General features: G+C 37.6%; 7 protein-coding genes across 12 annotated transcripts; 3 read left to right on the top strand and 4 right to left on the bottom strand.

Annotated features, from left to right (window-relative positions):
- The first annotated feature begins 4,020 nt into the window (after positions 1-4,020).
- On the top strand, positions 4,021-142,082 carry LOC134217459 (uncharacterized). Of its 3 annotated transcripts, XM_062696225.1 has the most exons (19): positions 4,021-4,429; positions 49,802-49,894; positions 49,961-50,187; positions 50,252-50,398; positions 53,302-53,385; positions 100,317-100,528; positions 107,442-107,589; positions 119,853-119,893; positions 119,972-120,759; positions 120,924-120,985; positions 121,166-122,833; positions 124,307-125,155; positions 125,213-125,492; positions 125,554-125,659; positions 139,176-139,982; positions 140,043-140,231; positions 141,024-141,038; positions 141,356-141,606; positions 141,670-142,082. In XM_062696225.1, the coding sequence occupies exons 1-19, from the start codon at positions 4,320-4,322 to the stop codon at positions 141,797-141,799; spliced, it is 6,207 nt and encodes a 2,068-aa protein (XP_062552209.1). In that variant the 5' UTR covers positions 4,021-4,319; the 3' UTR covers positions 141,800-142,082. The 3 variants fall into 3 exon arrangements, with proteins under 3 accessions (XP_062552209.1, XP_062552207.1, XP_062552208.1); XM_062696223.1 differs by lacking the exon at positions 121,166-122,833 and having other exon boundaries at positions 4,034-4,429; positions 125,057-125,155; XM_062696224.1 differs by lacking the exons at positions 121,166-122,833; positions 141,024-141,038 and having other exon boundaries at positions 4,034-4,429; positions 125,057-125,155.
- Positions 142,083-150,357: 8,275 nt separating this feature from the next.
- LOC134213936 (queuosine 5'-phosphate N-glycosylase/hydrolase) lies at positions 150,358-151,649 on the bottom strand. The gene is made up of 2 exons (XM_062693394.1): positions 151,440-151,649; positions 150,358-151,375 (listed from the first exon to the last, which is right to left on the bottom strand). The coding sequence occupies exons 1-2, from the start codon at positions 151,608-151,610 to the stop codon at positions 150,461-150,463; spliced, it is 1,086 nt and encodes a 361-aa protein (XP_062549378.1). The 5' UTR covers positions 151,611-151,649; the 3' UTR covers positions 150,358-150,460.
- A 783-nt stretch (positions 151,650-152,432) lies between these two features.
- LOC134213935 (uncharacterized) lies at positions 152,433-153,022 on the top strand. The gene is made up of 3 exons (XM_062693393.1): positions 152,433-152,612; positions 152,686-152,823; positions 152,886-153,022. Exons 1-3 carry the CDS (start codon positions 152,484-152,486, stop codon positions 152,964-152,966), a joined length of 348 nt encoding a protein of 115 aa, XP_062549377.1. The 5' UTR covers positions 152,433-152,483; the 3' UTR covers positions 152,967-153,022.
- A 15,199-nt stretch (positions 153,023-168,221) lies between these two features.
- Positions 168,222-219,795, bottom strand: LOC134217440 (V-type proton ATPase subunit C). Of its 3 annotated transcripts, none has more exons than XM_062696206.1 (9): positions 219,776-219,795; positions 183,214-183,401; positions 182,997-183,150; positions 172,643-172,829; positions 172,483-172,581; positions 172,163-172,418; positions 172,004-172,101; positions 171,807-171,942; positions 168,222-169,356 (listed from the first exon to the last, which is right to left on the bottom strand). In XM_062696206.1, exons 2-9 carry the CDS (start codon positions 183,343-183,345, stop codon positions 169,261-169,263), a joined length of 1,158 nt encoding a protein of 385 aa, XP_062552190.1. In that variant the 5' UTR covers positions 183,346-183,401; positions 219,776-219,795; the 3' UTR covers positions 168,222-169,260. The 3 variants fall into 3 exon arrangements, with proteins under 3 accessions (XP_062552190.1, XP_062552189.1, XP_062552188.1); XM_062696205.1 differs by lacking the exon at positions 219,776-219,795 and adding an exon at positions 189,573-189,595; XM_062696204.1 differs by lacking the exon at positions 219,776-219,795 and adding an exon at positions 188,991-189,215.
- Positions 172,838-182,987, bottom strand: LOC134217441 (uncharacterized). The gene is made up of 2 exons (XM_062696207.1): positions 181,939-182,987; positions 172,838-173,739 (listed from the first exon to the last, which is right to left on the bottom strand). The coding sequence occupies exons 1-2, from the start codon at positions 182,199-182,201 to the stop codon at positions 173,277-173,279; spliced, it is 726 nt and encodes a 241-aa protein (XP_062552191.1). The 5' UTR covers positions 182,202-182,987; the 3' UTR covers positions 172,838-173,276.
- On the top strand, positions 198,402-203,495 carry LOC134213934 (alpha-N-acetylgalactosaminidase). The gene is made up of 7 exons (XM_062693392.1): positions 198,402-198,769; positions 198,829-199,003; positions 201,409-201,503; positions 201,564-201,725; positions 201,780-201,992; positions 203,038-203,199; positions 203,266-203,495. Exons 1-7 carry the CDS (start codon positions 198,443-198,445, stop codon positions 203,407-203,409), a joined length of 1,278 nt encoding a protein of 425 aa, XP_062549376.1. The 5' UTR covers positions 198,402-198,442; the 3' UTR covers positions 203,410-203,495.
- LOC134217439 (uncharacterized) lies at positions 212,537-219,890 on the bottom strand. Of its 2 annotated transcripts, none has more exons than XM_062696202.1 (2): positions 219,776-219,890; positions 212,537-216,646 (listed from the first exon to the last, which is right to left on the bottom strand). In XM_062696202.1, the coding sequence occupies exon 2, from the start codon at positions 215,979-215,981 to the stop codon at positions 213,150-213,152; it is 2,832 nt and encodes a 943-aa protein (XP_062552186.1). In that variant the 5' UTR covers positions 215,982-216,646; positions 219,776-219,890; the 3' UTR covers positions 212,537-213,149. The 2 variants fall into 2 exon arrangements, with proteins under 2 accessions (XP_062552186.1, XP_062552185.1); XM_062696201.1 differs by having other exon boundaries at positions 212,537-217,218; positions 219,776-219,835.
- Between the last annotated feature and the right edge of the window lie 2,556 nt (positions 219,891-222,446).

Below are 222,446 nucleotides of genomic sequence, written 5' to 3'. Positions count from 1 at the left end.
AAGTATATCGGGAGGAGATCCTGGAAGAACATTCGGAGGAATTCCTGGAAGAATATTCAGACGAATTCCTAGAGGAATATCCAGAGGAATATCTGGAGGAATATCCCGAGGAATTCCTGGAGGAATATCCGGAGGAAATTCTGGAGGAATATTCGAAAGAATGTCTGAAGGAGTATTCGGAGGAATTCCTGGAGGAATATTTGAATGAATTCCTGAAAGAATAACCGGAAGAATTCCTAGAGGAATATACATGGAAGACTATCCAAAGGAATTCCTGGGAGAATATCAGGAGGTTCTACTGGAGAAAGATCTGGAGGAATCTCTAGTGGAATATCCGAAGGAATATCTGGAGGAATATTTGTTTATACAATGCATTACTTACTATTTGTATGGGTTTTGCAATCTGTTGAATCAACAATGATATTAGGTTTTGTGCCTATTGGCGAAAAAAATGCTTTCTAAAGCATCTAATAACCCTGGACATGCCAAGATTTGCTACAGATTTTCAAGGCTAAAAGCAAAATGTAAAAAAAACCTCTCCGCTGCCGGGTACACGACTCGTCTAATAATTTTTATTTTTACTAAAATGAACCGTAGACTGATAATAACATATCGGAAGTAATCCGACGCAATTTGACTGCCATTTCCATCTTGAATAGGGAACATACACTGATTGCGTAAGTGTTTGTAGGGAGGCGGGGGGTTGTGGATTTTTCATTTTCTCCTATGCAAAATTACTCTCCAAGCTTCTATTTATGCAAAACCTAAACTAATCCAATATGAAAATAAATTATTATGTGAACTTTAAGATACAAATCAAGTAGAATAGAATGAAATCGTTTTCTCAACATTTTTTGCTTTCAAAACGTTATCTTGCTACCACCATATTCAGACAAAAAAATATTCACGTTTTTGGTTCATTTTGTCGCCAACAAATGAGTATTATCTTAAACTGAAAAGCTAGTCTGTTTAATTTTGGATCTTTCGTTAAGTTTCCCTATTACAATTTTTTTCAACCAGTTTTCAATTCCGATATTGAATGAACAACCAAAAAAACAAACTCGAACATGTAAGTACAAAGCATCAACAACTATGATTGCTGTTCACAGTTTAGAGGCAGTGTTAAAGTGTCATGTTAATGTTCAGAAACAATGTAATACCGTGTGATTGGTGCAGCGTGAAGGTGGGTACCATCATCGACGGTAGTGCACCTGAAGAAACGTAGTGTCCGAAAGCGACAGCAGTGGAAACTATTATAAAGTGAAATTGATACAATTAACCTCGATTTTTCGATTCGTCTGTTTTCGTTTAATAGTTTATACTCGTTCGGTTGATGTTAATTCGTGTTTCGCGTATTTTGTCCGTGTACTGGCTGCCGCCAAGCGGCACGGCATTTTTTGCCTACCATGCAGTCAAACACGGACTAACCACGCTAGCAATGCACATTGGGCCACAGAGCGGAGCTAGCCCGACAAAATACCTTGGAGCTTAGGGGATGCGTAATTTTGAGTTGGCGTCTTCGGAAGAGTGTCGTGTTTTGAAAAAATATGAAGCCCAGCGTCGATCATTAGTTCAAATTTTCGCCGCATAGGTGGCGCTGCGATACAAACTTTTTTGTTTTACGGTTTATAGCTTAGGTTTCTTCGGCAAAGTTGTAGAACGTAGAAAAATAATTATAGTTGCCGAAGACACCTAAGCTGTATACCTTCTATTTGCAGAGATATAGTAAAAATTGTAAAATTTCATCTTTTTTCCGATTTTTTTGGACTATTTTCGAAAAATGTAAAAAATAACATATTAAAACCTAGTAGTCTGTCACAGTCGATAGTGCTCATGGTTTATGCAAGAGTTTTTGATATTTCACCAAGTTGAAATAGAAATATTAACCTGAATATTGAAACATATCTTTTTTTTTGGTATCAAATATTAAATAGTTTTAAAGTTTGGTATAAAAGTAGCATTAGTGGGTCAAAGCAAACAATTCTCGCTTAACTTTTCAAAAGGACCTAAGTAACATTTTTTTCATGAATTAATTTGAATACTACAATCAATAGATTTCATGTTGTACTGTTGATTGCGCTATTCAAATTAATTCATAAAAAATGTTACTTAGGTCTTTTTGAAAAGTTAAGCAAGAATTTATGGCTAACTAAGAAAACGAGTCTGCAAACAAAATACACTTCAGTTGCCTTCTATTACCTTTTCCAGACTTCAACTTTCATTGGAAATCAATTCATCAGTTGTGTATGCATTTCTCAAGACTTAGAGTTTACGAAGTCTAGTTCTCTGACTAGCATCATCAAACTACTTTCTTGGTCGTCCGGCTGTTTTTTGTGAGATACTGTTGGGGAAATCGAATTTTGAGTCTAGCCATTTTGAATGTTTACGATAGAACAAAACGTTCATGCGATGACTTTTGGAGTAACGTTCATCGAAAGATGTTTTCAGCTTACGAAGCGATTTCATGAGGTTTTTTTCACATGCTTGGCCTTTAGACGCATTAACTTTCCTCGCCACATACAAAGCTACATTATCCAGCGACTGCTTCTTGAGAAACAACTCGACAATTGTTCGTATGGTGATAACTGATATACTAATTAATGTATAATATGTATAAACTGATTAAAATAACTTACCTTGAGCCATATCGATTATCGGATAAAAGCAAAAAACCACATTCGCTATAATTTTTAACAAGAAAAGCACAATTAATGAAGATGAAGTGTTTTGATTTTGAAATCTCACCTGCATAACCCTCGGTAAATATGTATACTAAGATCAACAGCATACGCTTTGCCTACTACGATTCTTAATCGGTATGTTGTGGCAAAGATTTGCAGAACACGTTACCGTGCATCAATTATTAACATAAACTATAATTGGGTTGTTTAGGGGTATATATGTTTTTACATATTTTGAATCTGCATAAAAAACTGAGCCTAACCTCAATTTTTCAGAATTTTTAGAGCCCCGGAGCTATTTTTAATTTGCATTTTAAATTTATATGGGACTAAAAAATGTTCTATGTCATTCTATGAATGTTAGTGTAATTCTATCAATTGAAATGGCTTATTGTTTGCTGTATAAACATGTAAATAAAAAGTTTACAAATAAAAAAAAATGTTGGAGATCAGCTTAGCATGCTCTTTATGTTAGACTATAAAAAATCTCATATTTTTCTTTGCTAAACAACCCAATTGAACATCCTAGTAGTAGGACTGAATTTTTCGTAAACAAATATATATGACTAAAAATTTCAATCATGTTATGCGTTTAGATTGCATTAACTTATTGAACGGAGACGAGCCAGCCTCGGGCTGCAAGTCTCTTAAATAAAGACAAAAAAAAACTTATTGAAATCGACTGTTTAATCTTTATCCGATGATTTGTAGCTAAATGTGTTTTGTTACTCGATAAAAATATGGACTACTCTGATTGGTTCCTTTATCTAAATATGATAGTTTAATGTTTCGAATTCAATAACTTCCCTAACTCTATGATACTTTTATACCAAGTTACAGTAAAACAACTCAAGCTGTGTAAATCAGTTAGTTCTGTCGCGTGTGATTAGTTTTTTTACAATTTTGGATAAAATAGTGCGAGAAATACAAAAATCAATGAAATTTTGCAATTTCAACTATATCTCAGCAGTTTGAAGACATAGAGCTTAGGTGTCTTCGGCAACTACAGTTATTTTTTACGATCTACAACTTTGCCGAAGACACCAAAGCTCTAACATGTAAAACAAAAAGTTTGTATCGCAGCACCACCTATGCGGCGAAAATTTGAACTAATGCTCGACGCTGAGCTTCATATTTTTTCAAAACACGACACTCTTCCGAAGACACCAACTCAAAATTACGCATCCCCTAAGCTCCAAGGTATTTTGTCGGGCTAGCTCCGCCCCGTGGCCCAGTGTGCAATGGTGTGAGACAATGTCATAATTGTTTGACAAATCAACTGTGACTAGGCGCTTAGCTCAGTTAGGTTTCTTAGTTGGTCGTCCAAGCAGTATTAGCCGATAAAAGCAAATCAATTCATTTGTGCAGGACGTGAGGAAATGTTCAATTATACTCAATTTCAAATGGAGGCAATGTTTGTTTTATTCCAATGTCATACATTCCACAAAACCGCGAATGCCTTTTCCTTTCAAATGCATTCCAATACATCAGGAAGCATTTTGTATTGGTGTGGTGTTCGGTTAATCGTTACCAAAGAAGTGCAGCTGGATTCTCACAGCAAGTAAATCTCCTTTTCATCAACGGCAACAGTTAAAGAAGTGATCAGCAGCTACCGAAGATTTATACGAAATAAAAAAAATGCTAATTGAACTGGCTGAGTTTAATCAGAAGCTCCAGGAGTACCGGACGATCTTGGAACGATTGCGAAACGAGCAGCAATCGTACCAACAAAGGCGGGAGCGACTGAGGTAAGTTTTACCCTTCTTTTTTTATTGTGCAGATTGTCATGCAGTTTGATAATGAATAGCAGACATTCACCTGACTGTAATTTTTAATTAATGAACATTCTTAGAGGCTGTGAACATTCTTACATATTGATTGATTGATTGATTGATTGATTGATTGATTGATTGATTGATTGATTGATTGATTGATTGATTGATTGATTGATTGATTGATTGATTGATTGATTGATTGATTGATTGATTGATTGATTGATTGATTGATTGATTGATTGATTGATTGATTGATTGATTGATTGATTGATTGATTGATTGATTGATTGATTGATTGATTGATTGATTGATTGATTGATTGATTGATTGATTGATTGATTGATTGATTGATTGATTGATTGATTGATTGATTGATTGATTGATTGATTGATTGATTGATTGATTGATTGATTGATTGATTGATTGATTGATTGATTGATTGATTGATTGATTGATTGATTGATTGATTGATTGATTGATTGATTGATTGATTGATTGATTGGTTGATTGATTGATTGATTGATTGATTGATTGATTGATTGATTGATTGATTGATTGATTGATTGATTGATTGATTGATTGATTGATTGATTGATTGATTGATTGATTGATTGATTGATTGATTGATTGATTGATTGATTGATTGATTGATTGATTGATTGATTGATTGATTGATTGATTGATTGATTGATTGATTGATTGATTGATTGATTGATTGATTGATTGATTGATTGATTGATTGATTGATTGATTGATTGATTGATTGATTGATTGATTGATTGATTGATTGATTGATTGATTGATTGATTGATTGATTGATTGATTGATTGATTGATTGATTGATTGATTGATTGATTGATTGATTGATTGATTGATTGATTGATTGCCTTTTTTCTTAAGAATTATATTGTCATCTTTTCTTCCCCAACTTTACTTAATTACGCAGTCTATGAGTTGACAAAAGTTAACACTAAGATAGGTGAACTTGTCTTCTACTACATAATCGTATCGCGAAACACAGAAAATTTACTTTCACGAAATAGGCATTGTATCTTTCATTAATATTTTGGGCAGCCCATTTTTTTGAGTGGGTCAAATTAGACGCAAATTCGATTAGGTCAGGCGAAGCGTGCAAGATGGTATTTTATTTCAAAGTCGAGGCGCCTACCTTTATGCACAATGTGCAACGAAAGGAACAGCTGGAAAACGGTTAAGCTTAAGCGATAGCGCAGATAGCTTTCAATAGATATATTTTAAAAGGGGGATGTTGATTTTAATGAATTCAACTAATGTAATAAGAGCATTGAATGATTTGGATCAATTGCTTCACAGTACTGAATTATCTCTTTCAAACCATTTTCAAAACTGATTTAGCTTTTTTTGAAAAAAAAAAAACAGATTTTATGATTGATCTGTTAATGATTGGCAGCTCATTCATATAAATGAATAATATTATGATTAATTCAACTCAAATTTTCTCGGACAGATCCCGGTGATACGTTTAACACAAAGATCTGTTGATGTTTCTCAATACATGCTGTATTTATTACACTGAATATACGCGAGATGAAGAGGAGCCGGCCATGTGGCAGTCATTCTTTGCACTCTCCCAAGTTTGTCCTTTACCAGCCTAAAATGAGCTTTCATTCACTTCGATCTCTAGACGTTATCGGATATTTTTAGAAATTGGGTGAGGAAAAACTTTGTCGATGGTTCAACTTCTATTCACGTTAATTTTTCATTCCACCGCTTACCACCCTCATAAATAATTCACGAAGCATTGATTGAGTTGTATTCGAGTGGGTAATCCGTCAGCCGGCGTGTCATGATACAAACAAAAATCTCCATGTAATCAACCGGCATCTTGTCTCATTGCTACTTGTTGATGGCGGTAGATTTTATCCTCGTTCCTATCCTTTCAAACCTGTCAGTTTGAATTACTCGGATAATGGAGCAACATGATTCTGCAATTTATGTGACGATGACCTATATCCAGTTTTACTTTTTTGCTGTAACTTGGGTTGTACTACCAAATGAAGCCTAGAAATCGCCATATTTGCAAAACGTAATTAAAATTATGCTTCATTTTTATGGTTTGTCGGGATTTTTTGACTTTTGACTCTTGATTTTTTGACTGTAGTATTATTTCTTATTTATTTTTTTTGTTCTGCAGTCAGATATCATTGATATATCGACGTTTCTACATGAGGTTCTATGTCTTCTTCAGGAAGGCTATTGTATTAATGTGGTTTTAGTGTTTTTAGCTACACAGAGCTCTTGATATTACCAACAAATTTTGTTTCTCTTTTGTTAGGTTGAGTGTTCTAGTGTCAATTTGATTTTAGATCGGTGATCATCCTATGAAATATGGTATGAAATTTCATGACTTATTTTATGTGTACCGTTGATTGAAACTTAAGATGGTATCCTTGTGCTTATTTCTCTGCGGGAACTAGGTAGGAATGATCCGTACCGTTATAAGTACTCTCAGGTTTTTTTTTACGCGATTTGAATTCATTAATTTCTCGGTGAACCTGAGCTTTAACAGCTTTTTCAATATCACCTGAATTTTCGTTGATTTTTTGCGAGGGGTTAACGGTTGAAATCGGTTGAAACCAAACCGTGTTAAAAAAACCTGGGTGACTGAATATAATTTTTCAATCAATTTAAGTCTCACTATGTGCGAAAATTTATTGAACAACTTTTTTATGTAAAAGGAAGGATTTATACTTTCTTAATTACTTTACAGGACATTTACTGTTGTCAAGATTATTTCATGTTAACTAAATAATTCTTACATGATAGCCAATTTGTTAAAACAATGGCATCGGAACTGTGACACAAACTGCTAGCCCATACATATATATTTTTTGTTATTGTTGAATACTGCCGCTTACGTTGCCATGGGTTTAAAGCATTAATGTTGTAGGCAGCAAAAATATGCCTTAACCATTATAATACGCCAAGATGTATGACAGTGCAAAATGTAGGGAACGAGTTTTTGCCGAATGTGCTCAGCTCACTGAGTACTTACTGCTGATGAAGTGACACAATTCCGCGCATCGCAACGCGAGAAGTGGTAACCCCCGAATTATGAATACAGGACGGCTAGCAGTGCACCGAAACCAAAAACAAAATGTCCCTAATCAGTTTAAAAACAACTTTCGCCTCTTCATCTTTTTCGCTTGGGTCTCCAGCAAAGCCGAAGGTTAAATATGTGATGATTACGTTGTACCATTCGAAATCTGGTTTCTATTAGTTGTATGTTTGTATAATAAGGATAACTAGGTCACTGCTATTTTTTTGTTTTAAAATATATTAACACCGCTCGCTTGTACCACTTGAAAAACGCAAATTTGATAGAAGGCCCATATGCAAATCAAGAACAGTAGAAGAATTGTATGAATAGTGTATGTGCTTGTGTTTTTTTGAGATGAATCGCGTTGGTATTCAATTTCAAAACTACATAGCGCTTTCAGGGGCACATAACTTCAAAGGCAAACGACAGACAACAGTGAAAAGCAGTTTTTTACCATTGCTTACTTGCAGCAATTTGTTTACCTTGGAACGCTTGTGACCTTGTGACATGTGACAATGACGTTTCCCGTGAAGTGAAAAGACGTATTGCTGCTGCGAATAGGGTCTTTTACGGAATATGTAACCAGCTTAGGTCCCGCAACATGCAGACGGAAACGAAATTTGCTCGATACAAAACTTTGATTCTACCAGAGGCCCTGACATGACATGAAGCATGGACGTTAAAAGAGGTGGACCGGAGAGCTTTCGGGGGTTTCGAGCAAAAAGTGCTGCGTTCAAAACTCGGAGGAAAACTAGAAAATGGTGTGTGGCGCACACCATGAGCTGTACCAAGTATACAAAGAAGAAAATAATATAAATCGTATAAAATACGGCAGACTTCAGTGGGCTGGTCACTTAGTGCGAATGTCGGAAGCAAGAATAGCGAAAGCAATATTCAACAGAGAACCAGATTGGAAGGCCACGAATACGCTAGCTGCACGCAGTGGAATCGCACCTGGAGACCTTGAACGTTTGGGGAAACTGGAGGAACATCGCCCAAGACCGAAGATTATGGAGCTCTACAATACGCAGGCATAGGTGTATCGACGCTGTAGCCAACCAGGTATTCAGGTAGGTACTTGCATCTAGAGGTGTGCGCCGGTCCGAAAATCGGCGGCGGCGGCGTTTGTCAGAATTGTGGTCGGCGGCGAAAGCCATTCCAGCGGCGGCGTGAAGCGGCATGGCGATTTTTTTTTTATGAGGTCCTCAAAGATTTTTTTTTCATTTTTTCGGGACATTTCCAAGACATTAACGGGAGCATCTTTTCCAGAAAATTCTTTAAGTTTTTCCAAAGAATAAGAATACTTAATTGGAAATTATTGATTCGGCATCAGCGGCAAAGTATAATTTCGGCTGGCGGTTCTTGAGTTCTTGAGGATGGATGTAATGTCAATGAATAAAAAATGAAGTGCGCGTTAGTGAATCGTGTTTTTGGTGAAAAAAAAATTCATGTAAGAACAAAAAGACCGAAGTGATCCTTATACATGCAGTTCGAGTTGTAGGAGAATCAAGATAAGTTTTTATTTTAATTAATCTTTCTTTAAACAGCAAAAAATTAACAAGTAGTTTGGTTACAATATCATTTCGCCTATTTTTTTTATATATTTAGCCGCTCATTAGATGGTTGCACGCTGGTTCTGGTTGTTCGATTAAATTGTCATATCCTGGGGCCTCATTGCGCATCTTCTTTCGACAGTTCTTTCGTACAACAGTTTGCATGGTTTGCTCGTTTCGGGTCGAGGTGCGCAATGCCACCCCTGTATTCCTATTATTTCTAGGATCTTCCAGAACATGCATACAAGATAATAATATCTATTGTTTCTGCAGATAGCTCCGAAGCAGAAACTGCTATTATTTGGAACAACTTAACCTAGTATGTGATATTTTGGCAGGTGGTTCTATGGGTTTGATATTTTGTGTGTGTGGCAAACTTCCCAAATTTCGACTGGTCGGTCATCGGGAGCAGAGTTGTAGCTTGTCAGGGTTGAACATTTTATATGGAAATTGCCTTCCGCTGATATTGTTCTGAACACAGGTGTATCTTTAACTTATATGTAGCTTTTCGTTTACTCATGTAAGGTAGCGACAGCTTCTATCGGCACCATCCATATTTTATGAGGATGATAATTGAGGATGGAACTGGCTAAAACTGATGATGAAACTGATTTAAACGATCTCCGTAATACAATTACTTTTTTAAATGGATGTGTTAAAGCAAAGCGTATAGGCCTATTGACAATACCTTGTGGGGTGTTTGAAAACTTTATCTTAGATGTGGACATTTCGAAGAGAATACAGTACTAGGTCTTTCTTTTTATCTATTGCCTGGCTATTTGTTTGGTGGTTTGGTAGCTTTCGAGTTAAATCCATAGTAGGGACGTCTAGAATCTGAAAAGGCCAAGCACTGGTGAATAAGAAGATTTAAACAAAAACAAGCTTTGTATATTTTTTTTGTTTTTCACAACATCTTTGAGCTACGTTTCATACACACAGCGTTTTTTTTTTTCAAGTGTATAAAATAAAACATGATTCTTTTTCGTATTTTAAAATTCAATTTAACATTAGATACTGGGGAAAAAAATAATATCATGTTTTTTTTTTCTTTTTATTAAGGTTGCATGGATCGCATCACCTACCAAGGTTAATCCTGCTTCGTGCAACTACCTACCCCGTCCCACTAACAAAAATCCCTCCTGTGGCAACTGTAGAGATGCAGAGGTGATCTCGGTCTCTAGTACCAACGGATATCACACCAACTATTCCTTCCCTTCCCAGATGACGTGGCCGGCGCCGTTATTGATCCTTTATTTACTGAACTCTCGACCTGTGCACATTGAGGTTGGAAAGCTAATCCCAAGCCCCAACTATTGGTTCCCTGTACAATTTTGATTGTTCTGGTCAATCATGGACTAGCAACTACGAATTGTGCGGTCATCAAGCTCAAGGTCAAGCTCAATATTCTTAATTGGGAATTATTTTCGAATTTTCCACAGGAACTTTTTTGAAGTTCTTTGTAACTCCAAAGGAAGATTGTTTGGATTTGAGGCGGATTTTTTTTCGGAATTTAGAGAGAAACTTTTCAGAATTTTCACGGGAAATTGTTCCAAATTTTGTACAGAAAATTGTTTGAAAAAATCTCGGAAAGTTCCTGTTGAGTTTTTGTTGAGTATTTTGTGAAATATCCGCGGGAGACTCTGAGGAATTTTTACGGGAAATTCACTGAAGTATTCACCAGAAATTTTCCGCGGTATATTTTCCAAAATGAGGATTTTTTTTCGGATTTCAATGTAAATTGTTAGGAGTTTCCATAGGAAATTCATTCTAATTTGCACGGATTATTTTTTAATTGTCATGGAAAATTCTTCTGAGTTTTCACAAGGAATTTTCCGGAATTTCCACAGAATTTTATCCCACCTGGAGAAATCCTAGAATTATCAGATATTTTCTGACACAATCAGGAAAATTTCAAACATTAAGAACATAAAAAATATTGAAATTGAACACGATCTATGGACGAAAAAACGGTTTCCAGCTTCAAAGGGAATCAATTTTCAAAGGAATTTTTGGGTGGTATCCAAAGGAATTACTATAAGAAGGAAGGAAATTCCGAGGAGGAATTTACAAAACAAATACCGGGAATAATCTCCTGTAGGAATTCTACAAATAATTTCCAAGAAATTCAAGAAGGAATTTATGAAAATTTCCAAAGAAATTCGTAAAGGAATTTCCGAAGGAATCTGTAAAAGAATTTTTATAGGCATATCCGGATTGATTCCTTGAGGTGTTTTCTAAAGTTTTCGTAAATAAATTATCGAATGAATTCATGCAAAAATCCCAGGGAATTAAAAGAAATCTGAAGCATTTCCCGAATGTATTTCCAGTAGAAGCGGATGAGTGCTAAAACTCTAGGCGATGCAACCATTGAAATTATTTTGCCATTTAAAATTATTTTGCTGCAATGAGCTTAACTTGGCCTATGTTGTCCATCGTGTTGTAGTATATGATTGGTTGCATCAACAACATGGTTTGACACTTATAGTACCCTAGTTAAAAAATGGACAGTACTTAATTCGTCTTAGACGGTTTAATACATTCCACTAAACGAGCTTAATATATTTTTCTGACTTATAGTACCGGTTTTTTGGCTGCTATATTTAAGCACACTAGATGTTGGTCACACGAACTGGAGCAACAATAGCAGTTTTATACTTTTGCATCAACTGTAGTCAAATATTTCCGAGGAGAGTTCTAAGGGAACTCGTGAAAGAATTTACAAAAAAAATCGTCAAATGATTTTCTGAAGGAATATTCGTTCGAAGTTCTGAATGAACTCCCGAAGAAAGTTCCGAACAAATTTCCGGAACAATTCTTTAAGAAGTTTACTAAAGTTAAAAGTTTACCGAATAAAAATCGATCGAATTCTCTAAGAAATTTTAAAAGAATATCTGAAGAAATCTCCAAAGTATTTTACGAAGAAAACCCTATAGGAATTTCCCAATGAAATTCTGAAGGAAGTTCCGAAAGAATTTCTGAGGGAAATTATGAAGCAATTCTTAGAATGCCCTCTTTGAAGGAATTTCCGAATTCATTTCCTAAAGAAATTTTCGAAGGAATGCTCGAATGAATTTTTGATTAAACGACTGAAGCAATTTCTGTATGAACTTGCAAAAGAATTCTTGAAGGCATTTCCTAAAGCATTTTTAAAATAATTTACGAGTCAGAGATAAAGAGCAAGACCATGCAGAAGGTGGCTGGGTTCGATTCCCCGTCCTGCCTGGAAAATTGTCGGGTTGGAAATTTCCTCGACTTCCTTGGGCATAAAGGTATCATTGTGTTAGCCTCATGATATACGAATGCAAGCTGGTAACTTGGCTTAGAATCCTCGCAGTTTACAACTGTGGAAGAGCTTAATGAACACTAAGCTGCAAGGCGGTAATGTCTTAATTGGAGATGTCATTCGGCCAATAAGAAGAAAAAGAAGACGAGAAAAAATGTTGTGATACCACCAATAATGTCTTTCGAAAAACGTGTTTCGCAATATTTACTTGATTGAATTATTTATTTTGATGCAAACATCTGTATTAGGGTGGTTCAAAAAATTGATTTTGCTCCACAGCGCTTATCTGATTCTTTATCATGTTCTGAGTGTCCTCTGAAAATTTGAGCTCATTTGGATTAAAACTGATATAGTACAAGCCGTTTCAAGTTTGCATGCAAATTAGTATGGGGAAATTTATTTTTTCATTATACTGATAATGACGCTTCCTCAATAAGCACAGGTTAAAAGAAAACCTACATAGTTAAAAGGAATACCCAAGAGCTTTCACTCAGCGAAAACCGCATCTTAATTAATCGTTCCAAAAATTAGTAATCGAATTTAATCTATGCCGTGGTTTTCTGGAGCTAATTGCGTAACTCCTCAACAGGCAACATTGCTACTTGTGGCGCGAAAGATAGCACACACAAATTCAGACTAAACAACCGTTTCGCCCTATTCGACCAAACGACCTGTTAGGGCATACGGCTTTTTCGACCAAAAGACTAGTTTGGTCCTACCGTCAAACCATTTTCCACATAATAACCGTATCGGACAAATGGAATTCGGCTAGATAGCTTTCGGCTTAACGTATTATTCGGCCATGTGGTATTCGGTCAAATTACTTTCAACCAAACGACCCTTCGTCTTCTGAAAATTTTCTCGTAGAATTTCCAAAGAATTGCTAATAGAAAACATAAGGAATTTCACGTAGAAATCCAAAGAAATTCCGTTAAAAATCCAGTTGAAATACCGTTGGAAACAGTTTTGTGAAACTTTAAAATAATCACAATGAAATTCTGTTAAATTCGAAGCATGCATGCCAAGTGGCATAGGCAAACCCCTAAACAATTTCCCGTGAAAATTTCAAAGAAATTCTCGTGAAAACTTTTGAGCAATTCCTGTTGAAAATTCGAAAAACTTGGAAAAATCCCTTGGGACAGCTCATTAGATTTTTCCAGGGAAATTAGAAGGATTCTCCCGTTACGTTACGAACGCAATAAAAAAAATCGCCAAGCCATCGACGACCTAAATTATGACAAACGTTACCGCCGACGATTTTCTGATCGGCGCTGACCTCTAACGGTAGTCAGAATCCATGAACGGACCAACGGGATATTTTATTAGATGTTATATAACCAAAATAAAGATTATTTGAGCAAAAGTTAAATTTTCAGCAACAACAAAAAATGGCTCGATTATCCGGAGGGTTCGATTATCCGGAGTGAAATTTTTTTCAACACTCCGGATAATCGAGTCCGGCCTGTATTTGTTACGCAAAATGGTTGGGGGTCCTTCAAGATATTGTTACGTGTAACAAAATAATTGCATAGAGAAAAAATATACATTTTTGCCTTTCTCGTATACAAAGTATACGTAAAGGCTATATGTTCGCTCCAAAAACAAACTTTTTATAGGAGGCTCGGAGACCCATAATGTTATATACCGATCGACTCAGCTCGACGAATCGAGGTGATGTCTGTGTGTGTATGTGTGCAAAAAGTCTAGCCCACTTTTCAGGCACTTAGCCCTAAATTTGCTCGCAACAAGTTGCATTCGACGCAGAATCCTGTCCCATTGTTTCCTATTGAAAATTGGCCGGATCGGACTATGGGCTCCGAAGTTATGGTCAAAATACTTTTTTTTTGGCAACAACGAGTGGAAAAGTCTAGCCCATTTTACAGGCACTTACCCTTAACCGATTTGCTCACAACAAGTTGCATTCGACGCAAAAACATGTCCCATTGTTTCCTATTGAAAATTGGCCAGATCGGACTATGGGCTCGGTAGATATGCTCAAAATATTTTTTTTCATGCCAAAAGTGCATAGAAATTACTCACTCGAAAAAAAACGAGAAAGGCACCATCACCGCTAGGTGGATTAATCTGGGTCTTTTTTTAAATGTATTCAATATTTTTAACAGTGGCGTCTCGTCCTCATGCACTGCGTGCACTACACAACTAGCAATTTGATATTCTTGACTAGGAGACCCGACGAACTTAGTTTCGCCTAAAATAGATTTATTCTCTAATTAGTTCTCGAGTTATGCAGAAATTTCTGTTCAATTTGTATGGGATCCCCTTTTCCGAAGGAGGAAGGGTTCTCGAACCATTTTAAGAACCTTCCCGGCTCCAAAAACCTCTGCACACAAATTTTCACGCTGATCGGTTCAGTAGTTTCGGAGTCTATAAGGTTTAGACAGACAGAAATTCATTTTTATGTATATAGATTTTCTGCAAGAATATAAATATGAATAACTACCTCCCTCAATGCAATGACCCCAATTTAGCTCAAGCGAAGCACTCCTGTTCTGTGCACCTACTATGTGGACAAAATCATCCAAGTCTTTTCCCATAAAAGCAATCCAACGAGGCACCGCATGAGAAGCCATGCGCCTCCTTTAGTTTGTTCACGCTATTCGATGCCTTCGGGGCCCCATGCACGCTTCGACATGTTGTACAACTTTGACTCCGCCCCTAGGAAATTTGGTTCGGTCGGAGTAAAGTCGGATCGTCTGTGGGCAAGTTGTACGACTGTGTCTAAAAACCCAGATTAATTCACTTAGCGGTGATGGTGCCTTTCTCGTATTTTTCGAGTGAGTATTTTCTACGCACTTTTGGTTTGGAAAACATGTAGTGTGACCATAACTTCTGATTCTATAGTTCATATAGTTGCGGTTGATGGTAGGGTAAGTATAAGGCTCAAACCTTAGGCTATTATGCTGTGGTTGAGCACATTTATCGATTTAAATATTCATATACCTGTATTCAGAATAATAGCAGCGGAAGCCGTTTTTCATACAAAATGGTCAAATTTGTCAAGCTGTAACTTTGTACCCCGATGACCGATAGCGCTGAAATTTAGTTAGTGAACTACAAATATGTTGAAATTTACACTCACCTAAAGTGGTTGCTAACAAACCGAGTATAAGCAATTTTTCACGCAGGTTTATTGCGTTTAACAGTTGAAGAAGTGCATGAATCTTGCGTAATATAAATAAAGTCGGCTTGATACACTTTTTCAAAGGAGTATTGATAAATATCTCTCTACAAAACGATGCACTATTGTTGAATTATTGATTAACTTACGTGATGAGCCAACGTTGCATCCAGGCCTAACATTACCTCCCGTTACCCGTGCCGAAAAAGTGAACTACACTTTTTTGCACGCTTTTTTCACAAAAGATAGTATTTTGGCCATAGCTTCTAAGCCCATACTCCGATCCGCCCAATTTTCAATGGGAAACAATAGGTCAGGGTTCCCCGTCGAATGCAACTTGCTGCGAGCAAATTGGTTAAAGGCAAGTGTCTAAAAAGTTGGCGAGATTTTTTGCGCAAACACATTCTACGCGTTTCTGGCGTATAAAAAGTATTTTGGCCTGATTCTGATCTGAAACTTCTGATCCCATAGTCCGACCCGAACAATTATCAATAAAACAATGGGACAGAATTCCGCGTCGGATGCAACTTGTTGCGAGCAAATTGATTAAAGGTAAATGACTAAAAAGTTAGCGAGACTTTCATGCGTCAAAAATGTGTATTTTAGCCAAAACTCATAATCCCATAGTCCGATCCGACCAATTTTCAATAGGCAACAAAAGTGCAGGATACTCCGTCAAATGCAATCTATTGCAATCTATTGCAATCAAAGCGATGGAGCCTAAGTGCCAAAAAAGTGAGCTAGACTTTTTTGCACCCTTTTTTCACAGGAAATAGTTTTTGGCCATTACTTCCAAGCCCATAGTCCGATATGGCCAATTTTCTATGTGAAACAAATGGGACAAGTCCCCGTCGAATGCAACTTGGTAAGGGTAAGTACGATAAAATGAGCTAGAATTTTTGCGCACACACACACAGACATCACCTCAATTCGTCGAACTGAGTCGATTGATATACATATAACACTATAGGTCTCCAAACCTTCTATACGAGCCTTTGTATACGAGAAAGGCAAAACATATAAATACACTCAGATATCAAATGGATATTTGCAACGTGTTAACACTTCCAGGATCAAGACATATCATTGTGGTCATTCATCATAAATATGCTTGTATGATCCTATCGTGTATATAACGAAATCAATGTTATGGGCATTGATGGGCATTGATCGGAAGCATCATATTTGATAATTAGGAAATATTTGGATATTGGGAATCATATTTGAACCTAAAATTTGTCAAGAAGACAAAGTTCTAAAAATGTTTTAAAGTAAAGTTTAATAAGCAAACGAACTATGAATTTCATATTTTCATAACTACTTTCATCAAAATACATGAAGATTTGCTCATAATCAGTAAAGTTTGATGCTTGATTTTGCATTATGGATTCATAAATGTCTCAACAAAGTGAATAGTAGTGTTATATTGCAACCATAAAAAGGTATACAAACATAAATCTTATGCACGCATGTTCTTTGCATTATGATTCAACCTAATGCAATGAAAAAGTTTCGAAGGAACATAAATAGAGTAACTGATATGTTCAACGGAGTATGCAGTTATAGCAATATTTTTTGGCAAATAATCTTCGTTTTAGAGGGATGTAACGAAGCGCGATAGCGAGCTTGGAATCCCTATCTTTAATCAAAACTTGACTCTTACATCTATCATAATATGGTGATTTTGCAGTGAACCGGTTGTTCAGTAGAAATGGTGGGGAACTGTCGCTCTGTAAGTCAAACGATGAGCTTTCTTAATGTTGATCAGTGTGACTTCTATCGGCCATGGGTGAACGGTTGTGGAAAGCGAATGTAGCATGTTACCGAACTCGAGAGGTTGCCCCCCAGCTCTGGTGGGCTGGACATTTGCCTTCTATGTTGCTTTTTTTTGGGGGCGCTACTGCACACGCAAAAATGATAAATATTGTCGCCACAACCGTCGCCGAGGTTGATTTAATCACTTCTCATCAGACCACGGTGCGGTTATGGTTCGCTTCAGCTCGGGGTTGATTTTCGAATCGTGGAACTTTTGCAGCCTCCGACGAATGTAATCTTCGGTTATCTTGAACTTGAGTAAATTATTCGCTATATGTGCTGTTTGTGATAACGTAAATTAGGAAAATTAAAAGCGTGATAGATCTCCTCGTAATCGGCGCCCGATTTCAGTGACACCCTCTTCTGTACAGGGTCGGAAGATAATTATCGTCGTCCTGTACACGAGTGTTTGCTAAACATTATCTGTGAAGAATTCGTGCATCGAAGTGTGCGTTGGCGCAATCAAGCGCTCGGGTGTTGAACCGTTTTTCTGAGTGGCTGACACGTGAGATCTGCGATTCAATGTAAACGATGTAAACTTGTAGTGTTCACATGATTGCATACTAAATATAGTCGAAAAAAGTGTCAAAGTTGTAATGATTTCTTCAGCTGAAGCTTTTTTTGTTGGCATAACGAATTAGAAGCGGTGGTTATCGTCACATACAGCCGATGTCTGTGATAAATTGCTTGCTGAACATGTGATAATTGGCGACAAACTTAAGGTGTTTGAGTGGTGGGTTTCAGTAGACTGAGATAACAGTCAAGTCGTTCGCGACGACTTGAGAAGGTGGTTCATTCTTAGTCGGTGGGAATTCTTTTTATAAAAGAATAGTGAATATTTGGGATATTACTCAAAATATTGAGAGTAAAGAAGTGCAAGTATATATATAGTGCAACATAGTGATGAAAAAAGTTGAACAGCAAGAAGTGTGTGCACCCGACAAACAAAACAAACAACGAAATTGAAATGCAGTACTTATCGCGGTCATCAAATAATTAGATCATCTGATGAAGAATGCTGGCGGCTACGGGACGAAAATAGCCGTGTTTTTTCATTTTTAAAAGTTTGTTGTATTAACATTGCAACTTAGCTGGAATTATAAAAGATAATGGAATAACAATAACGACGATAGAACCGTATACTTCTCTGGTTACACACAGGTTTTAGCATATTAAAATGAATGAATGCATGAAAAGCTGGAATATCTGCTAACAATCTTCGATTGAAATGCATATTATGTAATATGCAACACGCTCAAGTTAAATTTCAGTTTTCTCTTTATGTCACAGCGAAAAAAATCTAAAACATGAAGCTCCTTTTGTTGTTGTTATGTGATTTATACACTTTTCAATGCATTGAATTTTATAAATGAATAAAAATGCTACCACCCATTGTTTTAAAATATTTAGAAAAAAATCTGTGCAACTGATACACATTTTCTTTACAGTAAATAAATGTGAATCCTTTTCAAGCATCAATATTCTCCAATGAAACTTATCATTTACCATTCCTACGGTCTCTAACATTTATTCTATTGCGTTTCGGTGCCAAGTGCAACAAGAAATAAAACAATAGTTCATTTTGTTTTCTTGTAATCCCGATAAAAATCCATTGATCAAAATTTAGAGTAATACGGGGTAAAAGTTTGTATGATAATTTCGAAAGCTGATATGCTTTGATGAGTTGCATAGTTGACAAATAGAAGTATTTTCGAAACATTTCTGAGATATCCCAAAAATGTAATTTATAATTTGAGAAATATACAAAATATGAGACGCAAATTTGTCCCGTTTATTGATAAATAAGCTTTAAGTTTAGGGTTGATATTGGAATAAGAACCGGAATGAGAAATTATTTATTATTTGACTTTTTCTAGTTTCTAGTTAAACAATCAAAAATACAAATACAATGTGTTCAACTCCATTTCCATGTTTTAATCAAAATGACAACCAGTGAAGAAAAAACAAAAACTCTGAAAACTCGTGTACAATACAAATCAAGCGCATTTCAAAACCCGCCGCACTTTATCAACTAGATAAACGTTCAAAATTGAACTTATTCATTCTCAAATTTGATGATCATTCATATGTAATGTGACCAAAGCAAATCGACCCCAGTGTACGAAAAAAATATTTTTGTGCTCTAATCAGTGGCGTAATATACAGTCAACCCTCCATGAGTCGATATTGAAGGGACCATCGACTCATGCAAATATCGAGAATATTAAATCTTTAGAAAGCTGTTTGGTCCCCATCACTGTAAACTAGAAAATATGTTCTAATATGGCACAATTTGCTTCCATGAGTCGATATCGAGCCATAGAACAAACAAACAACAAGATGCGATTTTTTACCCCAAGCCACTCTATTTGTAAATTACACACGCACTGGACACGCAATTATATAATACAATCAATTGTACACACCCAGCCTAATAATTGCATTCCATCATAAGCCTGATAAGCAGAAGCATTCAATTTATCGATAACGCTAGGAGAAATGCTTTATCGCCAAATTGTTTACAAATGTGTAATCAAGCTTTGCGCAAAATATTCGCCGACCAAGATATTTGTTCACCTTTGCAGTTTATCAGCGAAAGCACAATAGTGCAGGAAAATCCAACTCAAACAAATAATTAGCATCTGTTGGCACCTCTGCTGAGTGCCCTTTTTGCGTTTTCCAATTTGTCGTCCAAGTCATTTGACGAACCTCGGCGAGATGGCATAGAATAAATAACTTCGCCACCGCTACTTTTCATACGCAAACAGTGAGGTCACTCCTCTGATGACCGCCCTAATGGATGGGGATGGAAACCGCAATGGGTGAACGCTTTTTCTTCGCGTAATGTCCGGCTGGGGCGATCGGTGTGAAATCTAATGGATCCCACCGTTTTGGTGGTTTTGAAATATTGACTTTCGACCCATTGACAAATGAATGAAAAAATTATTGTCATGAGGTGTAATTTAAACAGCGTACGAAAGCGGAAAAGATTTAAACTGTTTTGGTTGCTTCATTCGTTGCTCCTTCTTTCTGTTCTACTGTGGGAAATTTGGGTGATTAAATAATTGTTGATTGTTGTTTCTGAATGAATTTTGACAGCACTCATGCAAATGAAATTGTTAGTAATAAAATGGAAATACCGACAATGCAATGACGTAAACAAGCTAAATCAAAAATCACGCGACTTGAAATTAGATTTTTCTTGCTTACAAGCACTAAACGCATTTCTCAGTTAGTGTCACATGTATCATTAAATATTCAATTAAAGGGTTGGGAAAATCGGCTCTATACCCACGGCCACCGATGAAAATCGTCAGTTTGATAGTCTTGCTTGAGTGTAACACGATTCCAGACCGACAGTAGAAGAAGTGTTAATGAGTTCCGGCGGAAATAAAACGACCCAAACGTTCAGAAGAGTGCGGTGATCTAACATCTGGTCCGGTGCCGACGACGATTGCGAAATGTTTAACGAATTGAAGTTTACTCCGGGCGTCGGTTTGTCGCTGTTGATTGGAGCCGTTGGCAGTATCTACCTTATCGTACAGAGCCACAGATATATCAGGTAAATATGATTTCTCCTTCAAAGATAATGCTTTCGTGGCGTTTTTCATGCAGTAAGTGGCGATTAGTATTACGATTCAAAGCCACCCGAACTAGACAGAAAAAAATCCCAAGTTAGATATGAAGAAAATGAATCTGTCACAGATGAATGAAGGTCAACCCAAGTATGTAAAAATATATGCTAATGAATTTCATAAGTTGATTTGATTATGCTAAATAGACCTTTTCGCCAGTTTTCTTCGCAGCAGACCAACTAACGACAGCTCCCAAGTATAGGCCACAGTCCCATGATGGAAACAACAAGAAGTTTCCTCGTCAAATTCAACATAGGGTAATGACGGCTTTGGCAGGTTTTGTTCTATTATTGGCAGGGGGGTCTTTTATGACTGATTATGCTCAAATTTAGCCTAAACATTCTTTGCGTATCAAAGAATATTGTGGCCAAATTTCATAAAATTCGGTCGACAAAAACCCCCTGCCAATAATAGAACAAAACTCCAAAGCTGTTCTCTACTTTCCACATGGGAGTTAATTGTTATTAACTCCTCCCACAACTCCAAAACTGTCGCTTTGCTTATTACACATTTCCACAAACATTGACTGCAAAGTGCGAAGTTGAATCACGTATGTCATTAAGCGAAATAAATTCCATGCTTAAATGGCACCCAAAAATATGCTAGACAGAACCTCCAGCATTCTAATGCTTAGCTACGGGGCTACCACTGAATATAAGCTTTATTGTCGAGTTGATTTGAGTGAAATGATCGTTTTATCGCTAAATGACATGTGCCAAATACAACATATAGTCTATATGATATGACCAATTCTTGATACTTTAGATATAGGTATTATACACATTTTAAGCAATAATATCAAGCAGATGAGAAAAAGGGTACAGTTTAAATTAAATTAGTATCTTTTTCAAGCGCTCAGAAAAAAATCTCTTGTGCTCATAAGAAGTAGGTATTAACTAGCAACCCTATAACCAGAGACCGGCGGAGTGAAAAACTGTCGTATGAAAATGCATGAAATCGTGAAAATGATACTGGCAGCACTTGAACTTTTTGCTTGCTTCTTATGGGTGCAAAAAGTAAACAAGTCGAAATGAAACCGCTTTTGACGGTTCGATTGGAAACAAGATGGCGTCTTCGCCGATCTCTTATTCTAGTATTTCTAGTATTAACGCCATTGAAGTAATAAATGATATTGCATATTTTGTTATTGCCAAATAAAGTTGTTCCCTTAAGGATTTATATCAATGGCAGGGTTTGCAGAAATGGCTCTCAATAGATAACGAACAACGATAAAAGAGAAGCAAAAGCTGTTCCGAATCCTGAATCATAACAAGCCACGATAACAAATTTATCAAACTTGTATACAAGTGCAAAAAAGAAAAAACGGATAGGAAGCCCCCACAGAAAAATGGTGATTCTCGCTTTGTTTTCGCTCATTTCGTGTTGGTCACTGCACAGCTGTGTAGAACAAGTTGAAATTCATCATCAGAGCTAGTCTCCCCGCATTTGGAGCTTTCTGAAAAAAAAATTATCATGGGGTATAGCCTCCCGAATCAGTTTTCTATCTATCAGTTATCTATCTATGCTACATATCGTATATGCATACAGAGATGATATGTGAAAGACTTGTTCATTCTCTTTAGGATTCAATCCCTGATCAATGGCATTTTAACTGTGATGTACAGCTAAGTAAAAACTGAAAAGAAAAATCATAAAAATATATTTATAGCATAATTGTGGAATATCTCCACTTGTCACCAGTTGATTATTACTTTACAGATACGTATTTCGACCTCAGCAATAAGGTCGTCTTCAATAACTCATACATCTTAAACTGATCGAATTAAATGGAATAGTACTAACTCGTCGTATGACAAGGGAAAACTAATTTTTCTTGCAAAGAAAAATTAGCAACACTGTGAGAAGTAACCAGTAAGAAATTAGAAGGGATATGTGAGACTCACTTGATTGTTCCCTTTTTTCAAAATTCTCACTGTGAATAGTGTAAGATAAGCAGTGAGTAATGAGAAATGAGTGAAAACTGAGCCATGATAAGTCACTTCACATTTCTCACTTCCATTTTTTCGCGTCACATTCATCACCTCCAACTTCGCACTTTTCACAGTGCGGAGAGCAAAACGAGGAGTGATAAGTGAGACATCCATCTCACTTCTTATCTCTCAATTATCGTTAATCACTTCACGTTTATCCAATTCACTATTGTTCGCCAAACGAAATTTTCGACCGTATGACCTGTTAGACTAAATAACTTTTTCAGCAAAATGGCCCTTTCCATCATTTCGGCTCAACGGCATTTTCGGCAAAATTATATAAACGGTCAAACAACATTTTTGGTCACATTACCAGTTCGGCCAAACGACGTTTTCAGCTTTATGTACATTTTGGCCAAATGACATTTTCGGCTAAGTGGCTAAGGTGGGTCAAAATACTTTATTTTCAATTTGTTGAAGGGATGCCTTCTTATTCCGTTCTGTTTGACACCTTGATGCAATAGACAAAATTTCAGCCAAATTGGTCCACGTTTGAGCTCATTAGAAGTTAATATGAAAAATGTATGGAGAAACATCGAAAAACAGTAATTTGCATAAACAATTGAAAAAAAATGATATTATGCTGAAAGCCGCGAGAAGATCAGAGCTTATAAGGCAAAGTTATTCACATTTTACTGAAGTGTTGTATGGTTGAATATATGACTTTTCTAAGGCAAAGGAAACTAAATTTTCTCAAACTACACTTCAGAAAAATGCTAATAACTTCGCCGGGAAAACTCTAATCTCCTCGCGGTTTTCAGCATAATATTATTTTTTCAATTGTTTACTGTTTTTTGTTGTTTCCAAATTACTGTTTTTCAATATTTCTCTATACATTTTTCCATATAAACTTTCAATTCGTTAAGCATTGCTGAAATTTTATCCAGAGTATCAGAGCATCGAATAGAACGAATCAAACGGACGGCTCATAAAAAAATGAAATAAGTTTTTTCATACAATTTTGAGCCACCCTAATGTTGGTGGATGGCGACGCCGCACGGGGTAAAAAAATTGATTATTATCGAAGTTTCATGTACCTCTGATTTTTTTTTCACCGAAAGTTAGGCAAGGTAATTTGAAATAAGGCACGGGGTGTTTTAAAATATTTCATCGACGTTTTTTTGAAAAAAGTGATTTCTTCAATATTCGGTATAAAAAGTCAATGGATGAACCACAGTAATTAACCCTCAAAATTAGAAATCTAGACCAACATTTGAAAAGGGCGTAACAGCCAAAATTTATTCCTTCTGATTCTTCGTCTGCATATAAAGCTATATATGTGGACAAAGAATCCAAAGGAATAAATTTTGGCTGTTACGCCCTTTTCAAATGTTGGTCTAGAAATATATGCATTTCTCGGGTACTTATTCAAAAGGACGTAAGTGATTTCGTAAACCAATATTCAAACATCTTTTTGACCTTCCCCTCGGATATGTTACCTTGCCGCGGTGGGTCGGCTTACGCCATTAGCACTGATATGGCAACCAAAGACATATCCTGTCGTGGTGGTATCACATGTTGACTATTTTTGTTTTGTGCCGCGTTATGGCATTAACGCACTAATTTACGGAATATGCATGTATTCCAACGGACATCGTGTCTTTGAGCCTTGAATGGTAGTGCAGTCAGGCAGCCTTTTTCATAAGTGATAATGATGTGAGATCTCTTCTTTTCGGCAATACTTTTCTGATGCGTTTCCTGCGACGATGAGTCGTAGCCACGCTTATATTTAGCTAGCTAGGCATTTATCGATAAACATTGTATTTACGTCATTCGTAGGAAATCACTACTGGATTCACTGAGTAGAAGTTTTTTAAACCTAGGAACGTGGTGCCAGTCTTATTTTTGTTATGTCTCACTTCGAAGAAACATAATATAAAATACCACACATTATAATGATGGTATATGAACAATTTTATGACGGCTTCATTCTCGATAATTTTTACTAATAGTAGGGAATAGGCGTGATGAAGCTTTACTTCGCCACCGAAAAGTGAATCCTATAGCTGACTCATAGCTGATCAATAGTACATTATGGATATTGACAGTTTAGAAACGATTAAGCTACTTCTTAGAACATAATAATAGTCTTAGACTACCTTGACAAAGGAATAACAATAAAATAGACCAAATGCACGAACAGTTTCCACTTTTTACAAGACATAATTTATATTGTGTTTGATAGTATTGACACAGAACGAAAACCATGAAGAACCAATAACTTAGGTAAACAAAGTAATTCGAGGGACCCATACTTCATACCTTCTGACTATAAAGACAAAAATGACATCGTACACATCAATATATATAATTAAAATTAGATAATGGGAGAGAATATCTATTAAAGTTGTAAATATAATGTCTTTTGAGCCAGTTCAACAGTGTCTTAATGGACGACATGATCCTTGTACGGCTGGAAACTGCTTCAAAAGTTATTAGCTTGTCATTTTTTATAAATCGGGAATTGAACACTTTCTTATATTTGATAAAAAAAAACTTCCGTCTCAGTTTCTACAATGAAGCATTGGGCAGCATGTTCCATGTGAGTCGGATAAACTGCTTCGGTTGATTTTGAACGCGTACAATGACAATAGACGTCTAAATAGCATAAAAACAGGCTAAATAATGTGACTCTGACAAGAAAATGACAAAAATGACTTTAAACGATTACGATGTTAGTTAGCTCTGACTGTCAATGAACGTAATTCCCTCTGATTCAGTTGCAACAGCGTCTTCATTGGACGACATGTTCCGTGTACGGCTGGCAAACTGCTTCGAACGGAATTATGCAACGGTATCATCAAAGGCCTGGTGCAGAGGTTTCTACTCTACTCAGAGTCCCGCCAGTAAACCATTCAAAAAAAAAAATTCAAACGTCTTTTTGTCCAATATGATGGCACTCCCATGAAAACCAACACTACCAATAGATAGCCGAAGGCTTCCCCTACCTGTCTGTGGTGACGGTTTGCGTGGGAGGGCTATCAGATTGGACAAATTGACGTTTGAATCTTTGTTTACAAAATCACATACGTCCTTTTGAATAAGTACCCGAGATTTGTAGTTTATCTGTATAGAAAACCAATATATAAACAGATCTGAAATTGCAAAAAATCATATTTTTATGTAATTCAAAAGTTTCCTAAGTTTTTTTTTCGCGTGAGTTACAATTTTTTCTAGCAATTATCATCTATCTCCTGTATCTATCCTGTTCTCTGTTAAATAAAATATCTGCAAATCTATCTTTTAACATTTGTGCTAGATGACTTGCCAACTGAAGTGCGCCGTATTGGATAACATTCATAACATTTTGACATGGTTTCATAGTACACTTGCATAGTAAACCATTATCTTCAAGAACATTATAAAGCCAAAATTATTACTTGGGATGTTTCCCGTAAATTTGAAAGACGCAATGCTGTTGTTAAAGTAGTCTTCTAAGACGAAAGTACCCAATATACTACCCATAAAAGCATGAATAACCACGGCAGATATGGAACGCATCAAATATGAGACTGTCGAGTGTTCAGCAGCACCATAGCTTCCATAACACACATACAGAAATGAAATTCGCTCTATATAAAACTTTAGTTCATCCGGTAGCCATTTTCGGAAATGAAGCATGGAAATTATGAGAAGCTTTTGTGGTTTTCAAGCAAAATGTGATGTGTACCACAGAAACTATGAGACAGTGTATCAAGAGGAAAATATTATGAATCCTTTAAAATATGGCAGACTGACAATGGGCTGGCTATCTAGTACGAATGTTGGAAAAAAAAAAAAATGCAAATACAACATTGAGCAGAGAACTGCATGAAGGCTGGAAATAGATGATAATTGCTGGAAAAAGATTGTGATTCATGCATAAATAAAAAAATACTTTCAAAACCCTTAAGATACAGAAATAAATTATTTTAGTTTAAAATTGTTTATGAAGAAATGTTACAAATGTGTATATTTCTAATTAATAATTACTAAAATTACTATGATTCATCCATTGCTGAGTTATCAATTGACTTTTTATACCGAAAATTGTAGAAAAAAAACAATAAAAATCACCTTTTTCAAAAAATCTCCGATGAAATATTTTAAAACACCCCGTGCCTTATTTAAAATGATGTTGCCTAACTTTTAGTGAAAAAAAATCAGAGGCACATGAAATTTTGATAATTGTGCCACTTGTGTCACCAGGGCGGAAGGAGTCATGGTTCCTTGTGTTTGTGGAAGGCAAGGGCGTAGGCTAATGCCGGTGACAAAGAAACAACCCAAATCGGTGGTAGAAATCTTGCAGGTGCATACATATGAGCGCTATATTCATGACCTGCTTGGCATCAAACCAATCAAGATAATACTGCGCGGCATGCAGGATTCTAATAAAATATAACTCAAATAAAGGATTAAAACAAAACGGGTTCACATGATCATCAAGGTGATCTTTCTTGCTATCTTTATCCTGGACGAGCAATTCTAGCGTTGCCACCGCTGCCTATTTCTGGATTCCGACGGTTTGCTCTACCCCCGGAAGATCCCTGTACTCCCCGAGGATCCCTCTAGCTACACACCGCAGCAATTGGCTCCAATTTTCAGCTAACCTGTGACTTGCTTATTGTTCCGGTGGAGAAGGAACCCGACTTCTAAAGAGCAAAGACTAACGCCAGTATGTTCAGTCACGAATGCTTTTAGCTGTAATTTATTTGAATTTTAGTTTTAAATATAAGGAACGCTTTCTCACACTTACATTAATCAGTCTTCGAACAACTCTTTTGGTTACGCTAAACTCTGTACAATTCCTGCACATGTCTAATATGGATGATTTAGGTAAGTTTGGATACTTCGAAAACTTATTGTAAACTTACAGTTTCGGCTGGTTAGCTTTAGAATTAACGATGCTAATAACTAAATAGACACTTACCAAATTTAAGGACTTGGTTTTCTAATGTTTAAGTAGCAACAAATTGTAGTAATTTTCACATTCTTCTGCTCTGTCTGCTTCTTGCCTATCTGATGACTGTACTGATTTTCTTCAAAAAACGGACATTGTGTTTTGTTCCCGGTATAAAAATCCTTATGGAAATGAATTTACTAATTCGTGAATTGGATACATTTTTATTGTGCTCAGAAGAGTCCACCCGGGGTTTAGGTGAAACAGTCAAGGAAACAGTTGATACTCGATGGTCAACTGTAATGAAAAGAAGAACAAGTGTCAAAACAAGATAAAAGAAGCAGCGACTTTGCAAGTCTCGTCTCAGGTAGATACCGCTCGATCTGTGACATATGGACCAAGCTCCTTAAGCGGCAGATCATCATAACAGGAGACCTGAATACAGATTTCCACCACTGCTATCCGGTGGTGGTCGAAGTTGGGACTTCGTTTAATCGGCGCCAGTTATCCCGGCGTAACCACCATCGAGTCGATTGGTCACTCGCAGGCAGTACTTGTGTACTAAGCTGTCTGGGCTTAATACACGCTACAATCGCATGACAAAAATTATCAAAATTCTGAATAGTGGACCTCATAAATTTCGGTTTTCCCATGAGAATCCATTAGGCAATAAGGGATCCCTTGATAACTCCTGCAGATAAGGCCGCCGAATAGGTTGTCACTTCATCAGCTCGCAAAACTTTGGACAGAGCATCATCAGTCCACATGAAGCAGCCATTAACAAGCTTTTTTCCTTCATCTGAAAAAATATTTTAAGCTCTTTTTAGTGGAATGTATTCAACCGTCTAAGACGAGTTTAGTACTCTCCATTTAATTCCACTACGTTTTGTTATCCTTGCAGATACGTATTTCGACCTCAAATGTGAGGTCGTCTTCAGGGTCTTATACTCGAGGCAAGTACAAGACACTGAAGATGACCTCACAGTTGAGGTCGAAATACGTATCTGCAAAGATAACAAAACGTAGTGGAATTGAATGGAGAGTACTAAACTCGTCTTAGACGGTTGATCCTCCATCTGACTGCCAACGACTTCTCAAGGGAGCTGATGAACTGTTGACCTATATCAAACCATCCAAAACATAAATGCCTAGGTTTCGACAACATCTTCAAACTCGAACTCAAACACACGAATGCCCAGTTTTTCGAGCACCTTCTGCTGACCATTAATCAGTGTCTCCATCTTATCTACTGATGCGAGGATCCTTCCTCTTTGAGAACGATTCTAGCGTTTGAAAAAGCTATTCACTGCCGGCTGATGACACATCGGTCGTCTACAAAGATGATTAGGCTCCAAAGGGGCCCGGATGGCCAGACTAAATAGCTCACCAACTGAAAAATCACCAAAGCTCACCAATACCCAGGCCAACATTTTCGCTCCGAATTCCCCAGGCTTATTAATAGAGTGCTTTGAGAATAGGTCGTATATGCAAAAGAGAGTCTCTCTTTGCTTCCATTCTCATTCGATTATTATAGATCTATAATAAAGTTTACTTCAGATTTCTTGGCAGATATCTAAAGATTATAGCTTTGTCTTTGTCTAGTGTTCTGAGGTGAAAATGTGTCCTCTCTTTTGCACATACGCCCTTTCCCAAAGCAATCTAGATTTATGTTATTCCTAGCTGTATGTACCCGGCCTTGCTGGGAGTTGCCAGTTTGATTCGCAGGTTTTTCTTAGAATCGTAAAATGATAAAACCAATTGCTCAACAGGGTAATTGTATTTTGTTATAAATACTTCATCAATTGTCTTGACAGGCAGACACTTTTGAAAACAGACTGATTTTTAAAGAAGGGATCAAATCCACCATCGCCATTATTCCGGGAAAACGCCTACTTTTAAATAAGGAACCACATCCACCATTGCCTTATTCCGGGAAATCGCCTATTCTTAAAAAAGTGATCAAACCCAATTGCCCTATTCCGGGCAATGGCTTTATGCCAATAGCCCGCTCGCTTCAGGGATATGTCATTTTCCAGGAAATGTCATATTCTGCGAAATGTCATTTTCGTTGAAGTCATTTTTAGGGAAATGTTATTTTCGGAAATATATTAATGTGGAGGATTTGCTATTTTCGAGGAATTCGGGCAATCAATTTACGGGAAATTGTGCAATCTCAAAAAACCTCGGATGAACTAAACAATGTGGATTTTATATTTATTTACGTCCATTGTGCCTGACACATTATGTCTAACGTTATCACGCTTAACATACTCAAGCATAAACTCTACCCCAGATACACACCTTCCTCTTTTCCCAATGATTAAACTACTCTATAAATTGTATCTTGGGCGTGAGAGCAAATATTTACCAAAAATGTCGAAAGAAGATGTTGAAGTTGTTAAGCTCTCTAACGGGACTAAAGCATGAAGTTTTAATAAACACTTATATTAGGATCTATCAGTGCATAATGTTTCACTTTTTCACGCTTTTTCCTCATATCCTTTTCAAAAGCATGAGAAAGGCACCAACACCATTAGGTGCATCCGTCATGGTTGTTTTCTGGAGAACTAAAAGACATTGAAATTCACAGCATCAGTAATCAACTTGTGTCACCTATTTGTTCTGTTCCAGTCATAAGAGGAACATGAAAGGCTTGTCCTTAAAATTGAGTTTATCCCTAGATTGCATAATTTGGGGAAAATTAAAACATTATTGATACTGGCTATAGCAAAATGTGAAGATGTTAAATACGATACATTCCGTTCTACTACCGTTTTCTCCCCATTATACACTAACGAAAGAGGGGAACAAAATATTGTAAGTATGTGAGCATGACTGTATGTGCTCTTGACGGTACGGTTGGCAAGGTGAAGTGATCTTCGATGATCGCGAAACATGTGGTGGTGATGCGTTCTGCACAAATGCTTGCTAGGGGTTATAGCTTACAACAGATGAGTGGTTCCGCTGGACTTCAGAACTCGAGCGATGAGAAATAATAATAAATAGATCGACTTGAATCAGAATCTTATGGTCAACAACTATTTAAAAACCTCTATAAATTAAATTGTTGGAGTTTCAAAGAAGTTCTTATTTAGGTACCACATTTAACCGAATCAGTTTAAGATATTAATGGTATTCATATTTTTGAGATTTTCAACAACCACATTATATCTCACATAGGGTAACTGTTCATATATCAATAACAATAAGGCAAAGCGCATATGAAATGCATTGATTTCTCACCCAATAATCAGGAAACATGGGATTAAATATATTCGGCTCACGTAATTTTTAATTAAGAACAATTTGGTAACTTCAAAAATGAAATTATTATCACATTATAGAAGTATTTAGCTAAAAAACATCATCACCGCCATATTTCAATAACATTCAAAAACAGTTAATCCTATGCTTGTACCTATATCAATAATACTGTTTCCAACATAAAATACGCACACTATTACTTGTGTGTATACGTAGCGATATGATTGCAGTGATGCCGAATTCGTCAATGTTTTGTATTTGAGTTGAAATATAATTACAAAATTGATGTTTGTGTCGTAATTTTTCAACTTATCAGTTTAATTTTATGTTTGTCATAGATTATCTTTTCGATATACCTTATTTTACAAACATAAGAGTTGAATTTCACAGTGATAGTTCATTCAAGCATTTTTGAAATAAAAATCTAGGCCGGCAACCCTTGAGAGTACTGCAAGCCATGTAAACAGTTTGGAATACGGACAAAGATAATTTAGACGTTGTTCGAAAGAAACCTATATCAAACTATAGGAAATCTCGTTGGTTTTTCAAATATATTTATATTTCAAGTGAAAATGTGATGTGTTTTATGTGTTGTGAAGCGAATTTTGAAGTGATAGAATTGTTTCAAATTGAGTGGAAAACAACGTCGCGAAAACAGATGAATCTGCTAGTAGCAATCTAGCAGTGCATAAAACCAACAGCTCAGAGGTAGGAAAATGAAAATAAATGTGTTTTATAATTTTGTTTTTAATAATTTGAGTCTTGTAAACTAAAACATTACTCAAACGGAATTTTAAATAATATTCCAAACATTCAAGAATGTGTTCCATCCATTATTGTGTACATACGATGTGAGAAATAGTAATTAAATTGATTTTTTATTTGGTTTATCGACGGTTGGGATTAATATACGGGCTGTTATTAATATGGGAAAAGAGAAAAGAAGAAGATGATATTATATCTATAAAACTATTTCAATTGACAAAATAGAAAAACTTTCATAAACAATTTCCATTGCATTTTTGTCATGAATTTCATAAAATGGAAACTAAAAAAACTATATCCAATACAGCGTTTTCACTTCAGCTTGTATGTACAATAAATACATCGGTAACACTTCTGATTGATTCATTATACATACATTTCACAATTCGGACCAGAGCTGCGCCCCTCGTGAACAATATTCCGGTGGCGACTGATTCCAGGTGTGGGTTCTCGATTTTCCCGTTGCCGGCCGCCGGCGATTCTAACCTGGTATTGCTGCATGTTGGTGTGCACCCACCGGAACCCGGCTAATGCTTTCCATGTGTTTCACGTGTCGCCGAACTGTTTCTCCCTGTAACCGACTGGCGAAGCGACTATGTGGGCAATGTTGGATGTGTTTATGTAGTTTTCTCGCTAGTAGTGTTTCATGTTTTGCTAGTTATCTGTTTTATTCATTTTATTCGCATGTCCATTCATTCACTAACCACCGTTTTATTGTCTTTCTTTTTTTCTCGCACACATTTCCCCATTTCACGGGCTGAATGAGGTGCGGGTGTATTCGAGCGGACATCCATTTTTAGTTTAGTTGCGTTCTTCCGTGGATTTGCGCAAAATATCAAACAGTTTTGTCAGTTGGTGATAGAATTTCGTACGGTCAAGCTACTTGTTCGAAGAGAGCCACGCGCGAGGCTTTAACGCGTTTTGTACAACCGTAGTTCAACGCAGGAAATGGTGTAGTGAACAAAGCATTGTGAAGCCTTGGATATTATTGACCGATATACAGTTTTTCTATAAAGTAAATGATAAGTGCAGAATACATAAGCTATTGAACGAAGTTTCTGTTAAAAGTGATGTGCTCAAGACAAATTCTTACATTTGGAATATTTATGTAAGGCTGGTTGAATATTTTCCGTAGAACTCTCCAGTGTGGCTTCTTACGTAGTTTAAGGTAGTTGTTTTGGTATGCGCTTTAATAAATCTTCCTTGTAATTTATCAATTTCAAAAAGTAGAAAACAAACATTTTTTTAGATTTTAGAACTAACATGCTGAACAGTACTAATGGTTGCCAACGAGAATTGCTTTTCTAACATTTGCCTCTACAGCTTAACGCGGAAAAAGTATTTTAATTACCTTTCTATTACTACTTATTTAGTAGGTTAACTTCTTTTGATAAAGACATTCTACATGGGTAATATATTGCTCATTGCTCGGTGCTGATTGATTTTGGTGTTTGATGCGGAAGATGTACGATACCAATTTGGAAACCATTTCTAATTTAGTAAATGGGGGTAGCCTACTCAAGCTATTCAGAGTTTGCCAACCTTTGCTTTCTGAACGGACTGTGCCATTTGAATAATCGTTTGGATACCACAACGATTGGTCTAGAGTTTCAGCGATGGCATACTAATTATTTTGCGTCATGGTGGCAGACCATGACTGTGTAGCAGTTAATCATTACAATTCGATTCCAATGTGAATGCGTCATTATAAATAAGGAGAGACATCGATGAAGACACAATAAATGGTTTTTAATCATTGCGTTTGGCTTCTATTCTGACACGATAATGAATCAATTTAATAGTAGTAGCAAAAACTTGAACGGGCTTCGTTATTCAGCTATTCATTACATTACTGAATGAAAATGATTTTGCTTGTCTTTCAAATCAAAATTTGAGTTTCTAAAACCAAGGTAACCGAACCAAACAACCGTTTAATTTACTTGACTTCTTCAATACACCCACATTTTTTACACGCTTGATATTTCTTAATTTCTCAGTTAACCTGAACTTCCACAGCTTTTGGAATAGAATCTAAATTTTCTTTGACTTTTTGTGATATTTTTCGTGGGGTGAACTTTTAGTTTCATTAACGCTAAAGGTCATAATCGACTAAAACTCAACCGTGTAGAAAAAGAAGTAGGGGTAGTCAATACATTACTGTTTTATTCATTGACGTACCTAGCCCCGTTGCCTAGGGAGGCTATAGTCCCTTCATCTTTGAAAAAATTCTCGAACATAAAAGACAGAATCACCGTCTTCGACCATAGGTCGCACAGACTGAACACCTAACATCCAGCATGAGACAACGGACAGGACATTCACACAACACCCAGTGGACCAGTGGAGAACTTTTCGCTTTACGAGAAGTTTTCTCCTTATCGGGGCGGGAATCGAACCTGATTGACGTCGCTAACCGCACGGCCACGGAGCCCACAAACATTTTACCACCTCATTAAGTAATCTTAGTGGAAATGTGATAAGGGAGCGTCCACAAATTACGTAACGCTTTGAGGGGGAGGGGTTGATCAAAGTGTGACGATCCATACAAAATTTGCAGACGTTTCATACAAAAAGTGTGACATAGGGGGGAGGGGGGGTTGAAAATGCCCAATTTTTGCGTTACGTAATTAATGGATCTTCCCTAAATACGCTTTCTGTTTTAGCCCACATTATCGAAGTGTGTTTGTTTACCAGTCGATGGTTTCTACCTGGGACGGGACCTGCAAAGAGGAAAAAATATAACTTCATTTGCTGCCAGTCAACTACTGTCACGAGCTGTCAGGTGCAGCCAGCAGCTTTTTGTGTGAAAGTATTGGTATCCCAAATAAAATATTCTGCATGATTTTTGTTTTACGAAGCCTTTTTCACTTTAACGAGTATTCCAAATCATCCGTTTACCAGCTAATCTTTAGCTTATTAATAATCAGTAAAAACGTGTGTTTTGTTCCCGGTATGAAAATCCTTATGAAAATTAATTTATTAATTTATGAATAGGATACACTTTTATTGTGCTCAGAAGAATTCACCCGGGGCTTAGGTGAAACAGTCAAGGAAACAGTTGAAACTCGATGGACAACTTTGATGAAAAGAAGAACAAGTGTCAAAACAAGAGAAAAGAAGCAGCGCCTTTGCAGGTCTCGTCTCAGGTTTCTACAACGTCTCAAATCGATAGCGTACACGCTTAAAATCAATAACACAGATATGTGTTTGCATCACACAAAACGGACCTAATGCGGAACATCCCCTAGATGAGCGATAGTTACACAGCCACAAAAATAGCTCGTCTAGTTTTATTGAAGCTTAGATTTCAATATTTTCAGCAGTATTTGGTTCCTCATGAAACAAGGAATCTGTACAAACGTTTACATGTTGAAAAGGACCGTTATCACGACCGTACGAGGCATTTTGTGCCTGTGTAACTGTCGCTCATCTAGGGGATGTTCCGCATTAGGTCCGTTTTGTGTGATGCAAACACATCTCTGTGTTATTGATTTTAAGCGTATATGACCAATACTGCAATTTCTCATTTTCAATGAGAGATGTCACGCGATGTTTACATATCTGCCCCTTTCAATATCTATAGAAACGCGAGGGATGAAATGCATGATGAAAAAATCTAAAAAAATATTTATTTTTGTATTTAGAGACTTTTATTTTAAAATCTACATCATTTCCTGCCTTTCATGCGAAATTGATCAAAGCAAGACAAAATTTTCAAAACGACTTATCTGCTTTTGTAAACAAAGATTCAAACGACGATTTGACGAATCTGATAGCTCTCCCACGCAAACCAACACCCCCAATGGGTAGGTGAAGGTTTCCGCTACCTGTTGATGGTGTTGGTTTGCGTGGAAGAGCTATCAGATTCGTCAAATCGTCGTTTGAATCTTTGTTTACAAAAGCAGATAAGTCGTTTTGAAAATTTTGTCCTGAAAGAACCAACTAATTTTCATTTGATCACATAAAATAGAAAAAGGCTCTTTGCTCAGCAGTCTTATGACGATCACGACCTTTTACAGTACTGTGCATGATTATTGCTTCTAAGTGTGGTAGCGCTCGGCTTTGTTCCGCACACTTAAAAGACAATATGTGATGGATCGCCGCCAGGCTGCCACCGGTAGGCAGTGGATATTTTTGCATATTTCACAAACATTCTATCTATCTCTAATAAATAACGCAACATTTTCCAGGGATTACGATTTAATTTTAGGGATTCCGACGAAAATCTCCAGCGATTTCGACGGGAATCCGCCAAGCCTACCGAAGGGAACCCTCCAGGAATTCTAAAGGGAATCCACCAGGGATTCTGACAAGAATGTTCCTGGGATATCGACGAGAAACCTCAAGGAATTTCAACAGGAATGTTGCAGGAATTCCAACAGAAATATTTCAGGGATTCTGACGGGAATGTTGCAGGAATTCCAATGAGAATTTTCTAGGGGTCCTCCATCCTCAAGGAATTAGTAGAGGAATATTCCAGGAATTTGGACGGGAATGTTCCAGGAGTTCTGACGAGAATGTTCCAGAGATTCTGTCGGAAACCCTCCAGGAATTCCAACGTAAAATGTTCCAGGGATTTCGTAGGCAATGTTGCAGGTTTGTAGAAGCAAATCGTCAAAGGATGCCAAAGCACTCTATCTAGGGATGTCAGAGGGACTCAGAAGCAAATCATTGAGGGATTCCGAAGCGAAACGTCGAAGGATTCTGAAACAAATCGTCAATGGATTCCGAAGCAAATCTCCGAACGATTCCGAAGAAATTTCGAGAAAGATCAACCAACGTGGCATTCTGAAGCAAATCCTTCATTGGTTATGAATGGTATCCCCCACAGGTACTCAAAGGTATCCCTCAACGATATCGAAAGGAAGGCCGCGTGAATGCTTCGGGAATCCGGTTGGAATACTCCGATGATTCGGAAAGGAATTCTTTAGAGATTCCAAAGAGAATTCTTCTCGGATTCTGATGGAAATTTTTCTCAGAGCATGAGCATGATTGAACGCTCGCGATTGATACTCCATTATTGCCGGATTAGCTGTTGATACACAAGGAACCAGCAAATGATACTCGCGTTCAGACACTTAGTGTGTAAATACTAGAAATACTAGAATAAGAGATCGGCGAAGACGCCATCTTGTTTCCAATCGAACCGTCAAAAGCGGTTCCAATTCGACTTGTTTACTTTTTGCTTCAAGTGCTGCCAGTATAATTTAAACGATTTCATGCATTTTCATACGTTGCCATTTCGTCAGTTTTTCACTCCGCCGGTCTCTGGTTATAGGGTTGCTAGTAAATACTGGTAATCCAATATTTTATGAAAGGTAATACTGTCGCCGGCCGCGTCCGAATGCATGTCAATTAGGGAATGGGAAGGATAATGATCAAATGAATCTCTTTAGGATGAAATCCGAGAAATCCTATGCACTTTCATGAGTATTTATTGGGAGTTTGGAATAGAGCAGGATTGTGCAGGGATCGTTTTGGTGAGCGATTTGCGAAACTGCTTGTAGATCTGAGTTTAACAATGGGGGTCCCGTATCCTAGTTGGCTACACGTTCGCCTTATAAGCAGATGATCATGCGTTCGATTCCCAGCCCCTGCACCAAACCCTCGTCAGTCTCCGGATCCGTAGCCCATACGGTGGCGTTTTGTGGTACGCGCCTTACCGTCACGACTGCCTGATGATGACTGACAACTTGTACTTCTCGGAGGCATTCCTCCAATGTTACCCGGATAAATGGCAACCGAACAATGCAACGATCATTGGATACACGACATGGACAAAGGGACACAATGGACTCACGATAAGATGGACTGGCAACGACAACAATAATGATGAATGGAAATTTAAAAATTTATGCTGTGTGGATTCTGTACAGCAGAACACCCAGTAGATCTCGGCACAGTATCGGTTAAGTAACACAGAGTGCCTAACAAATAAAGCAAGAAATAAAAAAAAATCTGAGTTTAAGGTGACACAACAAACACGAACAATCATCAAATCGTAATCATTTTCATCATTGAATGCTTATTTTTTTTCTAAAAGAAAGGGATTTTGAAAAAGTATCACCGGCGCGTGCTTACTCGCAATCTACATGTTGATACATTTACCGTTACATCAAACAACTGAAAACCGAAATACGCCGCTCCAAAATTACGAGGTGACAATGCTAGAAAGAGACAAAAGAATGGAAAAATAACACGTTGCGTTGTGCCTCCCCGAGTCACCAACTAACTGCAGGGTAAAGCTAATGTTGTTATACTTCAAACACTGCTGTTAGTAGCGAGGACTAAATACGATGAATCCTTAATTACCACAACTTATTGGTCTAGCTCGAAAAATGGATTAAACTAGGGCTTTGTTTGGTAAATCTATAACACACTAAACACTACGTCAAATTGATCTACCGTGTTACGGGAAACTGATGCTTATTCTTGATATTTTTAACATATTGGGGAGCAGGGGGTAAGTCTGGCCTCTTAAGCATTTGGTTCAATTAAACATAATGGGAAGCTCAAACTTATGTAATCTGCATACAGAATCTTTCTTTAGGTCATTATCTAGCATATGTATCAATTTATGTATTGTAAACATTAAAGTTTGATGATTTTAACATACAGTTGAAAAACAAAAAAAAACATGTAGAAAATGGATGTCCTCAAAAAGATGCGGGTAAGGCCGTCACCTCTTGAGGGTAAGCCCGTTACATTATAAAATAAGCTTCCTTTTTGTTTTCTTGCATGATTTTCTCGTAGATAATAATATGAAAACGGTAGGGGTCCCGTCTGGCAGTTGAAGGCGTTCACCCCTTTAAAACGACAATATCCATTGTTTGTGAAAAAAAAAACTTTCATTTTTTATCGTCAATCAACAAAATTTCGTTATACTATGGGTCTTAAAGTTATGGTTAAATCCAGGCATTGCAATATCATCTGAGCACAGGATATTATCTTTACCTGTGCAAAGATATGATCCCTAATCAAAGAGCACTCTGGAAAAATATTATCATTTGAGCATTTGATGATGATCCTGATAGCCAGCGCGATTCGGGGTTTGTTCACGTTGCGAGGGCGTTGCTACAACAAAAGAAGTGAAAAAATGTTTCTCCATGGCGAAAGTTGCACTTTGTTTACTGAGCAGATAGATAACTAAGATCGATATCCCGGCATATCATCAGTATCTTTGCTCAGAAGATCGAATGATGGGATAAATTGCAATGCCCTGTTAAATCTCAATTTTTCAATCGGATGTAGGAAAAATCCCTTTTTGGGCAATTTTACTTATTCGATTTGCTCACAACAAGTTCGCATTCAACGGGGAATCTTGCAATGAGTATACACGAATGTGAAAATTTGGATCAACTAACCTATCAGTGATATTTTAGACTTTCCTTACATGTTTTTTCACCTTCATCAAGAAAGGCAATATTAGCACTAGGTTGATTGTTCAGGGTTCTAGAGCTGTATATTTTTTTTAATTTTGTAAACAATTGATCAGTGGAGTGGCTTTTCAGTTTCTGGTTATGCCAAACGGATACCCAGCTCACCACCCTCTATAAGGGACGGGCTCACCCTCAAGCTCCATATTTTCTAAAAGCTCCTAAAAGCGGCAGGCGGTGTTTGCACTTGTTTTGTTAATTTTCTTCAAATTTGACAGTTCACCGTAGGTTTTATGTAAATCAGAATAGCAGAATGAATAAAAGCTAACATGACATGAGGTCATGAGGTTAATTGAAAAGTCTGGGGGTAACGGGCTTACCGACAGTGCCGGGATTACCCACATTTTCCTTTCAACATATTTCAAACATACAACATACTAGTCGACCCGGTAGACATTGTGCTGCATAGTAGGCGTTAGTACCCGTTGAGAACAGCCCATGCAAAATTTCCAGACGATTCTTAATTTTAGTTTTTCACTATTTACTTCAATTTATTCGTGATTTTCGCATGAGGAAATATCATATGAACCCGCCAGAAACGATAACCAACATACCTGCTGAAGGATTGAAGAAAAACTATCAAGTTGTGCGGATACGAACACAGACCATTTCAATTATATCAAAATCCCTTTATTCAATTGTGAAACTCAATAATTACATTAGCACTACATTCAGTATTGTGGGTATTTTTTTTGTTCCCAGATTATTTTATCAATTTATGAATATTTTTCTAGAATAAATAATTTTCTAAATCGGAATTTTTTTTTGACGTTGGACAACGACTTACCCGAAGGTACTGGGTGTCAAATCTGAATCTAAAATTGGGTACCGTCACGAAATCATGTAAGGTTTTGAGCGTGAATAGAGCCTTCATCTTTCCATGGATTTTCGAGATTTATATATCAATCGACTAGGAAACTCTTCAGCAATTTGTTAATTTCAATTTATTATTTACGGTAAACTATTGAAAATTTTAATACTTTTCCTACCCAGAAAAATATGTGAACCAACCAATCCCGTTCATGCATTTCCAACACAGACATCAGAATGATGTATGTTACAGGCCTTGTGACCCACCGTTTCATTTTCTCCGAGTATAAAAAGGCCCATGATTCGCGATCGCGCGCCATTTCTGTACGATGATCCAAGGTGAGTGGCCATGGCGAGCGGGACCGAAGAACGCACAGAACGATGGCGTTGGTAGCGGTCCTAGCATCGATTGTGGTGATTTCTGCATCTGTAGCGGTTTAGTGGCTATCGTCGGCGTCAGCAGCACTCCAGTGAAATTTTCTAGCATGGCTCTGGATCTGGTTTTGTTGCAGAACCAATAAATGATTCTTTCCAGCAACGCCAGAAAGTTGACGTCCGTTGCAGAATCACGAACGCACGTCGGGGGGAGATGCGTAGTGGTCGTCGTCGTAAGCTGATAATGATTCGAAAGGTGCATTGTTGGTAATTAATCGGTTCTTCTCAGGACCACCATTTTATACAAGGAAAGCTTGTTGTATGAAGATTTTTGTTCACAGTGCATATTAATCGCTTTTCGACCCCAGAAAGTTGTCGAATCTCAAGCGGTGATTTAGTAGATGCTACAAATATTTATTCGCATGGATGGCATAGTTATTATATTATTATGCAACAATGTCAGAGCAGTTATCCTACTGCGATATCGATGAAGTGCCTTCCATTCAAGGAAAGGCTTTTGACACAATGGATTTGCAGTACGATCACCAAGTGAAACAAATTTCACTGAAGAAAAGGAGTTTCTGAAGGAAGATAACGATCTATTTGTGACGTGAATATTCCACAACCTACACAATAACACTTTAACTAACACTAAAATCATAACCATAATAAACTACAACGCGTAGTGTGTACCAATAATATCCTTACGCTGTCCAACGTTTACCTTGCGGTCGTGTCTTGTACACAACCCTCCCAAAACTTGGACTAAACTTTGAAAATGATTTAAAATTTAATGATGTTTTTTCTTAAATCCAATGTTCACTACCATACTCCATATTTCAATGCTTTTATAAAACCACGCTCAGCTAAATCTAATGCTGTGTGTTGAATTGCGATGTTTTTTCTGTAGATATAAGCCAATCTGATAGTGATACCAATACCGAGTTTTCTCTTCTGTTACTCTCACTCACCTATATGAATCTTTGAGAGCACGGATCGGAGACTGAATATCATACAATATCGAATCTACTAGATAGTAAATTCGTCAGCCACTGACACGATAGCACTGATAAAGAATATAGTCCGAACAGCACTGTGTTTCATTAAAATTGTTTAGAGAATTCATCTATGCTCTGGAATGATCGAAGCGAGTATCGTACGTATATATCTCCCACTGTCCGGCAGTGCTTTTATGGAAGAAACATGTTTTCATCTATTTATTGATATTTTTTTCTATCCATAGATGAAAACATTTTTAGTCCTGGAGATAGAAAGTGATAGCTCTACTGTGCATCCAAAAACCCTATAACAAGAAGCTACAGACCACAACCTGAGGTAGTTTTCAGCACAGTAGGCCCCGCATAAATACATTCAGATATCAAATGGATATATGTAATATATTTATACTTCCGGGATCAAGATTTATATCAATGATACATCATAAATAATATTTATTAAATATACATCGTAGAACTCAGACCGTATTCAGTGAAATCAGTTTTTTATATTACAAGCATGGAACGGACTCACCATATTTGAAACTTCCCAATCCGTGCCTGATCTTTTTGATCCAACCATAATTATCCTCTATAATCTTGAAGACTAAATCGTCCCAAATATACATTACTTGGATAATTGTCAGAAAATCTTGATTTATTTTCTGTGGAAATATATAGAGCGATATATGTATAAGCATAAAATTGAAACTCTATTTTGATTAATCCAAATTTCAATAAATTCACTCTGTAAATTTATTGTATATTTACGTCCAAATATTTCAAAGACCACACTAACGCTTCATGTGAATCCATTAGAGAGTACTAAAGAAAAAACTGTATCCTTGTCTAAGAGTGAACATAATACTTGAGCTTTAATTGTTTGAGATTATCTTTTCTGTTCACATCGTTGATCACTTGCTAGAGGAAAATATTGAAAATTTCACATACACATGTTTGATTATTGATTAAACAATTAGGGTTAGAGTAGGAAGGCAAGTAACGTAATTTTACAAAATATTTGTAATTGTGATGATCAAGCATATAAATTCTCTTAAAGATGTATTTGATCTGAAATGGAAATCATCAATTTTTACACCATTTACTTGACAAAAGATTTTTAAATTTTTTTACCAATATGGACGTTTATGGCATAATATGAAACTAATTATACATTTGTCTATAGACTATTGAAATTATTTTGATCTGTGTAAAAATACACATCAGAAAAAAAATAATAAATAGATGAATGAGATTCAATAAATCAATCAAATCCATTTCACCTTAAACGGAAAATATAATATTAAAAATGTACGCCTTGTAAATGTAACAGAAATTTTGAATAAATTTGAAATGCGAAGTATTTGTAAAAACATGGTTGATTTAGAGAGAATCATTATTAACATACGGTTGTCAGCTCTAAACTATTTTTTTTTAAATTCTGGCCTCTCCAATTAATTCTTTAAAATCAATCTAACTTACAAATTCTCGTCCATTCCATGTGCCGTCTAATCAAGTACTCCACCGATCGGATTGGACTTGCCAAATATCATCTACCGTAATGTCCCGTAAAATCCAAGTCTGGCGCCAAATTTATCTTCCGTCTTCAATTGCTGCCGTTTTCAGCATATACTCGTATTGATTGAAGACTCACCGACTTTAATTAGCATTACAAAAAAACATGGGGAAAAATATTTTTGTGGCGGAAAAAAAGCTGTCAAAAAAACACTTCTCGTGGTTCTAGTACAAAGTATTGTTGCAAAATCATAGCTGGTTTCATGGTGTGTCAAAAGCTCGAACAAATTCAATCTAATATTATAAGGTTGCAATTGTCTGGTTACAATTTGTAAATTCTTGTCAAACTTGAGCAAATTTGAACGCTTTGTCTGACTCCCTCCAAAAACAAATTTAAATAAAATGCTAAACGGTTAGAACGGTGCCCGATGTAGCCATTTCTGAATATCATACGACGTATGCTTAAGACGTGACTTTAAAGTGCAGTACAGAATCGCTCTTCACATTCTCTCCTAGGAGATGCTAGATGGAACACTAATCCGTCCAGTTTATTCACGAAGTGCAGCAAAACCCAATTATGTGCCAATATGATCAACAATCTGTCTCTTAGGATCTCTTCTTTTTGAACTGCTCGTCCGTTCAGCATTCGGTTAGGTCTTTAGTTTTAATCGCCAAGAATGCCCCCTATCGACCAGCCAAGGTGGCTAAGCCAGGGTCAACCCATTTTTTTTAACTATCATTTATTTGGAAGGCTCATTTGCCGTAAAGCGTTACGGAGCCGTAATCATGTTTTTGAATACAGTTTTTCATGATTCTTATACACTAATGTTGGTCAAACAATTATTTCAATAAGAAAAGACGTGGGTACCTTACGCCCCAGAACCACCAACACACCTTGAAGTGGTTGTTAGTTTTTTGTGTTGCGGAAAACCCTTAATTACCCAATAGCTAGCCGACAATGGGATTGTCAGATAGTCTCTTCTGTCCTCAGTTGGTTAGTTACTGCTGGTTGTGGGTTAGGTTTCAAAGTATTTCGAGCTTATATAGAAATTGTGCACTAATGAGTATTCATGTTCTTTATAGAAGTTCAGAATATGCAATAATTCCAACACAAATAATTTGCAGATTTTGCCGAAATTACGATTTAGAAGATCTTAAAAAGTTTCCCCCATGCTCGAAATCCTGGCTACGCCCATGAGTATTGCCAATCCGGAGATGGCAAGCCTGATTCTTGGTCCGGTCTAGGATGTTTTCTGGTGGGAAACATTGTGCTTGTCACACAAGATACGTACTCATGAAATGGCGGGCATAAAAAGGATTCAATTAGTAATTGAGGAAATGCTAATAAATAGAATACTAAAAGCCGGCCAAATTCCAGTTGGAATGAACAGAGCCATTGCACTATGGTCCAGGATACAGATTTACGCGGAAAGATGCATTTTACGCCAAAACTATATTTTTTAGAAAAAAACTGTTATTCTACAAAATTGTTCGAAATAGTAAGGCCATCATTATGGTTTTTTTTTTGTCTTTATTTAGGAGACTTGCAGCCTGAGGCTGGCTCGTCTCCGGTATCATTATGGTTCTACCGAAAAATAGGGTGGCCCATCATATAAAAAAATTAGAAAATATTTTTTTATTTCTCGGAATATTGACATGTTATGTTCTACAAAATTGTATCGCAGCTTATTCCAATCAATTTCGCTAAAAAAATGTTTTCTGTAGCTCTTAAGTTGACTGATTTAGAGCAATTTTACCTAATTGGATTAGGGTGTACCTCAAAAAACAGTATTTTTGGTCTACTTTTTTTGTTTAAGATTTCTCGAAAAAGTCGTGTTGAAGTGACTTTTAGAGCTCAAAAAAATGCAACTTTTGATGGGTAAATATGCTCAATATCTTTTTCCGATCAAAAGTTATAATCGTTTTTCTGTCAAAATTGCATTTTTTTTCATAAGTTGATATCTCCGATTAGGGCAGACCAAAAAAATATATTTACACGGCATTTGAAAGAGAAATTAATATTCTTTATTATGTCAAAAAATTGAGGATATGTTATTTTTTTATCTCAAGTTTTATCAATTTTACTAAAACCATGTTTTTTCAAATAAATTAATATAACTCGACAACGGAAGAAGATACAGACGATATTCTTATAGCAAAACACGCGTTTTGAAAAGCCCGTGTCATTCGTGAGAAATCTAAAATAAAAAAAAATAAAAAATCTACAGCTTTAACACTTTTTATAAGATTTATCATTATCATCGTGTTGCAAGATTTACGAGAAAAGATGCATTTTCGGTCTGAAGCATACTTTTAAGAAACAAAGTTTGTTCTACAAAGTTGTTCTGGATACTTGGGCCCTTATTATAGAGTTACCGAAAAATAGGGTGGGCCATTTTATAAAAATGTGAAATTTTTATTTTTTTAATTTGCAGAATATTAACATAACATGTTCTACAAAGTTGTAGCGCAGCTTTTCCCAATCAACTTTGCTATATAAACTTTTTATGTAGCTCTTAAGCTCACTTGTTTAGAGTAATTTTACTTACCAGGATTAGGGTGTCCCTTAAAAAACAATATTTATGATCTGCTCATTTCATTTTTTATTTTTCACGGATGTCACTTTCTGAAGACTTTTGGGGCTTTTCAAAACGCGTGTTTTGCTATAAGAATATCGTCTGTATCTTCTTCCGTTATTGAGTTATATCAATTTATTAGAAAAAACATGATTTTAGTAAAATTGGTTAAACTTGAGATAAAAAATAACATATCCCCAATTTTTTGACACAATAAAGAATATTAATTTCTCTTTCAGATGCCGTGTGAATATATTTTTTTGGTCTGCCCTAACCGGAGATATCAACTTATGAAAAAAATGTAATTTTAACAGAGATACGATTATAAGTTTTTATCGGAAAAAGATATTGAGCATATTTACCCATCAAAAGTTGCATTTTTTTGAGCTCTAAAAGTCACCTGAAGACGACTTTTTCGAAAAATCTAAAATAAAAAAAGTAGATGAAAAATACTGTTTTTAAGGTACACCCTAATCCAATTAGGTAAAATTGCTCTAAATCAACCAACTCAAGAGCTACAGAAAAAGTTTTTTAGCTAAATTGATTGGAATAAGCTGCGCTACAACTTTGTAGAACATAATATGTCAATATTCTGAGAAATAGAAAAAATATTTTCTAATTTTTTTTATATGATGGGCCATCCTATTTTTTGGTAGAACCATAATGATGGCCTTACTATTTCGAACAATTTTGTAGAACAACATTTTTTTCTAAAAAATATAGTTTTGGCGTAAAATTCATCTTTCCGCGTAAATCTGTATCCTGGACCATAGTGCATTGATGATGAAAAAGAAGAATCTGTTCAGAATTTAAAAAGTGTTCGAGTAATTCGTATTTCCAATAGATATGCTAAGATATACCTCTTGTAAAAAATTCAGCTCATTTGATAGAAATCTAGATGTGCTTCAAATCGATTTAGTATTTTTCAGATTTGCAATTTTAGCGCGTTATTTTCGATAACTCTGCCTAACAGTTCACTGCTCGATTCTTGCTGATTACGCTAGTCGCAGTAAATTATAATTAATTATTTTTTCGTTATTATTTAGTATTATGTTCTTTAATTGTTTATAAACCCTATATAAAATTACGTTCCGGAAATTTTGACATGTTTTGCGAATCATTCAACCAAACAGTTCACCTCACTCACACAAAGCACAGTAAAGTCGGGAACAGTTAGAAGTTAACCTAGCAAACAACTTCTAAGCATATTTTTTACCGAATTCATATGAATCAAACATTGCCAGACACATTTGAATAGCTATAAGCTGCAATAAAACTCCATTAAATTTTTGCTGAGCACGAACCAAATAACAAAATTCTTCCAAGTACTGTGATACGGCTCGCACAACACATTCGCAATGCAGCACAAAACCAATCTGACGAAGGAAGAAAACCGGTCGAAGAATGCTCGTGACATTTATTCATTGTACTAAATTGTTATTTTTCAGGAACATCATTACTCCCACTACTGCTGATTATGTAAATTTTATTGGATGAATTCTGCGTATTAGAGATATCGGACATCATTACAAGGCACTCGGTATGCTGTTTGGTACTCCAAATAAAATATCATTTTTATTCACACTTGCTAAAATAATATGGTTTGTAAATTACACTTGCATCAACTTAACTCAAACAGTCTGTCCCATTCGTTCTTCTTCTAACGCTATCGCTTATACAAGTGGATTGCACAAACCCTCAGCATGGCACTACTGTGCACCATTCAATTTACTCGCTACCACTCAAAGTTTCGTTCACAAACTGCAGCCACTTGCCTTAATGTCTACTATTATCTCATTCAGCACTAAAGTAATAATGTACGAGATACAATATATATATGAAGTCTTCATTTCATCACGTTCCACGAGCTGTGTTCAGGAAGCTCGCAGTTGTTTCGCATTTATTTACACACCATCATCATGATTTATCCTTGGAAAATAGCAGCATGAGAGATGAGCGTTCTTATCCTCAGTTCGGTTGATCCTCCACGGTTGTTGGGGTCATGGACCCCACCGGGACGTTGTTGTTGTTCACTTCGTTCTCCTCGGATGATGTTTGCGTTCCTACTGTGGTCGACCTTGCATTCGTGGCGTACGAAATAAGTTTGATGAAAACCACCTCAATGGCACAAAACATAAACAGGAACATAAACACACCAATGTTGGCCTGAGGCTGCACCTTTCCCAATGCGAGCTGCTGTCTGCCAACTGCACCTCCGATCGCTGGCGGTGGCTCCACCAGAACGGTCAAAGTTTCTACCAAGAAAGCTGATAGAATCATGATGACTCTTCGATTATTTCTGCTTAACACATTCTTCCGTGATAATCCACCATTCCATGCACTTTCAGAACCGTAATGTTCGTGTGCGACTGTGATGCAATAGTCTTCTACTAGCACTGGTCGACGATTACAACGGTTCACTTCACGTTATGGGTAGGCACCGTCGTTTCAGGATCGAACACTCCACGTTGAAGCACTGACTATAATTTTGCTGAATGCACTAGCACTGTATATTGGTGGTACGCGGCGAATAAAATGATCGTCGTCCGCTCAGCCAACGATTGCGTCCTCATGACACTCGCCGAAGACGACGACGATTCAATTGCATGACGCCGTCCAGTCCAGAAAAGGCACGATCCAATCGCACTGTTACTGCTGTTGCGTTGCGGCTACCTTCCTACTTAACAAGCGTAATAATATGCTGTCCCACCTTTGAGTTTTTGGCTTCGCTCTCTCGTGTACGCGATCGACCCTCCGGCCTCCAGGGTTACCAGTAATGTATGAATGGCACTTTCTGGCTACACTTAAACCCCTGGTAACCTGAATGCACCATCTCTTGCCTTGCTGCTGTACTCGAAACTCTATGCGACGGGCAGACTGGTTTCCGCCAGCCCAAGCTTACGACTGACCGATTTACGCTCTCCTCGATCGGCAGGTCTGACTTCAGCGAGAATCAGCTGTGACTGCGGCATGCGGAAAACACTAACGACAACGACGACGCAAAGACCAACCGGGTCTTTTTGACCCGATAAGTGAAGTGCGAGCTTGTACCGATAAATGCAGATTATTCCATCTAATGGTGATAGCGCATTTCTTGCTTTAAAATATGAGTAACATGAAGTAACATTGGTGAAACCTTTGAACCTATCAATGGCTTATCAAAGTTATATTCAATCAGAAGCAATGGTTATGTAGATAAGTTTTTGTAGTTAATTCAATGTGTGAGTCTGTATCAAGATGCTTGTTTTGTCTTCATACTTCGAACTTCCCCATTGGCATATTCCACCCTTCCAACAATTCTGTAGTAATGATTATGTGTAATTAGTTCATATGTATTTAATACTCGGCTTTTGTTATTATCATTTTTGAGCCATGCTGTACTAAAATGCCGAATATAGAATCATTTCAGGGGCTGTTCATATACCACGTGGACAGTTTAGGGGAAGGGGTGGGGTATGACAAATGTCCATGGTTCATACAAATGTTTGAAAATTTTTATGAGCAATTGTCCACGCTGGTGGAGGAGGGTATCGAAAACTGATAAAAACCTGTCCACGTGGTATATATGGACAGCCCCTCAGTAGATAAGCTGATCAACATAGTTGTAAAAGATGCCTTTATCTAAACAAGGAAGTGCCTGGGACGTTAAACATAATTTTGCCTTCTCTGACGTCTTACGTCCGTTCTTTTTCTTGTTCTTCTTCTTATACACAAAAAGTCCACCGCAAGAAATTTTAAGTTTATGAATTGTCAGATTCCGAATGATCTCATCCCCTTCAAAATGTGACATAATTTCTTCTCTGATGGCATTCAAATGTCCAAGGAGTTCTAACGAGCGGTTTTACTTTACTCTGTAGGTCATTGTTTGAAGTGTCGTGCCATATTCATTAGATAAATCGTGCTAATCACGACAATTAATGAATACTTATGAGAGCGGACGAACCCATTGATCGAATCTGACCACAGGCAGTAACCGATAGAATATTTTAGGATTCACTTTCACGATCCGGATTACCACGTTTGAACGATCGATAGTAGTGGGCCGACGCTAATAGCGTCATGACATGCTAATACTTTTAACCGTGTCAAATACCTAATTGTCAGCTCACGTTTCTGAATTTCGATTACTGAAACAGTCATCATATTGAATCGAAACCGATGTTTCAAAATTATTATGCATCATTCTATTTTGTTGTTGATAATTAACCGTGGATTCCTTCTCTCTATTGTTTTAGCAAACTCAGCCAAAGGCGTCGCTCGGAAATCCAAAAGCCAGATGTTGTATGCTACATGTGTAACGCCAACATTGAAGTCGAGCAAACTAACAGGTATTGATGATGTCAACGACATACCATTGGATCACGCTTCTACTTGATTTTTTTTTATTTCAACAGTTTCGCAACATGCCGCGGTTGCGAGCGATTAGTATGTCGAAGCGAGGAGAAGCAATGCTGCGAGTGGATCCCAGCCATTGGTATTTGGGAATGTCGAAACTGTCACTCCAGCCGGGTGATTCAGCAGAAAGCAGGCGAATGGTTGCTCAACCAACTCACCAGTCGACTGCAGAATCCAGGTCCCGTCAAGTTGCACAGCGAAGGCCTGCTTGGATTGGGTGGCACCGGTATGTATGATCGAATGAATAAAAGATAAATGCTGTCTTATTGACGAAAAATATGTTCTTTTAGATTCTGATGATGCTAAAAGTACCACATCGTCGATTCCACCGAGTCAGCAGATCAAGGTGCGGGAATTTGTCGAAGAACTGCTGTCTTCGATGCTAAATGGGCCACTAGATGACGTTTCCGTTGGACAACTCATGGGAAACGAGAGCTGTAAGTATGCTACGATTTTAATGACTGCCATATTTGGAATACCGTAATTCGGGGTTAGGTAGATTAGTGAAGTGCAAGGGAAGAAGACATACTTTCATCCGTCATTTCGATATTTAGATATCGTGATAAAAACATTTATGATTTGTGGAAAAAGGCAAGAAGGTTCTACAGAAATCTATGTCAAAGCCAACATTTTTGCGTTTAGTGTCATAACAACGCTTAGTGCCGATTTCTTTACCCCACTTTGTGCTTAAAACAGGTTAAATCGTATGGGTAAACGCCGCTTAATAGTTAAGCGGAGGTGAAGAAATTGACCCTTAGTGTCATAGGGCCTTCCTTAGTCGTGCGGTAAGATGCGCGGCTGCAAAGCAAGACCATGCTGAAGGTGGCTGGGTTCGATTGCCGGTTCGGTCTAGGCATTTTCGGATTGGAAATTTTCTCGACTTCCCTGGGCATAAAAGTATCATCGTGTTAGCCTCATGATAAACGAATGCAAAAATGGTAACTTGGATTAGAAACCTCGCAATTAACAGCTGTGGATGTGCCTAAATCTGCGAGACGGCAATTTCCCAGTGGGGGATCGTAACGACGTAACTGTTTTGATTGTTTTTGAGTTTCCCTCTCACCAAAGCAGTGTCGAAGTTTGTCGAAGGTTTTATGGTTTGAATTATTGGTTTTTACTCCAGAAACTTTAATTACGGTTGCTGCTTTTGATTCAGTTAAATTATTTACGACAGAGAGAATCGATGAAAAATCAATGCAGTTAAGTCCTAACGATACTAAGCGCAAGATTTGAAACAAAAATAATCTATCGTCCAAATACATTTGGCTATGTTTTAAATTAGTTCGTTCATTTGGCAGGCTCAGTCTTGTGTCACACTTTGCGTAGCCGCAACTCTTGACATTTAAAGTTTGTAGAGGACATGTTTGGCTAGTTTCATATAATTTTCTCTGCTAAAATGAGAAAACCTCACCTTTTCCTGGAAATATTGGCAAATTGGCGCTCAGTTCATTCAAAGTAAACTGCATGTACACCAGGTGTAAGCCACCCGGCATGGTCATTAATTACAATGTCTAACAATGGCTCAAACTTGATGTACATATGCACAACATGTAAAAGATTTAGTTCGAAAAATGTATTGGAGGTAACCACTTCATTCGGTGGGGTTTGACCCCACGACCCTAGTACGCTAGACAGGTGCTTTCCCTACTAAGCTACTGAGGACCTCCGTCGTTGTTCCCTAAATCGTGACTCAAAATAACGCTTTTTTGCACATACTTTCCAAAGAATTACATGACACTAAGTAGCGCATTCTGTGTGTTTTTTTTTGGAAAAGGGATTTACAAACATTAATAGTGAGCACTTACATGTATTCTTTGAACAGGTTGTTTAACTATACAAATAGCCAAAAAACCAAATGAGCTCTATATGTAGATAAATTCGAAGAATTGGGCTGTTTAATGATATCGAGGCTTTCATAATTTTAATAACTTGTCATAAGACGAGTTGGTAAAATTCCATTGAATTCCACCACTTGATTGTACTTTGACAGATACGTGTTTCGACCTCAACAGTAACGCCGTCCACAGTGTCTCAAACTTGACTCGAATAAGTAAAACGACTACGCTTGTTCCGCTCGGATGCCATTTTGATAAGAAATTTATTTTGAGGAATGTCTTCTTCCAAATCTGCAGTAGAAATTGATTTTAATTACTTGTCATAAGACGAGTTGGTAGAATTTCATTGAATTCCACCACTTGATTGTACCTTGACAGATACGTATTTCGACCTCAACAGTAAGGCCGTCTTCAATGTCTCGTACTAGACTCGAATCAATAATATTACTACGCTTGTTCCGCTCGGATGCCATTCTGATAAGAAATTTATTTTGAGGAATGTATTGACTTGTCATAAGACGAGTTAGTACAATTCAATTCAATCCAGTCGAATGAAGTACTATTGAGGTCTTAATAAGTCAAATCAAATAAAAATATATTGCAGATCAAAAGAACGATTTCATCAGTCGAATTGTAGAAAATTCAATATTTTAAGCAAAGCAACCCTCAAAAACAGGCATATTGCTTAGTATAGAAATCAATAGATCCAAAGCATCGGCATCCAGCCCAAGTAACATTTTTGATTTTACAGCGGTTTTGAAAGCTATTATTTGATCTGCAAGAATAAGTTAGTTTTAAAGCTTCGCTTGCATAAATAGTAACGTCGCAATTAACTATACGCTGGTATGGCATATTTTAATATAGTTATGCATACACGCAAAAAATATTGCAGTCGAAACTATCATTCCTAGGGTTATTTTAAGAATATGCACCGACGATCTTCAGCAGATAACAAACCCGTTTGATTTTACCATGCGCGCAGTAAAAATCAACTGTGGTCCATGCGGAATGTTGTCACGTGAACTGAAACAGTGGTGAATTTCTCTGAAACCATGAGAAAATTTACTGCAATTTCATGGTAGTTTTAAAAACAGAGCGTAGTCTACAAAATAGTAGTTTTTATCACGGATTTTTTTGTGTATGAACCTTACAGAAACTGTAAAAAATTATCATATACAACTGGGAAAGATTTCGATACAGCCATTATACATTTGCATATCGAGTTTCAGACATTATAAAAAGACGCCGTCAAAAGTATTTCTAACTAATGATGCCAGAAATAATGATAATAATTAACTCAGTGGCAATAACGTCAATTTGGGTCAATAAAATAGCGGTAATAATCAACTAGCCCCGTTTTACGGTAATTCAAAAGCTATGGCAATGTTCCATTTTCACCTAACATTTTGAACGGAGTCGAGTTACTTACCAGCAGTCACCAGTACAGCATACCTGCAGGCGCATCGCTCCATTCATTCCATTCACCACGCGTTCCATTTCCACAGATTTAAAGGTGTTCCACAGGTATCACTCACGTTTGAGCAGGTGTCTGTACAATCTGGAGCTCTCGATACACCAATCACTGTCCGGTAAGAGAGTAGCAACAATGTCCACACTCTAGCTATGATAAACTTTGAGAGAGAGAGAGAGTGTAGACTAAGTGCGCACACATGATAGCCTTTCTGTCGTTAAGTTTTATGTTTGTCGTTGTCTATGTTTGGTTTGTTATCTATGATTGCACCGATGACACAGCACGTGCATGTTGAACTTCACCTTCTTCCGTGTGCGATTTTTATTTTTCTCATCTCAGCAACCCCTCAACCTTTGCCCACCTAGGGTAAATTGACCCATATTGAAACCCTAATTAATTGAACCCTCTTTCTAGAAGTTGGCGTGAATGATTTAATGAAGCATATTCCAGCTTTCTTGCTACATACGAAGAGCCTCTGATACTAATATATATTCTGTGTTAAACATCTAAAATTTTAAAAACACGTTAAAAAAAGTTTTAAAAATCATGCAAATATATCTGCACCAAATGTTGTGGATTCGGCGGGGAATCACCTTAAACGCTTTAAGCTTGTCCGGGCATCATTTATGAGAGTTTGCACATTAGTCACTTCTACGACACAATTTAAATTAGTACATAACTCATTCAAAACAAAAAGCTCTGCCTTTGGTATATGGGTAATAAATTTGGTCATCAAAACACGACATCGCCACACACCATCAAAAGAAAAAACTCCACTGCCGTTCCAGACAGCCATTTGTTGCAAACATTCAAGCCCCACGTTAACTGGTGAACATAGAGTTGTTCTACAGATTCTCAAATGGAAAAATATTCAACACAGGTATCATGAAGCATTACTATTGTGCATTATTATTCTTATTATTGTCTTTATTTTAGAGGCTTTCAACCCGTGGCTGACTCACCTCTTAAATTGTGCATTGCAGAAGGTCATATTTTAATCATAAAATTTGTTTCACATGTTTAGATCAATAAACTGTGGTGTCAATTAAATTCGACATTATTTTCATTTATCCTTTTTTTGCTGCTTCTATTTTCTCATGACTGCTGAAGTGATGCCCCGCTCTTTTGAAATGAAGAATACGAAACATTTGAAATTTTTTGTTGTTAATATTATTTGGCTTATATATATAAAATACCTAAATTAATTTGATATCAAAATTTGATTGATCATTTAATGATTTTAAAAAAGAGCGATGAACGATAGATTTCAGACCGAAACATTGGCAAAGATCTGTGAATGTTGTTACAAAATTTAAAGTGATTTAAAACATGTGCCATGTCTTCGAGGATCAAAATATCATTCAAATCCCGATTAGAGTTCGGAATATTAAAATATTCGTTAGATGAAGATTCATAAGAAATATTTCAAATAATACAAAAAAATAACAAGGATTTAATTTTGAAATTCTGCATCATAGCGCATTCCGGATATTTTTCGAAATGTGAATCAAAGTGTGACGAATTTTTAGACAATTTTTCCCATGTCGTATTTCTGATGCATTCTATAGGGCAGCACTTACTTTGTATCGTTAAATGTGCAAAAACTATACATAAAAAAAATAAACGATCCGTGAATAACATCCATAAACCGCTACCATAAATCCATAAATTTAGTTCAGGAGTATCCATAAAGAATAATTTTAAGATTCATAACTGCACTAAAATTTAAAAATCAACAGGAAAATATGTTCAGTGTAGTATACATAAAAATGAATTTCTGTCAGTCTGAACCTTATAGACTCGGAAACTACTGAACCGATCGGCGTGAAAATTTGTATGCAGAGGTTTTTAGGGCCGGGGAAGGTCCTTGAGATAATTCGAGACTCCTCCCATCTTTGGGAAGGAGGGCGTCCATACAAATGGAACAGTATTGTCTTCATAACTCGAGAATTAACCGCGCGAATTAAACCATATCTGGCATGTGGAGGTTTTGGAAGGGAATGTATGTTTCTGTGGCGGTTTGAAATCCCTCCCCTTATGAAAAGGGGGCTTCCATACAAATGAAACAGAAATTTCTGTATAACTCGAGAGCTAATCAGAGAATAAATCAATTTTAGGCGAAACGAAGTTTGTCGGGTCTGCTAGTCATTCATAAAACTCAATCATTGAGCGCTCCCGCGCGAACTAACTCGTTTGCGATTTTAAAATAATGCATCACGCCTGAGTTTTTCATGCTAAAACGGATCATTTCACTCATTTCCCAAAAAATCATTTCGCTCTAAAAAGTGTTTATAATCAATTTGGGGGAAATTTATTGTTTACACACGCAAGATTATCCATTGTTCTATGTGTTGAACGTTAATTTACTGTTATTTTACGAAGGAGAACAAAAGAAAACCTACGATGATTCAAATGGATGATTCAACTCATCCATGATTTTTTATGTGCTGAGTTGGGTGCGTTTCAACTCACGCGTGATTTGAATCGTTCTTGAGTTTTGAGATTTTGAGTTTTTCCCAACACTGAATATGTTCCTTTTACTTGGTCAAGAACAAAATAACATTCCTGATATTTTCCCATGACAAATGATTCATAAATCTTTGGAAAATGATTCATAAAAACTATATTTTGAACCCTAAAAATTCAATAATAAGCAATTTCATTCGTATGTGAATATGTACGTTATGTGGAAGATATAGATTTGGAACGGAACCGAGCGCGACAGGGCCCGCCTGGGAAGCAGTGTTACGATAGACGGGGATATCTTCGAGGTGGTCGAGGAATTCGTCTACCTCGGATCCTTTCTAACGGCTGACAATATGTACATTGTCCAATGTACGGGAACCGAGAAAGGCCACATGTTTCAATCGTCAATTAGGAACGTTTAGTGATAACCCCGCCATGAGAGAAGTGAGAAATGAGTACAGTGCTGGTAGCAAGTCACTTTTTAGTGACTTGGTCACTATTTTGAGCCTAGTCACTAAAAAGTCACTATTTGCATCCAAAAATCACTAAAGTCGCTATTTTTCAAAAAATGGTCACTAAAGTCACTATTTTCGCACCACCGTTTGCAAAAAAAAAAGTTCAAAATAAAAATCATTTGTGCCTACCATTATCATCAACCAAATCAAATGTAAATCTGTTAGCAAAAAATATAAAGTTTGAGAAATTGCTCCAAGGCCGTCTTATGAAAGACAAAGTGGATTCGAACCATGTACTTCGGGATCGAGAGGCCTGTAGGCAGACCACACAGCAAAGCTTGGGCTTACATTTAGGCAACTCTGTTTATAAAGCTGTTTGTTACGACTACGCGGATTTCGAGATTTTCGCGGTTTTTGCTGTTTTCGCGGATTTACAAAACGGTTTTGAGGCTTCGCGCGGTATTATTATTATTATTATTATCTTTATTAATGAGGTTTTCGGCCCTGGGCCGGTTCACCTCACAGAGAAACGGTATTAGTTTTGGGTGGAAATTTAATAAATAAGGAGCGTAGGCTTTTGTTTTCGATAGCAATTTTTTTGATATTTCCAAGCCATTATTGAATGCATTATACTCTTGAGCACTCGTTTAACAAGTATTATAAGGGTAAGAACTTCACTTGTTGTAATTTTTCATCGTTTCTGAATATCCATTTTTTGTCACGTCCATTTTGACATAATTCCGAGATATTTCTCATTTTCTGATTGATTAACCCCTCTACGATGAATCACACAGCATGATATTGCCGACGTAGCACCACATAAGAATTCGGAAATCGGGACTTCCGAGCCGATTTTTCTTCCGAAGTTTTATCTGTCAAACTGATTGATGTGTTGTTTAGCGCATTATTAGGCGAATCCGGTGCAATCCTAAGTTGGGTAAGTTGCCTGTATCTGGAGAAAAATCCACCTTCGTTATAAAAAACTTCCTAACTTTGTTTCTCTTGGAGGAACTTTCACTGTAATTTGGTAAATAATTTTTTGGTAAATAATTTTGGAAGGTTTTACTTAAGAATTCACCAAGCAATATCTACAGGAATTCTAAAACAGATTTCTACCGGAATTCATGAAAAAATCCGCTTGTATTTGAAGGAGATTTTCCGCAACTTCCGCTGAAATTTCTGAAAAATTTTCAGAGCTTTCCAAAGCAATTTCTGCATCGAATTTTTTAACAATTTGTCCTAATAAAGATTCATAAGCTTTATGAATCCAAATAATTCTCTGTATAGTAATTGATTAGATCATTTTATTGCTTTTTCATCGAAGAATCGTGATAATTTTTAAACATGTCAAAACGAATGTTCACACGTCTAACTACATAACAATTAGCGACAGCCTTTTGGATTGGGCTTCGTTCTAGCACTCTTTCACACTGTCTTGTAGCTGAATCATCTATATATGGTGAAACTTTTGGGAATATGATATGGAAATGCTAATATCATCTTCCAAACTTGGACGTACATGTTCATGATAGCATTAGAGGCGAAAATATAGAATTGATAGTTCCTTAGGATACGGCAGGCTTGAAGAATGTTTTATATAAGTCGATTTGAAAGCGAGCGGAGGGCAATATTTGTGATGGCACATATCACACGACCTTCCTTCTGCCAAGCTCCGTATGAAGGGGAATATGTTTTGACGAGACAACATTTTTTGAACGGCAGTACAAGCGCAAAATTTGTTATATTTCATTCTGCCTTTTTCATACACAAACTGCAGTTTCACGAAAACTTCGAGTCCATGTTAAACTTTATTACCACAATGCTGTAGAACTTGCTTTACCCGTGACGCTGCGTTTTTTTTTTTTTTTTTTTTTTTTAACTATTTTTATTTGCTAATTATCTAATACATGCATTCATCTCTTAGACTAGGTGTTCCGTGTTTTCTTAACACTATCATCCTTATTTGCTATGTTACGCTTTTAGTTATTATTAATACATTTCAATTGCCTCTGGCAGTTAGAATTTTCCTCTGGTTGAATTGAACCATGTAGGAATTACAATGTTTTCAACTTAAACTAAACTTAACCTATTTTATACTAAGGGTACAAGGAGTTAATCGTTGCAATAGAAGATTGCAACGATTTTATCTAAAATTGGAAATTATTTTGTTGGACATTTGTTGCAATGTCTCAATATTAGAAATTCTATGAAGTTCATTGGTACTATACCACGGAGGCTACTTCAGAATCATTTTCAAAATTTTATTTTGAATCCTCTGGAGTGCCTTCTTTCTGGTATTGCAGCAACTAGCCCATATTGGCACAGCATACAACATGGCAGGTCTCAAAATTTGTTTGTAAATCAAACGTTTGTTCTTTAGACAAAGTTTTGATTTTCTGTTTATAAGTGGATATAGGCACTTAATATATTTGTTACATTTGGCTTGAAGGCCTTCAATGTGATTTTTAAAAGTTAATTTTGATCTAGCAGAAGTCCTAAATATTTAGCTTCGCTAGACCAATTAATTGGAACCCCATTCATAGTGACAATATGTCTGCTAGAAGGTTTCAAATAAGAAGCTCTCGGCTTATGTGGGAAAATTATAAGCTGAGTTTTGGAAGCATTCAGGGAAATTTTCCATTTTGCAAGTAAGTGGAGAAAATATCCAAACTTTTTGCAATCTACTACAAATGACACGAAGGCTACGCCCTTTGGCTGAGAGACCTGTGTCATCTGCAAACAAAGATTTTGACACCCTGGTGGTAAATCAGGTAAGTCAGAAGTAAAAATGTTATACAATATGGGCCCCAGTATGCTGCCTTGGGGACACCAGCCCTTACAGGTAATCTATCAGATTTAGTATTCTGATAGTTTACCTGCAGCGAGCGATCTGATAAATAATTTTGGATCAGTTTAATGATGTATAGAGGAAAATTAAAATTCATCAATTTTACAATCAAACCTTCATGCCAAACACTGTCAAATGCTTTCTCTATATCAAGAAGAGCAACTCCAGTCGAATATCCTTCAGATTTGTTGAGCCGAATTAAGTTCGTAACTCTTAATAACTGATGAGTGGTTGAATGCCCATGGCGAAAACCAAATTGCTCATCAGCAAAAATAGAATTGTCATTAATATGAACCATCATTCTATTTAAAATAATCTTTTCAAACAGTTTGCTTATTGAAGAAAGCAAACTGATTGAGCGATAACTAGAAGCCTCAGCTGGATTTTGTCCGGCTTCAAAATTGGAACAACTTTGGCGTTTTTCCATTTATCTGGAAAGTATGCCAATTGAAAACATTTGTTAAATAAATTAACCAAAAAGGATAAAGAGCTCTCAGGAAGTTTTTTGATAAGTATGTAGAAAATACCATCATCACCCAGGGGCTTTCATATTTTTAAATTTTCTAGTAATAGATCTCACTTCATCCAAATTAGTTCCCAACGAAGGATCAAAACATTATCTTGATTGAGAATGTCTTCGAAGCTCCGTGTAACCTGATCCTCAATTGGACTAGTGAGACCTAGACTAAAATTATGGGCACTCTCGAACTGCTGAGCAAGTTTTGAGCCTTTTCGCCATTTGTTAATAAAATTTTATTTCCCTCTTTAAGCGCTGGAATTGGCTTTGGAGGTTTTTAAGAATTTTGTTAATTTCCAAAAGGGTTTCGAACTGGGATCCAACTTCGAGACATTATTCTCAAAGTTGGTATTTCTCAGAATAGCGAAACGTTTTTAATTTCATTTTGCAAATCTCGCCAAATAACTTTCAACGCGGGATCGCGAGTTCTTTAGTATTGCCTTCTTCTCACATTTTAAGACGGATCAGTAGCTGAAGATCGTCGTCAATAATAATGGAGTTGAATTTAACTTCACATTTCGGAATTGCAATGCCTCTGGCTTCGACAATTAAATTTGTCAAAGATACGAGCGCATTGTCAATATCACTTTTGGTATCGAGAGGAATATCAACATCAAAATTCCTATCGATATATGTTTCTATATAAATCCCAATCAGCTCTATGATAATTAAAAGTAGAGCTGATTGGATTATAAATGGCTTCTTGTGAGATTTCAAACGTCACAGGAAGGTGATCAGAGTCAAAGTCAGCATGAGTTACCAATTGGCCACACAGCTGACTTGAATCCGTTAAAACTAAATCAATTGTAGAAGGATTTCGACTGGAAGAAAAACAAGTTGGTCCATTGGGATATTGAATAGTATAATATCCCGCAGAACAATCTTCAAATAAAATTTTACCATTGGAATTGCTTTGAGCATTATTCCATGAACGGTGTCACCAATTATGAAAAATTTGGATTTGTTGCGAGTAAGAATTTGAAGATCAGCTTTCAACAAATTCCTTTGCTGCCCATTGCACTGAAAAAGGCAAGTAGGCTGCAATGAAGGAAAATTGTCAAAATTTGTTTCAACAGAGACTCCCAAGGTTTCAAAACTTTGGTTTCAAACGAAGAAAATAATTTATGTTTGATACGTCTATTAATGACAATGGCAACCCCACCACAGGCGCTGTCAAGACGATCATTTCTGTAGATAAAATAGTTTGGATCTCTTTTAATGGAGAGTCCTGGTTTTTAAATACGTTTCAGTTATAATGGCAATATGCACATTATGAACTGAAAGGAAGTTGAATAATTCATCTTCCTTACCCTTTAGAGAGCAGGCATTCCAATTTAGAACTTTCACACAATTATTTGGATCCATTGAAACGGAGTCCGATAACAATTTTTGTGTGTACTTTTATACCAACCTGAATAGCTTCAGGAATGGTATTTGCTTTGAACATTGCATCAATCATGTGATGCAATTGTTCAGTTAAAAATCAAAATCGGAAGCAGTCATGCTACCTGAATCAACAACATGACCGTTATTTTCCGTTGGGACATGGGTATAAACCTCATTTTGAGAAGAAATTTGGTCTACCAGCAGCGATGTTTGCATACGTAGGTACATTGGAAAAATTGGAATTTACTGAAGTGCTTGCTACCCGTTGACGAGCGGCAAAATTTGTTTGTGAATTGTGGTGGGTATGAATTGCTCGACCGGTAACCGGTTTCGAAATTTGAGCGTTTGAAAATTTCTACCCGTCGAATCTGGGATCGATTGGAATTTCCGTCAACAATTTTGCACGGGAATTCAAAACTTTTGCGTGAAGGGCATTCCCAGAAATTGGATTTGTGATTGCCCTCACAGTCTGCGCACTTAAATTTATTGGAATCTTCTCTCACAGGACATGCGTCCTTGGCGTGAGAGGTTCCACCACAAATCATGCATTTAGCATCCATGTGACATGTTTGGTTCCATGACCCCACTTTTGGCACTTACGGCACTGGGTAGGGTTTGGAAATTTCCCCCAGGCCTGCGGAAATGTCCCCATGTAACACGGACATGGGACATAATACAGGCCTTTCCAAACTTTTCATATTATTTAGTTCACTTTTGTTAAAGTGAACTAAATAAAATTCTTGAGAAATGCCCTCTGGGAAGTACCAGAGTGGGATTTCTTTTGCATCTTAATTACTTGGACTGGTGAAAATCCAAGTAATTGAGAAATTTCAATTTAATCTCATCCAGTGATTTATCATCACTGGGAGACCTTCAAGACGACTTTGAACAATCGCTCAGTTTTGTCGTCGTATGTGAAGAATTTATGGCGCTTCTCAGTTAAATATTGAAGAAGACGTTTGCGATCGTCAAAGGATCCCGGCAAAACGCGGCAGTCACCCTTCCTAGCAATCTGAAATGAAACCTTGATCCCTGAAGGTTACTCAAAATCTCATTCCGGAAGCCAGAAAACTCGGCAACAGATACCACAATTGGCGGAATCCTTTGCTTTTTCGCATGAATCGAATCACCTGGGCTAGAGGTAGATTCGATTTGCTCAATATCATCATTAATCAAATCGAACTGATTGCTCCAGTTCGATTGGAGAAGAATTATTTCCGATATTAGAGTTAGAAGGAATATCTGAATTCTCCAGTTTCCTTCTATTTTTCCGCGCTTGGGCAGGACGGTCTTGAAACCTTGTTTCTTTGAAGGAAGTGGAGAATTCAGAGACTCCCCTTCCTCTTGTTTTGTTAATACTCATTGCTGAGCGTGGAGACGTGACCTTCTAAGAGGTTTTTCCCAGAACGGTGTCCCTGCAGGATTACCACCGCTTGTCGGAATTTTACTTCCGCAAACGGGTCCAACGTAAAACGAAGGCACGGGTCCTTGCAAAGATCGTAACGGGATCAGTGGGTACAAATAGCGCTAAGAAGCACCGTTGAAATTAAAATAGCTTCGGGTAGTATTAAAAACTTCCTTCCGCAAAGAGAGAAAGAACCGCACAGCACGAAAGCACGATGCGGTCTGGCGTGACGCTGGGTAAATACCATTAGATGGTGTGTTACGGAATAAGGTTTACCATGGTTATATTGCTAGCCTCTGGATGTCCCAACTTATACCTTCCTCAATATCCAACTTGTAATTTTGTCTTTTCTTGATTTCTGATAGCATTAGAATAAGTATTTGAAAAAACATGATATCACTAGTTTTCGATCTACTACGAGTTGCACAGGGACAATACGAATGCACCTCAGCTCATGCAAAAGTCACTATTTGATCACTTTTTCTGCTACTGAAAGTCACTATGTGGGCACTGTTTTCGTCATCGATGGGCACGGAGTCACACTTTTGAACGGCATTTCGCGCTACCAGCCCTGTGAGTAGTAAGAAGTGAGACGTCTCTCTCAGACCGCATCGTGCTGTGCGGTTCTTTCTCTCTTTGCGGAAGGAAGTTTTTAATACTACCCGAAGCTATTTTAATTTCAACAGTGCTTCTCAGCGCTATTTGTACCCACTGATCCCGTTACGATCTTTGCAAGGACCCGTGCCTTCGTTTTACGTTGGACCCGTTTGCGGAAGTAAAATTCCGACAAGCGGTGGTAATCCTGCAGGGACACCGTTCTGGGAAAAAACCTCTTAGAAGGTCACGTCTCCACGCTCAGCAATGAGTATTAATAAAAACAAGAGGAAGGAGTCTTTGAATTCTCCACTTCCTTCTAAGAAACAAGGTTTCAAGACCGTCCTGCCAAAGCGCGGAAAAAATAGAAGGAGCTGGAGAATTCAGATATTCCTTCAAACACTAATGTCGGAAATAATTTTTCTCCTATCGAACTGAGCAATCAGTTCGATTTGATGAATGATGATATTGAGCAAATCGAATCTAGCCCAGGTGATTCGATTCATGCGAAAAAAAGCAAAAGGATTCCGCCGATTGTGGTATCTGTTGCCGAGTTTTCTGGCTTTAGGAATGAGATTTTGAGTAACCTTCAGGGATCAAGGTTTCATTTCAGATTGCTAGGAAGGGTGACTGCCGCGTTTTGCCGGGATCCCTTGACGATCGCAAACGTCTTCTTCAGTATTTAACTGAGAAGCGCCATAAATTCTTCACATACGACGACAAAACTGAGCGATTGTTCAAAGTCGTCTTGAAAGGTCTCCCAGTGATGACAAATCATTGGATGTGATTAAAATTGAAATTTCTCAATTACTTGGATATTCACCAGTCCAAGTAATTAAGATGAAAAAAAATCTCGTTCTGGTACTTCCCAGAGGGAATTTCTCAAGAATTTTATTTAGTTCATTTTAACAAAAGTAAACTAAATAATATGAAAAGTTGGAAAAGGCCTGTATTATGTCTCATGTCCACAGGGGAACATTTCGCAGGCCTGGGGGGAAATTTCCAAAACCCCACCCAGTGCCGTAAGTGCCAAAAAGGGGCCGCGGAACCAAACATTGTCACATGGATGCTAAATGGCATGATTGTGGAACCTCTCACGCCAAGGACGTATGTCGTGAGAGAAGATTCCAATAAATTTAATGTGCTAAATTGTGGGGCAATCATAAATCCAATTTCTGGGAATGCCCTTCACGCAAAAAGTTTTGAATTCCTGCAAAATTGATGACGGGAAATTCCAATCGGATCCCAGATTCTGACGGGTAGAAATTTTTCAAACGCTCAAATTTCGAAACCGGTTACCGGTCGAGCAATTCATACCTACCACAATTCACATAAACAAATTTTGCTGCTCGTCAACGGGTAGCAAGCACTTCAGTAAATTCTTATTTTCCAATGTACCTACGTATGCAAACATCGCTGCTGTAGACAAAATTTCTTCAAATGAGGTTTATACCCATGTCCCAACGGAAAATAACGGTCATGTTGTTGATTCAGGTAGCATGACTGCTTTCGATTTGATTTTATCCGGACCCTGAACAATTGCATCACAAGATTAATGCAATGTTCAAAGCAAAATACCATTCCTGAAGCTGTTCAGGTTGGTATAAAGTACACACAAAAATTGTTATCGGACCCGTTTCAATGGATCCAAATAATTGTGTGAAAGTTCTAAATTGAATGCCTGCCCCTAAAGGGTAAGGAAGATGAATTATTCGACTAACTTCCTTTCAGTTCGGCAAATGTGCATGTTGCCAAATATAACTGAAACGTATTTAAAACCAGGACTTCATTAAAAGAGATCCAAACTATTTTATCTACAGAAATGATCGTCTTGACAGCGCCTGTAGGGTCGCCATTGTCATTAATAGACGTATCAAACATAAATTATTTTCTGTTTGAAACCAAAGTTTTTGAAACCTTTTGGGAGTTTCTGCTGAAACAAATTTTGTGACAATTCTTCCTTCATTGCAGCCTACTTGCCTTTCAATGTAATGGGCAGCAAAAGAATTTGTTGAAAGCTGATCTTCAAATTCTGACCTCGCAACAAATCAAAATTTTCGTAATTGGTGACTTCAATGCCAAACACCGTTCATGGAATAATGCTCAAAGCACTCCAATGGTAAAATTTTATTTGAAGATTGTTCTGCGGGATATTATACTATTCAACATCCCAATGGCCCTACTTCTGTTTTTCTTCCAGTCGAAATCCTTCTTACAATTGATTTAGTTTAATGGATTCAAGTCAGCTGTGTGGCCAATTGGTAAAACTCATGCTGACTTTGACTTTCGATCACCTTCCCGTGACATTTGAAATCTCACAAGAAGCTACAATAATCCAACCAGCCCTACTTTTAATTATCATAGAGCTGATTGGGATTTATATAAAACGTATATCGATAGGAATTTTGATGTTGATATTCTTCTCGATACCAAAAGTGATATTGATAATGCTCCTCGTATCTTTGACAAATTTAATTGTCGAAGCCAGAGGCATTGCAATTCCTAAATGTGAAATTAAATTCAACTCCATTATTATTGACGACAATCTTCAGCCACTGATCCGTCTTAAAATGTGAGAAGAAGGCAATACTAAAAGAACTCGCGATCCCGCGTTGAAAGTTATTTATGGCGAGATTTGCAAAATGAAATTAAAAAACGTTTCGCTATTCTGAGAAATACCAACTTTTTGGAGAATAATGTCTCAGTTGGATCCCAGTTCGAAACCCTTTGAAATTAACAAAAATTCTTAAAACCTCAAAAGACAATTCCAGCGCTTAAAGAGGGAAATAAAATTTATTAACAAATGGCGAAAAAGGCTCAAAAAACTTGCTCAGCAGTTCGAGAGTGCCTATAATTTTAATTCTAGGTCTCACTAGTCCAATTGAGGATCAGGTTACACGGAGTTTTGGAAGACATTCTCAATCAAGAGAATGTTTTTGACCTTCGTTGGGAACTAATTTGGATGAAGGAGATCTACTACTAGAAAATTTAAAAAATATGGAAAGCCCTGGGTGATGATGGTATTTTCACATACTTATCAAAAAACTTCCTGAGAGCTCTTTCCTTATCCTTTTTAGTTAATTTATTTAACAAATGTTTCTAATTGGCATACTTTCCAGATAAATGGAAAAACGCCAAAGTTGTTCCAATTTTGAAGCCGGACAAAAATCCAGCTGATGCTTCTAGTTATCGCCCAATCAGTTTGCTTTCTTCAATATTTTATTATTTTAAATTATTTTAAATAGAATGATGGTTCGTTATTAATGACAATTTATTTTTGCTGATGAACAATTTGGTTTTCGCCATGGGCAGTATCAACCACCCATCAGTTATTAAGAGTAACGAATTTAATTCGGCTCAACAAATCTGGAAGGATATTCTGACTGGAGTTTTTTCTTCTTGATATAGAGAAAGCATTTGACAGTGTTTGGTATGAAGGTTTGATTGTAAAATTGATGAATTTTAATTTTCCTCTGTACATCATTAAACTGATCCAAAATTATTTATCAGATTTGTTTCACTGCAGGTAAAACTATCAGAATACTAAATCTGATAGATTACCTTGTAAGTGGCTGGTGTCCCCAAGGCAGCATATACTAGCCCATATTGTATAACATTTTTTTACTTCTGACTTACCTGATTTACCACCAGGGTGTCAAAAAATCTTTGTTTGCAGATGACACGGGCCTTTCAGCCAAAGGGCAAAGCCTGTGTCATTTGTAGTAGATTGCAAACAAGTTTGATATTTTCTCCACTTACTTGCAAAATGGAAAATTTCCCTGAATGCTTCCAGAACTCAGCTTATAATTTTCCCACATAAGCCGAGAACTTCTTTATTTGAAACCTTCTTAGCAGACATATTGTCACTATGAATGGGGTTCCAATTAATTGGTCTAGCGAAGCTAAATATTTAGGACTTCTGCTAGATCAAAATTAACTTTTAAAATCATACATTGAAGGCCTCGCCAAATGTAATAAAATATATTAAGTGTCTATATCCACTTATAACAGAAATCAAAACTTTGTCTTAAGAACAAACTTTGATTTACAAACAAATTTTTTTAGACCTGCCATGTTGTATGCCAAATTAATATGGACTAGTTGCTTGCAATACCAGAAAGAAGGCACTTTCAGAGGATTCCAAACAATAAAATTTTGAAATGATTCTGAAGTTGCCTGTGGTATAGTACCAATGAACTTCATAGAATTTCTAATATTGAGACATTGCAACAAATGTCCAACAAAATAATTTCCAATTTAGATAAAATCGTTGCAACTTATTGCAACGATTAACCTTGTACCCTTAGTATAAAACAGGTTAAGTTTAGCTTGTTGAAAAATTGTAAATTCCTACATGGTTCAATTCAACCAGAGGAAAATTTAATCCTCGCCAGAGGCAATTGAAATGTATTAATAATAACTAAAAAGTAACATAGCAAATAAGGATGATAGTGTTAAGAAAGAAACACGAACACCTAGCCTTCCAAGAGATGAATGCATGTATTAGATAATTAGCAACAAAATTAGTTAAAAAAAAAAAAAAAAAGACGTCTCTCTCTTCTCATTCCTCATTTCTCACTGTAAAAAATTAGAAGCGCGAAGTGAGTAGTGAGACGTCTCACTATTCACTTCGCGCTTCTCATTTTCTACAGTGAGAAGAGTAGTGAGACGTCTCACTTCTCACTCTTCATTTTTCTCTTCTCACTGTAGAAAGTGAGAAGCGCGAAGTGAATAGTGAGACGTCTCACTAGTGAGTAGTGCGAAGTGAATAGTGAGACGTCTCACTACTCACTTCACGCTTCTCACTTTTTACAGTGAGGATGAGAATTTAGAAGTCTCTCTTCTAACTCCTTATTTCTCACTTTTCAAATTACCTATTTGGCCGAATAACATATTCGGTCAAATGACCTGTTCGGCCAAATGACTTATTCGGCCAAATGTCTTCGCAAGATCAAGTCAAGATCAAAAATCTCCTTTGTTTTGAAAATCCTATGTTGAATGAATCCTATGTGGAAAAGAAAGTTTTGAAAATCCTCACAATTTTCCGGAAGTTTTATTGAGGTAGGACTTACGTCTTTCTTTACTATACTGAAAATCGAGAGCATAACACTGAAAGGGAAGATTTCGAACGTTACTAGCGCATTTATCTTTAAATGGATTTTGAAGATTTATATGTCAATCGACTTGGACACTTTACAGCAATTTATCAATTTCATCTAAACTTAAGATTATTAACGATAGGCTATTGAAATTTTCAATTCTTGTCAAAGCGAGTGTGAGTCATTCCAGTTTATGACAGCAGCACCTACTGACGTCCTTTTTGCTCGCGCATTTTCTTTCTCGTTCTTTCGCTGTTTTTACGTACACAGCATGTAGTCGCCAGCAGTTGAAAATGCTTGAAAGAAGATGACGCATTTTTTGTCATTCTATGCTTGATGATGGTCGGATGCAGTGTTGTCGATTGCGATTGATGCGATCGCCCATCGCATCGCTCGGAATTCACGGCTAGAGGCCGATGATGGCTGAAGCTGCGATGGCAGCAATGGTGGATGAAGAAGAATAAAATTAGCCCAGAGAAATTTGGTCTGCTCATCCAGGAAAAGTTATTGGTTTCATAATCCACATCCTTCAGAGATGGGAACGAGTCATGGCATATGACTGACCATATGTTAAGTTGTGGTTGGTACTTAAAGACACGTACATTAGAACCGAGTTATTCTATAACAGTTCTAATTCTCCAGCAAAAAAATCAACTACTCTTATTGAAATTAAAATAAAATATTAAATAGGGTTACGGCTCCTGGACTTCATCTCATAGCTCCGATATTGGTCCTACGAAAAACAAAGGAATGAAAAAGTATTTGATTTGTTTATTATTTTTGTGATTTTTTTCAGCAGTGAGCGCGCATGTTAGCAAAAAGAAGCGACGAAATTGGTGGCGTATTTCTTTGTTTCGCGATGAGATGAATATATGTTCAGTGAGGTTGAAAACGGAACAGTTCCCCCATAATTACTTTCATCCATTCGCAGAAGGCATTGGCAATTAAATGAAACGCAATCAGCAATAGTGTTGATATCAATTTTAGATTAGAAAGTTTCGCCGTATTACATGTAAATGTTTTAAAAAAGTCTGAAAAAATAATTTCCAGAAGAATATTTTGATAAACATTATTTTATACTTTGTATCTTATTTTCTGAGAAATTATATCATTGATTTTGACTTAGACTATAGGAGTTTGGAGCCAATACATCAAATAATTTTTCGTGGACGTATTAGCAGAACTATCTCTATTTTAGTAGGGTTACTGCTCCTTGACTTGTTTCTTATTTTTGTGATTTTTTTTAGCAGTTAGTACACATATTAGCAATAAGAAGCAACCAAATTAATGCTGTATTTCTTTTTTTGACGATAAGATGAATATATGTTCAATGAGGTGGAAAACGGGACAGCTCCTTTAAAATAGCACATTTTGCCCAAGACCATAAATTTGATTATCAGAATTTTTAAACTTTAAATACTATCATCAATAAGAAATCTATAAATGCCCTACATTTGCTTGAGTAAATAAGGGACTAATATTCAGAAACAAAGCAATTCTGCATGTGTATTTAATTATTAGGTTTTATTTGGTTTCCAATATCGATACCTATAATCAATCCCATTAATTCAAAAGTAAAATGTAAATACGTTATGTTTATATAAGTCCTACGTCTACTCGCGGTTATGTTTAACACATTACCCTTTTTTTTTCTTGCCCCTTCAGTGTATTATTTTTGAACCAAAAACGAGGGGAAAGACATAATTGCTTTTGAATATTTGTATCGACCTATAATACGATCATATAGGGTCTCCTTTTCCGCTTTAATTCAATATTAATTAGTTTGCACATGTCTTAACGATGCTCTAAGTATACATAACATGGGGCTTCAGCCTGAGAGAGCTGAGTACCTAGTTTAAAGGATGTTAAAACCTCAAGACTGAGAGAGCTTGGTAGATTGTTCAAATCATATATATACTTTTTTATATCTTCATTGGGGAGACTATCAGCCAAAGGCTGGCTCGTCTCGTTAAATGATATTAGTTTATTTGGCTCAGATTAAGCTTAGCTTAGCAAAATTTGCCGAACATGAAGTCCATTTCGCTCGAAACTTTTGAGGGTTGAAATGATAGATTAGGCACAATTATTGTTGTTTTGACTACTTGGCTTAATAATAACCAAAAGTAAGCAAGCCATTTGGTGGCATAATTTTGGTTAAAGTTTCAATATGAAGATACAACGATAACAATCACATCATATAAGGCTAAGGTATGAGACATGTACCCTAGTCCGTTTTAGATTGGTTGTTCCCTTTAATCAATAAACGCTACTAAAGTATTTGTCTTCTTCTATGTAGTTGATTGGACTGGTTCATTTTCCTTTTTGCTTTACATTAAAATTATAACTTAAAAGATTTTATGTAGAATGTCAACTTTCGTTGAATAGCGCAAATAACAATTAATGAGCAGATCGCAATCGCACCAACACTGTAACCTTTGCACGGAGCTTTTTTATCCGAATTTGAATACAAATTAAAACCATCTTTATGATTCCATCTACAAGGTCAACCCTAGAGTGGATGCTTGATACTTGCCGAGACGCGAGAATGCAAAAACGCATTCGACTACCGGAGTGGAAATAATTGAAATACGCGATCACGCTAGCCCCTTCTACTGTAGGTACCAACTAGCAACTGTTGTCGGCTTGCATGTTGCATGCTGGATGACCGGTTAACTTGCATCGTGTGGAAACCGGAAGAACTATACCCCGAAACAGTGTTAGAACATTCATCACCGGATTGATGGATGGAGTGACGTGCATTAACGCCAATGTGCAGCGTGCCAATTGGAAATGACGTCAATCAATTGGATTTTGGCTTAGCGAATTTGACACTCTAGCGAGTCATGTTTTCTATGATGGTCATAACTCGTGGGTTAGTCATATGCGAAAGCTGTCTACTTTCACGACTGGAACGATGATGTTTGGAAAATGTGATATTCCCGAATAAATGAAATTTACAGATGCCAGGAAGCTTTGCAATTAATAAAGTGAAAGTAAAAGTGTAAATGATTGGTAGGACAGATAGAGCACATTGTGAAACAAAGTAGAAAAGAGCCGTATCTGGAAATGAACCCGTTGTTCGCTTATCGGATTCCATATTCTTTTATTTTCGAAATTCCTGATAACCTGCGACTTTTATCGACTTGGACAAATGTTAAATCGATTACCGTCACTCACCAATGTCAAAACAACCTTGTTTCGCTAACTGTAGCTGAGCATGTAGCCAAAAATATGTCCTTCAGTGATTCTCTGTTCTACACTCAGGACAATAGCTATGGAGCAAATAAAATTAATTCTATACTAGGCATCTAACAATGAATTTGACACATCCAAGCTGAAACTTAAATGTAATACACTTTTGATAGAGACCATAGTAAGAAAGAAAAGCAAGCAGAAATAGCTTCTTTTTCCCAAATAGCGAGAACATCTGTTTGAGCAGCACCGCCCGGTGTTTATTACTGAACCACATTCCAACCGAATTACTCGATGCTCAGTACATGGTTAGTATCTGCAGGATACTGGTGATGTACAAAATAACAAACAATTCGGTTGGAATGCGGATACAGGATAAAGGACCAAAATAGATCGTTTTACTACGCCATAGTGGGAGGGCATTCATGGGTTTAAGTTTTCAGATGACACAAAGGTTTCGGTAATCGTTTGGGCCAGATAATAAAAGAATGCGAACAAAATGAACGAAACTTTATGCATAAACGTGATATGTCAGTGATATTTAGCAGTTCTTTGGTCATAAATGATGAAAAGAAAACACCCTCCAGAAAATAAGCATAAAAATCGTAAATTGCTAGTAGGAAAATGAATAAGAGAATATGAAATAAGAGTGCAAGAGTGCAAGCAATTATGGATGGTTAAATGTCCATAACTATAGATAGTGGAATATATAGATGAGCGAAGATAAATCCTCTGTCTCCAAACGAACTGTCAAACGTGTCTCCAAACGAGCATGACGTCACGATTTCAATGGAAACGTTAAGGGCTGTGACGTCATATGCGCGTGTGCACGGGCAAAAAAATCGACTCAGCCATGCTTTCGCTCATCTATAGATTCTACTATCTATATCCATAACTATGTTTATTGCTGCATTGTTTCATCTTTAAGCTCTTATGTTCATGCTATGAAAAACAAAGGAATGAGTCTCAAATGAGCATGTTGATTGTTTATTTTATACATATATGTCATTTTTCTTCTGCAATGAGCACGCATGTTTACAGAAAAATAGGACAAAATTGATGCTGCACTATTTAATTTGACAATGAAATGAATTTGTTACAATGAGATAGAGAGTGGAACAGCTCCTTTAAATAAATCTACGAATAAAAATTATACAAACAAGGTATTATGAAATGTTAATGTAAGAATAACATTTCAAAAGCCAAATTTTCCCTTAAAAAATTTAAAAAAAAATCTTTTTAAGCAAAACGTTATGCAAAAGTTTTCACAAAATAGATTAGTAATTAATTTTCCCAGAAAATCAATAAAAAGCGATAAGTATTTCCATACATGGCTTTAAAAGTGCTAATTGAAATGAAATAAAATCGATTTCATTCACTTGTCATAAGACGAGTTTATACAATCCCATTGAATTCCACCACTTAATTGTATCTTGACAGATACGTATTTCGACCTCAACAGTAAGGCCGTCTTCAGTGTCTCGTACTTGACTCGACTTATCGATTTCATTGTTTTTTTCTCTTTGTGTATAAAAAAAAACAAGAAAAAAATTGTTTTCAACCCAAATTTTTGTTTTCGCTCAAAATCACTTTTTTAAATTGATCTGAACACGTTTTGGTCAATTAAAATTTTTAATTTACGATTTCATAAATTTCACATTTTGATTTATTAGAACTTTGTTCTTTGAGTTTTTCATACAATAGAATAATTTCTCGAATCTATTAAACTTTCTTGATTTTTGCCTCTCTCGTATACAAAGTATACGTAAAGGCTATATGTTCGCTCCAAAAACAAACTTTTTATAGAAGGCTTAGAAATTATGGCCAAAATACTATTTATTGAGATTGCATTCGATGGAGAATCCTGTCTTATTGTTTCCTATTGAAAATTGGTCGGATCAGCCAAAAAAAAATTTTTTTTTAATCTTTATTTAGGTGGCCAAAATACTAATTTCAAAACCACAATACAGAATCACTTTTTTGACACTTATGCTCATCCGATTTGCTTGCAACAAGTTGCGTTCAGCTAGAAATTTTATAATACATACTATTATGAAAAATAGAATCTGTTATTTTAGACTTTTCTTATATATTTCTTACCCCTTTTAAACGAACGATAAAGGCACCTCATCGGTAGGTTGATTAATCTGTTTTTTTAATATATTTTAATAATTTGAAAATTCTTATTCAATTTCCTGACTTTTTGCCATTTTTTTAAATTGTCTGTGTTGTTATCTTCGTGGACGTCCTCACGTCCTGTGGTGCCGACGTCCACACGCCTCGGCCAGCTCACCTTAGGTGCTTTCTCAGCGTCGGCCTTAGACCTCACGGAAGACAGAACAACCTCCTACTTACCTGCCAACCAACATGCAAGGCCAAATTAACTGTGGGAATGCTCTATTTCCTTTTCCAAGTCTAAAAGTAAATCCAAGTGTGCAATAAATCTGTAGAACTTTGAAAATTTACTTTAAACCACATTTAAAAATGCATTGAAGTTTATATTATCGACCGACATTATTTTTTTTTTTGAAATCTAAACAATTGAAAATTACAATAAAAATAATCGTTGGGCGTTCGATGGATAGTTGTTGTTTTCTTAAGCAAAAGTATCTTTATTTTGTGAAAACTTTCACAATTATTTCTTACTTCGATTTAGTCATGAAAAAAAATGTTTTGACAATTGTTATTTTTAGTGTAGATTACAGTATTAGCATCCTCCAATGCAAATGAAAGTCACAATCACCCCCAAACGACGTATTTTTATACTATCTAATATCTAACATTCTAGACCAGCGGTTCTCATCCTTTTTCTAGAAAGGTACCCCTTCGAACTTTTTCATTAATTGAGGTACCCCCTACTTTTTGCGGTAAATGGAAAAAAGCATATATGAAAAATGGACCTGAAACCTAACGGGATTTATGGGTCTTCAAAAAATTGGCTGAAATTTTCATCAACCCGTATAAATTTATAGATCAAACTTCCTACTGGACTTTCATGACTATTGGAGCCTTCCGCGCCTCTTGAATGAAGGATTCCGTTCTTCTTAAATGGCGGCTTTCGAGCCACTTAAAAGAAGGCCTCTGAGCATCTTGATAGGTCGCTTCGAAGCCTCTTGTAAGAAAAATTCCTAGCCTCTTGAAAGAGGTTCTTCCGATTCACTTGATCTGCTTGAAATGAGGCTTCCAAGCCTCTTGAAAGGAGCTTTTCGAGCCTCTTGAAATGAAACTTTTAAGCCTCTTTGAAGGAGCCTTTCGGACCATTTGAAAAAAAGGCTTCCGGGCCTTTTGAAAGGAGGCTTCCGAGTCTCTTGAAAGGAAGCTTCTGAGTCTCTTGAAAGGAGGCTTCCGGGCCTCTTGGAAGAAGGCTTCTGGGCCTCTTGAAAGAAGGCTTCCGGGCCTCTTGAAAAGATGCTTCCAGGCCTCTTGAAAGGAGGCTTCTGGGCCTCTTGAAAGGAGGCTTCTGGGCCTCTTGAAAGGAGGCTTCTGGGCCTCTTGAAAGGGGCTTCTGGGCCTCTTGAAAGGAGGCTTCTGGGCCTCTTAAAAGGGCCTCTTAAAAGGAGACTTCCGGGCCTCTTGAAAGAAGGCTTCCGGGCCTCTTGAAAGGAGGCTTCCGGGCCGCTTGAAAGGAGGCTTCCGGGCCTCTTGAATGGAGGCTTGCTGGCCTCTTGAAAGGAGGCTTCCGGGCCTCTTGAATGGAGGCTTCCGAGCCTCTTGAAAAAAGCCCTCTGAGCCTCTTGAAAGAAGGCTTCCGAGCCTATTAAAAAAAATCAGAGTCTCTTGAAAGGAGGCTTCCAAAACTCTTGCAAAAAGGCTATCGAATCTTTTGAAAGGGGTCCTCTGAGCCTCTTGAAAAAAGGAATCCGAGCCTATCCAGTTTTCAGCGAGCGCCAGCTTGCCTGCGGGTTGGTCACTGATTTGACGTTTGGTGAGGTCAACTGCTCCCACCGTTCCAAGCATTCTGACCAATGTGGCATATAAGAAGATGCTAATGAAGTGAATCCGCGGGCGGTAACACTGGATTGAAAACAGGTTTCCGAGCTGCTTGGAAAGAGGTTTCGAGAAGCGTAGAAGGATTCTCGTGCAAAGAAGCAACAGAGGTTTTCAAAAAAAAAAACTTCACGTCTCTCAAATGGTGGCTTCCGGACCTTTAGACTCAAGATTTTAGTTCGGAAGTATATTCTTGACAAATTATTCAACATTTTGTTTCGAACAGGTAGATTACATTGAAGTTTTGCTCTTTCGACGTTTTTTTTCTTTTGATCTGTTGTCCACAGCGAGTTGTGGAGGGCCGGATGCGATAGGCTTTAATTTACAGATCGTCATGCATATTATATACAAGACAATGTTTTGAAATTGAAAATATTACACTTTATCAATAAATTTTGTTTTTTTTTTTATTCTTGGCTGTGGCATTGGCACAGCACATGTTTCGGAATGGACGAATTGATATGAAATTTGGGAAAAAGAATTCACGTGTCTTGGAGGGACTTAATCAAGTGTCGGATTTCCTCCGTCATCAGTCGTCTGAGTACACGCATGCGTAGAACAATCACACTTTAGCCAAGTAAGCCTTTAACACAGCAGAATGTGATTGATTCACACTCTATACAAATCAACAACCAGCCCCCTTTCCCCGTTGTTGGGGGCATAGAGTGTGGTGATCTCGAATAATAAAAAATGTGGGCTCGCTTGACTGTGGATATACAACAGTAAAGCACATGTAAAGATTGGACAAATCAAGCATCCGAAAGATATTTAATTTGCAAAAAAGAGCTAACCGCGGTGGAGGTTGGTACTAGGATGCTGAAGGCTTTTTCGCAAACGTGACCTTTAAGTGGTCTTGTTTTGTAAAGGTTATCACGCCTACCCTAGCAACACACATGTTTCACATAAGCTACTGCAACTCTTATGTGACCAGATTTAGTCAAAATCAAGTTGCTGCAACCATTTTTCGCTGACTTGTGCTGCTTGGGTATGTAGAGAGTAGGGGGTTGAGGGTTCGAGTCCCTCCAAGACACGTGGATTATTTTTCGCAAATTTCATATCAATTTGTCAATTTCGAAACATGTGCTGTGCATATGCACAGCTAAGATATTTAACAAAAAAAGATTTTCGTATGTATGGCCGAGGTGGCGAATAATATTCAATTATTAATAAATTTTGATTGGAATTGTAATACATCCGCCATTACGCATTTGTGTCCGAGGTACCCCCTAGGGCCTGCGAAGGTACTCCCAGGGGTACATGTACCCCAGGTTGAGAACCGCTGTTCCAGACAATGCAAAAATAGTAGAATTGCAATTAGAAATATATAATATGATGGAAATACCATTTTACAGAATTTTCAGCATAAATCGTAACGAATCTTCAAAAATAATGAAGTTATAAACTTGACATCTCCAACAAAGTTCTTCAGGAGAACTTTTCCTACATTTTTTGTAAGAACACAAACCTTGTATGTTGTAAAACGCTCATTGCTGGGTTGGGGTTGATCATTAAGCTGAATATTTCCAAAGAAGCGCATTTATTTACTGATAAAATGTTTGAATCACGCCTATCTAGAGAGTAGGAGGTTGAGGGTTCGAGTCTCTCCAAGACACGTGCATTCTTTTTCGCAATTTCCTTATCAATTTGTCCATTTCGAAGCATGTGCTGTGGATATGTAAAGCCAAGATATTTAATACTGTTCTAATGTTTGTTTTCCAGTATGGCGCCCAAATGAGTACTATAATGTTTTTTTTTGCTACTCATTTGAGTTGCATAATGGTCGTTATAGCAACCATTTCATTGGTTTGGAAAAGTAGGCCGTTTTATGAAGCACGAACTATTAAACTAGGTATTATGATCCGTAATTGCAAAAAAAAAAGTATTTTTCGTGTACTAATCATCTATAAATTAACATTTGTGCCGTCAAAAAAGGAAGGATGGCTAGAACAAACATTGTGGCAACCACGCAGTCTACGGAGGGCTCGTAAATTGTCCTCCAGCTGATCGATACACTTTCCTTGTTCCACACCACGCATACTTCTGACCGTGTGCCGCTAAAAGCATACAAGCCCCTAACCCCGAATCCCAAGGTGTCAACGACACCCCGACAGGAGGTGCACAGAGTGGATAAAAATGGGAGATGGGGGTATCACAAACCCCACTGAGTGAGTGACTGAATGTCAGGTGCACAAGTGGTGCAAGCGATTGGGACTGAATGTATGAGCGAGCACACAAGTCAGACTCGCACGGTACGTATAGCTTACCCGAGCAAAGTCTGAAAACATAATAAGAGCATATAGAAAACATATTTTGATTTTGACATCAAATTGATATCATAAGTTGTTTTCAAATATGAACCATCATGATTGATTACATAACTTGATCTCATTTTGCTGTAGATTTGTAAATTGTATGATCTTAACTGATTACTTATTTTGTGTTCGGAACCAATATTAGTTTTCGATTTGCTCTCAATAATAGCAGGAATAGTTTTCGATTTGATGTCACAGTATGATTTTTCTGCTTTAGATTTTGATCTTTCAACCGTTAAAACGACCAAAAAGGATTTCAACTTGAGTTATTAAAATTAGGCGATTTCACAACAACAAAATTAATTATCGATTTGCTCTCAAGCTTTGCTCGGGTAGGCAGTAGTGTGATCCGACTGCTAGGGACGGATTGAGTGAAGTCTCGTTAGGCCTGGCAGGAGTGTCGGGGGGGGGGGAGATACCTCTGCGGCACCTCAGAAGTAGGGGACACGAAAGTCTCGCTATGACTGGCAGGAGTGTCGGGGGATTGATGCTTCTGCGGCACCTCAGAAATAGGAGACATGAAAGGGTCTGCCTCGTAGCTAAGGTAGGAGCAACATAGGAGCCACCAACCTAGGGTCGCCTCCGGCTTGGTAGACAAGTGGTGCCACCTTGTTGCAGGACGGGGTGAACACCATACTGATTGAGGACTGTCTATGTTGTGAGATGGCGGCATGGGGTATCCCCTGCAGGGTACCTGGTAGTCTTGCAATCATTCAGGCGGCATAGGCAGGTGAGTGTTGGGGCACACGTGGTGCCCGTGTGTCTTGTGCAAATGTGTTGCATGGGGAGTGTCGAAGAGTTGAGGCGCATACGTGCACTTGTGTACGTCATGGAGGGCGCAATGCCCAATAGTCATCCCCGAAGTATTGCTTAATAACGGGCCTGGGAAGCTGACTGGAGAAGAAGGCATTGGTTTTAGTGGGTCGGGAGTGGTGATCCCATCCCCACACTACCTGGGTTCGCCTCCCCAGGTGTCTGTTTGCAGATTTCCATTACCTTCGTTAAAAAAAAAAAACACCGCGCATACTTGTGCTTGTCGGATCTCTATCTAGAACCATTTCCACAGGGTTATTGTTCGATATTCTGGCTATGGGCCAACGTACTTGTCCGATTTTCGCGTTGTTAACGATAATTGGTTTTCCCAAAAGCTGATGCAATTCGTGGCTTATTCGTCTGCTCCATGTAACGTCTTTCATTTGCACCCCACCATAGATAGAATGCAGCACTTTTCTGTGCACGCTGATCTTCTACGAGCATTGTCCAGGTCTCGTGTCCGTAGATCACCGGTCTAATGAGCGTTTTGGAGATAGCCATTTTGAAACGGCTTTTCGCTCGGAACGTTCTGCAGAGTCCAAAGTACGTACGATTTCTTGCCGTGATTCGTCTCCGAATTTCTCTGCCTGTATCGTTTTCGGCGGTCATCAGACATCATATAATAAACCAGCTTCTTAATAAATGTGGACGTCTTTGCACAAAATAAAAAAAAACGTGGAGATAAGAGGACAAAATAATCACGGTTTTGAAACCTAATTAATCCAGTTATCATTTCGTTTAGCTCTGCTGTTCTTGCGAATCACAGCATTTGTCATTTTTGTGAGATTTCCAGCGAGCATTAGGACACAAATTCGCCACAGATAACGATACCCCCTGATCGCCGCCGTCGCATCAGTTCACTAAGCTATCGGATAGCCCACCTACCATAAATAGCATACCGATTCCAATTCCCGTGCTCGTTTGTTTTACGCCAGGCGTTCAATGTCACCATCCGAACGGGAACGCCGATAAGATAAAACAGAGTAAATATCGATAGCAGGAAATTATCGTGCCGCCTGCCGAATAGCCAGGAAGAAAGGGCAAGAGGGGGGCAGAATTCAATTTCGTCCATAAATGCCTTTGGGAAATTCGAACAAACCGACAACACAGATTTCAATAACAATAGACCCTAGTTGTCTCTACAAAATTTGTACATTATTTCATTCATTGGCAAGCATGACATTGAAAAAGTCGTAAGGCTATCAAGACATATATTGCGATTCATTGCCTGATATGAAATGTTCGTTGTCAAATATGACACAAAGTCAAACATTTCAGTTGCGAGCATGCACCTATACTGTTCCAAGATCGTTTAGTCATTAACTTTTCCCCGTGTCAGACATTAACATTAACCGCAATTTTAACTAAATGTATGCAAAACCAAAAACACGGGTCAAAGTATATTGATTTGATATTTTCAGAGAAGTTACCAAACAGGCTTCTCGATTTGACGACACGATGCGTGCATAATCAAACAGCTTCGGGACAGAGAATGATTGAGGAATGATTGCATGACGAAACACAATTTCAGTAATCAAATTTTGTTTATCATAGTGGCGTCCAACCGGTTTTAACGGTCAGTAATAGGGGAAAAAATCAGTACATTGCGATTTGCACACTACTGTTGAGTAACCTTTTTTGGTCCTTCTTTGAATGTGTTAACCTTGTCCCATATGACATTTCAACTAACCACGTAACAAATGTTCCGAATAAGGTGGAATAATTAATCTTAATTTTGATCGATTCCTTTTTGAACCAATCTTCATAACAACCAACGGGCATGTTAGAGCGGCACGTGTTATCTTTGGCTGATAGGCGCGAGAACTACAAAACTATGGTGCACACCGTTCCTTGATAGCCGTGTCTCGCGCTCAGGCGGTCTCATGTTTGCTTCTGAGAGTATTCAGCGAAAAATAGTCACCCGTCTACACCCTTTCCGCTCGGATTCGAACCGTGTCTCGCCATTTCTCATTCGCGTGGCTAAATCACAGTAAGCCTTGGTTCGGAGTATCAGAGAGCGTTACTAAGCTTTTAAGCCACCGCGTCGCATCACCCCCGAGTAAGCGCGAGCGCGGTAGGACAAGGCAGTAAGCTGGTAGCAGGCAACGGCAAGCAGAAGCGGCGATACGCAACTCGCGAGCTCCTCGCCGTCAGTTCTGAATGGGGCGCGAACGGTTTCAGGCTCAAAAAAGCTCTCGCCACCGGGTTGTGCAAAATCTAAATCGTCTCTCTTAGCTCGTGTGATTCGCAGTTATCCTTTGAACAAGTGCGACAGTAATCAAGGTGGATACCGGGCAGACACAAGGCTGATAGTGCGTTCATAAGGACATCTTCTGCTTCGAAATTTAAAATCGATATTGTGGGAAAACCGTGATTCATCGACACCTGGATTCTCAGAAAATAACTTTATATCGTTGAAGCGAAAATTTAAATGTCTGTTTGAAGAGTTAAAGTTGTTTACTTGTTTGAGGGAATAACTCAAGCAGCTTGTCATCGAAATTACTGAATGATATGAAGCAACGCAAAGAAATACGGTTTCAATTGCCATCATATCAAGAATATTATCTAGTGGAGAACAATCTCAATTTGCAAAAAAAAAAACATTTTTTAAACGCTTCCTGGCAATGAAATAAACAGAAAGCAACGATTTTGCATAGCATTAAAGATTAGATTGAAACATTATTCCATGTTCTGGAATTTAGTGGAAGCTTGTGTTGCGTAGATAGGCCTACCTAAAAATTTTGGACTGATTGCGACAGAAATTTGTGTTCTTGCGTTGAATATGAACAGCCAGCGGTTGCGGTATCGTAAATGAGTTGTAGATTAGTTAGTGCTTATCAGCGAAGATCTGCTTGCGGCCAGACCAAATATACAATGCAGAGAAGGGGTTTCTGCTTGTATGGGAAGGAAGCACCGTATGTTTTGAATGATATTGAAATGATTGATTTCTTGAAGTATGATGATCGTTTGACGCAAAACAATCAAATTAGGGGTATTCACCAAATAATAGTGCACAGCTGAGACGAGACTTGCAAAGACGCAGCTTCCTTTTACTTGTTTTGCTTCTTTTCGTCTTTTTATCACAGTTGACCATGGACTGTTTTACCTAAGTTCCGTGTAGACTCTTCTGAGCACAGGAAAGTTCATAAAAATTGCGAAATTGTAAGCTTATTTCCTCAACGATTTTTTTATCGGGTTATATGATACACATATCCATAACTGACATTTTATATTTTTCCGTGATGAACTTACTTTTAAGATAAAAAATCACGTTAATAAAGTATTAAAAAAAAATATATTTTTTTCATGGAAACCTTCTTATTTTTTTATTGGTCTTCTTTGATTTTGTGGAAACTATGTATTTGTTGAAAAGAATCTTTATTTTGTGAACAGTTTTGTACTTGTTTATAGCTAATGGTGATTTATTTTTTAAAAAAAAATCTATGTTTTTCATTGAAAAATCTTTCAAATTTGGTTAAAATTGCTTATATCTTATATCTTATATCTCATTATTTTTGAAAAATTATCTAACGTTCGTGGATATATTGTAATTCCTTAATTTTTGTTATGGGAAATTTCTTGTTGTTTATGGAAATTTCATTTTGCTGCCTTATTGAACTTCTCAGTTTGGATCACTGAAAAATGACCTAATGTAATATAATAACCTACGAACACTTAAACAAATTTTTGACGTTTTTATGTCTTAAGACCTTTAGGGCAGTATTATTAGTATTTTGGACCACCCTTACCGGGGCTCTTATTTTGGACCACCAAGAGGAATTTGCACTCAGTGGTCCAAAATATGACCCGTCGAACTGGTGGTCCAAAATGCCTACCTTACCCTAATAGGCAGACGAATCTACACAATAAATTAACAAAAACAACAATAAGACACAATTTTTAAATGGTATTGAACTCAAATGAATGTTTTTTATACATTAAACAGTTGAGAAACATTGAAAAATTGGTGCAAAAAAGTTGCCAATATTGGTGGCAATATATATGCTACTCGCAAACGCCATTTCGGCAACAACAAAAAATTCAAAAATATTTAAAAGTTGGGTTTTACGTACAAAACAAATCAGAATCCTAGTCGGAAAACCCATTATCAATGAACACATTTTTTTGCACTTTTGTTCCCAAGGGGGGAACGCAATTTCGTCAAATATCCAGAAACCAAAAACAAGAAATGCAAAACATTTTTTCAAATATCATGACATAATCAAACACAGGAGATTTAAAATAATTAATACCAATGGGAAAACGATTTGTGTCGGAATTTTAATGCAATCCGCCCATACCGAACCGAGATATTGAATTTATTCGCGTTTTAACATTTTTCCCATTGTGCAATGTTGCCCTTTAAGTAGTTACACAACTAACTACAAAGGATACGACAAGGATAAATAACAATAAAAGTTACTGTTCAGAATCTTTGTCCTATTGCTTCCATGTTCATCATAATATCTGTAGTGCTGTAGAGGGACAGATAGTGTCAAGTCGAATGTTATGACTGACTTAAACAAGCTAAACCCTCCTCACAAAAAATGTTATGACGAAAAGGTCAGGTTCAAAATCTCCAAATTTACCATCACGTAATTGGTCAACTATTTTACTTCAATAGCAGATTATGCTTTTAACTTATTGCTCGTTGAGCTGCGCGAAACGCTACGAATCTTAAGAACTGATGGAAATCAAATTGTTCTCTGCACCAGCTTCATTTTTTGACAAGCACTAATCAGAATATAAACTCCAAATATTGTTTTAAAGATAATTATTTACGTGAATTTTGATGAATTGAAATTTGAGCCTAGCCGAAGATTAAAAATCGAGTTTGAAAACGAGTTGCATACCGTTTCGACTCAAATTCCGAACATGACTCATATTCTGAACATTCGCTTTTTAATGGCCATTTTGGCTCAATTCGTTTAATTTTCTCTACAGGAACTCGAATGCATTTGTAATCTTGATCCTCAGTACGGAGAACCGGAATATGAGTCATGTTCGGGATTTGAGTCAAAACGGTTAACTATTTTTAGAATTTACAAAAAAAATGGGATTTAATTCACTTCCTTTATGTGTAATAGGGGGAACAGCCGTTTGGTCGAATGCCATTTGGCCGAATGCCACTAGGCCGAAAGTTGTTTGGCCGAATATACCATTTGACCGAAAAGACCAGGGTCATTTGGCCGAAAGGGTCATTTGGTCGAAAGGGTCGTTTGGCCGAAAGTCATTTGGCCGAAGCTGTCGGTTGGCCGAAGGGGTCGTTTGGCCGAAAGTGTCATTTGGCCGAAAGTGTCATTTGGCCAAAAGGGTCATTAGGCCGAAAGGGTCATTTGGCCGAAAGGGTAGTTTGGCCAAAAGGGTTATTTGGCCCACAGGGTCATTTCGCCAAAAGGGTCGTTTGGCCGAAAGGGTCATTTGGCCGAATGGACTAAACCATGATGACGTCACGCGCCGATTTTCAGATAGAAGAAAACATCCGATGCGGGCAATGTTTACAAAAAATGAACTTCTACATGAACATCCGGTGAACTAAAATGCTCCGAGTTCACTGAAATATTCATCGGCCCGTAGTGGATGTCACTTTTCCGACCCATAAGAAGAAGAATCGTGGAAAAAGAAAACGCTCGTGGTTAAGTCCATACTCACTTAAATTTTTCCACCGATCTCGGTTGTGCAAATCTCGGTTTAAGTTCATTTGCTGACATTTCGGCTCCCTTGAGTGACGAAGTGAACAAATTAGTTTTCCAGCTTTTTTTTTAATCTTTATTAAAGTGATTTTTAAATTAAAAATAAAGTTCATCACTAAGTTTTTCAGCTGAGATATCAGCTCGGCTGTGCGGATCTCGGTAAAAGAATGAAAAGAAAATGACGAGCTGAACTGAGTTTGTAGGTCATTTGAAAAGTGAGAAATTGGAAGTAAGAAGAGAGACGCCTCAATTCTCATTCTTCACAGCTCACTTCGCGCCTATTTTTTTTTTTTTTTTAACTAATTTTATTTGCTAATTATCTAATACATGCATTCATCTCTTAGACTAGGGGTTCCGTGTTTTCTTAACACTATCATCCTTATTTGCTATGTTATAGTTTTAGTTATTATTAAGACATTACAATTGCCTCTGGCAGTTAGATTTTTCCTCTGGTTGAATTGAACCATGTAGGAATTACAATGTTTTTCAACTTAAACTAATCTTAACCTATTTTATACTAAGGGTACAAGGAGTTAATCGTTGCAATAGAAGATTGCAACGATTTTTATCTAAAATTGAAATTATTTTGTTGGACATTTGTTTGCAATGTCTCAATATTAGAAATTCTATGAAGTTCATTGGTACTATACCACGGAGGCGACTTCAGAATCATTTTCAAAATTATATTTTGAATCCTCTGAAATGCCTTCTTTCTGGTATTGCAGCAACTAGTCTATATTGGCACAACATTTGTTTGAAAATCAAAAGTTTGTTGTTAAGACAAAGTTTTGATCTTATGTTTATAAGTGTACACTTAATATGTTTGTTACATTTGGCTTGAAGGCCTTCAATGTGATTTTTAAAAGTAAATTTCTAAAAATATTTAGCTTCGCTAGACCAATTAATTTGAACCCCATTCATAGTGACAATATGTCTGCTAGAAGGTTTCAAATAAGAAGCTCTCGGCTTATGTGGGAAAATTATAAGCTGAGTTTTGGAAGCATTCGGGGAAATTTTCCACACGAAGGCTACGCCCTTTGGCTGAGAGACCTGTGTCATCTGCAAACAAAGATTTTTGACACCCTGGTGGTAAATCAGGTAAGTCAGAAGTAGAAACGCTATTCAATATGGATCCCAGTATACTGCCTTGGGGAATATCAGCACTTGCAGGTAATCTATCAGATTAAGAATTTTGATAGTTTAGCTGCAGTGAGCGATCTGATTAATAATTTTGAATCAGTTTAATAATGTACAGAGGAAAATGAAAATTCATCAATTTTACAATCAAACCTTTATGCCAAACACTGTCAAATGCTTTCTCTGTATCAAGAGCAACTCCAGTCGAATATCCTTCAGATTTGTTGAGCCGAATTAAGTTCGTAACTCTTAATAACTGATGAGTGGTTGAATGCCCATGGCGAAAACCAAATTGCACATCAGCAAAAATAGAATTGTCATTAATATGAACCATCATTCTATTTAAAATAATCTTTTCAAACAGTTTGCTTATTGAAGAAAGCAAACTGATTGGGCGATAACTAGAAGCCTCAGCTGGATTTTTGTCCGGCTTCAAAATTGGAACAACTTTGGCGTTTTTCCATTTATCTGGAAAGTATGCCAATTGAAAACATTTGTTAAATAAATTAACCAAAAAGGATAAAGAGCTCTCAGGAAATTTTTGATAAGTATGTGGAAAATACCATCATCACCCGGGGCTTTCATATTTTTAAATTTTCTAGTAATAGAACTCACTTCATCCAAATTAGTTCCCAACGAAGGGTCAAAAACATTATCTTGGTTGAGAATGTCTTCGAAGCTTCGTGTAACCTGATCCTCAATTGGACTAGTGAGACCTAGACTAAAATTATGGGCACTCTCGAACTGCTGAGCAAGTTTTTGAGCCTTTTCGCCATTTGTGAATAACATTTTTTTCCCTCTTTAAGCGCTGGAATTGGCTTTTGAGGTTTGTTAAGAATTTTCGTTTATTTTTCAAAAGGGTTTCGAACTGGGATCCAACCTCGAGACATTATTCTCAAAGTTGGTATATCTCAGAATAGCGAAACGTTTTTCAATTTCATTTTGCAAATCTCGCCAAATGACTTTCAACGCGGTATCGCGAGTTCTTTGGTATTGCCTTCGCTTCAGATTTTTAAGACGGATCAGTAACTGAAGTTAGTCGTCAATAATAATGGAGTTGAATTTAATTTCACATTTAGAAATTGCAATGCCTCTGGCTTCGACAATTAAATTTGTCAAAGATACGAGCGTATTGTCAATATCAATTTTTGTATCCAAAGGAATATTAATATCAAAATTCCTATCGATATATGTTTTATATAAAACCCAATCAGCTCTATGATAATTAAAAGTAGAGCTGATTGGATTATAAATGGCTTCTTGGCTCACTTCGCGCCTATAATTTTCTACAGCGAGAAGTGATAAATGAGGAGTTAGAAGTGAGACGTCTCATATCTACCTCCTCATTTATCACTTCTCACTGTGAAAAGTGAGTAGTGCGAAGTGGGTAGTGAGACGTCTTACTACTCACTTTACGCTTCTCAATTCTTACAGTGAAAAATGAGAAATGAGGAATGAGAATTGAGACGTCTCACTTCCTACTACCTATTCGGCCAAATGTCCTATTCGGTCAAATAACTTTTTCGGCCAAATGTCCTATTCGGTCAAATGACCCTTCCGGCCAAATAACCCTTTCGGCCAAATGATCCTTTCGGCCAAATGACCCTTTCGACCAAATGCCACTTTCGGCCTCATAACCCTTTCGGCCAAATGACACTTTCGGTCAAATGACCCTACCTGCCAAACGACCCTCTCGGCCAAATGATCTTTTCGGCCTAATGACCCTTCCGACCTAACGACACTTTCGGCCTAATGACCTTTTCAGCCAAATGACCTTTTCGGCCAAATGACTTTCGGCCAGATGGGTTTCAGCCTAATGGTTTGTTCGGCCTAGTGGCATTCATCCAAATGGGTTTCGGCCGAACGGCCCTCCCTACTCAAGATGTCGGAGCACATTGCACAGCTCAACGAGATATGGAGAGATAGAGAAACCTGCCACCCAAGAATTTTAATCCCAGATTCCTCTAAATGTTCTAAATTATTAGGCAACCTATCTATCTATCCTACCACTAGAACCAGACAATTAAACAAAATGTAGTGCTGTAACGCTTTTTCATTGCTGTTTTTTATTATTCGGGTGCTATAATAGTCACTTTGTAGTTATTTCATAAACATTTTTAAATAATGATGTCAATCATTTACTTCATTACAGTTATTCAAAAAATGGTTGGGACGAATATCTGCATAAAGATTAAATAGTTTTTTTTTATTTCTTTTTCAATAAATTGACAAACAAATAGATAACATAAATCTTCTCCCGAATTTCCCAAATGTTCCTGCCTTGACAATACTAAGCAAACCGAAACAGAAGATGACCCTGTGAAAGAACTCGCTTCTTAAACGAGAATAAAATAAAGAATATGAACGACTTTAAACCCTCGACGAACGGTCATTCCAAACATCTGCGCGAACTTTCACTTCTGCTACAGTCTAATCGGTAGCCGAAATTCTTAATCAAATCAAACGAAGTAATAAAAGAAAAATCGAAATTGGTGTCTCTCACCCCGTGTTTACCACTCCAATAAAGCAGTGCCATCGTGTGAAGTAATAGTGTTTCGCGTGTTTCAATTTTGTAATCGACAGAAGAGCGGAATAAAGCGAAAGGAAACGAGTGAGAGTGATTATTTTCCAGGAAAAGTGTAAAGGATAAATTGAAGGAAAATGATTGTGGAGATCAGCGTCTGCTCGGTCACCAGCTGTTATCTGGTAACGGCCGTAGTGGCCTATCTGATATCTTACCTCATCCATGACGTCCTCGGTAAGGATAACTTTTTGGCTATATTAATTAAGTACAGGTTACATATGAGTTTGAAAGCAATTGATGAATTGATAAATCATAAGCCTTGTTCACTGAACAATACAATCGCAATGGGTCCCAATAAATCCACCCAACGTTTTGCTCGACTGACCCAGCGAAATATTTATGATCGATACTTCCACCGCACCTAACATCGTCTGGTTCGACTTTATTAGAGAGTGCACTGGATCATCATCGTTACTAATTGGACGCTCCGTAGATGAACTGCACATCGCTAACAACCTCGAATCGTCTTTTGTAATTGAACCGGCTCGTGGGATTCCGATAACAAATTCACCTTTCGCGTGAGATGAAATCGAAATCCGTCACAGCCAGTCAGTTACATAGTCGAGGAACCGAGATGCAATTACACGATACGAACCCCTGACCGTGCACGAGAGACACTTGTCGTGTGCGGCGGGGTTCACTCTGGGAAGGTGTCGAACGGAAGACGCAACCGTCGGCTTTGCACTGAAGGTGTTTTCCCCTAGCTGAATTAAAATAAAATGCATTGAAATTCACGGGCTCATGCTTCGTTGCTAATTTATTTATAACTCGATACAATCCTAGCTCCAAACCTTGTACAATACATTCATGGCAAATTGATGGTTTTAACAGCTTTTCTAAAAAGATTTTTTTCTGGACTTCATGGGAAATTCTTCTGAATTTCCAAAAAAAATATTCATAAAACAATTTTTGAGCTTTTAGTAGAACGTCTTCACTTGTGGTAGCGGAATTAAATGGGATAGTGCGAACTCGTCTTAAGACAAGGAAAGAATATTCATTTAAAACTCTAATGGAAATTTTAAAAATAATTCTTTTGAATTTCCGCTAGAAAATTTCGTTTAAATTGTTTTTCAAGAAAACAGTTAAAAAAACATTACGTGTTCCAAAACTGACTTTAATTAGCAAACATTCAATACTACGATAAAAAGCTGTTCCTTTTTCCATCTCACAGAACCGAGAGAAGTAACCAACTTTAGTTTTTTTTTTTTTTTCAAAAAATGGTGAGATGCTGAGTAATATATATTTTTGCTATAACGCGATGCTAACGAAAAATAGATTAAACTAAAAACAAAATTATGCCTGCATCATTTTTTTTTATGGTCAATCTGGTGCAGGATTCCAAATTTTTGTTACGATGAAATTCGGAGATTTCCAGGACAACAGCCAATAAGGAATTTTAAAAAGGTGCAACCAAAATTCTAACTTTGTACATTAATAAATACAAGTTACTGAAGTTTGAGAACGAATGAAATTTTTCTTATATGGAAACTGGCCCTGATCGGTCAAATCGTTCAGAATTAATGGCAATATAAAATATTACACTCAATGGACGCGCTTCAAAGCAAAGTGAATTTGGGATTTTGTTATTATTAAGGGAACGTGGCTGTATAATCCACTGTGCGTCAACGTCGGCATCATCCATCGGAATACTGTGGTTTAAGAATCAAGTTGTGCAAAGATCAAGATGCACAGCTGGAAATTCTCAAACCTGTTCTTCCTGCACAAGTTTTGAATTACATCAAAGTGCTCGGATCATTTCATTACAAAAGCAAAACTTTGAAAGGAACATACAAGAGTAAATTTTTATACACCAATCAATTTAATTTGACGAATTGAATTGACATTTCTGTGTGTGACTATGTGCGTCAGGGGTTTATCAGAATCTTATGCTCAGAGATATAAGCATAGTAGCATCTACTTATTAGATGAAATGCACATCATTGCAATTATGAATTTAAAGCGAAATCTTCGAAAACATGATATATTCATGATTCCAATTGATCGGATAAAAAGCTTATTTGTCCGTGATGATTGAAGTAACATATTTAAATAAATTATTATATTGGCAAACGGATTGTTGCGCCACACAATGAATGCATCAATTCCTTCTACTCTTCTGTGCACGCGATAGTTAGGTGGTTCTCATTTTCAAACTATTTCCCTACCTTCCACTCGCGGTGGAAATGAAAGGTTTCGGTTTTACTTTCTATCCATTAAGGATTCACCTCGGCCACTATTGGTGAGGAAAAGGGATTGCATAATTCGTAACACTTGTTGATGGATTAAGTTTAGGGGCTAGTTTTCGACCACATGAGAGCTTTGAAACCGGTTCAATTAGTCCAATTTTAGCATATATGGCGTTCACATGAAATACACAGGTCGTTGCAACAACCAATCGAATGCTGTGCACGGAAACGTTCTTGAACTACTGTTAATTGTTTCCCCTTACAAGGAATTGCTAAACCTGCCGCGACACTCGACAGCCTTGTCAACGTTGCTCGCCAGACGGAATTCACTGTCACTAGTATAAAGCATACACAGATTCTCCATCTCGAAAGGTGTCGCTGGCATATGCTCTGCTCAATCACCCATTCAACTGTGCTAAATGACTCCCTGGAAGTCCCATTCCTTATTCATTCTATTTTCCGTAGGTCACATAGGGCAACGTCGATTTTCTGTTTCACCTTATCTGCCATTTCCATTTCACCCTCCTGCCCATACAATTTAATCTCAACCCTTCGATAAACGCAAGCTCAGTCCCAGTCTGCGTTCAACATCATCAACAGCTTCAACAAGGTGAAGGTCGTGCAACACTGAACTCGTATAATGACCAGACCTGTGCGGAATATCAACGAAATGGATAGCAGCCAGCAGTAAACACTTTGCCAGTTACCGGTATCAAGTTTATCAACATTGTGCCACAGTCAACATACGGCACTGGTGAAGCAACTTGTAAAAAGAAACAATAATTCAACCGAAAATCGCATCCATTGCCGTCCGGCGGGTTGTGGTGCTTCTCTGTGAAAGAGGATAAACATTTGCACCACACCAACATCAAGTGGTACATATGCAAATTTTAATGTTGCACTTTTGCACCTGAGAGCATAGCATTAGTACATATTTGTCATTAGTACATATTTGCCTAATTATTTGCATAGTTAAGGATTACTGCATAGTGATGGTTATAAAGGTTTGTTAAACATCTTTGTTTGAATTAATATATTTAGAGCATGGTTTTCAATAGTTTAGTAGCAAAAAGTGTCCACAACACTTCGGGATAAAATGTCTTTCTGTTAGTCTTTCTATTTATTATGTTTATGATTATTATAAGTTGATTGTCAGCAAGCTGTCATCTGGAACCAGATATATAAAACACAATTGTAAAATACATTTAAAACTGATTTTCTCCTCATTAGTATCATAGAAGCGTAACTGCACTGGTCGATTACTTTTTATCGATATTATTGTTGTTGCTTCTGGTGCAAAATGCAATCATCCTTGACCAGTGTTGTAGAATGCGATCTGCATTTATTTTTACATATTTGCCCAAAACTTTTTTTAGCAGTCTAACTCACTTCAGATTTATTATGAAGCCATAGCGCTTGAGAAATCTTATATTTTTGTCCAAGAGTACATTGTCTTAATTTAAAATCTGAGGATAGAGAGTGAAATCTCGGCAAAATACTACATGTCATATGAATTAGGTTATAATAAATTTAAAAGTTATTTAGTTCAATCAAAGTTGATTGCCTATTTTCCGGGTATTGAACCACCCGACTTGGACATTAATTTACTACGTTCTGGGAACTCAGATGTAAATTTGTACATTATGGGGAAGATTTGGATTTGAAAAATGAAAAAATATTTAAGGCTCTTTTTAGTGAAATGTATTCAACCGTCTAAGACGAGTTAAGTATTCTTCATTTAATTCCACCAATTACTTCGATATCTTTGCAGATACGTATTTCGACCACAAATGTGTGGTAGTCTTTAGTGTCTCGTACTTGGCTCGACTTAGTTTGAAAAATGCTTTCCTTCGATGGGACTTGAACTCATGTTCCGAGGCCCTTCGTAGCTTAGTTGGTTAAAAGCACCAGTCTAGCGTTCTGAGGGTCGTGGGTCCGTTTTTTTACACGGCCGTGTAAAAAAATCCCATACAAAATTTTTGCAAAGTTGCTCCACTTTGCATGATTCGTCGAGAAATCATAAAACTTTTTTTACACCGATTTTCGAATTTTGAACTGAAATTTTTTTTCTCTGAAGTGGGGTTTGAGCAAATTTCGTTTCTTTTACCTTTGAAAAGAAATAAATTCACCCCTACAACACTCCAGTATAATGCTAATATCTTTGCGTAAATCTTCTCGCGGTTTTCAGCATAACATTCTGTATTTAATTCTACAAGAACTGAATGAGTATCATGGTTCTTGATCATAAATTGTGCCTTCCAACTGCAAATCACTGTTTTTGGATGTTTCTGCATACATTTTTCCATATAAACTTCCAACGAGTTTAGCACCGCCCAAACGTTGACCGATTTGAAATTTTGTCCAGAGCATCAGGGCATCAAATGAAACCAAATAAGAGGGCGGCCCATCAAAAAATTTGAAAAAGTGTTTTTTGAGCCACCCTACTGTACATACTAATGCAATGGCGGGCATTGAAAAGCTTTCAAATAATAACTGAGGAAATGCTAATAGAATACTAAGTTGTAAAGCAGCCAAGTTCCAGTTATAATGTAGTTGTAGAGCCATCGAAGAAGAAGAATCAATTTGGAAGCATCGCACAACTATCATTTTTATTATTTCACGCATGCGTTCGCAGCAAAGCTGGAATAATGAAAATGACAGCTGTGCGTTGTTTCCGTATTGAATTCGGTGCCCTTGAAAACGTGAGTGAAATTAGTTTTGGATTCTGGGAGGCTTGTCCTTATCCATGCTACGTCTTACCTAGAAGGAAAGTGATCACATTTTTTGTTTGGATAGTTTCGATGCGCTGAACTGTGGTAATATGGGGACACAAATATAATCATTATTGCATTTCTTGCTATGTGAACCCCATGTATTTTTCGAGTTGAAATAAACTCCTGTTTTTTGACTGTACGGATTTACATTGAAACAGTTCTTCGGTAAAACGAACTCGTATGAAGAATTATTTGGTTGATGCGGCACCATTTAGCAAATGATTCAAACTGGTATTACTGAAACATTGCGTTTTGGAGTTGCGCCAAAAAACGCCAAAAACAGCTTTCCTACAAAACATCGAATCAGACCAGAAACGACGGAGAAACGTTCGCTGTTGAACTTAATTAAAAATTAAAAAACACCTTAATAAAGAATTTGAAAAAACCGAGACACGTATCTTGGCCACCTCCGGTGCTCCAAGAAGCCAGTAGTTTCTAAACAAATAGATTAAGCGATACAAGCCCCCATCTTTGAGGAAAGAGATAAAACCTACAAAGCTGCCTGAACTATCCACGAGTGCATCTTGAACACTGGTCATGATCGCGTAGGCTTTATTGAAGATTTAACATTTCGGGCAGTAGCACATGAAGTTTTCAGTATTGAGCAGTATTGAGCACCCCGTAGTTTTCGCACGTTGTTCGGATAAACTCCAAACGAAACATGTTGGTCGCTCAGATTGGGCAGATCGTCACATACTTCCGTAATTCCATTAGTTTTTCGTGGCTGTACGGTGGTAGAGATCCTCTAACTGCTGTCCCGATCTTCCTGGATAATCTTCCTTACCAAGGTCTTCGCATCCGCTCGGGGAACAGTCATTGCGATGTGGAGGTCTTGATGAGCGAGCACAAGCAAGAAGCCGGCTATCGTGAACAGAATCCGGTCCTCTTGGATAAGTAGAGGTGGATGCGGCGGATAAAGCGGATTTGAGAAAGATTGCCAGAAGGCAAGATGCCTACCTTGGGACAGACACCATCGTCGAGTATGGATGGGAGCACCACAGAAGCAGCGCTAACGTAATGGCAATTAAGGCTTAGGTAGGGTGCGGGCCGAATTTATCCTGGATTTGCCGTTGGCTTTCATCCCGCGGAAGTGGGGCAGAACGGTTATCTTGGTTAATGAAAACATCAAGCACTTTGCGTTTGGCTACGGGGCGTTCCTCCAACTTGATGCTCGGGCCGGACATGTGGTGTCTCTCCAACAAACGTGCGCACGACACGTGTGCGTCCAGAAATAATGTGACCGCCAGGACCAATGATTCCTTCTAGACTCCTGGTAGGTCCTCGATGCATGGTTTCCGATAAGAACGTGAAAAAAACATTCTGTAAGAAAGTATCGGACATATGAAAATGTGTTGCCCGAAAACCCACATTAGGAAAACTGCTGGAGTACAAAAGGGACAGCAAAATAGGTCGATATTTATCGATATTTTTATGGCTTAGACATAATTCGATATGTAACATTAATGCATAGCCCATAATTAATTAAAAAAAGAACAATCAGCTCATATAGCTCCGAATTGACATTCAGACTGGCGACATCCCGATAGATTCCGATATCTTGGCTTTCCCGAATGGCTAACTGGATGGCTGCAGTCTTATCTGTGTGGAAGAGAGGCGTTTGTCAGCATAAATGGAGTAAAGCTATGTCCATTTAGAATCCGGAATAATTTATTGTATTGCAGCGGCATGGAAAGTGACCGCTGCAAGAATTCTTTTACAGCGGTTTGTCTACCTAGGCGCCCACTTATGGATGGATTATTCCAGATGGAAGCCGAGAGGAGAGAAAAAAATCTGCACACTCACGTTGCTAATCCTGCTCATTGACGATGGAACCTACGTCAAAATGGATTTCGGACAGCTTCCTAGCCAAAAATTCCACATGGCGACGGTACGAGGAGTAGTTCCTGCGGTGTCAGGCCATTAGGCCGAAGGCCGTTAGGCCGAAGGCCATTTGGCCGAAGGTCATTAGGCCGAATGGACATTAGGCCGAACGGTCATTAGGCCGAATGGCCATTAGGCCGAATTTGCAGAAAGAAGCAAGAAGTGAAAAATGAGAAGTTCTCTCTTCACCTTACCCCTTCTTACTTCTCCATTCTTGCATCTTCCTTCTTCTTGTTTCCTTCTTCTTTCTTCCATCTTCTTTCCTCTTTCTTCCTTATTCCTTCTTCCTTATTCCTTATTTCTTCTTCCTTTTTTCTTCTTCTTTTTTCCTTCTTCCTTCTTTCTTCTTCTCTTTTCTCTTTCTACCTTCTTTCTTCCTCCTTTTTATTCTTTCTTCTTCCGTTTTCTTCCTTCTTCCTTCTTTTTTCTTTCTTCTGTCTTCTTCCTTCTTCCTTCTTCCCTCATTCCTTCTTCCTTCTTCTTTCTTCTTATTTCCCTTTTACTTCTTCTTTCTTCCTTCTTCCCTCTTCCTTGTCCCTTCTTCTTTCTTCCTTCTTCTTTCCTCCTTCTTTCTTATTCCTTCTTCTTTATTTTTCCTTCCTTTTTCCTTCTTCTTCAATCTTCTTTTTTCCTTCTTCCTTCTTTCTTCTTCCCTTTTCCCTCTCTGCTTTCTTTCTTCCCCCTTTTTCATTCTTTCTTCTTTCTTTCTTCCTCCTTTTTTATTCTTTCTTCTTTCTTCCGTTTTCTTCGTTCTTCCTTCTTCATTCTTCCCTCTTCCTTATTATTTCTTCCTTCTTCTTTCTTCCTTCTTCCTTCTTTCTTCTTTCTTCTTCCTTATTTCTTCTTCCTTCTTTCTTCTTCTTTCTTTCTTCTTCCTTCTTTCTTCTTTCTTTTTCCTTCTTTCTTATTTCTTCTCCCTTCTTCCTTTTTCTTATCCCTTTTTCTTTCTACTTTCTTCCTTCTTCTTCTTCTTCTTCTTTCTTCTTTCTTCCTTCTTCCGTCTTCCTTCTTCCTTCTCCCTCCTTTCTTCTTCCTTCTTCCTGCTTCCTTTTTCCTTCTTCCTTCTTCTTTCTTCCTTCTTCTTTCTTTTTTCCTCCTTCTTCTTTCTTCCTTCTTCTTTCTCCTTTCTTCCTTCTTCCTTCTTCCTTCTCTCTTCTTCCGTATTCCTTCTTCCTTATTCTCCATTCCTTCTACCTTCTTCTTTCTTCCTGCTTCCTTTTTCCTTCTTCCTTCTTCTTTCTTCTTTTTTCTTTCTTTCTTCTTCTTTCTTCCTTCTTCCTTCTTCCTTTTTGCTTCTTCCTTCTTCCATCTTCCTTCTTTCTTCTTCCATTTTCTTGCTTCTTCCTTCTTTCTTCTTGCTTCTTTTTTCTTCCTTCTTCCTTCTTCCTTCTTCCTTCTTCCTTCTTCCTTCTTCCTTCTTCCTTCTTCCTTCTTCCTTCTTCCTTCTTCCTTCTTCTTCCTTCTTCCTTCTTCCTTCTTCCTTCTTCCTTCTTCCTTCTTCCTTCTTCCTTCTTCCTTCTTCCTTCTTCCTTCTTCCTTCTTCCTTCTTCCTTCTTCCTTCTTCCTTCTTCCTTCTTCCTTCTTCCTTCTTCCTTCTTCCTTCTTCCTTCTTCCTTCTTCCTTCTTCCTTCTTCCTTCTTCCATCTTCCATCTTCCATCTTCCTTCTTCTTTCTTCTTTCTACCTCCTTCCTTCTTCGTTCTTCGTTCTTCAGTCTTCTTTCTTCCTTCTTCCATCTTCCTTCTTTCTTCTTTCTTTTCCTTCTTCCTTCTTCCTGCTTCCTTCTTCCTTCTTCCTTCTTCCTTCCTCCTTCTTCATTCTTCATTTTTCCTTCTTCCTTCTTCCTTCTTCCTTCTCCCTTCTTACTTCTTCCTCCTTTTTCCTTCTTCCTTTCTACTTCTTCCTCATTGCGCACTACTCACTTCTCACTCCTAGTTCTCATTCGGCCTAACGGCCATTCGGCCTAATGACCGTTCGGCCTAATGACCATTCGGCCTAATGACCCAGCATCAGTTCCTGCGAAGTTTATGTTTGCTTTTTGGACAAACTTGCATAAAAAACAGATGATTTTGACAATGGATATGCAGCTGTGGAGCAAAGACCTAAGTGTTTGTGACGAATAAGACGATGGACTCGAAGCTGTACAAGGAGGAATGTCTCAAAAACCACGGTCTACCTTCCATAAAGCCCATAAACGTCCCGAGAAGTTTTGGCCAGATTTGGCAAGTTGCCACTACAGCCAGAAAGTAATCCAGTGGTACCGCGATAATAACGAAGATTTCATCGATAAAAACATAAATTCACTTGTCATAAGACGAGTTAATACAATCCCATTGAATTCCACCACTTAATTGTATCTTGACAGATACGTATTTCGACCTCAACAGTAAGGCCGTCTTCAGTGTCTCGTACTTGACTCGACTCGTTTTGCATCGGGGGGGCGTTTTGGGGCCTCTTCCCCTATGGTCGCCCCATCACACAACTCAAATTATCCGCATGGAGCGAGTTCAACGCAGCTTCGTACGATACGCACTTCGACAGCTACCATGGAACGACCCATTTAATCTTCCAGACTATTGCAACCGTTGCAGATTAATAGATTTAGAAACATTAGATTTAAGACGGAAAAAACTTGCAAGACTTTTTATATTTGACCTTATTATAAGCAACGTAGCCAGCCCGTCAATTTTTATGCACCTTCCCGTCAGCTCCGTGTGAGAGACCTTTTTCTTATTAGAAGGCATAGAACTGTATTAGAAGAAGAAGAGAACTGTATTATGGTTATAACAACCCACTCGACAAGTGCGTTAGACTTTTTAATAATGTTAGTAATGTTTTTGATTTTAGTGTGTCCGTGTTTAAAAGTAGAATTAAGAACTTAGTATAGTATAATCAGTCGGTGGAATTTAGAAATTCGGGACGAAGACGAAGAATAAAGTTCAATACGTCTCTCTTGCAACTCTTTTGAATGATTGAAACACCTGAAGTTGAAAAAAAAATACTGGTAGACATAATTTTTTTTCTTTTGATATGAATTTTGCATGAAAATAACTTCAGTTCTTCAATGGTCGTGAAGCCAAGACTAAAACTACTTGGCTTAGGGAGGAGATTGAAAAGCCACCCTCAGGTCCAACTTAGGGACCTCAAGTATGCGAAGTTTTTTTTAACTATTATGAAAATAAACTTACTCTAACACCAGTTCTTCTGGTAAAGAGTTCGATAAGTTCTACTACCAGTATTAGAAAATGACATATGCAGCAGAATAGTGATCGATTGCTAAAACGGTTATTAGAGCTGTCTAATGAATAAATATGAATTATTATTTATGGAATAATGATGATTGATTGACAGTGTTGGCAGCGTTTGGAAGTCAATCAAAGAATAAAGTTCTTGTAAAAACGGGATCAAATGTTAACATATCTTCTTTGTAAGATACATCAGTACTTAAATTAAAATTAAAAGCTAATATAAAAACTTTTCCACCCTCTTTTGGACCCCAGAACCGCTGAACTCGATTTCAGAGGGAAACTTCTGGTCTAAGGCCAATAGCAGCCCCCGGGAAGGCCTCTTTTGGTCTCAGGGTGTATTGACGTGGGAAAGCCTTTGAAGTACGAAAACCTATCTTTATAGTTGTACTCACGTTCACCCGATTTATTATTATTCGTCCTATTTGGTAACACAGTTTCATGGCAGCAGGTTAGATGCACTGTGATGAGGCGTAGAGGACAGGGTGGCGGCTCCGACGACGGCGAAGGTATTTTAGATGAGGATATATGGCGGCTCGATGGCAGCTTGTGGGATCTCGGTGATGAAATGGTGGTGGAGATATTGATGACGCGTCGCCATGTAAAGCGGTTTTCGAGACGGCTTGGAGGTTGTGACGTTGAAACGTCGGAGCGGGAGTTGGCTTCAGTGGATATTTAAAAAATAATTTTTTGCCAAAAAATTCATTTTGGTATTACCGCAATAATTTTTTACCCTATGAATCAATATGGTCAACTCGGGTGTGGTAAAATTCGAGTTATATCTGAGCTCTGGTCAAATTTTCAGCAAAATTGGTTCACACGCAATCGAGATCTAGATCTTCAAAGTTGACCATTTTGTATGAAAAATGGCGAGTGGGCTTTTTATTACGCCGGTCACTGTATGTAACATTTTGTGGGGGAGGAGTAACAACGTTGCGAAAGGAAAAAACATGCTCCATACAAAAAAAAGTGACGAAATGAGAAGGGGGTTCAAAATTTACAATTTTGACATTACTTCATAATAAAAGCGAATTATAGATTTAACCATTATGTATTAGAAATAGTGTGTTGGACGTTGGTCCTTGTCACAATAATTTTGGTTATTGTAAAAGAAATCTTAATGAAATGTCAAATAAATGAATTTGATCACGTTGATGTTATAGTATGACAGCTTTTGAATATGTTCTACCTTCCTTTAGCTTTTTAAGAAGTACTACTCAGTGACTTTTGATTTAGGATTTTAGAAAATATGAGTTGCGTCCATTTATCTGTGGTTTGAAAATACTATTGAAACCTTTATATCACCATTATCCAGCATCAAACAGGCTTATTGTAAGTCAAATAGTGATCAAATTCCGTTAGTTTCGTAGAATATGACAAAAATCAATACTATGCCGAAACATTGAAGCAGGAAAAATATTTTTCTTAACTATCTATGTTTTATGAAAAATACCTCCATTTATTGCAGAATTCATCATTTTGGCCAAAAATTCCTTTTTTTTCCTGTTGTGCCAACATACAAACTTATGCAATTATTATGCTTATACAATAAGCGATGGAGCTGAAAAAATCAGAGAATGATTTTCTTACCCGAAGGCAGAATCCCGCAGGGTACTCCGTAGAATTTGTTCAAGTAGGTAATTTTATAATGCCAATCTTGCTACAAATATCACGTGCTTCTTATGCATATGTATGAAAATTTTGCACTCGCTGGAATATGTATTGTGCTTTTACCATATTTCCTTAACCTTCCGTGACTCGCTTGGTCCTAGATCGCTCACGCAGTCCCGCTTCTGTAGTGGACGAGAAGCGTTCTTTTTTCGAAGGTGTTGTACTTTTTACAACGGCGCGAGTCCCCGAAGGTTAATTGACAGTTTAATACTTTTGAAAACTCTCAAAGTTTCAATCATATTATCAAATTAATTCATCGTTTTCCAGTACGGACAATTTGAATACAACAGGCTACCCTACAATCCTCGTAGAATCTATTGTAAATACTGATGGAAATAACATCCTCTGAGGACTGTACACACATTTTTACTCGTTGTTTAGACTTCTATTCCCATCGCTGCACGATGCTTGCCTGAAACCTACAAAACATCCATTGAACTTGTATTTATGTCAAATATTCGTTGGCATCCATTATCTTTCCTGCTCAGAACGGATATTTTCTCTCGTTGTTTAGAATTCAAACCACTTCTCTGCATGATACTTGCCTGGATCTGTACACAACTCACCTTCGCCACACATCTTTGCATGTCATCACCGCGCAATTACATTACTTCAATCACGACAAAAAACACAATCACCTAGCAGTTTATGGCACTACACCGGAATGGGACGTGTAGAGGTCAATTACCTCGCCACTCCATTAAGCACATACGTCACCAACTCCATTAACTCACCTGCGTGCGTGTTGTTCACTAATATCACTGTCAGCATAACTTCTAATGATTTCTTATCTCATAAATTTCAGACTTACCACTGTTTGAAGGACAAACCGAGCCAAGCAGCCCAAGTGATACGCATTTTGAGCTGCGTAAGATGCTGCAGAAGATCCTGGATGAAGTCGCCAAGTTACCGGAGCTGTTGAACCACAGCGGCTTCCCGTTGCGACCTGAGGAGCATCTGCCATACTTCAGCCCCAAGAAGTATGAGCAGCTTTTAGCGACCGCTGTACTCAATAAGGTAAGCTTCCTTTCCCCTGTTGAATGTTTGAAAACTCTTCGATGAAGCGGTTCACTGGTATGATTATTTTGTTGATTTGCAATGTACGAACGGTCATGCGTTTGACCTAACTTCCAATAACCCGTAGACGAATAATGTGTAGAAATTAAAACGATAATCCCAAGAGGGTCATTAACAAAAACTACCAAATTCGTTGAACCTTAAGACCACCCGAGCATGTTTATTCAGGTTCAATGAATACGAACAGAACGGATAAGTCGTGGTTGATCGAAACGATTACGACGAGTGTCAATTTCGTAATCGTAAACACTTGAAACTGATTCACACACGATGGCACAATAAAAAAATAGTTGCTATTTTTGCGAGACCTCTCAAACGTGATGGACACCGTGACCGAAGTCTGTTGACAACAGTACAGATAGGCACATGCGAGGTGATGATTGATTTTCTTCGGTTCGGCACACGTGAAACCATTTAAATGAATCCCTTCAGGGCAGGTTGTTGTGTCAAGAGATCTAGAGCGGACAAAACAAAATAAGCAATAGCTAATAGCTGATGAGTGGTTTCAGTATATGGAATAGGAAAGTAGAAGGGTTCATGCCTATCCATATTCGTCGCATTTTTGTGTTCTTTGGAATATGACCTACTAACAAACACAGATAGAAGAGGTATGCTCCGATGTCATGTGATGTTTTCTGCCTTTTTCAACATCTATAGAAGTACGATGGATGAATGGCAAGCCACAAAAAACTCAAAAAATATTTGTTCCGGGACAGGACATGAAAGTGTGCAATATCTGCTTTATTTTTGTGTTTATTACCACTTTCAACCCCGTGAATTAAGGGAGTATTATTAATTTATCGACTAACCACTATTGTTCGCATATATCTATTAAACTAATTTAGAAATTTTAATTTTAAAACAAAGCACAACATCCTTTCATGACTGACTTTATGCAAAATTGATCAAAGTACCCACGATTCTTTCATCTGGTCGGCTGAAACAGAAAAAGGCGTATTGCTCTCTGTCTTATGATGATCACAACCTTTTGCAGTACTGCTCCTGACTTCAACATCAATCACTCAGCTGCATTAGGGTCAGAGTATTTGTTGTTTTAGTTAGTTCACTAATAATTATCAAGAGATTCGGTCCAGACTGGATTATATTGATTTGTCGTTTTTCTCTTTTCTACATCAAAGGAAAAACACAAATTTTCGGTAAACAGCCCAAAATGAATTTCAAGGAATTCCGTTCGTTTTATCAAAATAAAAACATAAAAAAAAACTTTCGCTTGAGTTCTAGAAAGAACTGAAATGTGCAAAATCAGTAGATTGCGTTCAGAAAACTGGTCAGACATATGTTCGAGTTCTAAGTTCAAGATAATATCGAATCCTGGACCTTCATATTTATATTCGGTTGTAGGACAAAAGGTCGAAGGTCAAAAAGGTCGAAGGACAAAAGGTCGAAGGTCAAAAGGTCGAAAGGACAAAAGGTCGAAGGGTCAAAACCCAAGCAGCACAAGTCTAATAAACCTAACAACAACCTAATTGTGACTAAATCTGGTCACACATAAGTTACAGTGATCTATATACAACATGTGTGCTGCTCGGGAAGGACGAAGGTACAAAAGGTCGAAACAAAAAAAAAACTGCGTCAAAAGATCGAAGGACAAAAGGTCGAAATGAAGAAAGACCGTTCTTTTTTCTTTCTTATTTCTTTTTCCTTCTTCGTTCTTCCTTCTTACTCAATATGCTTTTTTCCGTCCATTCTACTTCCTCCTTCCTTCTTTCTTCTTTCTTACTTCTTCTTCTTTCCATATTTCATCTTCCATATTTCTAACTTCTTTCTTCTCTCTTTCTTCCTTCTTCCTCCCTTCTACCTTTTTCAGTTTTTCAGGAAACAGTTTTTCTTCCTTCTTTCTTTCTTCACTCTTTATGGCTTTTTTCGTTCTTCCGTCTTTCTTCCTTCTTTCTTATTTCAGTCTTCTTTTTTCCTTATTTCTTCCTTCTTTTTTTCTTCCTTTTTTCCGCCTTTTTTGTTTTTGTTTCTTTTTCTTCAACCTTCTTTCTTACTTATTTCTTTCTTCCGTCTTTCTTCATTCTTTCTTCCTTCGTTTTTCCTTCTTACTTCTTTTTTCCTTATTTTTTCCTCTTTTCTTCCTTCTTTCTTCTTTCTTTCTTCATTATTTCTCTCTTCTTTCTTTCTTTCTTCTTGTTTCATTTCTTTCTGCCTGTTTTTTTATTTCTTCCTTTTTTTCCCCTTCTTCATTCCTTAATTCTTCTTAGGAAGAGAGCCTTGTTTCTTCTTTCATTCTTATTCGTCCCTTCTTTTTTCCTTCTTCTTTTTTTCCTTCTTCCTTCTATCTTTCTTCTTTTTTTTCTTTTTTCTTCCTTCTTTCTTACTTCTTTCTTTCTTCTTTGTTCCTTATTTCTTTTCTATTTTTCCATTCCCTGTTACTTGCTTCTTTCTTTTTTTGTATCCTTGGGATTTTCTCCTTCTTCATTCTTCCTTCGTCCTTCTTTTTTCCTTCTTCCATATTCCTTCTTCTTTCTTTCTTTTTTGTTTTTTTTTCTTCCTCTGTACTTCTTCATTCTTCTTTTTCCTTTCTTACCGTATATGTTTGCTCCCTCCTTCTTTCTATCTTTTCACTTCTCATTTTTATCACTCCTTATATCACATTTCTCACTTGTCACTTTCTACTTCTCATTTCTTATTTTTTACTTTTCACTTCTCACTACGCACTTCTCACTTCTTACTCACTACTCACTGTTCACTTCTCACTTCTCACTTTTTACTATTCACTATTCACTTTTCACTTCTCACTACTCACTTCTCACTTCTCACTTCTCATTTCTCACTTATCAATTCTCACTTTTCACTTTTTACTTCTCATTTACCTATGCTCATTACTCTTTTCTTTCTCTCTTTTTACTACTCATTCCTTGTCTTTTTGTCCTTTCGACCTTTTGTCCTTCGACCTTTTGACCTTTGCCGTAATGATACAAATTCGACCTTTTGACCCTTCGATCTTTTGTCCATTCGATCTTTTGACCCTTAGACCTTTTGACCCTTAGACCTTTTGCCCTTTCGACCTTGTGTCCTTCGACCTTTTGACCTTCGACCTTTTGACACAGATTCTTATATTCATATCTACATTCATATCTTCATATTCATATCTACATAAATTAAGTATGAAAAAAAAATTGATGATGTGGTATAGCCACCAGTTCGTCAATAGAGATTTACAACCTCTTGGGAAGTCTTATTCTTCTTCTTCTTCTTCTTCTTGGCATTACTTCCCCAGCACTTCCACAGTTATTAGCTGCGAGGTTTCTAAGCCAGAAGCTGGATTGTAGCAACTACCGCGCAATCACATTGCTGAACGCCGCCTACAAGGTACTCTCCCAAATTTTATGCCGTCGACTAGCACCAATTGCAAAGGAGTTCGTGGGAAGCGGGTTTTATGGGCAAACGCTCCACCACGGACCAGGTGTTTGCCATTCGCCAAGTACTGCAGAAATGCCGCGAATACAACGTGCCCACACATCATCTATTCATCGACTTCAAAGCCGCATATGATACAATCGATTGGGACCAGCTTTGGCAGCTAATGCACGAACACGGATTTCCGGATAAACTGACACGGTTGCTCAAAGCGACGATGGATCGGGTGATGTGCGTAATTCGAGTTTCAGGGGCAGTGGCGTAGCCACGGGGGTGGGGTTTTTTGCATAAAACCCCTCAAGAGACGAAATTTTTAGAAGAAGATTTTTTTTGGAAGAAAAAAAATGTTCAGAAACCACACGAGTGGTACAATTTTCAATAAGTCCGTTCAGCTATTTGGCTTCGCCGACGACATAGATATTATGGCACGTAACTACCATTTCTGCATTCGTATATCATGAGGCTAGCACGATGATACTTTTATGCCCAGGGAAGTCGAGAAAATTTAAAAATTAAATTATGAGTTTAGGTCTAAGGTAGCTGAACATGTATATCAGGAAAATCATTCAATTACGACATCAAACATTAAAATTTTAAGAAATGTATCTTCTCCGTGGAAACTTGATGTACGTGTCAAGTACGAGACACTGAAGACGGCCTTACTTTTGAGGTCGAAATACGTATCTGTCAAGATACAATTAAGTGGTGCAATTCAATGGGATTGTATAAACTCGTCTTATGACAGGTATATAAACTATGTAAAAAAAAACGCAAGCCAGGGGTTACCGGAAAGCCTGTTCTATTCCGGTGAGCAGCTTACACCCAGATTTTCCGGAGTCCGAGCGGTCCATGCTGAGCCTTGCTGAGCCCCCTTCTTAAGGAAACAGATTAGAGCTAAAAGATCTGCCGCTTCATCGGCCAGGATATGCCCGGCCCGAGCTTAGAGGAAACTTGATGTTTTCTATGGTTTACCCTTTTATTCTCTGTTATTCGGTAGTCGACCTGGCCCATTGGAATTTCCAAGCGGATTTTCTCAAAATTAGGAACTTTTCATGAAAAACTATTTGGTACCGGTTATGTAGGAAGGTGTCCGCTACTACGCCTACCAAATATTTTTTCGATGAAGGGGCTTAATTTTGAGAAATCGAACCTTAGATGCCTTTCGCCATACTGATTTCAGAAAGTTAACTCCTAGTGTGCCGCTGTAATTACGCTCAAAGCAGGCGATTCATTCTGGACCTGCAGCTGCAACTAACCTCATTTTTTTTGACAGTTCACAGAACTTGTTTACAGGGTGTTCGATGAGCCGGAAATAAAAATCCGTAATCAAAATTCTTTTTATTCGAATATTCCAGTGATATACTTGGATTCCTACCATAAATCAATCACAGCAGACATCCATATTCTTAATAAATAGGAAAACAGTTTTTTTCCGGAAGATGCTCCAGAGACTAAGTCCCTTTAAACAAGCTCCATGAACTGTCAAACTACGTCATCATGCAGTACTCTATTACCCGGAGTCTCGCCGTTAGTTTACGGACCAGCCAAATCGGCGTTTTATGAAGTGTTTCGTTACATGTGGCCAATCAGTGCTTTCTCTAGCCTATAGTCCGACGAACGTTTGCGGTAATCTCGTTTTCATGAGTTTCTGTCTGTATGACCTTTATAGACTCGAAAACAACTGAATCGATGAAACATGAAAATGTGTATGCAGGGGTTTGAGACCCCTCTCTATTCTAGATGGCGGACTCCTACACAAATAAAACACACTAATTAATTTCGGGTGAGATGAGGTTCAAAGGGTTAGCTAGTATTAAATAAAATGAAACTTTGGAAAACTCATTTATTCCCAGTAAAAAATAAACAATAGAGAAACCATCCAGTAACCATCCAGCAAATTAAAAAAGTGAAAAAATATTCCCCTTTTATGATAAAACCTGTGCAATCGAATATGTTGTCAAATATAACATGTGTCTTAGAGAAGATATCTAAACCAAACATATTTTGAGAGACAAATGATATCTCGAATCCTTCAAATTCAAAGATAACTATTATCAGCTATAAAACGATGTAAACTTGTAATTCAATTTATTTTTTAATCTTATATACATGCAAACTAATATTTCTATGGTACTAAACGCCAGATAGAAAGTCAAACGCCCAATAATAAAGGAAAATTTGTGATACAGCAGACTTGAGCGGAATCGTTTTTTTTAGCAAAAATAAATAAAGGAATTAGAAGCCTACAATAATTAATTTGAATTCATCAAACGGTTGAAAATTTACACAAGATACAGCAAGATAAAGCAAGACCATGCTGAGAGTGGCTGGGTTCGATTCCCGGTGCAGGTCTAGGCAATTTTTGATTTGGAAATTGTCTCGACTTCCCTGGGCATGAAAGTATCATCGTGTAAAAGTATCATAACTATAACTATGGAAGTGCTGAATGAACACTAAGCAGCGGGGCGGCAATGTCCCAGTGGGGGATGTAATAAAGAAGAAGAAATTGGCAAATAGACTTCGTAATAGTGTTTGATTGTTTACGAAAACAATAAAATACCCTTCTATTTCACAATATAGTAAAGAATTATTTGACACCAATATCATCATAAACAAAACATTAAAAATACAAAGAATGTAGTAAACTTTAAATTGGAATAAAAATGTAATCAAAACCCTCATAGTTGTTGTACAGATGTTGTGCAGATGTTGTACAGATTGGAAACTGTTAACAAAAATAATTTTATCTGCACCAACATGATATTACAACTTTATCACGAACTTTGAAATCCGGTCGAATCGCAAAAATATATAGTAACTTGTTGCAAAATTTAAAAAAAAACTGTTCTACAACAAGTTGCAAAAATATTTGTTTTAGATACCTTTTTACGGATATAAATCAATGTTTGTAAAGTCACCATAATGAAAACTGAGATAAAAACGCCGTCAAGTTTTACGAAAAATTCATTCCATAATGTAGGCCGTTCGTATTCCAATCAATTACTCAAACATTGCAATTCGGAACTACTTCGTTTTGCCATTCGTGGCCCATTCAAGCATTCAGAAACACTGTGAAACTTCTAAGGTTTCCATATGACCACATTTGCAATGTCTTCGGCACTTACCTATTTCCACATTGTTGTCTTTCCCTATCCATGTGGTTGCTACTTGTGGGGGATATTCCTTCAGTCTTATTTGTGCCGCCGGACCATTAGAACGTTCAAATTCGCGAAAAAAGTGACGTGACGTGCGATATTCCATTTCCCATATCTTGAGATTCAGGTCAACGATAACAGAGAACATAACCGAGAGAATTCAATTAATTTTTAGTTGCGAAACCGCGTGTGTTTCATACCAGTGAACCGTCAGTAAAGTTCCGTTCAGCGATACGGTAGTGGACCATGACCGTGCTGATCATAATCCTGTGCACCATCTATCTATACTTTGTGTGTGAATATTTTCTCCTCAGGTAGTGGAGGACTACCGTAATCCGAAGAACTTTGAGCACGTGAACCTGGAAGCGGATAAGGCTGGCCCTCCGACGACTGGAGCGACATCGGTGGGTTCAGCGCCGGCCACCGAAACAACCCTCGACGTCAACCACAACAAGGTTCCTGGTGAGTGTGAAAAGTGTGAATTGTTCATGTGATACTGATGTGAGAGTCGTTATTAGTCCCATGTCAAATTATGTCCAAAGGCCGATTTGGAATTCGTTTTGTTAGAGAAATTATGTCCAAAGGCCGATTTTAAATTCGTTCGTTCGTGAAAAAATGTTATGAAATGCATAGACTGACATACAAGCATAACTGTTCCATAGATCGATATTTTTTTAAGCATATGAAACAATTACGCTTGTAGGGTCAGTTCAGTGGATCTGTTTTTTAATTTAAAAATGCTACGCAAACTATAGAACCCCGGCATAGAGTTTACCATTTTCATCGAACACATGTAGAATACCTGATTAAATGTTCTGGCATCATTTGGATTAGAGGTAATTCTAGGAACGTGTGAATAATGTGCACAGGTGTGACATGTTTTATGATGCATAGTTTGAAACGGTTGCAGGGTTTAAATTAGGCCGTTACAAATATTTAAAATTTTGTCACACTGGTCACCGAAAGGTCAAGAGGGGGAGGGGTAATCGAAAATAAATATTTAAATGAATAACATCCAATATTGAAGGGACCATCAACTCATGGAAATATCGAGATGTGGAATAGGAAATCCTTGGGAAGCTGTTTGAAGGGACCATCAGAGTAGCCCAGAAAATATTTTTTTATATGGCATAATTTGCTTCCATGAGTCGATATCGAGTCATGGAACATCGACTCATGGAGGTTTGACTGTATTATTACCGCCTTAAATTGAGGGGGTCAAACGCAAAGGGGTGTAAGTGACAAAAACTTAGTTTTGAGAAAAATAGGTGCAAAGTTTTTCAATATTTTTTCGTTTCATACAAATTGTATGAAGGTTCAAAAAATTACTAATTTTGTGTGAATTTTCACATTTACTATAAACATCGTACAAACTAGATCGCCATATTGCCGCAAAGCTCTAGAACCAAAGAATTTTTTACTATAGTCAACTCAATTTTGACAAAAATGTCACTTACACCCCTCTGCTTCTAACCCCCACAATTATTATTTTTGTGCAAAAAAATCCGAAGGGAGGAGACATAATTTTTCTAAGTATTTGTATCGGCCTTACAGCATTTCTTTATTCTGCTTCTATTACGTGGCACTAAACGTCCTAGCCAGGAACAAAAAAGTCACTTTAAGTACAATTGAACATATGAGGTTCAGTCCCCAGTTAATTCCAAAATTGAGGGTGCGAATGAGAATCGGTATCAGCATTTTTGTTTGTGAGGTGAAAATTGAACTACAGCACATTGATAATCAATTTCAAATCTTAACATATGGATATTACAGCGCATGGGTTTGAAATGTTGAAGTCATGGGTTTAAAGTGTTGAAGTGTTTGTAAAGGATATTCATCTGTTTAGTATATAAAGTGTAATATTTATAATTTGTTGGAACAAATCAACAACAATTTACAATAATATTCATGTTTTATACTTGATTACTTACATTGTTCTGATGTAAGAAAGCATTTTTCCCTGGTGCAGGCCTGGTAGCGAGTCACTTTTTAGTGACTTGGTCACTTTTTTCGGATCGGTCACTAAAAAGTCTCTTTTTTCGAGCTCAAGTCACTAAAGTCACTTTTTCTCGGAAAAAGTCACTATTTTTAACTATTTCGAAACTAAGCTATAAAAAAAACTATGTGTCGTTAGGATCATCGTCGTGGAATGAGAAAAAATATTGAAAATTTTGAAACTTCATCGAAGGATGATTTGTTTATGCCGGATATGAAATGACATATTTAGAAAAAAATATCACTTAGTACTTTTTGACCCGAAAGCTGTTCGGAACTTCTCCGTGACTTGAGATTCGCTGTCAAGGGGTTTTGTGGCATAGTTTATGATTGGGTGCATATAGTAATGCAAGCAAGATGGGCACAGTAGATTGAGAATCTAAATATATTCACAAAGTCAATAGCAGACTCTGCTGTTTTTGAAATCTCTTTTAAAAACTATTGAACTCTTCACTTTATCAATTGAACTGTTGAATATTAATATTCAACTTTTTATTTTGGTTACATTACCTGTTGTTTCGGAAAACCATTAGTTAGCGAGGGATTGCTCTTATGCTCATTAAAATATTTATTTTTTAATCAAAATTGAGGAATTTGCATCTCTGCTTGATACTGCAATGGAATTTTGGATGGCATCTTCTACGTACAAACTTTATTTTTTACCGGAATCTTTGCAATTTTTTTGCAACTTTTATCTAGATTCGCACAGCCAAGCCCCAGCAAGAGCTGCTAAAATAAATACTAAGTGTGTAAGGGATCCCCCATAGAAAGATTATTTTTCATAATGTTTTCGTAAGAAGCGAAATAAATGGTCTCTCGACATCTGATCCGATAAATACTTAAGAATTTTGCAAAATATATCCCGATGACAACTTAGACATTTGAAGCTGCATAATGTTTGGATATTCCATCCAGAAAAATAGTGAATGTGTTGGTTCGTAGTTCGATCTTCTTATTTAGGCTTTTTAAAGTCCCGAAAAAATTCTATAGGTTTCAAAATTATTCTTGGGTTTCAACTTTATGAACTTTGTGTTTCGAAATAAATCTATGTCTTAAAATTCATTACATAAATTTCTTTCATAAAAAAGTGCAATTTTCACACACAAGCGAAGATTTTCCAAATAAGTTCGAATTTATGGTTTTTCTTTTTCCTTCCACTAATTAACATTTTCCCCTAGGACGCTCGAAAATAATTATTAATTCGAATTCATATTAAATATTATTGCACATTATTCTGTTTGACTTGCCTCAAAGTAGAGCTATCCCAGTACTAAAAAGAATAAAATAAAACAAAATCATCGGATTTCACTTGTCATAAGAGTCTTATAATAAGACTAATTATTCCATTTAATTCCACTTTGTAATTTTTGATCAGTGTCTCATACTTGAATCGACTTTAGAAACTAAAGACGTCTTCACTAGTGAGGCGTTCCTATAATAGTGAATCCCATAAGAAACCAATGGGATTCACTATTATAGGAACAGAAGTTTGCTAGTACCACTACTACTTGTCCATGTACCAGTTAATGGAGGAAGCGATTTTGAAAAGAAAAGAATATTTTGAAGTATCACAATATTTTTCCAGTAAAGTAGAGAAGAACAGCTTTCTGCCAATTTATTTACATCACCGGAAATATATTCCTTTCCATTGTTATGAATTAAACAATTTAGACCTGTAACTAATACAACTATTACCGGTGCACCGACCCTACATATTCACATCTGAGTTTTCAGAACATTGTAAATTAATGTTCAAGTCGGGTGAATTAATACCCGGAACATAGGCAATTAACTTTTATTGAACTTCATATAAAAGTCACTGCAAATGAAATTAAAAGTCACTATTTGGTCACTTTTTCTGCAGCTGAAAGTCACTTTTTGGTCCCTTTTTTCGCCAGTGTTGGTCACTAAAGTCACTTTTTTGAGTGGCATTGATCGCTACCAGCCCTGCTGGTGTTTCTCGGGATTCAAAAGTTCTCAAATTCAAAAAATTAATAATACTGTTTGACAGTAGAAATAAAGTATTTGGGATGCTCATAAATTGACTGGAAACGGCCGATGGTTGAAAAAAAAATCAGAGGTGAAAAAAAAGTGCGGTAATTTTACTCGACGTTTATGTTGAAGTCGTTTGCATGTTTAATACTAATACAAGATAGAATACTAAAATTAATCGAAAATCGGATATGTTCATATTGTTATGAGCGTTTTTCAAAAAAAACATGGGCCTCTCTACGGGCAGGGTGAATATTAGACCTCTTCATGGTTTCAAAAAGTATCAAAAAATCAACCCGCCAGCCCGGAATAACAATTCTTATGCTGAAATAAGCATCCTGTCAAATTTTTAGCTAATTCGGATAAAATTTCGAGGTGGCTCAAGTCGATTTAGTGTTTTGGGCAATTTTCAATTTCGAAAGAAAATCTAGCAAGAGATAAAAACGCCGAAAACCAACACAACAACCTCTAAACGGAAGCTTTTGGGGTGCTTTACAAGTTTTGTGAACATTTCGATTTGATTCGTTCAAGTTTTGACCATGTTAAAGTGATTTTCGAGCTATTAAGAGCATAAAAAACTGCTTCCCCTAAAAGTCGCTGATCTTGAATTCATAAAAAATCAATGCTTATTTATGATATTATTATTCCTCTTCTTTGCCTGGACATTAGAGTAATATAATTGCCAATGTGCGATACGCCGTTAAATTTTAAAAAATCAGAAGCTGATTATTTGTCATAAATTTGCACGTTAGGATTTCTTCAAACAAGTTGTTTGTTACATACTACGATGCACTCAATGGTGAAAGCATTCAGACATATGGTGAGATGAACCAAATTTTGAAGTCGTTTGTTGTAAGCATCAAATAGCATACTTACTTGATACTTGATGGGCTACAGCTCTTCGATGAACCTACGCCGAATGGAGTATCCTTCTCCACTGGACTCGATCCTGGGCCATTGAGCGCCCTCAGGTCCTCTTCAACTGCAAAAAGCAATCGTATACGTGGCCCTCCAGCTGCGGCCTCTTCCGGTTTCTCTACTAAATATTATCTTCGCTTGACGTTCTTCCGGCACACGAACAACGTGTGCAGCCCACCGTAGTCTGCCGTGTTGTAAAAGCTTAACAATATCCAGCCCTTTATATACTTGGTACAACTCGTGATTCATGCGACGCCGCCAGATACCGTTCTCCTGTTTACCACTGAGCATTGTCCGCCACACCTTACCCTCAAACACACCGAAAGCTCTCCGATCAGCCTCCTTTAAGATGACTCGGGGAAGCACTACACACCGTGTTATTTTTCCTATCTTTTGTCTCTTTCTAGCATTCTCACCTCGTAGCTTTGGAGCCCGTATTTCGGTTTTTAGTCGTCTGATGTAACTGTAAATGTATCAGCATGTAGATTGCGAGTAAGCACGCGGCGGTGATACTTTTTTAAAATCATAGCTGTTGTAGAAAAATTAAGCATTCAATGATGAAAATGATGACGATTTGATGATTGTTAGTGCTTCCCGTATCCCCTTAACGTCCATGTTTCATGGTCGTATAAAGCCACCGGAAGAGTCAGAGTAGTATACAGCGCGAATTTTGTCTTCGCTTGCAGACTACGGGACTTAAGATGGTTACGAAGTCCGTAATAAGCCGTATTTGCAGCTGCAATACGGAAAGGCGTACCTCGCGGGTAACATCATTATCACACGTGTTACGGTTCATTTTATCTTGCATGTTAGTGACAAATGTTTGAGTGGATTTGTGTATGTCCCACTCTTGAATGTTCTGTGTTTGGGCCTGAAGATAGGCAATTAAAATTATAAATAGTGGAAGTCCCAGACACAGACTTTATATTGCTGATGCCACATGGCACAAATTAATTCGAGGTGCCCAAATAGGATCTGAATCCTACACCTAATACTTGTGACAGATATATGATGCGAAAATCACTGTACAGCATAAAATCATATATCTGTCACCCAGAATCACGTTGGTATTACCCAAGCAATGATGATTCTACCCTGATACGTACCCTGCTCTGCGCCCGTTGTATACAACGTTACAGGTACAGCGCAAAGCAAATTTGAATGCAAGCAATGCTAGTAACGCATACAATGGCGCCATCTGGTTGCGGTCACTACCCATCACTGACGTTAAAACATAATAAGAAAAATGAGTTTTTTCTTGTTGGAATATGAAAACGATCAATGAACGTGTTCGTCGGCGATATATTTGTTTATTCCATTTTAGTTCAAACTACTTATTTTACAAATTTATATGCCACATCATATCACTAAATTTATTAAATGATTTGTTCAGTAGGCATATTGAAACTGTTTGTCTTGGTTATACTTGATGACCTTAAATAATTTTCTTTTGCTATTATCAGCTTTTTTGAATTCTGAGTTTCAGACAAGTCTGGAACGCTGATCTTTTTTCTTAGTTTCTTGTAAATATTTCTTATAAAAAGGAAACGTCAACATATTTTCTATTTATATAATTATTTCCCAACAAATAAATGAATATTTCATCGCCTACAATAAGTAATACTTAACAGCACGGATATCTCCATCAATCCTTTTAATCATTTTAACATTGCAGTCCTGGATTCACTGATTCAGCCTGCTCGATCCGAATTGCCCGGAGAATGTCCCGCATTACCACATGATAAATCTGTAAATTCTGGATGAGCTATGGAATTCGTAAGAAATTGGATTTAAAAAAATGGTCCACATCCGAAAAACCAGGAGAAAAAAGAAATCTTGGACACTCTTGAAGGTCTACTGAACTTGGAGAATGGAGGTTTAAATAATTTTGAGAATCTAGGCCATTTCCGTATATGTACTGAAAAATCAACGAAAATTTAAATAATTTGTCAAACTCTGAATAACGCAGGAATCTAAGGAATGTTAATTATTTGATTACCCGGAAGGGTTTAAATAATGTGGGAATATTAAGAATTTGTATGATTCACAGAGTTAAACGTGTCTGAAGATATTCTGTAAAGTTAAGATCATGACAATGATCCAATCGAAGCTCTAGAATCTAAGAAAATGGGATATCAGAAAATGTGAGAGATCCTTTTCGAGTATCCTTATATTAGCAAATATCTACAAAGTTAGGAAAACGCCTTCAAAATCCGAAGAATGAAAAAAATCACAGTGATTGTCCAGACTGAACACTTACATTTTGTTAAATCACGATAATAAAGAATATAATAATAAATACTTACATATTTTGTAAGACAACGGACAATGCCAGAAAAATTTGCATATCGAAGAGTTTTCACGGTTGGAGGGGGAACAGTTTTTAATAGATATTTTGTTTGGGCGTAAATAGGGTTTTTACGCTTTTTGTCAATCCCAATAATCAAAAAAGCTGTACATATTGTAATGTAATAATTTTGATAACGACAAATTTACTTTTTAGCAATTTTACAGATAGTAGTGTTTCCTTACATCAATCGAAAATTCACCAAGTGTGTTTTGAACAACAATAAAAATGTTTAAAATAATCAGCAAAAGGCCGGATTTTAATAAAGTATGTATTTACATTTTAATAATATATTTACAGGTTACGTAAAAATGGAAAATATTTTTTTTATTATTTTGTCAAAAAAATCTAATAATACTATAGTAACGCAGCGAATGGTAAAAAAATATGTGTGTCATCCTTCTGCTGTATGCGTACAACATGGTACGTGTATCACTGTACAGAAATCATATGTCTGTCGATAGTAACAGAGCTATGTATACAACGGGCTGTTGTAGACAAAATGCAAAACGCAATGAAAACACATTTGCGGGATTTGACTGATGGACCAAAAACCTTTAATGAATCCTCGTCATATCTCGCAATGGGCAGACAAATTGGACGTTTCTCTCGGGGCACAGAGAGATCGTCAATCATTTTAATTTGTTGAATGTGTTTATTGTTTATTTTGTATATTGGTAAAACTTTTTATTGTAATATGGCTCCCCGACGAAAACGTCGTAACTCAGGTGTTGAGGACAAGATTCTTCACTTACCTAGTTGTAAGTTAAGTAATTTTAAGTTCTGTCACCAAGTGTGGTGTTTCTTTCCTGTTTTCTGGCATCAATGTGTGATGCGTCAGGAATTATTTTTCGTTTACCGTCTTTTGTTTTCGTTACCGCTACCGTTAGCAATGCTCGGAGTTCCATCGTTGTACAACTACTTGGCTGTTATAGACAAGATGCAAAACGCAATGAAAACACATTTGCGGGATTTGACTGACTGATGGACCAAAATCTTATAAGAAAACCTCGTCAGATCTCGCAATGGGTAAGAAATTGGACGTTTCTCTCGGGGCACAGAGAGATCGTCAATCATTTTAATTTGTTGAATGTATTGTAAACTGTTTATAATTGTATGTTTGTAAAACTTTTATTGTAATACACGTCACTAATGTTCCATGATACACAAATTCTTCCACCACTTCAAATTTTTCACACTCCAGCACCATTTCACGACCACCACCACTAATGAACCCACGTTGATTGCTAGCGACCATGTACTTCGTTTTGCTGGTATTGATCCTGAGTCCAATCCTCGCTGTCTCCCTCTTAAAAAGCACAAAAGTCTCTTTTACGGCACGGCGATCAATTCCGATAATATCGTGATAATGGTAGCGCTTCTTTGCACGCCAGCTCTCCTAATCGCTCCCTCGAGCGCTATATTGAACAGTAGATTCGAGAATGCATCACCCTGCTTCAGTGGCGTAGCCAGAAAACTGGTCTGGGGGGGGGGGGGGTTCCGAACATTTTTTTTTTCGGAAAAAAAATTTCTTCTAAAAATGTTGTCTTTGGGGGGGGGGTTATGTCCTAAACCACCCCCGTGGCTACGCCACTGCCCTGCTTCAATCCATCTAAGGTTACAAATGATGTCGATATTTCATCCGCAACCCTTACACTTGATTTCGATCCGTCCAACGTTATACGAATTAGCCGTATCAGATTCGCCGGAAAACCATGTTCTAGCTTAATTTCATTCCGTTTCACTGAATCGTACGCCGCCTTGAAATCAATAAACCGATGATGTGTCTGCAAGTTGTACTCCCGAAATTTATCAGGGATTTGTCTCAGGGTAAACATTTGGTCCGTCGTTGATCGGCCCTCACGAAAACCTGCTTGGTATTCGCCGACGAAGGACTCTTCAAGTGTTCTCAATCTGTTGAACAGAATACGGGAAATAATTTTGTACGCCGAATTAAGGAGGGTTATTCCTCGGTAATTGGCACACTCCAGTCTGAGCCCTTTCTTAAAGAGAGGACAGATGAAGCCGTCCAACCAGCTAGCAGGTAATTCCTCGTCTTCGCATATTTTCGACATAATATGGTGCAGAGCTTCATAAAGCTGCTCACTGCCATGTTTAAGGAGTTCAGCCGGGACTGGTCCTTCCCCGCAGCCTTTTTGTTATTCAGCTCTTTAATAGCTTTTCAAACCTCATCCAGTGTAGGCGGCTCCACAGCTTGTCCATCGTCGCTAATATTTATTCTGTTTACCGATGCACCGTCACTTCCACTATTCAACAACGTCTCGAAGTGTTGCTTCCACCTGGCGGCCACTTCGGTTTTATCTGTCAGCACATTTTTCTTCTTGGCAGATGACGAGAGATGGCGCTGTCTTTCTCCGCGCGCCATTGACAGTCTCTTCGTACTCTTTTTACTTCCTGCGGTGGGTTCGTTTTTCGTCTGCTCTTGCTTCCTTGTACCGATCTCTATTCGATCGAGTACCTGACACCAACATCCGACTTCTGGCAACGTTCTTCTCGTCTGTCGCTCTCTGACACTCCACATCGAACCAACCCGTCATGGGTCGCCTCTGTGCAGTGCTTACTACTTCTCGTGCTGTTGTACTCACAGCTCCATGTATCGACTGTAGATCGACCATAGATCGATGATGTTGTCGCTAACGTTGATTGCAATTCCGTTTGTCGAGTTTCTGGCGGTACTCAGCCGATACTCCTTCCGCCGACAATCGCTGGATGTCGTTCGCTGTGATCTTTCGTTCGATACAGTTGACAGCCGTGATCGAATTTTACTGACAACGAGGTAGTGATCAGAGTCAATATTCGTACCTCTGAATGTCCGCACATCGATAACATCCGAGAAATGACGCCCATCCACCAGAACATGGTCTATATGGTTGCAAGTTTCACCATTTGCCACCATTTCCCTTCAAGGGGCTCGGAATATTTCTTTCAAGAAGCGTGTAAGTCTACTTTCAAGAGGCTCAGAGACGTCCTTCCATGATGCCCAGAAGCCTCTTTTCAAGTGGCGCGAAAGCCACCTTTCAAGAGGTTCGGAGTCTCACTTCAAGAGTCTCGGAAGCTTCTTCTCGGGAAGCGCGGAAGCCCTTTCAAGAGGCTTGGAAGCTTCCTTTCAAGAGGCTCGGAAGCCTTCAATAGTCATAAAATTCCCGTAGGAAGTTTGATTATTTTATTTGTATTTCATCTGACTGTATAGTTTACATAAAAACTTGTAACGTTGTCAGTCATTAAAATATCTTATCAAACAATGCCGAAATCCAGATGCGTTAACGTTAAAATCTAAATAAATGGCTCCTTCATTGAAGCTGCGAATCATAGCGACAAAACAGCTATTGGCGGCATAGTTCATGCTTTGAACAGTGTTGGTAAAATCATTCACAAATCTTTATCATCGAGTCTCCCCTCCCCCCTCCTGCGCGAACAAACTCGTTTGCGAATTTAAAGGAATGCGTCACGCCTGAGTTTTTCATACTAAATCGCATCGTTTCACTCATTAGGCAAAAATTTCATTTTTCTTCAAAAATCAAATTCGATTTGCAGACAATTTATTGTGTACACACTCAAAAGAATCCATTGTTCTATGCGTTTATTTATTGTTTTTAGCAAAGGAGAACAAAAGAAAACTAACGATGTTTCAAATGAATGATTCAACTCAGCCATGAGTTTTTGGGTGCTGAGTTTGATGTGGTGCATGTTTTTCCCAACTCTGGCTTTAAACGGCTTCATACAACAAATCGCTAGTCCGCAGTATATGAGAGGGTGCGTAAAGTTATATCTTTGTCAGCAGTGGCGTAGCCAGAAAATTGGTCTGGGGGGGGGGGTTTCTGAACATTTTTTTTTTCGAAAAAAAAATTTCTTCCAAAAATTTTGTCTCTGGGGGGGGTTTTATACCCAAAACCACCCCCGTGGCTACGCCACTGTTTGTCAGCAAATCAGGCACGTAGTATTCAGAGACCAATAATTTAGCGATAAAAAAATACTTTAGCCACATTCCTCCGCTTGCCAAGATTATCCAGTCCCAGTAAACGATCAACGTATGGAGAAAAATTTAGTGGGTCCCTCCAAAGGAGATGGCGTAGTGGATAGCAGACGAACTATTGCTGGACAGCTTCCTACCGAGCCGTCTATGCGGCTTGAAAAGGATTCAACAAATTCCAAACGATACCGCACTAACGAGCAGTAGAGTATTTTGAAACACAAAGGATCTCGAAATCCACTGGAAATTTTGAACATGAATCCGAGCTGGCGGTTCGCTTTATCAATAGTAGCCGATAAGGGACCACTGTAGTAGGTAAATTTATTATCCAACATGAAACAAAGGTCTTTAATATGATCGACATGTTGTAGAGTAGTTCGTGCAATATTATAATCAAAGATCATGGTATCCCCAGTGCGACGAGAGCTAAAGGCCATCAAGCCAGCTCGAACGCATTTCTTCTGCTTCCCAAATTATTTCAATCACTTTATGGGTTTTTTTCGTTCACTGCCAACTTTTAGAAGTTCGGCCGGGATTCCGTCCTTCCCAGCGGTCTTGCCGTTTTTCAGCTCTTGAACATATTTTCTCCTTCTAGCGTTGGTAGCTCCACTGCTTGACCATCATCATAAATCCTGATTCTGCTTGTGCCCTCTCTGTCCGATTGTTCATTCAACAATAACTCAAAGTGCTCATTCCACCTAGCAGGCACCCCTTCTCGGTCGGTCAACAGATTTCCGAAGCTGTCAGTGATCATGACTGGTGCTGGTGTGCTTTTCTTGTTGATTGTTTTATAGAACTTCGAATTGAGATGCGCGATGAGGCACCCGGTTTTTCTCATCTGGCAGTCTTTGACACTCCACTTCAAACCAACCTTTCCGTTGGTTTTTCTTGAATTGATCGCCACGTGGACTTGTTGCCACAATGCGTTCAAATTTTCTCCAGGTGGGTGTCCCTTGATTCTTTCGTCGAGTTTATATGCGAATTGCTCCGCAACGCCCTCGCCCGACAGTCGCTCCATGTTCAGTCGCATGGCTCTCTCATGCTGGATAGTTGCGTGGAGGCCAAGGTGGAGGCTATCCTTTGGGGCCGTTCACAAATGACGTTGTCAAGAAAGAAATCATAAGCAGAAAATTAATTTCTAGTAAAATATGTATACTTATTTAGTCGAAAAATAGAAAGACAAAACGAAATAAAGTTAGTAAAATACGGAAGCATGGGAAAAGCTATTGCAATTTTAGATGATAAACTTTTAATTTTATAAAAAATCACAATAATAAAGCAAAAAAATCTACTGCAATTGACTTGCATTCAAAACAGCTTGCGGAAGCTTGTGGTTCCTCGTTTAATGCACCGCTTGCTTCGTTTCCGGTTACTGTAATGCATTGGCTTGCTAATTATATTTCTTCATGCATATTTCAACGCTGATGGTTGGGCTTTTCAATAAACATTATTTTATTTTCCCTTTTCCGCAAACCATGGAAGGCCTACTGAGCGAAGCCAACCTAAGGAAGATGTCGTTGGATGTAAGTTTTATACACTTTTATTTCTATAGTTTCAATACTACTAACGTACAAATTCATGCAATCTCTGCTATTTACTAGAAGGAGTTGAAAGAGGACCTGTACGGCCGGTCGCTGTCTGAATCAGATGAATCATATCTGAGTGACTACATTCAAAAGCACACAGTGCCTTTGCCGGATCTTTCGGATACCACTGGGTCGGGACCGGAAGATGATGTACTGTCACTCAAATCGAACGCCACCGATGGAACGTGGGAGGAGAACTGGTTGTTCAAAAAGCGGCAGCTAAAATCTACGGAATCTTCAATAGCCATGCTAGTGCCATCACCAACTGAAGAAGTTAAGGCGCTGATCGGCGATAAAAATGCTGATGAAGTCAGTGATTTATCCGAAGCAGGATCAGATGTTGAGGAATATGACTCCGACAGTAATATCAAAAACACCACCACGACAGAAACCAACAGTTCTCCGAAGAGGGCAGAAAACTCAATTGACTCAATTATTCAAGACAGTCTAATTTCGATCAACTCGATCGCTTCCAATGAGCCGTTACTGTCCGAAGCTAAGAATGATCTACTGCTGGAAGAGCAAACAATGCCTGAGGAATTTCATGGTAACTTGGTTGACGACCTCATCAGTATTGAACCCTGTTCGATAAAAACCGAAGCTGCCAATCCAGCATTAATGGAGAGCAAACTAATTTCGTTTATAAGTGGGCCTGAGTCGGTACTTATTGAAGAAAATAATAATATACTCAAACAGGAGGAAGTAGTTACAGACGACGTTAAACTCATGCAGGAGCGTATTCAAAATGCACCAAAAAAATGTGACGATGAAGACAATGTGCTTCATCCGATTGGTATCGTGAGGTAAGTTGGGTTTAAAAAGACAAAACTGATATTGTAATAGCTTATCGAACAGCTTACGCCAATGCTTTTCTAAATTACTTGTTGTCTTGTTATATACGTCGAAAATACTCACGATCATTGCAAACATTTAACTAACGATTCAATCCATTCTCTGAAACTTTCAGAACAATCCCAGTCGACGGCCACTCCTCTGAGTGCGACCGAAAAGAAGTCCCAATAGACAGAGGTAAGCACGTATTTCAGTTCACAGTGACCTATGTAGAAAGAAAGCCTACCAGCTAACTAACTTGAGCTTGCTTCTGAAAAAAGCTTTTGTTTTCGTAAATAAATCAGCACCGTGAATATCCTGCTAATACACACTGAATTCCACTAACGATTTCACTCTATACACTTTGATCACACACAGCACAACCTAACTCCGAACACACAACAAGACCCATTGAAACCGTATCCGAAGTAAATGTAAATCATCCTAATATTAACCACCTTAGTATTAACCTCAATCCATCTAACCTGGAAAGTAAGAGCCCAACGACGCAAAAAATCGGCAGTAAGCTTGAACCTAGTCCCCCAATATTCGTGGAGCCACTATCGCCACACCCAATCGTACTTAACATAACGGAAATCTTTGAACGCTCCATGAAGGTTTCGCTAAAATCTATTTCAGAAGAGGACCTCGAATCAAATGCTTCCACTGCATTCCAGTCGATACTATCGCCCTCCGACAGTATTGTTTCTACAGCTGATGGAAATGATTGCAAAACCATTTCACAGCACGGCTCGGACGATGGCACTACTGCAATGGTTGACACCGATAACAGTCTGCTGTTGAATAGCCTTCCCTCTCTACAATCATTTAGCTCATCACTAGAAAGCACTCGTCACTACCAGGAGAACGAATTCAGTTCGATCAATGATTCTGCCGAAACATCTAAGAAATCGTTGGATTTGCTTGAACTGGACCAAGCATCTACCGGAGCGGTTTACGTTTGCGATACTTCCAACATGCATTTTGCCGAACAGTTGAGGGAGCTTAGACAACAGCAGGTGCATCAGACTGACACAACGGAGGAAAGTGAGGAAAAAACGATAATGGACAAAAATGAGAAAATTTCTATTGGACAAAACTTGGTTGCTTTTAACAAGAACGCTCCCAGCCCAGACGAATTAAATGAAAATGACGAAGAAAAGTCACAACATTCTGATGTGAATATTGAAAAGACAAGGGAAGCCAACTCTGAAATTATAAAGACGGCAACAGACGAGGACATTGAAAATCAGTTATCAAGTAGAAAGGTTGAAGCAGAAAACAGTAAGAGCAATTATGTAGAAGATAAAACCTTGGCACATGTCGTTCTTTGTGAATCACAACAAACCAATCTAAATTCCCCCGCTAATCTAGTGCATAATGTGGACGACGTTCCTGCAGGAGCCACCGAAACTTTGGATGAATCTGATAACGAACTGCTGAAATCAAATGATGGTTTACCTTCTCAATCGGGATCATCCAGCCCGACAGATACATCCACAGAAGCTGTAGCTGGGTCTGCTGATCGGGTGTCCAGCCCGGAAGACTCTTTTTCTTCTATCAATCTATCGGAACCGATTGGTATGAACAACGACCCTACTATAGTTGAGCGACCGCAATCTACTGCAATCGCTGTTGTGACGGAACAGATGCGACAATACTGCGAAGAATTGAAAGATATTCTGAATCAACGAAAAATACCAGAACTCTCTTCAAAACCATCCGAGGAAATACAACAAACATCTGAGAGCTGGGAACAACTTTTGGCACTTCAGGAAGAACTGCGTATAGCTAACGAAGACCCTTCCCAAAATGAAATAAAACCTTGCAAGGACCATCCTATTCAAAGCATCGCTATAGATTGTTCTAAGGTTCCAGTATCGGAATCCCTCCCCAATCCAATGGATGATTTTGTTACAAAATCAGCAATTTACAATGACAGTTTGCGTAACACCCAAGTAACACCAAATTTCGAATTTCCTACCAGCATAGTCATGCCATCACAAAATCTCGTCGATACTGAAGATCCGGAATCTGTTGAAAATGGTTCTGTTCATTGTTCAACACTACTCGTTAACACACCAGAACAAAAAGATCAGGCCGTGAACGTCACTGAAATCATTCCAACTGAAGAAAATAAGAATATTGAAAACGTAATCGAAAAGGACAGTGGGTCTAAGGGAACAGATCTTCTAAACGACAGCCCAGTTACCGAAACAATTAACAAAGCTGACGACGAAGGACATGTATCCAACCCAAGCGCTGCACTCACAGATTCTTCTAAAAGTTCAATCGATGAAGAGGATACACAATCCTTGAGCACCAATGTTAATAATGGTCAGCAAAATGAATTGAGAAATACATCCATTTCAGAATCGGAATTGCAACCTAGTGTTATTGATGTAGTGACTGAGCAAATTAGCCAATACAGTGATGAGTTGAAAGATATACTCAATCTAAAGAAACCACCTGAACCAAGACCTATAACACCTGAAACACAAGTTGTTGAAAACATCGAAGCTCTAGAGTTGTTGCAAGAGGAATTACGGTTGGCTAATGAGGACCCTTCTCAAACTGTGGTAACACCTTGCAAAGGTCATTCCATGAAACCCATTCCTGTGGAGGTCTCAGCATCGGAGTCTTTTCCAAGCCCAATGGAAGAGTTTGCCATACAATCAGCTCTTTACAATGATAGATTACGGAGCCTGGAACCTGAAGAAATCCAACCCATAGTCGAAGACGCTTCAAGCAAACTCATAACGAATCTTGGACTCTCTGACGATGGGAAAATTGGAACGAGTACTCCTTCGGTAGAAGAAGACCAAATCAAATCTGAATTGATTGAATGTGAAGCTGTAAATGTAAAACAAGAAATAGATGGGGATATATTCACTGATAATTCTAATGGGATCGAAGCAGATACATTTGGCAAAATATCTTCAACACATCCACATCAATCTGCTATAATTGATGATAATAACGCTGATAATACCGAACCACTTCTAGGGGAACCATTAACAACGTTAGAACTTGCTGTCAACTCCAAAACACCCGTACTTGATCATGAGAATGAAGCTGCTGTAGGAGCTTCCTTAGAAGAAAACAGGCTTTCCAGCGAGTCTATGCCATCGGATTATTCCAGTCCCTCGGCTAGTCTGGAATATAATTTGCCAGTTAACATTGAAATTCCAGATCAATCAGAATTGGCAGAGTTAGGCACTGCCAACAGAGTCTCCAGCCCAGAAGATTCTTCTCCACCGACCACGGTGATTGACCATAATCAGTTGGATTTAGAAGACAGTTCTAATGGTTTAATCCGCACTTCAACTCCTGATGAAAAACTAAACTCTACAGCTATATCAGTTGTGACGGAACAGACGCAGCTATATTGCGAAGAGCTTAAGAATATTGTCAAAACGAGACAATCCCCTGACGTGGAGTTCAAAATACCTGAAGCTCAACTCCAAACACCTAAAAGCCTTCAAGCTCTTGAGTTCTTCCAGAAAGAACTACTTGCAGCCGATGAAGACCCTTCGCAAACTGAGATAAAACCTTGCAAGGATCATCCAATTCAAACCGTTACATCAGATAGATCTAAATCTCCAGTAACGGAAACTCTTCCAACACCAATGGAAGAATTTGCCGTGCAATCCGCTCTTTACAATCACCACTTGCGTAATATTGACTATGTGGAGGAAGGCCTACCCAACGCAGAAGACGCTGCTTGTTTCCTCACAGCAAATATTGAGTTGTCCAACGCTAAGGAAATTGTAACAACTTCGCCTTCTGCAGGAGAACACGCAGTTCAGGAAGCGGTCACTGTTGAACATACTCCCATTCCTGCGCCAAATGCAGTAACCGAAATTTCTTATGAAAGACAGGTCACCACTACGGTCGAGGAGTTGCAATCCAATCAGAATTGTCCATTAGATGACCTGGAAAGTTCAGATGAACCTTCTGGCTTCTTAGACAGTTTAGAAGTGACCAGCTCAGTGATAGATGAAACACCAGATTTCGATCGTATTCTTTCCTCAGATGTCCTTGAACAACCAACTGAAACTAACGACATTCCACGCGATTCAAATGTATCTTCAATATCGGTTACACTTCCTGCAGTTTGCGTTTTAACTAACAACGGCGACACTAACCTCACCAATGTAGCTGAAAGTGATACTAACAACTTGTGTGATGATCAACTTCCGAGCTTCATCTCGGAGGCATCTATTCCGATTGAAGAACCAGATTTATTCCATTACCCCCAAATTCCAGCGCCTCCTGCTCCACAGAATCAAAAGCCATCCGAAACCAGCAGTGGACACGCCAAAGGCAGTACAGCGGATTCAGCAGAGGATGAAAGACTGATTCCTGGTAAGTTTGCTGGCATTTTGGAGTAAAGGTTATTTTCAATGCCTTATTCTTAACTAGGTTCTATTGCCGAGCGTGAACATCTGAAGTGGCGCAATGCTTCACCCATTGCCAATAACCCGTACTCGCCAGATGTGCTGCAGAAACGGTTGGAAGAATCCAACCGACATTCAAATGTTTTCGACTTCGATCGATTGGCGGGTAGAGATCCTACATCACCAACATTGGAAGTTCCGGATGATCCCGACCCTCAAGTTGCTTCCAAAGAAGAAGAAGATGCCGTTGAAAAAGATCGCTCACTTCAGTCCGTAATAGGATCCAATCCCAATCAATATCAAAGGTTTGTACATAGTTGTTATTCTAATTACCAGTTCATAATACATTTTAAACTTTCAATGCAGATATGGTCGAGATTACTACATAAATGATGCTAAGCGCGCCAGCGGATCACGGAAGCAGACTCCGGACCTACCAACGCAATTAACCCACAGTACCGATGACGAGAAAGTGAGTCAACAAAATTATTTCCTTACTACCAATTCGTACATCATGAACAGATTCTTGAATACCGATCATAACTCGCCACTTAGTGGACCAGCCTCATCGTCATCGGTCTCCCCTCATCCACCTCCGTCACTTAGATCAAACCGTAGTCTTCCGAGACCTGATCGAGTTACTCCCCGACCTGCGTCCGTTGATTTAGGCTACTTCACAAAATCTTCTTCCAATGCCGATAGTGAAATTGACATTCCTGCCAGTGTCATATCGCAGTTTGAGCAGGAAATGCTCCACAGCGACTTTAAAAGAGACAGCTTCCGTGCGAGAAACTCTTCAACGCGACAGTTTGTTTTGAATCCTATCTTCGATGAATCATCTAGTCCCATCCACCCGAGTGGAGAGCCGATTGATAATTCGGAGAAAACCCACACACTGCCTCGTAGTTCAACCGCGAAATTACATGATCGATACCATACCATCCCATCAAAGGTCAGTCCTGTGGTAGAAACAGTTTTTACCGATCTGGGAACATTGCGAAGGTCTACCAGTGTTCGCAGTCGGGCAGATGAAAATTCACGCTCAGTAATACATAGGAGCGGTAGTTTTAAATCCAACATTAGTAAATGATAGAGGTGATGGATGACGAGTCACACTAGTGACGATAAAGAAGGGAACTGTGCCAAAAAATCTTTGATAGTAATACAGGTTTTAAGAATTCTTAATGATAAGTTTTGAGGCATGTAAATATGATCGTATGAATTATATAACTAAATATACCAGTGTGTAGTGATTATTAGAGGATTGATTGGTGAAGAATAAAAGCAAATTCTACAGTTATTGTTACCAATAGAGGAAACTCTTTTTCAACATGTACATGAAAAAAATACACACAGTCGAAGAAACACAGCCACTGTTCATTTCAGATCTGATCTGCTGGTAAGTTTGCACCCGTTTCAATGTCCGTTGGCTTAGTGGAAACGTTGTTTAGAGTAAGTCTATGTTTTTGCAACATCACGCTTAGTACCTATGTTTCAAAGTCCGTAGTCTAGAGGTGACGGTAATTGATATCATTTAAACACTATGAATTAAACACAACGGAAATATATGTTCATAATGTTCTCTGGTTATAGAACAGTGTAAACATAAAAATTGACTAATAATAATCGATCTGGCTAAAGAAAATCATTACAGTACTAGGATCATGTATAAATTTGCTTCCTGTTCTTCCCCAAGCGATAGTCTTCTAATAATACTAACCATTGTCGTAACATGTAATACTTCCAAAAACATATCCCAAAGCTGGATGATCCTAGTTCATAGTATGTGCTGATCAGTTCATTCTCCAGTATTCGACCAGCATTGAGCAAATTTGATGAACCATTACCGATGTTAAAGAAAGGAATACATTCATAATGTGTGTCTTTCGGAAGACGGAAACGCATATAAGACTGAATCACAAAACACTGAAATGCCGACAAGCTTATCGAAATGCTAAAACTGTTGTGATAAAGGTATATAACAACCGTATTATAGGGTGGAATAGAAACAATAAATAGTCTTTAACCATAACCACTAAAATGAATAACAGAACTCTGTAAAATTGCACTAATATTTCGGCAACAGAGCCGCAGTAAATAATTTTACAGATTTTCCTTACTGTAATTACAGATTCACAGTTACTTTACAGCACTTTTCAGCTTAAAAATTATTAAGCTCATTTGGTAGAATATCTTCACAGTCACTCGGAAGTCGAATTAAGTACAAGACTATATAACTATATACCAAGTTCACTATTTTCAATGGTATATGAATTTCTATCAGCAATATTAGTTATCTACCGCCATCGGGGGTGAGAATGGGTCATAGCTCTCACCGGCAGCCTGGAGATCGTAGAGCAAAATCGTTCAAAAAGGTCTCTTATATTTTAGTCTTCTCGCCCTCAGATACATTCAATCCATTCTACAAGCATTCTAATTAGTTGAAACAGTGATCCATTCTTACCCCCATTTGACCCATTGTTATCCCCGACGACAGTACTGAAAAATGATTTGATCAGTGTTCCATAAATTTTGCCACGGCAATATTTTCTCACAGTTATGGAACAGTTTATTCTTTGCTGTATAAATCGTTTCTAAATATTTTTTTGTGTCGACATCCATAATCAAAAGCAATAACTGTTGGTTACAATTCTATTGCAGAAATTGTATTGGTGGAATGATCGAATTTGTAATCAACATTTGCATAAAAATGGTGTTGTTTACGTTCGCTGCCACATTTGAGAAAAAAAACCCAGATTAATCCACCTAGCGGTGATGGTGCCTTTCTCGTTCGTTCAAAAGGTTTTAAATAATCTAAAATAACACCAATATGTGGATTGGTCTTATTTTTCATATTTGTTTATATGCATAAAAAAAATTCTCCCCAAACGCAATTTGTTGCAAACAAATCGGATTAGCATAAGAGCAAAAAATGGCATTTAGTTTTGTAGTTTTAAAATTAGTATTTTCGCCATAGCTTTTGACCCAATTGTACGATCCGTCCAAGTTTCTATAGGAAACAATGGGACAAGATTCTGCGACGAATGCAATCTGTTGCGAGCGACCTGAGAAGCACACATATTGCACATCAATCACAGTAATTTATATATGACCGGATACAGTCACTATATGGTTACTGCAACCAGATTTGTTGAATTTGTGTTGCTTGGGGAATAGATGAAGTCTAATTGCTAAAAAAGTGAGCTAGACTTTTTGAACTCTTTTTCACAATAAATAGTAATTTGACCAGAACATCTAAGCCCATAGTCCGATCTGGACAATTTTCAATAAGAAAATATGAGACATTCTGCGTCGAATGAAATTTAATGCGAGCAAATCGGTTGAGGAAGAGTGCCTGAAAAATAAGTGACATTTTTTTTAGAGATTTTTCCATAAAAAAAATGGTATAATTTTCGATCCCATAGTCCGATATGGCCAATTTTCAATAGGCAACAACGGGACAGGATTCTACGTCGAATGCAACTTGTTGCGAGCAAATCGGTTGAGGATAAGTGCCCGAAAAATGAGTGACATTTTTTACGCGATTTTTTCGTATGATTTTGTATTTTGGCCATAACTTGCGATCCCATAGTCCGATCTGACCAATTTCAAATAGAAAACAATGGGATAGGATTCTGCGTCGAATGCATTTTGTTGCGAGCAAATCGGTTGAGGATAAGTGCCCGAAAAATGAGTGACATTTTTTACACGATTTTTTCGTATGATTTTGTATTTTGGCCATAACTTTCGATACCATATTCCGATCCGGCCAATTTTAAATAGGAAACAATGGGACAGGATTCTGCGTCGAATGCAACTTGTTGCGAGCAAATCTATTGAGGATAAGTGCCCGAAAAATGAGTGACTTTTTTTACGCGATTTTTTCGTATGATTTTGTATTTTGACCATAACTTTCGATCCCATAGTTCGATCTGGCCAATTTCAAATAGGAAACAATGGAACAGGATTCTGCGTCGAATGCAACTTGTTGCGAGCAAATCGGTTAAGGATAAGTGCCCGAAAAATGTGTGACATTTTTCACGCGGTTTTTCGTATGATTTTGTATTTTGGTCATAACTTTCGATCCCATAGTTCGATCTGGCCAATTTCAAATAGGAATCAATGGGGCAGGATTCTGCGTCGAACGCAACTTGTTGCGAGCAAATCGGTTGAGGATAAGTGCCCGAAAAATGAGTGACATTTTTTACGCGATTTTTTCGTATGAATTTGTATTTTGGCCATAACTCTCGATCCCATAGTCCGATCTGGCCAATTTCAAATAGGAAACAATGGGACAGGATTCTGCGTCGAATGCAACTTGTTGCGAGCAAATCGGTTGAAGATAAGTGCCCGAAAAATGAGTGACATTTTTTGAGTAGTTTTGCGCACACACACACATACACACACACACACACACACACAGACATCACCTCAATTCGTCGAACTGAGTCGATTGGTATATAACACTATGGGTCTCCGGGCCTTCTATAAAAAGTTTGTTTTTGGAGCGATCATATAGCCTTTACCGTATACTTAGTATACGAGAAAGGCAAAAAGTGTTCAATAATATGATTATTTGTCAACTACAGGAAGTTCATTAATTTTCTTATCATCGAACCCAATTTAGATAATATATTACAACGCGGATCGAAAACTTAGATCCTAACGATGGTATTCATATATGAATATCGACAATTGGTTGATTTTCTGGCGTTATAGAATGTTGAGAACATTGTTAACCCTCAAAGAACCAGGACGAATGGGCTTTTTTTAAATGGCTCGCATTCAGCACGTGACCGTCGGAGTTCCTCGCGGCTTAAATAGTTTGAGTCAATGGGAAAAGCTATATTTTTGCCCTGATACATTTTCAGTTAAAAAAATTGTTTTGAGCTTTTTAGTGGAATGTCTTCTCTTGTCATAAGACAAGTTTGCACAATCCCATTTAATTCCACCACTTAATTGTTCCTTGACAGATACGTATTTCGACCTCAACAGTAAGGTCGTCTTCAGTGTCTCGTGCGAGTCAAGTCGAGTCAAGTACGAGACACTGAAGACGACCTTACTGTTGAGGTCGAAATACGTATCTGTCAAGGTACAATTAAGTGGTGGAATTAAATGGGATTGTACAAACTCGTCTTATGACAAGTATATTTTCAGATCGAAACAATATGTTGATATAGTTCGTACGATGTTTAGAAAAAATGTGAAAATTCATTGAAAATTAATTTTTTTTCAAACTTTCATACAATTTGTATGTAGTGAAAAAATGTTAAAAAACTTTGCACCAATTTTTTCTCAAAACAATTTTTTGTCACTTTCACCCCTTGGCGTTTTGACCCCCGCAATTGTAAGATGGCAATGGTAAGAATTTCAGAAGGTCAATGTCAATTGAAAATTATTTTTTTTAAACTCCTGATTTGAAAAGTTTAAACAGTAGAGGTGTGCGCCGGTCAGATATTCGTCGGCGGCGGCGTTTGTCAGAATTTTGGTCGGCGGCGGCGGCGTGAGTCGGCGTGGCGATTTTTTCGTTGCATTTTTCTGAGATTTTTTTTGCATTTTTTCGGGATATTTTCAAGACATTAAAAGAAGAATCTTCTGAATTTCGCATGAAAAATCCAGAAAAATCTATAAGTTTTTCCAAAATTTGGAAAACATTTTCAAGAAATCTTTGGAATTATCAAGAGAAGCTCTTTGGATTCCCAAATAAAATTGTCGCAATTTACATGAGAAACTTCAGAATTTTCACTAAAAACAACTCTTAACTTCTACATGAAAAACTTCGGAAATTTATAAAAAGTTCCTGTTGAGTTTCTGTTGAGTATTCTTCGAAATTTGCACAGAAAATTCTTGATAATTGTAGGAGAATGCGGTTGGTAGAATGGCTGTTTCACCGTTGGCTTTCTCAGTCTAGAATAATAAAGACGGCTAGTTTGACATGGCCAACGATAAAACAGCAAATTCTTAAGAATTTTCGCAGGAAATTCTAAGAAGTTATCAAGAAAAACTCTCTGGAATGTTAACGATAAATTTTCCGTAAGTTTAACGGAAACTTTTTTAGAATTTCTGCGGAGGATTGTTCGAAATGTCTCAACGAATGTTCGAAATTATTGGATTTCTAGGGGAAATTCTTTGTACAGTAGACGTTCGGTAACTGAAAGTCATTTAACTGCAATGCTTTTAGCCGCATTTCGATAGTTACATCAGTTTTGCAGTAATCGGACAGCTGAGCTTCAAAACGATGTCAAAGTCGATGATAGCTGCCTAGCGCTGAACAATCAGGTGCACTTCTATTCTGACGTCGTCTGACAATTGATTGCCGTCTAGAATGCGTCGCAGTTTTCGAACGACTAGTGTATTGTCCATAAGAAATTCTTGGGAAATTCCGAACCGGTGATTTGGCCTAAAAAGTAGTTTTCGAATAGGTCATCGGCCCAAAAATGATGTTTGGCCGAAATGGTCGTTCGACAGAATGGAACATTTGTCCGAAAATATCGTTTAGGCCAAAACTGAACGGGTAATTTATTCTAAAATATCCATCCGTTTGGCCTTGACATTAACGTTGAAAAGGCCTATTGTCAAACGACCGTTGAACGAAATTTCGCAACCTCTCTACTTTTTAAGTCGATACTGTCCTTTAAGCCAAAAGCCATCTAACCAAATCCCATTAAGGCAAATTGAACGTTTATCCGAGTATTCGGATAAACGTCTTTTTGGCAAAATGATCAATTCAGCCGAACCACACTTTTCAAAGAAAGTTGCAAATGCCAAATGACATTTTTTACTAAACGGCCGAGCGCGGTGTGGATGCGTTCCATGCAACAAATAACCTGTAGATTTTCGATATATTTGAAAAATACTGCGGATGTCATTGTTGTGAACGTGTCCACTTTTTCATCCTCCTGGAATTATGGAAGAGGCCTTCTAAAATCCCACATCTTTATCAAAGAATCGTTTCAAAATTCCCACCGTTGTTTCTGCGGGCAACATTTCAAGCAATTTAGAAACAATTAAAGAAGAATATACCAGTGGAATTGTCAATGACCGGGATCCAACTGTTCGTGTCTATCAAGTTAACCGTAAGCGAGGACGAGTAATCAGCGGCTGACTTAAGTACGATAACTGATCGCTGCATGGGACGCATACCGTTGTCATCGACCGCACTAGTTTTAATCCGTGTTGCAGTTCGGGTTCATTTTTTCAATACCTATATATTTATATCTATTACACATATTCATTATTTATGTCCGCCATTTGATCACCTCCTACGTCTGTGAAAGGTGTTTCGATTCCGAGCGCTTTCTTAAGCAGAGATAGGACTATTATAAAATAACAACACTTGTAAGGACGTAGCCAGGTGTGTTGAGAAAATCAAGTCCGTCCAATTGTAGGTTTTAGCGGATTTTACAATCGTGAATATGTTTATCTCTGCAACTTCATCACGGGTTCGTGCTATGCTATGCTATGACAGTTTTTACCAAACGACATTTTTGGTCAAATGATCTATATTCGGTCAAACGACATTTTCATCCGAACGATTCAGCTAAATGACCTGTTAGGGTAAACAACTTTTTACAAGTCCGGCCAAATTTTCCTTTTGGCTGTCCATTGCTTTCGGCCAAACAACATTTTCGGTCAAACCAGTTTTGACCTGATAACAGTTTCCGTTAAACATTTAGTTTTGATAAATGGTACCTGGTTTAATGTATTTTGACCTAAAGGCCTGTATCGACTTAAAAATAGAGTGGCCACGGAATTTTGTTCAATGGTCAATTGACAAAAGACCATTTGCCAAACAAATGGCCATTTTTGACCATATTACCTTACCCGCTCAGTACGAGGTTCAGTCATTGAAATTTGGCCGTATGACGCGTTGGACCAAATGACATTTTCGGTCACATGGCACATTCTGTTAAAAAAAACAATTTCTGCTAAATTGCATTTTTGGCCAACGATCGTTTCGGCCGGACAACCTGTTATGCAGCGTACACACCAGTCAAGCAGTTTGACGAACATTGACTCCGCCCTCAAGAAAACGCTTCGGTTGCTGCTTTGTTTGAACGTGTGTGAAGTTGTTCGAACAACCATTTCACAGTTGGCGGCTCAGTTGGAAAAAAAATAAAACGGTTTGATTTTGGTTTAAGTTGTAGGGCGGAGTCAAGGTTCGCCGAACATGTTTGAGCATTTGTAGTGAAGTTGCACAAACCCCTATATATTTTTTGATGGTTGGTGCTCAAGTTGGCGCTTCGGTCGTTCGTGTGTGATATTGTTGGTCGAATAAATTGATTGTTCGTGCCGCTGTTGGTAAAACTTGATAGATGTATGAATAAACGAGAGGTGGAGTCAATGTTGGTCAAACTGCTTGATCGTGTATGCGTTCCATTAGGGCAAACGGCTTTTTCGGCCAAATTACCAGTTCGGCCGTCTGTCGCTTTCGGTCAATGGAACTTACCAAGAATTGCTAATCTAAAATAGAAAGAATTTGCTAAAGAAAACCAAAAAAAATCCTACAAAATTCCAAGCATTTTTTCGATGTTTATAAGTAGGCTATGCCAAACTAGCCGTTTAGTGATGAACTTCTCCCCGCGAAAAATCACTCTAATAAAGGATAAAAAAAACTAACCGTCCTTATTACTCAAGATTGGGGAAGTCAACGTTAAAGCATCTTTTTTCCAGTCACAATTTTCTGTGTGAATTTCAAAGAATACTCAACAGAAGCTCAAAAGGAACTTTCCGTGGATATTCCAAATATTTTCCTGTAGCAATTTGGACAAACTTCCCGTGAAAACTCTGAAAAGATTTTCATGTAAATCCCTAGCAATTTTCTTTGGTAAATCCAAAGAGTTCCTCTTGGTAATTCCAAAGAGTTCTCGAAACTTGAAAGTAGTTAATAATTTTCAAATGAATATTCTGGAAAAACTGGAAATCTTTCATCAAAAATTTGAGGCGAAATTCAAAAGATTCTCCCGTTATTGTCTTGAAAATATCCAAAACTAGTCAAACCTGCCCGATCTTGCTCGGGTTTTTTTCGACCTTACTGTAAATCGTTTAGGGGCTGTCCATATACCACGTAGACAGGTTTTGGTCTGTTTATATATCAAAATTAGTTTTCGATTTGCTCTCTTCGACAGCAGGAATAGTTCTTGATTGGATGTCATAGTAAGATATTTCTGCTATTACGTCTTGTTATTTTAACCGTTAAAATGTCCAAAAAGATATCAAATTATGTAAACATAATCGATGGCGCGGCGCACACCTCTACCAGAAATCTTTACAAATACATTTTTGAGATGGTTTGATGGTTGAAATGATAAATTTCGGGCTTGAGCACTTCCAAAACTTTGAGGTGATGTTCGAATTATAAGAAAAAGAGAGAGTCCCAGTGTACCATGCTTGCGACCGGTCGCAAATTTTTTGAACGTCAATTTTACGCCGGGTGTTGAAATTTGAAATTTCGGCTGGTTCAGCTGAACGTTTCCGCATGATTAAAAAATAATATTGTAGTGTCGGCAAAAAAGAGATTTTAGTTACAAGATAAACACCATCGCTGTCGTCGCTGTAGGGAACATCTTTTGCTGGCGAGGATAGGGGATCTAAAAGTCAATGAAGGAAAAATACATACGATTTGACAGTTAGGTACCACACATTTTTCGGACAGCAGAACAAAGGGAACGAGCTGACGAGCTCGGTGGTCTAGTGGCTATCGCTTCTGCCTTATAAGCAGGAGGTCGTGGGTTCAATTCCAGGCTCGTCCCTTTCCCACTTTGTATTTCTATCTTAGTTCTTTCTGTGTTTCACGTTATACCAAAACGATTCCTACTGTTATAACCTTCCACACAATCCCAAAACCTCCCGTGACACCTATGAGAGGTCGTAGAGTTCTCTGCATCTTTCTTAAGTAGGTGTCCAACAAACCATCCTTCCCCTTCCTCAGCATTCGCAAGGACGTGGCCAGGATAGATCTCGACTATTGGAGAGTGCATTGCTTCCATCTAAGAGTTAGTGATTAATCCCAAATCAATATCTGTGGTAACGTATGAAAGTACTACTACTCTCATACAATAGGCTTGGCTTGTACCACCTACGAATTTGTGCGAACTGCTTAATGCTAATGCTAATGCTAGCAGAACAAAGGGAACCGAAGCGACAACTTTATCTGGTAACTAAAATATCTTTTGTTGGCAAATATTAATTTGTGATGTTCATTTGTGGAAACCAACAAAGCGGGATGAAGATCCTTTGGAAGCTTTTTGCAGGAATATTGTATGAAAATTGTAATTAATCGTGGAGACTCCACGGGTTTTCGAGGCGCGTTTTTGTTTAATGGACAACGTTTTTTTTTCTTTCCTTTTAAAACTTGTATTTTCTTTATATTATTCCTTCCGGATACGCGAGTGCATTCTACAAGTGAAGCCGGGACAGGAATTGTTCCGCTCAAACCGAGTGATTTTTCTCTCACAGATTCCGTATTTCTTCGATTGAGTGCAAATTTAGTTCTCCACTCTATATGGGCTGCATGTGAGTGAGCGGACGAAATTGTGTTCTGCTATTTGTGGTTGCGTAAATTATTGTCTATCCGGTACAGAGTTAGTAGACATTCTCTATCGAAGATAGATTTTTCTCAAAATACAAGCAAAATACGGAAATAGTGCACTGTATTCACCCAAAGAGGCGCTAAATAACGCTTAATTTAGTGTGACAGATAAAACTTTGGCAGAAACTTCGGTTCGGAAGTCCATACTTCCGAATTTAAATTTGGTGCTACGCCGACAATAATTAGAAAGTGAAGATTCAATTCGCGTCCAGTGGTTATTTCTTTAATAAACAGAACGATCGGCCGGTCATCGAAAATTGTGTCCTGTTAGTGCGGTCGGTAATTAAAATATTTAGTGTTCGTTTGATTGTGTATTTGTTTTAAATTGAACAAACTCCATGCTACACGCGGCATACCGTTTACCAAAACGAACCCTGCCACAATCCCAATATATCAAACATCCCAGTGATTTCTCGTGGAAGTGTAGATGACTTGTCGGCTTCTATCAAAGCGAGTATCATGTCAACTTTTTCCTACCCATTCCTTAATTCCATCCCATTCCTTAATTCCAACCGTATTTCCCATATGTTTTGTCTATCTGCTTTTGAGCTACATCCCATTTATCGAATTAAATTCAAACTACACTTAAAGTGACAGTGGGTTAAATTAAAAACAAACTAATCTGGGGCATCAGAATGCTTTTCAATGTGACATATATGACATCTATTCAATGAAATTCATTAAGAATTATTAGACACATTTGTAATTAGCATGTCATACATATCAGAAAAATGGGGTCTGTACAATGAAGTTTATAATCTAAACGTTCCTCAATTATTAATTATTCTATTTTAGTTTATTCCTTTGATGAATTTTTTTTCGAAGGGCTGTTTTCATACCACGTGGACAGATGTCGAACAGTTTTAGATGTGTACTTCCCTCCATCAGCGTACACATCTGATCATGCAATTTTTCATTAATTTGTGTGAACCATAGGCAATCTTCTTACTCATCTACCCCGTAAGTTGTCCACATGATATACGAATAGATGGATATTGGATTTGACGAAAAATTCATCTTAAAAAAAATATTGTCGGCGTAGCACCAACTTAGAATTCGGAAGTCGGGACTTCCGAACCGAACTTTCTTCCGAAATTTTATCTGTCAAACTTATTGATGCGTTCTTTAGCGCATCTTTAGGCGAATCCAGCGCACTACTTCCGAAGTTGGGAAAGTTGCCTGTATCTGGAGAAAAATCCAACTTCGGTATAAAAGGCGGTATACTATGTATTTATTAATAGTCAAATTTGAACAAAACATATGATAGGGACACGGCAGGTATTTCCGTCCATCGTCATAGGGGCTAAAATCAATGAAAGCAACGTCATTTTGCTAGAAATCCACTATAGCAGAACGTTTCGCCTAAGCTTACGATTGGGTACGGATGAATTTGTCAAAAAAGCTTCTATTTGATTGATATTTGAGACTATGATGATAAGACGAAAATGCCTGCCTCAACCCTAAATGCATATAATGCAAATATATATTTGGATAAGAATGACAAGAAATCTATCGAGAGTTTAGATGTTCTGGACAAAATGGCTACCTGTGCAGTGCACAGGTTGCACATGCGGACGCGACGCCTCTGAGTGTCGATATAAATTCAAAACGAAATGCGGAAAGCGTGAACGCAACCAATCGAGCCCATATTTTACACAGTTGATTGTGGTCCCAAGACGATTCAAAAAACCTTGATCTCACTTGATTGGATGAAGTTTGCGCTTTTCCATACAACTGCGCACCACTCTTATACTCATGCAGTTGCTTGCCAAGAAATGCTTTTAATTAATAACTGAGGAAATGCTAATGAAATACTAAGTTGAAAAGAAGACTAAGTTCCAGTTGAAATGTAGAGCCATAAACAAAGAAGAAGTAGCTTTTAGGTTTTTCGGAGCATAGCAAATGCGCCAGGATTTATTCCGAGTGATCCTCAACCATAAACTGTTTTTATCAAAGAATACAAAATCATATTTAGTTCTACTATTCAAAAGAAATTTTAATCAGATATGAAGAATACAAATAACATGTATATACTAGATTAATTCACAACATTTGTAAAAAAAAATTAAAAGTTTACATTGCGTTTGCAAATTTATTCAACTATTTCCTCTGAGATTGGACAGGTGTGGGAACCATAAGAACTCCTCTTTTATCATTGCTTTGTGAAATCATGAAGTTTGAAGTGTCGCACGATCTATTTTGATTCAATTTAGTAAATGGCCATTCCGTAGGTCCCCGGATTGTGACCGATGTAGCCAGATTTAATCCGAGTGGACCAGGAATCCTAAAAATATCATTCCCATCAATGCTCTGTGAAATCATGAAGTTTGAGGTGTCGTACGACCTGTTTTGACTTAAATTTGTAAATGGCCACTTATTCCGGGTACAACTGACCCCAACGGAATCTGAAATAATTCTAGAACCGTACTGTGGATAGCCTATATATATTACATCGCCTTACGTGAATAGCGGAGCCACCACATGCACTAGCTTTTGGTAAGTCGCAAATGATAGAACTGAAGACAATCTCCAGAGTGTTTGCAGTGTTCCATAAATTCTCGCTATCACATCGTTCACTCGGTAACTCCTTGCCATGTGAAGGCCGAGATTCTTAACACTTTCTACTGGTACGATTACTTTATTACAAAAGGTGATATTGGACTGAGTGTTGCTTGGGCCTCCACGGGTAAAGATGTCTTCTTGGAATTTGTGACTAGAGTGTTAGTAGTTGCCAGCGTTCGATTGCCGTAAAGATCAGTATTGATCTTTGCAATCAGATAATCTAGTTGGTCAACAGGACCTGTGACATAGATCTGAAGATCATCGGCATAAAGGTAATATTCGCACTGAAGAACATTCGGGGGGCTGTTTATATAAAGCGAGAAAAGTAGTGCGCTGAAACAGGATCCTTGCGGAGTGTCTTCGGTGAGTTCATGTTCAGCAGACAGGGTGCTTCCTATTTTGACCACCTGGCTCCTGTTTCTGAGGAAAGCTTCAAGAAGGTTGCAAGCTGATATGGATAAACCGAATTCACGCTCGAGTTTGACAGACAGTTTTTAAAGTTCCGAAAGGAAACATGTGTTTTCGAAGATTAAAAAATTTCGTTAAACAAAACCAGGATTTTTTTTCTAATTATTGAAGTGTGTTATATTCTGAGCTTACAAAACATACTTATAACCAAATACATCAAAATAAAACTTCATCTTCAAGAAGTTAGTTAGTTTATAAATCTGACACAATGAATAATTTGGTTTCAAACAAATTCTTGGTTATTATCCGATTTAAATATATGATTAATATGTAATATGGCTACTAATATGGTGCTAACATTTATGTCACTTCACTCCGCCACATATTCCTATAGCTTTAACACGTCCTTTCTATTCTCCCCATATAGTCGCTATTATTGTCGCGGAAACAAGACCAGCAAACCAGTCCCACTCCTACTCACCAACGAAACGACTCAAAGTCGGCAGGAACATTCCCGTTCGTCAAGTCCAGCAGCTGCGGAAATGTGGTAGACGATAACCAAACAGAAGACATATTTTCCGCTGCGCGACCAATCGAGGTGAAACCAGATGACCCTATCTTGAAACGAGGCATCAAAATGGACTATCTCAGTACTCCTACTCGGGAAGTTTACCTCGTACCAGCCGAAGACCCCGCAACTCCCCAGTCGTTAGGATCGTCATCCGAACTCAGTATGACTTCTCGGGCAGATGATAGTCTCACGTATAGCGAAGACTCGGATGTGACTCGCATTTACGAGATCGGTACTTGTGAGTCCAAAGTCATTCATGGCGACGTGATTGGGGGCGGAAAGGACACAGGACAGACACCACCGTCTACTCCCACAAATGGGGACCAACTAGTCAACACATCGCACCCCATAGACGAAGAACAAACAATGAACAAACTAAACTGTCTTAAACTGCAGGAAAGCGAGGTACTGTCCGAAGAAATTCTCGAGATTATCCCACAAATCAGAGTGCCTACGCCGATAGAGTCGGAACCGCTTCCCGAAGAACCTTCCAGCCCAACCATAGACCGAAGTCGCTTACTCAAACCACATCTTCTCAAAAACAAGCCTCTTTCTCCGGAAACAATCAAATTCTTCTCGCCAAAGAAACCATTCGCAACAAACCTTACAGCATCATCCTCACTATCTCAGTCTTCTATGGAAATCCGTGATCTACCTCATAACGTAGGTTCCAGTTCCATGTGAAACCACGGATACTAACTGTAATGGAAATTTTAATTTTAGGCAACCAATCTCTACCATTCATCTCTGCACATCGATTATCCACCGACGCGACCTGTGCCCCTACATCATGATTTTATCATTGAAAAGGAAGTGATGGAGGTGCTGCCTTCGGTTAAGGAGCTCGCCAAGTGCTACAGCGTAAGCCAGCAGGACGTTAGCAAAGTACCCCAGCCACTGCATAAACCGAGGGTAAGTTGTGTGTATCAAACGAAAGTTTTTGTTTGCTTTAATGTTTGGATTTGTTGTGTTTGAGCAAAAGTGAATTTAAATTTCATGTATAATAGGTAGTTTCATTCCTCCTCACCATATAGACAAGATACGAATTTTTATTCCTGCTCAAAACATAATAATAAATGTAATATGTACATTTATTTGGCCAAAAAAATGTATTTCGGCCTTTGTAAACAGGAAAAGTTCTGCTGTTTCTTCAGTATTCTTCAAGACAATGAAATAAATTCTCATACCTGCGCTTTTACGATATTAAACAAGTGTAAATATCAAAGTTTGACTAATATAATTTAAAGAGTTCACCTTTTCTGCTTCTGCTTTTTTTTCGCCGTGGTTTAATTTTTGTTTGGTTCCTGACTTTTTGAAAAAGAATAGCGTAATCCCATCACTGAGCTTCAACTTTCCTTAGCTTATTGTCAGGTTAGTCTCTCGATATTCGAATGAAAACATGGTAAATTTGCTTATTGAACAGAAAAACTTGAACTTGAGAATAATGAAAATATTGCATATATTTTGTGCATGTTGTTCTTAGCTTGCTAAATTCCTGCTCTTCATATTTAATAAATCTAAACATTGTATTTTGTTCATACCACTATGACTTGTTAAGATTTAGAATGTACGAAAACAGCGTGAATGTGATGCTTCTATTTGTATATTGCTGCCAATATTTTGATTTTGATACGATTTCTTTTGTTCCATCGGATAATGGCATTAACGATCTCATTGCAAAACCAATCGCTCTAATTACTCTAGGTCAAGCTGCGCAAGGTAATTTTCATTTGCTTTTTACTGTGTAGGTTAGTCATTTATGTGAAAACTGTTGTTAAAGAAACATTTAATACATCAAAACTGATTCAAATGTTACTAACGATGCAAACAGTTTTCACAACACATGTACTGTGTTTTGCACCGATCACGGAATTGGTTACTGACACATAAAAACGCCATGATTTGCAGTTTCATGTCACTAAACGCTTGCAATACAGACGGATATCAAAATTGAAATCATATTTGTGTAATCGTTGTGTGTTCGTAATTTGTTTTGTTGAACAACCGACCCTGAACCATTTATCATATCCATCTAGGACTTCATACGTCAATCGTCGGAGATGCTGCATGCAGAAGAAGACCAGGAAGCTCGCAGTGGAATGCCACATGTGCCGAACAAGAACCGCCGGATGTATTGCAGCACCAGCAGCATAACTACGGCGGAGGAAATTCGTGAAAGCCGTCGAACGAACGTGGAAGCGTACAATCCGCCAACGTTTGTACCGATGGCTCCAGGTCACAGCATCACGGCACGAAGCCTTTCCAAGCAGATTCGGGATGAATTGAAGTGAGATTTCTTTATTACAATCACATGCACCTAATACATGCAAGCGATAAAATATCTTTCCAGGATAAACGCAACGGATGATCATAAGGTGCAGGGAGGACACACATCACCAGAGCGGCCCAGCAGTCCGGTGTTTGCTCCGGGTCACCTTCGAAGCAGTATACAATTCTTCGAGAGCTTACGGGACAAATAATCGCTGAAACATGGAATTAGGTGTACCAATAAGTAATCAGTGCCATTCTTCTTGAAAATCTGTAATATGATACCAAAATTTCTGAAATATTTATGTCGCGGAAGGAACGAGTCGCCTATTGCCGTTTCGTTGAGTTCAAATTGTGCAGCCATTGGCTGCAGTTATTTATTTTTTTGTTTTGTTATTGAAGCATTTGAAACCATTCAGGAGCTTAGAAGAAAGATAATGTGTAAAAGTTGTGCTTTTGCTTTTCAGGAAAATAATAATAAAAATTATTGAGTTATGTAATTCAAACCTATTTACGAAAGAAAACCTTTAAATTTTTTGTTATGCTATGTTTTTTTATCACTGGATAATATTAAAAGGCTTATTTGAGAAATATATCCTGCGATAAATATAGTGTGGTCTACATCACACTGGGTGAATTTTTTTAAGTTTAGGCCGGAACAAATTTTCAATTTTACTTTTGTCACCCCCCCCCCCCTTCAAAAATGACGAAAACTTGGAAACTAAAATGTTTTCATCAGTGTTGTTTTTTCGCGTTTTCCGTGTTTCAGCGAGTTATATAATTCAATTTCTTCCAAACCAGACATTACTGATCTTTGTTCTGAAAATTCTTCGGTTTTTACAAATTTGAATTGGCGTACAGAATTATAGGAAAGATGCGTGACAGATTTTAAGCAGTGGCGCGCCGATGCAAAAGTGTCGGCGATGGTGGCTCACACCTCTAGGAGGAATAGAATGCAACAGACATCAAATTACTTGGCTTTGAGATTTGATTTCAGGAGCTATGGAAAAAAGATTAAATTTAATTTCCTTTTAAATTGATATTTGTTTCGTTGGATTTTGTTTAGTTTGATTTAGTTATGCTTGAAATTCGAGTTTTATTGTAATGTTCACATGGAAATGAATTTGAATAGCTGAATTGCTTGAAACGTGGTTGATTTCCATATCACATATGATGTTTTGTAAAATTTGGAAAAGTCTACGTATACTTCAAGAGGGGAGGGGAGGTGTTTCGGAAAAGTCTACGAAAGTCTACTAGGGGGGACGGGGGGGTTTGAAAAGGTGAAATTTCAGTCTACGTGGTTTTTGGGCAGCCCCATAAATAATTCTTTTCGAGGCAGTTTGCCACCCGTACACGGAACATATCTTCCAAGAAGACGCTGCTGCAACTGAATCGGAGGGAATTACGTTCATAAATAGTCGGAGAGGACTAACTTTGTAATACTTTTAAAGTCATTTTATAAATATTTATGTAATTTATGTCTTTAGGGTCTGTTCACAAATAACGAAACGCAAAAATCTGAGTTTTTGTACCCCTCCCTCCTCCATATAACGCGTAACTGTAACAAATGGTATTCTCAACACATGATCAAAACCCAAAAATTGAAATATTATTAAATTCCATTCCAATCAGACTATTATTCAATTTAGCTATTATACAATGTAGCACGATAGAAATTCCTTTTCAGAAAAGCATTGAAACCCAATAGTATATATGTCGGTTTCTAATGGAATCCAATGTTGCTACTAAATCCTGAAAGCTGCACTAGAAAATGTATAGCCATTTTTCAGCTCCCATGTATCTAAAATACGGAATTTTTGTTTTACCGTTCTAAAGTCCTGAAAACACATAAGAACAAAATCCGTCGACAAGATTTCCAAGGTGTGAGGCCACTTGCAAGTAGCTCGTGTACTGCCGTTCCAAGAATGCTTGTAGTTAATTGGAAATAAGACTATTAAGTACTTTGCGTTTTAAGCGCACATGATTTTGGAAAGCAAATTCCTACTTAAAGAAGCATTTGCTGACCAATCCCGGAATGTATTCGAAAAGCTTTTTCCCGTCATATAAGGGTATTAAAAATGTAGAGAAAAACGATTACTTACGAGGTCCAGAATTGAGTAAATGACTTTTGAATCCTCAATTTCCATAGCTAACATCCTGTGGAAACACAGGACTATGATTAAAACTCATTTCCTTTAAAATCAGTCTGAAAAGTCGAGTCAAGTACAAGACACTGAAGACGGCCTTACTGTTGAGGTCGAAATACGTATCTGTCAGGATACAATTAAGTGGTGGAATTCAATGGGATTGTTCAAACTCGTCTTATGACAGATCAGTCTAGTTTTTTATTCGAAAATAGAATTTGAGGCCATGAGTGACCCTTACAATGATTTGGCGGGTCAGTTTTGCCGAGAAATACGTCTAGCATTTTTACGGAAATAATTCGCTAGATAATTTGCTAAATTTCGTATCAGCATATCTCTCATAATGCCTCATATTTTTTTGAATCTACTGAGACTAATATGAGACAATTATCGTCTTAATCAAGACATTTCAGCCCATTTCAATCATTCACTCAAAAAGTTCAAATAAAAAAAAAACAAAAACGCATGTTAGACCTCCCCCAGGGATGCCAGATTTGAAGACATGTAAATTATACCAAACAAAAATGTTATAATCGTCTTTGTCTCGTCGGGCTTAGAATCTCAAACATAAAAAATACATTCCTAGGCTGATAAATGCAACGCATTTTAGACCTCATACGCACTTAACTTTGAGTTGAGCGCTGGTTAAAAAATCCCGATGCCGTGTATGTAAAAAGGTATTTCAATCATTACATCGGAACGCAATGACCGATCTAATTTACGGCAAAAATAGATTGAACTCTTCTATGACTTGATTTAATTCTTTCAACCGTTGAGCTAGAACCTGAACGTTTTCTAAATTCCTTCTGAATTCATTTGATTTTTTCGGTATTTCCATGTGACTTTCTTCTAAATATCCGACGGAAAACTCTTTGAATATTCCGTGAATTTTTGAAAGAATTGTTCGTGTAAAATAAGGAGAATTTCCGATAAAAATTATGAGGAATTTCTTGTCTTTATTCAAGAGAATTGAAATTGGAAATTCAGTACAAAATTTATATTTAATAATTTCCGTAAAAAAGTTATAAAGGAAATCCTCCAAAATTTAAACGGAAAATTCATCTTGATTTCCACAACTCCCACAATAAATGCACTTTAATTTCCACAAGAAAATTGTCTCAATTAAATTTCATAGAAAATTCTTACGAACGTCGATAAGAAATTTAAAATGTGCTGGTGTTAAATGGATATTTCTCATAATTTTCAAGGTAAATTTCTGCAGGAAAATCTCCCTAAAAGAAATTCAAAGGAAACTTGCTACACACTTTCGTTAAATTCTTCCTTGAATTCCTTTGATTATTCTTCTAGAAAAATCTTTGGACATTCTACCGGTGTTTTTTTTTTTGCGAATTCATCTATGAATTTCTTCAAAAAATCGTCCTGGTATTCTTTCTGTAATCCCTCCAGGAAATTTTCCGGAATTTCAGGGAGTTTTCCGAAAAATCCTCCAGGAATTCATTTGGAAGATCCTCCAGAACTCCTTCAGTAGTTCCTTCACGAATTCCTCCTGTAATTCTTCCAGGAATTTTTACGAAAGTTTTCCCCGGGATTGCGGCGGAAGCTCCACCAGGGGTTCCTCCGTAAGTTCCCCCTCTGGAAGATCCTTTAAGAAAGTTGCCGAATGACTCTTTAAGAATGCATCAGAATGCAGTATACTATGAAATTCATCTGGTATTTCCTCCAGGATTTCTTTCGGAATATTCTTCAGCAATGCCTCAAGAAGCTCCTCCAAGAATTCATCCAGAACTACCTCCAAGAATTTCTCCAGAAGTTTCTTTAGGAATTCCACCGGAAATTGCTTCAATAATTCCTCAGGAATATCCTTCAGAAATTCATCAGGAAAATCCTTCAGGTATTCCTCCAGAAAAAAACCTCCGGAATTCATCCTGAAGTTTCTACAGGAATTCCTTCTTAAGTTCCTCCAAGAATTCCTCCGGAAGTTTCTTCTGAACTTTTCCCGAAAATTTCTTCAGTAAATCCTGTGGATGTTCCAACAGGAATTCCTCGGAAAATTACTTTAGGAGACCTCCAAAAGTAATTAGAAACTCCATCCAGAAGAAATTAGTATAAGTTATAAGAAGCTCCAGCAGGAATTTTACCGGAAGTTCATTAAGAAAATTCTCTGGATGTTTCTTCAAGTATTTCACAGTAAATTTTAAATCCCAATAGAATTCTTTAAAAATAAATTCGGAAGAATTCCACGTGAGAATTCAGTTTAAAAATCCGACTCAGTACAAAATCCAGGGGAAACCGTTATAAAAAAAATTAAAGAATTTTAAAGAATATTTTCTTGAATTCTAACAATTTGTATGTGAAAAAATAACATTATTGCACATCAGTAGGAGAGATTATTGAATTTACAAACCTATTGGGTTTCGAAATTTCTCACTGATAATCATAATTTTAATACAGTAATATCGATTTTATCACCCCTGGTGAATTTTGGGGTGATAAAACAGGGTATGTGACAAAATTGAAAAAAAAATATTTTCATTTTTTTTAATTCATTGCACAAGTATGAATCATTTTATGCCTTGGAAAGGCCAAATGCGTGAACGATACCTGTTATTTCTTGTTGAAATTGCTTACAGAATATTTTCCAGGTACTCAGAAGTCTTTCGTAATAAACTACAGGTGGTGAAAGTTATTTCATGAAAATCAATGCTGTTTTTGGTATTATTTACGAAAATAAAAAGAATGACAAAAATTTTTGGGGTGACAAAATCGGGTCGAAAACGTGACAAAATCGGGACGTGATAAAATCGGGTCGAAAACGTGATAAAATCGGGGGTAGACAAAATCGGGGGTAGACAAAATCGGGGAGTGACAAAATCGGGTCAACACTGTATTGAAGACATTTGAAGACATTTTTAAACGACTGTGAAGACATATAAAAATATCATCTGGCATCCCTGCCTCCCCCTCCTACCGAACGCGTTACGTAATTTGTGCACAGACCCTTATGTTATTTAGATGTTGCCCAAATGCTTTATCGTAGAAACTGAATCGGGAGTTTGTTTTTATCAAATATAAGAAAATAACAATTAATTGCATATTAGAAAATCGTTAACATTAAAGGGTCCCCCAGACCTAAGCGATTTCATCGCCGTGACGGTGACAACTAGTCGCCGCGATTCTATCGTTGAGTCGCTGCAAGCAATGTTCTATTTACGGTTTCATACCAACGGTAACATAATCGCTGTAGCCAAGTGATAGAATCGCGTCGCGACTGTGGCGTCGCGTGTGTTTGGGGGAACCTTAATAGCACATTTTTTCTAAAATCTGCGTTCCAAGGCAATGGAAACTTTACTGCTATCGTCGGCCCAGCAAACATTGAGCACCGTTAAGCCCAAAGTCTTGATCGATTTGTCCAAAGTTTTACCAGTTTGTTTGTCGTCCCACGTTACACCCTGCTCCAAGCTGAAAGAAGCAAAGCTTCATTGTTAAAATTGTGCCCTCCGGAACATTTGTCACCTCCCTTTTTTACATCATTTTGTTGGTTTAAAGTAGGATGTTTATTACGCGGAGGGATGAGAACATCACTTGGCGCCATTTCGTAATGTTCTCGATTTTGTTAATATTATGGCTATTTAATTTTATGTTCAGCCATTTATTTCGCATTATGTTGCATTTTGATTCCATGCAGATGTATACATTATAATAATAAAAAATACATCAAATATCTTTTATTACAGATATTTTCCAAAATTTCCACTAGAAATTATTTCAAATTTTCATAAGAAATTCTTCGGATTTCCCAAAATTTCGTAAAACCGAACAGACATTAGGGGTAAGTCATAATAAAAAAAAAAAAACATAAAATAACATTAACGTGCAACTACATAAAGCACGATAGCTCCAATGGATAGGCCTTCACGTTGTGTTTGAGAACTTCATAAGCTCTATGCATCGGATTCTTTTCGGCCGAATTAAATGCAGTTCAGTAGGGGTCAGAAACTTCAACATTATATGGAAGAAAATTCATCGCATCATTCAATTACAGCTTTTGGTGGAGTATCAGCGGGTGACAACAATACACACATTTTAATCATAATATTGTCGAATTTTTTAATGTTCATATTTATATATCAGTAAAATTATTTTCACAGTAAACAAAATTTTATAATTGTCCCAAGATTTCCGGAGAAATTTTTACTCAGGATATATGAGACATTTGAGGGATTCAAAGATTTCTCCGGAAAATGTTTTCCTCTGTATTCTGAAGAATGGTAGCTGGATGAAACTTCAAGTCCGTACATTGCATTCTGGAGAATTGGAAAGGTACTGGAGTGCAGTTTAATCAAGGATATGATCTTCCGATGGAGTTACTGATCTAGACGACACTTGGCTTTAGTCCTGAAAAACTAAAATTCGATAGTTCGGAATTACTGAAGTTTGAGCTGCAAATATGGTAAGTCCGTTCCATGACTATATTATATAGGACTGATGAAATCCTTTATAAGGCAGACAAAACTCGAAAAATTTACGATCTTTTGGTAAAAACTTTTCTTAAATTTTCTTTTTTCAATTTTTCCTCTGTCAATAAGGCCGATACAAATATTAAAAAACAATTATGTCTCCCCCCCTCGGATTTTTTTGCCCAAAAATAATATTTCGAGGGGGCAACAAAAACAATTTAGACGATTTTGAAGATTTTCAAAAGATTCTTTAACGAATCCGAGGAGTTTTTTTTATTTATTTCATTTTATTATTTATTTTTTATTTTCCCCCCATGAACTTTAGAAGACCAGTAGGACATAATTTTAATTAAATGTTTGTAACGGCCTAATTAGAAGACCAAGAACCCAGAATGCTTTTGGAGTCATGAGAGACCTTATGAAAATTTGCTCTAGCAAAGCATAAATTGATTGGTTCTATCTTATTTCATTATTTCATTATTGTGTTGAAGTAGTTTAACAAAAAATGTCTAGCTGTGCATTCTAATTTAACCTCAAATTGAGCTAAAATAAAAGTTGATGATTGACATTAGCTTTCCGATTACTATAAATGTGGTTGAACAACCGTAATTATCTCCTTATTTTCAATTAAAATTCCACTTCTTTTTTACTTTCCTTACGTTAAAGAAATTATGACGCGGGTGCCTAATCCAAAATTCAAATGAACAATCGCCCACTTTGAGCGATTGATTGTTTATCCTCGCGAAGGATGAACAATGGAACAAGATAAGAAAATGCTAATTCTGTTGTATATAAGTTGCACAGGTCACATCACTTTCCATGGTGAATCCCGATCTATGTTTCTGATTACCCCACCCAACTAACACAACTTCCTTCCCGTAGTAATTGTGGAAATGCAGAGGTATTCTCGGTCTCTAGTAGCAACAATAACCACACACAAACATTCCTTCCCTTTCCCAACTGACTGTTAAAACTTGGCCGGCGCCGTTATTGATCAACATTTGCGATAGTTGGTAAATCCCAACCACTATTCATTTGGATCGAAGTGCAGTTTGCACCAGTTCTGATCAATCACGGTGTAGCATCCGGCAACTCGGCTGTACGAAAAACTTTTTTTTTAATATCTTTGCTGTGCATATGCGCAGTACATGTTTCGAAATGGATAAATTGATATGAAACTTTCCAAAAAAGAATCCACGTGTCTTGAAGAGACTCGAACCCTCAACCTTCTACTCTCTAGATGAGCGTGATAGCCCCTACACAACAAAACCACTTAAAGGTCACGTTTGCGGAAAAACCATCAAAATCCGAGTATCAATCTCCTCCGCGGTTAGCTCTTTTTTGCAAATTGAATATCTTTCGGATGCTTGATTCACACTCTATACACATCCGCCCAGCCCGTTGTTGGGGGCATAGAGTGTGATGTTTTCGATAATAAACTAGGTGTGCTCGCTTGACTGTGGATATACAACAGTGAAGCACTTGTGAAGATTGGACAAATCAAGCATCCAAATCAATTTGCAAAAAAGAGCTAACCGCGGTGGAGCTTGATACTCGTATTTTGATGGCTTTACGAATGCAAAAATGGTAACCTGGCTTAGAAACCTAGCAGTTAATAACTGTGGAGTGCTTAATGAACACTAAGCTGCGAGGCGACTCTGTCCCAGTGTGGGGATGTAATGCCAATAAGAAGAAGAAGCACTTTATAGTTGACTACCTTACGGCTTTTAGAAACGATTTAAAGTGAATATTGTGCCAACCTTTCATGGGTCAAAAAGCATCCACCACCAGAGCTAAAATTAGAAAAATTTGCCAAAAGTACACTCCATTTCGCTTGAGACTTTTGATGGCTCTAATAAAAGATTGTGCTCAATTATTGTCGTTTTGACTTCTTGGCGTAATAACCAAAAGTAAAATGTGCCGTCTAGTGGCATAATTTTGGTTAGAGCTTCAATATATGATGATTTACAATGATAAATGAGCTCAATCACAGCATATTAGGTTAAGTTTTGAGCCATATACCCTATTAGATTTAATCATTAACCATATTTGTAATTGCTCAGCATTTAATTGTCATTCATCAATCTTAATTACAACGTTAATCGTATTTATTTACTATTCTTTAATCATAATCATAACCATAGAACTCATGTATCATATATATGAGTTATATTTTTTTTTATTTGGCGTAGTCAAATAAAACTGAAATATAGAACTAAAAGGATCTAATGTATTTTTATTTATTCCACATCACATTACAATCGCTTGATAGATAAAAATTTTGAACATACAATACGTGTAGCGTGCATTTTTAATAATATACACTAATAGTCTTGTGGAATGGAATATATTCTAACTCAGCTGCGTGTTTTCGTCGGTAGTCCCACAAAAAATGATCTAACAGAACGGCATTCACATTTTTGGTAGAAATGTTTGGGTGATTGTCTTTTAGCTCTTTCAGCACAAACTCCTTTAATTGTTCCACAATGTAGATCGAAGCGCCTCTAATTTCAACCTCCTCGCAACATCCATTTTCCATAATCTTGTCTGATTTTAACACCGACATCAACTCATCAGTATATTCGAGAGTTTTAAAGTGTACCAGCACTTGTGGAACTCTATAATCGGCAAACATCGTAATCTTTTCAATGTCATCGAACCGTCCCAAACCATCACCACGATAGCAGGCCCACAAGTCACCGATCAGGATCTGAGCTCGTTTATAAATGGACACACGCTTGCCATTAAATGTAGCTTCATCTCGGAAACATGGGAAATCTTCCGTAACCAGTTTCAGGAGAGCCACTGCTGAATGATTGCTTGCTTTAACGCAATTTTCGAACTTTCCATCGTACTTCTCGAGTAGGACTTTACCAACTTCGTGCAGGCACTGCACGCGTTCCGACAAAAGAGGGGCCTTGGTTTGCCCATCGTCTGATCGAAGGATTTTTTCCAGCTCTTCCAATGTAATCTTAGAGTAGTATGATGGGTTAGTTATGTCGATTCCCTCCTTCAAAGCACGATTAATCGCAGCGCAAAGGGAGAAATATCCAGTTTGTCCTTCTACCTTCCATTTAGTGGCATCGCCGGGCGTCCAAAAACAGAAGTTAAGCGTATCAATCAGAAAGATCCAATTCGGTGCCTGCACATCACTTGGTTTTGGGTGATGTTCATGTTGGGAGAAGTTCTCCACGTCAATGGCCTTTGTTTCAATGCCGCTGATTACCTGAAACACAAAACGAAGACTAGCCTCTCATTAGCTGATAAGAAACTTTTAATCAAGCGCTAACCTCTTTGACCAAGTGTCTAATTCCTTCCTCGTGTACTTTCACATATTTGGCATTTTTGACGATAAATTCACCGGATTCGGCAGGTAACATAGTGGCCATTTTTACAAAATTGAAAATATGATACCCTTTCCTGTTGAAACTTGGCGCGAACCAAAGCTTGGTGCCGAACATCAACAAAACAACAGCACGTTCTTTCAAGTTCGAGCAAGAATCGCAGCAAAACGAGCAAAACAAAATAATGAATACGCTCCAATACTATTGACTGTGTTAGTTAGGAAACCCGTCACTGAAAACCGTATCAGTTTGAAAAATATCGAAACCCATCGGAACACGTGGTTGTGCGCAAGCGCTATTTTGAAAGGATCTCTGAAACCATTTGATTTCAATACCAGGATGTACCAAAAAAGTGTTTAGGAACAATTATAAAATATAGAAATTAAATTACTTATAACGAGACAGACAGTCCAGTTCTCAGACAGACAGTTCTCAAAACAAAATGAGCGACACAAGCATTTTTTTTTTCAAATATGAACTTATTTGTAAATGGATCCACCATTTTTTGTGTTAAATGGTAATAACAAATCGAATAAAACAATCAAATTAATCAAATCAGCTAAATATGATTAACTGTATTTATTTCTATCTATTAACTATACCAACACGGATTCAATATATCCTATTATATTTCTGTAAATGTCCTGAATATTACAAAAAAAAGAATTGTTTCCACATATTTCTGAACAAAATGTTTGACACTTCAAGGTTTCTAAAAGTTTTATCTATCTATAACCGCCGAAGTGGTCATATCAAAAAAAAATTTAAAAATGTAAAAGGATCTTGAAAGTTGGAATAATGCAGTTAAAAAAATAAAACTTCAAATTTGTATTTTTCAAATAACTAATTGAACTTCAAGATTTTTCCAACATTACTTTTTGGAATACCCTACTACATATCCAATGATTTGTTGTTGTTCATATAGGTCTCATCCAACAAACTCAAACTCAATTTTGTAAATGTTCGAAAAATTATAAAAAAACCTTTGAAATGTTCAAACTAGATAATCTTATTTGGTGCCTTTGCGCTGTGGCTTTTATTTTCCCTCGAGCATTATGTGATGCAAACAAAGTGGTGTTCCAATTCCCAGAATATGACTACAAGGAAACGAGTAAGAATGTAAGTTAAATTGTTTCAAAAGGACACTGCCCTTTGAGCCTCTGAAATCATCATTTTCTGGACATCTTTGTAGGAGCTAGCATTTCGGGAATTTGAATCAGCTTGCGACCAGAGTGCTCGTTGTTCGGTTTTCGAAGGCATCGAGAAGACACGATGCGTGCGGGAATGTGTTTCTCCTTCGTGCTATCAGGAGATATACAAATTCGATGAGGTTGTATTAATCTACTTGGACCACCACAAAATAAACCACTATTTATTTTTTTCATATTTCAGCTAGAAGAAGGGGAAATAGATGTACGACTCAATTCATTTAGGGCGTGCTTCATGCAGCGTTTGAGTAGAAATCGTGGTTAATTGATTAAATACTTTTCTACTGAAATATTGAAATAAACTAATTGAACTCACAAACATTTCACCCATATTTTTAAGTGAAACATACTATTTCAAGAGAAGCACGAAACACTGAGGACGGCCTTACAATTGAGGTTGAAATACGTATCTGTAAAGGTTACAGCGAGATGGAATCAAATGAAATAATGCTAACTCGTCTTATGACAGGTGACATAATTCTTTCTCATCTTTCTTTGTCGTTTTGGGACTCGTATCGATTACCTTAACACGAACGAGTACTTGCATGTTGTAAAAAGCACAACAGTCTTCAACACCATTGTATAGAAACTATTAAAAATTCAGTTCAGTATTTTCCGGGTATTGGACCACCCGACTTGGACATTAATTGGCAATGTTCTGAAAACTCAGATGTGAATATGTACATTATGTGGAAGATTATTATTTAAAAAATGTAATAAAAATTAGTATTAATTAACACAATGGATCCGGAAAAAAAAGTTTAGCAGGGAAAGACCCATACCAAGGACATTTCTTGGCTTTTTAAAACTTTATTATCGGGATTTCCAGGCCAAGTCTGGCTGATTCAATTCGTACATTGGTTAGTTCTTTTAACCCTTATGCGGACGAAAGGGTACCCGTGTTCCTTTTTCAACTTCAAGTGGTGATATTTCAATGTCTTTTTATAGGGGCTGTCCATAAACCACGTAGACTCTTGAGGGGGTGAGGGGTTTCGGAAAAGTCTACGATAGTCTACGAAGGAAGACCGGGCTATACCAAAAGTCTACGTAGACTTTTTGATTTTATGTTTTCTTAAAGCGATTTATACAGCAGCTTCACTTGTTTGATTTTTTTATGATGTTCCGGTTTTTACTTTGCAAGACTTTACAGATACCTATAATCTCTTGCATTTCTCCTTAAAATTTTTATGAATTTCACTAAAGTAAAAGTCTGAGCTACGGCTTAAAACTATCATGGATTTCACCAGGAAATTCTTCTGTGTTGAGCAGGAAAATTCTCCAAAGTATTCTATAAAAACTTTCGATTTTTTTTTTCAAAATCTTCACTTGGTTTTTACTGCAGATTCTACTAGAATTTCGTTTGATTTTCGGCAGGAACTTCTTTGCAAACTATGGAAATTATGACATACTTTAACGGATTTTTTTTTTAATTTACAAAGGAAGCATTTTGGAATATCCAAGAAAAAATCTTTGGAATGCCCAAAAGATATTCTTTGGAACTTTCAAAGGAAGCATTTTGCAATATCCAAGAATAAGTCTTTGGAATGCCCAAAAGATATTCTTTGAAACTTGTGAAGGGAATTCGCTGAAGTTTCCTCGAGAAACCCTTCAGAATATTCACTGGAGATTGTCTGGGAAGTCTCCGAAATTTTTTGCTTAATTTCGGATATTCTTCGGAATTTTCGCGAGGCATTCTTTGCAAATATAAGCAAAATTATTCGAAATGCCCGTGGAAAATTCTCCTTCGTAAATTTCTTCGGAAGTTCTAATGTAAATTCTTTGGAATTATCGATGAAAATTTTCGAAATTTCTAAATAAATTGTTGAAAACTTCCACGAGAAATTATTTGAATTTCCCACCAAAAACAGTTTGAGTTTCCACAAAAAAGAATATTCGCATTTCTTGTAGAAAAGTCTTTCTAATTTTCATGAATATTTTTTCGAATTTTTTACGAGAAGTTCACAAAAAGTTCAACTGAAAATTTTCCATAATTTCCACCGAAATTTATTCAGAAAATATTTTTTGGAATGTCCATAAGATGTATTTAAATTTCCTCAAGAAATTGCTTCAAATTTGCAAGAGAAATCAAAAAATACCGTAGGAAACCATTCTGAATTTTCACGGGAAATATTTCGGAATGTCCGTTCAAACTAAAAATTACCTCGGGAAATAATTCTAAATTTTCACGGAAAATTACTAGGGTTTTTTAACGGGGAAACTTTTGGAATTTAAAAGAAAAATCTTGGGATTTCAACGGATGATTATTCAGCGGGATATTGCATGGAATTTTCAAGAAAAGCATCGGAATTATCACGGAGAGTTTTTTGGAGTATTTCAAGGTTATCAATAGGGAAATTTTACGAAATTTCCACGCAAAACTTATTGGAATGTAGAATTGACATTTCTGAAAATTCACGATTTTTACAATTTTGAACCGGTGTTGAGAATTATATGTCAGATGCGTGACAGATTTTATTTTTTATGCCAAAATGTCGGCGATGGTGGTGCACTCCTCTAGGAAGAATTGAATTCAACAGTAATTCAATTAATTGGCTTTGAGATTTGATTTCAGGAGTTATGGACAGGGGATTAAAATTGATTTCGTTTCAATTTGATTTTTGTTTTGTTGGATTTTGTTCAGTGTGATTTTGTAAAGTTTCAAATTCGAATTTTATTGTAATGTTTACATGGAAATGAAATTGAATAGCTGAATTGCCTAAAACGTTTCCATATTTTTCCTATCACATATGATGTTTTGTAAAATTAGGTAAAGTCAACGTAGACATCAGGGGGGAGGGAGTTATTTAGAAAAAGTCTACGAAAGTCTACTAGGGGGGACGGGGGGGTTTGAAAAAGTGAAATTTCGGTCTACGTAGTTTATGGACAGCCCCATAGCTGAAAGCAGAAACTAGGTGACATCTAAAAAATGTGTATCTGTGAGAAAATCACGTTGATACAGTGAGGGGGGACGTGGGGAGGGGCATCTGATTTGTTTACCGCTTAAAGCCCTCTGTACACCTCCCGTGAACATGAACATGAACAAGAGGTGAGAAAGAGCGATAATTTCACAGTGAACATCGTCGTGGACAATCGAGTCTAGTTGGAAGTGTTGAATTATTGCCCACGAATGCAGGCAGCAAGTAAGTGTGCAGTAGTAAACGAAGAAAATAAAAATGAAACATATTGTCGCATATAGGGTATCTGTTCCCATATTAATAACATGCTCCTATATCAATAACATTCGCAAAACAGGCAATTTAGGCTCAATTTGTGTCGTACTACTCTCGTACAAAAATGAGAAATAGAACAATTAGTGCTCCAATTCTTTGTTTTCGAATGGTATTGATTTGGGTACATGGTATGAGTTCAAGGAGAGTTCCCCTATGTATATGAATTATTTGAGTGGGTAATCTAAGGAACGATGTTGATCAAGTTATTTAATTTTAATCGTAATTTTCGTTGAAATATTCGGGAATTTTGTTATAAAAAGTCAGTAGTTACATATACTTAATGATTTTTGAATGGCAAATTTTCAACTGTGCTATCAAATGTATACATTTTGCACCATTTAAAGTAGAATTAACAAGTTCCGGTGGTCAATTAACCTGAATCCAAATATTATCTTTCGACTGGTATGCATCAAAGGAGAGAACAACACATTTTGTTAAATTATCTATATAATTCTTTACAGGATCATTACAAAATGTATAAACAAATTGGGCCATACAGAATTGCTAGATTTTTCTATGTACAAGAATGTTGGCCTATATTTTTAATGATTTTCTTCGAAATGTATAAATATTAATTTATCAAATATTCGTTGAATGAAATAAGGCCGTTACAAATATTTAATTTAAATTATGTCCTACTGGTCTTCGAAAGGTTAAGGGGGAGATAATAAAAAATAAACATTAAAATGAAAAAAAAAAATCAATAAAACTCCTCGGATTTGTTAAAGAATCTTTTGAAAATCCTCAAAATTGCCCGAATTTTTTTTGTTGCCCCCTCAAAATATTATTTTTGGGCAAAAAAAACCGAGGGGGGGAGACATAATTGGTTTTAAATATTTGTATCGGCCTAATATTAGATAAATAAATTAATAATGCAATTGAAATATGAAGCAATTTGTAATGTTGCAAGAAGCAAATCTACTGAACAGAGAGATACGAAAATAAAAATAAATGAGATGGAAAGTAATCACTCACGAACTCGTGAGGATGCGAACGCAGCGTTTTGTCGATGATGGTTTTATTTAACTCTAGCGAGTTTGAGTAGTTCTGGTAAACCTACCCACGAAGCATGTAATTCACATGATCACAAGAAAATACGAATGTACGAAAAGAGAAGTAATTTCTTCAAATTCTAGTGACTCATTCTAGTGCTCAATATCTAGTGACTTCTATCCCATTTGAACGATTGATTTTGACATGTAGTAACAAGTTTAATTTGATGAGGAATTTTTTTTTTTACTTTTGCTAGATATAATTTTTGGCTTTCTCCTTTGGCTTACATTTGTTAAATACTTTTCTTTATCACATTTTTTTTTAAATTTATTATTCATTTGTTCGAATAGTGTTAATTAATGTTTGAATATTTGACCAGAGTTCGCCAATAAAAAATCCCAATTTTTGCTCAAGTTTTGGTGTATAAAATTCAATTGATCACATATCGTATCGTATATAATTGTTGTGCTTACTATTGAAAGTCTTAATATGCATTTAATAACTTTTGCTGTGCTAAGATTTTGTTGATAGTCATTATCTAAGTTATGTAAATAAGTCACAATAAGTCACTTTCTTGAGTTTTCATGGAACTCATGTTTTCTGATTTTCAAATAAACACCTTTATTGAATAAATTCATATAGGGCAACTGCTCCTTGAATTCATACCATGTACCCAAATCAATACCATTCGAAAACAGAGAATCCGTGCGCAAATTGTTTTATTTTTCATTTTTGTGATTTTTTCAGCAGCAGGATTACAACAAAACACGACACTAATTGAGCCTAAATTGCCTGTTTCGCGAATATTATTGATATAGGAGTATGTTATTATTAATGAATAATAATAATTATTAATATTTGTACCTCGTGGACGGTCATAACGCAAAGAGCATACGAGCATACGAGCATGTGTACAAAAAAAACAAGGGCGGACTGACAGGCAGGATGAAAACGTCAGAGATGCAATCTTGTTAGATTCATTATTCTCCCTGTATCGCTGTGGTGTATATGGCGTATATGGTGTAAACACAGATAACAGATATTGAGGCTGGCATCCGATACGTGTAAACATCCGCAACCGTTAATTCAAATGTATTTTAAATTGGGACCGGGTTTGGCAATCGATTGGAGATGGCACAAGGATCATTGTTACTGAAAACTCAGCCCGATTGCGGCTGTCAAATGCATTGGCTGCGTTCGACGGTTGTTAATCAGCTGCGTCCGTGTGTACTGCCGCAAAGAGTTGAGTAGATGGCAGTAGTGGGCCAACGTATATCAGTTCAAAAGTTTACACAGGATTTTCAATAAAATTTGTTCTAGCCTAAATATCTGTTATCTGTGGTGTAAATATCAGAGAGAAGAGAAGCTTTCTCTGGTGAATTCAGGTAAAAAAATTCCACGGAGCTCGTTCACGTTCGAATGGAAAAAGCATTCTGAAAATCTGTTCACCGTGAACGACAGAGACGATGCGCAAGCATTTCAGAAGCATATCAAATGATTCAGCAGTAGCCTAATAGGCAAAGCAGAAAAAGTATGCCCAAGCATTCATAACTAATATAGCTAAGACTTTGAATAAACAAATGAATCAATAAATAAATAAATAACTTGAAATTAATGGGTTGATAAATTAAAAAATGAACAATCGATTAAATTACAAAATTATTGATTTGAAAAACTAATAAATGGATAAATTTTTAGATTAATAAATTCAGAAATAAATAAATTAATAAATTATTGAATCAATAAAAAATAATAAATAATAAATATAATAGAATAATAAAAAATTAAATAGTAGAATTATAAATATATATTTTATAATAAATAAGTTTATAAACTTATATTAATAAATTATTAAATTAGCAAATTGATAAATAAACAAATTGATAAATTCATAAATCAATGAAATAATAAATTAATAAATGGATGAATAAAAAAAAGATAAATTAATCAATTAATAATTAAAAAATTACTAAACTTCCGCTGCAAGCATAACTGTCCAATATTTACAAGATTTGCTATCTATATGGGAAAGTTATGCTTTTATGAGCAGTGAATTAATAAATTTAAAAAAAACTAATAAATCAAAAATCTAATATATCAACAACAAAAAATAATAAATCAATAAATTAATTTTAAAAACCTAGTAAATCAGCGACTCAATAAATAAGCAAATGTACAAATTATAATTAATGAACAATAATAATGGTGTTGTAAAAACACACGAAAAAAAATGATATTTTTCCTTCATTGCACACAAGGTTTCAAAAGAGGAAAAAATAATAACTTTTTTTACGGACAACTTACAGAAGAGATGAAGATGAAGCTTATTCAAAAGGGAATTTTCCAAAGAATTTAAGAATCAAGGACGTGGAATACTTCTGTATGTAGTTATGAGGCTCGCTTTGCCCCAATATCCCATACATCACGAGTTTACATATTTTTGTCATTTTGTCTTTAGGACATTGCTCTTAATTGTGTTTATCGCTTCACTGTGGTTTGACAGAAGGGTACTAGGGTAAAACGTCCTATCGTTGTGGTATGTCCTAATGTTGCGATAGTGTCAAAATAGTCGATTCGGGATATAATAGCATTAAAACAATTGTGGATACGCTAAAACTCATCGAATTAACGACTAGAACAGCTTTTATTCGACAAAATTCCGTTCAAAATTATGAAAAGTCAACATTTTTCATTAAAAAATCGAATCATTTGAGCCTATTATTGCGATAGTGCTAAGGTCCTATTGTTGTGGTATCGATTTCCATAAGAATTACATGCAATACCGCAACAATAGGAATGACCTTGGAAAAATGTCGCAACGATAGGCAACTGCGTCCTATTATTGCGGTAGTTTGTTTTTCTTGTGATAAAAACAAAACAACATATGTTAAGCACAATTGACGTAATATTTACGAAACTATAGTTAATGAGCAACCTATTCGACTACTGCAATGTGGAAAAAGACCAACAGGTAATTTTTAAAGAATTTTTGAAATCAGTTTTGTTTTGATACGGTGCTTGACCCCTCGCAAAGAAAATTGTCGCCGAAATCGTCGCCAGCAAACATGGCCATAAGATCTGTTAGATCAACTGTGAACAAAATTGTTTGATTTCAATAATCAGATTATTTCCAGAAATTTAGTACTTTTTTTTGCATGTTTTAATGATTTGGCTTTGCATTAACACACATTTAAATTAAAGATATTGGCGACGATTTTAAAGGTGCAAAAAAGTGATCGATGCGTTTTGTTACCAGCGAATCTGACAATACTATTAATTCAAATGATATTTGCCAATGATATAATGAAAATAACGAATAAACATATATTTCATTGAATGTATTGAATTATAGGGGACTTTGGGGTCATACAAGTCTCAAAGATCATTAAATATATTTTTTTACAAAATAGAATAACTTTTTTCACGGACGACTCACAGAGGAGAATAAGGGCTTATTCAAAAGGAAATTTTCAAAGAAATTCGGTGAGTGATTTTTTATAGACGCGGGATACTACTGTATGTAGTTATTGAGCTCGTTTTACTTCAATGTCCCATAAATCAAAATTTTTCATTTTTTCGTCCTTTTGTCTTTAAAATATTGTACTAAAATTGTATTTTCCTCTTCATCGTGGATCCTCAAAAAGTACTATGCATATTTTATTGGTATCATCAAAGCGCATTTTTGAGAATTTATTTTTAATATAAGCTTCTGAGCTTGTTTGACCTCAAAAACCCCCTGGAATCAATTTTTCAATGAATATACGAACATTTGTTATTTCCATAGTATAATTGACAAATTATCATTGAATTAATATTACTCCACTCACAATTACTAAGCTATATAATTTCATAGAGGAATTTGGGGGAAAAGGCATAAGAAAAGAATATTTCCGATCTCATCCTATCTATTGTCACATCGACCCTCAAATAATATGATAACTCTTGTCTAGTTGTGCAATCGGGTATGGTTTGGAAATGTTCGGCATCGGCTCTATTCAAAAGTATTTAAAAATCGTGTTTTATCCAATAAATCACAAAACAAAACATTTGCGAAATGGACAATTATATCAACAATTATTTGTGAATATGATTCATTTTTACAGAATACATGAATGTTCGCATAAAATGCACTTTGATGCCTATTTGACCCCTAAATTCCATAAATTTCTAACTTTTACCATATTTAGTGCCCCTCTATGGATCCATAGTGAAGAGATGAACACAATTTTAGAGCAATTTCCTAAAAATAAAATGACAAAAAAATATGAAAACTCGTGGGAACATTGGGGCAAAACATGCACAATATCTACATACAGAAGTGTTCCACGTTCAATGAAACAGCACTCATTGAATTTTCTTGGAAAATTCCCTTTCGAATAAGCCCTTGATTTCTTCTATAAATTGCTCGTAAAGAAAGTTAAAAAAAAGTTCGAAATCGGGTTTTCGCAGTGTGCATTGGCTCTACATTCCACTGAAACTTGGCTTACCTTTAACTTAGTGTTCTATTGGCATTTCTGTCAATCGCATAAGTATGTATCTTGTGTGGCAAGTAAAATGGATACACTATACACTGGAAGGGAGCCGATAATGTTTCCAACCCGCAAACATTCTAGGTCGGACCGAGAATCGAACTCGCCATTTGGGTTGGGAATCCTACGCCTTTGCTCGCAAGGCTAACTGGAGACCCGTATAAATTAATATAATTTTATAAAATATGAATTAACTATTACATTTAATATAAATCATGAAATAAAAAAATAATAAATAAAATAATAAATACAATGGTTTCAAGTTAGCCTTGTCAGCAAAGGCGGATTATTCTCGATTTTCGTTGCGGTCTTAAGGATTTTTTTTTAATCTTCGGGCATTCTTAACTCACTGTACATAGCGTATCTTTGTACTTGCCACATAAGACACATATCCATGCAATTGACGGGCACAGAAATAGAAACATCAAATAATAACTGTGGAAATGTTTATGGAACATTGAGTAAAGGAACTAGAAAAAGAAAAATAATGAATTTATTTTTTTATGAATGAAGTAAACTATCTATGAAAATATAAATTTTTCGATTGAATATACGAATGATTGAAGTATTAAAATAAAAAATATTTAAAAAGAAAAAATAATATTACCAAATAATAAAAAAGAAACACAATTCATTTATGAGAAACTACTGAGTTAGTTTCCTTCCGACCAAACCGATACGAGTATTAAAATGGGCGACAGCGACACACAAAGCAGGAACCCACCCGAAACCGATTCAACGAGAACAGTAAACACTCTCGGTCGATGTGAACTCCCAATCAAAATCAATCTCTTCTCCTTGTATTTTTGAATTCACCACAGCTCCACGTTCATGTTCACCGTCGCGTTTACACTTGCGGTGAGTTCACCGCAGATACGATTTCACGATGATTTCACAGGCATGACCGTGGAATGCTCATAAATCTGATATTATTGATATTTTTAATGTTTTTATGCATCTCACTACTAAATGTAGCATCTGCCTTTCATTTAAACATGATTCCCTCACGATTTGAGTATGTATCAAGAAGTTATTATCGAAAAACAGTTTGTTCACGTTCACGTTCACGGGAGGTGTAAAATGCGCTTAAGGTGATTATACAATCAAGCCATGTGGGGAATTTTAAATTCACCACACGGTTTCCTCTTCCTATTATTAAAAGTTCAAATCTAGCGTAACAGTTTTCGTACAAAGCTGAAATTAAAGTCGATTGTTTAGCATAATCAAGCAAACGATCTACGGTTGTTTCATCCCCATGGACGTTGTGGTTTTCTTAATTCGTGCTTTTAAAAAATCACTAGAAAAAGCACGTGGTTTCCAAGATGGCCGATTTGTGGCTTTGTTGAATAACCACCTTAAGAGTCTACACGCGTAACCAAAGGACTATCAACCAGTTTCAAATATATCACAAGCTCATTGCGCTTCTTAGAATAGTTAATGTTCACAGTATATGTTCTGGGTCTCCAGAAACCCCTAAAGTAAGGCCTCAGTCATCAAAAAAATCCCTGGAATAAGATTTCAATGTCTGCTAGCGTAACCAAAGGTCTATAGTGCATATTTAAAAACGGTACATGTTCTTTATGGGGCTTAGCATATTATGCTTCCACAGTATATGTTCCGGGTCATCCAATAAATCTCATCCAATGACCTCTTCTTAAAACCAAGGATGTTAACGATCATTCAGTAATTTGCGTTCGATCATTTAGTAGTTTGTCAATAACACAGTCCAGGAGCTGAATTTCAAAATGGGTTGTATGGTGGACGGAGTTATAGCGCTAGTTGCAGTAACTAAAGCTAAATGATTGGAATTTTGTTATCATTTAGTCTAAGTTACTGAAACTTTAGCTATAACTCCGTTACTAGTGGAATTCAAACAACAACCATTAGGCAAAGTTGTAGAAAAACCTTCGCATTAGAAGTCCACCATACAACACATTTTGAAATTCAGCTTCTGGAATGTATTATTGAAAAACTACTAAATGATCGGACGCAAATTACTGAATGATCGTTAACATCCTTGCTTAAAACATGTTTGCCTCTTCTTAAAACATGTTGTGGTGGGCCCCATGTAGTTTACGAACTCAATAGAGTCTAGGTCTGTGGATCAACCTCCGCAATGGATGTAGATATTGAAGAATAAACAAGTTGTGTGACGCCTTCTTGATATATGTTTGCACTCCAAATATTTCTTGTTGTTGTCTTGGGTTTCAGGTAGTCTACGAACTCCATAGAGTCCAGGTCTGTTAATCAATCTTCGTTATCGAAGTTATCGAAGAATAAACAAGTTGTGTGACCCCTTCTTAGTATATGTTTGTATTCCAAGTAGTTCTTGTTGTTATCATGGGCTCCAGGTAGTATTCGAACTCCATAGGTTCAAGGTCTGTGGATCAACCTCCGTAATGGAGGCAGTTATTGAAGAACAAACAAGTTGTGTGACGCCTTCTTGGTATATGTTTTTATTTCATATAGTTTTTGTTGTTGTCGTGAGTTCCAGTTAGTCTACGAACTCCATACAGTCAAGGTCTTCGGATCAATCGGCAGTTACCAAAGAATAAACAAGTTGCGTGAGCCCTTCTTGGTAAGGTACACTGGGGAAGTGGAAAAAGGGGGTAAGTGTAAAAAGCGACTCAAAAAATTAGAATTGTACATACTTTACAGTTTTTACCACATCATAACATTATGCAAGAATATACTTTGATGCTCACACTAATACTATGTTGAAATTTTTATAATACATACACTAACACGGTTAACGCTGAAACTGTAATTTTAGGTTTCGCGAAAAGTTGATTTTTGCATTCATAAAATCAATTCTTATTTGCAGCAATTGTCCTTTTTTCAAGTGAATTTATATCACAGGTGACCGTTACAATACAATTAAACTAATCCCATTCAATTGGTAGTGGTTTGTACAAAGTAAGCAAATAATTCAAAGATTTTACACTTACCCCAGGTATCAAACACTGCGGGGGAAGTGGATAATGTACGCAATTTTTTTCTTCCCTCCAGGGCTTATTTCAATAGCTGTGAATCTTAATATGTTCCTTCTTTGTTATCATTGTGATTCCAGTGGTGATTGAACTAATATAAATGAGAAAATGGCTGATTAATCCACCGGTATCGGTATTGATGCCTGTCACATGTTTTACATATAAAAAAATGTGTGAGAAAGTTAAAAATAGCACTGATAGGTAAATATAATCTATAATTCACATTAATTTTAATTCATAACAAGTTTCGCCGTCGAAAGCAATTTTTTTTGCGAACAAATTGGTAAAAGTGCTTAAGAATAACTGATAATTTTGCACGTGCTTTGCTCACACACATACATACAAATACGCACATACCGACATCATCTCAATTCGTTAAACTAAGTTGATTAGTCTATAACCTTGTAAGTCCCATTTTTCCAAGTCCCAAGTTCTTCTTTGGGGCGAAAATATAGATTTTACGTACACTTAGTGTTCGAGAAGGCAAAACCAGCTCTTCCCTAGCTATTACGAGAATTCCTTGAGGATCTATTCCGTTAAGGTAACGAAATTATTCCACATAAGATACTCAGAGAAATTAGTATTGATTTGAGTTATATCTAACTACTCATCACTATTGAAGGTCAAGGTAACATGGGTTTTCCACTTACCCCATTCCACTAGGGTAAGTGGAAAAAAAACTCTTAATTTTAAAATCTATTTCCATAAATTTCATGCAACGAAAATGGTATGAATTACCACACAGTGGGTGCAAAATGGACTGTTTTTGATAGCCTATTTTGATTGATTGCATTTAAATCATTTAAACTGGTTTTACACTAATTCAAACATGCACTATTGATTTTTCCTTTTCCACTTCCCCCAGTGTACCTTACATGTTTGTATTTTAAGTAGTTATTTTCGTTGTCGTGGGCTCCGTAATGAAGAAATTTATTGAACATTACACATTTTGTGTGACCCCTTCTTGGTACAGTGATATCCCGATTTTACCACCCCCTTTGTTGATTCTTGGAGTGATGAAGTAGGAAATGTGACAGTAGTTTTTATTTCAAATTTATTTGTTTCCCATATACGAATCATTGCATGCCTTGGAAAGGTAAAATACGTGAATGGAACCCGTAATTTATTGTCGAAGAGACTTACAAACTTCTTGACAGGTACAGATAAATGATTTATAATAAGCTACAGGCGGTTAAAGTTATTTCATGAAACATTGTTGATTGCGGCAAATTCGGTCGAAAACGTGATAAAATCGGAGGTGAACAAAATCGGGTCAATATTGTATATGTACGCTTTTCATGTAGGGCTTTTTACCCTTCTTACATCCTAAGAAGGGTATAAAGATCGCTTGAAAACCGACTTTTTATCCAAGACGAAGTACATGATAGGAAGACGTTCAAGAGAAGACAATGTGAGCCACCACCGCGAGTTTGAATCGGTAGTGACGAAATCGAGGTGGTAGAAGAATTTGTATTTGGGCTCACTGGTGACTGCCGAAAATGACACCAGCAGAGAAATTCGGAAACGCATAGTGGCTGGAAATCGTACGTACTTTGGACTCCGCAAGACGCTCCGATCGAATAGAGTTCGCCGCCGTACCAACCTGTCAATCTACAAAACGCTCATTAGACCGGTAGTCCTTTACGGACACGAGACCTGTAGCAACGCCAACGCCAACGGACCAACTGGGAGTTTTCGAAAGGAAAGTGCTGCGTACTATCTATGGTGGGGTGCAGATGGCGGACGTTACGTGCATCAGCTGTTGGGAGAACCATCCATCGTTCACACCGCGAAAATCGGACGACTGCGGTGGGCCGGGCACGTAGCCAGAATGTCGGACAATAACCCGGTGAATATGGTTCTCGACAACGATCCGACGGGCACAAGAAGGCGAGTTGCGCAGCGGGCAAGGTGGAGCGATCGGGTGGAAAATGACTTGCGGACCCTCCGTAGTTGGTTGGCCATGGACTGAGCCGAATGGAGAAGACTCTTATATACCGCACAGGCCACTTCGGAGAAAAGTTCAATGAGAGCCAGTAATAACCCAAGTATCACAAAAAAGAAAATGTTTTCAGGTGATAGTAAAATGAGCTTTTAGGGGAACAATTTGACACTTCTCATACGGAACCGAGACCCGTCTGAGCGCTGATATAGCAAATCTGCACCTGCAGGGGCGTAAAATGTTGGCTTCAGGGGAGTTGATAGTAACCATCAGTGCCCAATTGAGACTTATGTGGGCGCAAGCAGTGCGAATCCGCACCTGCGAGAGCGCAAAATGTTGGCTTTGGGGGAGTTGATAGTAACCATCAGTGCCCAATTGAGTCTTATGAGGGCGCAAGCAGTGCGAGTCCGCACCTGCGGGAGCGCAAAATGTTGGCTTTGGGGGAGTTGGTAGTAACCATCAGTGCCCAATTGAGTCTTATGAGGGCGCAAGCAGTGCGAGTCCGCACCTGCGGGAGCGCAAAATGTTGGCTTTGGGGGAGTTGGTAGTAACCATCAGTGCCCAATTGAGTCTTATGAGGGCGCAAGCAGTGCGAGTCCGCACCTGCGGGAGCGCAAAATGTTGGCTTTGGGGGAGTTGGTAGTAACCATCAGTGCCCAATTGAGTCTTATGAGGGCGCAAGCAGTGCGAGTCCGCACCTGCGGGAGCGCTACATGTTGGCTTTGGGGGAGTTGGTAGTAACCATCAGTGCCCAATTGAGTCTTATGAGGGCGCAAGCAGTGCGAGTCCGCACCTGCGGGAGCGCAAAATGTTGTCTTTGGGGGAGTTGATAGTAACCATCAGTGCCCAATTGAGTCTTATGAGGGCGCAAGCAGTGAGTCTGCACCTGCGGGAGCGCAAAATGTTGGCTTTGGGGAGTTGGTAGTAATCAACAATGCCCAATTGAGACTTATGTGGGCGGAAGCAGTGCGAATCTGCACCTGCGAGAGCGCAAAATGTTGGCTTTGGGGAGTTGGTAGTAACCATCAGTGCCCAATTGAGTCTTATGAGGGCGCAAGCAGTGCGAGTCCGCACCTGCGGGAGCGCAAAATGTTGGCTTTGGGGAGTTGGTAGTAACCATCAGTGCCCAATTGAGTCTTATGAGGGCGCAAGCAGTGCGAGTCCGCACATGCGGGAGCGCAAAATGTTGGCTTTGGGGGAGTTGGTAGTAACCATCAGTGCCCAATTGAGTCTTATGAGGGCGCAAGCAGTGCGAGTCCGCACATGCGGGAGCGCAAAATGTTGGCTTTGGGGGAGTTGGTAGTAACCATCAGTGCCCAATTGAGTCTTATGAGGGCGCAAGCAGTGCGAGTCCGCACCTGCGGGAGCATTTCAGGAGAATGTGAAAGTGTGCGGCCGTATCGCACACTATTTTTTGTACACACATACACGCTCACATCCACGCAAATCGCTCAAACAGACGAGAAAAAAAATTGCATTTGAGAAAAGCTTCTTGGTTGTAGACTAAGCTTGACTAAGCAGGACGGTAGGGCTGGAGCCAGAGTTTTCGTTCACACAACCACTTCAAACGCTGATTCGCTATTCATTCATACAAGGTTTAGGCTCGGTGCCAACGTAGTGTCTTTTCAGCGCTAAGTGCACGCGGCGTCAAAAAGACGCAGGTGTGCATCGGGTAAAAGCCGTAACGCAGCATTGGCTCACCAATTCACACCTGCGTTATTTTAACGCTACTGAGCAATTCGGAGCAACTTCAAATAATTTCGAACTGCTACATTAAACAGTACAGTACTCTTATTATGCAATTGGGCTCAGAACAGTTAGAAAACACATAAAATATCCCTTCATGGAATGGTATCATTCTTTATTTACACAAATAATTCGCATTTACTGACGCTGCAACAGATTTATATCTTCTCAAATCTTTTAGGTAATACATATCTGAATTAACACACATAATTTGCTTCCTAGACTTTTGCGTTTCGGTAGTTTATTGTTCAACATTGTTATAGGAATAATTCGCTTATGGTCTTTATTGCAATCTACGCGCCAAAGTGAATGCTCTTTTGCCAGTAACAGTTTCGTATTTTACTATCAGCATTTTGCACAAACAAAAAATACAATATCTGAACCATATGTACAACGGAAAACTTACTCAATGGACTGATCAATGTAGCACCATTCAGCATGGTGACGATCGATGGGTAATACTTGTTTTGATTGAATAAAAGCTATCGCCCTGAACCCGATAATTATGTGAGATGTTTGCACAAGCCGACCAACAAGGAACATAACAAAATCCATGCTTTTATTTATGTTGTAAACTTTTGTATTTTCATTTTTCATTTCCCCCCAGAAGAGTTGTGCTTCATTAACATTTCGATTCAGCATTTATTTACTCGAACGAAAAAATGTCATTTATTTTTGTAAAACACTTTTCTCGCTTTCTTGCCAGACGAAAAATAAATCAGTAATTATCAATATTATTTCTTAACAAAAATTAAAGTTATTCTATAATCGATACAACCTACTTAACTTAGAATCAAAATTAGATAAAATAATCAACAGTTAAACATAGTGACAGGAAGTAGTCAATAGTTGGGAATTTTGATTTAAAGGATTGATTTTACACCATCATTAAGTCCGGTTTGAATATCCTCCGGGGCACCACCTGGGTTTCTTATGTATTTCGCATCTGAACGTCGTAGGTCTTTCAAGGAGCAGAACGTGGGACGGGGAAAGCATTATAAGGATAAGATTGATGATGACGATGACAACGAGATGGCGGACTTATCCTCTGCGGTTGTTTCTTGCACATGCTTCCTGGATTTGCTGGCTGAGGCTGAACTGGAACGGGATGCGTAGGCACGGAAGCGTCTTAGACCTTACTCTCGACCATGTCAATATTCAGTTTGTAGTACACGTACGGAAAGTACTCCGATTGTCCAAAACCAAGGCCGGGGATATCGACGTTCTGAAGTAGAAAGGTTGAAGTATAAAAAAAACATTAAAACAATTTTGAAAAAGTTAGTCATAATTATGCACTTTTTCTTATTTTAGCCATCAAAAGTCTCGAGCGACTCGAAATGGATTTTATGTTGGATAGATTTTCAAATCTTAGCTCTGGTGGCAGTTGCTTTTTATCTTATTATATGCTCTCCACTTCTCGATGTTCTATATCTTGATATCTCTCCATATGTTGATGGTTTTTTCTGTCCCTTCAATCTACATTAGGGTGGCTCATATTAGTATGGAAAAAACTTTTTTCAATTTTTTAGATGGGCCGCCCTTTTATTCGGTTCTATTTGATGCCCTGATGCTCTGGACTAAATTTCAGCCAAATCGGTCAACGTTTGGGCGGTGCTAAACTCGTTGGAAGTTTATATGCAAAAATGTATGCAGAAACATCCAAAAACAGTGAATTGCAGTTGGACGAAACAATTTACGATGAAGAACTATGATACTCATTCAGATCTTGAAGAATTTAATACAGAATGTTATGCAGAAAACCGCAAGACGATTAGAGTTTGCCCGGCGAAGTTATTACCATTTCTCTGGAGTGGGGTTTGGGCAAATTTCGTTTCTTGTACCTTTGAAAAGAAATAAATTCACCCCTACAACACTCCAGTAAAATGCTCATATCTTTGCCTAATAAACTCTAATCTTCGCGGTTTTCAGCATAACATTCTGTATTTAATTCTACAAGAACTGAATGAGTAACATGGTTCTTGATTGTAAATTGTGCCGTCCAACTGCTAATCACTGTTTTTCGATGTTTCTGCATACATTTTTCCATATAAACTTCCAACGAGTTTAGCACCGCCCAAACGTTGACCGATTTGGCTGATTTTTTTCCAGAGCATCAGGGCATCAAATAGAACCGAATAAGAGGGCGGCCTATCAAAAAATTTGAAAAAGTGATATCTCTCTATCTCGATGTGTTCTAGTCATATTTTGATCAGAATTATCTCTTCCTATGTCGATATATTTAAATTTCTAGGCTACTAGACCATCTTTGAACAATAACAAACACAGCAAAAATAAGGCATTACATATGATTTCTCGTTTAACTTTCAAAGTGATTTAAGTAACATTTTTTTCATGAATTAATTTGAGTACTGCAATCAATAGTTTTCATGTTGTTCTGTAGATTGCGCTATTCAAATTAATTCATGAGAAAAATGTTACTTAGGTCCTTTTCAAAAGTTGAGCGAGATTTGTTGTCGTTTTTCATAGCAACGAGGAATCTAGTACCCACTTCAATTTTCCTTCCATTCCTCGACATCCCTTCGACATCGATTTGTGGAGAGGTGACTCATTTGTAAAAGACGTAACGCAGGCAATTATTAAGGCTCCCCCAGACCTAAACGATTTCATCGCAGCGACGGCGACAACTAGTTGCCGCGATTCTATCGTTGGGTCGCTGCAGACAATGATCTATTAACACTTCCATACCAACGGCGACAGAATCGCTGTCGCCAAGCGATAGAATCGCGTCGCGACTGTCGCGTCACGTGTGTTTGGGGGAACCTTAAAGTGCTGCTACAAATTAAAATCTACACGGAACCGCGAAACAACTCACTTTACGGTTCCTTTCACTCAAATCCACCCTTGCGTGGAAGAAGCCAAAAATAAGTAAAATGTGAAAAAATCCGATGAGTACTTTACCTTTACTCCCGTGTTGAATTTTCACCCATTGTGAAGTTTCACCAACTCAAATTTATGTTATTTTCACTCACCCGAAACTATGGTGAAAACAACTCAAATTTGACTTCTTCCACGCTGGGTCGATGCAGTTCTCTTTGTTTTTAAATCATTCATGAGAGGAGTGAGAAACTACCTAATATTGAGTTAAAAATTTGAACTTTGTACTCAAAGTTGAGTTCTTTAAACTTTTTTTTTATGTTCTTTATTTTTTCTGTGTAAGCTCTAATTTGCCAACAAGTGCTCCAAATATTATCTAAAAAAGTTTTAGTTGCCGATGTCGGGATGATAATGAGTCATCGCTCTTACCGACAGTATGGAGGTCGAATAACATTTTTTTTTTCAAAAAGGTCTCCTATAATTTAGCTTTCTTGCCCCAAGTACATTTAATCTGTTCTATATGCATTCTAAGTACTTGAATCAGTGACCCATTTCACTCCCATTTGACCCATTGTCACCCCCGACGATGGTGATCGTGTTATTATACAAATGAAATTTGTCCGACCTTTGATGTTTGTTTTCGACCTCCTGACTGTCAGTGGAAATGATGACCCAATCTCTCCCTTGAACTCCTGATGACGGTAATTTATTAAGGGTCAAAAGAATTTTTTTTTCTACAGCGGTATTTTTAGAGCGTTCTATTTATCAGAATTTGAATAGTTGAGCAGCTAGACATTTGTTTGGCATAGTATGCAACATTTTGGTAATAATTGTACTTACATCCGCATTTCCTCCAGACGACGCCGCCGAACCATCCAAATGTCCATACAGCTGCATAAGAATGTCCCTCAAGCGTTTGGTATTCTTTTTGTTGGGGTGAATGAGAATGGCTTGGAAATTAACTGGCAAACCGTATCTACGAGGAAGAATTGCATTGATGTGTGCTTTTTGTATAACACATTAAAACAAATAAATACCTTAGAACGGACTCTACGAACACACGAAGGGCTTTCACGTGGATCCATGCACAGAAGCACTCGCTAAAGTTAACCTTCAGCCATCTTACGAGGGGACCCTATGAAAAATAAAACCGATTTATATCCAAGCTGATAGGTCGATGTACAGGGAGAACTTACAAATTGCTTTTTCTTGTCCGTCACCAATTTGGTGATTTCGTTTTTACCGGCAGCCAATTCTTCCTCGTTGTAGGTGAACTCACGCACCACAAACTTGCGCTCACGGGCATGCAGTTTGAACTCGTCCACGACCTTCTTGAATAGCGTCACCGTGCACAGTGCGTAGTCATTGTCCTGGGTGATCAATTGCGATGAACGGGGCACGATCATATCGGTGATCTTCTCGTAGTTCGTGTTCCAGTCATTGACCATTTGCCTGAAATAAAGCGAGGATGTGTAATCGACGAAACCGCAGACACTCCATTCGAAAATGAATTTACTTGGGCACGATCACTAGCAATGTGGTCAAGTATTCGGAATCTAGGATGAAGTGCTCACGCTTGACCAGGTCCGCTAAATTACGAGTCAACAAGCTTCCACTGGAAGTAAAAAACGAGGAATTAAAATTAGGATATCCGGTATGTTTAGGGGATTACTCACGTCTGTTTCTTTTCCAGATTCTGCAGATTGCCCTTCAGATTGTTGTAGGCAGCCGACTTGGTCTTGAGATCCGCATCGATCTGGCCAACCTGTTTCGAGATAATGTCGGCAATGTTCCGGAGTGATTGCTTCGTTGGATATTTGGCCAGATCCCACTGGAAACGGGTGATGTAAGTGGTCAGGTCATCTAGTAAAAGGTTGGGGAGCCAAAATTGTCCATAATTAGATTCAAGTTTATGTCTTTTAGACTAATAATTTCAACTACAAAAAGACGACTGTATGAGGAAACATTTTCGGCACACATTTTTTAAGCGAAGGGACTAGGTATTTCATAAAAACGTTTCAGCCTTGACTCACTTCTGCTAGAAAATATAAACTGGTCACTTGCTGCCAACTTTCAACTGCTTTGAACTAAAGAAAACCGAAACGCAACCAAAGCTGATCAACATAAGAGAAGGAGTTCCGAATTATTTGATAAAAATGGGAACATGGATTTGCGTGCAACTCAATAGACAGAACTATCGGACCAAAGCTACGGTTTGTGAAAGGAACTACTAAGGACGGATCAAGTGGAATTGGGATAATGACTGTATTATATAAAGTTGCTGAAAGATGTGAAAAGATGCTGTATTGATTACTGTGAATTTAAGGAGATTTGAGTGTGCTTCTTAAATTGGTGGGTGGTGACAGAAACGGCGAAAAAAAGGGTGGGACTCAAATTGAAACCGTGAGTGCAGAGTGGTGTTGCAATAGAAGAAGAAAAAGATCTAGAAATAAAAAAGTCAGAAATATAGAATAGTCGTGTAACGGAACAGAGAAACAAAGAATGTGAACCAGGTGTCTGACCTGGACTGATCGGGCCGTATAGTGAAGGCACCGCACCATTCCGAACAGTTGCGGTAGTGGACGTTGTAGTATTAGTAGTGGCCACTGCCGATGGCACTGTAGAGTTACTGACATTTCCACCATAAACCTCTTGTTCCATTGTTTCTGGACTGGACCGTCCTTGGCTGCCACAACAGCTGCTCACCGGCGAAGACCGGAATGGCAAACTTCCACCGGTCGTACCACCACAAATGTGACTGGATGAGCGGCTCCTAATGGTACACAACGAGATAGGCGAGTTTTGAACGGTTTACAAAAAGTACATCTCATCATGATCGATAACAGACTAGCAATGGGTGAACAGCAAACACACAACGGATCATCGGAAGGACCCGTTTGAGCGTGATGGAATATTTCTACATGGAAAATGATTTTTTTTATATAGCCAATTGAATTCGCAACGATTGCTGATTTTAACAAACACAGAGCCAATTTTCAACGGAAACAATGCATGAATGAAACCTTTCCAAATCTAGGAACGATACACCAAGACTCGCTATACATACTATGGATCTGAAACAAGACAAGATAACTGGATGTAATTTTCCTATCAGAATCCCGAGTGGTCGATTCGACAAACGCTGTCAATTACTTACATCCTAGCATTAAACTGCATGTGTGTTAACGAAGTAGACGCATACAAATTTCACTTTGCATTCTGGAGAATATTTTACGAGGGAATTCTGCTATGAGCTGTCTTGTCTCGTGTCAGTTATGAACATAGTGAGAGTGAACATATTGCAAAGCATTGTGAAGAGCAAGTGATACAAAGAATACCTGGTAAATCAAATTGCAAGGACCCGTTTGAACGTGATGGAATATTTCTACATGGAAAATGATTTTTTAATGTTGCCAATTGAAATAGCAAAGACTGTTGATTTGTACAAACACAGAACCAATTGCATGACAAAATTCCAAATTTGTTCACAAAATAATTTACAAGATTTGATCTATTGGATTAGGGTGGCTCAAATTAGTATGGAAAGAACTTATTTCAAATTTTTAGATGGGCCTCCCTCTTATTCCGTTCTATCTTATGCAACGTACACACCAGTCAAGCAGTTTGACGAACATTGACTCCGCCCCCAAGAAAACGCTTCGGTTGCTGCTTTGTTTGATCGTGTGTGAAGTTGTTCGAACAACGATTTGACAGTTGGCGGGTCAGTTGGAAAAAATTAAAACGGTTTGATTTTGGTTTGAGTTGCCGGCGGTGGAGTCAAAGTTCGCCAAACATGTTTAAGCATTTGTAGTGAAGTTGCACAAACCCCCATATATTTTTTGATGGTTGGTGCTCAAGTTGGCGCTTCGGTCGTTCGTGTGTGAGATTGTTGGTCGAATAAATTGATTGTTGGTGCTGCTGTTGGTGAAACTTGATGGATGTTTGAATAAACCAGAGGTGGAGTCGATGTTGGTCAAACTGCTTGACCGTGTGTACGTTCCATTATGCCCTGATACTCTAGACAAAATTTTAGCCAAATTGGTCAACGTTTGAGCGGAGCTTCGCTCATTGGCAGTTTATATTGAAAAATCTATTGAAAAACATCGAAAAACAGTAATTTGGAGGTACATGGCACCATTTACGATGGAAAACTTTGAAACTAAATACAGAATGTTATGCTGGAAATCGCGAGAAAAGAAGACGAAGTTATTAGCATTTCTCTGAAGTGTAGATGTAGAACGGAATAAGATATCGACCCATAAGAAAAAATGATAGTATTTTTGAGCCACCTCAATATACATATGATAAAAAGTCTAGACCAACATTTGAAAAGGGACTCTAATCCTTCTGATTCATTGTCCACATATATAGCTAAATATGAAGGCGAAGAATCAGAAGGAATAAATTTTGGCTGTTACACCCTTTTCAAATGTTGATCTAGAAGTGTGAAATAAAGTATTCGTACTTTATAGTAATATAGGTTTAGTTAATCATCATTACCTAATTATGCCAATATTTATTTTAAATCATCATATTTTTGGAATTAGGTCTTAGGTCCCATTCACGTCATCCAACATTTCGTTATTAGGAATTAGCATTACAATAAAATTTTTGAATATTACTATTCATTAATTCATCTTTTCACTCTAGAAGCGGGATGTAAATAATGGACGTTCTTCAATGTGACGATGGTTAGTATGAGAGTAGATGTTCTGCGAAACATTACTGAAAAGGTACCGTCGACGGGGGTGACAATGGGCCAAATGGGGGTGAGAATGGGTCACGGTTTCAACTACTTAGAATCCTTGAAGAATAGATTTAATGTATCTGAGGGCAAGAAAACTATAAGAGACCTTTCTGAATGATTTTGTTATCCGACCTCCAGACTGTAGATGAGGAGAGCGATGACCCATTCTCACCCCCCAAACCCATTGTCACCCCCGATGGCGGTAGTATTATCTGGTTGCTATTGGATATCAACATTTATTTCTATCATTTCATTGCTGGGTATTAATGAATGATTTTTATGTGACATGAAAAAGAAAAAGTTCATAATATTTGCTTGTGTTTCAAACTTGTGTAGATGATAGAAAAGCTTCAACGGGATGCATCATCAGAGAGCCTATGTTACTTTGTGGTTTGGTTGTTTGATTATGCACAGCAGATTAACAAATTAATATTTAATGTACAAACACAAAGAAACATTTTTCTTAGCGGAACTATTGCGAATTCCGAGACGCTTATTCACAAATAAATAACTTTTTTGGTTCAATTTGAAAACATTCCATAACCATGTGGTTATATTTTTAATTAACAATCACGCTGCGGTCTTTTGTGTATCAATAAATTAAAATATTGAGAAGGCCTTCGTATTACGCCAACACCCTCCTCAATTTAAATTCGGTTGAGCTTTTGTAAAACTGGATGATTAGTTGCAGGTTGAGATGTAACCTGGGACGATGTAACGAATAAACTTGTAATCAGTGCAAAGAAAAAATTCAATTTTTAAAATCTATCTATCTATCTTCTATCTTCTTCTATCTATCTATATATATAAAACTCAATGTTTGTATGTTTGTATGTATGTTTGAATGTATGCTTGTATGTATGTTCCAGCATAACTTCTGAACCCCTTGGCCGATTTTAACCAAATTTGGAACACACATTCTTTATCTTAAGGAGACGACGATAGAGGGGTTAGGGATAACCTTTTAAAAGGGGAAAGTGTGGGGGAGGGTATTGCTCAGCTATCGATCAACTCAGTGTAACTTCTGACCAAGGGGTTCAGGGGTTCGATTTCAACCAAATTTGGAATACACATTCTTTATCTGAAGGAGACGACGATAGAGGGGTTAAGAATGCTTTTTGGAAAAGAGGGAGGTTGTGGGGGGAGAAGTATTGTTTAGTTATCGATCAACGCAGTGTAACTTTTGAACCCATTGGCCGATTTCAACCAAACTTGGAACACACATTCTTAAGGAGACAACGATTGAGGGGTTAGGGCTGGCCTTTTAAAAGGGGAAGGGTGTGGAGGGAGGTTTATTGCTCAGTTATCGATCAACTCAAGTTAACTTCTGAACCCCTTGGCCGATTTCAACCAGATTTGGAACACAAATTCGTTATCTTAAGGGACGACTATATGGGGCTTAGGGATGCTCCTTGGAAAAGGGGGAGGGTGTGGGAGGAGGGTTATTGCTTAGTTATCGATCAACTCAGTGTAAGTCTCGAACCCCTTGGTCGATTTGAACCAAATTTTTTATCCTAATGAAGCGATTGGGTAAGTCATTTTAAACGAGGGAGGGTGTGAGAGAGGGGTATTGTTTTGTTATCGAGCAATTCAGCATAACATCTGAACCCATTTACCGATGTTCACCAAATTTGTAACCCATATTCTCTGTCTAAAGAAGACTACATCAGACTGGGTAGGAGTGTCATTGCTGAAGGAAATAGAGGTTTTATTTATTGAACTAACAGTTTAGCATACCTTTTTATCGCATGGGTCAGTTCAAACCAAATTTGTAACCACGTAATTTCTACCCAAAAGGAAACTATTATAGAGAGGCTAGGAGGAATGCAGGAGGTTATTGGGGTCGGGTATTGTTTAGAAAACGACTTAATTTAAAATCCCTCTTGTTTAGTTAATCCGAGGTTCGTTGACATTGTGCAATGCTCCGCAAACAAATTGCCCGAACTCCTTAAAATTGTAAAAATCCTAGACAATGACATTTTCTCGGTGATAACATTTCTCCAAAAATGACTTTAACAAAAGTGATATTTCCGAAAATAATACTTCCCGATACACATATCCCAGAATATGACATTTCCTGAAAATGACATATCCCTAAATGAAAACAGACCATTACTGCCGTAATCTGAAAAAGTGACGTAATTTTCCAAAAAATGGTGTTAACGAGTACTACTTATCGAGCTCTTTAACAGAAAAAGGAGAAAATACATGTTGTAAAATGGCTGTTACGTCACTATTCCAGATTACGGCAGATTAAAATAACACTATTTGGCCAATATTTTTCGACATGAAGGTCATTTGGGATAATTTTGAACAGCATCAAAAAAATCTTGCATAGAAAGCAAGCATTTGCTGGGTATAAAACAAATAATTATTGTAACCCTTAATCGGAATAATGGTTTGCCCAGTGAAAAGCAATGATTAATGTGTTTTCTTCTGGATAGTAGATGTGATTGCCTCTTTAAAAGTAGGCATTTGCCCGAAATAAGGCAATGGAGGGTGTGACCCCTTCTTTAAAAACATGCGTTCGCCCGAAATAAGGCACTGGTGGATGTTTTTCCTTCTTTAGAAATAGACGTTTGCCCGGAATAAGGCTATTCAAACTCACGATCCCTTCTTCAAAATCAGTCAATGTTTCCAAAAGCCAGTAATTTAAGTAATTTTTCTAACATAAGCTGTTATGAACTTTGTTTAGGTTTTTCTTGAAATAGCTAAAATTTCTAACAAAAGCAAATGCTTTTAATTGTAAATCAATAGTTACTTGATTGTTTTCAATAGTTTCACTATTTTTACTCAGAATTGATTATATTTTCAATCTAATGAAACCATAAAGTTGTGCTAAATACTGCTCTTTGTTGTTGAAACAATTCGATGAATGTTGGAAGGTGTAAAATTTGATGGAGCTCTACAGCTACCATGGGAAGGAAAGGGTTAATGTCAAGAAATCATTCAGAACTTTTTAGTAGAATGTCTTCACTTGTCATAAGACGAGTTAAGTACTGTCCCATTCAATTCCACCACTTGATTGTCACTTGATTTCACACTGAGGACGGCGTTACTGATCGAGAAACGTATCTGTAAAATTACAATCAAGTGGTGGAATTAAATGGGATAGTACTAATCGTCTTATGACAAGATAATAAATGTTGTCAACGTTTTGTTAGGAAAGCATGTCCACACAGTTATTCATAACACAATTTATTTTGCCTTACTATTCGATTAGTCTTTCAACTTCAAGTGAATTATTATAAATAGGCATTTTTATGAGGGGGAATTGGGCATAATCTCCGTAAAACTAATGAAAAATTACCAGTTTCAATTAAGCATATTGCTGAAACATTTGGATTAGAAAAATATTCCACATAAAACTCAGACGCATAATATGGACGATACTATCAGAAGTTGTCCACTGTCCAGCATCTGGAGCCACCCCATTCATACACAACGCTCACACCACAGTGGAATAATATAAAATATCCTAAAAGTTGGCAATTAACAATGTTTGAAACCCTCTATGTATGGGATGAATGAACGGGAATCATTGGTTCTGAAATGTATACTGGGTTATGAAAGAATTTAAATTTTCAATAATTGAACGTTGATAATCAAAAATTTCAATAAAACTGGCAAATTGGTGGAATGTTTCCGAGTATATTGGTTCATAAATCTCAAAAGTCCATCGAAGGATAAAGGCGCTATTAACACTCCAAGCCTTGCCCTTAGACGTAGTTCACGTAATAAAAACAGTCTGAAATCTATGAGAAACATAAATTACTAATAACTCGAATGTTTTTCTAACTTACATACATTCTGTAAAGATTATTTTCGCTATCAGATTCACATTAGACATGATTTACTTATTTTCATAAGATTTATTAAGTCGCCGGAGGTCCGAAGAATCACGTGATGATCAATCGGAACTAATAAATTTGCCTAAATGATGCCGCAGCAAAATAATGTCATTCTATTATGAAACATACGTGTCCTTGTTCTATAACAACTCATGTCGAGAAGGTCAATATTTCACATGAATAGGCATACCAGAGGCATACCAGAATTTCGAGAATAGTGGACCCAGCATATGTCATAAGAGGTTAATCAAGTATACTATGTTCATAGGTTACTTAACAAGTGTTTTGATTGTTTTCAGTCATTGCTGCACTACCCTTATTCGCACAAGAGTCCCATGTCAGTTTTTCCACGGCAAATTTCTCCAACTTGAGACCTTTGCCGTGGAATTTTGAATTTTGTTTTATATAGAGAAATACCAGAAATACTTCCCTGGTAGCCCAAAACCAGCTATCTATTTCAATAATTGGTTAAGAGTTAGTAGACTATGTATGTGGTAGCCATGAAAACAAATTCATCGAAAATGTATGCTGCCGTCGTATGCATATTTGTCCCATGTTTTCTGGGATTTCCTATGTACATGTGACAGTTATGCGTATAACGACAGTATACAAGTGCGGAAAAACAGAATCGGATAGGCAGCCACCACCAAACAGTGATGATAAAACGCTTCGTTCTTGCTCATTTTGTGTTGATGACCACACAACTGTGTAAAACAAGTTGGAATACATGCTCAAAACTGGTGTCCATCACTTTTGGAGCTTTCTAAAGAAATAGTTCATGGGTATGGCCTCCCGAATCTGTTCTTTATCATGCCAGCTTGTGAAAAAAGTCTCTCACGGTATGCTACTTATCGTAAATGTATACAGAGATGTTAAGTGAGAGATTTTTTCATTCTCTTTTGGATTCAATCTCTGAGTGTAAGGGATTTCGAGCTATTTAGCATTGAACCCAAATGCTGATCAGAACGAAATACTTTCCACTTAACCAAATCTTAGCATGAGGACAGTCTATTGTCTAACGGTTGTGCCATGCAACAATGAGTGGTTTCTTTCACATACATACCTACATACATACATAACTTTTTATTCCATTGGCAATTTGTTATGGGACTCTTACGCGAATTGGGGCAGCATATAGCTGTATTAGCAACCCGGAGAAATCAATTTAAAATGCGGTTATCCAAAACTAAGTTGATTCGCGTTGAATCCCAGGAAATACCCGTGTAAATACAGAAATCCGCGCAAGAAAAACCGTGTCAATCACAAGATCTGTGTAAACATTATTCAACGAAAATCGATTTTTCACGGTTTTTCGTGTCCTTTGAAAAATAGTTGAATAGAAAAGGACCCGCGTAAAAACCGAGTCTTTTTACAAAAAAAAATGTTGCGTTTAAATTAAGGTAAAACTGTCCAAAGCCCAAATAATTGTTACCTCGCATTTTCAGAGGCATCAATCTAACCAAAGAAGCGACGAATAATCTTTGTCATCTTTTTATTTTAGCTTTGCTGTGTCGCAACAAGCGCGGAATAAAAGGATAACAGACTGCTCGTCTTATAAGGTCTTAAACTCACTTAAAATTATTTCATTGAAATTCCTATGGTTTTTCATCCAATTGATTGGACCAAAATAGACCATAACCTTCTTCTTCAATGGCTCTACATTCCAACTGAAACTTGGCCTGCTTTTCAACTTAGTATTCTTAGTATTCTCAGTTATTAATTGAAAGCTTTTCTATGCGCGCCATTGCATGAGTATGTATCTTTTGTGGCAAGTACAATAGATACACTATGCTCAGGGTGCCGTAAAAGTTTCCAACCCGAAAACATCCTAGACCGGACCGAGAATCGCACTCGCCATCTCTGGATTGGCCATCCTACGCCTTCGCTCGCAAAGCTATTGGAAACCCCTAACCTAATAAGTGATAAAATAACAATTCAAGCACATTAGGCGCATAGAAAAATCAAACTAGAAATAGAGTTTAAAAGCTTAGTTGTAATCCCATGCTCAAAATGTTGTGAACTTCAGGATTAAACCTCAGATTCAGGGTATAACATGAGGCTATGAACTTTTTACAATCCAAAAATTTTGCTTTTTTAGTTAAAAAAATCTGGTTTGTGTATCTTGTAATCCTGATCTACTGTGAGATCTTATTCATTATAAGCAATCAAAAAAACATGAAAACCACTGTATTGTAGGTGAGTCTAGAAACCTGCGATATATACAAAAATTATCATTTAAGTTTTTTTTTTGTCTTGGATTTTTAATGCAGCAAATTTACATAAGCCCATAGAAATATTCACAACGAGATGTACAAAATAGAAACGTAACAACAAAGAGGTGCGTATATTCGCAATTCGCTGTCAGTGCCTGTACCTGGATTTGTGTGAGCTTTTACGCCTATGAAACCACCATTCGAAGCCACTCTCGTGATCGTGATCACGATCGTGCTCCTGCTCTGGGTCTGGTGAAGGCGCATTGCAATTGCTACTATGACTGCGCTTTCTAGGTCCGAAAAACAGAGGACCATTAGTCGTTGGGGACTGGGACTGTTGTTGTTGCTGCTGTTGCTGCGGCTGTTGTTGCTTGTGAGATTCTAGACTGCCGGTGATTTCTACGGTAACGGGAGAATTAGGCATCGAACCAGATGCAACGCACACACAACCCGACGGATCAATATCCCGCTCTGAGCCAGACGCCGATGAGTTTGTATGATGGGAACAATAACTGCTGTTCGAGTTTGTACCATGACTGCTGGCGTCAGTGTAAGAGAGATGTTGCTGATGCGACGATGATGAAGTATTGTAAAATATTTCGCCGGTATCTTCGGATGGAGATTCATCGAATGGTCCGGGACCTTGTGTTTAGTTTTAGTTTTGTTTTGTTAGTTTAGGTTTTTTTTAATGATTTCATGTAGGTAATTATACTGTCAATTGTCAGCCTAAAGCTAAAATGATGAATGTGTGTATGTGTAGTTTACGCGATGTAATAAAGTTATTTGTAGAGTTCTCGGGGAATGCTTGAAGGTTGGAGAATGTGCAAAATATTAAGGATGCATGCCATAATTTAAATCAGGGAATGATTCAGATTGTCATGCATTAGAGAAATGAAAATGCTAAACTAAAGGTTGGGTACCGCTACAAAATACTTTTGAAAGGGAAAGCAGTTTCTCCACCGCCAATTGTAATAAAATTTACGAATCAAGTAGATACGAAGCCGTATAAATTGAGAAAACAAAATAACCAAAACGGAATACAGCAGTTATGAAAGTTTGGTGCGTTCGACAGTCTTCCTACTATTTAACTTTGATGCGATGATTGTTGGAAGTCCTCTATCAAATTTCAGATTTGAAAAGCTCTTCGAGCGTTCGATCGCTAAATCGCGACTGATACGATAAACACTACCGCAGAGGATAGAAAATATTTTATACTCACTGTTGTTGGCCTGCAGATTTTCATACAGCTTATCCCGCTGATCCTCGAGAACGTCCCCTAGGTAGGCGGCAATCTTGCGTGTCGACTGCTCCACGTAAGCATCAAGCTTGCCCAAATCATCGGACAAACCGACAAGCTGGTCCAGGGTACCAACCTGAAGAGATAATAAATTATTCAAACACAACTTTCACGATGAAACCTATACAAAAGTCATTGCCTTCAAATCCGGAATGTGGAACTTAAAGTTCTCGCAGAGGTTGTTCTGCTTGCTGGTTAAGTTGTTCATCGTTTCCCAGGTTTGCTGACAGGTCTTGTCACCCGGGGCGGATATTAGCCAGTATTCGGACATTGCTGGTCTGTTGGGTTCTACGGTGGAACTGTGTCAAGGGATCGTGCTACAGTTGCCTAAAAGGAAAGGATAAACTGTTATTAACCAGGGATTGTTAGTATTATTATTATACTTTTTTCTTGTCGCTGATTTATAAAATTCGTTCGATATAAGATACACGTTTGTTACCTTGAGATAGAATTGGTACAGTTCACCAATGTAAGGAAAAATAATTTGGAAGAACATCTACCTCAACTTTACATTGAACGATCAATGGTAAACCGCTTAAGGAAACAATGTAAAGCAGGGATGCCCAACGTACGGCCCGCGGGCCGGATGCGGCCCTTGACTCCATTTTGAGTGGCCCGCGGCGTGTAAGAAAAAATACTTCATATGCGGCCCGACAGCCTTTCTTTCTGACTCGAAAAGCTCCTTCTGTAGGTTATTACTAATTATAAGAATTGAATTTGGGCCAGCATGGAGTCGAATAATGCAGTACGGGCCAGTTTTGCTGTTAATGAGATTTTGACAATACTGATGAGAGCTTTCCAGGACAGAAAATCATCTTTAGCAGTTTCGATCTTAATAAAGGTAACAACTACTTCAGGTATATACCCGAGGAAAGCTGTTAAAACTCGTATGAAGGAGCTTCAACTTTTCTTGTAAAACTTATGCAGACCTAAGCACTTATGCAGCACCGGCGATGACGGGAAAGAACATGGGCGTTGTGACACTTGAAAATTAAAGCAATTGTTAATAAGCAACAAAAGTTAATTTGTGATATTTCTTTGCACATTGAATTTTTTTTTTACCAAAAAAGATCTATGTGCAAAAACTATCAAACTATTCGTGATGCAGCGACGCTCGTTTTTAAAAAAAATCAACTGAACCACCACTAATTCCAAATTATGTTGACGGAAATGGAAGTGATTTGCTGATTTGCTGTGTTATTGCGAAGTTCGCTGGCTAACCCGTGGTACCTCGCTTGAGAGATTTTATTCTCTTCGAAAGGAAATTACACCAGTGGCGTTTCCCTAACCTCAATCTACCTGTGCACTGGACTTAAATTTAAGGAATTTTCGTGCGAAAATGTATAGAATAACTAGATTTTGATTAGTTTAAACCACTCTGATATTTTTTTTCCATTTGGGCTTTAGAAATATCAAAATTTTCATTTTTTGCATCAGCGCACAGGTAAAAAGTGATGTTACGCGACGCCATTAAATTACACCATTTTTACAAGATAAAGCAAATCCAATGTCCAAGCTGCATGATCCTGAATGAATGAGTTACTGGGATTTATAGTAGATGTCACCAATCATCTCAATGACATGAACATAAAGTTGCAAATCAAGGATTTGCGCCGCATCGGACCTTTATTATCCAACATGTAAACTATTGAAATAAAATTGAAACAATTAGGCACAATTGATTGTCCAGAACTGATACATTTATCTAATTCCGGTAGAAAACAGTCGAAGCCTTCGAACAGAAATTTTCAAACCTATTCGCTTATTTTAGAGAACACAGTTCCTCAACAGCGTTCACTGGTTTGAATAACGTACTTAGAATGTTTCAAATGGAGATAATTGACCTCCAATGCAGCAACGTGCTCGAATCTAAATTTCAGAACAACACATCTTTCGTCAGATATTTTCTCTCTCCAGAAGTACATATATGTGTGAACAACTCTTATCAAGAATGAAAGCAGTAAAAAGTAATTGTTGATCTTCATTATCTCGCTTGTGAAATTCGATCACCGATTGTGCAATCAACATGCGTATTGGAAAGTGTTGGAAAGAAGATTGTTGGCTTCCACATAAAAAGAGAAAGAAAATAAGCACAAACAAAAGATTTTTCAAACAAGATTTAATTCATGCTTAGCTTTTCTTTTAAACAATTTTAACCATTCTGTAAAACTAAATGCCATTCGCGAAAAAATGTATTTTATTTGGGTTATTTTGAAAATGTATAAAAAATGTACCAAATATTGTCTGGCCCGCACGCAAGTGACCATTTTGAAAATCAACCCGTGGCTTGAAAAGGTTGGGCAGGCCGGATGTAAAGCTTGTAAATAACGAAGAAGAAGGGGCCATCCTTAGCCATGCGGTAAGACGCGCGGCTACAAAGCAAGACCATGCTGAGGGTGGCTGGGTTCGATTCCCGGTGCCGGTCTAGACAATTTTCGGATTGGAAATTGTCTCGACTTCCCTGGGCATAAAAGTATCATCGTGTTAGCCTCATGATATACGAATGCAAAAATGGTAACCTGGCTTAGAAACCTTGCAGTTAATAACTGTGGAAGTGCTTAATGAACACTAAGCTGCGAGGCGGCTCTGTCCCAGTGTGGGGATGTGTAATGCCAAGAAGAAGAAGAAGAAGAAGAACGAAGAGGAAAACAAGCTTAAAGTTTGCATTAAAAAGTAATCTAATAAGGTTGACCTCAGGAAAAAATAAAAAATTTTAATTGTTATGAAACTCATATGTGAATAAGTACGTTATGTGGAAGATATTGGATTTGGAAAATGTATTGGAGGTAACCACTACTGGTTACTACCACTACTGGTTACCTCCAATACATTTTCCAAATCCAATATCTTCCACATAACGTACATATTCACATATGAGTTTCACAACATTGTAAATTAACGTCCAAGTCGGGTGGTTTAATCCCCGGAAATAGGCAATTAACTTTGATTGAACCGAAATTTTAATTATTTTAATGTTGCTGTTTAGATTTTGATGAAATATTCAAATTTATTTTATTATCACTTTCAATCACGCTACTTTGAATTCAGTTTGATTAATTCTAATCATATTTAATCTTATAAGCCATTGATTGCGGTTACAAACAAGGATTCTGGACGGTTTTACTGTTTCTCAGAACACTCTTCTAATTGATACATAAGTATTAGATTGCTAATGGCGCTTCAAATCTAGTTTTTTTTTCTTTATTAAGGTGTTTTTTTTATCTTTTAATCAAGTTCAACACCATTGTGATCAACGGTAGTTTATGTGTCAGTTATCCATGTTTTCATCACAGTAGCCCATATTTTATATGTACTAGAGAACAAGCAAACCAAAACAATAAATTTCACAGTTAACGTATCGATCAAATTCTTTATGCAAAATTCGGGTTACTATATGGTTTAATCATGTCGATCACAAATGCTGTATAGGATAACAGCACCTTTTGCGTTCTACTACTTTCTACTTTTTATTTTAGGAAAATTATTTGGAGCTTTTTAGTGGAATGTCTTCTTCGTCATAAGACGAGTTTGTACCATCCCATTTACTTCCACCACTTGATTGTACCTTGACAGATGCGTATTTCGACCTCAACAGTAAGGCACTGGCGGAGACAGAGCTGGGGCACCACACGATGCAATCACACCATTGTTTTCAACGGCTATTATTCTTGCACCAAGCGGTGTCCCACCAAATAACAATAGCTGGCTCGGCCAGTGCAGTAAGGTCGTCTACAGTGTCAGCATCTGTATTAAGAGGAGTTTAGTACTATTTCATTTATTTCCACGACGTGGTACTTAACTCGTTCTATGGCAGGTACCTATTTGTTTCATGCTAAGACGAGTCAGCCTCTGACTGAAAGTCCATTCATTTTTTTTTAATCTTTATTAATGTTTTATTGAGGGGGGCTATATTTTTTGTAGTTTTCGTGCACATACATACGAACAGTCAGTCATTTGCTTTCCATGTAACTTTGTAGAGCGAAAAAGACAAAAACTATTCAAATTCCACTAATTTCACTAGACAAAAACTATTCAAATCCCATTTTCTTACTAATGTTGAAATCCTTCCAGTTCTGCGTTTCGTCAAAGATCATCCAGGAATTACAAAGTTTTCCTGGAATGCGTTGGAGCGGAACCTTTAACTTTAAACGAGTGCCTTCAATAGTTTATTTTTAGTTTTCCGCAAAAGCTTAAACCATTAAATTTGATGGATGGAATATAACTAGTTATGAACTGTATTGGTTATCTGACTTACAGTTTTTTTTACGAAATACAAAGAACAAATGCGTAGTTAATAACCAAGCTAATCACACCCTCTGGAAAGTCATAAAAAATCCGAATCGAAAAAATCGAAATCCGAAAAAAAATCGTTTTGATAAGTCGAGGCATGTACGAGACCTTACTTTGAGGTTGAAATACTTATCTGTGAAGTTAGCGGTGGAATTAAATGTGATAGTACAAACTAGTCTAATGACAAGTGGTAAATCCGTAACGCTTTGCGCTTAACGGAATCCACAAAATAGTCAGCTTAGCATTCACTGGATTTTTTTTATCGGCAACCATTCCAATATGCTGCATAGTTTTCAACGGTACATTTTTTTTACTTGCCGCAAAACAGCAAAGATGATTCAGTAGAATCTACTTTTGTCTTCTTATTTTTTGATGAGATTCGCACTTTTGATTTAAAGAATTGCTCACTGTGGTTTTAAAATTCGTTTTTAGTGTGAGTCAGTTTAGGGAAAATTTAATTACACTTTACATTTTAACAATTTATATTTTCAGTTATACAAAAAATATAGTGAATGAATGCTACTGCGATTAACTCTGGGGCTTTCAGAGGAGATATATTCTTTACTTGAACATATTCTCTCATATGATCGACGATAGCTAATTATTGCCTTTTTTCCTCTGGGATATCGCGTGACTGCTATGCAAACATGGTTAGGCAACAAAACAGCCAAATGCGTTCTGAATGGGATGGAATTCTCTTTACAGCCATACATTCGCTATTTTATGTTGTTGTATGCTCACTCTCTTCCATGTCGCTATGTGCTATGCAAATTACTTTCTTGTAGCAAAACCTAATTCTTATAAGAAATGCTTGTATATGGCTCTGCATCCACGTTATTCCTCCGCGGACAACCGGTGTCAGTCGAATTAATATTTCAAATTGTTAGTTGACTATCCCAAACGACTATAAATTCCAATGGGACTAATAAGCTATAGTACAAACCAGAATAGTATAATTACACACATACAGGTGGTGACATTTATTGGTCGAGCCATTAGTATGATTGTTTTTTCATCGGAAATCAATAAAGGATAATAACAATCATTACACTTGATCCTGTGCAATGTTTTGATTCACATCGTCTACCCTAACTTATGCAACCAGAATAATTGGTGCTGTCTTGCCGTATGATTACATTGGAATGAAGGAGACAGCCGATCCGCGAGTGAGTGAAAAATGGTCAGCTGTTTTGACTGATAAGTCACATGACATATTTTTCCTGCCTAAAATACAATAAATTCCAGAGATTTTTTGCCAACCATAACTGCTATCTATGATTATGAATTATCGCCAAAGATCGCTAGTGATAGAAACATTTGAAACAGTTAACTGAAAGTTGACCCCGTGATTATTGATTTTTCATCTGACACTACTTTTTGTTATCTCAAGCTTCGTGCTTTGCGAAGCGGAAAAATGGCACAACCGATAGTTTTCCGGAACTATACTACACTCAAAATCGATCACATGAGCACGTCGTTTCGATTGGGACACTAGAGTTCGGAATGTTAAGCCCTTTAATGCTCCGGGGGAGTATCAATCTACATCCCTTGATTCCACCGCAACCCCGATGGGTAGTGTTCAACCAATTATAACAACCACCCGACTCGCGATGGATCCAAACGCACCTTGTTCTCGATTCCAGCGGGATTATCTTCCTAGCGCACTCACACCGGTCTTCCAGACACGGATTCCCGATATATCCAAAGGAACTTGTGACGACGCACTCGCGGAGTTCTCTTCGGAGTTCAGCGACAGGCGACCACGGGCAGGCGAGAAAAACCTTCAACTAGCCTCTACTAGATCTTCTCCACCATTGCAATTCACGTGACAGTCTGTGCGTCAGTGTATGCATGCCTGCCATTTGATATGTCGTTTGGCAGATTGACTTCACTGGTATTTAGCACAAAATTAATTTTTATTCGGTAGCTGGATATTTGAAATAAGCAGCCAATTATTGGTTTTCATGAATAATATTTAGAAAATATACCAAATGTTTTAAGGAACGATTTTGAAGAAAGTTCGGAAAATATATCACCAAATCAAACCAGATTCCATCATACAGGATTTTACTTTTAATGATGCTCAAAACTGCACAATGAATGAATTTAAAAAATACAGTTCATGGTACTTTAAAATAATATAAAACATTTAACTAAAAATCTTGAAATGCGATTAAATCTCAAATATTAAAAAACGAGCTCACTTACGTTAACTATCGAATCATTAAGGTAAAGATGTATTCGTGCTCTGACAGCTAGTATTTGACAGAATAACAAAACGTCATGCCAAAGCAAGTTGTTGCTGCCTTTTTTGCTTTTGCATTCGTCTTCCTTGCGATGAATTTCGATGTGTTGCTTGAAAAAGTCCTATAGGAATAAATTTAACGTTTACTAGACGTATGAATTGAATAGATCGTTACTTGTAGGTCGAAAAAACTTAAAAATGTATAGCCTGTCTAGAGAACTTTATGATCACTTGATGATATGATAAATGATAAATGAACTTAACAATAAATACAAACAGCTGATGCAAAAATACAATTCATAAGAATTTCTTAAATTCATATCTTGGACTTTTGCTGGACCGTACGTAACGGTGTGCAATTAAGCTTGCAATTTGCATATATGCTTAAACTTGTCGATGCTAAAATCAATGGAACCAATCCATTTTTCTTATAATATTATAATTGTGAGGAATTTTCCCTAAGACGAGCAAAAATAATTTAATCATAATTCTTTTTTGTTGTAGTTGTAGTCTTAATAGATTGTTATCAAGACTGGGCTCTCCATGTGATACACAATACTAGCACACGACTCCAAGCTATGTTACTCACTTGGTCACTGCTGGCCAGGGCTCATATTGTGATCATTCTGATACATTTTCCTTCCCATAGTCTGTTGGTTATAAATCGACCCAATAATTAAAGCGCAGTATGTACGTATATAGATGTTTTACAAATAGGGAAAATGACGGCTTTGGCAGGTTTTGTTCTATTATAATCAGGGGGGTTTTGTATAACAAATTATACTCAAATTTGGCTTAAACATTCTTTGCATATCAAAGAATATTGTGGCAAAATTTCATAAGATTTGGTCAACAAAAGAACAAAACCTGCCAAAGCCGTCATTTACCCTAGTTAATAGTTAGTTAATAATTGTTTCCCCTGTTGGTACAGCTTTTTCTACCCATCAAAAGACGAGTAAATACCTTCTTTTACTATTTCATTTTATTCTATTACTTAATTCAGCGACGTCGCGTGATCAATTCTTCAATCTTTGCACTGTTTATTCGAATTTAAATATTTCGAGAAAAACACTTATAAAAGCAGGTCCCTTTGACATATAAAATATAAATGATCCATCTTCCAGCGCGTCTCTCAAATGTTTGCCTTTTACTAATTTTGATAATTGGTATACTATCAAAAGAAAAGTTTTGCTTTCCAATAAGACAAATAAGAAACGTATCTATCCAGAAACCTATAATTAACATGTCATATAGTTCATAGCTTGAATTTTGTTCAATTAATAATTATTCCATCAGCGTAGGCATTAGCTCATATAATTTTTCATACATTGGGGTAAACTGTGTACATTTTTCATACTCCATCCACCCCGTTAGTTGTCCATAAAATATACGAAGAGCTCCATAACAAAGAAAATCTTTATACATTTTCATTCAAAATGTTGACCCGTTCCAAATTCGCTAACTTTGCGCTGGTATACACGTTCATCAAAAGATGAAAAATTTCTGTTTACATTATGCTAATATTGTCAGAAACTTCATTGTCTAATATAATAAGCGCCATAATCTGATTCAATATCAAATATCAAAAGCGCTTTTGCACCGGAGTGTTTATTCAAGTAGGAACTTTCATCATGGAAGGCTTTGAGAGCGCAGAAATGCTTTACCAACGTCTCTCTTCTCTTCGATTTTGTTCTGATCACGGCGAGCTTCATCGAATTGCGCATGCGAGGTTTGGAGCGTTACTCGGTAGGCTCCTAAGTCCTAACCGTGCACTTCCAAGGAAGAACGCTTTGACTACCTATACATCACCCATTGCGGTTAGAGCGGATGGCCTACACTGCCTATGATCGCATATCAGTCCCATATGGAAAAAACCTAAGCGATGGCGAAAACTAGTCTCCGCAATTTTATCGTTGAGTCGCTGCAGGCAATGTTCCATTTACGCTTCCATACCAACGGCGACAAAATCGCGTCGCGTATGTTTGGAGGTACCTTTATGCGTGTATGAGAGTTTTCGGTTGAAATGTCCGTGTTGAATCAACATGTGGTGTCGGTGGGTCGGTTCGGTATCATAGAGTAAAATATAACGCGCCCCCATCGCAGCATTTTGGCTGCCTCACCTCACAACACACACCGCCTATTAAAAAATCCGTGCATTTTTTTTTCGTTTGTCGTCAAATTTGTGAAAAAAAAACCGTGCAGTGAGCACGCAATTTAGCAAAAAGAAGCGACGAGATTGGTACTGTATTTCTTTGTTTTGCGATGAGATGAACATATGTCCAGTGAGATGGATAGTGGAACAGCTCCCCTTTATGTTTGGATTAGAAAGACAAGAAATATATCTAGAATTTAAATGTTAGGTTAAAAATTATCACCTGTGCAGTGCATAGGTTGCACATTGATTATAACTTTGCAGATACGTATTTCGTCCTCAACAGGTCGCCTCAAATAAATCGTAGTTGACTCGATTTTGCAACACGTATGTAAATACATCGACGGTTTCGGGTAATATTGGAACAACTCAAAATATTCCGTTTTTTACATTTTTAAGACAAAGCGCGGAAAATGGTATGAAGATTCACCTGACAAAGACCCAGGTCGAAATTCACAATATATCAAAAGTTATGCGTATTTTATAATTTGACAATTTTTCGATAAGTTTATATAAATCTATGAGTATGTCAATATTTTAAAGTTTTCTTGCTGAAACACACGGAAACTAATTCGTTTGTTTCAATACATGCAGAAAGACCAGTGAAATTAGAAATAATCACAAAATATAGAAGTTTTTTTTGAGTCAAAAATTTGTGCATTTTGAGTGGTGCCTGTATTGCACGAAACCATCCACATGTAAGCTGCGATTAAGTAAGGGAAAAGGAGTCATACAACTCGAGCAATCGTTGGGATTGGAATGTTTGATGATCAATGTGATGATGATATTAGATTTAAGATGGACGTAAGGTATTTTGTCCATTATCCGCAGCTTTTTCTGTCGAGTTCGGCTATTTAGAGGTTTCATGATACGGTGTGCTGTATTAGGGTGTCCCAAAAATCACAATATTCTAAAAGTCATGGTGCTCAAGCCATTAATGAAAGATAATCGCATCTGGAGCATTGAGAACAACCCACAATTCTAAAAAATAGTACAGACAAGAACACCATTTTCGTCCAGAGGTCGTACAGACTGAACACTCAACACCTAGCATGAGACAATGGACAGGACACAACACCCAGTGGACCAGTGAAGATTTTTTCGATCACGAAAAGTTTCCTTCTTGTCGGGACGGCAATCGAACCCACACTCCCTAGCACATCCGTAAAAATAGATCGAAAAAATATTATAATTATGCTGAAATATTGAAGTTTTAGTAATACTTAAAAACCATGAATATTTGCTAATCTATCTAAAATCAACAATATTTAAATGTCCATTTCAGCTATTTTGACGTTTTTGGCCTCAAATAAAAGGATATAAGTCCAGACTGAAGTATTATGTAACATGCATACGTTGACTTCAATTTTAATGATTTCTTGAGTATGTTTGGCTCAACTAGTTATATTCAACTAGTCAAAACCGATTATGGCAGTCTAACAAGCAAGTTAAGCAAGTTTGCCATATTGCGAACTTCTCATGTAGTTGGGATATCGTGAAAGGTGAAGTGAATCCAATTTTCGCTAGTTAGAATTACAGTTTCCAATTTTGTTCAAAACAATAGTAGGGGAACTGTTCCGTTTTCCATCTCACTGAACATATATTCATCTCATCGCAAAACAAAGAAATACAGTACCAATCTCGTCGCTTCTTTTTGCTAATACGCGTGCTCACTGGTGAAAAAAATCACAAAAAAATAAGAAACAAACCTAATTATTTTTCATTGCTTTGTTTTTGATGGGATGGAAATAGGAGCTATAAGATGAAGTGCTGAACCGTTCCCCTATATGTATTAGAGTGGGACGTCGTGGTATTTTTTTCAAATTAGTGTACTGGTTTTTCGAAGCCATTATGGGTCCTAAACTGCCGTTATACGCATGACTGTCCCATGTATATAGGGAATCCCATCAAACATGGGACAAGTATGCGTATAACGGCAGTAAATAACTGTGCAAATTTTGGGCCCGATTGGTTGCTTCCTCGCTTTCCGCATCGCGTTTAAAGTTTGTATTGAAATTGGTATGGGAGAACGTTTATTTTTGCATTTTTACTTCTAGAGGTTTCAGTTAATCTTAAATCAAGTGGCTCATTACTTTAAAGTATAACCTCAAGAATGCCGAAAAACTTAGCCGAAAAAGGTACATTGCTGGAACACCCACGAAAAAAATATATAGCGATTCGAAGGTTGAGTTTTCAAACCATATGCAAAAATCGTTCATTCTGCCAGCACTGCCGAGCTACGTGGACCAATAATTTAACTGAGTTTAATTTCAAAATTATTGATCTTATAGGGATTTGGAGCTAATGGCAGTTATTCGGAATGTCTTCACCAAGTAAAAATTTCGACAAGAATGAAAGTGGGTTTGCCCTTCTGACAACCATAGGTTGGCCGGTAATGCTAGCAGAAACATACACACATAGTTCAGCTCGGCATTTTTATTCCTTTGCCGAGATCCGCACAGCCGAGCGCTCGGTTCGTGACTTTTTGCTGATATCTCAGCTGAAAAAGCAATTTGTTTACTGCGGCACTCAAAGGAGCCGCCGTAATCATACGTCCATTCAGCCGATATTTCAGTTAACGAACTTTAACCGAGATTTGCACAGCCGAGATCGGTGGAAATTTTTAAGTGTGCACATTTCTTGCATATTGTTTGAACAATCAATTTTTGAAACGTAATAATATTTTTGTAGACCTTCCAGCTACGTTTCTTCTTCGGCAAAGTTCAGCATTGTTCAGACTTTATTTGGTACTATACTTTCAGACCAACGTATCGAGTCATGTGATTGACGATAAATTGAAGCCGCTGATAGCAAAAATGTAAAAACGTACGTTTTCCCATAGAGTAGAGTGGGGCAAGAGTGCGCGTGGGGTAAGAGTACGTTTTCGATTTTTTGAAGTAATAAAAAAAGATAAACTAGCAGCACTGAATCAGTTTGACAGGTATCCTGGCCAACTATTATCATGTGTAATTGTAAACGATTTGAATAAACAACAAGGGAGGTATGGAGTTAGATAACTTTTTGGTCATTTTTCTAAAAATAATTGGATTTCCGCAACTAGTATTTCATTACCATATATACGTTCAATCAGGTGAACATTATACCATTTCGATAACCTATTGTATAGAGTACTTTATGGTACAGAACACCAATCCGGTTGGTTTTCCAAGAAGTCAAAACCATTACTTGAATAAATTTTGGGACTGTGGGGTAAAAGTGTGCAGGAACCGGTGGGGCAAGAGTACGCATATGAATCTTCAAGTTATGATGTCAAATCCGTATCTCCGGCCGAAATAAAACTTCTTCCAGAGCGTTGAGATCCACAACTAAGAAAAAAGGGACAGAATTCGAAATTATCACAAGTTTTTAGGATAAGTTGAAGTAATTCGGTGTTAGAAAGGACTTAGCGAACAAAGCACTGAAGCGAAATAATGAAATTGTATTAGGACTTGTTGTACACCTAAACATAGTACGAAAACACAATTTCATCTAAATGATAATTTCATTTAATCAAAAGAAACATTCATAAATTACGCAACGTTTAGCTGGGAGGGGTTGCGAGATGTGTGACGATCCATATAATTTTTAGAGGATTCATACAAATAGTGTAAGATAGGGGGGAGGGGTGATGAAATAGCCAAATTTTACGTTACGTGATAGGTGGGCTTTCTTTAAGGAAAATGCCTTTGTAAACGCCACGCGTAACCTGATATATATATTTTTACCTCTGTAGTTTTTTGTATATATAAAAAGCAATGGTTTTTCATATGAAAGTGCACATTTTTAGAACCCCCTCCCCCTTTGAGAGTTTGAGAGTCTTATCTGTGTTAATATATACTTAAAGCACATGATTGGATAAATGCGTACTCTTACCCCACCCGATGCGCACTCTTACCGCACCGGTGGGGTAAGAGTGCGTTTTTCACTTGTCTTGCAATAAGAGTTCTACTAAAACGAATCTAAATAATTTCAATATTTTTCTACTGGGTAACATAAAGGAAGAGTATATGAATCGTCGACACAGATTTGATATGCAGAAGCTTGCTTCATAAGGGCCACATGGTCGATTGAAAACTAAGTGCGTACTCTTGCCCCACTCTACTCTACTAATCTCCACATAAATTTTAAACGCCATGCGGAAAGCGAGGACGCAACCAATCGAGCCCATATTTTGCACAATTGACCAAAACAATTCAGACAAAAAAAACCTTGATCGCACTTGACGGGATGAAATTTGCGTTTTTCCATACCATTCATTCACCCCTTCATTGTCTTTCTCATAATTTACCAGACGGAAAGGAAAAAAAATCTTTATTACCGTGATTTTTTTCTGTACAAGAAGTTCATTACTTAGGAAAGGAAAGAAGGAAAGAATGGGGTAGGACATGGAAATAGGAAAGGGATGAATAAAAAGGATGAAAAAGGGACCCTTCCCTTTTAGAAGGCAACATCAAGCTGCTTATAAGTCAGGATTGATGTGATTATGGTGGATCATTTGGTTACTTCTGCTGAACAATCGACATTAATTCAGCACTGTACAAACATTATTACGAGAGATTTGAAGTCAGACCGCATCGTGCTTTCGTGATGTGCGGTTCTATTCTCTCTTTGCGGAAGGAAGTTTTTAATAATACCCGAAGCTATTTTAATTTCAACAGTGCTTCTCAGCGCTGTTTGTACCCACTGATATATATTTGTACCCTCTTAGAAGGTCACGTCTCCAAACTCAGCAATGAGCATTAATAAAAACAAGAGGAAGGGAGTCTCTGAATTCTTTACTTTCAGGAACAGAACATTACACATATCAATATCAACTGAATCATTGACTGGGATTGTTCAAGCATTATCAGTGTGCAATTTTCAGTGACTCATTTGTTCAAATGATCAATAACGGCGTCGGCCACGTCCTTGTAGTCAGTCAAGGAAGTCAGGAAGAGAAGGAATATTAGTAGTTGTTTTTTGCTTGTTGAAGGCCGTATTAATCTCTGCGTCACTACAAAAAAACACAGGAAAGGCTATCAGGACTATTTTAGTAGGCAGGCATCGTTGGATCTGGATTCACAGATTGTATGGAATTTAGAATAATTACTATTTTTGAACCGTTAAAATGATCCGGATCTTTGAAGTGAATGAATGATTCGTAGCTCACTTTTTCAAAGATCCGGTTCATCAGATCAGCAAATAATCTAATCATTTGTAAGGAAATGATAAAATAAAAATGTTTTGTAGGTTCTCTATGCATGTTATAAGTATATGTGAGTGACAGAGGGGAAAAATTATTAAAAGTACGGGTCATAAGTGTATTCCTAAGTGACAAGCGTTTCATCATTTTACATTCACCTTACTTTTTGATCCAAAGATCCGATCCGTATAAAAGATGCGGATCATTAGACTGAATGACCTAGATCTGATCCGTTCAACTATGTGATCCGTTTTGCCCATCTCTAGTACAAACTATATCAACATATTGCACCAAGCCTTAGGATCAAATTATTTTTTGCTGTGGTCAATTCAATTTTGATCAAAATGTTACTTACACCCCTCTGGTTCTAACCCAGTCAATTGATTTACTTCTCGGCCGCACAAAGCATGGACACTACTCACCATGCATGCCCGGTGGCATATGCAAACTGTGGAGAATCGCGTTTTGGACGACCGAACTTACGTGCAGCATTCTGTACTTACTTGCCCGATAGCTTCTGCAAACTATGGAAGATCGCACTTGTCTCGACCGGAGTAAAGCGCAATACAAGCGCATGATCTACCGATTATCAAATAGATATTTTTTCTGCTCCTCGCGACGGTTTTGGGTTTTCATGTTGTTCTATAGAAAAAGATATGTGAAGTATTGAATATTTAGTCTAGAATTAATTCTAAACAAATATGTAAAGAAAAAATAATGGCGAATTCCATTGTATTGAGATTTACAACTACAGGAACATCACCACAAACATTGCGGTTCTTTAATGATTTTTTATTATACGACCTTCGAGTCAAGTACGAGACACTGAAGACGGTCTTACTGTTGAGGTCAAAATACGTATCTATAAAGTTACAATCAAGTTGTGAAATTAAATGGGATAGTACTAACTCGTCTTATGACAAGTGAGTGTGAAAATTATTTTCTTCAGCATCGTAACTGAATGCATTTACGTAAAAATGGATACGACATCGGTTTTAAATCATAATATCCGTTTGAATCAAATAGACGCTAACCCGTACACATAATTATGTTTTGCCTAACTTCATATTATGAATCGTTACGTGTTTGTGAATTGGGAGGCATTGGCCTTTCACAAACAGCACCGATTACTACAGTTTCAAGTGATGCGTATCACGGGCATAATTTCCAAGATAGCAAGCGACCTAAATTTAGAAGTGCTGAGAATTTTCAAGTGCAATCCTTTTCTAGCGCATGACTTTCACTATTATTATAGAAAAGATTAACCATGTTACTTCATCCGACTATCTATTGGTTATAAACATTCCATAGGTTTGATATGTTTCTGCAAACAACACCTGAAGTGCTCAACGTATTTGCATTAAGATAACTCTATTGAGCACAATGCGACTCCTGCCGAGTTAAGTTCCATAACACTATCACCCGGTACGGAATGGTATAAAAGCGATTACGGAAACATCCGCGCCAAACAATACGGTTTCGGTTGTTATCCATCGGAAATGAAGTTCGCGCTAGTTCTGTTGGCAGTGTCGGTCGGTGTGGCATACGCGTTGGAAAATGGTCTTGCCCGCAGCCCTCCAATGGGTTGGATGAGCTGGGAGCGGTTCCGGTGTATTACGGATTGCAAAAAATATCCAGACGAGTGCATTAGTGAACAGTTGTTCAAGCGTACGGCGGACTTGATGGTGTCGGAGGGATACCTGCAGGCCGGCTACGACTTCGTGAACATCGACGACTGTTGGTCGGAGATGGAGCGCGATGCTAACGGAATTTTGATTGCTGATAAAAAGCGGTTTCCCAATGGGATAAAGCATTTGGCAGACTATGTAGGAAAAATTTAGAAAAGAGGCCTATGGAATATTTATATGAACGGAAAATTTTGTAGATTCATGCTAAAGGATTGAAGTTCGGTCTGTATCAAGACATTGGAACGAAAACATGTGCTGGCTACCCAGGAATGAAAAACTACTTTGAAATAGATGCGCAAACTTTTGCTGATTGGGATGTTGATTTCATCAAAATTGACGGGTGCTACGCCGATGAGTACAAAATGGTGAATGGTAAGTATACTATGTATATATATTAAGTATACATTTATCTTACAGGATTTCACCTCTAAGATGCAAATTTCCAGATCGGTTATTGTGTTCATGTTAATGGTCTAGTCACTGTTTTGCCTTGTTTACTGAAGTTCGCCATTGATGAAAAGGCAATTTTTCATTCCGATCAAATCGGATATTTATATGGAATGGAAAGACATGTAATCCAACGTGAATAATAACACCAGTTCTACATAAATGCTACTATTGGCCAAAGTGTTTTTTTCTCGAATGTCGGAATCTTATTATGGCCTATGAAATTTCCAAGTGGGGATTATCTCGATTTTTCAGGGAAAATTATTCGTACTAGCCACGTGACTTACATATTTCGATTAGATACCTCGAAGTTTAAAGAAACGTTTAGTGGAGCTGTGGTGCGAAAGGTCAAGTAGCAGTTGTCCCTTGTCTCTTTCCGGATAATCTATCTTCGAATCTTTTTGCTCTTCTTGTTTTATTCCAGCATTTGAGCAAGACTCCAGCCAGGATGGTGGCTTACTACATACATACATACATACATTCTTGTTTTATTCCAGCATTATGAAATATGTTTTCTTGTCAAAACAGTTGCTACATACAATTTGCGTTGACAAGCCAGGCTTATTGTACTTATCGATTCCGCGCAGAAGAACAGAAAGTAAAGTTTTATGGCACAAACTCTGCGCAACATAAATTGATTTCTATAATACAGAGATTACACTCTGAAAACCGATTTTCATCATATCTTCTTCTTCATTGGCATTATATCCCCCACTGGGACATTGCCACCTCGCAGCTTAGTGTTCATTGAGCACTTTACAGTTATTAACTGCGAGGTTTCTCAGCCAATGTACCATTTTTGCATTTGTATATCATGAGGCTAACACGAACACTGGGAATCAAACCCAGCCACCCTCAGCATGGTCTTGCTTCGTAGCCGCGCATCTTACCACACGGCGGTAAGGAGGGCCCCTTTCATCACATGAAAGCAACAAATTGTCTGCTTTTTCACTTAGCTTCAAAAAAAAAAATGAATTCAAATCTTTTTTTCTCAAATTCGAGAACAAAATGTTTATGAGCGTTTTAGCACTGCTACTAATGGAGGCCATTTTTTGATATTTTTCGATTTTACTGATTATCTTGCCCATGACAACAATAAATTTTCATCTTTTTGATGATATGTAAGTAAATATAAGAATAACAGTAAATAAAATTTGAAAAAAAATGTGTGTCAAAGTGCGCAGAAATAGGAGCCACGCAAAATAAGGCACGCTCACGGTAGTTGGTTGCGATTCATGCTGGAAACGTTCACCGTCATGGCTATCCGAAGGGACTTCGACGGTTCGAGACAAAATCACTTACAAACATCATGTGTATGTGATGAATAGAGATAATACACTTTTTTACCTCTATTATGTGGTGCAACACACAGCAACTGTGCATGTTTTACCAGTTGCCACTAGATCTCGCTTCAGGACTTGCACGAAAAACATGATGTTTTAGAGCAGATGCGGCCTACAATACTCCAGACAGCGAAATTCATGGGGTTCAGGTCCGACAAACTCGCTGGCCCTGAAAACCTCTAGTTGAGTTTGTCCTGTTTGTCCTGAGTTGATCCTGTCATAAGACCCAACCCCTGATATCATAATAACGACCTGCCCACGGTTCAACCACGTTTTGTAGAATTAGTTCCCAATATGTATTTTGTCCCTCCTTAGCCGTGTGGTAAGACGCGCGGCTACAAAAGCAAAACCATGCTGAGGGTGGCTGGGTTCGATTCCCGGTGCCGGTCTAGGCAATTTTCGGATTGGAAAGTTCAATTTTCGGATTGTAGCAGTTCAATTGTCGGACCCTGTAATTTTCGGTAGCTAACTTCGTTCTTGAGAAACCAATGATTTCTGACAAATGTTTTAAGAAAAGTTTTAAGCCCAATATTCATCCGCTCTCGACGAGACGGTTATACGTTCGATAAATCGAAGATTCCTTATTTACCTATGCTCTTTTTGTATTTCTTCATTCCTCAGCTGTTAATTTTGTTTACATCTACTCGTAATCACAGAATACTACGATGAAATGCTTGCAATTTTATCTAAAGACTTGTTGTGTCGAAAATCGAATCGTTTGGTTGAAATGCTGGTTATTACAATACGTTCTCATATTGGATCCAAGTAGATCAGAGAAGTCAGAGAAGCACCGCTGTTTTAACAAAAAGGATCGACTTTTTGCATTTTTTAGACAACAGTTTGTCAACTATGCTGATGGCTTAGCTAAAACTTCCCATGGATTTCGTTTCATTTTCAAATTATGCAAATTAACATCCGTAACAGATGGTGATGATGGTTTTGAGATTCACATGATGTATTCATTATTTTTCCTTCTTCTATTCATAGATTACATACTTTTTGGAGAACTCATGAATAAAACTGGTAGACCTATTCTGTACTCCTGCAGTTGGCCAGCTTACCAGGAGTATAACGGGATTATTGTAAGTTGCATAATAAACAAGAGAGTATCAATGAATATTTAGTTGTTCATTCTTTCGCAGCCAGATTATGATATACTAAAGAAGACTTGCAATATGTGGCGTAACTGGGGTGATATCGAAGATTCCCACAGCTCAGTGGAATCCATCACTCGCTACTTCTCAGACAATCAAAAGCGAATACAACCACACTCGGGTCCCGGCCATTGGAACGACCCAGACACAGTAAGATAGATGACTTCACGTGTGACCGACAGTATATTGATTAACCACTTATAGCTCGTCCTTGGAAACTATGGTCTAAGCTACGAACAGAGTAAGTCACAACTAGCCGTGTGGACCGTGCTTGCAGCACCGCTGCTCTTGTCCAACGATCTGGCCACAGTCCCACCGGAGATCAAAGAACTCCTGCAGAACAAAGATATCATAGCGGCCAACCAAGACCCATTAGGAATTCAAGGTCTACTGGTAAAAACTATTAACAGAATCGAGGTGAGTATCATTCCGGTCTCGTGAAGTTTATGCTGTTTTGCTCAGCATTGACCACTTATTGTCAAAGACCTGTTGTGTGGAAAAGGCGTTAATGACAACATTTGCCTATCGTGACTCTCACTCTCGGTCCGTCGCAGCATTCAAATTTGAACCGATATTTGATTAGACAAGTTATGACACTAGATGAGTCGCAGGTAAACAACACTGACGTTGCGATCTTGGGCTTTATGCCTATTTCTCACACCAAAGGGTATTGAAAGGCTTCAAGATTATTTCAAAGGCGAATTCGTTTTTATAAAAGGCTCTACTGTTTATGTTTCTTTTTGTTAGTATGCAAAAAATCCACACACAAAAATCCTTGTCATCATTGGTAAACTTATCGTTCCTATGTATGAATGTGCAGTTTTATCACACTTGATAGTTCCCGAGAAAGACACCATCGCCACTAGGTGTATCAATCTGGGTTTTGATTATATACAGCTTCTTCCAGTAAATACATGTCTACAAATTTACAGACTAAATAGAACGACACATCATTTGGGATCAACTCATGGTGTCTTGTGTCGCTGGATCTTTGAAGCAGGCTGTAGTAATAGAGAAAATTTGAATTACAAATCATGGCCAACGTCCGAAGGTGGACATTTTTTCGACTGAATAGCACCGTATCGCGATATATGATTAGCGATTAGCACAAGCTCAAAAACCTTTGCACAGTGATTATTCGTTGGCAATAAACGACTACAAAATTTCTATAAATTGTCGCTCTGGTAAACGTTAGCTCAAGAATAGTAGAAATCAGATTTTTTTCAAATATATTGCGAATTCGACTTGCCAAACCGGATCCATGGATATCCAAATAAAACCAATTATTTTTTGATTTCAACATATGTACATAACAAAGCAATTAACCGTTGCTAGCTTCATCTTGAACCACTGTCTAGCAACAACAAAACTTGATCTTTTCAACTCTAAGCTAAAGAAATGGAATGCTGAACTCCGTTCATTGATGGAGTGACCGCTAAAATAGATTTCTTTTCACATGTAGATATGGAAACGCCCGATACTTCCCAAGGTGAAGGATGAACTGACGCAAGTTGTGGCTTTTGTCAGCCGTCGTGCTGATGGAGCACCATATGCGATCCGAGTGAAGCTCGCGGAAGACCTTGGCATCGAAAACAGCAGTTACATCAAAGGTTACAAGGTTTATGTGAGTATAATATGAAAAAGTAATCAACACAAAAAGCAGAAAATTATTGAAACTGTTGTTTTGCAGGATTTATTCAATAGAGACCGCAAACCTTTGTTTGTACCCGCAAATGGATCTTTCGAGACGCGTATCAATCCAACGGGAGCCAATTTCTATCGTTTCGAGCCAAAACTAAATGTATTTTTAAGAGGTATGGTCGAGGATGAGTAGCGTGTACTCTTGTAAAATTAATCCTGTAAAAATAGTAAACATATGCCATGCATTCATTTTGAAATAATATACAACTGAATGAAACACTCGACTTAATAGTTTCATTAGTTTCGAATTGAACGATGCATTGATTCGGCTCTAGCACTTGAAGACGTTGTGTTTATATCGGAATCAATTGTGCTTACATGTAGAGCAGTAAATACTAAATAATGTGGAATGCTTACGTTCCGTAGATCAACAAATAATCCATACTGGAGAAAAGTGAAAAACCCACGGGAGTGAAAACCGTGCACAGCTGGATTTTGTCAGGGTTAATGATTTGCACGTTTTCTAACACGTTGAATGAATCTAAAAAGAGTGAACACTAACCGTGGCCATAGTTTCGCCAAGGAATGTTTGTTTGTATGACGAGAGAGATCTAGAAAGAATTGTCAAAAAGGCGTTAATGTTTTCAGCTTTTCAGAAGTGAACCGAGAGCAGTGAAAATCATCACTAACAAATCGTTTAAATTTTACGAGAAAAACAAGATGCAAATTGTCTTCAGATGTGCATATGAAACCTATATTGATCGTTACTTCAACACTTTATTATTTATTATATGAATCTGACGTGCGAAACTGAAACATTTGTTTTATTTATTGCAAAATTTGGAAAACTGAACAACTTATTCTCACTCGTGAAATGCTGCACTGATTGAACCTCTTTCGCATCATGTAAAGATATTCACGTGATTGACTAGAGCTTGCGAAATTGTACAGAGAACCAAGTGAGGCAGTGGGATGCATGAACGGAAAAAGGTAATTCTGAAATTTTTACTGAGTTTGGAGAGAATTGAAATTTTCAATAGTTCAACGCTGATAGGCAAAAGTTTCAAAGGATTTGGAAATTTACTGGATAGTATCCGAATCGATTGATAAGAAAATCTCTGAAATCCATCGAGAGAAAACGTTTGCATTTAAAAAAATTGACAAAAATTGTCGATTTAAAAAACAGACATCGTGCGGCACATTGAGAACCGTTCCGGCATCTACAACATCTTGGCACAACAATCAGAGTAGGTATCGAAAGAAAGCCCGGTTCCGGACGGCCAACGACCCTTACGTCAAAAGCTACATGAATCCGCAAGCACGCCTTAGCAAAGCGACCGTGTACCACTCAAAGCGCACTAGCCCACGACTAATCGAGCTTCTGTTCTCCAAGGAGGTGCGGTTCAAACAGCGTCTGAATGAGAAATACTTTTCCCGGAAAGCTATACTGCCGTCATTCGCATATTTGTCCCATGTTTGATGGGATTCCTATGCACATGGGACAATTATGCGTATAACGGCAGTATAACCAAAGACTAATTCTATAACTGAGATGGCAGACCCATTACGACGGATAGCTCAGGACAATCACATGGTTCATTTCTTGATAGACAGCACCGCAGTGATAGCCGCAGTGATAGCTGTATGCGAGTTCTATTCGATTTTCGATAGGAGTGTGCCTTTAATGTGTAATGGTTGGACATCACCCTAGGCATTACCTTAATAAAGTCTCGACGAACCAGGGTTTCCTCAATACCGAGAATAGAATCCAAAGCAGCACAGGTTAAGCAAATCTGGTTGCAGCAACTTATGACTGAATCTGTTCATATATAAGTTACTGTCATTTATGTGTAACATGTGCAACCAACTACCCGATTCTCCTTCATCCCATTTTCGTTGCCAACTGAGCAAAGCCACTTTCTCATTGCCCGGAATCAAGCAATGTGCAGAGACCCATACCATTTTTACGGCTGTTCGCCCACATTGAGAGTTGACGTAAAGTCAATGTCAACTTCTCTCCACGAACAGCCTAGATAGCCGTGTGGTGTCGGCAGCTGGTTATCTGGCTAAGAATAACATTACGGATAACCTGTTCCAGTGGTAAAAGTCCACCATACAGGTGACCCCTAATTTTCGGTGTGATTAGGCTTTATGCTTACCGTGCCTACGAATTAATGGTAAGGGGGGTCTAATAAAAACCTAACCGCAAACGGATTCTGTGAAGCACCAGGGCCCCCTTCACAGTATTTTAGCCCTCGCTGCGCTATCCGGAGCTATGGCGTAGTTGACTTTTTACTTCTCCGAGATAATCGGCTACTCTTTTTCAACCTCATCGTGAGGTTAAATAAGAGTAGGGTTATGAATATGTGTTTTACTTAGTTTTCAACAAATTGTCACCTATATGGATTCGCATTATGCGTTTTTTTACAATGTACTTTGTGTATGTTACCTATAGGGCACTGCACGGGCTGCTTTGTCTCTTTCTCGTTGCAATGAAATTAGAAAACAACAAGGCCAGTAAACGTCAAAATTGATGAAGAACGAAAGAGAAAGAGATCTTTCCGTGCAGTGCCCTATATGGATTCGCATTATGCGTTTTTCACAGTGTACTCTGTGTCTCGTCCTTGACGTTCGGCTTTGGCTACTCTTGTTTAATCTCAACTTTAGGGTGAATAAGGGTGGGGTTATGAAAATGTTTTTTACTTAATTTTTTTTCAACAAATTGTCACCTATATGGATTCGCATTATGCGTTTTTCACAGTGTATTCTGTGTCTCGTCTTTGGCGTTCGGCCTCGGCTACTCTTGTTCAATCTCAACGTGAGGTTAAATAAGAGTGGGGTTATGAATATGTGTTTTACTTAGTTTTCAACAAATTGTCACCTATATGGATTCGCATTATGCGATTTTTACAATGTACTTTGTGTATGTTACCTATATGGATTCGCATTATGCGTTTTTCACAATTTACTTTGTGTATGTTACCTATATGGATTCGCATTATGCACTTTTCACATTGTACTCTGTGTTTCGTCTTTGACGTTCGGCTTCAGCTACTCTTGTTTAATCTCAACTTGAGGTTGAATAAGGGTGGGGTTATGAAAATCTTAGTTTTTTTCAACAAATTGTCACCTATATGGATTCGCATTATGCATTTTTCACAGAGTGCTCTATGTCTCGTCCTCGGCGTTCGGCTTCGGTTACTCTTATTCAATCTCAACGTGAGGTTAAATAAGAGTGGGGTTATGAATATGTGTTTTACTTGATTTTCAACAAATTGTCACCTATATGGATTCGCATTATGCGTTTTTTACAATGTACTTTGTGTATGTTACCTATATGGATTCGCATTATGCGTTTTTCACAGTGTACTCTGTGTCACGTCCTTGACGTACGGCTTCGGCTACTCTTGTTCAATCTAAACGTGAGGTTAAATAAGAGAGGGGTTATGAATATGTGTTTTACTTAGTTTTCAACAAATTGCCACCTATATGGATTCGCATTATGCGATTTTTACAATGTACTTTGTGATTGTCACCTATATGGATTCGCATTATGCGTTTTTCACAGTGCACTTTGTGTTTCGTCTTTGACGTTCGACCATTGTTACGTGTTTTTGTGACACCTTTCTTTCGTCCCTAGCTGAATGCGTGTGAGTCTACATAATTGGCTTTCCTATAAATGGTTCCATTTTCCTTTCCAACTGCACTTCCTCTTCCTTTCCTCTTTTCACTTCCTTTTCCGTCAGGTAAATGATGAGAAAGGCCAGTGAAGGCGATGGCACAAATCTCCCAAATTGAAGGGATCGTGCCTCCTGAGCCGACGTTCTGATACCTGATACCTAAGCACAGGTTAAGCAAATCTGGTTGCAGCAACTTATGACTGAATCTGTTCATATATAAGTTACTGTCATTTATGTGTAACATGTGTGCTGCTCGGAATGTAACCAACTACTACCCAATTCTCCTTCATCCCCTTTTCGTTGCCAACTGAGCAAGGCCTGCTGACGAGCAATTGAGAAAAAATCACCAAAGGCGATATGATGCTCATATATTTCACCTTCCATAGCGTCCACCTTGGCGAGTGGACGGAATCAAGCAATGTGAAGGGACCCATACCAAGGTGATTGTGAAAAAGCGATTCGATAGAGCACTCAGCATATTTCGTATTTCGCGTAGAACAAACGGTGAGTGTTGTACCGGCCGAAAATGTAGTATTGTTGAGGGGGAATACTCTAATGCGTAGTGTATAGTCACTAACTCTGCGACATACCTACGGAACAAGGATTCTGCAGTTTACGAGCGGAGGCGCTATGAAATTCAAGACACCAAATCCAGTGGATTCATTTGTTTTGGACCGGTCGGTGAAAAACATCTTGTCACAACTAACATGACTGTATTTACTCCCGATGATTCGCGGTATGCACTCCAATCGGAGCGGATCTGGGATCTTATAGTAAGTGCAAAAACTGCACTGTCGTAATCTGGAAAAGTGACGTAACAGCCATTTTACAACATGCATGTTTTCCATTTTTCTGTTAAAGAGCTCGATGAGCAGTACTCGTTAACACCATTTTCGGAAAATGGCGTATACGTCACTTTTTCAGATTACGGCAGTGCAGTAGAACTGAAAGGGTCTAGAAAGCAACCACGATTGGAAACAAAAGAAAAACATGCAATCTCCAGCCCCCGGGGGTAAGCACCCCACTATGTCCCGGTAATTGTACGCATGATGATGTTTCGTTGTTGGCATTTCTGATACAGATGGCTAATGTAAATTCCCCAGGTGCTTTTCGAGTCGAACCAGACCCCAAAATAGTTATGTGAAATGCCTTGAGTGATTTTCTTACCCATGAGATGATAGTTTGGCTGGCTCATGATTCCTAGGAAAGACAATCAGCTCTGTTTTTTTCCGAAGAGAATTCGATGCCCAGCTGTATAGCCCAAGTAGACAAATTGTCTAAAGTATCTTGCAAAGGTCCTTGCAGATCGCCCGTCCCTGTTCCTGTAAGGGATACAACGGCGTAATCCGCAAGTTGTCTTAGCGTGCAATTCTCCATGAGACATCTATCGATGTCTCTGATGTAAAAATTATAAAAAAGGGAGCTTAAACATGAGGCCTGGGGAAAATCCATGTAACTAATTCTTGAAGTGGTTGAGTTTCCGTGAGAAAAGCTCATATGTTTCTCTGATAATAAGTTGTACAAGTAGTAGTTTAAGACTGGTGAAAGCCCACTCTCGTGGAATTTGTCTGAAAGGACGTCTATGCAAACTGAGCCAAAGCCCCCTTAATATCTTAATTTCTGAGAATAGGCCAGTTGGATTTCAGTAATAAGTAGCACGAGACAATCGTTCGTTATCTTGCCTATGCAGAATCCAAATTGGGTGGGTACACGGCATGTATTTCCGTTAATCGTCGTAGGGGCTAAAACCAACGAAAGTAACGTCCATTTGCTAGAACTCCACTATAACAGAACGTTTCTCCTGAGGTTACGATTAGGTACGGATGAGTTTGGTAAAAAAAAAGTGTATCTTTTATTGCTTTTCGAGGCTATGACGAAAAGACGAAAATGCCTGCCTCAACCCTATCTGATAAGAAGCCATTCGATTTAACCCATTTGCCGAGCCGTTTGAGAATTCTTTTCTCTAACAGCTTACGTATACACGACAACTACGCGATTGGACGGTAAGAATTATGATGCGACGCAGGTTTTTCTGGATTTTTAATGGCAATCACCCTTACTTATCTCCACAGTGGAGACTTCATTCATCCGGGACAACATTGCTTTCAAGAAATTGATTGAATAAGTTCAACAATCGCCTCTTCGCGACTACTCGGAGATTTTTTAACTGGATGAAACTGATTCCGTCCATTCTTGGGACAGTATTGTTACATGAAAAAACAGCAAGTGAGAATTCAACAATGAAAAAGGGAACATCCATCTCGTTTTGCTCAACGTTTATAGCACGCCCAGCTCATTGAATTGGGACAGAATCAGCGCATACCTTCTTTGCGAGGGAGAAAATCCACCGAAAGGAGTTTTCTTTATCTTCCTTAACCGACGACCCGTTTTACATTCTTCTCCCGACGGTCCAAAGAGTTGACATTTCGCTAGTATAGCCGCGCTACTTGGCATTTACGCATTCCAACCAGAGAGGAAAAGCTGGACGTTGGCGCGCTTTAAATCCCGGTATTGGTCGACGAATTGAACATGTTTACCGACAATTATTTGGGTATTTATATGAAGTCATGATTAAGGATCAGTGATAAACGATGGTCCAACATGATATGCGGTAATATAAGTTTCTATTATGGTTTAGGCCCTCCTTAGCCGTGCGGTAAGACGCGCGGCTATAAAGCAAGACCATGCTGAGGGTGGCTGGGTTCGATTCCCGGTGCCGGTCTAGGCAATTTTCGGATTGAAACTGTCTCGACTTCCCTGGGCATAAAGTATCATCGTGTTAGCCTCATGATATGCGAATGCTAAAATGGTAATCTGGCTTCCCAACTAACATTTAATGTCAATGTAAATGTTATCTCAACTCGTTTATACGGCTTCAAGCTGAATATATGTGCTATACTTATGATCAAGAACTTCTATTCAAGTCCTTTACCAGCAAATGACATATGTAAATAACAAAGAAAATTAAGGATGTGCTTCTTCGCATACCCTATAGGTTATTCTGCTAACGCTATTTTCGGATTCATGCTGTATAAACGTTAGAAAGAGGTCTACATGCTGCTTTTAGCACATAAGCTTAAAACTTACGCTTTCAGCATTATTTCAACCATTATTCAAACATTTATCAGCATATTCTGTTGGCTAACTTTTTTGCATCATCAATCGCTGAAATTGTTTTTAGGCAACATTTTCTCGATCTGTATAGATGCTACTCTGCTGCTAATCGTTTAACAGTAGCCTTCAACAGAAATATCGCTTCTAAAACGGCTTGTTTTCTTATACTATCTGCTAGCATTAATGACAGCGCTTTGTCAGTTGCTATAAGAGCAGGTGAAAACCTTTGTAGCTGCCTTACAGAAATCAATAGCTCATACACAGCTCCGGCAACAAAAATCAAATGTAAACATTGCGGTTTTGACGTTCCATACTGATAAGCTATTGAAAGAAGCAGTATAAGGTTTACTTAAACGTTGTGTAATCTTCAAAGATACAGAAGTTGCCTAGAAGCTTCGTTAGTTCATTTATAGCGCCATTACGCTATATTCTTAGTGCTATAACAACAGCGAAAACGTTATCATTGTGAATGCTACTCACCGTAATATGGGAAGTTGCTAACAAGCAACTCAATTACATACAGGAGCTCTTAACCGATGAGCTTTGTTGCTAATTCAGACAGAGCTATTTTATGAATATATGAAAGCTGCATAAACGATAAAAGATGAAATATATTCGGTACAAATTGACTAGCTGATAGATATTTGGGTAATAGTGGAGTGGAAGTTTAATGGATTATTTGCGGAAGCTTTTGTTTTATTCAGCATTGGCTGCTTTTATTCAAATATTATACAGCCAAAGGCTAAAAGTTGAAGCTTTTAGCACCAAAATTGTTAGTTGGGTTAGAAACCTCGCAGTTAATAACTGTGGAAGTGCTTAAGGTCACTCCTGACGGAATCCAACCTTCAAAGTACTCGCGTTTTCAAGGGCACACCATTCGATACGGAAGCAACGCACAACTGTAATTTTCATTTTTTCAGCTTTGCTGCGTCTCAGCATGCGTGAAAAAATAAAAATGACAGCCGTGCGCTACTTCCGTATCGAATGGTGTGCCCTTGAAAACGCGAGTACCCCGAAAACTGGATTCCGTCAGGAGTGACCTTAATGAACACTAAACTGCGAGGCGGCTCTGTCCCAGTGTGGGGATGTAATTCCAATAAAAAGAAGAAGAAGATGGTTTAGGCTTGGTTTAATGGTTTAAGCTACACTTTAAAAGGAATGGAAATGGATCACAATTAATCAGAACAAAACAAGAGAATGAATTGTATAGGGAGGGGGTGAGATTGAGTCATCATAATCTCCAGGTCGGGTAACAAAAGTTCTTTCATTTTCAACGTATATTTTAGTTTTCTTGCTTTTAGATAGTTCCATTGTCATGTCCAATGAACTATTGGTATGCGATCAATTTCTAATTCAGTGGCATTCTCCTGTGCTATTAACCTCGTTTCTCCAATACTTGAACTACATTATTCGAATGTGGATTCTAGTAAAAAATCGTTTTATGATACAAAAGCAGGTGTCGGATGTACGCCACATGAAAACATAAACATGCTGAATTACATATGGGTGCTTACAATTAGAAACATTATTAATTTTACCACAACATGCTAAACTTGGTTTTCAATTATGGATCAGATTTGAATTGAATACATACTAAAAATTAACCATTTATTGTCCAACAAGTTTATTCATCGATATATAAATTTAAAAAAAACTCATTACCTGAATGGTGATGAATGCTGTTTATTTTGACTGTAAATAATTTAATCCAAAGTTCGTTAAAATTCTGTCAGATAAGTACGTGAAATCAGAGATTCGAATTGATGTCCATTTACTCGCAGTATCAGTTTTACCCTCAGTTCTCCTAAATCCAAAGATCACGTGGTGAACGAATCCATGAATAGAGTAACTTGAACTACATCGCAGATACATCGCAGTTAAAAAAAGTTGCAATGCGACAATTCTCAGTTATTGGATGTGTGACCCTAAAAGAGATATCCGAAGAATCGCAAAACAGGTTGTGGAGGGATCCATATTATTCTTGATAAGGTATACTCAAGACAAGACGGTATTACTTTCGGGTTGAAAATTATATTACCTTCAATGGGCGCAGAATATTATTATTGCATTGGTTGGCATCGAAAGTTCTCAATTAATAATTTCAAATGTGCTTATAGAACAAAAATTTGAGAGTCGGCTATAAGCTTTAGTTTGCAGAAGCCTAATTGAACATAACTGCTAGAGCAGCTCTATCGTTTGAAATACTCTAATATTCGAAGTGTAAATGTTAATAGTGGAAAGAAGCTCGAACACCTATTCATCAATCAATAAAATTCACGGACACACTCGCGCATCTCCGGCATTATGTGAGATTATCATCTGTTTGTACCTTCGCTCCATCCAAGGTGATATTGCGTGTTAAATTTGGCCGTCGCCTGATCCTCAATTATCGCTAAAACGGTGTAAAACAAAACACGTAAAAAGCTGATCATTTTTTGTACGCATGAGTTCGAACAACTGAAATTGACCAAACGCAATGTCAATTGCATGTCAGGAGTGTTCGGACAAAAGCAAAGCACACAACTATTAAAGTTTTATGTATAAAGATTTTCATACAAAACAATTTGTTCTTTATTGCATTTCTCCGGTTTGATTTCATACTTCAATATAAACTTTTTTATTTCAGATTTCACTTTATTCAGAAATTTGTTGAAACCTACTTCTTAAGAAATGTTTCTCTCACTGCCCGGCTATTTTCGTTTGATTACACTATTATTGTGATATAGATGCCCTGGTTGCGAATTTGCTATTTGGTTGATGCGGTTGATAGTTACAAAGTTTAAAGGAATCAGTTTTAAATCTACGACAGACCCAGCAGTCTTTAAGGAGATAATTAAGTAGTGCAAAATAAATAAGTTAACTGTCTACCATTGTTTGACAATTTTATTGTCCAAAATATGTTGGATAAACTCAATAACTATTCGATAATAAACAGATACATAACACTTGTATTCTAAACTAAGGGAAAGCTTCTCTTGGGAAACACGTTTTAACATATCTATTATTGTACATTGATCCACGACGTAAGATTAGACCTTCACAGAGAATAAATAACTTGTTCGTTTACCATAAGCCCTGAACGAAGAAAATCCAGCCTTTTATTCTCTACGCTTCGATAAAGATTGTTCGATAAAGGGCACTAGGAGGTGCAATTAACCCGCGTCGATTTCTTAGGAACCTTTTCGTACACCCGCCGATGCATTTTATCGACAGATTGCAGATAGAATGTTCCAGGGAAGAGAACGTCAACGCTTCCGGATGGTTCGTAGGGAGCAGCGTGATTGTTCTTCTCGCGAGTCTCCATCAGCTTGGTAAATTCCTCCGGAGCTACTTTCTGTCGGGAATCCAACAGTGGCAGTACGTAATCCAGATGAGCTTTGAACGCCCCTAACGCATGGACGTCACTAGTGATTGATATGGAATACAGTGAGGATGCTAAGCCGGATCCGTACGAGAACACACCTACTCTTTTGCCAGCCAGCTCCGACAGCTCGCTGTTGACAAGAAGAGATACCAAACCACTGTACACAGAAGGGGTGTACATATTTCCAACTTGATTGGCCAGGTGCAGCGACTTCTTCGTTTTAGCATTAAATACTGGTGCGTAGTGAGTCATGAAAGCTTTCTCCACATCACGATCGAAATACGTTTCCTCCAATTTCACGTTCTGGAACTGCTCGAACCCTGGATACACGGAAGCACGTTGATTTTCAGGCGTTAGCACAAAATCGTTCAGACCAAGGCGTGCCAGCGATTTCTGGACCAATTTGCAATAAGGCGAGTGGAAGATAACGGCATCGAATATGTCCAAGTTGACGTTGGCATCTGGATTTTTCGAAATGTAATTTTTTCGGTAATTTTGGTAACAGTTATCCAATGCGCTAAGGTAGCATTGAATCGACAATTTGCCGTCCACCACCGGATATTCGGAACTTAGGTCTGGCTTGTAGAAATCATATGCGTGTTTCATGAAAGTAGACCGAAGACCTCGATCTAGCACTAGAGGAGCGTTAGGACCAACCAGCATAGCGATAGCTCCTGCACCTCCGGTGGGCCTTGCTGAACCTTTGGCATAAACGGCAATATCTGCACAGACAACTAATGCCAAACGGTTGTCTTGGCTTGAAGACTCAATCCAGTTCCAAGCATGAAGTAAAGCTGCCGTGCCACCATAACATGCGTTAATATTATCAATACCTTCCAGATGAGTAACTCCTGCTGGTTCAAACAATTGCATCAATACTGTCTTCACACTCTTCGATTTGTCTACAAGGGACTCTGTACCCACTGATAAATATCCAATTCTCGAGAGAGGAACATTGTGACGCTCTAATAGATTATTAACCACAGTCAAACACAACGAGTTGACGTCTTCACGATCCGAGCAGAATCCCATCCGACTTTGTCCCAGTCCAATCGTATATTTTCCTGCCGACACACCATCATACTCTTCCAGTTCCGTCTGATCCACATACTGCGAGGGAAAGATCACCTCCAGGGCCATAATTCCTACATTTTCTGGATATGTACGTGAGAGTATCATTTCGAGAGATTGATTGTAAAGCGATTCAGAGAGAAGAACATCTACGTTTCCTGATGGGGATTTCGGAGGTACACGCTCATATACGCGCCGATGCATTTCATCCTTAGATTGTAGATAAAAGGTTCCAGGGAAAAGAACGTCCACACTTCCGGATGGTTTGTAAGGAGCAGCATGGTTATTTTTCTCACGAACCTCCATCAGCTTGGTAAAGTCTTCTGGAGCAACCTTTTGTCGAGAATTCAGCTGCGGTAGTACATAGTTCAAACGATCTTTAAAAGCACTCAGAACCTGGGCATCATTGGTGACCGATATGGAGTACATTGACGATGCTAGACCGGAGCCATATGAGAAGACTCCAACTCTCTTGCCAACCAGCTCGGATAGTTCGCTATTGACCAAGAGGGAAACCAATCCGCCATATACGGATGGAGTGTACATGTTGCCGACTTGATTGGCTATGTACAGTGATTTCTTCGTCTTCGAGTTAAATACTGGTGTATAATGAGCCATGAATGCTTTTTCTACATCCCGGTCGAAATATGTTTCTTCTAATTTAACGTTCAGAAATTGCTCAAATCCAGGAAACGTAGAAAGACGATCATTTTCAGGCGTAAGTACAAAGTCATTCAAACCCAAACGGGCCAGTGATTTTTGAACCAATTTACAGTAAGGCGAATGGAAAATAACGGCATCAAATATATCCAGATTCACAACGACGTTTGGATTTTGTTTAGCGTAATTTTCCCGATACTTTTGATAACAGTTGTCTAGTGCACCGAGGTAGCATTGAATCGACAATTTACCATCCACCACTGGATATTCGGAGCTAAGATCCGGCTTGTAGAAATCATAGGCGTGTTTCATGAAAGTAGACCGAAGACTTCGATCTAGAACAAGAGGTGCGTTGGGCCCTACCAGCATAGCAATTGCACCAGCTCCTCCGGTTGGCCTTGCCGATCCTTCAGCATAAACGGCGATGTCTGCACAGACCACTAACGCTAAACGGCCATCCCAAGCGGAAGACTTGACCCAGTCGTAGGCATTGAACAGTGCTTCAGTACCACCGTAGCACGCGTTTACATTATCGATACCTTCCAAGTTTGTGACACCTACTGGTTCGAACAATTGCATCAGCGCGGTTTTCACACTCTTAGATTTGTCAACGAGAGACTCGGTGCCCACCTCCAGGCACCCAATTTTGGAATGTGAGATGTTATGACGCTCCAACAGGTTGTTGACTACGGTCAAACACAACGACACGACATCTTCGCGATCCGAACAGAATCCCATGCGGCTCTGTCCTAGCCCAATCGTGTATTTCCCAGCCGAAGCTCCATCATATGCTTCCAGTTCTGTCTGATCCACATACTGCGAGGGAAAATATATTTCCAGTGCCAAAATTCCAACATTTTCTTCGTAACTGCTCATTGTAACTTTTATTTTCACCACCTGCTTCAGAGTTACAACAGATAAAACTTTCTTCTCAATGAGACACGACAGATGAACGGCACTCAAAAATTAAACTTTCTTTTTTCTCGTCTGCTTCACTCTTCCACGTCTTCCATTCAAGACACTTTCTCTGAGGCTCGTGCAACACCGTTATTCCTACAGTAGGCCAATGGTTCAGAGCTTCTGAAATTGTAAACTGATTGCTCCTAGTGTTTATTATGTAATTCCGGACACGTCGATGAGGCACTTCCAAGCAACGCGATCCGTCTTCACGGGTGCGAGTTATGTCACTCGATGGGAGAGTTTTCTGGGGAACTATCCAACCCTTTGGGAGACAAATTTTAAATCGACCAACTAGCCGTACTGCTAATGGGAACCGTAACCAAACACGTCCGACTGAACGACACTCCGAGCGATGACTGCGAGCTCAGTTCAAGCACCGATGAGAAAACCGCTGACGACGGACCATGAACGAGAAACGAGTTTCCTCTCCTCCTGACCACTCTGCTGCTCGACTACGACTACGATGGTGATGCTTGCTTAGCTTTTGCTGAAGAATGGGCACCTCAACTAAGCCGCTCTGATACCGCCAATGTTGTATGTTTTATCAATTGCGGGGCTCTCTTTACTGCAAACACGTGAATCTGAAGCAGATGGAGTTTCAAAGGCAGATTGGAGATTACTAACTAGTTTCAATCACAAGCTAATGTTCAATATGCGGCGGATGGCACACTCAATGCCCTGAAAAATAGATTTGCTCCAATTCGATTAATTTCATTATTAACTTTGTAACATTACTTTCAACACTTTGCAATATATTGCAAGATATTTTCCTATCCGCTCTTTGTATAAAACTGATTTTGCTTATTCATATGACTAGACGAGCATTGCATTGGTACATATTTAAATATCACCAAAAAAAGGTACATTTTCATGACTGTATTTGTTTTTGCTACGGGCGTCAGAAATGTTGCACGGAAATACCACTGGGTGCAAAGCAAGTTTTACGACGTATTTTAGACTTATAATTTAAAGCTGTCATTGTCGTTTGGTTTGCGGTTCTTACTGGCAAATCAGTTCAAGTCACAAATTATTACTTGTGTGTATTATATACACCATCTCCAACTCATCTTTATACACATTGCAATCTTTGCAGCACGAAGATGTAGTATTATCTCCACTATGGGCCAAGCATAAAAAATAAAGAGTTATTTACCTTGAAATGGGAAATAAAAAAAATCGTGTTAATAATTATGAATTCACTTGTTAAAAGTATTTTCTAAGAAAATGCTTCGTACGCGTTTATTACATACTGAAACATGCTCAAATAAGATACTCTACTTAAGTTTTTTTAATCTTTATTAAACTTTACAAACAACTGATTTGGTGTGTGTAAAAGTAATGAATCAGCACTGCCAATACATTCTATTCTGGCGAAGAATGCATTCTTTTTTCTGGATTGGTGTTGGATCTGGAATCTCTCTCTTACAGACTCTTGACGAATTGAAGATGTCTGTTCGTACGCGTGTGAATATGGCTGTTGAAATATCTCGACATTTTTTTGACATTTATTCTTAACCGATTTGCATACAAATTAATTCGATGGGGTTCTGTCGCATTGTTTCCTATTTAAACAAAAAACATGATTAATCCACCTAGTGGTGGTTGTGCCATTCTCGTGCATTAGATATAATAAAAAAGATTGAGTGAGATTTTTATAGCGTGATTATTGTACCGTATTTTGGTCATAGCTTTTGATCACATGGACCATTGCATCATGACATTGTTATCTTTACAAATACGTATTTCGGCCTCATTTGTGAGGCCGTCTTCAGTGTCTCGTACTTGACTCGTCCCGAAGTCTTAGACAGTTGAAGACATTCCACTAAAAGACCTTAAATAATTTTTCTTACACACTTAAATTATTTTGCCGACCTCAGCAAAATTTTCGCCGAGATTCCAACAGCCGAGATCTCCGTATTTTTTTAACAGAAATTCGGTAATTCATTTTGTACAACTTAAGAATATATTTACATTTTAGCTAAGAGTGCCTTGAGAATAAATTGTTTTTCATCCTTTCTCGTACAACAAAGTTTTCTCCATATACATTATAAATAAGTTCATCCAACTTTGATATTCACAGTGACAGCAAAACAAATATTTCAATTTAAAGTGAATTTATTGGCCCCTACGATTGATGTTCTTTCTTGTTACTGTTTTTCATCAAGAATCTGGCTCCTTAATGGATGAAGGCTGCATGAGCCTTTAGTTTTAATAATTTTAAAATTAAAAAAATCACTTAAATAAAACATAAAAAAATAATTTTAATTTTTAAGGTTTTGTGCCTTTTTAAGAAGTAATTCATTAGGAATTCACTCAAAGGGGTTTTTCCCTCCTTCAAATTTTGTGTTAAAAATAAAAATAATAATAATAATAAAGTGAATTTATTGTTCAGCTTCATTATCAGCATATAACCCCGGCCTTATTGGTCTTGGTCTAAACAAGAACTGGATATGCTTTTTCCATCGAGAATCTATGTATTCTTCTTTCTTATTGGCATTACATCCCCACACTGGGACAGAGCCGCCTCGCAGCTTAGTGTTCATTAAGCACTTCCACAGTTATTAACTGCGAGGTTTCTAAGCCAGGTTACCATTTTTGCATTCGTATATCATGAGGCTAACACGATGATTACTTTTATGCCCAGGGAAGTCGAGACAATTTCTAATCCGAAAATTGCCTACACCGGCACCGGAATCAGAACCCAACCACCTCAGCATGGTCTCGCTTTGTAGCCGCGCGCGTCTTACCGCACGGCTAAGGATCTATGGATTCCTTTCGAAAAACCCAAGAGCGAACGAAAATCGAAATTTGAATTTTGCCATTTTTTCGCCAAATAAATGTCAACTATCATATGATAATAGCTTATAGTCTGAATACATTATTTACACAAAAAAGATATCTATATAGTATGCCACATTTTTTTAAATACCTAAGTAAAGCTATAAAAACCTAATTTTCTTTGAAACATGTCCCACATGGAACATTGTCCCATATGAATAGGAACCCCAGCAAACATGGGGCAGATATACGATTCACGGCAGTGTACCCCACACTGTTTTTCGCGTAGGTACTGAAATAAAAGCCATTGAAGTTTCAAGTCGCATCTTTCATATACAATTTCGAAAACATCTAACAAATTGAAATATCATCGGATCTTATCGAAATTCTGCTGAGTTGATCATCATTCTATAGATTACCGTGAAACGATTAAGTATGACTGAAACATTGTTTAGCTTTATGCAACTCAAAAGTAATGAAAAGTTAAATGGGACTGTTATGCGAGTAGAGGTCGAATTTTACTGCCCCCACTTGCATAACAGTCCGATTTGAAATGTGTATCAATTGATAAAGAGTTTCTTGAAGCCATGGTTAATATTTTTCTGTGGTTTAATATTTCTATTTTGGGAATACTGTTTCATATCGAATGAAAATTTAATAATCTATTAGGCTATTAGATTACCTAATAATAACTCGTTTAAATATTCAATGGGGATTGTGTATGTGAGCAAAAGTTTTAAAACAATTTTCGAAATTCCTACAAAACAGGAGTCATACTTCTATGGCTTTTTAAATTTAATTGAAGAAATCAAAAAATGTTAAGCACTAATTCGCCACCTGGTAAAAGGCAAACAAAGCTACACAAAATCGACATTTTAAGCATTCCCTTATCAGCAGTCTTTTTCATAGATAAGTAAGTAAAAAATACTTACACTTAGTCTCAATAATCCTTTCTTTATCGTAATTTGAGTTGTTCGGGCAAAATCGTCGGCCTGAAATAAGGTACAATCATCTAACCTACGTTCATACTATTAGTAGTTACTATTCCAACCTTTATGTTTCTAGGAATTTTTTTCAAAGAGGCGTAACTGTATTTGACCTTGAAATTTGAAACGGGTAATTCTCTCTTAATTCTGCATATTTGGTGCAACTGACGTAACTACCAGATAGATCGGTATCTATTCTTTCTGTTGGGCACATAAATTCACCAAAATAGTTTGAATGAAGAGCACAATCGCCGTTCCAAAAATCAAGGTAAGAATCAATTAGGCCCATTTGAAAAAAGTTCCTAGGTTTAACACTCAAACTATAATAAAGGACGATCCACTTTGACGACGATGATGATGCTCCGTTCGTGGAATCTATACATGAAACAAGAATACACCAATTTAACCAAGAATTTATGCTCATGCTGATTATTTTTATTGATGTTCCAACATACTTACCCAATAGTAATTTTGAGCTAGACAGAATTGGTAATACTGGTTGTTCCCTGATGATTTTCTCAATCACCTGGTTTATCAATGAAACTCTGTGTGGAAACAGGAACGCAACAAAAACAAACTACGCTTACAACTACATGTGAAAAGTCGGAATACAAATAATACCGTTAACTGAGAGAATGAAAAAAAAAACACCGCGCGGACACGACCTTGCGCCAACGTGGCTTGGTAAGATTTATTTTATTTATAAAATTTCAACTAAAATAGATTTTTCGCAGTCAATATCCTGTTTTGAATTTGAGTTTTTTCACGAAACAGTCAGCTATTTACCTCAGCACACATAAATGCCATGTATTTTACGTGTTTTCTTCTGTGTGGTAGACCGACCGTTTCATTCAAAAGAAAATGTCAAAATGCTGCGCAAAGTAACAGTAAATTGGTTCAACACTATTTTCGAGTTTGTATGTATTCGTGCGCTGAAAAACGCATGCGTTCGTTGCAGGTACGCGCGTTGAAGCGTTTGCAGTGAAGGCTTGTAGTTAGCAGGTGGTATATAAATGTAAAGTCGTCGATGCTATTAAGTTCAAATTGACCTTTCCCGTCGAAATTTGTATCTCGATTCTTTGGCTTATTAAAGGTCAACTTTCCAAAAGAACCCATATTTTTTTAAGCCTTTAACTATTTTTAAAATAGAAAACCAAAATCGAAAAAGTGCTGCACGTGTGAACCGGCCTGAAAAATTCACCCGATGTTCGTTAAAAATCGGGCCAATCTTTAAAAACAGCACTTTTTCAATTTTTTAAATTTTAAAAATACTTAGAGGCGTCAAAAATATGGGTTGTTTGAGTAAGTTGACCTTAAATAAGCCAAAGAATCGATTGAGCGAATATTTTTTGGCAGAAAAGGTCAGTTGAATGTTCGGGATGGGTGACGTCATGCAGAGCATCGTATGCAGAAATAAAGGGGGGGGGGGGTTAGTTGGAAAACCACACTGGTGGTGAACAATTAATTTATTGCAAGTGGGTAGAAGAAATTTTTTTTTTATTCTTTATTATAGTGATTTTTGAGTTTTTTACACAGTTCATCACTTGGGTAGAAGAAAATTGTATTTTTTTTTCAAATGAAGATGGTTAACTCTGTGTTTAACAAATTTTAGATCTGATAATGATTGAAAAGTAGTAGGCCTAAACGTTATGCAAAATTATGCAAAGCGTGTGTTTATTTTTCACCGAAAAATATCAACAAATTAACGATATATCACTTTGAGGAGGTTGAAATTCTTGTACAAGAGAAAAAACCAAAAAATATTATGTTAACTGAAACACATTTGACAATTGATATTAATATTAATGAGTACAGTATTAGAAACTATAACACCTGCTGTTGTTTCTCTACATCGCGACATACTGGATGAGTAATGATGTATATTCATAACTCTGTTAAATATAAAGAGATAAGCAATACTATTTCGGGTCAAAACTGGTTTTTAGCAATTAAAGTAGTCATAGGTCTGAAACAAGGATCGTATACATAGTAGAGGATGTTTTGATAATAAAGTGCTGGAAAAAATATTCTGAAGAAACTTTAGTTGCTCTCCTGAGCAACAAATTACTGAAATCAATTGTACTTCGTTCCAGTTACGTATTGCTCAACAGAAATGAGTATTTAGAATATCTGGTGGTTAAGCTTAGTTGGTCTTCGAAGCTTAGTTAAGTCTTCGTAGCTTATTGGTTAAACCACAAGTCTGCGTACTGCGGATCGTGTGTTCGAGTCCCATCAAAGGAAAAGTGGTTACTTTCAATACATTTTCAAATCACAAATCTTCCACATAATGTACATTTACATCTGAGTTTTCAGAACTTTGTGAATTAATGTCCAAGTCGGATGGTTAATACCGGAACCAGGGTTGAAATGTCAAAGTTAATGCAGTGAAATACATGGATCTCAGCATATTCTCGGTCAATCTAATCGCCGCCGTCGTGAGTGCTGTGCTGGCAGCCAAAAATCATTCCAACACCAACCATTCAATTTGGCGTTCAACCCAACACAAGTTGCTCTGACAGGCTGCTCAGTTCGTGCTTACTGCATGAATGTGAGGTGCCCATATAAACAGTGGTGATTTTTGTCATTTGCTGGGTGAATGTGTATATTTACTGGTGAA

The sequence above is a fragment of the Armigeres subalbatus genome, chromosome 2 (assembly GCF_024139115.2).
Source record: "Armigeres subalbatus isolate Guangzhou_Male chromosome 2, GZ_Asu_2, whole genome shotgun sequence".
NCBI lineage: Eukaryota > Metazoa > Arthropoda > Insecta > Diptera > Culicidae > Armigeres > Armigeres subalbatus.
Note: the sequence above shows the minus strand (reverse complement) of the source record. Positions and strands in the feature narration are given on the sequence as shown.

What these genes read in the sequence shown, in the direction of transcription:
- LOC134213934 (XM_062693392.1), top strand. Translation starts at nt 198,443, where the DNA reads ATGAAGTTCGCGCTAGTTCTGTTGGCAGTGTCGGTCGGTGTGGCATAC. An exon ending in TAAAGCATTTGGCAGACTAT is followed by an intron (nt 198,770 to 198,828) that starts GTAGGAAAAATT and finishes AAAATTTTGTAG; the next exon opens with ATTCATGCTAAAGGATTGAA. An exon ending in TCAAAGGTTACAAGGTTTAT is followed by an intron (nt 203,200 to 203,265) that starts GTGAGTATAATA and finishes GTTGTTTTGCAG; the next exon opens with GATTTATTCAATAGAGACCG.
- LOC134213936 (XM_062693394.1), bottom strand. Translation starts at nt 151,610, where the DNA reads ATGTTCGGCACCAAGCTTTGGTTCGCGCCAAGTTTCAACAGGAAAGGG. An exon ending in TTAGACACTTGGTCAAAGAG is followed by an intron (nt 151,376 to 151,439) that starts GTTAGCGCTTGA and finishes TTTGTGTTTCAG; the next exon opens with GTAATCAGCGGCATTGAAAC.
- LOC134213935 (XM_062693393.1), top strand. Translation starts at nt 152,484, where the DNA reads ATGTTCAAACTAGATAATCTTATTTGGTGCCTTTGCGCTGTGGCTTTT. An exon ending in ACAAGGAAACGAGTAAGAAT is followed by an intron (nt 152,613 to 152,685) that starts GTAAGTTAAATT and finishes ACATCTTTGTAG; the next exon opens with GAGCTAGCATTTCGGGAATT. An exon ending in AGATATACAAATTCGATGAG is followed by an intron (nt 152,824 to 152,885) that starts GTTGTATTAATC and finishes TTCATATTTCAG; the next exon opens with CTAGAAGAAGGGGAAATAGA.
- LOC134217459 (XM_062696225.1), top strand. Translation starts at nt 4,320, where the DNA reads ATGCTAATTGAACTGGCTGAGTTTAATCAGAAGCTCCAGGAGTACCGG. An exon ending in GATACACCAATCACTGTCCG is followed by an intron (nt 53,386 to 100,316) that starts GTAAGAGAGTAG and finishes CATAAATTTCAG; the next exon opens with ACTTACCACTGTTTGAAGGA. An exon ending in AGAAGTCCCAATAGACAGAG is followed by an intron (nt 120,986 to 121,165) that starts GTAAGCACGTAT and finishes GATCACACACAG; the next exon opens with CACAACCTAACTCCGAACAC.
- LOC134217441 (XM_062696207.1), bottom strand. Translation starts at nt 182,201, where the DNA reads ATGCCTAATTCTCCCGTTACCGTAGAAATCACCGGCAGTCTAGAATCT. An exon ending in AAAAGCTCACACAAATCCAG is followed by an intron (nt 173,740 to 181,938) that starts GTACAGGCACTG and finishes GTGTACCATTAG; the next exon opens with GAGCCGCTCATCCAGTCACA.
- LOC134217439 (XM_062696202.1), bottom strand. Translation starts at nt 215,981, where the DNA reads ATGAGCAGTTACGAAGAAAATGTTGGAATTTTGGCACTGGAAATATAT.
- LOC134217440 (XM_062696206.1), bottom strand. Translation starts at nt 183,345, where the DNA reads ATGTCCGAATACTGGCTAATATCCGCCCCGGGTGACAAGACCTGTCAG. An exon ending in TCCACATTCCGGATTTGAAG is followed by an intron (nt 183,151 to 183,213) that starts GCAATGACTTTT and finishes TTATCTCTTCAG; the next exon opens with GTTGGTACCCTGGACCAGCT. An exon ending in TTCGTAGAGTCCGTTCTAAG is followed by an intron (nt 171,943 to 172,003) that starts GTATTTATTTGT and finishes TCTTCCTCGTAG; the next exon opens with ATACGGTTTGCCAGTTAATT.